Source organism: Sceloporus occidentalis, unplaced genomic scaffold (genome assembly GCF_023333645.1).
Source record: "Sceloporus occidentalis isolate IW3139 unplaced genomic scaffold, rSceOcc1.0.p SCAF_3, whole genome shotgun sequence".
Lineage (NCBI taxonomy): Eukaryota > Metazoa > Chordata > Lepidosauria > Squamata > Phrynosomatidae > Sceloporus > Sceloporus occidentalis.
Genome location: NW_028316983.1, coordinates 41,663,904 through 41,952,261, shown reverse-complemented (window position 1 = coordinate 41,952,261; position 288,358 = coordinate 41,663,904). Strand labels below are relative to the sequence as shown.

The window sequence follows — 288,358 nt, the reverse complement described above, 5'->3', positions numbered from 1 at the left end:
CTAATGACCAGATCAAAACAAGATATAAGATTAGATTGGCAGGATTTGTTCTTGACAAACCCATGCTGCTCCTGCTCATCACTCCATTGTCATCAAGATACTTGCAGACAGACTTCTGTATAATCCATTCTAATATTTTTCCTGGTATTGAGATTAGGCTGATTGGTCTATAGTTTCCTGGATCTTCCTTTTTGCCTTTTGTGAAGAGAGGGACAATGTTTGCTCTTCTCTAGTCCTTTGACACATCACAAGATTTCTGAAAAAATGATGGCAAGTGGTTCAGAGAGTATATCAGCAAGTTCCTTCTGTAGTCTGAGATGTAGTTCATCTGGCCTACAGATTTTAACTAATTTATCTTATTTAGTTGATTCCTGACTAATTCTCTGTCATTCTTGACTTGCAAACTAGATCCCTTGCCAAGGTTTCTGCTGCTGCATGGAAGCATACAGTTCTATTTTTTGGAGAAAACTGAAACAAAACTGGTATTGAGTGGTTCTGCCTTTTCCTTGTGATCTGTTATTATTTTACCATCCTTACTGAACAGCAGCCTCACTGTCTCTTTGGTCAATTTCTTGCCTCAGATGTATCTGAAAATCCTCTTTTTGTTGCTCATTGCTTGCCTAGCCAGTCTCAGCTCATTCTGAGCTTTTGCTTTCTTTATACTATTCTGCAAACACATATTTTGTGTTTCTGGGGGTTTGTTTGTTTGTTCATTTGTTTTGCTTTTCTTTTCTTTGCTTTGAAGTGCACATTTATGAACCAATTTTGACCAAAAGTGATATTTAGATATCAGTTGACAGTCTTTTAATGCAAGTCTGACACTGATTGGAAAATTTCAGTTATCACACACCTCCAAAAAAATTGCTGGCTTGAAGCTTGGCGTAAGACACATTTTAAGGACTGTAACTGCTACCTGTCAAAATTTCTTTCATTCAAATTATAAGCAAAAACAGCAGCCTCAACCTGGATATTATCAGGCACATTTCCTAATATTATCTCTGTATAGTAATCAATAGACGAATGTGTCACTAAAAATTTATTACAGTACAAGCTTTCTTGGATTAGAGCCCACTTTATCAGATGTCAGTGTTTATGCTGGCTGTGGATGATGGAACCAGAGTCCAATATATCTGAATGGGTCCAGTCTGACAAAGGCTGCCTTAGGTAGGAAAGGGATTCTGGCTACTGGAAAGACTATACTCATCCTACTAGCCATTAGCAGTTAGTGAAGTTCAAGGAAGGCTATAAAGGCTTCCTGTTGAGATGTGGATTTCACTTGGGCAATATCAGTCTAAATCTGTAGCATCTCACTCTTGCTTTGTCCTCTGGTTCTGATTTCCATTGCTCAGCCTTAGCATGACTACTCTCTGCATCCAACCACCTGTGACCAACCTCCAAAGTGTCAAGGTTGCCATGACTGGCTTGGAACTTAACACAGGAAAGTTTCCTTGGCTGCTAGATGCTTCTTTGGCTGCTAATAGTTTTCTGGAGGGTGCCCATGACATTTCTAATGCTAGACAAGACTGTTATTCTCTGTGATCCAACTGCAGTCTCTGTTGCTAATGATTTTTATCAAGGTGCAGATGTACAGAAATCTCACCTGGGACACATTCAACCCTACTGAGACAGTGGCTGTCTCAGTAGTTTTGTTTTGCACTGTCTCAGTGCAAAACAAAACTGCACATCCTAAGTGGAGGAGCACTTCAAGGTCACCTTCGAGACATAGAAGCATGAACTTCAGTTGCACTCTTGGATACAATCTCTGCTCTGCCTATACTAAAGCCAACACAGCCCAGTTATATGTCAATAAATGTTACATTATGCAACTTGCAATTTATGTTCGGTAAACAAATGTGTGTCTGTTGGCTCCATCTGTACTATTGGGGTGGGTACACATACAGCTAAAGACTTCCCTGCCCCATTCTGTAACAGGCACATCTAAAAATCTAATAAATAAGGTGAGCTTCAGAAAATAGGAAACTCCAGTTTGATTTATCTCAAATATTGCTTTTTTGCCATGTAGCCTGAATATGGCTTAGTCTACACATGTAATAAAAGGTGATGGTAGAATCTTGTGGCAGCAGAATATGTTGCAGGTTGTGGAGATGCTTCTTTGAATGTTCCTGCAAGTAAAACAACAAAAGCAATAGCAAGTACATTTTTATACCACTTATCAGTGCACTTAAGCACTCCCTAAGCAGTTTACAGTGTGTAAGCTAATTGCCCCCAACAAGCTGGGTACTCATTTTAGTGACATCAGAAGGATGCCAGGCTGAATCGACACTAAGCCCCTGACTGGTATTGAACTCATAACCTTGTGGTTTATGAGTGAGTGGCTGCAGTACAGGCATTACCAGGTGCCACACCATTACACTAGATGGTTCACAATTTGTTCCATAATGGGGTGAAATGTATACAAACAGAAAATGACACCACAAGAAGCAAACTTGACTGGAATGTTTCTTTTTGATACATTAGTGTGGCCGCACCCTGGTGGTGCAGTGGTTAAATGCCTTAAGTGCACTGATAAGCGATATAGAAATATACTTGCTATAGCTGTTGCTATACCCATTGGATTATCCTGGCCAAGGCACACTCTCTTAGCCTCAGAGAAAGGCAACAGTAAACCCCCTCTGAACAAATCTCGCCAGGAAAAGCCCATTTTAGGTTTGCCTTAGGATTGCTATAATGCAAGAAATAACTGGAAGGCACACAGTACTTACCATGGAACATTACAAATGTGATTCCTTTCACCTGCAATAGACTTATTTTATTACCTTGAAATTTCACCATGTGGACACAGAAATTCAGCTGAATGTATAAAGCAGATCCATAAGGCATTCACTAGAGGGCAGCACAGGAAAACAATAATTGTATTCAAGGAGCTAAAGCATCTGTGCTGGTTTTATTTCACACATCACCCCAAATGCTAGATCAGTATGGTTGGTTAAAAGCTGTGACCAGTCTTGGAGTCTGAAAATATCAAGAATGCTCCTTGCAGGATCTGTGTTCCAAGGTCCCTACTGAGCCAGTAATAGCTCTGTGTTAGAAGGGTGGGTAAGGTTGCCAGGTCAGGCCTCTCCCAAGCCCTGAGATTTTCAGTACTAAAGCTTGAGACCTAGGAGTGATCCCTGTGATATCACTGGGATAGTGGGGAAACTGGTGATGTTAGAAGAATTATGCCATGGGGGAGGGTAGCCCCCATTATGTCCTTAAGTATTATACATTAAACATCAACTACAGCTGCACAAAACAAGCCTTTCAAGTCTAACAAATGAGGAGATACACAGAGAGCCAGTGTGGTGTAGTATCATGCTCTCAGCCTCAGGGGAAAGTAATGGAAAACCTCCTCTAAACCAGCGGTTCTCAACCTGTGGGTTGCAACCCCTTTGGGGGTCGAACAACCCTTTCACAGGGGTCGCCTAAGAGCATTGGAAAACACATATTTCCAATGGTTTTAGGAACCAAGACTAAAATAATGTTATGGTTGGAGTCACCACAACATAAGGAACTGTATTAAAAGGTTGCAGCATTAGGAAGGTTGAGAACCACCGATCTAGAACAACGTTCCTCAAAGAGATGGCCATTTGACAGCCCCTAAGCTACTGGTCCCTAGTTAGTTTCCAAGAAAGGAAGAAATATATTGGGCCCTTGGCATTTGCTGGGGTTTGGTTCCAGGACGCCACCGTGGATACCACAATTTGTGGATGCTCAAGTCCTATTCAATACAAGGGTATAGTATAATGGTATCCCTTATATAAAATGAAGGAAAAAAACAAGTTTGTTTTTTTGGAATATATATATACAGTGTGTGTGTGTGTGTGTGTGTGTGTGTGTGTGTATGAACATTTTCAAGTTGTGGATGGTTGAATCTGTGGAGGGTTGGCTGTAATTTTACCCAATGGATCTAAATTTAGTGCAAGTTCTTGGCACGTTGGGGGGAAATATTGCCTCTCTCTCACACCTTATAGCCTGACAGAAGCAGTGATCGAAGTAATCTGTCCACTATGTGGAATGATAGCAAGTAAAATTAGGTTATAAAATGTGCAAGGTAATAAGGTGGAAAGCATCAGCATGGTTTTGGGGCTTGAGTTTTGGAATAGGACTCTGGAGATCAGAGGACAGTGATTTGTGGTGGTTGTGTGTCATTTCAATTTAGGGCAACCCTAAAGTGAACCAATCATACAGTAGGTTTCTTTTTGTTCAGAGGGGGTTTGACTTTGCTTTTCTCTAAGACTGAGAGAGGACAAATCCTGCCATGAAAACTCTGTGATAGATTTGCCTTACGGTCACCATAAGTCAGAAACAACTTGAAGGCACACAACAATAAACAACAACAATAACAATCCTTGAAGTGAATGACAAGTAGATGTGCATGGAGTTGAGATTGGGAGCTTCAAGGCCAATCCCATGAAAATGGCTGGTACAGGGTTGAAAGGAGGGGAGATCCTAGGATATTGGTAAAGCAAAAGTTATTTAGTCCTATGGAGTTTATCACACGAAGGAGATTGGAAGTTATCTCGTGAATATCCTGGAAAAATCGTGTAATTAAAATGGTCACAAAGAAGAATTAATACACATCTTTTTACCTTCAGGATTTCAGCGATAATGCATGTCCAATATAATTTTATTTGCGCAATTGTGTGTGATAATCTTTTGTGCAATTACTTGCCATTTCTGCTTCATTTGTGGGGTGCTTTAAATGTGCTTTAATCTCTCAATAATGTTGAAATCAGCCCCAATGTGATAAACCTATAAGAGAGGACTCCAGCCAAGTGAAACTTCATGAAACCCTCCTCATGGCTCGTAGATATGAACAGCTGAAGCTATGGACCTATTAGAGCCACCAGTTTGGTTGGCTTCATTACAGGGAGGGAACCTTGCTTCCAGAAATGTGAATATTCCTTAATCCTAAAGGCTGTCCAGGTAGATTTAGTCCTCCAGGTGAGTATTCTCCACTTCACTTCTAGTCCCAGCCACTTTCCTACAGTTTTTCTACAAACTAACACCTGTGTATTGTGCTTCTTCACCTCCATCTTGGAGACTTGGGTTACAACAGAAGGACTGAATTTTAGTATCCAAGAAAACTGGGAATATCTGAATGCAGCATAACGTCACTCACTACAAGGTGAAGCAAATGTTTTGGTTCTAAAAGTTCTGGAAGCCATTTGTAACCTCACCCTTTTCTTTTTGCATACTATAAACATTGCATCATAAATTATTTTCATTGTGGTATATCAGGCCCCTGTGGGTGACTGAAGAGAGGTCATTGAGATAGACCATGAATTCGTGTAAACATTTTGACAGAAGTCAACTTTGATGAAAACTATCACAAGGTAAGTGATGTCCAGAAAAGAACTCTGTGTAAGAATGACTTCTTTTCCTCCATCTTGCAGACTTGGGTGACAACAGAAGGACTGAAGCATCTAAGAAGGACTTAGTATACAATAAAGTTGAGAATATCTGAGTGCAGCATCCCATCACTCACCACAAAGTGAAGCAAAAAATTTAGTTCTAAAATTTCTGGAAGCCATTTGCAACCTCATTCCTCTGTTTTAGGGAACTATAAACATTGCATAATTAATTGTTTCCATTGCGGTATATCAGGCTCCTGCAGGTGAATGAGGAGAGGTCATAGAGAAAGGCCATGAATTCATACAAACATCTCAACAGAGATCAACCTCAAAGGAAAGTAACAGATGGTAACTGATGTACAAGAAGGAAACGTCTGAATGCAGAACACTACAGAATGATGGACAACGTCTTAACAGAAGTTAACATCAAGGAAACTGTCACAAGGTAAGTGTTGCACAGAACATTTAAAAACAATTGAGGACTGAAGCTCCAGAATGCAAGAAAGTTGGAAATATCTGAGCACAGCATCCCACCACGCATCACAAGGTGAAGCAAAGGTTTTAGTTCTAAAGTTTCTGGAAGTCATTTGCAATCTTATTCCTCTGTTTTTGTGCACTATAAACATTGCATAATAAACTGTTTCCATTGAGGTATATCAGGCTCCTGCAGGTGAATGATGACAGGTAATAGTAAAGCCCATGAATTCATGGAAACATCTCAACAGAGGTCAACTTCAAAGGAAAGTATCAGAAGGTAAGTGATGTACACTCACTTCTGTTTTCCAGAGCTCTTTATGGTTAAGTCTGTGTAAGTGACCCATCTGTCCTGTGCTATCACTTCACCCCTGTGGAAGGCTTCATGTATAGGCACCCATTCCGGTAACCATAGGCACAGTCTAGGTTTATATTTTAGCCATACTTTCATTAGGGACTTTCTAACAAAGTGATTCATAAAATCTTTGTGCACTTTCTGTTTCTCATAAAATACGTAGCCGTGCCAACTGAACCTCAAGTCTACTCCTTCAAGGCAGAGTTCTTCTATCTTTCAAATGAAACCAATATGTTAGTTAATCCAAACAGCACGCTTAATAATAGATCTGAAGATTAGGTAAAGCTAAACCCCTCTTGACATGCAAACATTGAAGGGGGTTTTTCCCTTTAATTTCAGCCCGATGGACAAATGAAAGGCTTAATTTTAAATGTAGATTCTGTTGACAGTCAGGATGCTCATCCAGCTCTGGCCTATACAGAACATGAATGATGCTCCATGACTTCCATTGTGATGTGCTTATTGTTCTATGGCAAGGCTGTTGCTAGGTACCCGGGATGAGGCAGTTAATGGCTAGTTATTTCAAGTTGCTGTTATTTTAGCCTTCCTTCTGGGAAGGGAAGCACGGTTTGTGGGATTTTCGGACTTGGGCACCAACTTGTCTTCAGTGGCAGGGTTATATTTGCTCAAGAGAGTGGAAGAGGGCATTTGTTATTCAGCAAATATATTGGGTCAGCTTTTGCACGGACAATGGTATGTGATCCATTCAAGAGAGTGGGCCAAATGGTGGAAAGGAGGAGGAAAGACTGGATTGATGTTGGAAAATGAGAAGATACAGAGGGAATCATCCAGGAAGATCCAGAAGGAGCCATCTATGGTCCGACCCCCCCCCCCGCCCAAATGTCTCACTGCTTCTCAACTGCAGCTCTAGAAGGTTGAACAGGGTTGCCTGTAAAGAATGGATAGATGGATAAATATGCATTTCCACATTTCCTCCAAACTCTCTTCCTTTTTACTTACTGCTACTGTGACCCATTACTCATTTCTTTTGACTCACTTCTTCCAAACCAGCTACCAAGTCTGGTTTGCTTGCTGGTCTACATAACTTAAGAGATGACTCCAGTCAAGTGAAGCTGCATGAAACTCTCCTTATGGCCAAAAGATACAAATAGCTGAAACTGTGCACCTTCAGATGCTCCAGTTGGGTTGGCTTCATCACCAAAGAAGGAACTTTGTTCCCAGAAATGTGAGTAGTCCTTAATCCCAAAAATGATGGCTGTCCGGGTGGACTTAGTCTTCTGGGTAAGTATTCTCCACTTCACTTCAGCTCCCAGACCTTGTCCTTCTAATTTTTATGCCCATGAATTCATGGAAACATCTCAACATAGGCTGGCTTCTGTTGATTGAGGACATCTCAGCAGAAGTGATCTTCAAAGAAACTATCACAAGGACTGAAGCTCCAGAATGCAAGAAAGCTAGGAATATCTGAGCCCAGCATCTCATCACTCACTATAAGGTGAAGTAGAAGTTTTGGTTCTAAAAATTCTGGAAGCCATTTGCAACCTCACCCTTTTTATGCTCTGTAAACATTGCATAATAAATTGTTTTCTTTCCAGCATATCAGGCTCCTGCAGGTGAATGAGGAGAGGTCGTTGTGAAAGCCCATGAATTCATGGAAACATCTCAACAGAAGTCAGTTTGAAAGGAAAATATCAGAAGGTAAGTGATGTACAAGAATGAAACGTCTGAATGCAGAACACTGAAGAATGACGGACAACAAATCACAGGGTAAGTGTTGTGCAGAACATTTAAGAATGATTGAGGACATCTCAGCAGAAGAGATCTTCAAAGAAACTATCACAAGGACTGAAGTTGCAGAATGCAAGAAAGCTGGGAATATCTGAGTGCAACATCCCATCACTCACTACAAGGTGAAGCAAAAGTTTCAGTTCTAATATTTCTGGAAGCTATTTCCAACCTCACCCTTTTCTTTTCAAGCATTATAAACATTGCATAATAAATTTTCTTCCAGCATATCAGGCGTGTGTGCGTGCCTCCGTACTTGTGTCCTCCATCCTGTGTCCTCCAGGCCTGCTGCCTCTCTCCTTCTGCCCCAGCCTCCTTCTAATGTAGGCCTGCCAGGGCAGAGAATCAGAAGGAGGCCGGGCAGCAGCATGGAGGAGGAGGAGGAGGCAGAGGAAGAGGAAGAGGAAAAGGAAGAGGAGGAGGACCGGAGGAGAGGGCTGCCACCGCTGCCGCCACCACCATCACCGCTGCCGGACTCCAGACACCAGCAACCAGGTAGCCACAGAGGATGAGGGGGAAGGGAGGGAAGGAGGAGGAGGGAGGGAGGGAGGACCGGTGAGAGGGAGATGGCAGGGGCCATTGCAGCTGCCCCTATTATTTCCCTGTCACCCGTGACGGATGCAAATCCGCCTGTGGTTTCCACTGGGATGGAATGATTTATTTTACAATAAATCGATTCATCCCAAAAAATAGCACTTTGGAAGTGCTGTCAGGAAACCTCAGGGTTTTGGGGTTTGACCCACCTTTTCCTCTTTGAAATCAATCTGATAAGGATCAGAATCGATTTGAAATGGGAACTAGGGTCATTTACCTCACATCCTACTGCAGTTTTTTTTTTCATAATGGGAATGGGGCTACAGTTTACTGGCTTCTTTATATGGCAAGAATATTTAAAATCACACAAGAAAAGAAAAGTGCCAGTGTCAGAATCACAGGCCTGTATCTTTTTTGAGATGTTTGATTCAGTTGGTGTTTAAGGTGGTCTCAAGTGCGGTTTGATGCAGGCTGAGTCCACAACCCTACAAAGGACAAGGGGCAGTAAAAACAGCTTTACAGTTCTGGGGACAAAGAATAGTAAAAGGGCAGTTTCCTCATGGCCAAGAGATGAAGTATGGCCTCTGTCTTGGGGCAACTCTTAATTTGTTCTTGAGTGCATTAGGTTATTGATGTTGTTGTGTGCCTTCAAATTGTTTCCAACTTACTGTGATTCTAAAGGCAAACCTATCATGGAGTTTTCTCGGTAAGATTTGCTGAGATGGTATTTTACCAATGCCTTTCCCTGAGGCCGAGAGCATGTGACTTGCCCAAGGTCACCCAGTGGATTTCATGGCCAAGCTGACAATCAAACCCTGGTCTCCAGAATTGTGGTCCAACACCCAAACCACTGTACCACACCAGGTTACACAAGCTGACATATTACCTCCGACAATGCAGACTTGGGGAAGGAGGTAGGTCATATGCCTATACAGTGCACTGTCACTTGGGAAGGCTGGTACCTGAAGTGTTCTTCTGGAACTATTATAGTAGTTTGGTATCAGTTCCATTGCTCTATCATATAAACCCCTAGGGTCTGTAATTTGAAGATTTCTCTGACAGCGAGATCTAGTACTTCATCCAACCACCAATGCCAAGACTCTACAGAATGCAGCAATGGTAGTTAAAGTGGTATCAATGTACTGTAACTGTGTATGTGTAGCTTTGCCAGTTCAGAATCATTGCAGGCCCTGAAGTCTCCAGGCCTATGTATGAGATCTAGGTACCGCTCTCACAATGTCATCAAGCGTTATACATTAAGTGCCAAGCACGGTTGTTCACACCTTGTCATTTAAACACATACACTCCCATGTTTGGCAATTAAGACAGAAATCTTAGCTAAAGGGGCTGTTCCCAGATCCAGGTGAAATAAAGAGATTATTCCTTCTCATTTACTTAGGGAGACAGAATATACAGTCTACTAGCGTACTTGCTTCTTTCTGGTGAACACAGAGTGGTAGGGGAGCCCTGGTACACAACAACTGGGAGGGAAGGAAGAAACTAAGTAAATACATAGATACCCCCCCCCTCCTGATCTTTGCAAGATGCAGCAATAAATCAATGTTTGTAAATTATAGCAACCTTCCAAATGCCGCGACCCTTTAATACAGTCCCTCATGTTGTGGTGACCCAAACCCATGAAATTATTTTCATTGCTACTTCATAACTGTAATTAAATAGATGTTTTCCAATGGTCTTAGGCGACCCTCATGAAAAGGTCATTCTACCCCCAAAGGGGTCCCGACCCACAGGTTGGGAACCACTGGCATATGGCAATATCATGGCATGTATTAATTTGTTCAGAACAGCAGGAGACTAGGTTTATAAGCCTAGTTGACAGGAAATTTCCAAGGATGCCAAATGATGAGCTAGACATTTTAAAAGAAACTTTTTGAGTACATCCTTGTCCAGCAGGTGACTCCAAATAATTTCTTTCTGAAATTGGAGTGAGTAGAGATATATGTTAGCAGCAGGGGAAACATGATTATACAGTTTTGCCCAAGAAAGGTCATTTCGCTACTGCGGCAGAGCCTGTTGGAAGCAGGGTTTCCCATAGAGAGCATGGACAGACTTCTACCCACAGCAATGTGGTATTTAAAGTATCTTGTAGTATGTACAATGGAGTGTAAATAATTCTATTGTGGTGAGAGAAAATACAGGGCAGCATTTAAAGCAGAGAAGCATCACTCATTGAGGGAACTGGGGCACTGTATGTAAAGAACTCAAGTTAAAAACATGATTCCTCCCAAAAGCATGAAATTGGGAAATAGAAGAGACAAAGCAGAAGAAATGGGAGCAATCTAAATTAGTACTTGTGTTTGGCCTTTGTGATAAATCACCATATTACCCAATGCCAGCTGCTCATGCCAGGAAACTAGGGAGGGAAGATGGTGGTAGACTGCTGTCTAAGCACTGCCTAGCTTGACAAAGGCATAGCAAAGCAAGGTGTACTGGATAGGAATTATGTATTTAAGAGAAGGGGACACTTGCATGCATCACGTTTAATTAATTAAAGCTGTTAATATGGCAAACCCTATAATTAAACAGCACAGGTGAGGAGGCTGTTCCAGGCAATAGATTTTTGGCATGAAACATAGTAAAAATACAACAATAATGGAACAGATAACAATTTGCTGCTCTTCTACATCTTAACTGAGAGAGATGAGGAAAGGCACTTTGAGACTTTTCTGCAATTGGGCAGCCATGACAGTGGTGAGGAAGAAGAGGCTCTGCTGGCACCTGTGGCAACAAAATCCCACAACCCAGGGGTTTAAAATATACAACAGTGGATGAAATAATTAACAGTCCTAAAATATGTATGTCCAGGGGTTGGCCATGCAGCAAAATATAACAAAATCCAAAAAACACATTACAGTAATACGTTTATTAGGCCAACCAAAAGGCACAAAATACGGTATGCAAGCTTTCAAAGGTCACAGGCTTCTTCATCAGGCATGGATGTTAAAAATTATTTCAGGGAAAGAAACACGATGATGTAGGATCAGAACTGCATCTTTCTTGAGATGTTAAAGCTGAGTTTAAGAGTGTGGTGGAGGGAGGTTTGATGCAAGTAAAGGCCACAACCCTTGAATCCCATTTTGGGAGAAAGGTGGGATATAAATCCCATAAATAAATAAATAAATAAATAAATAAATAAATAAATAAATTGTTGGCCATGAGACATTTGAAACACAAAATGTAGGCAAAGCAGTAACACCACCCCCCCTACCACCTGGATAGAAACAAATAAAATTCCTGTGAGATCTAGCCCATATTTTCCTTGTGCAAGGCTGTAGGCAGAATACAACAAGTGCCTTGAGAACACCCCCAAAACAAACTGTCTGTGGCAGTTACATTACTCTGCTTAATGGTAGAGAGGAGCCTGTATTAGTTGACAGAAATAAAATACTCAGCTGGATGACTGGGCCAAGCCTGCAAACAAGATGCTCCACAAGAACTACCATGTTATCTTTATTATTATTATTAATCTTTATTTATGAAGCGCTGTAAATTTACACAGCGCTGTACATACAATCTTTTTAATTAGATGGTTCCCTGCCCTCAGGCTTACAATCTAAAAAGACATGACACAAAAGGAGAAGGGAGTGGTGGAGGGAAAGGGTAAGAGGTCCATCAGTTCCTCTCTACCTCTCTACCTTATCTAACAAAAGTCTGTATTGTGCAATTTGTCTTTTTCTACTTTCTCTCTTTAATAAAAAACAATTACCATACCCCTCAGATTTATGGAGAAATGGTGTATCATACCTGCCAACATTTCATGAAGGAAAAACAGGGCACTTGTGGCCAAGTAACATCACAGCATGATCAAAACAGCAAATGTTACTAATGAGGAAGAACACACAGGCTAAGAGAGGTTGCAGAAGTTAGCTTTTGCTTGAGTCCACAGAGAAGGGCAAGATCCTGCCCCCTTCTCTCTTCACACCACTAAATTAACTGAGGCCAAACTAATTTTCCACTTTGAACTCAGTTTGCAGCAATTGAAGTAAACCAATGACAAAGAGGGAAAGAGGAAGAGAGAAAAACATAAAATTTAAAGGCAGGTAAAAAAGTGGGATGACATAGGAATAATTGCAATAAGAACAATTTGAGGTTATCCTATATGCTTTTTATGCTTTTTCGTCCCTTCCCCCCCAAACAGGTCAAAAAACATTCTGCATAGGGCCTCTTGACCTTTGAATTATGTTTGGGATACAGGCATACAATCACAGACAGACATGAAAAAGGAAATGCAACAGGATGCCACAGCCCTTCTGGGCTGGCATTGAAATGAAGCCTGGTCCAGCCATTGAAAGGCACTTTCACTTTACTTTTGGGAAGCAGAAGGCTTTCTAGCAAAGCACTGATTAGCATCTCTGGCTTGTCTTGTCTGTGCGCATAGCCAGGCTCCTGGCCAGAGGAAGGATGTGTGCACTGTGTAATTTACTGGGAGTGTTCAACATTTCCAATAAGCTTGCAATTTGGAGTGTCAAGTGCGCTAACATCTTTGGGGGGATATAGAAACCAGGGAGAGACCGTTAATAAAGCAGTTATTTTGAATGAACATTAATTCTCCCTTTACTGACACCAACGTGATCCAATAAAGAATTTAATCCAAATGGCTATTATCTATATGACACCATACTCTCTGTCCCACTTTGGTAGGACACTCATGATTAAGCCTATGTTGTCCCATTATTTCAGCTGCTTATAAAGTGTTCCAGTTTGTCTCTCCTTGTCTCACTTTCCCTCTTCACCCACAGCTTACTTTAATTGCCACAAACCTGAATTCAAATGGTAAAAAATAGTTTGCACTCAACTGACTTGGAGAGGTCTCTGAAGATGCCAGCTACAGATGCTGGCAAAACGTCAGGAAGAAACTCTTCTAGAACACGGCCACATAGCCCGAAAACCCCACAAAAAAACTATGCTTCTCTTTGTTTGCCTGCTGGGTTTGTTTTTAATGTGATAAGGCTCTAAAAGGTGACAAGGTAACCATTGCTAAGCATCTAAATGGATGTCATGAAGAAGAGGGAGTGAGCTTGTTTTCTGTTGCCCCAGAGACTAGAACAGAAACCAGTAGAAACAAATTACAAGGAAAGAGATTTCATTTAAATATTAGAAACTGTTCAAGATTGGACTGGACTGGACTGCTCTGGAGGGCAGTGGATTTTTCTTCTTTGGATGTGTTTAGACAGAGGCTGGAGAGGCATCTCTAATGACTGATTTAGTTGTGTATAACTGCATGCCAGGAACTTTCCCTAGATGACCTTTCAAGTGCCTTCCAATTCTATAGCTCTATGGCCTGGCATTCAGTCTTGCAGTTATGAATTCATAACTGCTCAGTACTCAGTAAGACTGTGTAGTATTACTATAAGATTATGTAAATGCATGTCCCAGCCCAGTTTAATAGCCAGCAACCAGACTGAGTGAAGGAGGTCTGTTCAGTTACTGACTGGGGCACAAGGAGGATGGTGCTTCCAATCACCTCCCACCAGCTAGTCAGGCTGTGACAATCAGAAGCAGGTCCCCTATTGCAAGTCCTTGTTGCAGCCTCTGTTTCTTGCAGGAGGGGATTCAAAAGACCATCCTCTTTGTGCCCCAGTTGGCAGCTGAACAGACATCCTTCATTTAATCCAATGGCTTTATGGTCAGGCCAGGAGACATTGTAGAATATCAACAATTATTTTTATATAGCTCCAAAATATCTGTATTATTGGATTCTCTTTCGAGGTGGAGCAAGGGAGATGGCATTATGAGCATGTACTTCAAACTTCACTATAGTACTGCAAAGAGAGCAAGGAATCTGTGTTTTCAGAAGGAGATACTGTATTTAGGGGAAAGAGAAAAGAGAGAAAGAGAGAGAGAGAGAGAGAGAGAGAGAGCTTGTATGCACGAAAGCAACCTTGTCAATCAGATTTCCTTTCGATGTGTTGGACTATAACAGTTACCACCCCATACTCCATCATTATACTCCATCCTCCCCTTCAAACACCCATGGTTCATTACAGGTTCATAATGTCCCTGCTTGACATTGCATTTGTGAGTGATATAGTGGAAAACTTTTTAACATAGTAATAAAGATATGTGGATGACACCTTACTACTAGTGGAAAACATCACAGACTTGGAATGATTACTAAGGAAGGTCAAAGAAGAAATTGCAAAGGCAGGCTTGTTGCTGAACATAAAGAAAACAAAAACAATGACCACGGCAGAACTACGTAAATTCAACCTAGACAATGAGGAAATTGATATAATCAAAGATTTCCTGTACCTTGGGTCAAACACTGATCAGAATGGAGACTGCATTATTGGACAGACCCGGGTGGTGGTGATTTAGGTGTGATAGGAACTGGCTGCCTCCCGAATTAATGCTGAATTCAGGAAAGGTAAGTCACTCTTTTAACACCATGCGATAGAGTCCCATGAGAAGGCATGACTAATTAAAAAAGACAATAATGCTAGGAAAGGAAGAAGGTAGTAGAAAGAGAGGAAGACTGCATGCCAGATGGATAGACTCAGTCAGAGAGGTCATTGGCTTGAATTTAAAGGACCTAAGAAGAGAGGTGGAGGACAGGGTTTTTTGGAGATGTCTCATCCCTAGGGTCTCCATGAGTCAGGGTTGACTCAAGGGCAGTTAACAACAACAAATTCATCTAAACTCAACGGGATCTATTTGTAAGGAAATGTGTATAGGTTTGAACTATGTATCGGTAATTTGGCTAACTTAACATCCTGCTTCTAATAAGTTTGGTTTTAGATGGTCTTCTGCTTTCCTTAAAATAAGAATTTGTACAATTATCCATTTTGTCTTAAACAATTAAGGAACTGTCTAAAGTCATATGCTGATTAGAGAGTGCCAATATCAAATAACTGGTTGTGCAAGTTCATCGCTTCTGGAGTGATGAGTTATGTTGAACGTTCATACAGAAAAACAGATGCAGAGGTGTAGATATGATGGTGGGAGCATTGATTTCTTCAATAGGAATAATGCACCCACACCGAAATCTTCCTTTATTCTCCCAATTTCCAGTATTGCAGTATCTTAAAATTTCCATTGAACATTTAGAAATATAGTTTAGACATTCAAAGAAAATGGGCAGGCAATGTTACCAAGGGAATGAGAACACACCAAATAGAAGAGTTATTGGTGTGAACAATTTGCAGTGACTCACTCTCACAATTCTAGAAATTTGGTGGCTAAAGGGAAAAATTCCACAAGGGCAGAATTTCTATTTGGAAGGACAATGCCCTCATTTTGTTCCTCCTGTAGCTATACTCTGAAGCCAGGATGTCATCATTTTAAGTAAATATACCCAGTATTTGTACATACCTGAACGTAAACGTGGTAAGATGGTGGACACTAATCAGCTGACTGCTGTTTCTGTGAAAGGCAATTTGCCTCAGTTAGATCACTCTCTGGATCCATGACAAAGTCATTTTAAACAAATTAGGAAACAAATGATAGTTTTACAGTTGCTTATGTAATCTTATCTTGGCAGCCCTTTTGTGTAGGCATGATGATAACATCTCTAATTACATGTTCGTGCTCTCTCTCCCATGATAGGCCCAGAGGCATAAAAGTTCCACTACACTGAAAAAGATACCTGTTTTAATCATTGACACATTATTTTAAATCTTTTACATCCAAAAATATGGGTGGAGTGAGCTGATTATATTTTTGGATCGCTGTGAGTAAAGAAATCTAATGAGGATTCAAGAAAAGACCAACAAAAGGAAAACTATGTTATTAGAGTTTGGACTGTAGTGGAGGAACCATATGTAGGAGTTTATCAGACAGGCAAAAAAGATGGGAGCATAGTGGTATGCGCCCATCAATATCATGCAATAACACAAAGACTATCACATGACATCATGCAACATGGCAATTATCATGTGATTATCCTGTGAAAAAAGAGGCATTCTAGTGCCACTTTTTATACACAGGATTTCCCCATAAATAAAAAGTGGTGCTAGAATGCCTATTTATTCACGGGATAATTGCACGATAATCATGACATTGCATGACGTTGTATGATAATCTTTATGTTATTGTGTGATATTGACAGGAGCATACCATCTTTTTTTGCCAGTCTGATAAAGTCCATAGTTTAGTGGCAAGCACAATTTTGTTCTGTAACCTGGAAAAGAGTTGTTATCATCATCATCATCATCACCACCACCACCACCACCACCACCACCACCATCATCATCATATTACCTTTCTCTCAAAACTGGGACTCAAGGTGGCCTACAATTTTTTAAAAAGGACAATAGAGCTAAAAACATAGAAAAAGTAAATGTCAAAATGGAATTATAGTGTTCACAATATTAAAATTATTTAGACCTACCCTTAAAAAGATGAAATGCAATTAAAAACATATCCTAACTCAAATCTTGCTTCAGCTATGAACTTCCCACAGTACCCAGCACATCCATAGTATTTCCCCACAACCAATCTGTAGGAATGCTGACTTAACTTATAGCAAAGATACAGAACCTAAAGGCCAGATTTGGCCCAGTAGGTTTCCCCATCAAGTCCTCAAAGGCCTCCAGTGGTGCTTCTTATCCTCCTGGAAGACTTGCCTCTCAAGCTGCTTCCTCTTCCATCTCATATTCAGAGATGATGGGAGCAGCTTGAAGTGATGCTTCTCCTGGGTTTGGTCATCCCTTGCCTTTCCTGTTGCCTTTTCCTTACAAATACTGACATATAGTAATGATTGCTGAGATAATGTACAGTGGGCCCATGGATAATTTTTCCAAGACTGTGCCCTGGGCCATAGCAAGTTAAACAGTGCTTCATGATGTGAGTTTGACCATAGCAGTATCAAGAAATGGAACAGGCTGCCAATGTCCCCAGGCATCTCTCCTATGACCTTGGACATGCCTTTTCGTGCCACTTGGATGCTTCCATTTCATCCCTCTTTCCCAATCTGGCATAAGACAGAGTGACCCCTGTCATCCCCAGGAAGTTATGACAGCTTAGCTGTGGTCCTTGAAATATTTTTTTAAAATAAAACATTGGTAAACTTTTGAGGAAATTATTTAGGCTTCAGGGCTGAACTGTGTAATAACATGATAGGTTTCATTCACCTCTAAAGCCTAAGATTCTGAAGCATTAGATTGGCTCAAAAATAGCACATCATTTACCAGAAAACTCGGAGAGTGTGGCACATTGTTGCTAGGCACAGATGTTGCTGTGATAGAACAAAGTGTGTGCGGAATCTGTAGTAGTAACACATGCAGTCTTGTTGCTAGGCATAGATGTTGCTAGGGTAAGAGAAAGGGAAGCACATAGTAACAGTAGTAACCTAATATTCATACAAGCTTGCTGGGTGACCCAAATGTTTTAAAACATTTCTAAAATGTGGGTTACAGCTGTCTGATCAGGCATGCTGCATTTACATCTCTGTGCCCAACCTATCAAGCATTGTTGTCAGTGTTGCGAGAAACAACTCTTACCTAGACAGAGATTTCTCTTTCAGAAATGCATGGCTCACTGACTCCTTTTTTTTAAAAAAGATGTACAGCTATCTAGGTCACTTCAGATTTGAAAGAAAGAAAGAACTAGGCATGTCTTGTGCTCCAAAACTGCTGTTCTCCCTATGCCATCTGAAAAATGCAAAATAGGGCTTGGTGCTAATGCAGCACATATTCAGAGGATTCCCAGTATGTATCAGTCACAAACCACTAGACCCAAATCAACTGGGACACAAATGTCAGAAGAAAGGTCAGGGTGCACAGTTTATTAGCATTAACAGAGCTCTACCCCCCCCCCCCCCCGCCAATTCTGAAAAGTATTTGAAAACGAATCTCTACAAATCACCCATTTGGCTGGTGGTAAGTAGCTTCAAGGCAGGTCTCTAGGGCAGAAGATCAGGGTCTAATTCAGCAAAATGAGCAAGAGGGTCACCAATGGCAGTAAAGATTACCATATAGTAAAGTAATTAAGTAATGCCCATCTAAAGAGGGAGTTTCCTCCAAAATGATGAAGTCCAAAGCAATGCCATTCACTTGCTTCAGACAAGGATGCAAAGGCTGCTGCTACACTGCAAAATTAATGCAGTTTGACACTGCTGTAACGGTCATGGTTTATCCTATGGAATTCTGGGATTTGCAGTTTGTTGTGGTACCAGAGAAGGTGAAATACCTCAGAAAACTGCCCCTCCCCATGGATTTCCTTAAAATTATTTCTTTCCTTGTTAAATTTAGGACAAGCATCCAGAATAATTATTCCAGCTTTATTCAAGTTATGATATTGACAGGTGTTTTATCTCATGGAAAGCCAGGGAGATAAGGTACAGCTGTCACAGAGATGTTCTTTCAGGTCCTTTCAATCAGGAGTGGCTAAGATTCCTCCCAAGGTTCAGCTGTAGCTCCTCTGATATTTCTGAATGAAATCTTCCTCATGAGAAGAAGCCTACATATGGAGAACACTTTGCCCATGAGAAGGACTCTGGCTTGCCTCTTTTGATGCCATTGATCTCAGGGTGGTGTGCCTCTGACTGAGAGCTCCAGGTCATCCTTTCAGGAGGAATCTTCTCTAGGATGCACAACACATACGGCCTTCCCTGCACCCCCTAACCAAGCCTTGTGCCACCTTGTATGGTGGGTAGAAAAGGCCATCCTATTGCCCAAGGTAAAAGAAGACTCAGAACTCAGTCTGGGTGGCTTCTGTACTTTTCTGTTGAAATGGGGTAGGAAGGAAGGGTGTTGCCATGCTTTGTTGTCTTTGTTTTGGGCTGGCTCTTATTCAGGCAGTTCCATGTTGAAAGATGTTGCTGCTGCCACCTTTTCTTATTTTTCCTTCATATTATCACTTGGCACTGCTTCATCACACAGTTTGCTGTTGCTACTTTCTATATAAATGTGAGCAAACATAGGCCTGTTACAGACAGGCCAAAATAAAGCTGCTTCGAGTCACTTTGGAGGTATGGTATTTCAATGATGCATGCGTCCTAAGAGTCCAAAAGCCGCACCAAAGCCACCCTTCTGTTCTAAGGACTGGAGTGCAACTTTGGTGTGGCTTTTGAACTCTTAGGACGCATGCATCATTGAAATACCATACCTCCAAAGTGACTCGAAGCAGCTTTATTTTGGCCTGTCTGTAACAGGCCATTGAAATCTACTAGGGAAGCTGTCTTCTGTGTCCCATCTGTGAAAGCAATGAATCTGCATAAGTGGATCATCCTCTCGAATGTAGCATCTTGGTTGTGGAATTGCTCTCCTCCTTGAGACCCAGTTTGGCACTTATGCTGGCCTCACTTCATTACTAAGTCAATACCTGGCTTTTCAACAAATTTTTTGGGGGGTGTCTAGGGCTCATGAGATGATTAAGTCTGAAATCTAGGCTCCACCTATCAGTGGCATCCCTAGGGTTGGTGTTCTGATAATGTCAAATCCAGCAGAAACCAAGTTCAGAAACTCAGGCTTCAGAAGTTAAAACTCAGCAAACCTTTATTCAGTAACTATAGATCCAGTCCAGAGACGTTAATTGTCAGACCTAAACAGCAAGAGTTAACATTGCCTTATTAAACCACACACAGTTTCAAACTCATGGTGGATTCAATTATAATTTGTTACAATTAATAAATACATATGCCCCTCTTGTTCTCATACTGCCCCTTCTTTTGACCTTGAACAGACTTGCACCATGCCTGCCCTCTCTCCAGTTATTTCACCACTTATGGCTGAATTCATCACCACCATCGACCTAGGGAGGGGGAATGATGGGATGAATTTTGTTTGAAAGAGACCAGAGGTTCATCCACATTGCAGAAATAATTTAGTTTGACACCACTTTAACTGCCATGACTCCATTCTACAGAATCCTGGGATTTGTAGGTTTTTTAGTCATCAGCACTCTTTGGCAGAGAAGGCTAAAGACCTGGTAAAACTGCAGATGTCAGGATTCTGAAGGCTGGATCTTCAGCACTTAAAGTGGTGTCAAATGGCATTATTTCTACAGTGTAGGGGTACCCTTAGATATTTAATTATATATCTTTATACTTGAGGATCAAATTTAATTCCTTCATAGCTTCTCTTCCAAGTCTGAGTCTTCATCTGATTTCTTGATTACAATTTCAGGGCATACTTGGACCTTTAACTGAGAGAAATAACACTGCATGTCAAGAGACTCCTTTCTGGCTTCATATGTTGTTCCCATTAATAGCATACTTAGCTATTTGCAATGCTGCTCTGATTTGCCCTTTGTGTGGGTAAAACAGACTGTCTTGATGGCAGCTATGCTTGGCTCTGGTTCTCTTTTGTGTCCATTGTTGCTTTCACTGGATTGATAGTTTTGATTGTTATGGTTGTTTATTCATTTCAGTGTTTTGTTATAAGTTGCACATATTATTATTTCTGTTCAGTACCCTGAGTGCTGAATTGTAGAAACTGATAAATATCAAGGGTTTGTGGCCTTAGAATGAAAATCCTGTTGACTGTGGCTTAGTCTGTTCTGTAGAAGTCTAAATAAAGCTTCTGCCATTTTATGGAAAAACTCAATTTCCTTTGCAGGGAGACAGTCACACAGAGGATGACTGGAGGATAAAATTCTATGCTTAGCTGTCTGTGAAAAGTAAGATAAGGAAATGGTCCACACTGGATGTTCTCCCAACATATTAACTCAACTCTGTCCAAACTAAACAAATGAAGTATTTATTGGGATTTTGTTGGTTAATGGCAGTTATCAAGGTGAAATGTCTCAAGAACTAGTTAACCTTCATAGAGAAAGGAATAAATATAGGGACTTACTTTTATGGAACTGTTTTTGGTTTTTTTTAAACCATATGTTTTAAAATACTAAAAGGTTAAATAGGCAACAAGTGCTCTCTGGATGGTCAATGCTACAATTCCCATTATCTAAGATCTTTGGTCATGCTGTTCTGGGAATCCTGAGCATTCTTGTCCAAAATATCTGGTGTGCACCACATTGCCTACTTCTGAATAAATATCACATCATCAGAGCCTAGGAAGATTATTTCTTGGAGATTTGACCATCTGCATTAGTTACTTTGTTGTAAAGAATTTCAGTTAATCAACTCTGTGGTATAATGCTATAAGCTGTGATTACACTTGGTGATCTTCACTTCTTCTTGGTAATGGTAATATGTTTGTATCCACTCTAGCTGCTTGGTTCCTATGGTTCTTTAAATCCTAGAGGCAGGAATAGTTTACCCACCTGTTGCTACAACTTAGCAAAGGCTTTTTGAATAGCATACGCCTGACATGAGGAAAGAACAGAAAGATGCACATTAAACAAACTGCATATTTCTAGTCCTGCAAAAATACGTAAATTTGCATTTGGACAGTATGAATAATAATAATAAAAAAGATTGTAACTATCCTATAAATTTGCATGGAAGGGATAGATAGGGCAATGGCTTCTGAAGAATGAAATGCAAATTTTCATTGTGGGTTATATTAGCTGTAGGCTTTCTGGGAACATCCAATACATAAGTTCTTTGTCAAACATCTAGAATACAGCACTAGTAAATAATGAGTAATTTATCTAATATATTAACACTGGACTTTGTCTTTTATGGAGAGAATGGGTGAATTTACAGTAAGGCTAGGGACTAGCCATGGAAACCTACCGGTGACCTTGGGCATGTCACACTCTCTCAGCCTCAGAAGAAGGCAAAGGTAAACTCCCTCTGAACAAATCTTGTCAAGAAAACCCAGTGACAGGTTTGTCTTAGGGTTGCCATAAGCTGGAAATGACTTGAAGGCACACAACAACAACAACAACAGCAATAACAGGGAACAGGTGGCCCTCTGGATGTTGTTGGCCTGCAGCTCATTTCGTTCCTTACCATTCTCTATGCTCGTTGCAGCTGATGAGATTTGCAGTCCAACAATATGAAGTACCACAGTGTCCTCAACCCTGGCCTATATGGTAAAAAAGAAGAAACCAAAAATGTAGGATCTCACCCTTGCATTTAGGGTAAAATTTTGGTTGCAGGTTTAACAAGAAAATATACTGTTCTGTAGTATATGCCAGATCCCACAGTTAGGAAATGAAGGCTGTAATCCTGCATGGCTCAACGAACACGTGGGACTATGTTAGGCATTCACCATCCCTGGAAGTACTACAGAGCTATTGAAACCTTCTCCCCACTGCTGCCAAGTATTCATGCCTGGAGGAAAGTGGATAGCAGAAGGATCTGGCTATGTCTCTTAGGTGGGATACAGACCGCCCTTTGGGGCATCCTGCACCTGCCCCTTTCCCCGACGGATCAAGGCCTCAGCGGCCACAGCAGCAGCCACAAAGGCCCTGATCCACTGCTTTTCCAGGCCTTGGGGAAGCGGCAAAAAGCCGCTTCCCCGCAGCCTGGAAAGGAGTGTCCTTGGGGCTTCATGCCCCAAGGACAACCCCGAAAGCTGCGGGGAAAGAGAGAAAGGGGCCACTTGGCTCCTTTTTCTTCTGTATTGCTGGTGCGGCCATGTAAAAGCTGCACCAGTGATACAAGTGGCGAAAGGAGCTCAGTTTTGGAGCCACTGAAGCCTTGTAGGGTCCTCCAGAAGTGTCAGCATCTGATGTAATCATTTTACATCTGTCTACAGGGATATAAGGGATCTGGTGGCTTAGTGGTTAAGACACCAGTTCTAACGCTCAGATGATCAGAAGGTTGGCAGTTTGAGCCCTGAGTGCTGTATGATGGGGTGAGCGCCTGTCACTAGTACTAGCTTCTGCCAACCTAGCAGCTCCAAAGCATGTAAAAGTGCAAGTAGGTACACAACATTCGGTACAGTCATGCTGGCCACATGACCATGAAGTAGTTTTCAGACAATGCTGGCTCTTTGACTTAGTAATGGAGATGAGCATTACCCAGTTTAGGAAGGGGTTAAAAACATTCTTGTTCGAGCAAGCTTACCCCTGACTCCCTGACCCCTAAAGTATTCTCTCCTCGCCCCCTTCGTCAGCATGTCAAGCTGGCAGGAACTGTGGTGCTTATTGTTTTATTGTAAAAGGTTTTTAATGCTATGTTTTGATGTTTTTATTTTGCTGTATTGTTGTATGTATGTTGGAAACCGCCTTGGTCTTATAAAGGTGGTATATAAATGAACTTTTACTTACTTATTTACTTCTTGGTGGCTGCTTCCAGACTTTGGCATTCCCTAGGTAGGCTAGGATGTCCTCCTTACTCTCATTCTGCCTGCAAGTGAAAAAAAAGGCTGTCAGAAATAGACAGCAGTGGTTTTTTATTGTTGTTTTATTTTGTTTTTATATTCTAACTTTTTGCAGATTTTAAAATGATGCTAATTCTATAGATTGTTTAATACCTTTTAAAAAATAGTTTTATATATTTTACTGATGTTGTTGTATGTTTAAAACCTGGTTGGGTTTTAATATTCTGTAAGGTGCCTTCATTTCCAAATTGAGACAAAGGTGGGATGATGATGATGGTGATGATGATGCAGCAACTACAATATTTTGGGGGCCAGGTCTGCTGATGAGGTTGATTTAAGTGCAGTGGTAATGAGGTGAGGAAATCCAAATGTCAGTGTAGCACAGGCAGAAGCAAATCCTACATGTGTAGGTGTTGCATAGTGTCATTGGCATCAGAGTCTACCAAAGAACCTGGAAGTCTGTCAGGAAAGGCTCTGTAAAGAGGGTGCCTTCCAAAACGCACAAAGTATTCCTTAAGCTCGTCTGAGCATCATACCGTGCAATAGTTAAATCATTTATTGCTCAGCCAAGCACCCTTGAGCCGCACATGGTTTCCATGGTAATAGCTCTTATTGGAGAAACAGGCCAGCTTGGTAATAAGCATCTTGGGCAGGAGAATAGGGATTTAATGTACCCAAGTTAGAGTCGTTGTGTCACCATGGGGCAATAATAGGATTGAGCTTCCAATTCTACTTTCATTGTGTCATAATAAAGAAAAAAATGGAATACAGAGGGAAGAGGAGATAGATGCTCCCTCAACATTTATTACCCTGCTGACTAACTGAAATAGTTGTGTGTGTTACGTGTGTATCTATAAAAGAATAGACAATCCAACCATCGCCAGTTAGAAATGGCCCAAACTTGCAGCTTTTCTGAAATATATATATTAGTCCTAAACAACTCAGGATCACCTTCTTTTACTTAGACCCACACAGTCACTAAGGTTGCCTGTGCTCACAGCATTCATAATGGATAGCACAGTTATCAAGCAAAGCCCAACACACATCTATACACACACCTTTTTTTTTTAAGAATAAAAGAAAACATCATGCAGTCTTTTAAAGCAAGCATAGATTAGTTTGGCTGAGAATAAATGGAACGAAGATGATAGATAGGCAAAGTTGTGCATCTACCTTACTGTATCCTTGGGGTACTTTGAATAGCTGCCAACAAACAAACATGAGTCAATCTAAATCCAGCAGCCCAAACTGTGGATATTTACCAATCCTCCAATCTTCAGTGGAGGTAGTTCAGTTAGCATAGATGCTTTTCATCAGGTTCTTCAGAAAGCTGCCCATCATTGCTGAATCCACACTGACTGAATCCTGTTCTGAGGAACAGCCTTTTCCAAATTGGCTATTCAATGTCAGTAGGTGGCCAGGGATGTAGGGAGAGATATTGGAAGCTCTGGTTGTTGCTAGGGGCTTCTTTGTTTGGATTGTCCTACTACAGGGCTGGGTAGCCCTCTCCTAAGTTTTGATCTTCCACTCCCATCAGCCTCCACAGCTGATCCATTGATAAGGGACTATAGATGTTGTCATTCAAAACTCTGGAGGTCTCACATTACCCCAATTCTGTTTGTGAAATAAGAGTCTGAACAAGTTCCTTTCTTGGACTTCAACTCTCAGTATCCCCAGCCAGTATGGTTAATAGAGAGTTGAAATCCAGAACATCTGGAATACCCAGGATTCCGCACTTTTATCCTAGTTAGACAAAAGATTGGAAAATGTTCATTTTTTGGATTATAGCACCCATGCTCTCCCAGCCAGTGCAAAGCAGATTTCTGGATGTTACTAAAGCAACTTTCCTGAGTTTGGGTTTTTCTAGACTGTGCCTCTTAACTTGATTTTTTTTTTTTTTTACAGATTTCTTGGAGATTCAGTAACAACTGCAAAGAGGAAGAACAGTACCTTTCTTTCTACAGAGATAATAGGCCCTTCACAGGCTGCAGTGCTATTTGAGCTTGACTAATCCTTGATCAGCACTCAGTGGGGGGTTCTGTAGTACAAGTACAGATTTTGTGTCTGTTAAATGGTCTGTGTAGGACAGTTCTTCTCCTTTCATTTACCTGCATGCATCCTTTCTCTCTTGATTACTGAAGCATCTACCATCAGGACCAACTCATTGTTGCTGACACTTCCTTGGACAGATCCTCCCAGTAGGTGTTAAAATGAAATTCAGGTAGGCAATTACTGCATGTTAGAAGAGCTCCAGGGAACAGTGGGAACATGCTAGTCATATGAAACTGAAAATGAGATTCTCTTTTACAGGGCCTTCAGTTCACCTTTACTTGTTATTACTGGACCATTTAGGGGCCCTTGTCTTTTCAAGCAGGGAAGTGACACAAATCATCTGGTTGCTTACTCTTCTTGGTTCAAGGATGAAATCCTAGCACTAAATGATTAGATCTAAACTAAGAATACCCAACAAAATGTTTATATCAGGATCCAGACTAGGAATAGAATGAAGATACCAAGAGTCTGGAAATGGTACTTTAGGGATGGCAATGTCCAGACCCTCAGGAAGCATTTGTGGGGATTATGGGTATTTGTAATTCAAAGTAGTCACTTTCTCAAGCTCTGGTTCATAGACATATTCAGTACTCAGAAACCAATAAACCCAAATACAAAGAACATTTATAGAATGTCACCTATGAAGGCATATATGATGGTTTTTTCTTCATAATAATTCAAGAAGGCTCTGGTCCTTTTTTCCTTGATAATTGCCTGCCTGCATTTTGAAGGGGAACTTATCATATATGTACCATATGCATGTATTCTGCACTCAGGAATAAGCAGTGTTTTAATTTGTGGCCCATGGTTTAGCAATCTAGAGTTAACTCTCTCTAACCAGAGTTAATCATTATATCTAAAATTGAGAAATCTGTATAAATGGCAGTTTGTGAACTTGGTTCTTAATCCACCATCAAATTGTGGATTATCTTGATGTCAGTCAGTAAAAATAAAACCCAAACAAGGGAGTTTACCGCACTGTTCCTCCTCAGTCCGTTCTCAGAATGGAACGGAAGGAGCAGGAACAAGTGCAGAACGAGTGGGGGACGGATTTTACCACACACACCAGTCCCTCACGCGCTCCATTCCCCCTCTCTTCAGTTCTTAATCCGTTCCAGAGGGGGCAATTTTTGAGAACTATTCAAAACAGTTCTCAAAAACCGACCCCTTCTGGAACAGAATGGGCATGGAAGAGAGGGGGAACGGAATGGGTGAGGGGCTGGTGTGTGCGGTAAAATCCGTCCCTCACTCGTTCCCTTCCATTTCGTTCTGTTCTGAGAACGTCCCTCAAGCCCAGTGTGGTAAGCTTCAAGGATTCCCTGTTTCGGATGTAACAATAAAGTCTGGTTTAAACAAGCCAGGACTGAAGCATCAGATCTAACACACAAGGGAAGTAAATGAGGGATCAGGAAGTGGAGTAAACATTCATTTTCATGCACTTTCAGCTCCCAGTTTGGGAGATTTATGAAAATTGAAAGACTGAAGATTACCTTCATATTTTGAAGTCACATATTCCCTTCTCTAATGTATTTTTCTGATTATTCCCCCACCAAGCTCCCTTATAATTTTTGACTAAGCCAATGAGCTTGCTTAATGCCCTTTCCATTCCTTCTTGTTTAAATTCCTTTATGAGGAGTTTTGTGTCAGTGAAACAAACAAACCAATAATATTTTGGCATTTCTAATGGTGAACAGTCTATCTCAAATTCCCTACTACTGTTCAGCACCTGGAAAAGTTACTTTCTTATACTATAGTTCCCAGAATCACCTAGTCACCTTGGCCACTGTACATGCTGGCTGAGATATTCACATAAAGGAGAAGGTTGTTAATGAAATGGGCAAAGTGCAGCAGTGGACATTCACTTCTTAAGGCTGGTTCCTTTGACATTCTTTGTATGCTTACTCTATAAGGAACAGATCCAGCAGTCCGTGCAAACTTGGTACACTTCAGATGTTTTGGATCACAAACCCCATCATTCCCACTGTGTATGGCCATTTTGTGTGGGATAATGAAAGTTGTCGTCCACACAGCTGGTAGACGCGTGATTGGGGAAAGGTGATCTTCACTCTTTTTGAGTATAAGTTCACTAGTGTCAGCTGGTGTTGTTGCATTGACCCAAATACAATATGTGTGTGTTGGCTGCTAAACATAGTTTTGCATATATGTGGGGAGATCATGCCATTTATATTAGCCAAGAATTTAGCCCTAGTTTTGTATGAGTACTGGGAATAGTGCATGACTTGCAAATTTGTACAAAATTGTCCTGTGAGTAAAATGGAAACGGATGGACATTTGGGGGCCACTAGAATTTAGCCAGGACTTCAGAAGTCATAGATAGATTCAAAGAACTAATCCTGCTGGATTCAGTGAAAGCAGTATTCCAGAAGCAAGGACATTTGTGTGCTTTCAGAACCTTTGCTCTAATCCCTCTTGGTTATGCTAATAATAAATGCTATTATCTACGCTTCCAGTTTCTTTGTGTCTTCTAGCATGGGTTTGTTTATTCTGGCTAGACTAACCTTGGATTTCTTTATTTTACTTTTGATACACTATATCTTTAATTTGGACCAGAAAAAGAAAAAGAAAAATTGAAATGCTACCAGAATGTATTCTAAAGCAGAGGTGGACAGGCTTCATAGATGTTTTTCGTATTTTATTGGAACACTGAGATCTATCACCTGGAGGTGCTCAGTTTGGGTGTCATGATGAGTCAGATTTCTGTGGCAACCTCAGCTTACTGTGCATGACCTGGTGCTCCCTGCCCAGTCGCTCTCACTTGCAATGGGAGCAGCTAAGCAAACCAAAGACCATCTTTGCCTCAGCCAAGTAGTTTGTTTAGCAGAGACTTACTTTCCAATTACTGGGCTCATCATCTTTTAATTCTATGGATATGGGGCTGTTTGGAGCTTGTGTAGGTACTCATTGGCTAACCTCTCTTGCTTAGCAAGGAACCCTCCAGTCTAGGATAAACTAAGAATGAGTGGTTATGCTCTAATTTTCAAAGGACAGTTCTTTTTTCTGAAGTACTATCAGAAAAAAGGGCTGTGTGAAGGGCTGTTGTGTCCAAGGCCACTTTAAAGATAATCATAATTGCATCCCTCTCTTGGATCACATCTAAATGTGATAAGTGGTTTTTGAGTGCGTTAGAGAGGATGAGAGGAATGCCACTAGACCCTATAACAAATCTAGACTGCTAGTAGGGTCATTCAAGGTGGAGACAACAAATTAAGATACACCCATCCTCTTTAGGGAGTAATGGCTGCATCAGCAAAAGAAAATTGACAGTTCCAATGGTAATAAGGGGAAGAAATCCATAAGGGAAGCTACTGAGCAGCAGCAAACAGTGGTAGGTAATATTGGCAAGGATATAGTTAGTACTGCATAGAAGGAGGCACCAGTAAATCACTTCAGTGTATATCACTTCAATACATTCAATGTATATTCCAGTCCACTGAAACAGGGACACCAGAATTTGTAGTAACTATCAGGAAAATAGGAAATGTGAAAATAGCAGATGTGAACAACTGGCTTCACAGATAGTGCTGCCAAGAACTAGAAAAGGTCCTAGAAAGCAAAGATATACAACTAAACATGAAAGTCAAAATCACAGAAGCAATTGTATCCCCAATAATAATAATAATAATAATAATAAAATGTATTTATATCCCGCCTCTTTACAAAAAGCAATCGGGGCGGCTTACAAGATTAAAATATATAGTCTGAACCCTCAACCCACCCACCCCCTTAAAATACAATTAAACAATTAAACAATGTAGAATTTAAAACATAAAACATACTTACCATGTATGGATGCGAGAGCTAGACAATTAAGAAAATGGACAGAAAGAAAAGAAATTCATTTGAGATGTGGTGCTGAAGAAGAGTGCTGAGGACACCATGGACAGCAAAAAGAACAAATAGGTGGGTCCTAGAGCAGATCAAGCCTGAAATTTCCCTGGAGGCAAAATGACTAAACTGAGGCTGTTGTACTTTGGCCATATCACAAGAAGACATGACTCATTAGAAAACACAATAATGTTGGGAAAGGTGGAGGGTATTAGAAAGAGAGGAAGGCCACATGTTAGAGGGATGGACTCAATTAAGGAAGCCATAGGAATGAACCTGCAGAAACTGTGACGAGTAGTGGAGGATAGGGGTTCTTGGAGATGTCTCATCCACAGGGTTACCATGAGTCGAGATTAACTCGAGGCTGGTTAACAACAGTAACAAATGTTAACAAATATTGTTTCTTTTTCTTTGCTATAGTAGCCTTTTGTATTTTCTGTTTGTGCTAGGATTTGTAACATAAACTATGTGTAAAACCAATTTTAAAAATTACAAAAAAGAGAAAAAACAAATGGTGTTGAAACTGAGCATCATTAGAAGAACTGAGCAGACGTATGAGTCACTTGTCATTGTCTTCCTACCACAGTGAGAGGTATTGTAATTATAGTCTAATTTATTTTAAAATTTGGATTTATACAAAGAAATAGACACCTATATATTTGATAGAAATCTATGTCCATTTCTGGGATCCTTAGATGATGCTTTTTCTCTTTTTTTCTAATGCATAAAAGCCATACAACTTGGCGGGGGTAAGGTACATCATTCTTAATTAGGTCCAAATGGGGAAAATAGCATTGCTTCTTTTGGATTGGCTTCCATCAATATGAGCTGCTTTGTGTGTAGATTCCTAATTCCTTATTTGCTAAGAGCTGGCTGCCTTATGTCTGATTACTACTGATTTTAACACTGTGGTTGCAAAAAAGCCTTCTGCAATAGTCTATACTTGTCCTTTGATCCTGAGCTTTGCATCTGCATAGCAGATGTGGATAATAAGTGGATGAGTGAATTATATCATACCTTTTGTCATCATCCTTTCTGTTTTTAGTGGCTTATTAAAGGATTGAACTGAAAAGAGGCAACATTTCCAAAGAAACAACAGAGGAAAATGCAGACTAAATGTAGTTTCTTTGGGAGATATGGATTTTGGGTGATTGTTACAATGAAAGGCTGTCCTATATCCCCAGCCTGAGAGGCACAAATAAGCAAGACAGCAGTCTTGCTTCTCTGCTGGAACATGTTATACAGTGCCCATTGCTGTCTGCCCTGTGTGCTTATACAAGTAAAATACAGATCTGTCTATGGCTTTTTGGACTTGTGGCCTGAAAAAGCAACTTGTCTAAACTCTGCTGCAATGCAGAGCAGACAGGGAAGAGACTAACTAATCTTCCTCCAAGGTGCTGATGTTACTACAATAGCAGGATTGCATTATCATCCAAGGCCCTTCTTGGCTTTCTTTTGCACCCCTCCACCCTGATTAATGCCGCCTATATTGACGTAGAGCCATGACGAGCAGCATACAGTTGTACAAGACCTCTAGAGGCACAATGATCTCTGCTCAAGGCAGAGCATTTTGCTTAACCTCTCTGCCTTTGAAGCGAATTCCCATCTGCAAGCTCTGAAAGGAAACATTGTGCAAGGTGTGGGCTGCTCCTATTGATCTGCAAGATGTGGAAAGGCTCTGGAAGGGCTTAGGTCAGATTGGAGCATAAATCTTTTCTGTCTCCCAAAGCTCTCCAAATGTCTTGGAATTAAGTGTAACCTCAGCTACTGGTACCACAGACTGACTAAAGTCGTCTTAAAGCTGCATGCTGGCAAACTTTAGAGTTTAGCTGTGCAGGAAGTGGGGTGTCTGTTCTTTAGACCACAAAACCTAGCTGTTACTTCATTTTATAGCTTGCCCACCATGGTGCCTTTATGGAGCACTGCTGTTGCAGCTGTTGTTTACAGATGTGGGACCAGAATATTCCAATTACCCCCTTTTCCATTCTCCTTAACAGACAATCAGCCTTCTGTAGTCACTGCTATGTCTGCACCTAACAGGGAAGTAATTCTTCCCTAATTTTCTTCTTGAGGGAAGCAATAAGGGGTTTTGTTGTTGCAATTTTCTTCCAGCTGTGAGAACATCTTCAAAAACTGTGCTGTTTTCAAAGACTATTTACAGTTTGGGACCTATTCTGTACAACATTTGTGATCATGGTAAGCCAGTATAAGAAACCAGTAAGAGGAGCCAGTCTGGAAATATCATGCCAATAGAGTACTATGTGGAAATGTATGTATGTCTCCCTGCCCTTTGTTATAGTTCAAGCTACAGCTCACAACCTTGTTATTGCCAGCCTGACAAGAGATGCAGAGAAAAGAATGCAGAGAGTAGGTGAGAGGAGCAAAACTACAAGGCCTAACTGGGAAACAAAACAGATAACAGGCACCAGAGTTTAGATGATGCCTGGTACAGCTTGGATGCTTTCCAGGGTTGTACAGAGTTCCTGAACACTGTGTCTTATTGACACCAGAAGCCATAAAACACACCTCTTTGCCAAAAGGTACCCTCCTTAGTTTCTGAGTTGCTAGGCAGTGCAGGATCATCATAGAATGGTAGCGTATGATCTGTTTAGTACACATGCTCACGAAATGTGAACTGCTAATTAGTGACACTACGGCTAGAGATAGGAAGCTGTGTGATTATCATATGGAAAAGTACATATGCATGCATGTCTGTTTGGTTGTGAATGGGACAAGGCTCAGTGAGAAGAGAAAGGAGAGGCTGCCTGTTTTAATTTCTTAAAAAACAAATTAAATAATCTAAAATTAACTTCTTAGAAATTTAATAATTAAAAAAATAAATTTTAATTAATGTAAAAATTATTTTTTCTTTAAAAAACAAATCTGGTGAAATGTTCATTTTAACCACAAGAATCTGTGTACATGTAAATAAATTGAGGCTGTGTGTATGATATTGTAATGTAAAGATATAATTTTAATTTTGCTAGATGTTTTATGTTACAATTGTTACCATTACATTCATTGGTATATGGGAATTTAGATTTATGAGTAACACCAGTAAAAAAACCCCAAAAAACCATTGCTAAGGATCCTAGATGGTGTGGTATGGAAAGCTGTCAGTGTGGGGAGGGGTGACACCATGAGTTACCACATTGGGTAACACCAACCTAGTGATGCCACTGCCTCTAGAATCCCTTTCTGAGGATGCAAAACTGAAAGAAAGGGAGAAAGCAAATTAGCCTGCTTCACCAGGTTCTCCCAGCATGTTAAAAACAAACAGACGTATAGCTATTGGCCACCAAAATGGAAATCATAACAAAAACAGAGGCCAGTGAAAGGAAAAAATAAAATAAAAACTTCAGTGAAATACATAGAACTATTCTCCCCCTCACCCTCCCCACATATTTTTTTTGGTGGTACAGTAACTTATAATTTCCATTTTATTTCTGTCTCTGGTACCAAATTTTCTGTTAAAGAAGTATTGTCCAGGCACTCATATACTTCATTAACTGAGATATACCTGTATGCAGTATATGAACTGTTCCGGAAGACAAAATCTGTCTTCTGTTTATTGATTGTATGTTCCCATCTCATGGCTGGACAACTCCACACGTATGCATGGCTTTTGAATAAGTAGCCAGTTGGAAATACTGCATGCTTTAAAGAAAAACAACTCTCCAGAGCTATCATACAAAATTTCCAGCATGAAGAGTAACAATGGAGCTGTAAGAAGTAATAGTTTTATATTGTCTTTGGTCACACTGTGGTTATCTTGAGCTACAGGACAAGATTTGAAATGAATGGACATCTGGTAAGTCTTCTTTTCCCACTGAGTTTTCAAGCCCCATGTGAACCCAGCTCTCTTCTGCCAGTTTCACAAGCTGGCAGAGAGAGCGAGAGCTTTCAAATAGTTATAGATTACCCTCGTGTCCATCGTTTTCTTTCGCCTCACTTGCTGCTTTTGGAGACAAAATTAATTGTGGCATTAATTGGTTGCTCAAATGCATTGAACAGAACCTAATTGTGCCGGAGGACTGACACAGACACCATTTGGGAAGCTGCTCTCTTCTTTTTTTTCTTTTTCTTTTTATTATTCTGCTCACTCTGTATGTTTGAATGAAGTCCCTGGGATCACATGGACAAATTGCAGAGGAAGGCTGGAATCCTGTTAAAACAATGAATGCACAACCTAGGGCTACACACTTGTGAGTGTTCTGTATTCCAAAGAGACTATGTAGGGACTGAGAAAGTCTCCCGGTCTCTACTTAGCAGATGTGATCAATGGGGTCTGTTAATTTGGAGGTGCCTTCATCTGAGCAGTTTCTGGTGTGAGGGGAAATTGCAACAGGCCTCTTGATTCTGCGTACTGCACCAGGGATCCCTCATGGGATGGGATGGGACCATCAGTCAGCTGCTTCTTGAGTAACAGGGGAACAGACCTCCATTGAGCACAGCAGTTGCTTCCTGGTAAATATAAATCAGGATAGGATTCACTGCGAAACACTGTAAATATGGTGTTTATGGATATATGAAGTGATAGTCCCAAAAATAACACCTCCCATTTCTTTTTCTAGTTCTGGTCGTGCAACATGAAGCCTTTCATGAACCAGCTTTTCAGGTTAATGTTAGTCTCTGTAGAAGAAAATCCACTCTTACCCCTTTTACCTGAAGGACTAGATAGCTATAAAGCCCACTGTGTGTTTCTTTGCATCTTTCAGACTGTGTCAGTCTCACAGAAATGACCTGGATAGCAAGGTTATCCATCGCTATTGGTTGGTCAGCCTGAATCTCTTTTGCTGGGAGCAGATGAACCACCTCCTTTGCAGTAAAATGTCTGCTTTGAAATAAATTCCCTTTGTCTTCATGTAGATAGTGAGGAGGCAAGGTCTGGAAAGTTACTTAAGGTCCAAAACACACTGCAGAAATAATCCAGTTTGAGACCACTTTAACTATCTGGCTCAATGCTAGTGAATTCTGGGAACTCTAGGCCCGTTCCGCACGGGCCTTTGTGCCGCCCCTGTCACGTGCTAGAGGTTGGCTGAGGACCTAGCATCCATACCAGCCTCACCCCTAGCACGTGACGGGGGTGTAAAAATGGTGGCGCCCTATACACACGGCACCACCATTGTTATGTGCTGGACACTTAGCGTCCACATGTCCCCCTTGCCTTGCGATGGTACAAGTGCGCCATTTGCGCACTCATGCGTCGCAAGCGTGGTGCGAAAAGAAGCCGCCTTTTGCAGCTTCTTTTTCTGCTGCCAGGAAGCCTCCCCGTTTGGAGGCTGCAGCTTCCTGGCGGTGGAAATGGAGGCGGTGGCAGACTGCCGCTTTCAGGCGGTCTGTAATGCGCCCTAGTTTTGTGAGACATTTAGCCTTCTCTCTCAGAGAGCTCTGGGGCCATAATAAACCACAGTTCCCAGGATTCCCTAGCACTGAGCCAGTGCAGTTAAAGCAGTCAACTGGATTATTTCTACAGTGTGTTTTGGATCTAAGAAGAATTACTGTAATGGCTCTTGATATTTTTAGCTAACTATTTAATTGTTCATTGCATTTGAAAAGCTTCTGGTGATACTGACCTCCTGCCTGATTGGTTATTTAATAAATGTATTGAATTAAAAACTGGGCTGACTTCAGTTCCATGCACATACTGGTCACAAATCTGGTTGTAAAGGGTATAAGCCTAGTTTCTCACATACCAAGGGCATCAGAGTTATTAAAAATGTGAGTTGTGATGGAGCTATCTTTGAAAATATAGACAAAGAGTTTACCTGTCCCAGAGGGCTGGAGGTGCAGACATTTTGGTTTGTCACAAGCTCTTTATGAAGTTCTTTTCATGGCGCTTTTGGTACCTCCATCAACTATGTGTGTGTGGGGGGGGGGATTTTGAAAATTATCTGTGTGGCAGTGGCAGACAGTCCTCCACCACCATCACAATCCCTTTCCTCTAACAGGACCTGAAAATAGTAGCTAAACTCTGTGCCTTCTTTTCTCTCATCAGTGTCCAAGAGGAGATCTGCTGTGGTTTTGATTCTCCCTTCTCCCAGAACAAGGACTGAGGATTGTGGCAGGTAGTGGTAAGTACTGACTGTCTGGAAGGCTGGGAGCATTGCTGTCTCCTAACTGGCCTAGCTCTCTCTCTGCTGCTAACATTAAAGTCTCTTGCACAGCCTCTCTCAACCTTTTTATCCTGGAGGAACATTTAAAATAATGTTCAGATCTCAGGGGATCCCGGCATAAAAATTATTATATCTACAACTCCAAAAAAAGTTATATTTTCCCCTATAACAATAATAGGATTCCTAGCAGCCTTTTGTAGAAGCCTAGGGTTCCAGGGAACTCTGGTTGAGAAACCCTGCTCTAGCATTTTGGACTTTTGAAGTCTTAAGCCCTTCAAATCTATTTAGGCAACCATGAACTTATAAACCCTAGCCAAATTTCATCTAACAGTAAACATACATTTCTCTCTTTACACATATTCCTCTGATCATTGTGACAGACTGCTACCAGTCCGGTTAAACCTGACATCTCCTCGGCTTTTCATTTACGGTACTTGGAGAATTTCTAAGCCCTTCCGTCAAACTTTTAAGAATAAAAATAAGGAAGGTACTTTGAGTTTCTTTGCTCTAAGCCTATAGGACAAAGAACATAGCAAACAACTGAAGAATAAGAGGAGTAGTTTAGTAACTTGGCCATCTCTTTTTTAAAAACAGAAATGTCCCGATTTTTTAAAAAGTTTATGGGCAGGAGTAGAAGGGAGGGAGGGAAGAATAAGAGAAAACAAGCACACACAGAATTGTTATATGCATTCAGGTCAGTTTATGGTGACTCTGCTTTAGACTTTCCTGTTTGTTTTTACAAAATTCATTCAGATGAGGTATGCCATTGCCTTCTTATGAGGGCTAGAGAGTTTGACTTACCCAAGGTCATCTAGTGGGTTCCCATGGTTTAATGGGGATTTTAACAATGGTCTTTCCTAGTCCTAGTCTAACACTCAAACTTGTATACCCATGATGGCTCTCTACACACAGAGAATCCCAAATAAAAATCAATACATTCTGTCTACTTTGGCTAATTATATATTACCTACTTGAAAAGAATCTTGGATTTCAGAGCATATGCAGAATGGATGACTGAGAGACAGCCTCTTTCGTCTTCTGATCATACAGGATTACAATGTTCATATGATTACAAGAAACAACACTTAGTGGATATATAACTATTTTTTTAGTTATGTAAAAAGTTCTATTCCTGATGTATAGCATGGCTATAAGAACATTGTTTAATTGTTTTTTCCCCATTGATGACTCTACACTTACATTATAAAAGAGAAACCAGTTCTAACTAAATGTAGCATTGTGAAAAAGAGCTTAACTTTGAATGCATATGTTAGATGGAGCAATAGAAAGGGAGAAAGACAAATGTTTGGCTATTGGTGAATTCCGTATGGAAAATGAAGTGTTGACACTATTGCTGCATTAGAAAATAGCAGTACATCACACCAGCTTCAGAGAATGTTTTACCCTTAGGACTGCAGCAACAGAGGAAATATTTTATTTCCCTCTCCAAGCTTGCTCTGATTCCCTTTAAATAAAACCCTGCATGTAAATGTATAAAGCAATTTAATTTCATATGTACATTGGCACTAAATAGCTGTGAAGGCTGTACAGAGGCAGTAAGTCTCTTGACATCAACTGCTGGAAGAATATGGAGGCAAATGCTGTTGCCCTTAAGATGTGTTTGTTGGATTCCTGTGTGCAACTGTTTGGCTACTGTACTGTATGTGTTCTTATGTGCATGGTGTGTTAGATGATGTTGAACTGTGAGACACTGACCTCTCAAACCTATTGTCATTCGCCTGAAAAGGGGGAAAAAACCCACCAAGGCATCACCTGAAGCTAAAATGAGTGACCACCACCTTTAATGGTGATGCACACCAGAAATTACATCCTTTGGTTCCAGCAGTTCCTGCTGACTCTGCTATATTTTACCAAGTCTTGACTTCCTGCTGTGTTCAGCTGATGGCTCTTATTACCTGTCTCTCCTTCCTAGGCCTTAACAAACCCTTTCTTAATGCTTGGACCTTCTTGTTTGACCTACATTTGGTCTGCTTGTTTTGTGATTTTACATGTGTGATCTTCAGGATCTAATATAGCAGTGTGGAATGCCTTCTACTTCCCCTTTAGTTGGGGGTGAAAGAAGCATGACTACTGTGACCAAGTGGGTATTGTTTGTTCTGCTTTTCCCAATGACCTTGGTAATATCTGTGTGATACATTTGTGCCATTGGACACTATCACACAAGGAAGGAATTGGGTCATCAATGAAGCAGATCTCTCTCCTGTCCTTATCACTATCACGTGAAAGCATTTCAGAGAAATCGCACTTTGTCCCATCACTGAAGTGGAATTGTATTAACACAGACTCCCATTAATACAAAAAGGTAAGACTTCAATGGTGGGACAATGACAGGATAAGCAAGACGTCATGTGAAAGTCTTTCGCACGATCGCAGTCAATTCCAGTTCAATGATGGGACAATTACCAGATAACTGTGATGTCGTCTGAAAATATTTTTGTGATTGCATGATAAGGACAGGAAAAAGATGGGACAAACATGTCCTTTTCCCCATGTGATAATCTACATTTACTACAATGCTGAGCAACTTCCAGGCAACACTTCTGATTTACTTTCTAAGAGTAATCATCACGGTTCAATCTCAGCTATAATCAAGGTATGCCACCCAATTTGCTTCTTTCATCCTTCTACATGCAGTTGGGGGCTTGTGTTTATTAGGTAATGTTTTTCTTTATTTCCATGCAACTAATCATCATACAACTTTATATTTTCAAAAATGAATTATTGTTCACCAGGTTCTCTTCACTTTCCTTTAGTATGGTAAAAAAAAAGTAATTTGCTATTTCCGTAGAATTCAAAGATATAGCCGTGTTAGTCTGTAGAATCAGAATGTAGAGAGATCTTGAAGTACTTTTGAAACTAAAGAAAGAAGTTGGCAGTATGAGCATCACAGTTTCTTATGATTTGATAAGAAGTGAGCAATTCTTAAGACTGATCTGCATGAACACTGCTTTGTATAAAAAGGGGGATATTTTGCTTGTGCATAGTTTTCCTTCAAGACTGGTTCTGCAGCCATAGTGCATAAGTATTCAAAGTTTTGTGTGTGACTCTTGCTCTAAGGCAAGGGTGGGAATTGTGTGGATGCCATCAGCCCTGGACAGTATCAATAGTGAGATGTGTTGGGAGTTCAACAATATCTGTATGGCCACACAATTGTCATCCCACCCCACTTTGGTGAACTGTGGCTGCACAAAAGTTTGAAGGGCTGATTGGATGCTGCCTGTGATACCACCTTCGCGTAGAAGTTCATTTTCTACATTCCACACAATTCTCCCCAAATTGGTCAGGCTTAAACTGCAGTTCTAAATCAATTTGCAGGAGGAGTAAGAGTCAATCGCCTTGCTGCCAGGTTTTCTGACAATACAATGGTGGAGTAGACAGCTCCATTGATTGCTTTAGTGTGCTCTGCCTGCAGCTGCTGTGTGCAAGTCATGTGACTTCCTGAGCAACGCTGAATGCCAGCTTTGATTTACACCCTGATAATATAACACTTTATGAGATACTGAGAGACAAAACTCTACAGAGACAGGGAGAGACAGCCAAGTAGAAAATACAGGGGGCCAGGGGAAGCAAAAGATTTATCCCCAAATAAATATGCAGGTGCATTCCTAGAAAAATTCACTCCACTTTTGTCCTTCATTTGTTGAGAAGAATTTGACAGAAACAGTGTGTGTGTGTGTGTGTGTGAGAGAATATTACCAGAAGAAAAGTGAATTCATCAATACAAAAAGAATGAACAAACTGGTTTGGGCAAGATCAGATTGAAAAGGTTGAGAATTTTTGCTGAACTACTTCCTGAGTGCCCGAATACCTCCATGTCGTCTCTGGTTGAACCCACACTGTAGAAATAATCCAGTTTGATACTAACTTCAACTGCCATGGCTCAATGCTATGGAATTCTGGGAATTGCAGAACAAACTACAATTCCCAGAATTCTATAGCATTGAGCCATGGCAGTTAAAGTGGTGGCAAACTGGATTATTTCTGGATTCGGCCTAAGTGTGTTACAAGCACCTTAAGAAAAAGTAAAACAATAGTGTTGGTTCTCTTCAACCATAGATGAGTACCATGTCAGACCAAATGTATTATGTTGCTGTGGACTGGGATGGATTACTGCGCTTGGTCCACTTTTATTTTTCAGGACCCTTTGGGGCCTCATGGATTATTGAAAAACAAAGCAAAAAACCTGACAGTGGCCAAATTTTCTGATCTGGTTCTCCAAACTAAGTATTTGTTGATATTAAATAGTGTAGGTGGGCTTTGCAACATATCTAAAAGGTAAATTATTGCACCCAAAGTCTTCCAGGCACAGCCACGTCCTCTCCTTTAGGCCAGTGTGGGGATTCTGGAGGTGCTGAGAACTACAAAAGCATCCCTGGGGAGCTAACCATAGCCTAACAAAATTTGCCACCCTTGCTTTAGATGGAGCAGGGGAAGGTGAAACGGTGTCTCCCTCATGAACTATATGCTCCCCATGCCAGGCTTATCTTTGACTACTGGCATGTTGGTGTCCCTTTAATTGTGCTCTTCCATGCAATTGTATCATCACTGTGTATGGCTAACCCCTCTGAACGAATCTTGCCAAGAAAACCCCATGATAGGATCATCTTAGGGGTGCCATAAGTTGGCAATGACTTGAAGGCATATGAGGACGACAACAGCAACAACAACACTAATCCACTTTTGCAACTTTTTGGAAATCTTGACCGTTTCTGATGTGGAATGTTCATATAATAGTTGCCTCTTGGTTGGGCCTAAACAGCAAAAGCAGAAGGTAAGATAGGAGTGAGTGGATTTTCTGTTATTTCTTTAAAATGTCACTAACCCACAATCCCCCCAATTTGTGAAGCTTGTGGATTGACTACTGGCATTGGCTTGAAGATACCCAGGAAAGAGTGGCAGTGGCCCAAGTTTTCCCACTCTCTGTCCTACATTCACAGGAGATCATAGAACCATAGCTCTGGAAGGAACCAGAAGGGCCACCTAGTCCAACCCCCTGCCATGCAAAAATATACAACTAAATTACTCATGATGTCATCCAATGTTAAAAAAAGGAGAGCATCACCCTCTGAGGCAGCTTGTTCCACTGATGAACAACTGTTATGCCCCGGAATTTTTTTTATTCTTCTGTTGGTTTGTGTCCTAGTTTCTGGAGCTGCAGAAAACAAATACACTCCACCTTCTATACTTTCAGATATTTAAAGATAGCATGTCATCTTTCAATTTTCTCTTCTCCAAGCTAAACATACACATCTCCATAAGTTGCTCCTGATAAGGGCTTGGGTTCCAGAATCTTGGCTGCCCTACAAAGGTACCCATCCTCCAGGGCACCCATCTATAATACCTGGATCTGGGGAAGGACCCTTCAGAGTCATGTATTTGGGGCCTGGCCAGCTTTGTAGAGCTGTATGCTATCTGTTTTGGTTAGCAGGGATTTCTGTAGCAGTTCTCTGTGTGTGTGTGTGTGTGTGTGTGTGTGTGTGTGAGAGAGAGAGAGAGAGAGAGAGAAGATTTGCCACACTCACTCTGTGTTACCTTAGGAAGGTTGTATACCCTGCCTAATGGGAGAAGCAGCCCTGCTTGGGAATATCCCTGACAGCAGGAAAGCAATTAACAGGCATCAATCCGCCAGTGCATTTTCAACATGGCATATGAAATTCCTCACCAGTCCTACCAAATTTCCCTCCAGTGAACACAATCTTTCCTACCAGTAAACTGCCCCTTTCAATTTATTTAGGTTCTTGCTTCTTCTGTGTCCTCCTTTTGCCTCCCCTGTGCCTTTGGCCATAAATTCAAATATCCTTCCTCATCAGGTGCCCTTTGTTGCTCCCTCCCAAATGCATTATTCAGGGTACCATACAGACACAGCTGTGATAACTGGGAAACAGAAGCAGGGGTTGTGGTGGTGGTGGTGGGGGCTTTCACTTGTGTTTGTTTTCTCATTCTGTGGTCTAGTTCTTCCTCTTCAGTTTATATACATTTGATATGTTTTGTTATAATTTTAAGCAAGAAAAAGTGGAACCTGCATAGCTATTTACTGTTAACAAATGCAAATGAATTCTAAAGAAATATCTTGTTCTAGTGAAATTCTGAGGGAAAGTGCTGGGATATTATCATAGCATACTCAGTGAAAGTATAAACTTGGTGGTAGATATCATTGGTTGTAAATGCAAATAACAAGGGACAAAATATCCAAGGAAAGGAAGAGGATTACATGCATGCTCAGCCATGAACCCACTGGGTGACCTTGGGCAAGTCACACTTTCATTGCCTCAATGGAAGGCAAAGGCAAACCCTCTCTGAACAAATCTTGCCCCATAAACCCCATGGTAAATCCTTAGGGTTGCCATAAGTTGGGAATGACTTGAGGACCCACAACAACAAATGAAAGATACAAGAAATGCTGCAATTTAGTCTCTTTTTGAAAGAGCCTTATTGCTTTCTCTTTCTAAAAGTGACATTATACTCATAATTTGGAGCAAATATAGCACATTGTTTTATTCTTCAGTTCTGTAAAGGGTGTATTCTGGGAGCAATCCATCTGTAGGCTTGTCAGCTAGCTTGAATCCATTTATTTGCACTGTATCTCAACTTCTAGTATTAATGTCATCTTTTTAGTTGTATCTTATGGAAAATCCCCACTGCGTGCCAAATCCCCTCCCCCCCATTATTTTTACTGTCTGATGAAGTTGTTTATTGTCAACCAAAGCTCATAATTCAATAAATTTGTTAGTCTTCATCATAAAGGAGTTTTTTTTTTAAAAAAAAGAACCCATTGCTAGTGGTTTCATTGTTTAAAGATGTTTAAAGAATCCAAACCCTGGATTGTAAGTGAGGTGTCCTAACTTGTGGAACGTTGGGAATTTACATATTTTTAGCTTAAATCAGAGATGGCCAGTTGGTAGGTTGCAGAAGGCATCCAACCTAGGATGCTATTTGTCTGGCTCACATGAGTTCTTGCAATTGGGCAGTGAACTTTATGGTCCAAAACACACTACAGAAATAATCCAGATTGAGACTGCTTTTAACTGCCCTGGCTCAAGGCTATGGAATTCTGGGAGTTGGAGTGTGTTGTGAGGCCCAGAGTGGAGCCACTCGGGGCCCCACAACACACTCCAACTCCCAGAATTCCATAGTCTTGAGCCAGGGCAGTTAAAGCGGTGCCAAACCGGGTTATTTCTCCAGTATGGATGCAGCCATAGATTTGCAAAGTCTGATACACTGGCCCCATTCCCACTGGCCCATTTATCCTGGATGGAACTGGGCAGATCCGGGGGCCCCCTTCCTGAATCTCTCTGGAAACAAGTGCCCACTATAATTTACCTTAATCAGGGTAATTTAACCCTGAATTCCATTGCAGCTCTTTGTGGAGAGTTCACATTTGCAGGTACCGGTTTAAAAGAAGGCTCCTTTGCTGCCAATCAAATTTAGTTGCGCTTTCATCAAAGGCAACGTTTCCTACAGCCATTGGCCAATGAAATGGGTGCTTCCCCCCTCCTTTTTTTAAAAAAACATGACAGCAATGGGTGCATATTTTGTCAAATTTAAAAATCTCCAGGTGTGTGTGTGTTGTGTGTATTTGGGTCACTACAGATTATGGATCTTCTTCTGCCTCTGTTTTTAACCCCAAAATGCAATCTAATGCCATCTCTGCATCCTCCCTCCTTGTGACCCCAGAATGCCTCATACACATTAATTAATTAATTAATTAATTACTCACCTCGGAATGCCATTTCTGCATCCTTTGCTTTCCCTCAGCCACCCCAGAATTCCTTACAGATACATACAGTAGCAAAAGCATTCTGTATCAATTTGCCATATTGAAAGAGAAACATTTGTAACATTCGCATTGTAGCATTCACATATAAAAAACAATTTAGAAAAAAGCCTCTTGCAAAGTGAGGTGCCATGCTGGGAGCAAGATAATGAAAGGGAAATACAAGCAGACACATTCTATCTATATATGTATCCACCTGTAGAAAAAGTACTGGCATAGTCTGGCAAAATAAAAATACAATAAGAGAGAGAGAGAGAGAGAGAGAGAGTGCTGCCTGCAAGAGTGAAGACATGTTCCGTTTCCTGCCTTCCCTCTGACCTAATTCCCTCACCTGAACTTGACCCTTCGCCCTGCTCCTTCTTCCTCCTCCTTCCGATTCTGCCCTTCATGGTCCCCTCCTTTCCCCTGGCTCCTCCTTCCTCCTCCTCCTCTTTCTTCGCCACGATGAAGGGGAGGCATGTTCCACCCTCCGCCCTCCCTCTGACCTAAATCCCTCTCCTGAACTTGACCCGATCATGACCAGGGTGAAGTTCATATTTGCTGGACCCGGTTTTTCTCAAAAGATGCAGCTTAAACTCTGCTTTCAAAAGACCTGCACCAAGGGGCATTTGCCCCTGAATGGGTGTGAAAGCCTCATTTTCGCTTGTGGAAGGATCGGGGCCAATATGAACTTCCCATGGTTAATCCGGGTTCTGATCTGGGGTAAAAGGTAGTCTGAATGGCCCCACTAATACATTAGCTGTCATTGAAGGAGGTCTCTTACTGGAAGAAAGGGGGGATATGAAATAAATAAATAAATGAATAAATAGTAATTTTCCAAAAGTCTGTCTGATGAGAAGGTGTGCCTCTCTCCTTTTCACTGTTATTAATAAAACCAAAGAAAGATAACCAACATTGCATAAACACTTCAGTGCTTTCATCTCCTTGGTGTCCTCTGATGGAGTGTAAAATCTTTTCCATCAAAATCAAATTTCAAACTTTACTCCACCATACATCAGTGGTAAGGCTGTTCAAAATTTCTATCCTTTCGCTATTTCTGTTCCTGATAACAAGAGAGAAATTATTTTTTTATGCTTCAACTACTTATTTTCTAATGAGTAAACTGATCGTTGTAAGAGTTTTGAGCAAAACTTAAGTTTTGATTTTGTTATAGGAAAGATCTGCTCTAGCACTTCAACTCCAAAATTGTAAAGCATAATCTACCCACGTAGAAGTTACCTTCCCTGCAAAACCCCTGTAGCGATTAGGGGAGGATCCCTTTGAAAATAACACTAGCCTGGCAGGAGTGAGCTACCAGCTATATGTCTCATGTTGAGAACATTCTCTTTGTATATGCTGATCTCAGTTTATGCAGTGGGAGAGACCATATGTGAAATATTCAACACCTGATACTTCAGCCTGAAGATCTGTTTTCCAAATTTACTTAGAAGTATTATCTTCATTATATATTGCTTGAATCAGCCATTTATAATTTCCCCCCTGTTCACCCTTTCTGTGACCCATCAGCATTTATACATAGAGCTTCAAAGAATGTGGGAGTCTGAGGGTTTTTACCTTCCAGCATAAGATGGCTGGTAAATGAGGTGACTTGGTTGGAGTGGAAACCAGCTAGGTTTAATTGGTTTAAATTGCAATGACAAGACCTGAAACGTTTTGGGTTTGTCCTCATGAAAACAGATCTTTCTCTCACACTATACTGTTTGCAAGCCCCTTTTCTATAAGTTCCCTTCTTTAATTGTGTACAGGCAATGATATCACAGCTAGGAAGCAGCCAGTAAAAGGACTTAAAAGGGGGTGGGGGAACACACAAATAACTCTCCTGGGCACAATATTATCACCACCACCACCACCCTTTCTCTAAGTACCCTATGTGGTTCTCCTCACTGTCATCCTCCCAACAATGTAGGTTATTCTGGTCTCAGAACTATCTAGTGAGTGCCATGTCTGAATAAAGAATCAAGCATGGGTCTCCTGAACCCATCACTTCATTCATTATACATATTGATGGTGTCCCCTCTACAAAGCCATCCTCTCTACAAAGTGCTCAAAGCAACTACCTGTTTGAGCTGTGAAACTGTGAAAAGATATTTTGTTCTGAGCTGAAGAAGCTGGCCAAGCCTAATTTAAATAAAGGTAAAGGTAGTCCCTTGACCTGAATGTCTAGTTGTAACGAACTGTAGGGGGTGATGCTCATCTCTGTTTGTAAGCCGAAGAGCCAGCATTGTCCAAGGACTGCTCTAGCGATCATGTGGCCAGCATGACTGCACCAAATGCTGTTACATTCTCCTTCACACTGAGAAGTGCTACCTATCTCCTTGCATTTGCATGCTTTCGAACTGCTGGCAGAAGCTGGGACTAGTGACAGGAGCTTATCCCATCATGCACCACTTGGGCCTCAAACTGACAACCTTCTGATCTTCATGTAATCCGAATTGGCATCTTAACCACTAAGCCACTGCATGCCCTAAGCCTAAAGTACCTTGATTGAAATCAAGATTCAGAGCAGCATTTGAAGGGAGATACTATACCACAAGTTTTCTAAAGCTAAGAAGGTCTGGCTTTGGTCAGGGCATAGATGGGAAACTGTTCGGAGCTCCATTGATGGTGCTTCCTAGCATTTTGTGGAACGAAAATGAACTACAAATGTAATTATTAACATAAACCATGGTAAGTCAGCCTTTACATTATTTTATAAACAAGTGTTTCTGTAGTTTTAGAAACAATTTTAAAATAAGTGATATTTTCACTCATGAAGGACTATCAACATGGAATTACAACAGACTGTGCCTTCTTTGAAAAGAAAAACAACATCAACAACTTAAACAGGTGGCTGCAGAAATACCCAGGGCTTCAGAAATCAGACCTTGGAAAGTGAAAAGAAGTTTAATAAAGCTAGAACAATTTTCAGTCTCAGTTGAGGCTATTTATAGAATGAAAGGATGGAACCTAACAGGAGAAGAAATTATTCTTTTGGAAGGGAACCAGAGAGGCTTCTCTAAACAAGCTGAAGGAATGCACCTTTGGCAATTAGCTGAAATATTCCTGGATATAAACAGTGCTTCATAGAATAAACTCAGGCAAGAGCATCTAGGGTATGCAGATAAATAGAAAAGTAGTGAGCTGACATGAGTTACATTTCTCATAGCTAGGCTATGAGCCTCAAAGGACTGTAGACTAATGCAAGTCAAATCTGATTATTCTACGCCAAGTAATTTGAAGATTACACTTGCATTAATTAACAAGAGATCAACCAGATATTAATAACATCATAATAATACCAACAGATCTTAAGAAAACAGCAATGTGGTTTACAAAAATGTTCAGCTTGGATGTCTGCCCTGTGTCAACAATAATTCAATATAAATGTTATCAAGAAGAAATAAAAGTGGGTCAGTGCCTTGGTAAGTGACTGAGCCATTAGCAACAAGGTATTTTAGTGAGTAGTACTATAATCTGATGCAGACCTGGCGAGACATGAGGCTTTTGAGAGCTTAGGAATCAAGCTTCTGTGAGCTTCCCAGTGTGTGCTGCTGCTGTTGTTTTAGGTCCAAAACACACTGCAGAAATAATTCAGTTTGAGACTGCTTTAACTGTCCTGGATCAGTTCTAGGGAATCCTGGAAATTGTAGTTTTGTGAGACATTTAGCCTTCTGTCAGAGAGCTCTGGTACCACAATAAACTACAGTTCCCAGGATTCCCTAGCACTGAGCCAGGACACGCAAAGTACTCTCAAACTGAACTATTCTGCAGTGTGTTTGGGGCCTGATTAAAACCCTGAGATCTACCAACTACAGCCTGGAGTAAAAGAAATACAGTTAAGAACTGGAGAATTTTGATTCCAGGAATTTGTTTTGAGTAACAGAACTGCACAAAACTCTTCCATGTGAATGTCCAGCCCTGGTTGTAGCAAGCTCTCCTAATTTCTGTAGCATGAATTTAAAACAATGACGGTGAAATATTTTTGATGCTTCTGTAGTTAATTTATCTGAAATCAGAAGTCCTTGCTGACCTAGTGCAAGTCACCAAAGATCCACGAGGAAATCCAGATCTATTTTCTGCTTATCCCTGGTTAAATGAGTTGAATGATATGCTGGAAGATGATTCTGATCTCTGCTCAGCCATAACTCACTAGGTGGCATTGGGAAACACATTATCTTTCAGCTTCAGACCCCCATGTGTAATATAATTGGGGCATAATAATCATGACCGACTTTGTAGGTCTGATGTAGGGATTACCGAGAAGCATTTAATATGCCTTTCTTCAAGGAAAGGTCTGTTGAAACTACTGAGAAAGAAAGCTCTAAGGAGCTCCGTTCTAAATGTCCTGCTGCTGTGTAGCTGGCCTTTGAACTAATTATTTGAATACCTCTCTTTGGATTTGTAATATAATTATTTTTCCTTTCTCTTATACTCAGCTTGATACAAGTTTGGTTTAGGAAAGGCTAAAAGGCAGATTTGCATAATGATCATAAAGGACAATACTAGAAGAAAGGGATGAAACCTGAAAAATAATATATGGAAAGGAATTTGCTGAAAGGGCTCTGTTTTTATCACTTTCATAAACCACTACCTTCAGAAATGAACAAAAATTGTGAAGTCTGTTTTCCTCCTCAGAAACAAAGGCTGACTGTGTTACTCATGTATCCCTATTCCCTTTCAGGTTTCCTGGGCTGTGTGGTTGTTCACATGAAAGACATTGCCTTGTTCTATTCTATACCAAGTTGAAAACAACTGCTCAAGGGTAGGATTGTGACTCTGCAGCTTTTGTAACCATTTTAGGAGAGATCAGACAAATGTTCAGGTTGATTCTTTTATTGTATCTGAGTGAATTCTTGGAGCTGCCAGCAGTTGGGAAGTTGCATTTCTCTTCTGTCCTTGGCCAGCTACCGAAGCACCCAGCTGGGCTTGGACTCAAGGATGCTTGGAAGCCACAGTCCCCTGGAAGCATTCTCAGATGCAGCATTAGTTGTGCTGTAAGAAATGCAGTCTACACATGTCCAGAAGCCCTTAATTATTTCCCCCATCCCATGTCCCAAGAGTGAACTCAGGCATAAAAAAAAGAAGTCCTGGGGCAAGGTGACCAGACATCCCCCTTTTCCAGGATGTGTCCTATGTCTCGACCTTCTGTCCAGGAGGAAGACTAAGAAGCACAATGAGTAACACCACATTTGCTGTTGCCCTTTGAGAAATTCATCTACTTGGCAGCCTGTCCTCCTTTTTCCTGGAAGGCCCTCCATTTCATGGTGAGGACCTCCACTCACCCTGTGGAGGGCTGACTCTACTATTTTGATTCCTTCACTTTGATTCCTTCACAGGAGGAAGAGAGACTGAGAGAGAGAGAGAGAGCAGAGGGACCCCTCTCAACTGCTTGCAGAAGAGGGGCCTCCATTTTGAGCATGACTGAGAAACATTTCCATTTCTACTATGTTTCAAGCTTTTCTTTGGTCACGTCCTTCATTTTCCTTGAAGGTCCTCCATTTCTGAGCATGACACGAGAAGCATGCATTTCAATTTCTATGAGTGTTTTTTGCTTTTCTTTGCTCACGTCCTCCCTTTTCTGGAAAGCCCTCCATTTCAATTAGGACCGAGAAGCATGCCCTTATTTTGGTCAGGTCCTACATTTCCCCCTTGGAATGACCTCCATTTTGAGCATAATGAAGAAGCATGCATTTATCTTTCTAAGAGTGTTTTGAGCTTTTTTTTTGGTTATGTCCTCCCTTTTCCTGGGAAGAACTCCATTTTCAGGTGCCCCATCCTCCTTGGAGTGTAGGACATCTAGTCACCCTGGAATGTTCTCCATTTTGTGGTGAAGACCTCCTCGCACTTTGTGGAGGGCTGACCCTATTACACTCCTCCCTTCACGTTTGTGGCTTTGATTATTCACGGATTCTATTAATATGTTCTCTCTAGGTATATCTCGGTCCTCCTGTGCAATTCTATGGCCAACCTTGACCAAAGGTCGGAGTGAAGGACCTAGAGATTCCTAGAGAGAACACTCCACTAGGCACTTGCAGCTCCTTCAGCACAATTCTATGGTCAGTGTTTGGCAGTTGTTGACCACAGAATTGTACTGGAGGACCCAGAGATTCCTAGAGAGGTGTTTCTCTCAGGTAAAAACATATTTTATAGGGTTTTTTTTTTTGTGGGTTTTTGAGACTATGTGGCCATGTTCCAGAAGAGTTTGTTTCTGACATTTCACTGGCATCTGTGGCTGGCATCTTCAAAGAATGCTGGCATGGAAGAGAGTTGAGTATATATATACTGTGTGACCCTGGGTAAGGAGGAGTGATTTCCATGTTAATCTGTGTATTGTTCTGTTGTTGAATGGCCTCAGGGTGGGAGGATAGGCAAAGAGGATTAGGGTCTGCCAATTGGTGATCATTGTCTGCTGGGAAAACCCCTGACCCTGAGTGGTTTCTCATTTGCATTTGGCTGGGTCTTGATTTTGCTGTTTTTCAGGACTGGTAGCCAAATTTTGTTCACTTTAAGGGTTTCTTCTTTCCTGTTGAGGTTGTCCAGGTGCTTATGGATTTCAATGGCTTCCCTGTGCATTCTGACCTTGATAGCTGTTGGCATCGTCCAGAATTTCAGTGTTTTCAAAAAGCCTTTTATGCTCAGGATGCTTTATAATGTGTTCTGCTACTGCTGATTTTTCTGGCTGACTCGGTCTGCAGTGTCCCTCTTGAGTGTTTTTGCTATCTGTGGGTTTTCTCCACATTCAACACGTGGTGGCAGTTTCCAGTGCCCCTAACCCCAGCGAATGTGGAGGGGAGAGTGGTCTTTCGATCTTAGTACAGAACATGACAGCCAGGCTGGTCTCAAGAAAAACTAGAAGAGACCATAGAACACGGATCCTAAGATTGCTCCACTGGCTGCCCATTAGTTTCTGAGCCCAGTACAAGGTGTTGGTTATCACCTTTAAAGCCCTACATGGCTTGGGTCCAAGCGTCCAACCTCCTATCTTTGGGACCGTCTCCTTCCGTAAAACCCACCCCTTACTCTCAGGACCTCTGGGAGGAATTTGTTGCAACCTCATAAGAACTAGATTGTCCGCGTCCTCCCAGAGGACCTTTATGGCAGCCGCTCCCTGATTATGGAACGGCCACCGGATGAGACCTGTCATATAACCACCTTAAACAGCTTAAAAAAGGCCGTTGAGGCGGATCTCTTCTGGCAGGCCTTTCCTGAATAGATACCCAGCCACCAAAAATACAGCTGAATCTGCTATTCCTTGAATTCTGCTACAGCTGTTGTGTGATTCATCTGTTATTTCAAGATAGGTTTTAATCTATGAATCGTTTACTTGTCTTTTGAGGGGAGGGTGGGCTCTTGGTACTCTAAATAAGTAAATAAAGAAGTAAAAGCAGTGTTTTATGTCATCTGTGGGTTTTTGCCTCCTTCGCTGGGTGGGTGGGTGTCCTGTGCCCCTGACCCCAGGGACTGTTACTTCGCTCCCTTCGCCAGAAAGACTGAGGGGAGAAGGAGGCGAGAGAGAGAGAGAGAGAGGAGAGGCCTCTCTTTCCTCCGCTCGGAGAAGGGGGTCGCTGTTGCCTCGAGGATCCGGCCTCGCCTCCCCTCCGTCCTCCGCCTTTTGTTCCTCGAGGAGCCAGGAGGCCCGCGTCATCCGGCGGGCGGAGGCTCTGGAAGAGAGAGGCCGGCCGAGGAGCTCCCCCAGACGGCTGAGGAACCAGGAGGGAGGAGGAGGAGGAGGGAAGAAGGGGATTCATAGCCCGAGCAGCAGCCGAGGCCGTTTGGAGGGAGTGGCTCCCCTTCCCTTCTATGAGCCTCTTCTGGGTCTGTTCCGCTGGACATGAGGAAGGGCGGCGGCGGAGGCATCTCCCTCTGAGGCGCCTTCTGCTCTGCTTCTGAGGGGATGGCGGCGGCGCTGGCCGAAGGGGAGCCCAGCCGGCCCCCGGCCTCCCTCCCAGTCCCTCCTCCTCCTCCTCCGAGGCCTGAGGCGGCGAAGAAGAAGAAGCTCCACCGGGCTCCGTCCCCAGCCAGGCCCAAAGATGTCCCCAGCGGGTGGTCTCTGGCCAAGAGCCGTCGGGGCGTGGGCTCCCTGGGCGGCGCCTTCTCCTCCTCCTCCTCTTCTTCGGGCAAAACGGGCTCCTCGGGGGCGGCGAGGCGGGTGGCGGGGCTGGGCGCCGAGAAGAAGGGCAAGGCGGCCTCCGGGGCGGCGAAGGGGAGCAAGGGCAAAGGGAGGAGTAGGCCGGGGGTGGCGGGGGAGCCCTCCTCCTCCTCCTCCTCGAGGCGCCCCTCAGCGCCGCCTCAGGCCCTGAGCCTGACTGACAGTAGCTCCGAGGTCTCCGACTGCAGCGCCTCCGAGGAGGCCCGGATGGCGGAGATGGCAGGGAGGCCTCAGGCGGGGGACTGCGAGCAGGGCGACTACGAGGAGCAGGACGACGACGAGGAGGAGGAGGAGGAGGACCCCTCGACGGCCGCCACCGCCGCCGCCTTGGCCTCCTCCTCCTCGCTGGCCAGCAGCAGCCGCCTCCCGCTCAGCGCCTCCATGGCCTTCTCGGACCTCACCGAGGAGATGCTCGACGCCGGCGTCGCCAGGGAACTCGAGGAGCTGCGCGCAGAGAACGACTATCTCAAGGTGAGCAGGAGCAGCAGGACACGCCACGCCACCCGCCTCCCGCCTCCCGCCTGAGAGGACGCCTGCCTCTCTAGGAATCTCTGGGTCCTCCAGGGCAACTCTGTGGCCTACATCTGAGAGACATTGGAGCAGCTACAAAGGCCCAGTGGAGTGTCCTCTCTAGGAATCCCTAGGGCTTTCAGTGCAACTTTTAGTTAAAGTTGACCATAGAGTTGCGTTGGAGGACCTGTGTATTCCTAGAGAGGACATATTAATCAAATCCATCAATGGTCAAAGTCACAAATATGGAGTGATGCACGTAATCTGGTTTGGCAGCCATTTAACAGCCATGGCTCCATTGCTGTGGGATTCTGGGGGTGGCAATCTGAGGGACCGTTGGCAGCCTCAACCTGTAGCAATATGACCCAGGTTTGAGACCTGTCAATGTAATCAGTCTAAATTCATGCTTCTTAACAGGGCTCTAGGGTCACAACCAACTGCCGTCCCCAGAATGCCACAGCATGGAGCCATGACAGTGAAAGAGGGGTCAAACTGGATTATCTCTGCAGTGCGGATGCAGCCCATGGCTGCATGCTGTGGGATTCTGGAAATGGTAGTTTGTTGGTGCACCAGAAGCTCTGGTGAAGGAAAGTAGAAGGAGAAGTAGACAGCTTGCTAGAAATAATCCAGTTTGGTACCATTTTAACAGCCATGGCTCAATGCTATGGAATTGTGGGATCTGCAGTTTGTTGTGGCACCAGAGCTCTCTGACAGAGAAAGCTAAATGTCTCATAGAACTACAGTTCCCAAAATCACATAACATTTGGAAGCCATGGAAATTAAAATGATGCCAAACCAGATTATTTCTGCAGTGCAGATGCAGTCCTGGAGGTGTCTCATCCACAGGATCGTCCTTCCTAACCTTTCCTACAGACGTGAGGTCAGTGTTTTATGTTGCTGAAAGACACCTGTTTCATGACATTGAGAGGGTCCACTCTGGTTGCCACAACAAACTACAGACCCCCAAATCCCATTGCATTGAGCCATGGCTGTTAAAGTGGGGTCAAACAGGATTATTTCTGCAGGGTGGATGCAGCCCAGGACCCTCTGTCTCTCACTGCTCTGCTTAGACCCTGTAACTTTGTGCCCATGTACTCCATAATTGAGCCCATCCATCTAGCATGTGATCTGCCTCTTTCTAATTCCCTCCACTTTCCCTAGCATTGTCATGCCTTTTCCCTTTCCCAGTCCCCATGGAGCTTGTTATTCCACCTATCTGCACAAGGTGATCATCCTCCAAGATATCTGGATCAAGATAGTTTGCTGCCTGAAGCAAAGGGTCAACCAAATCCTTCTCTCTGCCATGCTAAGATGAATAGGTTACTATGTCAATTCCTGCCCGTGTTTATTCAGCTACAGCCCACTGTAGGAGTGGCTCTGCCTTCCCTTGCAACAAATGCCCATGAAATTACATCAGCCAAATAAGTTGCATTCTTTGGGAAGGTCCTGTTGCCACCTAGAATTTCTGAGTCTTTTTTTGGGCGGGGGGGGGGGTAGATTCCCTTGTAATAACCAGTAATGTTTGTATATTTTTCCTCAGGATGTTTGTGTATTTCTCATCTTTAGAGAAAAAGGGCCAATGTGGTGTAGTGGTTTGAGTGTTGGATTGTGACTTTTGATTCCCTTCTTGGCCGTGAAACCCATTTCCTACATAAGATATCCTATAACATTGCCCATTGACCTTGGGCAAGTCACATGCTCTCAGCCTCAGGGGAAGGCAATGCAAATCTCATCTGAACAAAGCTTGCTAAGAAAGCCTTAGGGTCACCATACATCAGAAACGACTTGAAGGCACACGATAACAGCATCTTTAGAGGCACGTATTAATACTGGAAACATATTTATTTATTATTATTTTATATCCTGCTCAAGAAAGGACTCCCAAGTGACTTGCAATAATGCGAAATAAAACACTATCACAATCCAAAATAAGATGATCTACTAAAGATGATTTACATTAAAAGTCTAGTTTAAAACAAATTCTAAAACCCATTTAGAAGAAAAACACAGGTCACAGCTGGTAACAAGCCCAGTCCTGAGTGATGGTACAGCTTGCACAAAGTCTCAAAAGAGATTCCACTTCAACATTAGGAGGAACTTCCTGATGGTAAGAGCTGTTCAACAGTAGAACACACTCCCTCGGAGTGTGGTGGAGTCTCCTTCTTTGGTTGGGTGGCCATCTGTCGAGGGTGCTTTGATTTTGTGTTCCTACATGGCAGGGAGTTAGACTTGATGGCCCTTGTGGTCTCTTCCAAATCTATGATTCTATGAAAAAAGTCTTTTATCATATAGCTTTGTGTAATTCACACCCATGTCCCTCTTTATGTGTGCATTGTCTTTAAACAAGACTTCTTTTTTCAGTCCAGCATTGCTTCTTAGGAACAGATGTTCTATACCATATAGATGATTTCTCTGTTCTAGAAACACATGGGAAAGATCATATGTAAGTGAGGTCTCACATCATTAGAATATACAGTACTCCTTGCATCACAGAGACCAAGGATATACAACCAGATATTTCACAGTGACACAAGACACTCTTTCTTTGATACAGAAAGCTGCCAGGGCATTGATGCTTTACATTCCCACATAAGATATCCTATAACACTGTAAAGTCCCATGGAATACACTGAAACTCCTCAGTGCCATCAAACAGATACATCACAGCCAGGAGCAGTATCTTCTTCCATGAAATTGGAACCAGTTCCTTTCATTACTGCATATATTCCAAATTCCTAATTACCAGAATAAATTTTTAGGTGTTTGCATGCTTGGTACATGTATTTTTCCTAGAACTGTACCAATCTCTGATGTTCCAGGGTGTCCATAGGCAACAGAGCAGGATCAGCTAGATATCAACAGCAGCCATCCAATATACACAACTAGAGTGCCTAAGAAAACACTACGAAATTCATGGCGTCATCATAAATTGACAGGTGACTAAAGCAGACCCAAAATATACTTTCTTATTTGATTTATATCCTGCATTTCTCCCAAAACAGACATAAGGTGACTCACAACAAAATTAACTTAAAAAAAGGTACAGATAACAACACAGAACATCGTGGCATTAAAACACAAATACACATAATAGTGAAACAGAAAGGAATAAAAGCAGTTTGAGAGCATACCAATAACGAAAATACCCTGTGTACCCATTAAAGCTGCTTCCTAAGCTGCCAGTTATTTGCCCCCGAGGTCCTTGCTCACCAGTGGAAAGAGGGGACGCAGCCTACCCACCCTTGGAAGGCAGTTCTACAGCCAACATGTCATCTTGAAAGTACATGGAAGCGTTCCCACTTTAATGAGAGGATCTTTCCAGTGTGCTTTTCCTTGAATAGGCTGCATATTGACTGCAGAATCAATGCAGTTTGATGTTGCTTTAAGTGCCATGGCTCAATACTATGGAATTCTGGGTTTTGTAGTTTTGTGAGATAATTAGCCTTCTCTGTCAGAGAGCTCTGGTGTCACAACAAACTACAAGTCCCAAGATTCCACATGATGGAGCCATGACAGTTAAAGCAGTGTCAGGCTGCATTAATTGTAGCTTTGGGGATGTCCTCCTTCAAAGAGTGGGTTGAAAGAGCCATTAGAATACTGCTCAGATAAGGTAAGAATTCAGTCCTCCTCGCAGTCTTCGGACTCACGTCCCTCACTTATGTGTGAGGGATGAACGGAGGGGGAATGACTGGGGTGCGCACCTGTGCACCTGCGCCCATATTCAAGCCAGTGGGGCTTGAATATAAGCGAAACTCCGTTTTCACGAGTGGTCTGGAATGGATCCCCTGTGAAAAAGGAGGGGCAATTATTGTTTGACAGGTAGTGCTCTGGTTTCTGGAATAGGAGTGATTGGGATGCTTCCAGACTAAGCTGCTGCGCTGCTCCTTTTGCTAGTATTACTGAGCTGTGATGATGCTTTTATTTTACAGGACAGTGTTGGCATGGCAACAGCAGTAGGTGTTTATTGAATGGCTGCTAACTCAGATGATGGATTAGGTTCCTGGCTGAAGCAGAGAGGCATAGTACTGCTGAGACATTTCTTGCAGGATAGAGAGCAGGAATCCTTAAATATAAATCCATATATACATTGCAAGGGAGGGGGCAGTTATAATCTAATCAATGCATTAAAAAGTAGATGAGGGTCTACTGGTTCATCTCTGGGTGGTTTGCAGTATAACTGGAAGTGCTTTTTGACTCCCGGTTCTTCAACAACAGTAGGGATGTAATTGTTCACTAAGGCCTGTTACAGACTGCCAAAATAAAGCTGCTTCGGGTCTCTTTGGAGGTATTCTGTTTAAATGATGCATGCATCCTAAGAATCCGTAAGCTGCACCAAAGCTGCACTCCAGTCCTTAAGAATGGAGTGTGGCTTTGGTGCAACCTCCAGACTCGTAGGACCCACGCATCATTTAAACAGCATACCTCCAAAGAGACCCGAAACAGCTTTATTTGGGCAGTCTGTAACAGGCCCAAGTTTCTTCTCAAAAGTTGCAACTAGTAATTTCAGCAATTTTCTTCCCGCTGTGAAAAAGCCTTCAAAAACCATGCAGTTTTTGAAGGCTATTTGCAGTTTAAGACGTATTCTGTGCAAATTCACACAGTTGTTTTGTTCAGAGACATTTTCTGCATAGAAGACAGCATTTTGTGTGTGGAAAATAATATTTCAGTGTAAAAATATTGATTCATGCACAGAAAATGCTATTTTCAGTGCAGGAAGCAGCATTTTCTGTACAAGAATTAATATTTCTGTATTGAAATATTATTTTCTGCAGAAAAGATGCTACTTTTTTTTGTAGAAAATGTTTTCTGTGCAAAACAAGCATGTGTGAATTTTGCACGGAATAAGTCTTAAAACACGTTTTTCTACCATTTTCTGAATATTTTCAGTCCCCCCCCCCCCCACCATCTTTAAACAGTAGCTATCCACTAAAAGGATTTCTCACCTCTCTTAATTAGGCTTCTGAAACGAAGAAAGCAGGGAGGGAGGAGTGGATTTTTATGTGAAACAACTAGGGGTTCAATTGTGACACACTAAACATCTCCTCAGGAAAGTAGGTATACTTCCATGTACTCTCAAGATGGAGAGTTGGCTGTGGGGCTTCCTTCCAAGAGCGAGTAGTCCTTGGTCTGAGCCATGTGCTAAGAGGCAAGCTACGCTTTCATTCTACTAAGTTTATACTATTTGCTCCTTTAGTTGGCGATCTAGAAAAAAAGCTCAAAGGAAATCCCAGAAACCCAAAGTCTGTCCGTCTCTCGTCTGATCTGACATCCTGTATGAAACAAGTTGGAAAAGGGTAATTAGGGACAAAATGGATGTGTATAACTTATTCAGAGAGACCCTTTATCCATATTGGTCTCATTTCTGTGTCAAAGCAGTTGTTCCCCACGCTTTACCTCCACCATAAGTGGAACTTTTGTCTTTGGGGGTACATATGTGTGTTACATCTGAGGTTTGAGAGTCATCCTCTGCCACATTTGCAGCAGAACAACATTTGGGCGTTCTATACAAAGAAAATTATAAAGTAGCCCTTTTAATTGTCACCTGCAAAGCTGTAAAAAATGTTCCCAAATTTCAGCCTCTTGTCATATACAGTCCCCCCCCCCCCCAAATAAGCGAGCAATTATCTGAGGGCAAAAATGTCTCCCGAAATTATTTAACTCTAATAATTTTTGGTATTTTTGTCCAAGCCACTGTAATATATTTGAAATAACTGAGAACAAAAAATTCCCCAGGCAACTCATGATAGAGGGGTGGTGCATTGACAGGCTCTGGTTGTGGAAATACTTACATTTCTTTCTAGGGGGTGGAGACACTGGAATTTATTAGGGTAGGGTGATACCACAACTATTTGAGAAAAGTGAACTGTATGTTATTTCATTTTACTCTTCAACACACTGCAGAAATAATCCAGTTTGAGACCACTTTAACTGCCCTGGCTCAACGCTAGGAAATTCTGGGAACTGTAATTTTGGGAGACATTTAGCCGCCTCTGTCAGAGAGCTCTGGTACCACAATAAACTACAATTCCCAGGGTTCCCTAGCACTGAGCCAGGGCAGTTAAAGCGGTCTCAAACGGGATTATTTCTGCAGTGTGTTTTGGACCTGGCAGGGGGTTGGACTAGATGGCCCTAGTGGTCTCTTCCAACTCTATAATTCTATGATTCTATGACCTAAGTCAGGTTATTTTGGTGTAACAAAATTTATTCTGCAGACACAAAATATTCATCTGGCTGTGGGACATTTTATATTTAGCAGTATATTAGAATTTGCTTTGGTAGGTAGCAAGTGTCCTACAGTGTGACTAGTACTGGATTTAAAAAAAATCTTGGAAGAAAGGTTTTTAAGGTTATATCTGGTAACCCCACTTGCCTCTTAGAATTGCTCTCTTGGTCTTGGTTTGGCCCTGGTACATAATCTTCACTCTGTCTACTGTATTTGTACTGCTTATACTAATTTTAAATGCCATATAGAAATGTGTTGGTTCCTACTCTGCCTGTAGGCATTCTATGCTGTTAGACAAATGTTGGCTTCATTAAGATCAAACCTGCTCATTTTGTGGGGGAAACAAGTTTCATCTGCATGGTTTAAAATTGAAATGCCCAGCTTCACTTTCTTTGCTATTTAATATCCTCTGTATCCTAATTATTGCAAGCATTTCTGGTGCAAGAAGGAGATAATGTTCAGCTTATCCACAGAATGTAGCAGCTACGTAAGGTGACGTGTTTCCAGAGGAATTAGCAGAAATCGAGAGGGAGAAACCCAGGTTTTGAGCTGCCTCCTGCAGAGGTGACACGCTTTGCCTTGAGGCTGGCACTCTGTCCCTCAAGGATTATCCTGGAGTTCAGGATTTTGAATACCATAATGTTGTTCTTACTTAAATTATAGGTTTGGGGTGTGAACCCTTACAGTCACATCAGATTCTGATTTGCAAGCTGGGTGAACTTTTCAGCTAAAGATGGAAATTGCTTATGCAGAGTTAGTTCATGCAACACCAAATAAAACAGTTGATTATTCCTCCCCCTCCCCCTTGCTTCTCATCTCTAACTAAAGGAAAATTGGCAGGGTATCAGGACTTTATTTAGACCGGCCCTTCCCAGTATTCTGATAGAAAACGGCTGCAGCAATTCAAAATTGCCTTAGCAACGTATCAACATTTTACACTAATCAGAAATATACAAGGGGCAATTATATTAAAAAAAACAGAGGCATGATCCAGCCAGAGATAAAAGTGTTTATCAGTGCAATCTTGTGCATGTTTACTGGGAAATTAATTCCAAGGTGTTCAGTGGTACCAGCCTTCTAATAACAGTGCAGCCCTATGGGGATGGGGAATCGAGAAATCCCTGTCCCCTCTTGCTTAGCCAGATGTGACCTGTAGGGATTCCCCATCCACCCATGGAGTTCTTTTGCTAGCATTTTGATTTGGTGATTGGAGATAAGAGGCTATTTGAAGCCTGGGAACCTGTTGCATGGAATTCAGTTTTGTGTGTTACCCTTTATGATATCCTTGCCATCTAGGATGAGGAAGATAAATTTTGTAAGAGTTGATCTGCTACATCAAAGCAGAACTGTTTGCAAATGTATAGCTTCTGTGCACATTAATTACATGATTAAAATAAGCCTAACAAATACAGTATGTTAGACTATAAAAGTGGAGTAGTGCAATGCCTCCTTCATCTTAGGCTTTAAATATGGCAATAAAACTGTGATAATAATGCTTTTGCTTACTATGTTATCTCAGGAGATCGGGATGAACAGGCTATTAGATTTACTTTGAGCATAGGTCAGGAAGGCATGGATTTCTAAAATAAGTAGGCTTGAACTGTCAGTCTTGGCAGTGGAAGCTGATCTTACTTTGATTCTGTTTCCTTTTTTATAGAAGGCAAATCTAAGCCTGTCATTTGTTATAGCTTTATATACAAATACTATACAGAATGAATATTGGAAGAACAAAGCATAGCAAATATTAATCTCAGTCCAGTTACCTTACTTAAGTGACTTGTTGTCCTTGTTTGGGGAAATAGATTTTCTAAGTCATTTGGGTAATTTTCCTCAATTTTCCTTTCTTACACATACTGAAAACATAGTGTGCTATATCTCCTTAGGACCATTGGTGAATTAGTTGTTTATTAGACTAGACTTCAAGAAAACATGGCAGATTATTAGATGTGTGTTAAATTGAAGGCAGAGCTCTTGAGTTCTCGAGGCAGTGTTTGATATCTTACAGACCGGATGAAAATTGTGCAGGTAAATTCTTAAATGTTAATATATACTTGGCTTTCTTTTTTTTTTTTTTAATCTTGTGGTGTTGTGTACCTTCATGTCATTTCTGACTTATGGCAGCTCTAAAGTGTCACTGGTTTTTCTGGGGCTGAGAGTGTGTGACTTGCCCAAGGTCACCCACTTGGCTTCCACTCTCCAGAGTTGTAGTCCAATGCTCAAACCACTACACCAGGCCGGCTCTTCTTTTTCTTTTTTATAGTGAGTTGTATATTTTGTTATGCCCCTGTGTACAAGAAATCTGATGTAGTGCCTAAGCAGTTTGAACCTAACAAACAAATTTTTCTGAAGACCCTAGGAAGAGGATGAGTATGAATCAGCCAGTGTCATGCTGTTGTCTGAGGACACCATATTAAATACCAGATTTTGAAATATTTTATAGATGTGGGAAAGAATACATCTGCTCCTTTAAGAAATATTTTCTTTCATCTGGAATCTATTATCAGCTGAGGGAAGACAGAGACAGGAAAAGTACTGTCCTCCCATCTGGCACATCTCCTTTGGGTACTCCATCTCTAAGGATATCCTAGGAGTCAGCTACTCTTGTTTTATTGGTTGTTGGAAGAGCCTGCATTTTATCAAGCTCAATACACAGTTTTTGGTTAAACAAGGTTCACAGATGGAAAAATACGATGACAATGAAGACTGGAAATTTGGGGGATTTTGCTGTGAAGGCTGCGCTTACCAGTAGATTGGACTCTTCTTATTGACTTCTTGTTTGCTCCTAGTTATGTATAGACCAGCATGTTTCATAGAATCATAGAGCTGGAAGAGACCTCAAGGGCCAGCCAGTCCAACCCCATTCTGCCATACAGGAAATCTAAATCAAAGCATCCCTGACAGATGGCCATCCAGCCTCTGTTTAAAGACCTCCAAAGAAGGAGACTCCACTACACTCTGGGGGCGTTCCCACTTGGCAGATAAAACGGATTATATTGGAGCGAATCTGATTATGTTCCGGGAATAATTCGAATTTTTCCCATCGTTTCCATTACCAAAAGGGGTAAATTACCTCGATTCATTTAAACCTTGTTTTCGTTCCCATTTATTTTAAATCACTTTATTTTAAAGTGGATTAACTTGCTCCCCGTTCCCATTTGTGTCCACAAGCTGTCAATCAAGTGCGTAGGCTTCAGACGTCACAAGTCTTGGGTTTTTTTTTGGGGGGGGGGCAGCCAATGAAAATTGACTGCATCCAAGGCTCTTCTGTTGTGTCTCCCCAGACTAGAAGGAGGCTTGGCAAATCGGATCAAGGAGGAGAAGGCAGCGGGCTTCATTAATGGGGAGAGAATCTTTGGGGAAGAGAGAAGATAAGGCTCAATCCCCCCCTCAGATCCCTGGGTGTCCAGGCTCTCTATTCCCCAAAATCGCTTTGCCTCCCCCAATGCTCCTTGGGCTGTTTGGAGGGCGATAAAGCAGGCATGTACTGCAAAGCCCATCCCATAGTTCCTCAGGAATGAGCCTTCTTTCCCAAAAATCGCTTTGCCTCTCTCATTGCTCCCTGGGCTGTTTGGAGGGCGATCAAGCAGGGATGTCCTGCAATGCCCATCCCATAGTTCCTCTGGAAGGAGCCTCTTTTCCCAAAAATCGCTTTGCCTCCCTCATTGCTCCCTGGACTGTCTGGGGGGGGCGATCAAGCAGGCATGTACTGTAAAGCCCATCTGCTGCTCAGGCGCTCAGGCAGAGGTGAAAAAAGAAAAAAGAAAGAAATGGTGTTCAATGGCTCTCCTCACACATCGGTCTATGAATGAGGAGCAGAGGGGAGGTTGCAATCCACCGGGGGAAAGTCTATGCGAATTGATGAAAATGGTGCTGGCGATGCAGAAAGAGACCAAAGAGGGTGACACCCCCAGGCCAGCCCCTTGAGTGGTGCTCCTCCCATCTCCAGGTTCCTGAATCAGACACCCTTTCGTTCCCATTTGGATACAGCGAATCGTACCCCGCTTTCAAAAATAACTCGCGTTATAAACTACTATTTTTTAAACCGAATTATAGGCTGATAATCCGGTTTAAACATTTTAATTCAATTCTAATTCATGATGCTGTGGGAACGAATGAGGGGTAATGGAGATTAAATTCGAGCTTCAGTGGGAACGATGCATTCGGGATCATGACCCGCTTTATAGGTAAGTGGGAACGACCCCTCTGAGGGAGTGTGTTCCACTGTCGAACTGCCCTTTCTGTCAGGAAGTTCCTCCTAATGTTGAGGTGGAATCTCTTTTCCTGGAGCTTGCATCCATTGCTCTGGGTCCTAGTCTCTGGAGCAGCAGAAAACAAGCTAGCTCCCTCCTCAATATGACATTCTTTCAAGTATTTAAACAGGGCTATCATATCACCTTTTAACCTTCTCTTCTCCAGGCTAAACATCCCCATCTCCCTAAGTCATTCCTCATAGGGCATGGTTTCCAGACCCTTCACCATTTTGGTCACCATCCTTTGGACACGCTCCAGTTTCTCAACATACTTTTTAAATTGTGGTGCCCAGAACTGGACACAATATTCCAGGTGGGGCCTGACAAGAGCAGAATAGCGTGGGGCTATTACTTCCCTTGATCTAGACACTATACAGTTGGCCCTTCTTATACACGGATTTTTTATACACAGATTCAAGCATACACGATTTGAAAATGTTCAAAAAAAGTATACATTTCAAATATCAAACCTTGATTTTCCATTTTTTATAAGGGACACCATTTTGCTATGTCATTATATTTAATGGGACTTGAGCATACATGGATTTTGTTATACACGGGGATCTTGGAACCAAACTCCAGCGTATAACAAGGGTCCACTGTATTTCTATTGATGCAGCCTAAAATCGCATTGACCTTGTTAGCTGCCGCATGTTTGAGTCCATGTTATTGAAACAGCATCATGGTAGTAAACAACGTAGTGCCTGCTAGCAGAATTTTGCCTTTCTTTTGAACAGATTAGTCAAGGCTGATATCTGTTGTGGTTGCTTGGCTTAATTAAGAAGGACACGTAATCTACTCCATAGCATGTACTTTCTGCCACCTCTTTTGTGCTTTAGAAAAAACTGAGTTTTGTAATTGTAGGTGTAGCTAACTTTCCAAAACAAAACAAAAATCCTAGGCATTCTCTTGTTTCCTTTTCCAACTGGTAAGAAGCACTAGATGGACAGAAATGCACTACTGTGCACCAGAAAGGAAAGTAAGCACAGTGAATAATTGCTTGGCTTTTTAAAATAGCGAGTAAACTCCTGGAATCCAGTTGGCAAACTGTTGTCTTCAGAATGCAGAGGGAGATGGAGGTGATTTTTTCCCCTTTGCTCTAAAGGTCACCCCCCCTCAAATGCTTTTGATAAATCATCCTACAGCTGACCTATTATCTTGGCCTTATTAAATATTTCCAAAAGCCAAGTGCTTTCCTTTTGCAATAATTTTTACAAAGTGGAAAAATGCAAATATAAAACTTGTAATTAAAAAAAAGAGCTAATCCTTTATTTCAGACAAATCAATAAAAGTGGTTTGAGTTAACAGTTTAGCTGATCTCACTGAAAACTATTAATCTAAAAACAGCATGTTTCTTTCTGAAGGAGTAAGTAGACTTTAGAGTTCCAATAGCTTCTGATTGGAAGAGGATTGTAAATGTATTTTCCCTTGTTCTGCCTCCTTTCTGGGAGAGTCCTAAGCTAACATCATGTCTGTGCAGATATCATGTTTACTGGATCCTTGCTGTCTTATTCAAAGAGCCTCTTTCTATGGCCAGTAGGAGCCCTTCGGGAAATCAAGTTGTATCAACAATGACCTTTAATCCAAATGTTCTGTGCTTTGCCTTTGTGTGAGCCCATAGCATTTTGTGATGTCAGTCTGTCGATAGAATGTTGCCAGTGATTCTTCTCATCTGGGCGTAATACAGTGGGCCCTTGGTATCCACTGGGGTTTGCTTCCAAGACCTCCATGGATACCAAAATCCATGGCTGCTTACGCCCCATTATAGACAGTGGCAAAGTAAAATGCTGTCACTTATATAAAATGACAAAATCAAGGTTTGGTTTTTGGAATTTATATATATTTAAAATATTTTAAAGCCATGGTTGCTTGTATCTGTGGATAAACAATCTGTGGATACCGAGGGCTGACTAGTACTTAAGCATACCCTCCAATCTTTCACAGATGAAAAATGGGATGTGCGGCCAAGCAACATCAGAATATAGTCAAGATTGCAAAAGTTAGTAAAGGTGAAGAACAGACAAGTTAGGAGAGGCTGCAAAGTACAAACTATTTTTGCATTTAGGACTCAATTTGCAGCAACTGAAGTAAGCTGAGGAGGAATGGAGAAAGTGGAAAGAGGAAAGAAGAACTGGGACATTTTAAATGGTCTGGAAAAAGTAGGGTTAGTTGGGACTGTTCTTGTCAAAATGTGACAGTTGGAAGATGTGCTTAAGGTGTGTGTGGATCATTTTTTGTTGGTCTGAAGCAGGGGAGGAAACTCTCACACCACTAACATCAAACCACCCAAATACCCTCGCTGCTTGCCATAGTCTTCATGATGTCGGCCTACTCCTTTGCTTGTTAATTACAGTAAAAATAGTAATGATGCGACTTCAAGTTTATTTTCCCTCCTCCTTGATGTAAGGGTATGGACAAAGCAGAATAAATATTACTTCAGCTGGATCTGGTACTTTTAAGTCTAACTACTACTGCTTTCAGTTTCTGAGTTATTTGCTTGATTTCTGGTTCTGTCTGGGAAAAAGGCCCAAAGTTGTTAGAAATGCCAGTCTCATGTGCTTGCATTTATATTATTGATTTCAGAGCACAGTGCAGTATTTGAAGTACTGTGATGGCCGTGCAGCTGAACCGTCTCTTATTGTTTCTGAACAACTGTACTGATTGGGGAAGAACAAGTTGCTTCGTTTGGCTGTTGCACTAAATATCTATGATGGTGTTGATGAGCACCTGCTTCTTCCCTTCCTTTCTGGCTCTCCTCATTTGGAGAACCTGTTACCATAGGCAGATGGGAGTGTTTCCATGCTTGGGAGTGTCTGTGCATTTAAAAGCACAGCACTGCCTTGTCATCTCAATGTGCGGGGAACAAGAGCTCTGAGTCCTCAGCTCAGCAGAATGGAAAATGTGAGATGTGATATGGGAGCAGCTGCAGAAGGAAGTAAAGACAAAGAATGGGTACTAGAGATTCCAGTTGTTATGAGGGGAGGAGAAAGCTTCATGCCAATCACATTTCAGAATAACAAGCATATGCCATAGGTAACTGACAGATGGGATTTGGACAGGCCTTAGCCCAGGGGTTTCAACTCACCATCTGCTCATCTTCCGATTTTAGCTTTTTCTGCCTACTGTGTCTCTTCTCTAACTCCTTTGTTAATATGCAAAGGGATCTTGTAGCACCGACTAAGTGAAATAAATTGTATTATAAGCTTTCATAGACTTGGTGCAATGAGATCCCTTTGCATACTGATATTCCAGACTAACATGACAGTGGTCCAAAACACACTGTGGAAATAATCCAGTTTGAGACCGCTTTAACTGCCCTGGCTCAGTGTCAGGGAATCCTGGGAATTGTAGTTTATTGTGGCACCGGAGCTCTCTGACAGAGAAGGCTAAATGTCTCGCAAAATTACAGTTCCCAGAATTCCCTAGCATTGAGCCAGGGCAGTTAAAGTGGTCTCAAACTGGATTATTTCTGCAGTGTGTTTTGGACCTAAGTCTCTGAATCTAAGTGTAGAAAGGATCGATCTTACAAGAAAGTAATACAAAATGTATGTCTGTAAATACCCACTGGTTTTTAAAATTTCATAATGTAGGCTTTTGCCCACAAGAAGGCATACTAGAAAAATACTATTACCTCTGAATTTATAATTCACAGTAGCATCATGTTCTTGACATTCATTTTAATATACACGAGCAAGCATGTATAGCTTGAAAGATGTGTTAGGTGTAACATAAAGTGTGGTCCTCTGCTAGAACAAGTGGTGTGAAAAACTGCATGGTTGAATTTGCTGCAAGTTTGCATTTCATTTCATAATACAGATAACTGGACATTGGTGATGGTACAACTGCAGGTACTATGCAATATCAGTTTGGTGTAAATGCTATTGTGAATTATATGCTCCTAATGTACCATGAAATGCAAACAAAACAAAACAAAACAAAAAAAAAAAAAACAACCCAAAAACCCCAGCTTTTTGAGGTGCAGTATATCTGAAATAGCATTGCTTGAAAGCTCTGATAGTTTGGCTGCTAAATTATACAGGAAAGTGTAAACTGTGACTTGATTTCCTCCATTTCCTCCCTGCTGCTCTTAGTAATGTCTGAGCTGTCTGCTGTTTGTGGGCAAGAAAAGGCAGGGTCAGTGTTTTGACTTGTAGGGCTTAGCGGGTTGCATTTTGCATTACATTGCAGGAGTTTGAAGGTAGGGTTCTTATGTTCTCTGGCTAAACTTGGACATTATACTATAGTGTGGTTTGTAATAATAATAGTTTAAAATCAAAATCTTGATTCCAAAATCATTTGGAATAGCTTGTTTGCTTTCATTTTTTGTCTCTGAAAACTTCCATTTTCTAAGAGCAGTTTCCTTTGGAGGTGAAGGGTCTGCTGTAAATACAGGATGGTTTGCCAACTCTGACATTATGCTAAACCATAGCTGTGCTTCCTTAATTTTGGCTTGGTATTTCTGAAACCCACTGTGTGACCTTGGGTGAGTCACACACTCTCAGCCACAGAGGAAGGCAAAGGCACCTCCCCAAACAAATCTTCCCAACTTAACACCCCCACCTCCACCACCATAAGGTGGAAATGACTTGAAGCCACAACAACAATATCTAAATTGAACCTGTGGCCTAGTTTGTATGTATCTGAGTATATTAAACTGTTATGAGTGTGCTTCCTGCATGTTCCATTTGTATGCTGTCCTTTTTGCATTCACTTCTTAGCAAACCACAGCTCAGCACATCCTGAGTTAATTTGCCATGGCTTCCCATCAAATCTGAACTGAGAAATTATTGTGAAAACATTGGAACAAGAATGTACACCAACTTTAAACCATAATTTAAGTTTCTGGCTTGTTTCAGTCACAATAATGATAGTTTTCCAGTATGGATGAAGCAGGTAATTATGGTTGATTAACCCAGAGAGTGTGGAATCATGACCTACTGAGAAGTGGAGAGGAAAAATGTCATGAGGAGTGCGTAGTTCCATTAATTTTTCAGTTTAAAAAGATTTGATATGCATGTCCAAACCAAATATTATGTAGGTGAGGTTGACAGGATAGATCTCCTTTAAGAAGAATAACAGTGAAGTTTCTGAGATGGTAATCTTCTCCACAAATCTGGAATGAAATGATTATGAAAAAATATGGTCTGTCCCTATTTTCTAAGGGCAGTCCATATTTTCTATGCCCTGTCCTTGGTAATGCACAAGTGAAATATCCCAATTTTTTCCAATGGAAAAATTGCTGTTGTTTTGATTTGCATGTATTGCTGCTCTTCAGGGTTCTACCTCAGTTCCCCCCCCCCCCCCAGAAGTTAAGTACAAATAGGTGCATATTAGTAATGATCATAAATGCATATAATTTCTAATGCATATGCTTAAAATGCTGGTGAATTAACATTAAAGCATCCTGCAATGCACTTACTGCTGGATTATATGCTTAAAGTGTCTTTTGAATGGCAGATACTGGCCTAAATCTAACTACTAGACCCACGTAAAGTAAATCTGTCAAACCAGTGGGATTCACATAAGTGTTGATGTACAATTCAGCAGTTGATTCAGTGGGTCCGCTCTGTTGGGACTTGGCAACTGGATTTAGAAGAATATGTTGCAAAGCATCTGCAATTAATAAGAATTGGCAACCCATTGGCATTTATATTGAATCAGGACAGACTATGGCAATCAGAGTTTTGAATCTGGATTTAGTAATGCTTAGATTAGGCTCACTGAAATGAATCAGAGACAGATTGACTATCTTAAATTGTAAGTATGACTGAGTCATCTGGTTAACTGAAATGGAAGTCAGAGAAGATTTTTTACCAATGAGTAATTGGTGGAGGGGAGGGGCTGATGTAGTTTCAGTATGCACTACGCAAATGGGGGGGGGGGGGGGAGGTACTGGTATGCCTCTATTTTCTTTTGTAAAATTTGAAGAAGATATGTGATGTTTGTTCTCACAGCCCAGTGCATTGGTTTAACCAGAAGTCACATTAATACTGTTGGAGCCCATTTTTACACTGGTCACTGCAGTGCTGCTAGCACCATCATCTATAAGACAGGATCACTTTCTTTTTGGTGCTACCAAAGCCTTGAATGAACAAAGGCTCTTTTGAGTGGAAATTCACTGTCTCCTGCTCTAGTTTGTATTTTTGAGGGTTGACAATATTTAGGGGTAAATAATCAATATTGCCCCCCTTTTGCTTTCTCTCCAACTTGGATAAGCTGCATTCTGGAAAATTAAATATTAGCACCATATCTTGATGTCAAATTAAACATTAATTATAAACTGCAAGAAACTAAAACTACATTGTATATATTGGAATTTAGATATATTAAAAATTGGCATTTGGAGCTTTTACAAGAGAAATAGCACTTCATAGGCTGACCATTACGGTTGTAGTTCCAAAGAGGATCCTAATTACCATTTACAAATACATAATAGCTTGCATATTTGGCACATAAGGCCATATGATTGATGCTCCTTAAGAACCAAGAAAGGTGCCTTGTCTTGTCATGTCATTGATCTCTCTAGCTCAATGTTGTCTACACCATCCTTTCTTAATCTGATGTTCTTCAGATGTGTTGGACTACAGCTCCCATCCTACGTCAACATGGCCAAGCACCAATCCCATTTGCCATCCTGGCTAGGGATGATGGGAGATATAGTCTGCTGCAACTGGAGGATTCTAAAATAGGAAACAATAAGGTTGGCCTACATGGATTAACAGTTGCTCTTCAGAGTTTCAGGTAAAGACTGAATCTGAGACCCTTTGAATGAAAAAGCATGTGCTTTGCAACTGAGTCATATTTACCTGCCTTTGTGTTTGTTTATTGGTCACAAAATTGCTTTCCATTAGCTTCTGTTTAGGAAGAAGTCTGACTTTTGGGATTACATTAATCCACTTAGTCTGGAGATCCTGATATCGCTGCACCCATCTGGAGCCCCATTCTAGGACTCCCCTTTGGAAATCTTTTCTTATTTTGTCAGGGTAAATTATAGTACTGTTTCTTCTGTCAGTCTGTGGCTTGGAGTTAATTGAAAACTGCTGCTTTTGTTCCTTTTAATCTCAAAGGAACTGTTCCCTTGTTGTTCCCTGTTGTCAATTTCCATGTTACTGTGAGAGATCATAAGGATACCAGTTCAGCTCTTAGTGTTTTAGGGTCAGATCAATGGCATATTTCAACTTCTGTGTTTTTTAGAATGTGGCCTCTTTGAAATATGACACATTTTTAAAAAACAATATAATACTTTTCAGCTGTTTTACTGATCTAATTAACCATGTATAATTTTCACAGACATTGGCCTGTTACAGACTGCCAAAATAAAGCTGCTTCGGGTCTCTTTGGAGGTATGCTGTTTAAATGATGCATGGGTCCTAAGAGTCCGGAGGTTGCAACAAAGCCACACTCCATTCCTAAGGACTGGAGTGCAGCTTTGGTGCAGCTTACGGATTCTTAGGATGCATGCATCATTTAAACAGCATACCTCCAAAGAGACCCGACGCAGCTTTATTTTGGCAGTCTGTAACAGGCCATTGTGGACCTAAAAAAGACAGCTTCAGTATGAATCTATTTTCAGATTAAGGAGAAAAATAACAAGCATTTTAACCAGAGGATGGAAGTTAGCCCATATCACTTTTCCTACTGTATTATGGTCTTGTCCTGACCTTGAGTGGGAAACCATGGGGCGCATGAGGGCTTCTGAGTTGTAAGGATATCAGAGACTACCAGTAAGTGCAAAGTCAGTCTCCTGGACTTCAGGCAGTTATAGGCTAACAACTTCTTCCTTCAATGCCTGAGGCTCAGTTGAGCCTTTATGTACTTACTCCTTCTGGGCCGGATTTACCACCCCAGGCTCTTGTTGTTTTTGTTTTCATTGTTGCAATTGTTATGTGCCCTCAATGCATTTCTGTCTTATGGTGGCCCTAAGGCAAACTATCATGGGGTTTTCTTGCCAGATTTGTTCAGAGGGGGTTTACCATTGCCTTCCCCTGAGGCTGAGAGCATCTGACTTGCCCAAGGTCACCCAGTGAGTTTCATGGCCAAGCAGGAAATTGAACCTTGGACTCCAGAGTCATAGTTCAACACTCAATCCACTACACCACTCTGGCTCTACTCCCATCTTAAAGCAGGGGTGGGCAACTGCAGTAAGAACAGGACCTACCGTATTTTCCGGCGTATAAGATGACTTTTGAACCCTTTTAAATCTTGTGAAAAGTTGGGGGTCGTCTTACATGCCACGTATAAGGAGGCCGGGGGACAGCTGCGCGGGCCGGCGCGCGCCTGCCCAATGCCGGCCTTCTGAGGCCTCAGAGGAGGCCGGAGGGCAGCTCTGCGGGCCGGTGTGCGCCTGCCCAGTGCCGGCCTTCCAGCGCCTTGGAGGCCCGCTGGCGCCGCACGGCCTACTCCTTCCTTCCCCGGCCTCCACAGAGGCCGGAATAGAGCAGCGCAACCCGGCGCATGCACCTGGCCTGCTCCGTGGCCTGGCGCGATTGCTACCGTCCTCCTTCTGCCTTCCAGGGGTAGTCTTGTACGGTGAGTATATAGCAAAGTCTATATTTTTGTTTGAATAGTTGGGGGGTCGTCTTATATGCCCCGTCGCCTTATATACCGGAAAATACGGTAATTTTCTCCCTTTGGGACCCTCCAGGGCTGCACACAATGATAAAAATCCCAAACACCTCCAGAAGCCATATCCCTCTAATTGTGTACAAGTCTGCTTTTGACTTTTAGTGCTAAGCAGCCTAGACTGACCCTGAAATCTATGTCTGGAGGCTTTTTTTGGGCCTGAAAAGGGCAGTGCAGGGAGTGGAGGAGTATTGGCACCACAGGGTCCATATCTGGAGTGTTGCTAAGGGTCAGAATCTTGACAATTAGAGGAAATTCTTATCATGTGCTGGTTTATTTTTTAATGTACTGCCTTATTAACTATTGCTCTTAAATAGCTTCCTTGGTGGTTGTAGTATTGTTTACCTGTATTGATTAATGCGATGATGCTGTTCCATTCAGGTCTTACTGGTGGGCCTCCCACAGGATCTGGTTGACCTTTGTTGGGCTATATGGGCCTATGATCTAATTTAGCATGGATTTTTTTTGCATTCTTAACAAAGTTGTTGCATGCATACTGGCCACTGTTAATTAATCAGTTATTCCAGTCCTATGGATAGCTGTACAGTTTGTCCTGACCCAATTCCTCTCCGTCCTTTCCCCTTCAGTATCTAGTGCAAATGTCATTTATTATGGTCCATTTATTTGTGAAAAAGCAAATGGACTATTCGTGTGTAACAGATCTGCCGATGGGAATTATAGGAAGCTGGGGTTGTAGACAGGTTGATGGATTTATTTTTGACATTTTGGAACACACCCTGATCCCCAGTCAATTTAATGCTGCTAGGAGGTTAATTCCTCCCAGTGTGTCCTCCTAATGACCCCTTTGGGAGCACATGCCAGGGCAGAACAAACCTTGCTTTACAAAGAAGTCTGGGTGGATCTTCTGTGTACAGCTATTTCAGATTCTTATGTAGCAGACTAACATTGCCTGCGGCAGTAGAATATAATGTGTTAAATACCTATAGGAGGGTGCACACACATACATAGCTTTTAATATTTACAAAACCAATATGCCAGCTTCTGCTTGAGCCCTCGTTGAAAGAAGGAAGACTTGATATAAATATTTCTCAAATGACTAGCCAGCAGTGGTTAAGAGCACTAAGGTTCTTGAATAACTTTTCTGCTCTCTGGGAGTTATGGTGGGGAGTATTCCATAATCCCATTTGTGCATTAAGTCTAAGATGCTAAAAATAAAGGAGGGTCAATATTCAGTTATTTTGGAGATTTGGGGAGATATTCTTTGTGGTTGGGAGCCATAGCTCAGCATTAGGGCACAAGCTGTTCAGATACAAAGCCCGAAATACAGTATAGTCAGTTGAAAGGACTTAAATTGAGAAGTTTCAAGTCCGTATTAGGACAATACCTTTTTAAGGCCATCTCAAAAAAAAAACTAACCTAGTTTGATTTCTACTGACCTTAAAAAACTTCACAACTAGAAGCTCCATCCTGCTTTGTCAATACTAGAACTATGTTACGTCTGATTTCTTCCTACCAAAGAACTTCCAGGTTTTGCCTAAGGAAAAAATAATTTCAAGAAACACCTGGATTTTATATTTTCAAAAATTGTTTGTCTGTTCATCCCAGCAGTCTAGAAACAGTTCCAGGTGCAAAATGAAATGATTACAGCCCCAGGTCGAGCTCAAATTAAATGTCTGCAACCTCCTCCCACGCCCCATGTTAAGATCCTTACCTATAATAAAATCAACCTTTTCCTTCCTTCTCTTTTCTACATTTTTAAACATCTACCTGATGACATTATCTTAAGATCTTAGCATCTTGCAAAGGAGCAAAAGAAGTGTTCACACGTATGTGGGAGGCAGGGCTTGACCAGGTCCTCAGGCCAGTTGGTCACAATCTCTTCACTGTGGTAAGAAGTAGTGTATTACTTTTTCAGCTACAGTAATTACATCTGAGGGAGTAGACTCAAATCTATAAAAGCTCATGCTACCAGCTTCTTTCTTTCAGTTAGCCTTGAGATCCCTTTGCATATTGTAATTACAGTATTCTGAAATATATGTTATCAACAAATAAATTACAGTTTATTTTACAGTTTCTTTTATTGACAAACTTGTGTCTTTGTTATTTGGTTTTAAATCATTTGCTGATGCATTTCCTTTTGTAGGGTAAGGACACAAGTGGCTGTGTCCTACTTGTCAGAACTGGTCTGGCTTTTGCATCTCTGTTTCCCTACTCAGGCTGAACTCCAGCAATAATACTACAGTGGACCCTTGTTATACGCTGGGGTTTGGTTCCAAGATCCTCTGTGGATAACAAAGTCCGTGGATACTCAAGTCCCATTGAATATAATGGCATAGCAAAATAGTGTCCCTTATAAATAATGGAAAATCAAGGTTCAATATTTAAAATTTATACTTTTTTTGAACATTTTCAAACTGTGGATGCTTGAAACCATGTATAAAAAATCCGTGTATAAGAAGGGCTGACTGGTGTTTGTTCCCTTTTTTGTTGTTTGTTGCAGCTGGTAGAGCAGAGTTGTTCCACCCCACACTCCTCTTTTCTTTATAGAAAGAAGCACCCGAGTGCAGTGCTTTGATGCTGACACTGGTAGGGTGATGGATTGAATTGCTCTGGTCCTCTTCCCTTTTTACAGTTCCAGCCTCTGCTTCGATATATGTATCTTCATAAATGGTGCTTTTCAGAGAAGGCTAAGTGTGGTTATTATATAGCTTTTAATTACAGTTTCTATTGAAACTTGATCAGTATGGCTCATGCAGGGCCTTTTTTCTGAAGAAAGCACAGAGCAGTAACAGTGAGATCTGGCCGATGCAAGTTTTATTTTTAAAAGTATAGCTTGTTTCTGAAGTCTTTTCTGACAATGGACACATCTTAAGCTGTGCTTGGACTAGACCTTAGAAAGTCTACTTTTTTGCACTACTGTTCTTAGAATTCACCAGCCAGGTGACAGTTCCCATGCTGTGTGAGGGATTCTGGGAGCTGTAGTCTAAAAATTAGCTTTTCAAAGCTTGGTTTGGACACCTCCCCCCCATGCATTCTGGTGTATTCTTTTCATTTCAAATAGGTGTATCTGCTGGATGCTCTGCACATGAATACACACTAAGGGCATGTCTGCATGGGCCAAATGAAACGGTTCACTCCACCTTCACAGTGATCTGTCTTTATAATGCAGGTTCAAATCCCCGATTTGAGTGTGGACTTCTTCACTGTGTAAGGCCAGTTCTGCACCGAATCCTCCCTTATACCCCTGTTAAATTGGTTTAAAATAACTCACTTGTTGCTCTGGATTTTACAGAAAAATCTGGAGTGCTCTCTAGCAAGGTTGGACTGCTGTTTATGCATGTGTCCTACTGTATTGTCCACTTCCTCTGCTGCTAACATGAGTTGCTCCCTAAGGTCACAAGGAATTGTTAGCCATGTAATCGAGTTCAGAGGCTCCTGCCTGCAGTGCCACCACTGGGCAACATAGTGGGATGCATGTTTAGACAGCTGCCAATGATGCTATGGAATGTGGAGGTAACAGGGAATCCGGGGCAGCTCTGGGGCCATAATACTCAGGGAGCAGCCTGAGTGCTATGGTGGTAATGTGATTTCAATGCTGTCAGAATTCAGTGGTCTTTAGCTTTGATGGGAAAGGCAACCCTCCCCCTCTTTTAAAATACTTTTTATTGTTAGTTCATGAAACCTTGAAGGCTATTTCTAGTGCTTCTCTATCACTGGTATTAGGAGGAAGTAGTTTTGTTAGGAAGAGTCCAGGTAGAGCAGCAGCCTTCTGAAATGTAGCTACCGCCACATGGAGAAGCTGCCTACCTGCCCCATATCATATGGTATTAAACCTAGAAAGAGAACTGGGACTTGCAAAGTTGCATGAGGGCCAATCTGAGACCTAGGCCCACTTAACAAGGAGTCTTGTGCCACTGAACTGGGACGATCCTAGCATTTTGCAGTACACCTGACTGTCAGTATTCCTCTGCCAGGCCGTGGATCCCATCCAGTGCCTGATGCTGCTGATATTCCCAGTTGGGGCTTCCAATTGGACAGTTGCCCATTTCACTTTTCATTTTGTGTTGGCCTGATAGGTTTACAGCCCAGAAATTTATTAAGAAACATCAGTGTTTTAATAGATTAAATTTGGACTTGTAATTGATTTTTGAGTTTTAATAAAGGAAAAAATCTACTACAGTCAAGAAGTTGTCCTCAATGTCAAAAAGCTTCTTCAGGATTTAAATTTGCAGTATCTTGTATCTATGTATCCGTGTTGTGTTTCTTTTCTTCTTTGTAATTGGTCAACATTTCTGCAGATGTGGCTGAATCTGTAGTGTCATTGTATAAAACCCAAAGCTAGTGCTTGTCGCCTACAAATAAAAACAATGATTGCTTTCTCACAGAGCAATCTAGTTTTTACCCTTAAACTTCAAATTATTTTACAAGTCCTTGAAATAGTTTTGCAGTCTGCCATGTTTACATTTGAAAAATGTGTAAAGTGAGCAGAAAGTACTGTTTAGGAAGACTGCTTCACAGTTAACCCTTTTAGGAGTTGTAATAATAAATAATTTCCTATACTAATTCAATGTTAGTCTGTAGAATCAGTGTGTAGAGAGGTCTTGTAGCACCTTTGAAACTAACTGAAAGAAAGAAGTTGGCAACATGAGCTTTCATAGATTTCAGTCTACTTCCTACATCTGAAGAAATAGACAAGTCTACGAAAGCTCATGCTGCCAATTTCTTCCTTTCAGCTAGTCTCAAAGGTGCTACAAGATCTCTCTACGTAGCTATACTGTTGTATACCTCAGTTAACTAAGTCTCTGACAAAAGAGTTTTTTCCCCCCAAAGTGTTTTTACACCTGCTGCAGCCCCACATTTTCCTTTGTGTCTTCTATCTAGCTGCATGGGAGAATGGTGAAGCAAGGCTGCAGGAACCCAGTCTTGTATCACAGCAATAGGTCTGCAGTAAGCAATGCAAAATAGGTTGAGAAAGAATGGAATTCTGCTGTTGCTGATCCTACTGTAGCTGTGTGTGTTTACATATAACAGGCAAGGTAAACAAGTGCTACCTTGATCATGTGTGCAGGGAAAAACAAAAAGAAATGGGGAAATCAGATAGCCTCACCAACTATCCTAATATGTTGGGTGTGTATGTGAACCCATAGATCTGTAAGTTTTCTTGCAAAAATGGAAATCGAGGAGGCTATTGAAGTTACCCTGGAGCACATTTTGGAAGAAGCTTTCAAGTTAATGTCTAGAAGATTCAGAATGTTTTTGTTGATGTATTCAAGGCTTACCTGACCTGATTGTTTCATGGGCATATTGTTTAGTTTTAGTTAAAGTGTTTGCTGGAATATGTTGACTTGCTCTTTTGTTTTGTGGTGCAGGAACATCTTTCATGTTATTTCTGCCTCTATTACCAAATTTTCTGTTAAAGAAGTAATGCCCACAAATACATCTATTTTGTTAATTGGTTTAAGGCTGTATGCACCTTCAGCTCATTTGACGAAGTGAAGGATATAAATATAACTAATAAATATAACTTTTAAAATCCCCTACTTTATAGCAATAATTGATCCAATAATTGTCTAAATGACAAATGAAGAAAGAGATCAATTTCTTAATGATCTCTTGTTGCGATAGTTAATTATTAAAATCTTAGTCACACTTCAACTAGCCTATTGCATCTAAAGCTGATTACTAGTATCTATTAAAAAGTTATCTAATTTAAGTCACAAACCTTAAATTTCAGTCCATATTGGCTTCTGTAAGAATCTTGCTAATCCATGATTTTCACCTACTCATGCTGATAAAGCTAGACATGAATGTGAACTGACAAATGCAAAATTCAGATTTTGGTATAACAATGCGGTATGTATCCTGCACACAGTGAGACGTGACTGATTCAGCACATTGTGAAATGGTTGGGACATAACATGGGCAAAATGGTTGGGACATAACATGGGCATGATGTAGTGAGACAGTAAGTAGTGTAATCAAGTCCTGCAGCTGACCTGCTTACAGTGTGGTTTCAGTGTGTGTGAGTAGATATGTTTTAAAAAAGGTTAATTTCTCTTGCATGGGTTCACACCTTAAATTACACACATTGCTGCCATTAGGAAGGTTTGTGAGAGATCTTGCTATTTTCTCAGATCAGACGAGGGCCACACGAGGAGATGGCACTGTGTTTCACAGAAAACTGAATCCTCTGATGCCCTTGGAGATGATGCCTCATTTCATCATCCAATTTGACATGTTGACTGGGAGGCAGATTTGCAAAGCCATTGTTTGTGTACTCTCTTTGCTCAATGGGAAGGCTCCTAATGGGTGCCTTTCTGTGATTGGCTTTCTGCTGTGGATTGTAAGCAGATAAGTCACTGATCCGTAAAGGACTAGAGGGGATTTATCTACCTGCTCCCACCCTCCAAATTCAAATGAACAAAAGCCTCCCAGAGGGAGCAGGGTATGTGTCCAGCCAGCAGAGGAAGTGACTTAGGAAGCTCAGCTTTCTTGCAGGAAGCTTTTGCCAGTGAAACTGAGAGCAACAGATGGCTTGAACACTGGGATACCTGTCGTATTCCCTGTATTACTAGTAATAGGCAAATCGGCTGGAGAGAGCACAAATGGGGGCTTTAAAAATCTTCCCTTGGGTTACACTGCAGCTTCCCGCAAGTGCCATCTGGTGTTATTTGGTGATAACAGTATGTGGAAGTGATTCTGGCTTTTCATTTCTTTTTGTTTACATAAGCTGTCAATTTTGTTGCTCTGCCAACCAGTCTGCAGGCTCTGTAGGTCCAGGTTACCTGATTGCATCAGTACTACCATGTACTGCTGTAATCTGAAACAGAGCAAGATATAGTAAGCTCAACTGTTGGGTTACTGCTGATGGAGTATATTGCACCACACTTTTGAATTAGAAAACAAGTGTAGCTTAGTTGATATTATCTAATAGTAACAATATTTGTGCGTGGGAAACCATGTTCCCTATGAGTAGGTGTACAGTGGACCCTTGTTATACGCTGGGGTTTGGTTCCAAGATCCTCCATGCATAACAAAATCCTTGTATGCTCAAGTCCCATTAAATATAATGGTATAGCAAAATGGTGTCCCTTATTTAAAAAATGGAAAATCAAGGTTTGATATTTGAAATTTATACTTTTTTTGAACATTTTCAAACTGTGTATGCTTGAATCCGTGTATAAAAAATCTGTGTATAAGAAGGACCGAGTGTATTTATATATCAACTTCAGCTACTTTTTGAAAGTCCAACTCCAGGTCTTTGCTCTCTGTCCTGCTCCATAGATATAAGATCACATCCTTGAAGTTGATATTGATATAAAAGAAAAAAATATTTCTTGTTTAATTGTAAGTATCCGAACATTCCCTGATATATTTATCAATCCAGCTATACTCAGCCCTTTTTAGCCACAGATTTTTTTTATCCATGGATTCAAGCATCCACCATTTGAAAATATTCACAAAAGTATAAATTCCAAATATCAAACCTTGATTTTCCATTTTATATAAGGGATACCATTTTGCTATGTCATTATATTTAATGGGACTTGAGCATCCACAGATTTTGTTATCCACGGGGGATCCTGGACCACAAGGGCCATCCAGTCCAACCTCCTGCCATGCAGGAATACAAAATCAAAACACTCCCAACAAATGGCTTCTCTTCTGTGCCTACCCTACTTTTTCTGGTTTAGCTGTTTCTGCCACCTAACGTCACAGGAAGGAGAATTCCATCTCCACTGAATTCCTCTTTATCTCTCTGTAAAATATTTATAGAAGACTATCTGCCTCAAACAACCTTCACTCCAGGCTGTTTGTGTTCTGTGAGTTCCCTTCTGATATAATCTTTATTCTTCCAGACTGTGTCAGGCTTGTTTACCTTTCATTGACTCAGCCTAGTGAGGACAAGTAATGTGTTGGTCTTTGAGCTGTTTGAAAACTGTCAGCTCTTCCTATAGGAAGGCAATGAGTTTAATTTTTTGTAAATGCAAACCACTGGACTGACCGAAGGAGTGTATGCTTTGATGCTTAGTGGCACTTCATATTTTGGGGGTCTATTTTGGTAGTTCTTTCCAATGTCCAGTCTTGTGGCCTTTCCATGAGGCTGAGTATAATGGCAGATTGGAGACAGCAAAGTGTGAAATATAGATTTCAATCATGGGCACAATCCATGAGGATTGTTTTTCACTTGCCTCACTGAAATGGAGTGGAAACAGTTCTGCTCTTACGCAATTCTTGTATATTTCAAAGACATTTACTCAGAACTTCCTGGTGGAATATGACACATGTTAATTAGCAGGAGGTTCGGTACCATTTAGACTTTCTTTCTTAGATGGCCCTGCCCCAGTGCCAAATCAGTTTTGACTGTTTGTTATACCATATTATACAGAGAAAAGTGCAGGTCTCTAAGAGAGTTAGTAATATTTTGGGTGGTATTGTATGTAGAATCTTGGGTACCAAAATCCCATCTTGGGCTAGTGTGAAGGCTACTGAAGGTCAAACTATACCATGAGGCATTTAGTGTGGAAGAATGGAAAGCAGTTCAGATTGGTCTGGTTTGAAGAAAAGTCAAGACTTTTTCAACAACGTGGCCTCTGGCACATTCATGAAGAAGGTTTTTTAGTTCTGGCCAGCATGATGTTCTGGTTTGAATTTTGGATTAGGACACCAGGAGACAAGGGTTTGAATCCCGGCTCAGCCATGGAAACTCAGTGATTTTCTGCACACACTCTTAACCTTAGATAAAGGGAATTACAGATCGCACTCTGAACAAATCTTTGCGTCACCATAAGTTGGAAATTACTTGAAGGCACTCAAGAATAGCAACAGTCTACACCAATATGTGAAGACATATCAGTTATGTCCATTTTAATAGAAATGAGTGCACTAATGATTGGAGTGAGGGGGTTGGTGATGAAACAAACAACAGACTGAATTAACTCAGTAGGAATTGGCTCACAGATATGGCAATGTGAACAGAGCCCATAAAAACATAGACAGAATTTCCTGACAACTTGAAGAATGGGTAGATGTTAAACCATCCAATGGCTGCTCTCGGTTAAAGGTTGCTAAAGATGATTTAAAGTGGTATAAACTGACCTGAAAGATATGAGCCAAAGGATTTGGGGATATCCCACTGTTGTAAAGGGCTTGGATAATAAGACAGCCTTGGTGAGCTAGGGTTCCGGGCCTTATTGCTACACAGAACATATTTACCACTAAATGGAGATGGGAGCAAAACCACTACTGGAAGACCACATTGTGATTAAGCACATCATACTCATCACCATCTATGATGTGGCTGGTTGACCAGTATGCTTACCTGAATCTAGGTTAAAAGAAGTCATAGTACCAGAGACTGAAGCACTTTTTAATATGATTTTACTAGCAACTAACTTGCTTTAATGATTAAGATGCTTCCCTGTCTTTTACAGTGCTGTTTTTGTTTCTCTGTTCACTCTCCCATTCCACAACACTTGGAAAGACTCCCTTGATATCTTGGCATGTGCCTATTTTCTTTGCCTCACTGAATTTGTTTATATAATTAATTGGGCAAGTATCGTTGGGTTTCCATGAGTCAGAAAATACTACTTTGTTGCAGTCAATATCTTGACAATGGAAATATGGCTACTGCACAAAGATGTCATCTCTTAGTACTAAATGCATTTATGTTGTATGCTATTGCTTTTCCTATCATCACTGGTGACTCTTGCTCTGAATCAAGATAGTGAATGTATTTCAACTTGTTTCCATGACTTGGCAGGGTGTGTTGACTGATAATTATATTGCTCCATTGCTTGAGCTGTTGTCAGTGATGCACAGGTTTCTTCTATGTCTTTTAGGTTCCCAGGGGGCTTTCAGCCATAATTTAAAACTGAGCAAGCTACCTTCTGCAAGCCCAGCTTGTGGTAATGGCTACTAACATAGTAGATTGTTTTGAAAAAAGGAGTAGGTGTGGAGGATACGTCTTATCAGTGGGTACTACTCATGAAAACTACAGACTACCTCCAGAGTCAGAAGCAGCATGCCACTGAATACCACTTTCTATGAAACAACTGTGGGAGAGGGCAGTTGCTTTTGTATCTTGATTGAGGACTTCCCACAAGCATATTGCTGGACTACAACTTCATCAGCTCTGACTAATCTAACCAGTGCTGAGGGTTAATAGAAGTTGTAGTCTAACAGTATCTGGAGGATTCCCAAATTACCCAACCCTGATGTAGGGCTTTGGCCTGATCCATAGACTAAAATAATGGCATGTTTTCCAGTGAGTTGGATTGGCACTGGCAGGCTACTCATATGATTTCAGAGTTTATATATAGGATACCTTCCCCCACCGGTTTTTCTCTATACAACACTTCAATCCTGGAGGCTACATTGGATGTGAGCAGTGGGCAAGCATATACGCACATGCTAGGTACAGTGTTTTCCTGACTTAGCCCCATTCTGGAAAAAAGTGGATAAGGTCCCTTCACTTTTGTGGGCTACATACAAAATAGCCAGGTGCTACTGAGAGGCCACTGATCTAGAGGTTGTGCATGTATGCTGTGAATGTGGGGGGACTGCAGGTGTTAATGTCACCCATAAGCTATTTGCCAGAAGCCATGTTCAGCAGTTGCTTTCTTCAGCACATGAGTTAGGGAGTGCCTAGCCTTTCCTCCTCCATCATTGCTTTCTCTTAGGGTTGGCAGGGAAAAAGTTTAAAAAAATTAACAACCATTTTTTTGCATCAGTGTGTAAAAGAAGCAACTGACACTGAACAACTGCCAATAAACTGTTAAAGCAAAATGTTTGAATTCATAACAGTCATTGTTCCAACAAGATAGTGGGAAAACAGTAATAATAGCAAGACTTTTTAAAAACATGAATAATCAATTCAAAGATCCAGGAGATGTTTTTTTTAAAAAAAAGTAATGTGGTTTCAGCCAAATTCAAACCAATGTGGTTTAAACCAGCCAACACTGCTTTTTTTTACATGGAAAGGGATATGCCTGCAAAGAAATTCTTATTCTCGTGGAGGATATTTACCAGAGCAGGAACCCCAATTTTCCAAGATTCTTGCTTGCATTGAAGGTCTCCATGCAAACAGGAACCTCTCCCTTTCAGATGCACTGCTTTCCAAGTGTGGAAAGTGATAGGTGCTGGTGGCCAGAAGTGAAGATACTTCCCCACTACCTCTCAGGTAGATTCCAGATGGTGCAGCTGGGGGACGTGTGCTCCGATAAGAGGGCACTTACATCTGGTGTCCCTCAAGGAGCCATTCTGTCCCCCATGCTATTTAACATTTACATGAAACCGCTGGGAGAGATCATCTGGAGACACGGGGTGCGGTGTTATCAGTACGCTGATGACACCCAAATTTGTTTCTCTGTGTCTCCGACTGATGCAGTGACTAGGGATGGCATCTCTCCTCTAAATGCTTGCTTGGAGTCGGTAATGGGCTGGATGAGGGAGAACAGACTCAGTTTGAATCCAGAGAAAACAGAAGTACTGGTGATAGGTTCCCCGGCCCCAGGCGGTGAGTTTTGCCATCCTATCCTGAACGGGGTCACGCTCCCCTTGAAGGATTCGGTTTGCAGTCTGGGAGTGCTCCTGGACTCGTCGCTCCAGTTGTCATCTCAGGTGGATGCGGCAGTCAGGAGAGCTTGTTATCAGCTTCGGCTGATACGCCAGCTGCGCCCCTACCTTGACCGGAGGAACCTTGAAACTGTAGTACATGCTCTGGTAACCTCTCGATTGGATTTCTGCAATGCGCTCTACATGGGGCAACCCTTGTACCAAACTCTGAAGCTACAGCTAGTGCAAAATATGGCAGCGAGACTGGTCACTGGGAGTTCCAGATCAGATCATATTACACCAATCCTGAAAGATCTTCATTGGCTGCCTATGCGCTTCCGGGCTCAATACAAGGTGTTGGTTATAACCTATAAAGCCCTAAATGGCTTGGGCCCAGGGTACTTGGAGGACTGCCTCTCCCCATATAATCCGCCCCGCTCACTCAGGTCAGCAGCGAAGAATCTGCTAGAGGTCCCAACTGCATGTTACGCTAGGACCTCGCAACGGGCCTTTTCCATCTCGGCCCTAAGGTTGTGGAATAATCTTCCAGATGAGCTCTGCTCCACCACATCTTTAGAGACTTTTAAGAAGAACCTTAAGACCTTCTTCTTTTCTCAAGCCTTTCCCCCATGAGATGTTCTTTTATCACCCCCTCGGTCTGATGACCTTGTGATGTTTATGGATTCCCCCACTCAGCTGAACTTGTTGTTTTTATTGCTATTATGTCTGTTTTTAGATAATGTTGAATTGCTTTTATCCTGATGTATTTTTACTTAAATCTGTACGCCGCTTTGATCAAAATTGGAAAAGCGGGATATAAATAAAATTATTATTATTATTATTATTATTATTATTATTAAAGTAAGCAACATGAAAAATGACCAAATATAGCACAAATGTCATTCTGAATGTATAATGCGATGTGTAAGGAGATTTTTCTTAGTGTTGCATTTGAAACATTTGAACAGTGGCAGTCAGTACTTATACAGCAGCACTTTTCATAAGTTTATATAGTGATTCTTTTCTAGCAGAAAATCATTGATTTTGTGAATTTTATGGTCTTTAGCATGAATAATGCAGAGACAGAAGAAATACATAAATGGAAGTTAAGAATTAACGTTTATTTATGTATTTGTTGCAAGCTTTGTTGATAAGGATGACTATAAACAGGAAATAATAAATAATAAATACTATCTCTTTATCGATATAACAATAGTACATTTTAAAGCATAGTATTATAAATAATAATAAAAATGAAGAGATAATTTTACACCATTAGAATGTCACTTGTATGTTTAACAGATAGGTGGAGTGGACAGAAGTTGCAGGGCTGGGAGTCATCTTATCAGAAGTGCCAAATGCTCAAGGACTACAGATTTGTTTTTGTTTTTTTAAAGTTATTTAATGTTAAAAATAACTGCATATATATAAAACACATGGAAACTATTAAAATTAGCTTCATTAAATGGTATTCTTCTTCATTAAATTATAGCTATAATACTTATTATGCATTAAATTCCTCCCCACTTGTTATCAACAACCCACTCATATTCACATACAGACACACAACTAAAAGGAACCAAATGGACTGATATTGACTGTGATATTGATTACTTATTGACTAGTCTATTCATTTCCTTTCTCCATCCACCACAGTGCATTTAGTGTTTGGCAGCCAAATTTCAGCGGCCAGTGTTTATTAATTAAAATAAATCAATACATCCAAAAATCAATAAACCAGAGGGCTTCTAAAATGGGTTGAGTGTGTTTGTCTGTATGTGACCCATGGTCTGCTTCTTACCCAGCCCTCATCATAGGACTGAGTCTGGATCACATCCTAGGCATTGCATGTTGCACCACTTCAGAATTAATGCAATTTGATGCCTGTCATGTCTCCATCCTGTGGGATCCTGGGATTTGTAATTTTTTTTTTGTGGGACCAGAGTTCTCTGACAGATAAAGCTACAAATCCCACACTTCCATAGCATTGAACCATAACAATTAAAGTGGTATCAAACTGCATTAATTCTGCAGTGCAGATGCCTTTTAAGTAATTCAAATTCTTAAAATGTTTAATAAATACATACACATACAAACACTGCCCTTTTCTGCTATAGATTTATTTATTTATTTTTAATGAAGGAAGAATATTCTTAATGTGACAGCTCTGTGACAGTTGCCCTGACCATCCATTGTGTTGTCTTCCCCAGGATGAGATTGAAGAACTACGTGCTGAGATGCTGGAGATGAGAGACGTCTATATGGAGGAAGATGTCTACCAGCTGCAGGAGCTCCGGCAGCAACTGGATCAGGCCAGTAAGACCTGCCGCATCTTGCAGTATCGTCTCCGTAAGGCAGAGCGGCGCAGCCTCCGTGTAGCACAGACTGGCCAGGTGGATGGAGAGCTCATCCACAGCCTTGAACAAGATGTCAAGGTAAGTGGAGCTACAAGGGATTTTTTTCCTCCTCTGTCACAAGGAAGAAGACAATTTAATGGTTCAGAGAGATGTAAGGAGCCACCTTATATTATCTTAAATCATTGGCCCTTATGTCCTAGTACTTCTTGTTCCACTTCTTGGCATCTTTAAGGATGGAGGACTATTTCCATCTCTTCCACATGATACATAGGCCATGTCACTGGCATTTCCAAGAAAATGAAGTGATGTTTCTGTCACGTTTAGTAAGTTTAAAAGGTGATTTGGGCAGTTTTGGGCTGGGAACCATCAAAACACAATTTAGGGGCAAATGTACACCTTCTTTGAGGCAATTTTCAATCTTGAAAAGAATTTTACACCACTTTTTTCATAGAAATTTAGGGTTCAGAAGTGTGTGGTAGCCTGGGAAGCAAGGGTGTTGCAGGACGTATCCAGTGGTCATGTGGGGCCTATGGGTTATACAGTTGACATCCTTGCTATACAGCAAGGGTGGATAGCTGTTTGGGATTTTGAGAGCTCTGTTTGTTCCCAAGGAGAACAGTGCTCCCCCCCCCCCAATTTTTTAAAAAATGCCCCGAGTCATGCTCTAGGGGGCATGTAGAAGAATGTTGCCATTTTTTTGCTCCTTCCTGAGCTGTTACAGGCTTTGAAGAGGTCTTTTTCACAACAGGAAGTGACCCAGAGGTCCACAGAAGTCATTTGGAGGCAAAAAAAAACCCCTTTGATCCCCTACCAAGGGCTCTGGCAGGGGCCTTTACCCACTTAGAATCATTAAATCTTTGGACCTTCTCTATATAAAGCATAAGCTGTGCTAGTCCGTCATGCATTCCTTCTCTAAGATATTTGGTGTGGACCTAATATACCCTTTTGAAGGAGCGCTATGCGTAAATGTCTTGGTAAGAAATAAATTATGTCATATTAGTCTAAAGGAGAAGTGTGTTAGGATTCAGGCTAGCTGGATTCCAGAAAGAAACGCAAGACCTTTCACAAAACATAATCTACCTCTTTCTAGTCAAGATGATATCAAGTGAGTAAAGACAAATAAATGGAAATTATAGTCCTATTGAAATAGAGTTAAGGTATCTATGGCTCATTTTAGACGGGCACCCTAACCCTAGTACGTACCTAGTATGTACAAAATGGCGGCGCCCTATACACATGGGCACCGCCATTTTGACGTGGCGGACACTTAGCGTCCGTACGTCTCGGCATTCTTGTGACACCGCAAGGGCGCCATTGGTGCCTTGCGACGTCACAACGGCACCACAACAAGCCACTTTTTGCTGCTGCTTTTTGCTGTGCAGAGGAGCCGTGCAGTTTGTCCGCTGCGGCTCCTTCGCGCAGCAAACACGGGCGCCGGCAAACTGCCCTTTTGGGTGGTCTGTAAAGCGCCTATATTCCTTTTTGGTGACAGTGAGGAGTCTGAGTGCTCACTTATTTCCCAATTGTATGATTTTTGACCTGCAAATATTGAAACTGGCAGTGTCGTGCCAGATTCAACTTTCTAAAAGTGACTTGTTTCTGGCTATCATGATTGTGAAGGTAGACTTCGAATTGTGTGGGTAACTCTAAGGGTTGTGGAATATATAGGCCTGCCAATAATGGCCTACACCTCCCATCAGTTCTAACCAGCATATGCACTGGTGAGGTATGATAAGAGCTGCAGCTGAACAGCATGTGGACTCTGGAGGATCATACATTCTGTATCCTTGTGCTAAGTGAACTCTTGGAAGAGAAGAAGACAAGGAGAGGGAAAACAAGGACTTCTGTGCCTGGTATAATGTTTTGTTTCTCACTCTAACGAACAGAAGCCTGTTTTAAAAAAATACAAAAATTAAAAAGTATGTTATTAATTTGCATAAATGCCCTGAGATTGATCATTTCTTGGTGTAGAGTTTGAGTTTGTTTTATTAATTTTCTTTTGAACAGCCCCATTTAGGATTTTTCTGGTTCAAGCTTCTGTGTGAGAAATACTTGCTGTATTTGAAATGCTTTAAGGGAGTAGGCCTCCTTCAGCTCATTCCTGCTAAGTTTACTCTTGGATTTTGATCTGGCCAATCCTGGAGTTGCTAGGGATATGCTGTGTTTAAGTAGTGTTACATTGCATATCCGTTGGCTGGGGTTTAGAGCTATGCCTGCCCATTCTCTTTGGAGAAGAGATCTAATTACGGTATCCATAGAATCCTATTACCCTCCTCAACATCATTAGTCTGGTTAGTCTGAAAAAGAAGACCACCCAGAGGATTTCATAGCTGCAGGTGAATTTGAATATGATTTCCCCAAATGAGGCTTTCAGTTTGCAGCTTGAATTCTCTGCACACATGTTCTCACCCACAGGGAAAACTCTTTGTTCCTTTTTCCAGCAAGCAGCCTTTTTCCATTGCACAGCCTTCAGGCGCCTGTAAAATGTGCAGGGGCAGGAAAAGTGTTAGCTGTAAGAATATTCTTTCTTGTCAGCTCAGTTTACATTCATGTGGCCTATGCAGCTGACCAAAGAGGCTGAGCCCCACCCTTGAGCTGCCTGTGGGCCTTAGCTAGTTCACAATGATTGTAGAGGCCAGCTGAGTGTATATGCTGGTCTAGTGTGGCACTTTCTTGGCACTGCATACCAACACTGCTTGTTGGAGAATCCTGTCTCTTCTTGGCTGCTTGAAGGGCTTGCTGTGTTGCTGTGGTCTCTTGGCTACAACTTCTTGACTAATGGTATAGATATTCAGTTGAAGAGGGAGGCACAAACTGCCAGGGTAAAAAAGGACAGGAAAAAGAACTCTGTAATGTGTTTGGCATGTGTGTTGTGGCTGACATGGCTGGAATGAAAGAAGAAAGCAATGGGCAGATTAGAACTATGTTGAGAAGCAGATTGGGTTTTTAACAGCACTGTTATCTTTGGGGACTCTTTTTCTTATGATTACAAATACAAGATAACCTTAGTTTTAACTGCTTGAATATTCTCCAGGTGTGACTTTCATAAACATTCTGTGTAAATAGTGCCTTGACTGGCTTAATAATACTTACATAGTAGATTTAAAATCTGCTGTGCACACTTCTTAACCAATCCCTTGAGCCTGTAATTTCAGCAAGGAGGTGCCACTTCTTTTGAGGATTTGCATGATTCACCCAGTTGTGCATGTACTAGATCTGCTTGAAAGGAGACAGAAGTGACCTGCCTTATTTTGAGGAGTGGGATTATCATAACATGCCTTACTTTGTTTGGTCTCACAGTGAACAAAGGGAATACAGTTTCTTTGAGAGTATGTTGTGTGAGAATTTGTTCATTTCACATCTCTACTAACCTGACAACCCGAGACATGGAGCTTATTTTGTTAATCCACGTGAGCAAGCCTTTCAGTTGAATAGGTGAATCAGGTTCTGTGCATGGCCTACCTGCAACGTTCTGTTGCATGTGCATGGTTCTGTGCATGGCATTTTATCTAAAATGTAGTTGTATTCTGGATTCTAAATTTTAGCCAGCATGGCCGATTTTAGTGAAGGATGGTGGAACCTGTGCTTCAACATCTGGAGGGCCATATGTTCCCCATCCGTGATACGATGGAGGTAGACTTGTATAGAAAGTCAGCGCATGTGAAATATGCCATTTCTTGTACAAAATCAACTGTTAAGCAATTCCCATTTGCAAATATGTGATTTCTAGCCCATTCAAACAGTGTCCATTGTTACTGATAGTTCCCCGTGAGTGGCTTTTATTTGTAAATTGATGTGTAGCCATCCTCCATGATTATATTGGTCCCATCTCACTGAGAGTATGAGCATCAGTCTCTCCTGTTACACTGGTATGTCACTCTTCTCTAGCTACAAAATGCTTTTGCCTTGTTGCAGTGAGAAGTTTAGCATAACGTGAGGTTAAACCAAGCAGAAGTACAAAGAGATGAATCTTTTGCCTAGTGCCCCAGGCACCAAAAAGTGGCTGATCCTGGAAATGAAGCAAGCCACAAGTGACTGATGACAAGCTCCATCCAAGCCTCCAGCACTCTTTGCTCTATAATTAAGAGGATATGCTTGTATGTTTGCTTAAAAGTAAATATAGTTATTATCCACACCTGCTGGGATCCTATAAGATGTGTTCTCATTGTGACACTCACTAGGATGGGGCAGTAGAAATCTGTCTTCTTGTGCCCTTTCTATTTCCAGAGTGGCACCATAGTGTCTCTAAACTTCTTTTGTTGATTTAGAACTGTTTGATTGTGAAAACTATTAGATCTAGCTGTCATGGGATGGGAGAACTGGGGGTGGGGTTGTCTGTTGACCTTAATCAGGTCTGCTTTTCCATAGGAGTTTGTAGAGGAATGTAGGAAGTTGTCTTTAACGGAGTCAGACCATTGTTCCATATAGCCTAATACTATTGACGTTGACTGGCCACAGTATTTACAGGATTTCACACAGGAGTTTTTTCTGGTCCTATGCACAGATGCTACTGGGGGACGAGATGTTTTTGCTACCCTCAGCAAAGGAGAGGCCTACAAGGAGACCAGTCACTTTGGTGAAGAATTCTCTTTGCACATATTGATCACAGGCTGTACTGCCTGACTATTGTTAAGGCTTCTGTATCAGGCTGAGAGTTTCTGTCCCCATTTTTACACATAAGCCCCAGTATTTGTTTCTGTATCTCCTGAATATGTTGTGTGTCGTTTTCTTTGAGGATAGGAGAAAGGGTATTGCCCTAATGCTCTGTGGCATGTAGGAAGAATTTTAGCACCTTTTGTTCTGTGCCTCTTTTTTTATCAGAAGAGTGTTCAAAGCATTTGAACATATTTTATTAAAATGTGCAGGGTGTTATATGGGCTCAGACCATTCGTCTGTCTTGCCTATTGTGGTCTGTTTGGCTGGCAGCAACTTTCCGGTGTCCAAGTAGAGAGTTTTGCCTCATCACCTGCTGGCTGCTCGTTTTAACTGGACTAGAAGCATAGGCTGGATCCCTGTAAACAGGAAAATATTTAAGTACACTGTGTCCATACGTTTTACACTAGATGCTAAGAATTAAAAGATGTGGACTAATGCAGTGGTTAAGAATATGATCTAGGAGCCAGTTTCCTCTGGTTTTAATCTCATTTTCATCATGGTCCTAGTGAGTAATGCAGCTTGGAGATGCTGTTCTTTAGGAAAGCTGCCAGCTCTTAACTACATCCCCTATTTTCATCTATAATACAGAGATATAATTCTGGTCATGACCAAATGCATGTAAAACAGTTGAGCACAATTTGTGGTCTGTCATGATGATTACAGCCTTTCTGCTAATCAGGGGTTAAAGATACACTGAGTTTGGCTAAATGTTGAGCATTGGACATTGCTCGGGAATTTTCTGGCTACATAGCAGGTGTACAAAAGGATAGCCTTTTTGTTTTATATTTAACAGTAATGATGGCACATGCGTTTTCTTTAAATTGTGTAGATCTACTCCTGAATCTATTTTAATTATCCTTTTGTTTTCCCTCATATCACTTTTCAGGCTTCCTTTTATTAGTATGTAATTTATTTGAAACGATTTAATACACTGTGGGTTTGTGAACATATAGCCTGTGTTTCAGATGTTGCTCTTATGGTTTTTGTCATTGTCGCTATTGTAATTGTTGTCATCATCCCATCGTTTTTGGTATTTGGGACTTAAAGTGGCCTACAACATTTAAAATAAACAGCAAAAAATTCAGCTAATACAAATGTTAAAAAATGTAATTAAACTATCAATAAAATTAAAAATAGTTAAAAACCATAGACAATAAAAAACAAATAGACAGTAGAGCACATTATGCAAGATCTGTTTCCCTTTCTTCTCTTTATAAATGGAATCTCTGTGTATGCAGCTTCATTGTTACAACCATGATCACTGGCTAAGTAGCTTTTCTGTAGAGAACCTCTCCATTGAGATATGTTAGATTACAGCCCCCATGTTCCCCAGTTGTAAAGCCTGACCATAATGGCTGGGGATGATGGGATTTATGACCCAACACACTTGGAAGGCAGAGATTTTTTTTGAGGAGCTGCTGTAGAATATGCTGTGCAGTCCAGTTGCAGGTATGTTTATGCACCTTGAACTATATACATAGTATTGGATTTATTTTTTAATTGGAAAAAGTACAAAAAGTATAAAGAGACCATACAAATATAAATCATAAAATAAGAAAATGTATAAATGGTAAGGACATTACAAATATTAGAATATTTACAGAATTCTAGAACTGTGCTGGGTGATACAAAAGCACATTATCTTTCTGTTACACTACATCAAACTGAGATCATTGGCTTTATTATAAATGTTAGACGTTTTGTCAGTCAGAGTTTGTGATATGCAATCCAACTCTGATTCTATGATTCTATCTGTTGTAGCAGTACAGAAGCAGAAGCAGCACTGTGGATATGAAGTACAGCGGGGCCCACTGTATGGTGCTTACTGTGTTTCCTCAACCCCTTTGGAATTGTCCATACTGGCCATTGCGTGGATTGTTTGTCTTTGAGTTGGATGTGGTGTAATAGCTTCCATATGTTTGTCAGGCTGCATTTTTCTTCTCTTACCCTGAAGCCAGCAATAGCTGCCTCTTGATTGCATTAGCATTGACTGTGATCAAGTGATTCACTTGCAAGAACTGGAAATAACTGGAAGCTTTCCTCTTTATTTAATGGTGTTGCTAGAGCTTCAAGCTCATCTGATTCCATGTTAGTAGCTGTGGTGCTACTAGACTTTCTGCTAGTTCAATTTACAGTTTGCGTAGTCAGGATGCAACTGGGGATTTGTATAAATAATTGCAAAAGGTGAAGCACGGGCAACCTCTTCTCTACTATCAGTGGCACAGTGGGTCATTGCATGTTTTTTCCCATAATCCTCGGTAGCATCTTTACTTCAACCTGTTCTGCCCATCATAATTGCTTTGCTAATGTGATAGGTTCCAGCCCTTTGACTTTCACATCTGCTGTGGTGCAAAACCAGTGCCAGTGTATTGTTTCAGCTACAACACACTTGTGTACAATTATGAAGACCTCACTTTAGATTCTGAAATTAAAAATGTAAGGGCATTCTAACTTAGTAGATGTAGTGTCATGATAAGTGACAATTTTCCCCTGTTTGTGAAGATACAGGACTGTGCCTGTATAGTTCATGCACTATATTTATATGTGCTGTGTGTCTTCAAGTTGTTTCTGACTAGGGCGACCCTAAGGTGACCCTATCATGGGGTTTTCTTGGCAAGATTTTGTTCAGAGGAGGTTTGCCATTTCCTTCCTCAGAGTCTGAGAACATGTGACTAGCTCAAGGTCACCCAGTGGGGTTCATGGCCAAGCGGGAATACTGATTGGTTGCTGTTGTGTCAGTCACAGAGTCACTTTGACCCTTCAGCCAGTTAATCAGATGGAGGGGGGAACCCTGTAAAATAAATAAAGCAGCAAAAATGTTTTATCTAAAAAACTTGTAAGGTTCTTGCAAGAAGAAAAATCCAACAGTTTACATGGGGAAATGGAGCAAAAGAAATGGGAGTTGCCAATACAGAGGCTGTATTTGTGAGGAAAGAGCCATGATGGTGTAGTGGTTTGAGTGCTGGACTATGACTCTAGGGACTGGGGTTTGAATCCCTACTTGGCCATGGAAACCCATTGGGTGGCCTTAGTCACACTCTCTCAGGCTCAGAGGAAGGCAAAGACACATCTCCTCAGAGTAAATATTGCCAGGAAAACTCCAAGATAGTATGGCCTTACAGTTACCATAACTTTGGAAATGGCTTGAAGGCAACACAACATGTGTGAAGAGGGATGACAGCAGGGATCAGAAGGAAGGAAGGAAGCAGCACTTGCCATTTTAGTAGATTTGACTGTATGCAGCCTAAAGTGGTTTAAAGGCTCAGCGATGTTTCATTGACATTCCACTGTGTCTGTATATTTTAATGGCAGAATTCTACATTGTAAGCACACTGTTCAGGATCTTGAAAGTAAACACTGAGATTTTGCCATATGGTCCCTCCTTTCCCTCTTTACCTTCTGCCCACATGATAAAATGAAAGATCTTTGGGTTTTTTGTTTGTTTGTTTTTGAGATGAGGTGAGAAATAACTCCCCTTTTCCAGACTCCTTTTTTCCCCTTAGGATGTGATTAAGGAATACCTATAACCCTAGTTATCAAACAGAGCCATATTGTGAGCACATTATTGCTAAAGAGGACAAGCACTGACTGCCCTCAGGGGCTAAAATTCATTCCTTAGGATGGGCTGGAAAATGTTTTCGCTAATCGTTGTGGCATTACTTATAAATGCCTTTGTCTACATATGTTTTTGGAGATGCCATGCTGTTAACGGAGGGGCCTCCCCTTCACAGAGGCAACAGTTAAAAAAATGATACCATGTCCTGTTTCTGACATTTTCATCTGATAGTTATAGTTTAAATAAAATCCCAAGTGTTGAAGCAGGTAGATGTTCAGCCCGGGCTACTCAGCATTCATTTAATTTTCTTCCAGTTGGGTGATACTTTTAATTGTTTTAGAATTATGTTGAGTTTTTATTGATTCCTTTGTGAGCCACCTTGGGTGGAGAAAGTGGGCTCCAGGAGAAAGGTAGCACATAAATGAAACAAACATAATAATAATAATAATAATAATAATAATAATAATAATTAGTTTTCTCATTAGCCTCACCCTTTTCCTAGCAACACGATTCTCCAAACTATTGGCCACCAGATTTCTTCTTCGTGGTCTCTGTGAATCACACAAATGGGTTATTTCTGCGCATGCGCAGCAAACTCGGAAACTTCTAGAATCTCTGGGCAGAAAGTCATGTAACTTTCTGCAGCCTCTTTGCAACTTTTTGGCGGTAGCCCCGCCCATCCAGTATATAAAGCCCCTGGTCCTCTTCAGTTCCTTCATTCCGCTGCGTAAGCAGCTCGAGGAACTTCGCTCTGTTAGCATTAGAATCTCTGACCATTCGGACATTGACCACTAGACCGGACTTGACCATTCTTTGGATCACGAATTGGACTTGTTTTTCTTCTCTCGTTTTGACCGCGGACCGAATTGACCACTCTCTGGACTCCGTTCACCACCCGGTAACGGCTTTCCAACCGCTATGGCTTCATTTAAGCAATGTATTAATTGCGGGGCCAAATTTCCCATGTCGGACGGCCACGACAAGTGTGTCCTGTGCCTGGGAGAGGGCCATATCCCTGGGACTTGCAAACACTGCAAGGCCATGACTGCTCAGGCGTTAAAGAATAGAGACCAAAAACTTAAAGCGTCTCTGTATGACAAAGTTTTTCGGCCTGCAGCATCCGAAACTCAACCTACGACTTCGGACGCCCCAAAAGCAAAGGCTGACAAAGCTTCTAAAAGGGCTCATGCGGACAAGCAAAAGCCCCCAAAGGCTCCGAGGGAAGGACGAGAGTCCAGGAGAGCCAGATCGGCGTCCCCACCGCCGAAGACTAGGCGTAGAGGCCCTCCGAGCACGGTGTTGGTCCCTCCACCAGACTCACGTCCCGCGGCCACGCCCGTCCCGGAGTTCTCCTCTGGTTCAGCTCTTCCACCACTGGAACCGAGGGTCCTGATCTCTTCCCACCTCTCGGTCCAAGATCCTGACTTAGAAATAGTCAATTTGGGTGACTCGTCGGAGTCCGAAGGTGAAATTCCGGACTCAGATGCACCACTTTCACCGCAGAGGCAGAGACAGCCCTCTCGATCACCATCCCGCTCTAGACGGGATAGAGCCTCGCCATCCCATACCACACGGGATAGAACCTCACCATCCCGTACCATACGGGACAAGACCTTACCCCCCATAAGAGATAGAGCTACACTGGGAACGGAGGCCGACGAAGCCCTGGACAGGAACCGCCACGACCGTTCCCCAGTATATGACCAGCCGGATAGGGCCCTTTTTGACATTTATCCTGACCTGATATTTGACTACCACACGGGTCAATACTTGTTGCCGGTGGACGCAGACCATCTCCGCCGTAAAGTCCCAGGCCCTACGAGAGTGAGGCCACACTCGCCTCAATGCGACCTGGCCGGACGTCGCTCTCCAACCAGAGATCAGTCGCCACCAAGCCAAAGGGACAGTAGATCTCCGTCCATTTCTCGCTCTCGCTCTATCTCTCCGTCGGTACAGCTATATGTGGAACAATCTACGGCTTTTGGCAAGCCAGACACCCCATCTCCGACAGACGATGTCCGTTCTTTTTCGGATAAAGTCATCAGAATGGCCGATGCCCTCAAGCTAGAGGTGTCCCATCCCGAGGATGACGCACTCGACCCAGTAGAACGTCGTATTCATGGCTGTGCTCCTGCTCCTCCATCCCTGGCCTTCTTGCCTTCTTTGGAGAAAATTGCCAAGAGGTCGTGGGATACACCGGCATCCATAGCCTCTACGTCCAGAAAAATAGAGAACCTATACAGGGTCACCCCATCGGGACCGACTTGGTTGTTTAATCATCCTAAACCCAACTCGGCCATTGTAGTGGGTTCTCAGACTTCCTTTGCCGCACGCCCCTCCTCGTCACCTATGGACAAGGAGAGTAAGAAAATCGACGGCTTAGCAAAGAAGTTTTACGCCTCTGCTGCACTGGACATAAAAATTGCTAATTATGCAGCATGCATGGGGGCTTATGTTCAGCTCCTTATGGAAAAGATGGACCCTGTCATCTGTGAGCTCCCAGAGGACAAGAAAAGGATCATGACGGCCATCCGTAACGAAGTGCACTCGGTAGGAGGCCAGCAGATCATCTCGGCGAGACATTCCACCGACTGCTCCTCTAAGATCCTCTCGGGCTCTGTGGCCCTTCGACGCTATGCTTGGCTACGTTCATCTGATTTGACCCCACAGGCCAAAGCAGCGATTGAGGATATGCCGTTTGATAATTCTGGTCTCTTTAATAAAGAGACCGATGAAAAGCTGAGCTTCAGGTACAGAATGAAGACAGCAGCCAAGAAACACGGCATGTCTGCATCCAGCTCTAGACCTCAAAGGCAACGTTACAGTGGTCAGCGTAGCTGGTTTCATCATGGACAACAACGGTTTCACCAGCCTGAATGACAGTTCCAGCCCCAGGATCCTGGTCATCAGGGCGGACGTCCTCGTTCCCCATCCCACCAGGATCATCGCCAACAGCCACAAAACCGCTATCAGCAGAGCTACAAAAAGAAAGACACCAGAGGCAAGAAACGATTCTGAAGCCCTCCTGCGCACTTCGTCACCTCCCCAACCAATAACCTACGGCCCTTCTTTAACACCTGGGCATCCATTACTACAGACTGTTGGGCTCTCAACATAGTTCGAAGGGGTTATGCCCTAGAGTTTTCTGAGCTCCCCACCACCGGAGCCATCATTACCACCGTCCCCTCGGACACCCTTCTCGACGAAGTGCGCTCTCTCTTGGACAAGGGCGCTATCGAGCCCGTACACCCTTCTCAGGCTCGATACTGCTTCTTCTCTAAGTACTTTATTGTCTCCAAAAAGCCTGAGGGCCTTAGGCCTATTTTGGACTTGCGAGCATTAAACTCTTTCATAATTTACAAACGTTTCAGGATGATAACTCTTGCTTCTATTCTGCCACTATTGCAGAAAGACTCCTGGTTCACCACACTCGACCTGAAGGACGCCTATTTTCATGTCGCGATAAGAGACGATCATCACAGATTCCTGGCCTTCACCGTCGGACCAAATTTCTTTCGGTACAAGGTCCTTCCGTTCGGTTTGTCTTCAGCACCGAGGGTCTTCACGAAATGTATGGCCCCCGTCGTCGCTTATCTTCGCCAGCAGGGCATTGTAGTCTTCGCTTACCTGGACGACTGGCTATTCACCGTGCCGTCGAAAGAGTCTCTCCAACACCAGATGGAGTTTGCCCAAGACCTACTAGCATCATTGGGACTTCGAGTCAACCTCGAGAAGTCTCATTTGACTCCATCCAGACAAATCGATTTTATAGGAACGTTGCTGGACTCAGAGTCAGCCAAGGCCTACCTCCCACGGTCCAGATTTCAAGCTCTGACAACCGCTATACGGGCTTGCCTACGCTACAGACATCTACCAGCCCGTGTGGTTCAAGTAGCAATGGGACATTTAGCCTCCACAACCTTTGTGACACTCTGGGCAAGACTGCGCCTCAGGCCCGTACAATCCTGGTTCCTATCCCCCTTCGATCCGGTGAGGGACCAATTGGACAAGATTCTCACCATCCCAAGGAAGGTTCGAACTTCCCTGAAATGGTGGCTCCGATCAGACAACGTCTGCTCCGGTATGCCCTTCACCCCACCCCAGCCAGAGATAACTCTGACTACGGACGCTTCCTTACAAGGATGGGGAGCCCACGCGATGGGTCTGACCGTCAAAGACAAATGGACTCGCGAGGAGTCAATTCTCCACATCAACGCATTGGAGATACTGGCAGTGGAAAAAGCTCTCAGGGCTTTTCAGAGTCTACTCTCCGACAAGGTGGTGCTCCTCCTAACGGACAACACTACGACCATGTACTACCTCAACAAACAAGGAGGTACGAGATCAAAGACTCTACTGAATATCACACTTCGAATCTGGGAATGGTGTATTCAGCACAGCATCCTGCTTCAATGCATCCACCTCCCAGGGGACGAAAACGACCTGGCAGATCAATTAAGCAGATCGCAGACGACATGCCACAAATGGAGACTACACCCAGACGTAGTCTCCTTCCTCTTCCAGCGGTGGGGCACGCCGACAGTGGACCTATTTGCTTCCCCCAGCAATGCCCAACTGAACGAGTACTGCTCACGGGTTCGTGCACCTGGCTCTCTGGAGAATGCCTTCCAATTTCAATAGACGAACCGCTTCTTTTACGCGTTTCCTCCCTTTCCACTGGTGACCAGAGTATTAGCAAAGATGTTGATGGATTCCACAGACGTGATTCTGATCACCCCGTGGTGGCCCAGGCAACCATGGTTTGCCCCGCTGCTTCAACGGGCCCAAGATCATCTTCGCCTAGAGCACCGGACCGACTTACTTTCCCTCCACGACGGACAAGTTCTTCATCCGGAGATGCAGTCTCTCCCATTGGTGGCATGGAGGATTCGATCCTGACTTCGCTTCCACCAGGCGTACAGGATATAATTAGGGCAGCTCAGAGACCTTCTACCCAAAGATCCTATGCATACAAATGGGACAAGTTCCTTGCCTTTTTACAAACCAGGGACATCCCTCCATCCCGTGTTTCCATCCCGGTGGTCCTGGACTTCCTCATGACATTGGCTGGAGCAGGTCTCTCCTTAAGCTCTATTAAGTGCTACCTGTCCGCCATCTCTTCCCACTATTTGTTTCGGAACAAATCCTCTTTATTTAGGGACCCTCTTATAAAAAGGTTCCTGAAGGGATTTAATAATCTGCACCCTCCTGTTCTGGACCCTCCACCACAGTGGAGTTTGGACACTGTTCTGGCTCGACTAGTCTCTAAGCCCTTTGAACCTCTAGCTACCACAGACTTGAGGCTCTTAACTTGGAAAACAGCCTTCTTGGTAGCTATCACATCAGCCCGCCGAGCTGGTGAATTGTGTGCTCTTAGGATGGACCAACCCTTTATCCATTTCCACAAGGACAAAGTGGTGCTCCGTACGGACATTACCTTTCTGCCAAAGGTGGTGTCTGCCTTTCACATGAACCAGGACATCGTTTTGCCCACTCTGGCTCCTAACCCGACCACAGACTCTGAGCGCCATCTCCATGCCTTAGATGTCCGCAGGGCACTGGCCTTCTACTTGGATAGGACTTCTGCTTCCAGGCGTTTGGAGAGACTGTTTGTGTGTTACTCCGAAGCCAAGAAAGGGCTGCCGGTTTCACCACAGAGGTTCTCCAAATGGGTGTCCAACACCATCCACCTCTGCTACGAACTGGCGGGTAAGCCCTTACCAGGCCGGGTTAGAGCCCACGCAACAAGGGTGGTAGCAGCATCCTCAGCCTTTTTGACAGGGATCTCACTCGAGGATGTATGCAAAGCTGCTGTCTGGTCCCAGCCATCAACATTTATTAAACACTATAGGCTGGACGCCAGAGCCAGGCAGGAAGCAGCTTTTGGGAGGGCAGTGTTACTCTCTGCCATGCACTAAAACCCTTACACTGTTAATAAATAACACAGTTGTTTGGTTTACATACTTTATTGTTTATTGTCTCATTCTTGGGTTTTGACACTCCCTCCTCCATTGACTGCAGCTCGCTAGTCTAACCCCTTTGTGTGATTCGCAGAGACCATGAAGAAGAAGGACAGGTTGCTCACCTGTAACTGTGTTTCTTCGAGTGGTCATCTGCGAATTCACACAAACCCACCCATCCTCCCCTCAGTGTCTGCTCATTTAACAACGCTTGGAGTCGCGCTGTTTGCGGCTCATTCGGAACTGAAGAGGAGCGGGCCACCAGGGGCTTTATATACTGGATGGGCGGGGCTACCGCCAAAAAGTTGCAAAGAGGCTGCAGAAAGTTACATGACTTTCTGCCCAGAGATTCTAGAAGTTTCCGAGTTTGCTGCGCATGCGCAGAAATAACCCATTTGTGTGAATTCGCAGATGACCACTCGAAGAAACACAGTTACAGGTGAGCAACCTGTCCGTACTGGACTATAACTGCATCATCCCAAGCCTAAAGGACTGGCAATACTAGGTGGCTATGATGGGGCTGGAGTCCCACATAAATTAAGGCTGTGAGGGGGAACTTCCCTAGAAGGAAACTTAAATAGTTTTTCTGGCTATACTTAAATTACACAGAATGCCTATATCAGGATGGGAACTGTATGAGGGGTGGTGGGAGCCAGTGTGCATCCCAAGAGCTGTATGGTTGGCTCGCCATATCCACAGATTCGGTATCTATGGATTCAACCATCTATGGCTTGATAATATTTTTTTTTAAAATCTAAAAAGCAAACCTTGATTTTGCCATTTTATATAAAAGACACCATTGTATATAATGGGACTTGAGCATCCCTGGATTTTTATATCAACAAGGTGTGTACATCCTGGAATCAACCCTCAGTGGCTATCAGGGGCCCACTGTGCTTACATGCCCTGTCACCACAGAAGCAACCTTCTGGTCATCTTTTTCAGGTGAAGAAAAACTGGAAAAAGGCTATCTGGGTATTGGGTGGGTTCAGGTAGGGGATAAAAGACAAACCACTACCTCTGCATGTGGGGTGCTTTGGGAGACTGCCAAAGGCCTTCAGGGGCACTCTTGTTGCCTCCCATAGTCTATATCAGTGATGGCAAACCTTTTAGAGATTGGGTGCCTAAACTGCAACCCAGAACCTACTTATTTATTGCAAAGTGCCATGTCCCTCTGGCTTTCTAATAACAAACTCTGGTGAACTCTGTGCTGGGTCGTGTCGTAAGCCTGTGCTGGGTCGTAAGCCTGAGGGCAGGGAACCGTCTAATTAAAAGATTGTATGTACAGCACTGTGTAAATTTACAGCGCTTTATAAATAAGGATTAACAACAACAATAATGTGCCCACAGAGAGGGCTCAGAGTGCCACCTCTGGCACACGTGCCATAGGTTCCCCACCACTGGTCTATATCCTGTTACCAAAGTCTGTTGGAATTTGCTTTCACTATCACAAAGAAGTTTGTTTTGTTATGCAGTCAGTCATTGCTATAAGAGTGGTGACTACTGATGCTAAACTGCTTAGAATGCCCTTAGCATCTGTGAACCTGTTAGCACTTTGTCAGTGGCTAACACATGCCCCTTAACTTTTGGTCTATGCTCTTCCCTTCAACCAGTTATTTAAATATGTTTTATTCTGACTTATGACAGAAAGCATACAGAAGTTAATGTAGAGAGATCTTGTAGCACCTTTAAGACTAACTGAAAGAAAGAAGTTGGCAGTATGAGCTTTTGTAGACTTCAGTCTTCTTCCTCAGATGCTTCTGGTGGAGTAAACATAATGTGGCACTGCCAGCTTGCTTCCCTTGCTTCGTTGCCTGTGGATTCGGTGAGAAATGATGGGAGGTGACCTCAACCTATTTTTATGTACTGATGAGAGTGATTTACTTTAATTCATATTGAGAGTTCTTTTGTGAAATATGCTGATGTGACTATCTGAAACCTTCTGGTAAGCATGTCTTCTATATGGCACTTACAGTGTGCCTGTGTCACACGCGGGCATGCTTTACACGGCTTTCAGCATACACTGAAAGCCATGCGGGGAGAAAGGGCGGCGCATCCCATAGGGACTAATGGGGCACGTGCCTGTGGTGTGCGTGCCGCCGCACCGCTGTGCCACCTCGTGCACGAGCCCCGTTCATTTAAATGGGGCTTCAGCATAGGCAGTATTTGCTTTACGCGGGGGAGTCCGGAACGGATCCCCAGCATAAAGTAAGGGTGCACTGTATTTTGTCTCTTGGAAACAGAGGACCTGTTGTTTAAAGCACCAATGTAGGCAGGGGATCTGTTCTGCAAAGGCTCTAATTTTCTTAGGTTGTGCAGCAAAGCATAAAAGAAAAATGCAGCAGAATACTGAGAGGCTCCTCAGTATTACAAGGAAGAGAGAATCAAGCAGGTATACAAGTGACTTAGAATCATTAAATCATAGAGTTGGAAGAGACCTCTAGGGTCATCCAGTCCAATCCCCTACTATGTAGGAATATACAGTCAAAACACTCTTGACAGATGGCCACTTAGTCTCAGTTTAAAAACATCAAAAGAAGGATACTTCACCAAACTCCAAGGGAGTGTTTTCTACTCTCAAATAGTTCTTCGTGTCAGGATGTTCTTCCTAGTGTTGAGGTAGAATCTATTTTCCTGTATTCGTTCTTCTCTTTATACTTTTGTTTATTGTGCAGATGTGGGAAAATGTGAACATTCAGTTTAGGCACCACTCATGTGTTTCCCTATTGGTGATGTTCATGAACTTTTCTGTATTACGTAAAAGCAGAACTTACTTGCCCTTCCTCTTCCAGTGCTTGTTTTGTGTTAAAATATGCAAAACCATGATGTATATTTAAGTCCTTCATAAAGAGAGGGGCGCAGGGCTTGTAACAATGATAGAAGTAGAATGGTGGTGTTGACTGGGAAAGCTTTCATGGAAGCCATAAAATTTCCCTCTAGGTGACTTTTCATATCTTAGGTGTAAATATGTTAGTGGTTTCCTTTTCCTTTGCCATTCCCTTCTCTTGTCTCCTGCTTTTTGTAGATTATAAGGCTATGGGCAGGGTCAGTGTTGTCCTTTTTTATATAGGCATGCTGGCTATTCTAACAGTGGGATAAAACCCCTATGAATTAATTAACAACTGGAATTAAAAGTTTAAAAAAATAATTGAATGAACCTTGGTTAGTCGCTACACTACATACTCTAGAACAGTGGTGAGCAAACTTTAGTTTGTTGAATATACTTTTTTTTAAAAAACCCTGTAACTGTAAGATCCAACAACAAGAACTATGTCTTTGTATTTTGATTCACTGAGGAGATATATACTCCAAATGGTAGAAGGGTAAAGGGTGCTTCTGGGTACATGGTCAGGTCAGGAATTTTTACTACCACAGGTGAGCTCTCAGGGTACTTTTTCATACACAGATCCTTCAGCCTCCCAAACTTAGTTTGTTTCAGTAGTCTAATTTTGAGAAAACTTAAGAGTGCCTTTGGGTTGTTCATGTTAAACAATTCAAAGATAGGAACTCTTTTTAATGTATTGCAGGCCACCCAGAGAACCATCAGTAGTAGATATTTGTGAACTGTTTGTCCACTCTTGCTGTAACGTATTTGAGGAATGTGGAATTTTGGAAGAAAATCTTTATAAATCAGGGCAGGGAATGCACAGCTCTTCAGATGATCTTTCACTGTATTCCTGTGTGCTCTAGCCAGCATGACAAATGGCAATGGGTGAAGGCAGTTGCTCCCTTTCCTTCACCACTGCTCACTCTTGGAATCTGCTTCCTAAACATTTGCAGATGATTACTTCTTTAAGTACTTTTAAATCTGAATTTAAAACTATTTTTAATTCAATTCAGCTTACAGCCTGATTCTGATAGTTAGATAAGTGTGTTTTAAGTGTGTATTGTTTTTATAGTCTGTTTTTTTAGATCTATTTTTTAATTATAAATTGATATTTTCTAATTCTGCTGCTTCTGATTGTAGATTGTACACTGTAGGCAGGCAGACTCTTTTATCTATATTTTGCTTGATGATTATGTAAAGTGCTGGGTAAATCTTATGGTGCCATACAAATAAACAACAACAACAACAATTTGAAGACCATCAATCAGGGAAAGTATTATTAGCCCAGTGCTAGTTTTTGAGATTGGTGATTATCAAGAAGTAGAGGTAATGTGGGTGGGCTGTATATTCTGGATCAAATTAGTGAGCCTGGAGTTCACTCACTGTATGTATGCCTGCTTTATAAGGAAAATAAACTTGAGCATTATGTTTTGGTTTCAGGGCAGAGTCTCATGATAACCCTTGCTATGTTTGCAGGTAGCCAAAGATGTCTCTGTGCGGCTCCATAATGAACTTGAGGCAGTGGAGAAAAAACGGATTAAACTGGAGGAGGAGAATGAGGACCTGCGCCAACGACTCATTGAGAGTGAGTTGGCTAAGCAGGTGCTGCAGAATGAAATGGACAAGCTGAGAGAGGTAAGTGCCTTCTTTTGGTGTTACTTATTTATTACATTGGTCTTTTGTGCAACTGCTTTTCTCTGTTTGTATGTCTGTCTGTTCATCTTTTGAATTCATATCCAACTTCTGTGTAAAAAATGGCACTCGTGGCACGTAAGAGCAGTAAATTTCAGAGATAAACAAATACAATTAAAACATAAAAGCAGGTTAAAACACAATTAAAAAGACATTATTATAAAGAAACAACAACCTCCTTGCAACTAGTAACTCAGCTTAGATGTCAGAGGCCTGTTGAAAAGGGCTTTAGCTACCAGCAGAGGTTCAGAGGGGTTCCAGAACTGGAGAAAAACTACTGGGAAGACCCCTTTTGTATTGCTATCAAACATACCTCTATATTTTAGTCAGGATCTTCTGTATTGTCTCCTTACTTCTACAAGCCTGTTTTCTTTCTGAGAACTTCAGGGAGGCCTAAAAGAGGGGGCTGGCCAAATATTCATAAGATGGAAGTAGGCTTATAAGGTAAAATAGAGTTTTTATACAGCCTGGTCTAAAGTTGTAGAGGGCTTCATTGGTGATACTCAGCATTTTGAATTGTGCAGCAGCTGGTGAAGTGCCATAGCAAGGAAGTCACATACTACTTGCAACTGTTCCAGTCAACACACTGGTCACAGCACTCTGTGACAGTGGGATTGGATTATTGTTTTAGTTTCATAAAAATCATCCAGGGTTATGAAGAGAGAGAGTGACTTTTTCAAGTCATCTTAGTGAGCTCCATGGTTGATAGATTATGGCAACCTACATGATCTACATCTTAAGTGTCAGCCACCTAGGGTACTCTGTTTAATATCCCAGGAATTCTTTGTTTTGCTCAAGTTCCTCAGACATGCCATTCTTTGTTTCAAAATCCAAGAAATATAAAAGATTGCTACAGACAGGATATATTTGGGAAACCATAACAGATGGACATAAATGCAAAAGCCAGAACATGACCATTTTACTATGTCATTGTATATAATGGGACCTGAGCATCCACGGCTTTTGGTATCCATGTTGGGGATGGGTGGTGGTGGTTCTGGAGCCAAACCCCAGCAGATATTAAGGGCCTACTCTATATGGACTTTCCTTACTTTTTGCCTTAATTTAGTGTCATACCAACAAGAGAATATAACGCTCAGTATGGCACTTTCCTGGGTACATTTCTCTCTGGAGCTATATCGTGTCTTATCTTCTCTTTATATCTCATTATATGGAGCTTTGGTGGAGAAAACATATTTCATTTATGGGCAAGCAGTGGATGCATCCTGTTCCATCCTCTCCTCAATTATGCCCGCTGATAACACACAGCCATAATGCAAATCTTTTATCTCCCTGCTCTTTCACCCACACACATGCGGGCACACACACTTCAGTTTCTTCAATTGAAAATTCAATTCCAAAATGATCCTTCTAGATATTAGATGTTTTCAGCTGCAGTGCCATAATTTCTTGCTCTTGGCGGGGAGTTGGAATCCTTGCCTGAGTTACTGGATTATTTTAAAGGAAAGGAACCACCTCTTGGTACATACTGAGTGCAGTTGCTAAAAAAATAAGGCTGTGTGAAGTAAAGGTAGTAGGTCAATAGGAATCTGGTATCCAGTTGCACTCACAGCAAGAGTTTAATGTCTGCAGCATGGAATTACCCTAGTTGGAATAGGACCAAGCAACCTTCATTACTGTTTTGATTTTTTTTTTTTGCATTTTTTTTTAAAAAAATCACTGACAGCTTTCCTAGCCTAAGTTTAACAGACTTTTCCAATAAAATTAAACTGTTATAGACTAGTGCTTCATTGCCATCCATTTGGAACATGATTCTGTACTGAGTTAATTTTCATAGTAAATAAAATGAACACCTGGCAAACTTTGCTTTGCTTTGCTAGAGAGAATGCCAGCCAGTCCTTCTGGATGATGCAAATTATCCTTTTGCTTTTAGTTTTGCTTCTTGTTGTACGGTGGCTAGAGAATTTGTCTGGGGCTTGGGAGATTCAAGTTCTGGTGTTCACAGAAAATTCAGGTTCAAATCCCCTCACTCACGAAGTCTTCTTAAGCCAGTCACTGTCTTTCAGCTTAACTTTATTACCCAGTACTGTTCTAAGAATAAAATAGAGTTGAGAAGAAATATTATGCTTATTGTAGGAGAGGTGAGACATAAATATAACAAATAAACAAAATACTATGCAGGATGCCTGAGTTTTTTCCACATACTTCCCTTCTCTCTTTTCAGATGGGTAGGATTTTTATTCCTATTGATTTGGGTGGGCAGCAATTTCAGCTGGCCCATGTTGCTGAATTCCTTCATGCTTTGAATCCACAGCCATATTCCCCAGTTGCAGCAGGTGAAAGAAGTACAGTCATGGCAATGAGACAGGAGATGGATCAACTTACAAAGCCCTGATTTTCCACCAGTTTTTATCCATGGAATTGCATAGCCATTTGTACATTTGCATGGGAAAATGTTCACCACTGTAAATGGGCCTATATATTCCAGCTGTGACATTAAATTAGAAAGCAAATTCCCAGACACACAGTTTAGAAGCTTCAGTTTTCCCCAACCATATTGGAGACAACTGGTAGGTTTTCTCTTTAGTACTGTTCTCCAGGCAGTTTGTCCCTCTTATTCACACAACAAGCAGGACTAATGGGCATGAGATTGGTTTCTGAGCAGCCTCAGCACATGATCTGAATCAGGGGTCGGCAACCTCCGGCCCGCGGGCCGGATGCGGCCCGCGGAGGCCTGGCGACCGGCCCCTGCCTCCCCTTGCCGCCGCCGCCGCCGCCGCCGCGGCGGCCGCCCGTCGCAGCGTTTCGCCGCTCTGGGCGCCGCCATTTTGGGCGGCAAAATGGCGGCGAAGTCTCGCGCGACCTCCCTCGAGGTCGCGCGAGACTTCGCGGCCATTTTAGCTGAAAAAATGGCGGCGCCCAGAGCGGCCTCTGGGGCTATGGGCGCCGCCATTTTTTCACCCAAAATGGCGGCGCCCAGAGCGGCGAAAAGCCGCGATGGGCAGCCGCGGCGGCAGCGGCGGCGGGCCTTTGAGAGGCCCGCTGCCGTCCCTGGGGCCCTCCAGGAGGGCTCCGAAGGCGGCAGCGGGCCTCTGGGAGGCCCGCTGCCGTCCCTGGGGCCCTCCAGGAGGGCTCCGAGGGCGGCAGCGGGCCTCTGGGGGGCCCGCTGCCGTCCCTGGGGCCCTCCAGGAGGGCTCCGAGGGCGGCAGGGGGCCTCTGGGTGGCCCGCTGCCATCCCTGGGGCCCTCCAGGAGGGCTCCGAGGGCGGCAGGGGGCCTGCTGCCGTCCCTGGGGCCCTCCAGGAGGGCTCCGAGGGCGGCAGGGGGCCTCTGGGGGGCCCTTTGCCGTCCCTGGGGCCCTCCAGGAGGGCTCCGAGGGCGGCAGGGGGCCTGCTGCCGTCCCTGGGGCCCTCCAGGAGGGCTCCGAGGGCGGCAGGAGGCCTCTGGGGGACCCTTTGCCGTCCCTGGGGCCCTCCAGGAGGGCTCCGAGGGCGGCAGGGGGTCTCTGGGGGACCCTTTGCAGTCCCTGGGGCCCTCCAGGAGGGCTCCGAGGGCGGCAGGGGGCCTGCTGCCATCCCTGGGGCCCTCCAGGAGGGCTCCGAGGGCGGCAGGGGGCCTCTGGGGGACCCTTTGCCGTCCCTGGGGCCCTCCAGGAGGGCTCCGAGGGCGGCAGGGGGTCTCTGGGGGACCCTTTGCAGTCCCTGGGGCCCTCCAGGAGGGCTCCGAGGGCGGCAGGGGGCCTGCTGCCATCCCTGGAGCCCTCCAGGAGGGCTCCGAGGGCGGCAGGGGGCCTCTGGGGGGCCCTTTGCCGTCCCTGGGGCCCTCCAGGAGGGCTCCGAGGGCGGCAGGGGGTCTCTGGGGGACCCTTTGCAGTCCCTGGGGCCCTCCAGGAGGGCTCCGAGGGCGGCAGGGGGCCTGCTGCCATCCCTGGGGCCCTCCAGGAGGGCTCCGAGGGCGGCAGGGGGCCTCTGGGGGGCCCTTTGCCGTCTCTGGGACCCTCCAGGAGGGCTCCGAGGGCGGCAGGGGGCCTCTGGGGGGCCCTTTGCCGTCCCTGGGGCCCTCCAGGAGGGCTCCGAGGGCGGCAGGGGGCCTGCTGCCGTCCCTGGGGCCCTCCAGGAGGGCTCCGTGGGCGGCAGGGGGCCTCTGGGGGAACCCTTTGCCGTCCTTGGGGCCCTCCAGGAGGGCTCCGAGGGCGGCAGGGGGCGTCTGGGGGGCCCGCTGCCGTCCCTGGGGCCCTCCAGGAGGGCTCCGAGGGCGGCAGGGGGCCTCTGGGGGGCCCGCTGCCATCCCTGGGGCCCTCCAGGAGGGCTCCGAGGGCGGCAGGGGGCCTCTGGGGGGCCCGCTGCCATCCCTGGGGCCCTCCAGGAGGGCTCCGAGGGCGGCAGGGGGCCTCTGGGGGACCCTTTGCCGTCCCTGGGGCCCTCCAGGAGGGCTCCGAGGGCGGCAGGGGGTCTCTGGGGGACCCTTTGCAGTCCCTGGGGCCCTCCAGGAGGGCTCCGAGGGCGGCAGGGGGCCTGCTGCCATCCCTGGAGCCCTCCAGGAGGGCTCCGAGGGCGGCAGGGGGCCTCTGGGGGGCCCTTTGCCGTCCCTGGGGCCCTCCAGGAGGGCTCCGAGGGCGGCAGGGGGTCTCTGGGGGACCCTTTGCAGTCCCTGGGGCCCTCCAGGAGGGCTCCGAGGGCGGCAGGGGGCCTGCTGCCATCCCTGGGGCCCTCCAGGAGGGCTCCGAGGGCGGCAGGGGGCCTCTGGGGGGCCCTTTGCCGTCTCTGGGACCCTCCAGGAGGGCTCCGAGGGCGGCAGGGGGCCTCTGGGGGGCCCTTTGCCGTCCCTGGGGCCCTCCAGGAGGGCTCCGAGGGCGGCAGGGGGCCTGCTGCCGTCCCTGGGGCCCTCCAGGAGGGCTCCGTGGGCGGCAGGGGGCCTCTGGGGGAACCCTTTGCCGTCCTTGGGGCCCTCCAGGAGGGCTCCGAGGGCGGCAGGGGGCGTCTGGGGGGCCCGCTGCCGTCCCTGGGGCCCTCCAGGAGGGCTCCGAGGGCGGCAGGGGGCCTCTGGGGGGCCCGCTGCCATCCCTGGGGCCCTCCAGGAGGGCTCCGAGGGCGGCAGGGGGCCTCTGGGGGGCCCGCTGCCATCCCTGGGGCCCTCCAGGAGGGCTCCGAGGGCGGCAGGGGGCCTCTGGGGGGCCCGCTGCCATCCCTGGGGCCCTCCAGGAGGGCTCCGAGGGCGGCAGGGGGCCTCTGGGGGGCCCGCTGCCATCCCTGGGGCCCTCCAGGAGGGCTCCGAGGGCGGCAGGGGGCCTCTGGGGGTCCCGCTGCCGTCCCTGGGGCCCTCCAGGAGGGCTCCGAGGGCAGCAGGGGGCCTCTGGGGGGCCCTTTGCCATCCCTGGGGCCCTCCAGGAGGGCTCCGAGGGCGGCAGGTCGCCTCTGGGGGACCCTTTGCCATCCCTGGGGCCCTCCAGGAGGGCTCCGAGGGACGGCAGGGGGCCTCTGGGAGGCCCGGTGCTGTCGCTGGGGCCCTCCAGGGGGCCCTCCAGCGCTGGTGGCCCCCACCAGCTTTTTTGCCGGTCTCTGACGGGGCCTGGGGCCCCGTCAGGGGCCAGCAAAGGTGGGGAGGCCTGGCCCCCGGAGGGTGGAAGCTCCGCCCCCGGTACGCAGCCCCGCCCCGGAGGGTGGAATCTCCGCCCCCGGCACACGGCCCCGCCCCGGAGGGTGGAAGCTCCACCCCCCGCACGTGGCCCCGCCCCGGAGGGTTGAAGCTCCACCCCCCGGCTTCGGCCCCCCAGTCGCCTGAGGGACACCAACCCGGCCCCCGGCTCAAAAAGGTTGCCTACCCCTGATCTGAATAGTTAATGAAAAGAAGTGCAGCGGTTGTCAGTGAGTGATCTGTCCTATGGCTAACATGCCAGGCACGATCACATGATGTGTGTATGCTGGAACTTGAGCAGTGGGTTTGCATACAGATAATTTGGATGCAATATTTACACTTTACTTTTAATTTTTGCCTAGTGGCTTTGATATGGATTGCCAAATCCAAACATATTGTAGCTGGCTAGCTTTCCTTTCCTTTCCTTTCCCCTTCTTTCCTTATTACTTTTTCTTCCTTGTCTGCTCCTGTAAATATATTTTGAGAAATTAGAATAATTTTCCCCAAAAAATATTTAGCTGTTCTGTACCATGTTGTATAATACGACTATGCTGTGAAATCATTAGAAGTGTTCACAGTCTACATGCACAACCTCCCATTGTCCAGTGTGGTTGCATTGTTCCCACCATTATGGCAGGAAGAAATAAAACTATTGATGAAAGGCAGAACAACAGGAGGAGAATCCCTGAATAAAAAAAACAAGTGCTAAATGTCAGGTGCCTCCTTAGGATCAGGTGGAGTAAAGTGAAATGTGCTAGCCATTTGTAGAAGTGTTACACACTTTATAACAAGTTAAATAAATCCAGCAAGGAAGCTGATTATGTGGTCTTCTGAAGCAGACCTAGATACTTTGTACTGTAATATTTGAGTCTGCTGAATATTCCAGGTTGAATGTTTCATACTTGAAAAGCAAGAATACTAAATGTTGAGAGGCTGACAGCTAAAGACTGTGCTCCCATATCTGCTGTCCTTGTATTTTTCTTCCAGAGTACTTGGAGAAAACCAAGAACTCAGAAAAGTTACTTTTTCGGATGATATATTCCAAAATCCCTCAACTAGGGAGGCCAGATGTTGTCCAGTTTGGCACTGTGCTCTAAAAAGGTTTACTTTGACCTCCTATCCAAAATGTACCTCACAGTCAGATAGATAGATAGATAGATAGATAGATAGATAGATAGATAGATAGAATCCTGACATAGGCCTGTTACAGACTGCCAAAATAAAGCTGCTTTGAGTCTTTTTGGAGGTATGCTATTTAAATGATGCATGCATCCTAAGAATCCGGAAGCTGCACCAAAGCTGCCCTCCAGTGCTTAGGAATGGAGTGTGGCTTTGGCGCGACCTCCAGACTCTTAGGACCCATGCATCATTTAAATAGCTTACCTCCAAAGAGACCCGAAGCAGCTTTATTTTGGCAGTCTGTAACAGGCCACAGACTCAATCCAAGGCACTGCTAGAAATGCACAGACTAAAGCAGAAACAGCTTCATGAAGCTAAGTATGCTTGAGGCAGTTAAGTGCCTGGATGGAAGATGGTGATCTATGCTATCTTGGATTCCATCATGGGAGGAAGACAGAGTATCAATCTAATAAATAATATTGAGGGCAAGAAAGGGGCCTGCATCTAGTTGCCCATGTCCTGTGACAGATTCTTTCATACTCAGATATTTTTCTGGTCTTATGTGCATAGTAGAGTTACAGTTAGAATTAGGGTGTGTCAAAACGAGCACAAGTAAGCATGGTGTAGTGTGATAAAGGTGCTTGCAGAACACTGATAGCTGAAGCAAATTTTGCTACATTAGTAGAGCTTTTTTAAAAAAATCTGTTCTACAGTCCCCAGCACCTGCAGTTGAAAAGATGATGGGTAGGCCTTTTCCTATAACCTTAGAGAGGCACTGTGAGTCAGAATAAATGGTGGAGACAGGCCCAGTGGCCTGAAAAGCTATAAAACAGGTAGAACATCTTCCAGAGGCTTCTACCATCCTGCCAGTATGTTGGCGAGTTGACTAGGAAAGATGGGAATGGAGTTCAGCAACAATTTGAGGGTTATAGGTTTCCCAGGCCTGGCACAGAAGTCTTCTTATGTTCTTATAATGTATGGTAGGGCTAATAACTATCCATTTAGACACAGTTTCTTTGAACTTCAACATTAATTCTTGTGCAGCTTTTCAGAGATGGAAAGATAAATCCTAGGATTGTTGGGAAAGGATTAAAATTTCTAGGCAAAAAACAACCATAAAACCATAGAATTTAGGAAGTCTGCATTCAATAACATATTTTCATGTTTCTCTTTTAAAAGTGCAAGTAGTACAAATCTTTGGGGATGGCAGCCTATGAAACTCAGTTGGCAGCCCCTGGGGATTTCACACCATTCAGCAGATTGTGTATACCCCCTTCACTGGCAAGGGTCCCAGTTGTGGTATTGCCCTAGGCTACTGTAAAGAGCCAACTAACTGCTGCATTTACAAAATGCCTGCATTTGTTTGGAAGAGCTTGCATTTCTTAAACATTGCTGTGAGGTAGAGCCCCAAGAGGCCTTTTCAGTCAAATCTATTTTGCCTGCAGTGCAGCTTCAAGTATTATATATTTGTCCAATTAGTGCCTCTCGATAAGTAGGTCTGCAGTCCTTTCCTATTGCCTGTTAGCAGGCACACACCCTCACATGAGATGACTCTGAACAGTAGGAGGGCGAGGGGGGGGGGTTGCTCCTAACGGGATTAAGTGCTGATTATTCTCCAGCTGGAGAGGGCATCTCTGATAATTGGATAAGTGTAAGAAAGGCCAATTAATTGTCATGCTCATGCCTGTTTGCACCTGTGGCTTCATTTGTCCTGCAGGGAAGGGATTCAGAAGGACTTGTTTATGCTTGAGCTAGGAAGTGGGACTGAAAGGGATCTTATATGTATGTCCGGTGGTATCAACATGGTGGCATCAAATCTAATTACATTTGTTAGCGTTTCTTATCAAATGTGAACAAATCAGAGCATAAAAACACATTGAAAGCAGCAGGGCAGCAAAGCAATAATAAAGCAAATCCACTCCAGTCTATCTGATGCTGCTGGCAACCAATCAAGCAGTGTAATCCTGATCATGGTACTACTAGCTGAGATGATAGTGAGCATAACTATTAAATTGCTCCCCTCACCCCCACTTGATTGTACTGCTTTCCCTGTGCCTTATTTGATAACATCTTGCCTGATGAAGAGAACTAGATATCTTTGGAAGCTTGCACACTATTTTGTGCACTTCTTTGGTTTAATAACACATTTGTCCCAATATGGATTTGGAATTTATCTGACCACTAACACAGCTACTCCTGCTTATGTTAACTTGCACCACGGTTGATGCATGTCACTGGGCAGGACGTTTAGTTTATTTTCCTTTCTGACAAACATCTTTGAAAAGCCCCCCCCCCCTTTTTTTTTTTTAAATTGTTTTGGCTCACACAGCTCCATTAAATTCTTCTCAGTTTATGGATACTGACAAAAAGGCTGTATTTTCTTTGAAAGTAAATAAATATATATTTTTTAAAAAATCAAGGCAGTTCTGCATGCAAGGAAAACATTGCTTCTGCAACCCATTCTGTATTCTGCACACTTGCATGTCTTATGATCACTGATTTGCACAGTTCAGATTCTGGGAGCCATGGGATAGAATAGATGAAAGAGCTGAGGTGTGCAGGACACAAAAGACCTGACTCCTGATCACTAGAAACACTGTGTTCTCTTGTGTCTTCTAATCTTTCATCATGCATTACCCATACATTCTGCATCTTTGCTCTTAAGGGGATTAAAGTAGATTTGGGGTGGACTTTGTGACCTTCCAGATTTTGTTGGAATTCAGTTCCCAGAATCCTTCACCATTGGCTATCCTGGCTAGGACTGATGGGAGTTTCAGTCCACCAAGATTTAGAGGACCACGCCTCCATCCCTGCTTTAAGGGTGACAGATTTGGGACTCGTAGATTGTTGGAATCCACACCCCCAAAATAGAATCACAGCCTCATGCTACAATGATAAAATGTAGCAATGAAACTGGAAGCATGTGTCTTGATGCCCAAAAGAGTTGCTGGCCCAGAAATTTCCAAACTTTGACTCCGAACAGTCACTGAAGGTAGCCTTAAGAAGAGTATGTACAGGATGAAACATGCCAGGCTTTTTCAACTAATAAAGCAACCATATTTTGAGCATATTGAGACATGTTTGCACTTTTCTCACCTTCAGATGTGTCTGCAGTGGGTTCTTTTTCTGCTTCTTCAACAATAATAGAATATTCAGTCATGAGTGGATATTGGCAGAAAAAACTGCATACTGGATGTGCTGAAACACTATAGGACATTCTGCACTGTTACAGACAGGGTCTTGCAAAGACATTCAGCACATGGAGCCTCTGCCATATCTATACTATATCTCTATACCAGATCACAGGCTACTTGTTATGTGTAGCTTTGCTGATGTTGCTGAAACTCATGTCATTCATGGCCTTGTTTTTTGTTTTGGCTTGGGTGGTGGAGACAGAGCTGAGATGGCTGGTTTACCCTACCATTAGTTGTTTTTGATGACATTGTTAGTGTGCCTCCTTTCCCACAAAACCAGGCCTCCTTTACTTACTGCTGCAGTGCAAATGTATAGGATTTCTGCTGGAGTTGGGGAGAAACAGCCCTATTTCTATATGATATGTTCCATATCTTAACCCATTATCAGACTCTAGCTTGCTTACTTGCTGCCTGGTGTGTGCCAAGCTTCTACTAGAAGCTGTGGCTTTTGAAGAATAAGGTTTGTCCTTACTAGGAGTGGCCTGGATCTCGCTGAGCCTTGGCAGAGGCACCCGCCTCACATTTCACAGCTGCATTTCTTGGCTATGAAGTGCTAGCACTAGCTTGTGAATGTTTTTGGCTTAATATATATGGAAAGAATAGCATCCAAGGGACATTGGTCTGACCCATGTTATTGAAGTATATCTCTCTGCTCGGTTTACTAACCGCTTTATGGGAGTTTTTTGTGAGGGAAGACAGACTCCCTTTTCAGTGCTTCATTATAGGGAGCTCTTTAATAGCAGCTGGCTGTATTCCAACTTTCATGCAGCAGGGAGGTGGAAGAAGAGGGACATAAATTGGGTAAGGAGAAACAAAGCATTCACAAGCTTTTGAGCTTCAAAGGTTTGGCCTAGTAAAAGATTTAGCCTTACCTAGTAGAAGAATCCTGTGAGTTTGTCAAATGAACTGAACTCCTAGTCAGCATTACAGTAAACTTATGAATTTGTTGTTTTAGACATGCAGGTGAGGAATGAGACTTGGGCGCGTTACAGACCACCCAAAATACATCCCTTTGGAATATCTCACACTGCACACTTAAACCATGACAGGGGTTTTCCACTGTTCTTTGTCCTCAGTGTATAGTAATCATGCTGCCTCTGGAGATGTCATTCTTAGCTGATATGGTTTGTAATCATTGTCTGTAAATATAACTAATTAGTGGTCATTATATTTTCTTGTGGTAAATTCCAGAAACATCTTGTCCTGAGCATGCTGTAGTGTAGATCTTTCTCATTCTGGGGAGGGCCTAAAGCTTGATAAGCTATCCAGCAATGCTGTACTTACTCTCCATCAGAGGAAGCCAGTGTTGACAGCCTACTTTCCCAAGGGATGTTGATATTGGCTTTCATTATTCCCATGTTAAAAGATATAACAAATATGCTAAAAAGAAGTTAATATTCCCTCTAAAAATTGATTTTCTGCTTTTTGGCCTGGGCTAATGAGATTAGAATGGAACATTCTGAAGGAAAAGTTGGCAGTGGGGTGTCTGCTGAGGACACCTGACATCAACAGAATCAGCAAGGAGGTAGAGATATAGCAGAGCTGGATGGCCATCAATTGAGAGTGCTTTGATTGTATATTCCTGCATGGAGGGGGTTAAAGTGGGTGGCACTTGTGGATTCTTCTAACTATGATTGTGCGCATCATCTATTATTCTACCCAAAGATAATTTAGAGGACCTAATATTTTTTATTGTATGTCATAAGAAGAACCCTATTTGAATCCCTCTCATTCAATATTGTTTTTCCTCAAATATGACAAACTGCATATGCCTTGCAGAACATATTTCTTTTTATTTATTTACTTATTATCCCACCTTTTTCTCAGCCAGGATTCAAGGCAGTCTAGAACAAGTTAAAACAAAGTTTGTTGTTGTGTGCCTTCAAGTCGTTTCCAACTTATGACACCCAAAGGCAACTCTATCAAGGGGCTTTCTTGGCAAGATTTGTTCAGAGGAGGTTTACCATTTCTTCCCCTGAGGCTGAGAGCATGTGACTTGTCCAGAATCACCCAGTGGGTTTCATGGTTGAGCTAGGAATTGAACCCTAGTCTCCAGAGTCATAGCCCAACACTCAAACCACTATGCCATGTTGGCTCTTTTTAAAACAAAGTATATCTAAAATAAAAGCTCTGTTAACACTAAAGCTAAAACAACGCCAACAATTTAACAACAGTTCTGATTAAAAACACAAGTTTTAAAAGTTTAAAAAGCACATTTAAAACTCAATAAAAAGATACAGACGCAACACACCTCATTAATAGCTACACCTGCTGCAACAAGCTAAAAACCAAGGCTCCACCTAAATAAAAAGTCTTTTGTTAACTGAACCTCCTGTGGAAGAGAGTTCCACAACATGGGAGCAGCTACCAGGAGGGTTCTGTGCTGTTTCCTCACCAAATGAGCCTGTGATTGTGGTGAAAGCCAACATGATATCAGTAGTTTTGTAGAGTACTTGGAAAGGTGCAGAAAAATGCAACCAAATGGATCAGAGGGATGGAGCAAAAGTCCTACAAATATATGTTGTAGAGCCTGGAGCATTTTGGCTTCAAAAAAAGCAAGCAAGAAGGACATGAAAGGGAGAAAGAAGAAATTTGTTTTTCTTCCTGTTCATGAACCTGGGATCATGAAACAGCAAATTCTGTGAGATTCAAGATAGACAAAAGGAGGCACTTCTTATCACAACACATGGTTTAAATTGTGAAAATTGATACCATAAGATGTAGTGATGGTCACTGATTTAGAAGCCTTTAAGGATAATTAGGTAAATTCAAGAAGGCTCTCAATCACTACTAATCATGATGCTCACATATCATCTTTAGTGTAAGAAGCAGTATGCCTTTATGTATCAGTTGTTGAGAAACAACATTGGGAATAGGCTGCTGCTCTCCTGCCCTGCTTATGAGCTTCCCATCGGTGGCCGATGTGGGAAAACAGAATGCTGGACTAGGCAGTTTTTGGTCTGATTTGGTAGAACTCTGATATTCCTTTGTCACACAAGCTGCTTAGAGTATGAGTACATAGTTGAAGGTGCATTGATGTAAGCCATATATTCTCTAATTTTCATTTCAGAGGATTATTAATACATAGGTAAAAGTAAAGGTAGTCCCTTGATATGTCATAACTGACTGTAGGAGTGGTGCTCATCTCCGTTACTAAGTCAAAGAGCCAGCATGACTGCACCAAATACTGTTACCTTCCCACTGAAGTGGTACCTATCCATCTATTTGCATCTGCATGCTTTTGAACTGCTAAGTGGGCAGAGGCTGGGACTAGTGACAGGAGCACACCTCATCATGTAGCACTCTGGCCTCGAACTGCCAATCTTCCCATCGTCAGAACTGGCATCTTAACCACTAAGCCGCTGAATCCCTTAATTAATTAATGCATATACAATAGTAATTCGGAGTGTTCAACAACCTACTACAATTAGCCCTCTATATCCATGTATTTTTTTAATCCATGGCTTGATAATATTAAAAAATAAGATAAATTCCAAAAACCAAAGCTTGGTTTTGCCATTTCTTACAAGGGACACCATTTTACAGTGTCACTGTATATAATGGCATTTGAGCATCCTCTGATTGTGGATCATGGGGGGTCCTGGAACCAACTCCAGTGAATAACAAGGGTCCACTGTAAAGAAAGGAGTGGAAGTGGCAAAAAGGAATGTAGAAGCACAAATCTGGACCAGCTGCATCTTCCCCCTCTGAATTGCCTCCCCCATCTTTCTCCTCCCCATTGGTAAGTAGGGATGCCTGATCTCCGAATCTGGCCCTTACTCTCTAGGTTTTGTGGATTATCTCCAGGTGGAAGAGGAGGGTGCAAATTATTCTGTGTTGGTGGGCTCAGCTCCAGGCAAGAGGAAAGAACTATGTTTAATAGCACAGTTGTTAAAGCAGTAGCTTGCTACTATTTGCAAGGGTTAATTGATTTCTTGTTGTGACTTGCAAAGACTCTTCAAAGGGTCTCTGTATTTACCTGTATACTCAACTGTAGGTCGAAGATTATGGATTTTGACATGACCCATGCATAGGTCAAGGGTAAAACCAAGGGGATGGAACAAAGGATGTAAAGGATGAAGCACAGAAAAACAGTGCTAAAGAATGTACAAATTCAAGCAGGCATAACTATTTGTGTTCATCCTAATGTCTGGATGGATGAGAGAGTAAAGGGGATTGGTGCTTTTAGGTGCTCCAAGAAGGGATTAAGTAGTCACTTTTCACTTTTCAGGGGATCATTTTTTTGATAAGAGTTGAAGTACAGTACAGTGGACCCTCCCCTTACACGGGTATCCGTTCTGGATCCCCCCACGTAAGGGGAAATCTGTGTATGCTTGCAGCCCATTGGAACAATGGGGTGCGTGCTCATGGCTCGGGGCAGCGTGTGCGCCATAGGCGTGCACACCATTAGTTTAATTGCAGCACAACTTCCACATAAGCTGGAAGCTGTGTATAGTGTGCCCATGTATGGCACGGGCACATTGTACTTGCATTGACCCATGGATAAGTCAACCCAGTTTATTTAGGTCAATTTTTTGACTAAAATTTCTAGATTTCTACATGCGTATATATAGTACTTAGTTTGCTGCATCCTTCTGTTCCATTTGTCATAGAGTCAGGGTTCACAATCAGCTCTACTCTGTATCCTTGTTCTCACTAGAAGCAAGGAGACAAGATTTAAGCGTACCTTGTGCTCTCTCCCTGAGTAAGTGAGAAGGAATAATCCCCTCATTTCATCTTGCTCTGGGAAAAGCCCATTTAGTTAAGATTTCTGTCTTTAATTCCAAACAGGAAAATAAATTCTCTGTGTATGTGTGTTTGAATGACAAACTCTGAGCAACAGTGGTTGATGTTTAATGTCTAATGACATCAGCAGCAGCCATCTAAATGTCAGATTTTGGCTCAGAAATCTCAGGGTCTGGGACAAGCCTAAACTGGCATATCTGTAGGTTAAGAGGGTATTCACAGCAGTCCCTCCCAGGGCTTAACCTTTATAGAGTGAGAGATCTTAGACTGGACTGAAAGGACAAGAGAATAAGTGGTGTGGGACTCCTGCAAAGAGAGGCATATACACACATTAGCCACTAACAGGATCCTGCCCCAAGAGTTATGACATTATTTTAAACCATCCTTTTAATACACAAATGGACAGGAAAGAAGAGACCCTAATCTTTATGGGGAGCCCAGTGACTTGGAAGAATTATAGTGTGATTGTCTACTTGCATGAAATAATGGTCTGCTTTTGTCTGTCTTACAAAGGTGGTGCATTTGTAAAGCTGTAGCTGAAGTGATTAAGATGTAATCATTTCTATGGGGCCTTGCACTGAGTTATGCTTTTCTTTAGCTTGAAAGCTCATTCCCTTGGATGGAAATCTTTGGACTGTGACTGTATGATCGAGAAGCAAAAATGCATTCCAACTTGCTACAAAGAAATCCTACCCTTTGTTATCTCAGATGTGACATCATATTTTCCATACTGTGCTCTTCTCCGAACCCCATCTTTGTGTCTTTGTCTGTATGATGGGCTTCATTTATTCACTGAATGTCAGACAGCATTCTTTAACTGTAGATCTGTGTTGGTTCCTATGTTGTTGTTGTTGTCTCCTTCAAATCATTTCCAACTTACGAGGTGACCCTATGATGGGCTTTTCTTGGCAGGATTTATTCAGAGAAGATTTGCCATTGCTTTCTGCTGAGGCAGAGAGCATATGGCTATCTCAAGATCACCCAGTGGGTTCATGGCCAAGCAGGGAATTGAACCTAGTCTCCAGATCCCTAGTCCACCACTCAAATCACTATGGCAATCTGGCTCCTATGTTAACTGGGTCTATTTGTTTGATTTCAAGATTTTATTCATTTCTTGGAAATAATTCCTTTTTTCATTCAATTAATACAAAGTATCACTCTATGAAAGTATGCCTTTAATGCACAAATTATGCTTTTCTTGTAACCTTAGCACTCTGGTGTGCACAGAAATAGACTTATTACACTTGCCTACCCTCTGAATACTGGCCCATAATGTGTTCAAACTATATTTGATATAAGTCCCATTGTGATCTGATGGGTGATGATTTATGAGCCTGTATGCTCTGTATTATCATCCTATCTGCATTATTGCTATTTCTTTCTGATCATACCTTTATTTTCCTTCATTCCTTGCCTCCCATCTCATTCTTTTGAAATGGAGAAGTCTGAAGGAAAGTGTTGTCAGTCTCACCAAGTCCCTCTCCCAAAATGCAGATGTCTCAGAAGTGTTAGATTACATTCCGCCATCACCCCAGCCAACATGTTAATTGTCTAAATGATTAGAGGAGTGGACCAATTCATATGAAGGGCACTAGCTGGGGAAGGTTGCATTAAACTTAGGTCTGATGGGCATACATGTGTCTGCCTGTGTGTCTTAGAGAGAGAGAGAGAGAGAGAGAGAGAGAGAACAGTGGTGGGGAGAAAACCACACTGGTAAAATGGACCCCACTCCTGTCAGTTTCAGAAGGGCTGTGGCCTGGGGAACAATACCCATGGTCACAGAAGAAGAATTGGCTAAGCAATCATAGTGGTTAGTAGCCATCTTGAGTCCCAATTTTGGGGAATGGTGAGGTGGTGATGATGAGTATGATGATGATGCCTTCCACTAGTCATTTTGCATTAATCCTTTTTCTCTTTGGTTTCAGAATTCTTTGAAGAAAAGAGGATCACGTTCCCTTGGGAAGGCAGACAAAAAGCCATCCACCCAGGTACCTACATAATGAATATATAGATTTGCCACCACTGATACCCTTTTCAAGGTGGCTGGCAGTATGTGTTTCATTTATATACTGCTCTACTGGTAACTAATATGAAAATCAAGTTGCTTAACTTGAGAGCAGCATTCCTACTCTCTTAATCTCAAAAAGGGAGGTCAGTGAGACAGAAACATGATTTGCATGAAGAAGATCCCAGGTCCAGTTCTTGGTATCTTGGGAATCAAACCTCAGAAATGGTTGTGACCTGAACTAGGAAGAATGAATTCTAGTCAGAGTGGATTGCAGTGGCCTTTCTGGACCAAAGGATTTGACTTGCTGTTGTGAAGCATCATATGTATATGTTTTATATATTTTATGTCATTTTATACTGTTTCTAGCTATATGATTTTAATTGTTTTAAATTTTTTATTATAAATTTTTAAAAATAATTTTATCTGTGAGCCACTTTGTGTCCCTTTCTGGGAGAAATGTGGCATTGAAATGAAATGAAATGAATAAATAAAACAGTTGGAATATAGCTCCTGATCTTGGGTTTGTTCAACTTTTTTATCTTTAATTTACCATGAGGAGCCAAATCTTTTTCCACTGGTATGAAGGTTATTAAAATAATCTTTTCACTAGAGGGGATGTCGTTATTTCTATCATAGTATCATAACAACATGGGGTGAGAAGGCCTGAAGGGAATATTTTTGTAGGCAGACAGGACAGAGAGTGTTGCTTTGTTTAGCTTTCATAAGATCAGAGTTTGGAAAAGTTACTTTTTGTATTACAGTGCCCTGAATCCCCTGGCCAACATAAACATGGCTGTGCAGGCTAGGAGACTGCAGGAACTATAGTCCAAAAAAGTAACTTTTGCATGTTCTTCATGAAATGCCATTTTTATTGTTATTATTCTGACAGGATTGCATGGAATAGTATATAATGCCCTGGGTTAGCAAGGGGCAGCAGGCCTATATAGTTTCAAATGTTCCAGCATGCCCACCTGCTTCACTATGTTGGCCAGTTGTAATATTTGTTGGTGAAAAACATGTTTTAATTGTTAAAAATTTAAAGGGGAATCATCTGGTCCAGTGATGGAAAAGGTCAAAGCTAAAGGTTGAACCGTACAACAATGAATTTTTTTTTTTTGGTTTTGTTCCTGTGCAATTCCTTTAAAAAAAAAATCCTGAAAGCTAATGCCTGAATTAATAGAAAGAAGAACAGGCTGACAAAGTCTTTTGATGGCATGTCATTTGATATTTGAATTTTACTAGTTAAATGTTCTGCAGCACATTGTATAACCCTGAATACCACTGAAATACAGTGCGCCCGCATTATATGTGGGCACGCTTTACGCAGTCTTGAGCATAGGCGCTCAAGACACGGGGCGCGCGTGGGGTGGCGCATCGCATTCATATGAATGGGCATGCGCGCCCATGGCGCCCCTCGCACCGCCACGCATGAGCCCCATTGTTTTCAATGGGGCTCGAGCATAGGCGGAATTCGCCTTACACGGTGGGGTCCGGAACGGATCCCCCGCGTAAGGCGAGGGCTGACTGTATATGGAATATATTATCCAGATTCCCCACAACAATACCAAGAAGCACTGATGCAAAGGCAATAAGTTGGTGGCAGGAAAAATAGAAAACTGGAAAAAATCCAGTTCATTGCACTGTACTGGCCATTTTTAAATTGATTATATGCCACCTTCTTATTCAGTGCTAAGGCCAAAATTGATCTTATATTCTGTATATAGTCGCCCCTCCTAACTCATGCATCACAGATCCGCTAGCTTGGAAATCCATGGAGGGGCGGCCTCAACTATTCTTAATGGGGCATGCCCCCATGCATGTGCACACAGGCACACACATGAGCAAGCATGGTCACACACCTCATTTAAACCTATTTGGCTTGAATATGCGTGAGCCTCCGTTTTCGCGGGGTGGGGGTGGAGCAGATCCCCGCGTAAACAGAGGGTCAGCTGTATAGCCATTTGTTTAACCAGAAGTTGGGGGAAATTGTATAATTCCCTTGAAACTAATGGCATCTTCCTGATTTTGGCTTAAGTATGTAACTTGGCTAATATATTTTACACTTTGCTCAGAGACTTTCAGCATGGGGCACAGAATATATTCACAGAATAAACTGGAGCAGCGAGAGCTTTATGTGCTTAACAGAAATAATAAGAGGGATATGGCTCTTGAGAAATGGTCTTCCTCACACTTTTGTGCAGTACTTGGGAAAGTTATTATTGGGAGCACAACTCACAGAATTCCCCAGTCAGCATGACCACTAGCCATGGTTTATACTGTCTGAGGATTCTTGGAGTTGTAGCCCACAACATAAAAGGGGACTTTCCATCAGCTCTGGTTTTTTTTTTTTTTTACTGGAACCAAAGCTGATTTGTCCCATCCAGTTTTTATGTAATATAAGTGTTGCTGAATAATAATGTCAACAAGTATTAACCTCTTCACTCCACATCCTAGGATGGCTTACTGATTTGTTGACTTTTTATTTTAAAATAAACAAACAATGCTTACATATTTGCATCTCAATGCAGTTGCTAGTCCCAACTACAGCATATGCACTGAATCAATTGTTGAGTGGTAAGTCAAGCACATATCTAAATCCTATTGATTTAGTGTACTCTATTTGGGACTAGCACTTGAATTTATACCTTGGCAATACAAATGAAACACTTTTGTAGTGTTTGAAGCAGTCCTTCTAAGCCATCTGTGGCAGATCCCTTCTGTTTGGGCCAACAGTTCCAAACCCTTGGGCTCGTACCTTGTCCCCTTTCACTCTAAATCAACCCACCCCTGTTTGGATATTTGGGCCTCAAGGAGATCCCTATAGTGACCAGTGAATATGTTGTTCATTGGGTTAACTGTGGTAAGTATGACCAGACCCTCTATCAAAACTTAAAAGGAACATCCAGCACAGTTGTAAAAAAGAATATACAAGTAGAAGTTTATTAATACACAATTAGATCAAATGTAATCTAATCCCTAAGCTATTTAATCATTCACAGCTTCCCAAAATCATATTCAGTTCTTCTCCATAGCTAACTGTCCTACTTATTACAGCTTTCCCCTATCTCTGCAATCCTTTCCCTATTTCTCTGTCATATTTCCCCTATCTCTCTGTAGTGCTTTCCCTGTCTCTAGGCCATCTTTTCCCATCTGCCTTCTGTCTGAAACAAGCTTCAGTTTTGTACCATTTCTCTTCCACAGGCCCTCTGTCACAGCATTCCCTGAGCTGTGATTGGCTGGAATCAAACTGGGCTTGCCTAACTTCTCTATCCATTCATAATGAGTAAAATCCTGTTTAACATGAGGGATGTGTTCTGGGACTGCTCACATATACAGTGGACCCTTGTTATATGCTGGGGTTTGGTTCCAAGATCTTCCGTGTATAACAAAATCCGTTTATGCTCAAGTCCCATTAAATATAATGACATAGCAAAATATAAAAAAATTATAAAAAATGGAAAACCAAGGTTTGATATCTGAAATTTATATATATATTGAACATTTTCAAACCGTGTATGCTTGAATCCGTGTATAAAAAGTCCGTGTATAAGAAGGGCTGACTGTAATAAAAATTGCCGATAAATGCTATTTTTCTTACCCAAAATGAATGACATATTGGGCTTTTGGCAGAAGCATATCATAGAGTAGTGCTGGAGAACCTTTAAATGCCTAGAAAGAGAACACGTCCAGTGCAGTTCTGTGGTATGCTTGGGGTGGAAGTTGACCATTTTGCTGGAGGACCTAGAAATGAGAGAAGTCTTCTCTCTGGACATTTCTAGGTCCTTCAGCAAGATTTTATGGTACACTTGGGCTGCAATTAAAGGGTGGGTATAGCAAATCAATGCAAGACAATGTAGAAACACAAGACAATGTGAGCAGCATGAGGAACTCTTATCTCTTCATGGATAAGTGAAACCATATTAAATTAAACCAGGTTAAACAGGGTCTTTCCGTATTTTGAAAGTATATTGTCTTGTGAGTCACATCAGTTCTCTCTCCACTTTTTTGTTATCCAAAAAAAGACATAGTATGCATAGCGAAGATATAATACTCTAGGAAAAAGGAAACACTGTGATCTGGATCAGTTTGTTTTGAATTTCCAACCCCCTCAGATGTTTCTGAAATTTCTTAGACTTGCAATGCAGTGAAAAGAATTTTACCAGGAAATTAGAAGATTGTCTATTTTCTGTGTGAAGCTAGATGCTGGCTCTGTAGTGGATAGCTCCAAGATGATGGTTTACATAGTAGATGCACATAGTACTATATTTACAGTTGCAAACCACTTAGGGAGTGCTTAAGTGTACTGATAAGTGGTGTAGAAATGTACTTGCTATTGCCATTGCTATTGAGCTCTGCAAATCTGTCTTTCATTTTCAAGAATTTGGAATTCTGTTAACCAAATACCAGTTTTTGGGTTTTTTTTTTTTTATAAATAATGCAAATTTGGGCTATGTCCATAACTGAATTAAATTTAAATTAAGGGTAGGTTGCCAGTTGTTTGGGACTACAGCTCTTACAGTCTATAGCAGTTGGTCATGCTAATGGGAGATGTAGACCACAACATCCAAAAGTCAAAGTCTCCCCACCCCAAATTCAAATGCTTCATGCAGTTTACGAAATTATACATTTTAAAGTGGTGTTTTAAAATGTATGTTTTTAATCAGAAAATGTGGAAAGGGGGAGAGAAGTGTCAAAAAAAGGATGTTGGGGAGACAGATATGAGTATAAAAAAGAACAGAGATTTAGACTTGTCAGAAGCTGTTTAAAAGTTCTTCATTGAAAAAGTGTTGTTCCTTGGCCACTTGACTTAATGCTCCTCTTTTGGTTCTTTTGAGTTACATCACATGCCTTTATTGAATTGTATTATAAATTGCTCTTGGATAGTATATCAGGTAAGAGCCAGCATGGTTTGGCAGTTTGAGTGTTGGACTATGACTCTGAAAACCAAGGTTCAAATCACTGGTCTGCCATGGAAACGCTTTGGGTGACCTTAGAAAAGTCATACTCTCTCAGTCCAAAGGGAGGCAAAGGCAAATCCTCCCTGAACAAATCTTGCCAAGAAAACCTGGTGATACGTTCGCATTAGGGTCACCATAAGTCAGAATTAAGTTGAAGGCACACAACATACACACAGGTGCTGTATGTTGTATATCAAAGGAAGGAACTGGCAAAACTACCTCTGAGGATTCCTTGCTGAAGAAAACCCTGTGAAATTCATGGGGTGCTGTAAGTCGACAGGTGACTGTCGACAGGCATGCATGCATGTACACTCACACAGAACTCTTTATCCAGGACAGACTAAAATTGCCTCAAGCAGACAAGAAATTGCCATCAGAAACAATGAATATGCCTTTGTGCAATATCTTCTCCCTGTTTACCCAGCCAAAGAGACCATACTTCATCTTTAGTGTTATAATCACAACTATGCAGATTTCTAGATCCCTTGTGTTTGGCCACCCAACCAGAAGTAAAGGCTTTTACTGGTCTTCTCACTATCATGCAGTTTGTATGCTAGTTTTCACCTTCATAGGAAAACAGATTCCTTTTACAGCATTCATCAACATGAAGCATGAGGTGGGGGTGGGAGATGGATATAAATGTTTAGCAACTGTGTCTGGTGCCTACTAGTAACAGGTCCCCTGAGTTGAGTGTGTACTCATCCCACATACCTACTAACATTTGTATAGTGAGTAAGTCCATAGAAAGAATTATCTAGGGCAGCACCAGATGCATAATTCTCAGTACAATTTGTTTTGGTCCTTTGGTAACGATTCTTCAATATCACCTTATACTAGCTCCAGAGGGGATGGTCTTCCACATGACTCAGTTAATATTAAATCATCAAGCTAAGAATAGAAAGAACTACCAACGTTCATATTCTTATGTCTTTCTTGAATTTGAACTGTTTGAAAGATGCAGAGCATTTGAAAACTAGGCCCCATGAGAATTATGGATTGAAAGCTACTTTGCTGTGCAGGCTTCCATTGAACTCTAGTGCCAAGGCTGTGCCTAGCATTCTTAAGATGGCATGAATTTTCTGTTTGCTTGCATTGAAGGATAACAGCCACTGTCTTCCCTTTCAAAAGGTCCCCCCCCCTGCCGCGGTGAATTTCTGATTCCCTTTTCCACCACCTGCTTTATTCTGTGTCTGAACCTGATGCAGTAAATTTTTTGTAAGCATAATACAACAATGTAGGACATTTTAGGGAGTCAATAATAGCTGTCTTTTTTCAACTGTGGCTGATGCAATGTCAGGCATGGTGGTTGCAACTGAATGCACTCACTGTATTGGCCATCTGGAAGGCAGGTCCTGAATGCTTCATAGAGAATTTTTTTTCCCTTGGGATTTGTCAGTTTTCTGTCCCTCACTGAACTATGAAAACAGGAAATGAACTAATTTTATAAGCAACAGTCATTTTTTTATGAAGTAATATTCCTTGAAGGGAAAAAATTCAAATCCCTACATTGCCACTGGGAGTTTAAGCAAAGATATTTCCAAACTCTGTAGTATTTCCTAATGGCTTTCTACATCTTGGAGTGGCTGGGGGTGGAGAGTAGCTGGAAAGTATATTAGAGCAGATTTTTTCACTCTGCCCTCATTTTTTTTGCAGGAATGAGAACAGATCTAGCAGTGAGCATTGTCTTTTAATCATATTTTCCTGCTTCTTTTGGAAAGAGCGAGAAATATACTTGCAACTATGACAACTAATTTATTCTTTCCGATCATGCTCTGGGGCCTTTCATAAGCAACCGTTTCTCTTTTTGTGCATGTTCCTGTGTCTTGATTCTCATAGCTTGTTGCTTTCTTGGACTACAGCAATCAGAATCATGGCTGCTGGATTTTAGTTGCACAGTACTCCAGAAAGTTGGAATTAGCCTTGTTTTTTTCTGCAGGCTTTATTAAGGAGCAAAAGGGCTGAAGCTCTCCAGTTAGGCACTCTCAAAGAAATATGTTACCCACTTCCAATTTCCAAGTGTCCCTCACTCCAAGATCATATTATATAATGCCAGAGCCAAATTAAATGTGAATAAGAAACAAATGGAACAAAACTGTGTTTGAAGAGCCCTCGTAAAATTTTTATATCTTTCTCTTTCTGCGTGTATGCACAGGAAGAAGGCTAACTGCATGTTGTAATTTGAACCTAAGCACCTAACTCAAAAGCCCTAAGGGCATCAGATCCCATCTGATCTTGGAAGCTAAGCAGGGTCAGCCATGGCTAGTATTTGGATGGGAGATTATCAATGAATACCAGGTGCTGTAGGCTATATTTCAGAGGAAAGAACTGGCAAAACAGCCTCAATATTCCTTCCCTAAGAAAGCCCTATGAAATTAGTAAGGTCAGCATAAGCATCAAGTCAACAGGTGACTTGAAGGCACATACACAGACAGACATACACACATACAGTACATACTTGGGGGGGGCCTGGAAAAACAGGGTTCCCAGTTGCATGATGAGAACCTTCAATTAATCTAACTGTGCATGTGTAGGATTAATGCAAACGTTCAAGTGAGGTTTACCATGAAGTAGTGTTTGCTGCTTTGATCTTGCATCACTCCCTACATGTGTTCTCTCACCATGGTAATGTTGTTAGAATACAGATTTCTTCTTCATGGTCTCTGCGAATCATACAAATGGGTTGTACTGCACCTGTGCAGTGCTGCTTGGAAAACTTCTGGAATCACTGGGCAAAGTTAACTTTGCAACTTTTTGGTGGTAGCTCCGCCCATCCCTTACGCTTGTCCCTTGCGCTCCCGCTCTTTCTCCAGTTCCTTTTTTATGCTGCATTAGCTGCTTCAGGAACTTTGCTTCTGCTTAATTTGGTTGTTTCACTGGATTTTAAAAACCTGGTTGATTTAACTTGTTGGTTTTTAGCTCTACTGCTGGTGCTATTTTTGCACCCTAAGACCTGAACTGAAAGGGCAAAACATACATATGTGTATGTATGTAAGTATCATTTTGTGAGGGCTAGTGTGATCTAATGGTTTTGAGCACTGGATTGGGACACTGGGAGACCATGGTTAAAATCCCGCCTCAGCTGTGGAAACCAATTGGGTGACCTTTGGCAAGTCACACTCTCTCAGCTTCAGAGGATGGCAATGACAAATCCCTTCTGAAGAAACGTGCCAAGAAAACCCTGTGATAGGCACAGAATGACAACAACATGTATCATTTTACCATCCATGAATGTATGACCCAAGGCTATGCACTGGATCTGTTTTGTATCTGTAAAATTTATCCAATAGATTCAGCTGCTCAAGTGAAGGGGAAGCATAGTTTGTGCCACTAAGTTAAAGAGATGAATGCCCTAAGCAACAATTGGTAGCAGATTTCCGCCCTCCTGCTTGTTTCTTCTGTGTGATATGGATGGAAATGCAATACACTGTATGTAGTTAGGATGTCTGTTTGAGCTGTTGCACCTTTCAAGAGATGTTAGAGTAGTCTTCTTTTCTTAAAACACAGAATAGGATGCAAAAAGTGCCATTTTTCATAATGCTTGCAACATTTGTTTGGTCTTAATCCTAGGAGGACAACGCAGACCTCAAGTGTCAATTGCATTTTGCAAAGGAGGAGTCTGCTCTGATGTGCAAGAAGCTGACAAAGTTAGCCAAAGAAAATGACAGTATGAAGGAGGAGCTGACAAAATATCGTTCCTTGTATGGGGACCTGGAAAGCTCGCTCTCCACAGAGGAGCTGGCTGATTCCCCTCATTCTCGAGAAGCAGAACTGAAGGTCCATCTGAAACTTGTCGAAGAAGAAGCCAACATTTTGAGCCGAAGGATAGTGGAGCTTGAAGTTGAAAACCGAGGGCTAAGGGCAGAGATGGACGACATGAAGGGGCAAGGAGACAAAGAACTGTTAGGCCAGGACATCCAGTTTGCCTTTTCCATGACAAATTGTGGGGAATCTGGGGAGAGTGTGGTTGAGCTCAGACGGCACTTGCAGTTTGTGGAGGAGGAGGCAGATCTGTTGAGGCGCTCACTGATGGAGCTAGAAGACCAGAACAAGCTCCTCATGAATGAGCTTAATAAGTACAAGTCAGACCATGACTTAGACATTACTTTGTCTGAGGACAGCTGCTCAGTGATCAGTGAGACCTCACAAGAAGAACTGGCTACTGCCAAAGTCCAAATCAGTGAGCTAAGTGGCAAGGTCAAGAAGCTGCAATATGAAAACCGTGTCCTGCTCTCTAACCTGCAGCGCTGTGACCTTGCCTCTTGTCAGACCACTAGGCCCATGCTGGAGACAGATGCTGAGGCAGGTGACTCAGCCCAGTGCATCCCAACCTCACTTTGGAGAGAGATGCCTATTGGGGGAGAGCATGATGCTAAAGAGAGAGCGCCTGGGAATGGGTTCAGCAAGTCTCATGAAAGCAGCCCCACCCGGTTTCATCACTCCAAGGATGTTGAGACCCTCCTTGACATCAGGGACCAGGCTGCTCTTGTTAGCAAAGCCATCGATGTCTTGATTTCTGATGCCAACGGTTTTACCTCTAGCCTCAAGCTGTGCATGGACAATGATTGTTCAGAGCTAGTGTTGGGCGAGGCCATGGATAATGAGAGTACCACTGATTCTAAGCTGATCAGTGCCATTTTGATGCGGCTTGGAGTCCTTCAGCAGGAGCTAAACACCTTTATGAGGAAGGTGGACCATATTGGAGGCTACATGAAAGACCAGAAAGATTCCCAGCCAAGCTCCAGCTCCCAGGATTCCATGAAGGAAACTCTACGGAAAGGGCATGGCTCTGAAATCCAGGTGAGGGTTACCCTGAGCTCTTGACAGTGATTCTTTGGCAGTTATTATTGCTTTATTTGCCATGCTGTTTTCTCCTGCTTTAACAGATCAGAACCTCCCTTTTGCTGTAACTACCCTTTTCTACCTCCTCAGAGTGAAATGACAAAACTAACAATTGGCTCGCTGCATGGAATTGAAGCCAGTGACAAGATAGGACTCTGTCTAGTGGAGTGTGCATGGGCAGGAGCTGAATTGCCTAGAAAAGTTGCAGATAATGCTGAATATTTAGTGTCAAGTGTGCAAAACAGAGAAATGTCACAGTCCCTGCCTTTAATAGATGGGCTCACACATTAATTTTTGAGGCACTGAAGCTAGCATACAAGGATCTTTCCAAGTCATTTTACAGATGGAGAGAACTGGCATGAAATACCCCCTCTTCCCAGCACAATTTTTTAAAAATTAACTAGATGAAGGAATATGTTCTCATCCCCAGTGTAAATTCTGCCCCAAACTCTGTGTGTGTGTATTTTAGTTGTTAGGTTGTTGGAGAGAAAAGCATTTTGTCTATATCCATCCCCTTTCTACATCTCAGTGGAGTGGAATTTACATTGGGGAAAGACAACTGAAAGAAAGTGGTAAACACCCTCTCTTAGACCTTTCTTCATGGGTCTCATCTAAAGTCTAGAAAAATAACTCTTTTTGGTACACTTCCCAGAATCCTTTAGCCAGCATGTCTAGTGGGCATGCTGACTGGGGAATTCTAGGAGTTACAGTCCAAAAAAGTACCGTAACTCTTCCAATCTCTTCAACCTGAGTTGGTGCGCTTTATTGCAACAGCTAATCTCTGATGCATGGAAGTGAGATTTTGAGTCACACAAGGCAACAGCTCTACTAGCAGCTGATAACAAAAATAGTATGGTTTTTCTTTGAACTCTGTTCCACTGGAAAGAGTAGGGAGATGGGCTTTTTAAGGGAGGCTGCAACCATTCTTGTAGATCCTAGATAGAGCTCAAATGAAGGCTTTCCAAGAATATGGAATCAGACTTTGTTTATTTACATACCATACATATTGACAATTTGTGTGTGCAAAGGATAAAGAATTTTTATAGTTGGAAGGAGGTATGTGGAAGGGTTGAATATTTCCCCCTTTAATTCTAGGGTGAATATTTCATATCAGTACTAAGGAGGAAGTTCCTAGTGCCTTTTTAAAAATCAACTTTGGAGAGGCTGTGGAGTACAAAATTCTGCTTTTAATTTGACTTGAAATGTTGTCTTAGTTGTCTAGCTCAGTTGCCGTTGAAACCTTTTGGAGCATCATAGGGTAGCCATTGCTTTCCTTGGAGACTGAGTCTGTTGCAGAAAGATTATATCAATATGACCCTATAGTCAACGTTGTTTGCAACATGGATGCCACCCAGATGTTCTGGACTATAACTCCTACCAACCCTACCAGCATGGCCATTGGTAGTAGATTATGAGAGATGCAGTCAGACACATCTGGAAGGTGCCGAGCTGCTCATGTCTGCTCTAGACAGAGCACTCATGAGCAGGTGCTAAAAGACAGTACCTGTAGACAAATTGTGTGCTTGGTATCTTGGTTGAGCTGCTTCCACATCCAGTAGTTTCCACCCTTTATAATAAGATTTTTGTGCAGGAAATCGAAGTCTAGCCAAGACTGTGGGTGATGCTGGTCCTCTAATATAAAGTGAGACCTAAGAGAGGCTTCATTTTTTAAGGGGAAGGGTTCTGGGAGTTGATTGGGTTGCAACCTCCTGAAGCACACTCCAATTTTTCAGAGTTCTATTTTTATGCATGCTCTGGCTCGGTCCTCAGACCTGACTAGCCCCAATCCCACCCCTGGCACTGCATGGCACCATAACTGGTGTTTGCACATTTTTCCCTCTTTCTCTTTTTCCCCTCCCCAAACAATCCAGCCCACGTGTCTGCTCATTTTGTGTCTCCTTTTGTTTTCCACTTTGTCTTCTGCCACGGTGGTTAAGCTCCTCCTCTTCTTCATCCTTTTTGTTGTCTTGTAGCTCTCTTTATTATTCCTGAAACCCATTGTTTTGTTTGTTTTTTCTTTTTTTTTCCTGTTCTTTTGGTTTGTTCTCATTAACTTGCCCATGCATGCAGCAATCTGAATTTAGGGAGACCCCGGATTGGGATGTCGGGGAGAGCAGGCCCTCGGATCTGTACCGCAGTAGCAACAGTGCCAACGCCACCATCATTGATGTGGATCCCAACATGGAGTTTGACCGAAGCTACAAGTCATATCAACCAGATGAGAAGGACTCTTATGTGTCTGAGGTAGGTGCTGATGTTCCCAAAAAGAGGGAGAAAGGCAGGCAGGGGACTCCCATGAGAGACAAAAAAGAATAACACAGCCCTTGTCTGTATCTTGTACTTGGGAAGCCTATCCACCTGGATACTGTTTGTTATATTCAAGCAGATGAATGTGAAGTGTTGGATTTGAAAGAAGATTTACTAGCATCTTGAGGAAAACTGTATCTTGAAGGTTTTCCATTATGTATGTTGGAATTAGGCCCCTGAATGCCACCAGGCTGCTCCCCTCCCTTCCACCTTCTTGTTGTTACTGTTGGGCTATCAGATCTGCTCTCCACATCTGCCTTACTGCAGCTGCTCCTGGTGCTTGTTTAGATGAAGCACAAATATGCAATTACATGAGGTGTTTGTGTAGCTACTGGAGATTTTGACAACCATTTTATTAAGCCATTCTTAAGAATGTACTCTTACTTAGTAACTTTGAAATGCTGGTAAACAAAAGCAAATCAACTCCAATTTTGTGTTAATGGTGTATTTCTAAACATTTCTCAAACTCAAGTTGCATTGCATAGTTGTTGGGTTAAGTGTGTTCAATGGCTATAAACAGGTCAAAGCAACAATGAAAAGGTTGCTCCACTGTTAATAGAATAACTTGTTATGTATTGCTGTAAACATTAAAACATGCACATGCCAGTGGGGGGGGGGTACCTTGGATGATACACGTATACAGCAGGTTCCATGGAAAGATAGGGCGAAAGCATGGGTCATGTTCTGCTTAAAGTTGGCTGTGTTCTGGGCTTGATGTACATAGGCAGAATCATAGAAACATCTCCATGTAGCCAGATTTGAAATGATGACATCAGTACTGACCTCAGTAGATCTCAGTGCTGCTGAAAATCATTTCATGTCTGGCTACAGTGACATAACCAGGCACTTCTGCGATTCTGCCTGCTCCCCATGAAGCAGGGCAGAGTGAGGGGACTTCAGAGGCTGTTCAGTAAATTTGAAGGATAGTGTTGGCATTGGAATATGGTTCATCCTAGCTGCATTGAGCCATACTGGATTGCTGCCTTTGTCTTCTCCAAAAAATGCAAAGAGAAATTAAAATATATGAGGATGTCCTCTTCGATGATGTTGACTTTAAACTGTCCTTGCAGATCAAGGAATTGCAACTGGTCCTTTCAGAGGCTAATGAGAGCTTGAGGGGGCTACAGGAACAGCTCTCCCAGGAGAGGCAGCTGAGGAAAGAGGAAGCAGAGAACTTCACCCAGAAAATTTGCCAGGTCAGTGAAATTTGCCTAGAGTGAGTCTCCAGGCTATGTGAGAGACATGCAGCAAATGCACACAAGGGCTTCAGTACAGGCATTAGTTCCTCTGACTGTTTTAGAAATTCACAGCTGCTGTAGTATATAGAAACATAAAACACTCTGTTCTGCCTTCCTTGGCTGCTAAGGACAAATTATTGTCTTGAGCTGATACTCTCTGTGTATTGTCTCTAGATGGTACCTCTGTACTTCTGGTGTTGGAACTGCATTACTCTGCATCCAACTGTAACAAGCATGCTCCAATAACATGTCTAAATTATGTACTTATATGTACCTAGTTGGTAATCACTGGTTTTGTAATAGCCTCACTGAACTGATGGAAACAGTTGTGGATACACTTGCTTCCATTTTGGGCCACTTCTGTATAAGACTGCTTGTAATTTTGTCTTCCCTCAAAGCTTATTTTTATCCAAAGGCTCATTTCTCTAGAAGCAGTATCAACAGTAGAACTAGAGTTGAATGGAAAGCACTCTTGCATGCTGGAGCAATTAAGGACTGCTTGGCTTTCCTAGCCTTTCTGATAAAATCCCAGAGCAACACATGTAGGCAAAATATGATAACAAAAGGCTATTAGTTAGACCACTACATGTTTTCTGCCTGTGAGCACTGCATGGTCTTGTGTTCAGCTATCAGACATGACAAAATTTAACTTCTTGAGAATTTCTGTCACCGTTGTTAAAATAAAAAGAAGAGAATTCTGGGACTCCTGGTTGCAGAGAGGAATGTTCAATGTCAGTGGAAATAAATTTCATTAAACATCTGTGGGTATAATGGTAATGAGGGCATCCTATCCAAGAAGTCATCTTTGTGGCTTTTAGTTGACATTCTTCCTCCCGTGTTCTCTCCAGAGACTCTTGATGTTTCCAGGCTTTCTTTGCCTTGGACTGAAACTCTAGAGGACCAGGGTTAGAATCCCTGCTCAGTCATGAAAACCTACCAGGTGACCTTGGGCAAGTTACACACCCTCAGCCTCAGAAACTCCCATGAGAGGTTAACCTTAGGGTTGCGATAAGTCAGAAACAACAACAGTGAATTTTAGAAAATACGCATGCCATGGACATCCAAGGCTTTCCTTGGCCCTCCATAATTCTAGATTACATTAGGATAAAGGGTAACTACCTCTGTTGTTACTTCAGAATGTATGTGAATTGTTCGCCATCTCTCATGGTCTTTTTTCAGCTGAAGGAAGATCACCAAAAAGCTCTCCTGAGGCGAGAATTTGAGCTGCAGAGCTTAAACCTTCAGAGGAGGCTAGAACAAAAGTTCTGGAGCCAAGAGAAAAATCTTCTGGTGCAGGAATCCCAACAATTTAAGCAGAACTTCTTACTTCTTTTCATGAAGCTGAAGTGGTTTCTGAAGCATTGGCGGCAGGGGAAGATCCTACAGAATGAAGGCAATGACTTCTTGGAGGTATGAACAAATGTTAAGCTTCAACTTATCTGCAAAAGCGCTGAGATTAATCCATCCAGTATTAAAACAGGCAACAGTGGCTTTTACCTTGAGCTTTCATTTTTGCTTTTGTTAATAGCTTTTATTGAATCTGGCAATGTTATGGCTTCATAGCCTCTTATCAACTCAGATTGGACCATTGCTTCCTTATCTTTTATATATTCTTCACTCATTGGAGGCAAGGGGTGATATTTAGTTTCAGCATGTTTTTAGATGTTTTTCTAGTAGGGTAAAGTACATCTTGATGAAGATTAATTTTGCATTTGAGGCTGAAATCAGCATTGTTTTAGCTTCCTAATGCAAGTATTAGGTTCCTCACACATATATGAAACCTGTGTTGACTGGAATGTACATTTTATTTATAATCTGGTGAATTTTCTACTACAGTTGGCCCTCTGTATCCATGATTCAGCCATCCACAGCTTGAAAATATTCTTAAAAATATAAATTTTAAAAAGCAAACTTTGATTTTGCCATTTTATGTGGATGACACAATTTTATTATGCCATTCTATTTAATGGGGCTTGACCATCCACAGAGTTTGGTATGCGTCCATGGGGAATCCTGGAACCAAACCCCAGTAGATACCAGAGGTCCACTATACAAGGACCACATGCACAAGGCTCACACAGACATACATACACACGAGAGGTTTGAAATCTCTTTTCAGTCTCTTAATATATCTTAATAACACAGAGACAAGCGTGTTATTAAAAAATAGACATAGTGAGCCTCTTTGAATGAATCCATAGAAGGTTGCATAGCTTTAATTTTTTTACTCAATAAAATTCCTATTAAGTTGTTTTATCTATGATTCCAAGGAGAATGGTAGCTTATTCAGATACATGAATAAAACAGTTCCTTTCCACTGTCAAAGTAATGAATTAATTTCTCTTTAAAGTAGCATGCTTGAACTATGGACAGTGAACACTTGAAGACCTGGGAACAACAGTCTCTTTTATAAGCTGCAGCCTGGTGTGATGATTCTGTCTAAGCACAGAAGTACAGAAAGGTGCTTGGCACAGAAATGCAAGGAAGAGGATAACAGTGAAAGTATGTGATTATGTAATACTGAAGCATCTCTGTGAGTGTACATGAGCTGGGGTGGGAATCATGTGATCCTGCAAATATTGGACTGCATCTCTCAGCAGTCCCAGACAGCATAGTCAATGATGAAGAGTGCTGAAAGTTGCAATCTAGCAACATTTCAAGTACCACATGATTCCTGATCTTGCCGTAGAAGCCTATATTGTGTTGTAGCTCTGTCTTTTCTATTAATGCTGATAGCATGATTGAAGATTCCAGTAGATCAGTGATTCTCAACCTTTGTCCCACTAGATGTTTCTTTCAGACTTCAGCTACTAGAGTGCCAGTCCGCTGACAAATAGTTGAATATTCTGGGAGTTGAAGTTCAAAAATCAAGAGGGCGAAAGGTTGAGAAACCACTGCAGAAGTCCATGGATTCTTGGATTTTTTTCTATGCACAAAGTATGTGACTGCAGACACCTGGCCACTATTGGCTCTTTACTGTTTTTTCCAGGTGAACAGCATGAAAGAACTCTACCTGCTGATCGAAGAGGAGGAGATGAACCCCCAACAGCAAGCAGATAACAAGATATGCACTAGAGACACCTCGTCTCAGAACACGGTGAGATAGAATGGATGAACAAGGAAATGAGGGAGACTTGCATGAGTGGAACCTTTTCCACTAAAGAGTCCTTATACTATTAGCCTAGAAATCTAATGCAATCTGGTCAAGTACAGCCCTAGATGACTCAGATCTCAGGCTAGCTGTACTGAGTCTCTATACCGGGAGATAGGAGGGATATAAGATGATGATGAAGATGATGATGACGACGACGACGTCTGAACTGACTTGGCTGAGTTTTAGATGATGGTCTTGATGTTTGGTCTGTGAACCTTTGGAGGTTAAGCTCTCCCTGAAATCAGATCAGATATTCATATGGAATTCACAGTCATTTACCTATAACCTCAGTTTTCCTGTACCTGCAGCAGATAAATCTGCAGCTGCCCCGTACGTGCACATCTTAGCATGGGGTGAAGTAAGTGACCCAGGAAAGCATGCTGCATGGATAATAGTTCAATAGCAGAGTCTATCTGACATTCAGTGCCTGGCATTTTCAGATAAAAGGTTGATGCAGTAAATGAAAGACCTGTGTCTGACATTCTGGATTGCTGCTGCCTGTCAAAGTAGACTAAGGTCCAAAACACACTGCAGAAATAATCCAGTTTGAGACTGCTTTAACTGCCCTGGCTCAATGCTAGGGAATTCTGAGAACTGTAGTTTTGTGAGACATTTTGCCTTCTCTGTCAGAGAGCTTTGGTGCCACAATAAACTACAATTATTATGAAAGGTAATGGCAGTTATTTACGTTGTCCAAAATATTGTAAGGATATGTGCATGGCAGTCATACATTTTTTCTTTTTATATTTCTTGTAGCCCAATGAATATATTAAGACTCTGTCAGATATGAAGGTAATCTTGAAGGAGCTCTGCACAGAGCTGCGAGAAGAAAGGAGAGGAATGAATGAGTTGCAACAACAGTTTGCCAAGGCCAAGGCGACCTGGGAGATGGAGAAAACTGAGCTTAAGTGTCTTATTACACAGGTTAGACATCCAAGAAAAGCATGATTTTCTCACAAATCTCTGTATAAACCTTACTTTCAAATAGGAAGTAGATCAGGTTCAGATGTTTGGGCAACTGAGTCTGATACTTGGGTTTACATTGTCCATCTTATCTTGCATAGTTCAACTCATGCTCTTGTACCTTGGCTTGGAAGGCAAGTGTATAACATAGTGTCCCTGTTTGGATGTAACACCAAACTATAGCTTGTCTGTCCAAGAAAGGTGGGGAATGAAGGAAGGAAGAAGCATGTGATCTCAAGGTGCCATGTTTTGGTATTATGTGAACCAATCTTTTGGATGAGAGCTAATGCTACTGAGTCTTTTCAGTCATTTCCCATGATTTTTGGACTCTGTGGAACAAAAGTAGTGCTTCTCTGTGAAATGGAATATTAAATCTAAGCAGTTCCAGGGCATGCTTACAGCTTGGTAAAGTGGCTATAAGTAAATCCCCCTGTTTATCATTGGTATTATGCTTGGCTAACAGGTATTGTCCTAAAGGCTAGGAAAGAAAATGCTTATTTTAGATGTCTATTATGAGCTTTTTTTGGATTCCACTGTCCTTCTGTGATATGACTGGTAATATCACAGAATGATATGATTCTTATACAGTCTAAATTATTTCACATCCTTTTGATGGCTGATGCAAATAATTTGTGGCATGTTATTATTGTACTATGCATCTGTACTCCACCATTACACATAATCTGCCCAGTTATGGAACAGTCTTGTATCTTGTCACTTTGAAATACAGCAGAAAGTATATGTGCTCTGGTAGCGCAGTGGTTAAATGCCAGTACTTCAGCCACAAGGTTGTGAGTTCAATCCCAGGCAGGGCTCCAAAGTCCACATAGGTAGATAAAATGAGTACCCAGTTTGTTGGGGGCAATTGGCTTACACATTGCAAACTGCTTAGGGAGTGTTGTTCAATGAAAAGTTGTATAGAAATGTACTTGCTATTGCCATTGCTATTGCTATGGCTGTGTACATAGAACAGACTAACCTTTTCAGTGAAAAGGGGAGCCATGTGGCAGCACATGAGGATACGGTTGGGGCCATTAGGTATGGCCTCATTTTCTCCTCCTGTGTGCTCATAATTGCTTGGCAAATTATACCCAGTGTAACTCATGTATCTGAATGGCTCCTAGAAAGTCCTAGAGGCAGCATATTGGGCCTCAATGCCAGTGCAGTTGGCTACTCCAATTTAGGAGGTATGGGTGGTACACACAGAAGCTTGTCTAGAAATAGTTGGGCTACTCTGCTCTTTTTGTGTTATCTCTTTATCTTCTGTCGCTTCTCATGTTACGTATCATATATCCAGCAGGAAAAGCATGTTGCCAGCCAACATAACACCAGGTTTAACATCATTTGGCACTCAGCCTTGGACTATGGCTTTGTGAAAATGCAATAAAAACCCAGCCTCCCCTCAGTGTGGCTGTTCAAGAGCCTGCCTTGGAAATGGCTCAGTGACAGTGCTTCTGCCCAACAAAGAGGAGGCTGCAAGCCAGCTCCTAGGCTTCCCTTCCCTGTGTTCTAATGTTCTTTCTTGGTTGATGCTTATGAGGAAACCACCAGATATATGGAAAAAGAAGTGGCTGTAAAACATGCCCTTGGCAATGTTTTTTTATTACTGTGAAGTCTGAAAAACCCACAATTTTTTTTTTAATTTTTCATAAAGATAGCCCTGCATGCAAATTGATTCATAAGAAGGGATTCTTTAACAGATTCCATGGCTTTTTAAGGTTGTTTCTGCACATGAAAATAATTTCAGAGTGCTTAGTTGTGCCATAATGGCCTGTGGATGTCCCTTGTCCCCTTTACTCACTTCTTTTGCTGAGGCAAGTATTCACACAGTCTGCTCTGGGATGCCAAAAGTCCAGGGTGGTCTGGTGCCAGGCTCGTGCCAGGTTGAATATTTGTTATTTTATTGTTAAATGATCAGGAAGGGGGAGGGATATGAAACGGCATTGCTTAAGAGTCCTGAGAAACATTTTCCATACTCCTCCTAAAGCTCAGACAAATTATGTTTTGGAATCATAACTCTCAGAATCCCCCAGCCCATATGATCACTGGTTGCATATTCTGGAAGCTGTAATCCAAAGCAGTAACTTTTTTCCAAATTCTGGTCCTTCCATGTTGTCAGGTGACTAGTTACTTGTCAGTAAGCATCTCTATTCTGCCTTTCTTGCTCTAGTTGTTCCTCAGTTCTTGTTCCCTAGGTTTTTCCAGGAAAAACAGACAAATTTTGACAGTATGGTAGTAATCCATTCATCTGTTACTTTGACATCACAGAGTGTACATTTGATTCATGTGCCTCTGCATTCATGTAGGTGTATGCCCAGCACTTGTGTTCAGGCTGCTTTCATAGCAGCATTATGGGTTGGCTTGGAGAGTTTGAAGCAGAAGGAAGTGAGAAGTCTTTGTCTACATCCTGGCTGGTTTGTGACTAAAATGAACAGTAACATTACTCATGTGAGATTCTGAGTCATCTCCCCTTTATTTTCTTCACCCAGAAATAACTCAGGAAGATTCAAACAGGCTATGCAAAAACACTTTCAGTTTTGCACCCATATACATAAAACACCACCCACACAGACTCTTTTATCTTAATAAACAATATCATTCACATAGTTCTTGCACATTTCAGCACCTTGCTAGTGCAACATGAGAGAAACCTTGTGAGTTCGTGCTTCGGGAAATAAAATAAAACCTTGTGTTCTAAACAAAAAGAAAAGGCTGAGACTGGGCTTCCTTGCTATCTATCTAAAGACCTGACAGGGGTGTACAGTAAAACCAATTTTACTTTACTAATTTAAAACGATGTCAACAATAAGAACAATGCTGAAAGGCTAAAACATATTAAACAGTTTAACAAGTTAAAAAAGAATGAAACCAGTTAAAATAGTTTAAATTGATTTATCACCATGTATAATTGAGGATTTGTGTAAAACTGGTTAGGTCTCAGAGGTGTTAGTGAACAACTACATTTCACTTGATGCTGAAATGATAGTATTATTGGTGCCGTTTGGGCCTCCGAAGGCCAAGCATATTCCATAAATGGGGTGCCAGAGCAAAGAAAGCCCTGTATAACCCGCCCTTCCCCAGGACTCCAACACTTTGGCCACGTTGGCTGTGGATGGTGCGAGTTTTAGTCCAAAACACTGAGGCGGGGGACTGATGTAGCTGTTGTGGGGGAAGGAGAACAAGTCAGTTCATGTGCAGTGTCTTGAGACTGCATAAGAAATTCCTGAAGGTCCTGAACACGGGGTTTTTCACACACTTCTTTTTGTTGGTAACAATAAGCAGGTGTAGAATTTGACTTCCTTCAGAAAATTCTTCAGTTTCACTCTGGGTATTGAAGAACATAGCATGAGAAGAACCAGATTTTTAAAGAACATTGCTGAAGTGAAGTAGCCGATGAAGCCAGAAACCGAAAAATCAGAAGAGAAGAATAACCTACATTTTCAGGAAGTAGAGTGTACAAATCAGAAATTATAAAAAATAAACATATAAGTTTTTAGACTGACATAACAAAGTGTGGAAAGGAAGAGCCCCCCCCCCAACAGAGTGACATTGCCTTGCATTTCCTGTAGCACTTCTGCATGCTGATGCTGTCTGACTATCTTAGCATGTGTTTTTTCTTACAATAACATTCCTAAATTTGGTGTGGGCTCTAAATAAGTAAATACATAATTATTTAACTTAGCGTCTAAAGGTCAAAATGATGGTTATTGGGTGCCTTCAAGTTGCTTCTGACTTACGGCAGCCCTAAGGTGAATCTATCAAGATTTGTTCAGAGGGGGTTTTACCCATTCCTCTATCTAAGAGAGTTGACTTGCCTAACATCACTCAATGGGTTTTTATGGTCAGGTTTTATGAGATTCAGACCCTGGTCTCCAAAGTCATAGTCCAACATTCAAGAACACCACTTTTGTGTTCCTGGGCAAACCATTCCATAATTGAGGGATCGGAGCCATAACTGAGATGCCTTCCGTCTCTCTTGTCACTATCTGCCTCATCTCAGAAAGCAAGGAACACTCAGCTAAGAGACTTGAACAAATAATTTTTAAGATCTATATAATAATCCTTGTGCTTGGGTTTATCAAATAGAATTCAAAGTGACCCCCCCTTTTTTCTTTTCTTTTTCTTTTTGCTTCTTGTCTTCAGTTCCTTGGACTGGCCAATCCCACTTTTAGTTCTCTTAGACAGCATATTCAGAGCTTTCATCAAGATGATTGATCCTGCAAGATTTCCTAGTGATGGTTCCACCCTGTATTGATGATCCATCTTGTTAGGTGGGCAAAGGCTGTTCCATTGTCATAATAATGTCAAATGGTGTCTGCTCTCTATGGGCTTTCCCAAAGAGAAATGCATACACTTGACCCCGTGTTACTTTCCAGTATTGATTCCTGTTGCCTATAAATACTCCTTTTAAAGCCAGCCAAGTGTTCAGCACCACATGAAGAATCTGGGTGAAGCTCTTGAGCATTACTATTTTAGTCTGTATTACTGACATAATCAGACTCTTAATAGCAGTAATCAAAGCTGGCCTTATTTGTGTATTTTATTGATTGACCACCACCATTTTCTGCTTTAGCTGAGATGAAAGGAAGACATGCAGCATTAAGAGTGTTATACCTGGGATCTCTAGGAAATATATTGGCTGGGAGGCAAATAATAGACATTTTGTCCTTGTTCTAGCTTATGGGGATAAATACTGATTTTTCAGTTCAAACTGCCATAGAGAAATGTAACTGGCTACCACATAGTTTGTGCCACTTGGGAGATGCTGAAACTGCTCTCAACAGAACAGAACAGGACTGTTATTATCTAGATGTTCTCCATCCAAATAAAAACCAGGCCTGACTTACACCTTAGTTTCTGAAATCAGATAAGATCAGGCATGTTTGTGGTGGTGTGGTGCTTACTATCCCATGAGAAGCCATTCCACAAGAATAGCTCCCACTCCACCACAGAAAACTGCTGCTACTTCTGTTTGATTACAGCTTCATTTCAAGGGCTGCTTTATGGTCACAATGATGAAGTCTCAACAAATAGCCCACTTTCTGATGTTTTGTTCTGGAGATGCCATTATTAGATCTTCCATGGATTCCCCTAGATGCCCATTATCTATTTACTCACCCAGAATGGCATCTGCACTGAACTGCTGTTATGCATAGATGTAGCAAACGTGTCCAATTATTATCTGATTGGAATAATAATTTCCTCTTCAGCTGTCTGAGCTGTCAGGTGTCAGGGGGCCTGGGAATTGGGACTTCTGGAATTAATTTACTACTCTCTGGAGCTCTGGCAAGAGTGTTTTGCTGCACCCTCTTTTTTGCTTGAGGTCTGTGTTTTACCTGTTGTTTTGCTCAGACAACAAACCTCTCTCTTTGTGTGGTTGCAAAAGTACACCAGGAAAAAGGAATCTTTGTGTAGTTCTTTATTTACAAATTATCTCTTCTTGTGCTTTCCCAATCTATGGGTGAACAATATTGGAGTATTAACCCCAAGGAGTCTCTTTTCTCTTAATACTAATCTTTCCAGACAGCAAATTATGCAACAGAATTCCTTGACATTAGCATATAGTAATGTAGCCTCTCACTAAATTCTCTAAGCAATTTTGACAGAAGCTGCTGTCTCGCTTTCAGTCCATAATATACAAAGAAGACTGTTTGGACTGCTCTGACCTCCGGATGACCATAATTATTTATTGTCCTTGTGTTTGTAAATTGATCACATGATTCTGTCTGTACAAAAGGGAATTTATTTGTGCTCTTGACCTCATTGTTCCCAAAGTTTTAGGTCATAGTTTTAAAAGGTTTTTTTTTAAAAAAAATTCTTACCTTAGTTCATCAATTACAATATTCATAATTCATGTTTAAATGAAACTAATCCTAAATGGGTCAGAAAATACTAAAGATAGTATAAAATAATATATGATATAATGAGAAATCAAAGAATATTGATGAATTAGGAGAGTCACCATGATGTATTTGTTTGAGCATTGGACTTGGATGCTGGGAGACCAGGGTTTGAATCCCTACTTGGCCATGGAAACACACTTTCTCAGCCTTAGAGGCAAACTTCCTCTGAACAAATATAACTCTGTGATAGGGGTGGGTGCCTTAAGGTTGCCATGACTCGGAAATGACTTGAAAGGCACACAAGAATAACAAAAACAGAAACATGAATTAGAGCAAAAGAAATAAGAAAAAAGTAATCAGGACAAGCCAAAAGCCCTTTGTCAAAGCCAGGCCATGGTGTCCAGAAGTTACAATGAGAAATTCCCTGTGAAGTTTCACAGCTTGACACTACCAAAAAGACCTTCTTTACCTTGCACTGTGGAGGGTGGAAGCACACAAACCAGAGCCACTAAGGATAATCTTAATTCATGGGTAATATCATATGGCAGTAAGTGATTCTACTCCTTTTGCAGATTGCTACTTCAGCTTGGAACTTCCCATGCAGATCTTAGTGGTCCCTTAGGACAGGGGAGTGAAATCATTGGAACCCAGATATTTTGGACTTCATATCCCAATCCCAATAATTCTAGCCAACATGCGCAAGAATTACCTGTAGTACAAAATGTTGGGGAACTAGTAGTTGCCCAATTCTACCTTAGGGAATAAAATGACCAGTTAACTTTTGTACTAGGATCTTCCAGAATTTCCCAGTCAGCATGGATAGTGGTTGTGGAATTCTGGAAATGCTATCCAAAAAAGTAAGATTTCCAAGCTCTGGAAATGAGGAATGGGGTGAAGGCTTGTGGTTTCCTACCTCCAGCTTCAAACTGAGGATGCTTCTGCCCTATCAAGAAGGAAGCTGCCACTTTTGTTTTAATTCTGTTGCCTCATATCGTCATTCTCTTTGTCTTCACAGCTGGAATCTAAGACTGGGAAAGGCCTTACAGAGCGAGCACTCTCTGACTGGAAAACAGCTCTGAAGAGGGAGCGAGAGGAGCATCAGCACCTCCTGGCTGAGTCATACAGTGCTGTCATGGACCTAACGAAACAGCTGCAGATAAGTGAGAAGAACTGGGACCAGGAAAAGCTAGAGCTCCTGGGTCGTTTCAAGGATGAACAACAGCAAGCAGAGCAGCAAGTGCGGGAGCTGCAAAACAAAATCAACCAGGTGGGAAATGAGTGTGTATCTCTTGTGTTAATATCTACTCAGCCTACTTATTCAGCCCTCTGTACTGTTATCTCCCAACATGACTGTCAGTATAAATAGACAGATAGACAAACAAACCACACACATCCACGATGATGTGGTTGACAGAGTATTTGATCTGAGACTGAAAAGTTTGAATTTCTGCTATTCACTGATTGACCTTTCGCTCTTTAGTATCTCTCAGGATTACCTGCTGTCCAGGGATAATAATAATAATATAATAATATAGTTTATTTATATTTTCCCACCTCTCCTGGATGGATTGAGGTGGGATTACAGTTCGCTAAAATATACATAAAACACATCAAATAGAATTACCATTAATATTAAAACTAACTCATCATCAAGTGGCAGTACAATAGAGGTTTTGAGAAAAAATAAAACTGTGTTCCTTAGAGGAAGGACAGGATAAAAACAACAGCAACAAATAAAAAAGCACATCGACAGAGTGAGGCACACCTAATTTATTTAGATCCCTGGTTAGCAACATGCAACACTCCAGGTTTTGAACTTCAGCTCCCATAAGCCTTGTCCAAAATAGGTATTGGTAAGGAGTCACAATTCAACATCTGGAGAGCTACATTTTCTTCACCCCTGCCATAGACTACTGTTCCCAGTAAAATAAAGATATTGATACCAGAACTCAGAAAAAATACTTTTGGGGACTACAGAAAAGAGATTCTACCAACCAGCATGGTGACTGGGAGAGTCAGGGACCTATGGTCCAAAAAATTAACTTTTCCAAACTCCGATTAATATGTATAATACGGTATATACAATAAGAGGATACACTTGACACCACCACATATTTCTCATTATATGTAGAGGTCATAGGATTACAGTATGTAATGCTATCCTCTTCTCATCAACATGTGTGTTGACCATGTATGTACCTTGTAGCTACACTTTTGATTACTGTGAAGATGGCATTTGGCATGTACTATCTTATGCTGAGTCTCCCTTTTGTGTAATGGGACACTGTAATCAAAATCCTCTCATGCCATGGATACCCACATCTGTATCTTTCTATACACATAATAATAATACAGTAACAACAACAACAACTATTATTATTATTATTATTATTATTATTATTATTATTATTATTATTGATACCCACATCTGTATCTTTCTATACACATAGAGCCTCTCTTCACACAGCCACCAAAATGGTGACTGGCACAGTGGGCGGACTAACAGCTTATCAACTTCCTTCACACATTCTTTCACTGAGTAAGGGAATTTGAGTGAATCTTGACAGTGAAAAATAGACATAGATGTTCCTTGGAAGCAAAACAACAACAACAACAACAGCTAAAAAACAAAAAGAAAAAACCCCAGAGAATAAAAGATGAACCACTACACTTTGCAGAGAAAATTCCAATCAAAACACATGTGACAGTGAAAGGCAAACCACTGTCTGTCATGTCACTGGCAGTCCATGAATATGGGTTCCTCAACATTTAATAGTCATTAGTTTTCCCAAGCATTATTACACTTGCCTTCATACCTTTGCCACCCAAGATTCCTAAGATTCCTTTTCCTGTTAATGACTATACACCTTCTCTTAAAAGGAACCCCCCACTCCACATTTCACAATGGCAGGAGGTATTATTTTCCCCAGTAGGCTGTATTTGGGGCATCTAAATAAAATGAGATGCTTCATTACAGCAATTTCATCCTCTGTAGGCTTTTCATGGTGAATAGATACATCTGCTTCCCAGTGGCACACTAAACCTGTTCGTTTGCCAGCAGTTAATATTCTATTGATGCACCACCATTCTCACCCTCAGTCACATAAGATCCTAATCTAGATATCTGTCCCTAGGATAATTTTTGTAGTACAGATTGATTTTTAGAATAATACAGCTGCCAGAAATATGTGGGTCCTCCAAGGGACAACCAATAATCACCTGATATTGCTGTACCAGTGGGAGATCCCTGCAGGCATCTGAACCTTGCAATGTATTCATTAACAATTGAAATAAATACATTTTCTTTTTGTATCAATGACACTCTGAGGACAAATCAACCCTTTCATGTAGACCTATTGCACTTGAATTACAAATTTTCTTTTATATGCTGCCTTCTAGCTGCAGAAGGGAACTGACCGATGGGCTCTGAAAAACTCTGAAATGGAGAAGCATGGTAGTAGCTGGAAAGAGGTAAGCAGGACAAAAATGGATCTTAACCTAAGTTGGAGGCAAGAGTAGTCAGTCTTGGGACAGAAATAAACAATAATAATAAAATCTTTATTTATATTTCCCGCCTCTCCCCATGGATCAAGGCGGGAGCACAACAGATAAAATCAGCATTACAATAATTACATTTTTCTACAATATATCAAATTACTCAATCAATTATAAAAACAGGTATAAAAATGTCATTACAATCTATGAAATAAGGGCAGGTAGACAGAAACTCTAGAATTGTGCTGGGAACAAACAGGAGGGAATGACCATCTGTCATGCTTATGACCTTTGACTTGCAGTTGTTGGACCCAACACTTAGGTCGGTCCTGTTTCTAATGCAAAAAAGCATGTCCTTAATGATTGTTGTTAATGTAATAATGCAAGAAAGTAACTTCCTACAGAGGTAGATGGAATCATGGATGGGCTGGTTACACCTCTGTTTCCAGATTTAAGTGTTATACCTCCCCTCTCGCCTAAGGTGAGGGGATCAGGAAAAGGCTTTTTTGAAAGGGGCTCTATGCCACCTTGAATCCCATTTTGAGTGAAAGGTGAGACATAAATCCCATAAAATAAATAAATATGGTATTAGTTTTTTGTGGGTTTTTTGGGCTATGTGGCCATGTTCTGGAAGAATTTATTAAATATAGTAGAAGTTAAAACAGAAATTCAACAGGTGCATCTCTCTGTCTCTAGCTTGTGCTGAGTGCAGTACCTATTGTATGTGTCTAAAATTAAAGGCACAGAAGTTTTTGGCAAGCAAATTCTGAGCACACAAGCACTATAATTCCTTTTTACTGAAAGTATAATTGGAGCAAAATCCTTTGCAAAAGAGTAAAGCCAATTGGTGCTTTTCTCTTTATGCAAACAGCTAGCATGTTTATATGTGTGTGTCTTAATTTGAATTGAGACCAAAGCACAAGGCAAAGTATTAAAGCACCTGTTTCTTCCGTTCCCTATTAAAGTCCTGATCCATATTGAAGCTTCCATACCTGCTTTTTTCTCTGCAACTGTTTGCTGTGTTATGGGATCACACTTGGTTTGACCCTGGGGAGAGTTGAATTCAATAGCTGAAAGATAAGACCTTACGAATATTTTTTAAAAGCCTACAGTAGGAGTGGGGAACCTGTGACATCCAGATGTCGTTGTGCCATTCATTGACTCTGCTTTCTGGAGCTGATGGGAGTTGAAATTCACTAACATCTGGAAGGCCACAGATTCCATTCCCTACTGGTATCCTCTCTCTTTGGCAAGTGTTATTAGTGCCTGGACTCAACTAAAGTATCATAGCTTTTGGTTCTTTGTGTCTACTGTGAGAATCAGAGGCAGGAGTGAAATTCTGTGCTTATAATTACAATTTCTTTTGCCACTTAAGTGCAAATAAAATCAAAACTTAGATACGCATGTGGAACTGACATTCCTGTCCTGTTACCTGAGTTCATCTAGGCCTGTCATAATGTTATGGAGCACAGCTGATGATAAAGGCCTCTCTGATGTTCTTTCAGACCCTCAATGAGAAAATCACTGACAAAGAAACTGTTTCTGAAGTGGACATGAAAGCAAGCAACTTAAAACGGTGAGATGTGTTAACCACTGCTTGCAAAGTACTACTGTCCAGTTCATACCCTTTGTTCCTCTTTCAGCTCATCTCCAAACCGGTTAAAATTGTCAGTAGGCTCCTTTACCTATACTTCATAATTAGAGTCAGATGTACACACAGATCCTGGGATGCAGCAACATTGGCTTCTTCTGTGTACACATCTGGTTTAGTTGGCTGTACCTGAAATTACAACTCAGCTTTATAATTGGCTGGAAAATTCAACATTTACTTACTTACCCATGTACCTCATAAATAGATTTCTCTGGCCCAGTATAGATGGGTACGATTAGATGATATTAGGGCTCAATAGGGCTGGGTGTCCAGATGCGCCCAGCGCTAATGATGTCACAAGTGCGCACGCCCATCCACACAGCAGGTGCCACAGCTTCGCAGCTGTGGTGCTCTGTACAGACACCTGTCAGCAGAAGCAGCGTCATAGCACTGCATTGAAGCCCTTATGACAGCACAAAAAAGGAGCCGCCTAGAGCAGCTCCTTTTTGAGTGCGCATCTGTGCAGTCTCGTGTGGATGCTGCTGCATAGCTACGCAGCAAAGAGGGGTGGTGTTTTGCCACTCGTGTGTACCGAACCTCTGGGCAATTTAAAAGACTAAAGTGGTAATAATACTTAATCATAATAAAAACATTGAAATACAGTATGCTGACACAGCATACAATATGGATGCAGAAACTAAAACAATCAGATGCAAGAATTAACTGTCAGTGCAGGGACCAGATGAGCTAGATTTTGAATACTGACAATACCATACCAAAATACTTAAAATGCCTGAGAAAATGGAAAACAGTTTGATTGGTGATGAAAAGAGCAGTGCGAATGTCAGGCAGTCTTTCCTTGGAGGAATATAACAGTTTTCGTAGTCAAATTGACTAACTTTTCAATAGCAAATTCAAGGGCAGGCTGCCTGTATTCCTTAAAGAGATGCTTCTACACAAACTATAGTACAATCCCCCTCCTTACTAAACGGGGAGATGTTGTCTTTTTAACACTAGTGCCCTTTAGCACTTTTTAACACTAGTGCCGGCCAGTAGTTTTCATTGTGTCCCAGGTAGTTGATTTAGGGCAACTTTGAAATTGGTAGTGGATTGATCCAACCTGGCCATGAGCAAAAGAGTACCCAACAAATTCCCAAAGGTGGTAGTTAGTGTAAATGGAAGTGTTTCATTAAATCCTTTTCTTTCTGTATATAGGGGACACTACCTCTCCTCTGGAACTTCACAGCAGTTCATGGAGATATGACTGTTAGACATTATGAGAATCTAAGAATAAGGCTTGGAAGAGTTGTAGCTAATAAGAATATTGCATTCTTGTACTCCATGTAGTTAATCTGGCTCCCTATATACAGATATATTAACTTTAATTGAACTGTACTATAGTTACTCTCAGTTTTGTTTTATCAATACATAGCCTTATGCTTGCGTTCATCTATTGTGGATCAAAGATTCAAGTTCCTAATATGTACTGTTCATACTTGTATGGATAATAGTGGGGAAGATGGCAAAAAGACACAAATGGTTATGCTGTCTTATTATTATTATTATTATTATTATTATTAACATTTATTTATACAGCACTGTAAAGTTTGCACAGCGCTTTACATAGTAAACCAACAACAAAAGTAAAAGTAAAACCTGCCAAACGGCATACAATCTAAAAAGACACAAATCTTTATATCAGTTAACAAAGCCTCTAACAAAGAAACTCCTTTTTACAAAGTTTATGGTCCTCTCCAGACAGGCCTAAAGTGCGCCCCCGTCACGTGCTAGAGGTTGGCCGAGCACCGCCTGTACTGGCCTCACCCCTAGCTGTGACGAGGGCATCAAAATGGTGGCATCCTGTACACACGGGCGCCGCCATTTTGACACGACAGACGCTTAGCGCCCACATGTCCCAGCGTCATTGTGACACTGCAAGTGTGCCATTGGCGCACTGCGGCGTCACAAATGCGCAGCAAGTAGAACCCTTTATGGGTGGTCTGTATCCCGCCTGTTTTAACTTTTCCAGCTCACCTTTTCTTCCTTGTCCTTTTTCTTGCTATAAAATTTTAACAGCATAAGCATTGGGAGGATAGTGAAAGAGGGCTGGGGAAGCAAAAGTGTTCAGTGTATGGATGAGGAGGTATATCTGTAGTATACAATGCAGTAAAGCTTGATTTGGGAAAGATTGGGATTCTGGTCTAATTGAACCAACTGTAGCATATGCCTGTTAAAGTAATACAGATCTATAAATTTGGCCATCAAAGGGAAATCTTAAGAAAAATAGAAGATAGTGAGAGAGATTAAAAAATCATCCCTGGAAGCTTTCAAGTAGTCTGTAGAAGGTTTAAAATACTGTAATTTACTTAAGCAAGGCTTACCTGACCTGGTTGTTTACTTTCACATTTGAGGCATACAGCCACCACCACCACCACTACATAATTTTGAATAAGGTGTTTGCTGAAACATATTGAACTGCTCTTCTTTTCTGTGGTGTAGGACCCCTGCCTATTCTTTTATAGTTATTTTGACTTTAACAGAAAATTAAGAAATAAAGCCCAGGAACATGCCTACTAGGGCTTTATCTGCACTGAAGAAATAAACTGCCATAGCTCAATGCTATGAAATTCTGAGATTTCTAGATTTGTGAGATATTTAGCTAATTCTGTCAAGAGAGCTCTGGTGCTACAACAAACTACAGGTTCCAGTATTCTATCTCATTAAGCCATGGCGTTGTCAAACGGCATTATTTCTACAGTGCAGATGCAGCCTTTGTTAACCTGAGGTACACTAGTAATGCCAGCCTATTCAGATTCCAGCTTTGCTTACTAAACTTCAAGGACAACTGAAGCAGTTCTTCAAATTCCATACAACAATTTGTCCTATGTCCATATTAACATTAATCAAGTCAGGTTTTCCATCATGTTTTCCCTATTTTCCTAGGTATCTTAGTACTTGAATTTGAAAGTAACAGGCAGATTGGCCTGTACTGACAATCAGAAAAATAGATACAGCCCAGCAAGGGGATAGAAACTTTTACTTAAGAAGGCCAGAACCAGGAAGTAAACATAAGCCACCTCCACTACTATGTGTTATACTCACTCCCTTCTCTTTTCACCTAGGACAAAGTCAGTTTCCTCAATGTCTGAATTCGAAAGCTTGCTTGAGTGTTCGCCTTACCTTCCTGGCAAAACCAGTTCTGATAATGGTCGGAGCAAGAAGGGGCCTACTGCTACACAGGTGTTGCCTGCCACATTAAAGGACTCTACAGGGCTCACCCCCCAAAACTGTGCCTATGCGAACAGTGAACGACTTCCCTCTGAGACCCTGACCACAGAGAAGCTGGATGTCTCAGCATGTGACTGCACTCAGACAAGCAGCTTCTCTTTCCAGGACCAGACTCAAAAGCATATGCAGAGGAGCTATACAGCCCCAGACAAGACTGGGATTCGCATATACTATAGTCCCCCAGTGGTTCGCAGACTGGAACCACCCCTGGTCCATAATAGAGAGGGGAAGACAATGGTTGAGCCTGGTTTCCTGTTCACAATGGCCAAGCCCAAAGAAGAGTCAGATAACTCAGAGAGCATATACAGCCAGTGGCTTTGCAACTTCTCCAAGCAACACCGCGAGCTGCTGGATAGTGGTACTGTGAGTGAGAAAGTGGTGCCTCCTGTCCCCAGATTGCCACCCTCCTTGCATGACCTTGAAATCTCTGGCAATATGAGTGATGACATGAAGGAGATCACCAACTGTGTTCGGCAAGCTATCCGCTCCAGCTCTCTGGAGAGGAAGATTAAGAGCACTTCTAGCCAGACTGTGGGGTTAACCAGCGTTGGTACCCAAACTATCCAGACTGTTAGCATTGGTTTGCAGACAGACATGCCCAGAGGCAGCATCCACAGCAGCAAGAGTTGGTCCCCACGAAGTTCTTCCCTTATGTCTGTACGCAGCAAGCAGATCTCTACGTCTTTAGACAAAGTCCACTCTAGGATTGAACGGCCTTGTTGCTCCCCCAAGTATGGTTCCCCCAAACTCCAAAGAAGATCATCTTCTAAGCTGGACAACTCCAAAGACCGAAGTCTTTGGAACCTCCATCAGAGTAAGCAAAATGGGTCTGCTTGGGCTCGGTCCACCACAACCAGAGACAGTCCAGTTCTCAGCAACATCAATGATGGCCTGTCCAGCTTATTCAATGTGGTAGAACATTCTGGGAGCACTGAGTCCATTTGGAAGCCAGGATGTCAGGAAAGCAAAGCAAAGCCAGAAGCTCCTAAGTATGGAATTGTCCAAGAGTTTTTCCGAAACGTGTGTGGAAGAACTCAAAGCCCCACTTTGGCTCTTGAGAAGAAAGACCTAGTTGGTATAGACAGCAGCAGCAAAAAATCAGATAATTCATCCACAGCTGTGCCCCAGCAGTTTGAAAACACCTCCAAGGTCCTTGACAAAAAACCCTTGAAGCAGAGCTGCAGTGAAGAACCAAAGCTGTCAATTCCAAACCAAGGTGGCAAGGACAGAGCCTTAAAAGAGCCAGACATCATCTCTGCTGCTATTGCCAATGAGGTAATACTAGTTTACTTTAAGGCCTTAGATTAACCTCCTCTGACCACCTGTTAGATCTTTCTGTGAGCCAAAACATATCACAACATTTCTTAGTTAAACTACTTTCTATCTTCAGAATGTTGGAGGGGCCAGAGGCCAAGATGTTGAGAACTTCCATAGTGGCTACTGCCTATCTTTTAGAAGAATATCCAAATAGATTTGGTGATAAAATCTGATAGGAAGGCCTTTGGCAAAAGTCCTATTCTCACTGGACAGGGCTAAGATGGGTATTGAAAATAGGAACACACACTGTACATTCTCCCTTTTTCCAGATCAGGGTTTACTTGTAGAAAATGCAGTGTTGACTTCAACAGCCACTCATCCTGATTTTTGCAGCTTCTGCTTTGGTAATAAAGTTTCAGGAAGATTGTAAAGATCTGCTAGATGAATTGTAAAATTAAGGCATGTGAAAACATTAAATAATATAGAAGAAGATAGAAGGTTGAATCTAAGCCAAGAGCATTGCCTGTGTTGCTTCTAATTACAATGTCTCCTTGTCAGGTAGGGCTATTACTATATCCTTATTTTAGATTTGGGACTAGGGTTAGAGGGAGAGATAGCAATATGCCTTAAGGCACTAGTATTCAAACTGTTTACCCTTGGGATCTCCCTTCAGTAGCGCCCCTGCCTGGGATGTCACAGGAAGTGGGGCTTAAAGGATGTCCCCCAAACTTGCTGCTTCACATTGTGAGTAGATAGTGCACAGCAGGAGAGTGGGGGTGCTCAGCCGGGTGTCACCCCTTTTCTGGGCTGCACCCCCTAGTGATGCCACTGTCCCCCTTTACATCTACATACAGAAATTACACCCCCACTTGATGTAGTATGTCAATATAATATTTTGTTTATTTCATGTTCATATTTTCATTTGCACATTCATGTATATTCATATTTTAACATTTTATAATAGTATTGAAATTAACAGTTTTGTTTAAGTAAATTCAATCTTCAACTCAATGCATAGGTAAATTTTACTCATACAAAAGTTTGGGAGGTGTAGGAAGAGGGATCAGAGCCTCCAAGTCTCCCCCCCCCCCCTTTGATGATCCACCCCACCATTTGAGAACCACTGCCTTAGGACAATGCAAAAAAATTTGTTCCTGAGGAGAAATTTTAGGTCTTATGCTCTTAGCCTATTCTTTAACATGAGTAGCTAACATGTAGATACAGAAATTTTCCTGAACAATAGAAACCAGGAAGGCTAGAGGATCCAGCTGGATCACTAGAGAAGTAAAGTACAGCAATGAATTGGCACTCCATGCTACCTGTGTTATTAGTATTCTGTTACTGGCTATTTACTCCCCCTTCAGCAGTGTTTTTATATACCCACTTAGCCAGACCACAGCTATTCTCCACTGACCATTCTTCTTTCACTTTGTCACCTTTTTCCCTTTGTAGGATGTTGCCTGTGACTGCAGCTCCCAGTCACTGACCTCCTGCTTTGCTCGGCCATCACGGTCTGCTGTCCGCCACTCCCCTTCCAAATGCAAGTTGCACCCCTCCGACAGCAGCCGGATGGAAGAAAAAGCAGGGTCCCCAAGTGAGTGAAAAGTGGCTACACTTAACTGCTGTCCTGATGGAAGAACAACTCTGCCCTGGAGCCTCCAGTCCCTTCAGCACCTACAGGACTGGCTGTATCTGAGCCCATCCCAGCTGAGGGGCTCTGGTCTTAGATACTCAGAGCTGTACCGTGCAGCAGCTCTGGTCTTGTCTTAGCTCAGCAAGGATAGCTACAACACAGAGGCTGTGCTGTGTAGCTAGGGGACAGAATGGGAGTCTTGTTATGGAGGTATGGTTTCTTTTCACTGGAAACCTTTCTGTCCTTTTGCCCACCTTCTGTGGGAACATGATCTCCAAGAGCTGCCAGAGTCTAGTGAAGTGGTCTGTGCTGTTTTCATAGCATTGGGTGTGTGCGCACGCATATATGTGTGTGTGTGTATGTGTGTTTTGCAGTATGAGGAGGAGCATCTCTCCTTTGTAATAGGTATCACAGAGGCATTGGGAAATGCTGTGAAGTTGCTTGGCCATGCCCTCCTGCTTTGGTCTGAAGGAAAGGAAAACAACAGTGAGCTTGTTCCAGATCCTTAAAGACCCCTGAACAACAGTTTTACTCAATGATTGCCCATTGCCCAGTTAGGCTCTCACTCTGTTGTACATAGAGAAGGAGGGAGAAAGGATTGGGGAGGGAGGGTGTTACCAAATCTTTGTTAAGGAAATAATACCGTAACATGTGCTCCCTAGGCAGTTTTGTACAAGTCAGTTGGAAACAGCTGATTTTGACTTGTAACCACATTTGCAAGGATAGTTTTCCACTGATGTCCCCAGCTTGTGGAGCCACTATGCTCTGTGCTTACATACTGTCTCATTGTATAGGCCTGTGGGAGTGATAGCATCAGTTGTGTCAGCTCTTGATAAAACAAGGTCACTGTATTGCACTAGAATTTCTACCAGTCAACTGCAGGAGGCAAAGCAATGTCTGCATGGCCTGTGTTGTCTTCCTATCCACTTTCATCAAACTTCCCATTGTTACCAAAAGGCTTAAATAGAGCTGGTGTTCCCTTTTTAGGGCACTGATGTCATCTTCATAACTTGGAACAATTACTGCTTTGTTGTGTCAGGGCATGGTACAGTTGAACTCAGGGAGTTCACAGAGTGGGAATGAAAAATCCTTCATGTTAGTCTCATTTTCTCTTCTCCCTGGCCTCCACACAGCCAGTAACCAGAGCTAAAGCTTAAGGAGAATTACATCTATTGTTTTATTTACTGGGAACCTCAGAAACATTGTGACCAACTGATTGAGAATGATTGAGGATGATTACTTTTAGGGGGAAATGGCTACTGGCTACTGTGAAGAATCACAGGTCCAGAGCTTTCAAAAATCTTTTTTCAAAATCCTAGCCAGCATATTCAGTGGCTCTGGAGTAAAAATATCAGGGAGATAATGAATAGGTAGAAGAGGTGCTACCTTTCTAGTGCTGAACATTCCAGATTCTTGGAAGATTTGTATGCCAAGCTTCACATCTCAGAGCAGCTTCTCCCATGTCATGCTCTCTTGTTGCAGTCTGTGCTCTGATAATTCCAGTCAGTCAACACAGTTGTCTGTTGAGTTGGTGACCCTTCAGCTCCCAGTGTTATGGCACTGTCTGCTCATATGGACAACTTTCAGAACATGTGCAAAAGGACCTGTCTATTCACTGAAAATTTCTTCTTGTGTTGCCAGGGAAATTAGCAAGTTAGGAGATCTAGGCAGTGATGGTCAAAGTTACTGAGAACTGCAATTCCCATGTAACTCTAACCAACATAGCCAATAGTGTGAGGAATTATGGGAGCTGCAGTCTAGAAACATCTGGAAGGATATACTCTGCCCACCCCTAATTTAGATAATGCTGGGTCACCTACAGAGAACAACAAGAAGTCATCTGGTCAAATGAACATCACATACTGCCTATTGTGCATATTTCCATCATTAGGTAGAGCACAAATCAGATTATACACTAGCTTCTTTGGAAGAAGCTTTCAAAGAGAGGTAGTCCTCTTTGGACTGTACTATTTCAGAATACAGTGTGGAGATCAGAAATTTAAACACTTCTCCATGCTTGCTTGCTTGTTTTCTTAAATTAATACCCCACCCCACCCCATCCCAATGTACAAAAGTTTTTACATCAGGCTGAGGAATTTCAAGTCCAGGGACTGAATCTGGCACTCCTTGGGTCCTGCAGATGGCCATTTTATCTTCCCATGATACCATCTTTGGAAGGGTTCCCAGCTTTTGTACCATTCTAAGTCTCCTAAGAATTAGATTATTCAGCGAGAACTTTAAGCTAAAAGATACTGGTATTTTTGGTTCCACCCTTTGGCCTGTCCTGTACTGAAAGGCAGGCCCTGAAAACTTCTTTGAAATTGAATTTGGCTCTCAGATCCCCACCTCTACTCCCCTTCAAGGAGAAGTCTAGACTTTAGCACTCTCCCTGATATTTCTACTTTTAGAAGTCAGAGAGTCTGTATCACACAATTTCATTTGCATTCTTAACTGGTATGAGCAGTATAAAACATGGATTTCTTTTTTTTTTAATGTGCACACCAGTCCTAAGAGGATCAGGGAGGAACATTCTTGAGTAAAAATGTGGTAGAAATTCACTGATATAAATATAAAAGATTCAGATGGCATTGTTACTACAATACAGCTTGTCATCATCATGTCTACAGTTAGGATTTATAGAATCATAGAGTTGGAAGGGACTACAAGAGTCATATAGTTCAATCCCTGCCATGCAGGAATACATAATTTAGGTACTCCCAAGAGATAGCTATCTAGCTTCTGTTTAATGACTTCCAAAGGAGTGTCCACCACCCTCTGAGGCAGTCTATCACACTGTCAAACAGTTCTTACAGTCAAGAAATTCTTCCTAATGTTTAAGTGGAGTCTCTGGGCATACCAAGGCCTCTAAGGTGTTCCTAATATAGCTTGATTTTGAGACCTTTTATCAGGTTGGTTGCCCTCTTCTGGGCATGTTCCATCTTGTCAAGATCCTTCTTGGCTTGTAATGCAAAGAACTGTATGTAGTATTTGAGGTTAGGTCTGGCCAAAGCAGAACAAAGTGGTAGTACTACTATCCTTAGCCTGGATACTATACTTATTTTGATTTGAATGGAATTCAAATTGAATGGATTTTTGGAGCTGCCCCATCAAACCATTCACTCATGTTTAGTTTATGGTTTACCCCTAAATTCTTTTCATTCATTTTGTTGTTAAGCCAGATGTTATCCTATGTTTGTGCATTTCATTTTCTCTGCTATACTTACTGCTGTTGAAATTAGATTTATCAGTTTTGCCCCAGCATTCCAATCTGTTAAAGCTTTTTGAATTCTCATTCTGTTCTCTGGAGTATTAGCTGCCTCTTCATTAATTTGGAATCGTTTGAATTTACTTTCTGGCCTCCTTGAGTACTGATATCACAGTAAAACTTTGCAAAGCCTTGAAATAAACATGGAGGCAGAATTTCTAAAGTTTATATACTGCTGCAGTGAACAGTCTTCTTCTTGACTGTCTCCCTTCTGTTAGTTTTGCCTGATCTTCAGTACACTGTTGAATTTATGTCTCAGAAATTGTAATTTTAATTTCTTATTAATGTGAAATAGTTTTGGTCATTTGAGTCATATAATTTAGGAGTTTCCACCTCAGTGAATTAACTAAATAATTAATACTGTTGCAGTTAAAATGTCTGAGATGTCCTGTTAATGAAAATCACAACTCGCCACCAAGAAAATTATCTGACTTTTTTTTGCAAACTTTGTGACATTCTTATTGTTAAAAAGATCATAGAATTAAAAGAGAAACTGAAATTCTCCAACAAGCTATGCCAAATTTTGCAACATATGAATGAAGTGAAATTTATATGCTTATTTTACCTAGTTTATTTTGTAATTTCTAGTCTTTGAGAGGAGCAAAGAACAGGCAAAACACTTGATGTATTCATGTATGCTGGCATCCGAAGATCCAGCCCCTACTCACCTGATTTTTAATACATCTTCAAACATATATTCATTTTTATGTCTGGAAGCTATTTGGAAAATTTATTTGCATTCCTGGAAAAAAAATGCTGCTTTTTATTTCATAACAGTCAAGCACTGGGCTTTGAATATTCATTTTATCTCTAGCCATATTAAACCCAAAATGGAAGCACTAAGAATTGGGGGTTGAAGCATTTTGTGGTCTAGAGCAGCTTCCTTCAACCTAATGCCGTCCAAATATGTTGGGTTACAATTCCCATTATGGCCATTGGCTACGCTGGCTCTGGATGCTGTACATTGTACTCCAACTTGTCTGTAGGTTGCCAGGTTGGAGAAGGGTGTGGTAGAGCCCCCCCCCCCATCCCCCAATAGCTAGAAGAATGAAATTGTTGTATTTCTCACTACTACCACTGGGACATTGCTAATACTACTTAAGAAGAACACATAGGAAATATGTTCCATCTTCTTTAGACCTCTTCTTCAATTTTCTACAGTGTTTAGTTCTGTCATTTCTTTACAAAAATATTAATAGAGACTAAGAAGCTGTTCATAAAATCATATATGACTGATTTCTCTGGACAGAGGAGGCTCTTGGCACCAATATCAGCAGTGATGGATCTGATGTAAATTTTAGTTGAACTTTGAAGCTGCTATCCTAGATGTTGACTCATTGACATTGGAACCACCAGTCTTCACTGCCTCTGGGTCTGTATGAGGGATTTCCTTGCATATTGTTCTCTTGACAAGTAACAGGCAATTCCTCCTCTTGTGGCCTCTCATGTTCTCCAGTGCATGTCCATTACATTCCTGTTTCCAACCAAAGTCCCATGTTGCCATTTCTAACAAGGAAAATTATTTAGGAGATGTATTTCTTCAAAGATAATACACCCACATTGCTTAATTCTGAGCAGGCATGCGTAGGATTCCAGCTGAAGAGGCATGGAAAAAGACATGGGGAAATCTGACATTTTTTGTGCCTATAGCATTTTCAGCCCAGATTTCTCTGACCAGAATTAAAAATAAGCAAATTGGGTCAGGTGATATCCCCACCCTGCCTGCTTTAGCTTGTTTATTATTAGCTATATTTATATCTTGCCTTTCTTTCAGTGAGCTGAAAACAGCATGCGTGGCTCTCTTCCTGCACCCCCATTCTCACAACAGCTCTGTGAAGTGGGTCAAATTAGCCAAGGGTCATAACAGGACTCTCAGATATTTTTAGAATGGAATTTCTGGGGCCCCTTTGCATAGCTTTTGTCAGACACTTAGAAGGTTTTACAAAACAAAACCCACACTACAGGTGATCAAGTTAACTGAACTCTACTACTACTCCTTTAGAATTTAGCTAGCCCATGGAGTTAAGGTGAAGCCTTGTGGTTGCTAATTGAAAACATCTCTCCCCCCTCCCCTCCCTATTTTGATGCAGTAAAAGGCATTGTTGAGACCAAGGAGTGGACTAATCATTCTAATTTTAGATCCTTGATTACCTTTCAAAGAGGTTTCCTTAAATACTTAAATACTGATACTATATTTGAAGGTAGGGAGGCAGGTATCTGAGATAAAAATACTCCCTAGATTATGGGATTGCAGGTACAGCTGCAGCTGGTGCTGTCCTTGTATGACAGTCTGTGGCTGTGCTTGTTGTATTTGCATGAGAGCACGGTAGAAACTGAAGACTGAAGGAGTTGCAGAACCTTATGAACCAAAACTACTAATTGCCTTCAGACTGTCATCAATAAAATCAGTATCGCTTTTGGTGGATATGGGTAGTTATGCAAATAAACATGCTTTGTTTAATACAGGAAAGAAAAAGAAGCCAGCATTATATTTCCAGGATTCTTTTAAGAGTGAGTTCCTTTGTTACTTTCATTGCTTTTGCTGGTGAAAGCCCACATGCCTCTCATATCCATAAATTGACTGCAGAGAATTGGAAACCTAGGCATTATTCCTCCTACATGCAAGCACATTTAAAGAGACGTAGCTGATTCTTGATGATGTGTTGAAAGTCGAAACCAGAAAAATGTACAACCAATGGGAAACAATGGGTTAAAGACATGGGGAATTAAATCAGATAGAAGCTGCAGCAAGCACATGGCAATCTCATGGTCTCAAGACTGCTAATAGTCTCACAAGATACTCTTTGCATCTTGTTTAGCTTTAATCCCAGTGAACTGCTGCAAGTTGTCCTTAAGTAACTGAGCTGTTCCAATTTGACAAGCCAGAAAAATATGTACAAATATCCCATCTGTGGCCCTGTATTCAGTCTATACCCACTGTGTGAGTGTTTCAGTTGCCACTAGCAAACAAGTGGCTTGTAGCAACTAGGCTGCACTTCCACCACCAAGCGCCTTACTTTGCCAGGGAAACAGAGATATGCTCTGTCTAGCCCTTCTTCCTGTCATCTGCCATGTACATAATTGGGCAGAGGCTGGGCTTGCTCTCATTGGAAGAACAGAATGCAAAACAGATCCTGGCAGCTTAAATGTTCCCCAGCTCTGGGCTGGACAGCTTTTCTGGGTCAGCCCCTTTCTATTTCTTGCATGAGCTTGTAAAACAGGGTGGGCAGGGATTGGGGGATAAACATGTTTGCTAACTCTTGATGTAAATACCTCCTTTTGGGATTGTTTTTAGCATTTTCATTGGGAACTTTTTTTAGAGTCTTTTACATTTGGATTGTGTGAGGGTTTTTTTTTCATTGTTACAAATGCCTTTTAATTATTTGTATATTCTTAAAGTTTGTCTTACTCTGTAAATAACTATGTTAGATATTTCTGCGTATGGAGTTAATGAGACATTTTATTATTAACAAATAGCAGTGTTATGCCTTTGGCAAGGTTTCCTACAGCATCCTCTTTGCCAATAATGCTCCAATCCTCAGGAGGTCTCAGCGCTTGCAACAGTTGAGTTTTACCTTGGCAGAGTTGGTGGAAGGCTTGGGACTGAGCACATTATGAGATGGACTTGCACAGCCTACAGATTTTTCACAAAATGCTTTGGAAGATCAGGCTCTGAAAAAAAGAAGAAGGCTGTGTTGCACATTGTCCCCACAGGGCTGGCTATTCTAAATAAAAATAAAAATGGTTTTATCAAATTTCAACATGAGCTAATTCAACTGTTAAGCTTTCCACCTACACAAAGGGCTAAGTCAGTCATGTCCTATTTTCCATTTCCCTAGTCTATAAAGAAAGCTTCCTGTCTGTGAAGGTGCTAATCTTTCTCCATTCCTGTGCATCCCACATAGTTCTCAGCCTACAGCTTCCTTTCATCGCACAAATGTGCAAGAGTACTGTAAAATATAGTGAGCTGTATGGCTAGGTCAGTTTAGTCAACCTGACCACCATTCGTTCCTCATTTTCATGATTCTGACAGGAATACCTAGAGGAAGGGGTTGGAAAGTAGAGAGCCCCAAGTACTAATTTCAAACTACATTGTGAATAACAAACCCACAGTGGATTTATTCTTATGAAAAGCAATCTCTGCAGGATAGAATTTTGAGCACGGAAGGGGAGGTGAATGGTACTTGACTCTTTCTGTATCAGCTGATATTCCCCTGATGTACGGTTGGGCATAAATATTTTAATAAATACTTCCCTGCTCACCAGTCTTCCTGCTTTTCTTCCAAAGTGGTGATGGTATTAGAAGGCCAAATAAGGATTTGAAGCACCTTCCCAGGAAAACTGTTGGATGTTTTGAGTGAACCTATTGGGGTCAGAGGTTGGTATGGGATCAGCTTCATTACATATATTTGTACCTTACACTTTTGTCAGCAGGAAGGGGGATCACAAGATTGTCTGCCAAAGCTGTACCTGCCCTTTTCTGCCTCTCAGATTCTAGAGAGTCACACTTCTGTTTGTTTCTGAGCTGATATAGTTCTCCCACAATATCTTAGCCACTTCTTCACTCACCAGAAAGGAGACTTAATCTGAAACATCTCTCATAAGAAAATGAAACTTTAACACAATACACTATAATTATTTGGCTCAGTATAATGGGTTGACTTCTGGTTTAGATATTCAAGGCAATTAGATTAATGAAATCATAGAATCAGAATAATAGAGTTGGAAGAGACTGCAAGGGCCATCCAGTCCAACCCCCTGCCATGCAGGAAATCCAAATCAAAGCATCCCCGACAGATGGCCATCCAGCCGCTGTTTAAAGACCTCCAAGGAGGGAGATTTCACTACACTCCGAGGAATATCAGTGGGCATTAGGCATGAATTTAAACTAAGTTTAGAGGCTTTTTCCTCTGAATACTGGGGGTGAGAGATAATAGTAAGAGAAGGCTGTTGTTTTCATACTCAGTTCATGGGTTTCTCATTAGTATCTAATTGCCCTAGATATTTAATAATGTGTTCCAGCAAAGCTCTTGTTCTGAAATGGATCAGGAAGAAGGCTTAATTTTGGAAGATGCTTTCTGGTACAATAAGATCTTTTCTCTTTGCCTATCATCATAGGAACTCTTCACACATGCACAGCTTCCCACCTGAAAGAGGCAGACAATTCTAAAGCCTGAAAAGTTTATTTTTCTGGACTACTCAGAACCACCCACATGGCCAATTGTCCATACAGGCTTGATGATTCTGGAAATGGTAGTACAAAAAAGTAACTTCTGTCCAATTCACAGTGTGAGATCTTTGCCACCTCAGAAATGAATGTCTGGAAGTGTACACACTTGACATCTTTTCCAAATATGAAGGTGACATATAATGGAATCATAATATTGCATGCGTTCATCTTCCCTCACCCTGCTATATTTCTAATCAAATTGGTCTTGGAGAGATATAATGTGCTAAAAGATAAGACAAACAAGTGTGAAATACTGTAAATGGATAACTGTTCACCCATGATGAGAAACCATAGTTTTAAGTGCTATATACATGAGCAGCAACAAGCCTCAGGCAGAATGTGTGGTAAAGCAATCACTTCTTGTTGATTAAGGGACTGGCTGGCTTGATGGACCAGTATTTCCCTGCTGATTTTTGGAGTTGGAAATTGCACAAGGTTTTGCCCTCTTTCTCGCTACACATCAGCATTATGCCCTGTTATTTAGCATAAGTCCAATATAGCCCTTGCAAGGAGAATGTGCCCCAGGCTTTCTGCCTCCTACTGGTACTTCCTGGAGCTCTCACAGCTGCTGTCTGAATTTCACAGGGAAACCACCCCCTCTGTTTTAATCAATGGGAACCAAGTGACAACAGGTGCTCCCAGTTTATCATGGTGCCCCTGTATATCTTGGCAGTGGGTGAACTCCAATTACAGCCATCTCCATTCCCTAAAAGAATATAGGCAAGGAGTTGTATCATTTGCTGAACAGAAGGAATTCTATAGTTTCAAGTGGGAGCAGAGTCATGTTACATTTCTCCAACGTAATTTACTGGTCCCTGTAATCTCAGCTCTTCATATGTTGAATTTTTACTTCACATGCACTTTTTTGGGCTTGCTGTTTTACTTACCCAGTTTTAATGTATCACTTTCTTGTCTCCAAATCCTGCTGAACTGGTGCTGAAACAACAGTTTCCCATGTTTTGCCATCTTCACCCCTTTGTTATTCCAGTGCCCCTTTTCTCTGTAACTTTTGCTGTTCTTTTCTTCTGCCTTTTGGGCCTGTTGTTCATTCTTGAACATTTTCTTCCATGTCTACATCATATGCCTTCCACCATTCTTTCTTGATCTCCAGCCAAAGTTCTTGGTATTACATGTATGATTCTAGATAATGGCCACATGCTGCTGGTGTGTCCTTTCATTTTCTACTAATAGCATAATCTCTTGCCTTTTCCTCTTCCTGCCCTCATGAAGATCTCTGTGTAATCCACTTCCTATTGGGCTTATCTGTTTCCATGTCACATTACTTGCTTTGGCTTGTTGTCATTTCCACTTTCAGCACTTTGTGGCTACCTTGGTTACTTTGCATACTCGGAGAGTACATTGTGCTTCCCCATCTCCTTTAAACATTTCTTTATGTCTTCCTTGAACCTAATTACTACTTCTGTCCTCTGCTAAACTCTGTGCATTGCACATGGTTTCTTTGCCACCTGTTCCAACTGGTTTTCTCACTTTCATCAGAAACTGTCTTTGTGCTTCCTCGTCTTCCTGTTATGATTCTAGGATCTCCAATGCAATCCAGTGATGCTCTCCAATCCAATCACATGGCATCATGGGCACTAATCCATGCTTTCATTGTCTCTTTCCGCTGCTTTTCTATTTATGTATTTTTACTCTGAAAATATCCCCACTCCTTTCTCATATATCCCCACATTTCTCCTTTGCTTTTGGGGTTTGACTTTCTTCTTGAGTCACTCATCTTGCTCACTCCTCATGGCTCCTCACATCTGTATTTCTTTTATCTTTTTTCATGCCCAGGTTAATTGTGTGTTTATTCTCCTTTATCTCATGGCTTCCCATCATCTCCACTATCTCCTTACTTTCTCATGTGGCACCTTCTTCCATGCATTTGGAGGTGTTTCTTCATTATCTGGTCTTTGTTTCCCCCTGTGCTTTCCCATTGACCTGGCTTCATCCTTACTGACATTATTCTATATTGCTTCCCAGATTTCTTTCAGCCCATACTAGTTGCCTTGTTCAGATCCTGAGCATTCCTCGTTTGCTTTGTCATTCCGTTACTGCTCTTCTGAAGCTTCTTCAGTTTCATGGATAGTGAACACATACAGAGGAACTTCTACTGTAACTTGGTGTGTAGTCTTACACCCATGCATGCACACCACCATCTGTTTGTCCTCTGGATACTGCTGTCTCTCTGGGGTGAGCTTGTAATGGCATCATATACTGTACATTTTCCCAAGAAATTTCAAAGAGACTTCTTATCAATACCACGTGCTATTCTCTTCCACATACATCATTATTACCTATCTTTCCTCAAATTCTGGCCCCAAACCATGGTCAAAGTAATATATATAGTACACTAATGTCATTTCACAGTAAGGTTGTTTGACATTCATCCATATTAGTCACTGCTGTGCAGTCATGTGAGGGGGGAGCATTTATTATGCATTTCCGATGTACAAAGGGATATGTTGTTATGCTTTTCACCACTGTCAAGGGTCCATTGTTTATATTCTCCATGTAGGAGGTAATCAGACACCCACGTCTCCCTGAACAGCCCCATTCTCATAATCAGTGTTAGCAGATAAGGCTGAATGTTGAGAACAAAACTGGAATGTATCTGCATAAAAGAGTACAATATGTGTGCCCCCATCAAGTGTGAAGAGTGTGTGTGTACATGTAAAATTTGCTATGAACATGATTACACATACACTCAAGCTGATGTAGTCCATGTTGCTATTTCATCACCACCACCACCCTTTTTTTAAGAGGAGATAAGAGACATTTAATTATACAGTTCTGGAAACAATGGGGATGTCTCTGCTGTAAGAAAAGACTGTGATGATCCTAATACCTTTTTTTTAAGACAGCATCTTCTTTCATAGAATCATAGAATTGGAAGAGACCACAAACAGAGTAAGACACAGTGTTTTGATGGCTCTTACATCAGAACATTTTTTACTGAATAATATTCCTGAATTCTGTATAGACATTTGAATTGCTCCCTCAAGTGATTGCACATTCTCCTAATTTTCCATTGACAATCTGAGAACACAGCAGTCCTGTGCCCAGTCAATGCCTTCCCATGCCAAGAGGTTTGTAAATATTCACTGTGGATTGGAGCATCTCTTACCATTGTAATGGCAAGGGGATTTGTGGGAGGGGCTATCCCCCCATCTTTTATTTGAAATGTTTTGTCTGCTCAATTACTTTGAAATGATTTCCTCTGGTAAAAGACAAATGGAATTAATCATAGAAGTCACACAATGCCCCCAGGCTGGATTTGTTTTTGTTTTTTTAACTCCAAATTCTGAAACACTTGTATATTGTCTTTGGGCTTTTTACACTGAATTGTTGTAGAAAATGAGAATCTAAATCTGTTGAAAGAGTAATTTTAAAAAATTATTAAAAATGTTGCCTCCATGTTGTCATCTTACTTAAGTTACCATTACACAGTTGCCTTGAACCTCCAGTCTGACAACTATTGCCCTCCTTCATTATTCACTCCTCTTTTTACCACATGGGAAGGATTTAGATTTTGTTTTGCAAAATTATTCAAATGTCATAGTTATGATCCATTGGGGAAGAAAACACAAGGTCATACAGAACCAAGTTCACCTACATGAATGCCTTTCAAAAAATATATATTTTTAATTGTTTTAATATTGTTTGGTGTCTTAATCATTTAGAATGACAACATATGCCTTTTAAAAATATGTGTTCAGAAAGTAGGAGCTGCAACATACTAATGATTTCTGATGTACAAAGCAGTGGTCTTTGTATTTTGGCCCCAGAGAATCAAAGTAGATGAGGCTATGATGGGAGAAAGTGTGCTTCATCAGTATTTGCAAAGAATTGTAGATGTGGAAATATGAGGTTCTGCTGCAGTAGGAAACAAACTATTATAATTACTGTACATGTTACTTTCAGATTTAAGAAATGTCACATTGTGACCCCCCCCACACACCCCATTTCCTCCAAACAGGGTTTGTAGACACTTTCTTTTATTGTCAGTCACAGAAGGGTTATAAAAGGTAAAAATAAAAACAAGGATATCTGTCACGTTTTAAAATATGTGTGTGGTTACATCCTTCCAATTGAGTGGGTTAGTGGATGAAGTTACAAAAAAATAGAAGTTTGCTTGTGTAGGAAGAGATTAATCTGCTTTGTTGCCTATTTAAGGGTTTATTCAGACTGGCAAAAAACCAGGTACTTCCTGTTCCAATTTATTCCCAGTGAATTTCTGGGATCAAGCAGAGCTTTCTGTAACCCAAGGGAGGTGGTGGTTTAAAAAACAAATGCTTGGAGATCCCAGTATTTACAGGGGTAATTCTTCTAAATACATCAGGATCCATTGCCTTTGCTTCATGCTGAGTGTTTGACTGATATTGCATGGAGGAGGACAGGAACAGAAGGAAACCCTGCCCACACCTCCAACAAGCCATAAAACCCTGGGATATTTACAACATGACTGGCTGTAGGGGGAGAAACAACTGGTACGAGGCATGTAACCTATTCACAAATTAGTTCAATGTTTCTTAGTATTGGCCAAGTGGAGGGGACCTAATATGCCACATTTGAAATGTGGTGCTGCAGAAGAGTGCTTGACAATACAGTAGACAGTCCAGAAGAAAACAAATAGGTCCTTGAACAGATCAAGCCTGAACTCTCCCTGGAAGCCAAGATGATCAAATTAAAGCTGTCATACTTGGGCCACATCACGAGAAAGCATTATTCATTAGAAAATACAATTATCATAGAATCCTAGAATTGGAAGACACCACAAGGGCCATCCAGTCCAACCCCCATGCCATGCAGGAACTCTCAAAGCATCCCCGACAGATGGCCATCCAGCCTCTGCTTAAAGACTTCCAAGGAAGGAGGTTCCACTACACTCCGAGGAAGGAGTGTGTTCCATTGTCAAACAGCCCTTACTGTCAGGAAGTTCCTCCTAATGTTGAGGTGGAATCTCTTTTCCTGGAGCTTGCATCCATTGCTCTGGGTCCTGTTCTCTGAAGCAGCAGAAAACAAGCTAGCTCCCTCCTCAGTATGACTGCACAGCAGATAGTTAGACTCAAACAGGAGGTTATGGGCCTGAATTTACATGATCTAACCAGAGCAGTGGAGGGTAGGGGGCTTGGAGATGTTTCATCCACAGGGCTGCCATGAGGAGGGGTTAACTCAAAGGCAGTTATCCATGGATACTTTGGTAAAACATGATGTTTCCTTTTTTTCTGAGGAGTTTGAGGTGTTTCTCTCTCTCTCTCTCTCTCTCTCTCTCACACACACACACACACACACACACACACACACACACCTACCTGAATTCTTCCAAATCACCCATGGAGGGATCACATTCTATTAAAATAGAATAAGGAGTATTTTAATCATGTAGACAAGCCCCAGGACTCAGAGACCAGAGTTCGAAACCCTGCTTAGCCACAGGAACCCACCTGGCTGACCTTATTTATTTATTTGTTTATTTTATGAGCTGCCTTTTTCCCAGGCCGAGACCCAAAGCAGCTTCCTTGCCAAGTCACTCTCTCTCAGCCTCTAAGAAGCCGGTGGTAGACCTTTGAATAAATACTATCAAGAAAATAATAGGTTTGTCATAAGTTGGAAATGACTTAAAAAGACACAACAACAACAGTAGCAGTTTTAGTTCCTAGGCTGGTTGCCTTTACAACTGACCTGGCCCTTCTAGAATACAGCATTAAAATACCAAAACAAAAACAAAACAAAAACAAAAAAAAACCCACAAACCAAAACAAAACAAGTTTTGCTTGATGACATCCGACACATCTACCATCATGCCCTGGATGAAGACTGTAGCTCTGTGCTGAGCATTCCTTTAAGGTGCATCCCCAGGAAACAATTTAAGAAAAACACCTGTTCCCCATGGTATATTGACAAAGAGATCTACAATTTGGTACTGACATTCCACCAATATTCAAGCAGCCAGCATGAGGAAACCCTCCCACATTGGAGAGAATAACACAAAAAGGTGCAGGGAGAAGGCAGAAAGGAGGGGACGGGTGGGATACTTATAAGTCTTTAGCATCCTCACGTAAATGGGCCAGGCTACACTTATGATTAGGAGTAAGTACAGGATGAGGATCGGTGGCACCACCCCATCAATTCATTCTGACTTCAGCCAACCCAGTGGGTGGGAGAGCAATTTTAAAAACTACAACTCTGCAGGGATTCTGGCTCTCCCCCATCTTCCATTCCTCCTTCGCTCCTGTTTCCATAGAAGCCACAAAATCTGTTTCCATGGAGATGATGGTGATTGTTTTGAGGAGCTCAGTGCAATGAAAACAAATGTGGAGGGTTGACAGAATTGAAAAGGTGTCGCATGGTAAGTGTGCAGCAGAGAAGAAATAATGCAGAGATGCATAGGGCAGCCTGGTCAGAGAGAATGGGGTCTTTATGCCCACCAGCTTGCCTCGCTGCACTTTGATGATGGACATGGTGCCCATGTTGCAAAAAATGAAAATGAAAATAAAATAATAATGGCCAGTGCATACACTCATTCTGGTTTAGAGTCACAACAAACAACAATATGATATAGAATGGTAGAGTTGGAAGAGACCAATAGTGTGAGTAACTCCTGACCTGACCCTGCTTATGGCCAACAGGGTCACTATCACTATAGAAAAAGCTCACGTTTGGCATGATATTCAAATCGTTTTGATGAGAGTGAGCTGATGGGTGTGTTGTGTGTCTTCAAGACATTTCCAACTTCTGGCGACCCTATGGTGAACCCATCCTGGGTTTTTTTTTAGCCAGATTTGTTCAGAGGGGGTTTGCCATTGCCTTCCCCTGAGGCCGAGAGCATGTGACTCACACAAGGTCACCCAATGGGTTTCATGGCTGAGCTGGGAATCGAACCCTGGCCTCCAGAGTCATAGTCTAAAAGGTTCAATTTGTGAATGTGTCAAGCTTCACCGAATGAATGTTTGTGACAGATCCTTTCGGATCCAAGCCAGTAGTCCAGAATATCCTCATTTAGCCAGAATTACTCTATGCCAGGATTTATACTCTGCTGGAGGAGAGAAGGGACATTCTGGAAGGAGCAATTAAGAGCCTGGTTGTCACTGTAGTATTCCTTTGTTTCAAGCATTTTAATCCACTCTTTTACCTGAAAAGGCTCCATCAAAGGCCAATTAAAAACAAGACAGTTTCCATGTGTTGGTTCAAAATCTAAAAGGCACAAAACAGAAGGACAAATGGAAGAGGAAAACAAGCCCAACTACTCAGCAATTATTGGACAGTGACTAAATCTTACAATGACCAACTCCAATAGAAAGAGTTTCAGGGAAAAAAGAGCTAGATGGAATGATGAAATGGCCCTGTTTCTCATCTTTCACTTTGCAGTAGGCTGATCATCCATACTGTTTTAATAGTACTGGGTTCCCAAGCCCCCCATATTTTCAGACTATCCCATCATTTTAATATAAAAGTCAATTTTGTTCCATTTTCAAGAAAAATTCCCTGTTACGTTGCAAAAAATAGTTTGAAGATCCCTGTTTGGAATTGTGGTTGTCAAAAAAAAAAAAAATGTCATGGAGTGTGAGAAGTTTTATGATAAGGTGTTGAAAGACCGAAGTTTGTTGCAGAAGATTACTTCATCGGAGAAATATTAATGATTCTTTCGTGGTGAAATACAGTCCCCCATTATGTCTACCTAAATTTTTGTGTGAGTTCTTCTGTCACTGAGGAGTAATTGTTAGCTCAATATGTCCATGTAATCAAACTTTTGTTATCGCCTTACTTTTTCATGAACATGGAATATTACATAACCCCATCCCATTTTTGCCATCCCAATGTCTTGTTTTTGTCTCAAGGAAATATGGGCAGCCAGGGTGACCAGACGTCATAACTGTGAAGGAGGACAAGGCACCACAAAATGTAGGACATTCATGGAAAATGTAGGGCATTACACTCACCTGGTGTAGGAAAAAATAAAATAAAATCTAAGACTTGTCCTGATTGTATACTTAGATCAGAAATGTGCAAATGTGGACACCCATCCTTACTCAAATGTTTTGCTTTTATTTTACAAATCTTGCTAATGAACTCTGCGACTGAGTGGGAGTTTCAGTTCCTATGAAGCATTGTTCTTTTGTGACTTCCATTGTTTTCTCACTTATGGCAACATTAGGGGTGCATCCACACTGCAGAAACTAAGCAGTTTGACACCACATTAACTGTCATGACTCAGTGTTATGAAATTCTGGGATTTTTTTTTTTAAAAGTTTTGTGAGATATTTAGTCTTCCCTGTCAAAAAACCAAATGACAAATCCCAGAATTCCATAACATTAAGCCATGAACATTAAGGTGGTGTCGAACTGCTTCATTTCTGCAGTGTGAAGCTGGACTCTTCTTGACAGAACTTGTTCAGAGAGAGCTTGCCCTTGCCTTCCTCTAAGGCTGAGAGAGTGTTAAGCTCAGCCAGTAGGGATTCAAACCCTGGTCTCCAGTTATAGGCCAATGCTCAAACCACCCCGCCATGCTGGTTCTCTGCAGTCTGTTTTATTACTTCCAAATTACTCTTTAAAACCCAGCTTTACCATGAAAGCTTGGACAGAATCCATCCCTGCATTCCCTCCTCCTATTCACAATCTCTCTGTTATTTCCCTACTTCACCTGTGACTGAGGATTCGAACCCCAGTCTCCAGAGTCATACTCCAACACTCCAACCCCTACATTATGTTGGCTCTCCCCAGGAAGCATAGACGGTGAATAAAGCTTGAACTGTGACCTTGATATAACCCAAAGACCAAGAAATGAAAGCAAAGGAAATTATATATTGCAAAGGGCAAGCCGTTCCTACAAATGACATACCAAGCAACTGGCAGAATAGGAATGCGAGAGTCTGAGGCATCCTGCATGGACATCCTCCTTGTGGCAGCTGCTTTGAAAATATATTTCCATTGATCATGGCAAACATGTAATTTGAATTGCATTGTAATTTGAAGCTGCGGTTTTGTAGTTTACTGTAAATCTGTATGTGTATTTAGGAATGGGAAGCTTCTGTGAAAGATAGGAAAACATCTGTTTGCTGTAAACCAAAGAAACACATGCTAAAGAAATAAACAGCTGGTGCACAAAGGATTCTACATCAGGCCTTAGCACTAGTTGTAGTAGCCTGGTAAGCCACAAACATACCCTGCCTGCCAAAGGCTGCATCCACACTGCAGAAATAATCAGGTTTGACACTACTTTAACTGCCATGGCTCAATGCGAGAGAATTCTGGGAATTGTAGTTTGTTGGGGTACCAGAGCAGCAAAGCAGCAGTAAAACGGCCACGATGTCATGCAATAAGTATTGTCAAAGGTGCTATTCTCTATTTCTAATAGCAGATTTAAAGGCTTGTGTGATCATTTTCATACAGAGGTTATGTTAACTAAACTGCCAGACTACACATACCCCTGGGTCACCAGACAAGCTAGATGTGATATTTTTCCACACCAAACATGGTTTGCCACAAAGAAAGAAAACAGAGTTATAAACAATGCCCAACAAACAAGCTAATTGATTTCCCTAATATCAAGTTTGTTCTACGTTAGCCGACCAGGCTTTTGCATACAACCATAAAATAATCCAACACCATATTAAAAAAAGTGCCTAGGAAGCAGATCTATAGGTATATATTGCCCCCTGGTGTCCAGTAACTTTACAAGTAACTTTATTCCAATGAGATTTACAGAATGCGTAGAAACTAGGGCTGGGGTTTTCCATGGTCATTATTCAACTTCATTTTGTATCAGCATGCTCAGGGAAGAACTCAAAAGGTCACACCACCATCATAGCATTTCAGTGGTCTTAGTAAAATGTTCATTTCAATTAAACACTGTGTGGATATAGCAGCTGCAAAACCACTGTAACCACACAGGAAGGCAGTAATTTGTAGCAGCTGCCAACCATACAGTGGGTAGGGTTAGTCCCAGGGATGTAGCAACATGGGGACAAATAAGGGCATTGCCCACAATAAGAATTCTCCCCTCCAAAACATGAAGTTGTCCCTCAGTCCTCAAATTTCTAGCACTACAGCATCTTAAAACTTCATTTGATTAAATAGTTATCAGATTTATAAGTAATACTTGGGGAGACTTAGGTGTGGCAAGATTTATGGATGAAAACATGAATATTTGAAATTATACATGTCCCTCCATATTCGTTAGGGTTAGGGGCACAAGACCCCCGTGAATATGGAAATAACAAAAATAACAAAAACACCATGTTTTTACCTAAGAGGACTTCTGTAGGAATTTCTAGGTCCTCCAGTGCAACTCTGTGGTCAATGTCTGACAGATACTGACTATAGAACTGCACTGGAGGAGCTACAAATGCCTAGTAAGGTATTATCTCTAGGAACCTCTAGGTCTTTTAGTGCAACTTTTAGTTAAAGTGCATGTATATATTCCTAGATGGAACATAATCAAATGTGTGAATAATCAAGGCTGCAAAGACCAAAGCTGCAAATATGCAGGGATGAGTGTAATTAAGAAATGGGGGAAGAAAACACCTGAGTTCTAGAACAGATCAAGCCAGAACTCCGGAAGCCAAGATGACTAAAATGAGGCTGCCGTACTTCAGCCGCATCATGAGAAGATGTAACTCCTTAGAAAAGATAATGATGCTATCTGGAAGATAGAAGGCAGGAGCAAGAGAGAAAGACCAAACACCAGATGGATGGACTCAATGAAGGAGATCATAGGCCTGAACCTGCAGGAACTGAGTAGAGAGGTTTAGAACAGGAAAACATGGAGATGTCTCATTCACAGGGTATCCATGAGTAAAACTGATTCAAACACAACTAACAAGAAAAAAAATTCTGAATAACCAAGTATAGTATTATTCTCTTAAGGAATGATTTCTATCCCTCCTTTAGGTAGTGAACACACCTCTCTGTTTGTGATACACTATGCAATGCATATTTTGTGTATCTCGTGTGTATCTTATCTATGTGCGCAATGTAATGTGTATCTTGTGATACACAGTCTAATGTGTAAAGGGGTTGTGCACTATAACAACTACTACTGTTATTAAACATAGATCCCATCTTTCCTCAAAAGAGTTCAGGGAAACTATCAGTTTACATAAAAGCATTCAATGAAGATCATGTTATGTCGCGGCAATGAGACGCAGAGACAGGAATGGGGTTGCAAAACTTAGCTGGCCACGTCTTGGCCAGCCCTTTTTATTCACATCAGGGTTACATCAGGTTTACATTGTCTCATAGTACATCAGAAGGCAATTTGTGAAATCAGGGACCAATGTGTATTCAGGAGAATTCCAATTAGCAAAGGGAGCAGGATGTGTACATTGGCTCAGCCGAATCAACATGGGCTTATCTAATTATGGATAAAGCATTGTCAACCAGAAGGCGAGTCATAATCCCGTGGTTTGCCAGCGGGGTTATCACATCTCAATCTCGGTAAACATTGCTATCCTGGGAGGGGTCGCATCCCCGGGGCTTGCCAGGGAATGCTACAATGTTACAAATATCTAAAATCATAAATTACAAATATCAAGTTACAGTGAAAGCGATATAAACAAGCAGCAGTAGAGGATGAATGAAATGCATGTTCTCTGAAAGTGTCTACATGAGGTATGTTTTGTGTGTATTTAAATGTAATTTAGCTATCTGTTTGTTAGAGATATATACTGGATATATGAAAAGAGGCAAAGATTTGCTATAACTCCTGAGCACCTACACCTGATGTTTTTGCAGATGGGCAACTTCCCTTCAAAAAGTACATTGCTTTCCATGGAAGGATACAGTAAGCAGAGATAAAATGAACATTCCTGCCATGCAACTCCCTCACAAAATGTGAAGCAGCCTTTAGGCTGTTTTTACACAGAAACTTTTGCATGGTTCAGGTTTATAGTACAAATGCAATATCTGTATTAACCAGAATGCATCTTCTCCTTATAAATCCCTGCAGAACACAACAGGTTCAAAGATTATGTAAATCTCATATTGAAGAATTCCTGCATGCTTGCATTTATCAAGTGTGTGTGTGCATGTGCACCTTCCAGTTGCCAGTTGACTTATGGCAACCCCATGAATTTCTTAGGGTTTCTTAGGGAAGGGATACTCAAAGGTTGTTTGCCAGTTCCTTTCTCTGAAATATAACCTAGCTCTATAGCATAGAAAGCCAGAGTGGGGTAGTGGTTTCAGTGTTAGACTACAGCCCTGGAGATCACGGTTCAATTTCCTGCTTGAGCATAAAAACCAACCTGGGGCAAGTCACATTCTCTCAGCCTCAGAGGATGGCAATGGCAAAGGCAAACCCCCTCTGAAGAAACTTGCCAAGAAAACCCTGTAGTAGGTTTGCCTTAGGGTCACCATAAGTAAAAAATGACTTGGAGGTACACAACAATAACAACAATAATAACAGCAACAACCGCATCTGGTATTAATTGGTGGCCTTCCATCCAAGTACTAGCTAGGACTGGCCCTCCTTAACTTCCAAGATCAGATAGGATCCACTGCTTTTAGGGTCTTTAGGTCCTGGGCCAGTGGGGTGTAGTAGTTTTGGTTTTGGACTAGGACTCTGGAAGATGAGGGTTCAAATCCCTGCTTGTCCAGAAAAACCCACTGGGTGACCTTGGGCAAGTCACACTTTCTCAGCTCAGAGGAAAGCAACCCCCTTCTGAACAAATCATGCCAAGATAATCCTGTGATCGGTTCACCTTAGGGTCTCCATAAGTCAGAAATGACCTGAAGACCCACAACAACAATTTACCCATCAAATATTTTTGCCTTTCTGCAGAAGCTGCACTTCTCCACTAGAGGGCAGTGGGCCCCGGTTTTTCTGCTGCACAGTCACTACTATTCCTGTATAAATACCTTCCTTCTACATAGTTGTACAAGGTCTTTCTAGACAAAAGGTTTATATTCTGGTGGGTGGTTTATTCAAGTAGAGAATAAATGGGCTTGATTCATGCGTGGTTCTTTCTCTTTTGGGTCTCCAGACTCAGATTTTCAACCTGATGAACAAAGAATCCTGTGGCTGCTTTGAGATGGGTGGTTCCTAATGGTTTTAATAATAGCTCTGCTGCTGTAAACTGCTAGTGGAATTGCAATTTGTTTTCTACAGCACTGGGAAAAACGAAAAAAGCAAGGGGGTACCTTTTTAAAAAATCATTTTTAAAATTAAGATTTTTAGCAGTCTTGTATCCATTTAATCCAGGGGTGGGCAACGTCTGGCCCTCCAAATTGACATGGGCTATGCTAGGAACCAACAAGGAATTCTGATAATAAATGTACAAAGAGCAAAAATCCTGATATACCAACAGTCGGAGACTCAGAATTATATAGCAAGGTATGTATAAGTATAGTGCTACTCTGTAACCATATTGCTAGTGTAATGGTCAATGTAAATTACTGTTCCAGTAGTCTTGGAAGCCACTCTTTGTCCTTGGAGCTGCCTGGTGCCACACAGGGTGCCAGAGATGCCCCAAAAACTGGGGAGGGGAAGAATGTGGCTAGAAGTCTACTTCTGGTTTTATATGAAGAAAATCCTCTGTACTTTTTAAATGTTAAACAGGCAGGTCTGCCTGCAACCTATTTGAAGGGTGAGTTTTAATATTTGGAGTAAAGAGAGGCAATTCTTTTCTTTTCTGGCCAGAGAAAGAAAGGTGGTCTGTGGGCTCCATATACATTCCCAGGACCACTCCACCGAAATGCACAATATACTATACTTGTTGCAAGCTGTGACCTCACTGGAATGGAAATATATTGGATTGCGAAAGAGGGGTTCCTGTGGAGATGCAAATGGACATTAAATTTTATGGACTTTGAAAATCTCCCTATGGCCGCATGGCCAGAAGAAGGAGGAGCCTGCATGCAAAAGATCCCCATCATACCATCTTTACTAAGGACTGAAACAATATGCAGGCACCTGACTAACATCCAATTGTTTTTTCCTCCTGTTTGGTTTGTAACATCTTGCCTGATGAAGAAGCCCATAGAATCATAGAATTGTAGAGTTGGAAGAGACCACAAAGGCCATTCAGTCCAATCCCCTGCCATGCAGGAATTCACAATCAAAGCATCCCTGACAGATGGCCATCCAGCCTCTGTTTAAAAAGCTGCAAAAAAAGGAGATTCCACCACTATCTGAGGGAGTGTTTTCCACTGTTGAACAGCTCTTACTGTCAGGAAGTTCCTCCTAATGGTGAACTAGAATTTCTTTTCCTATAGCTTTCATCCATTGTTCCATGCTCTAGTATCTGGAGCAGCAGAAAACAAGCTTGCTCCATCTTAAATGTGACACCCCTTCAGATACTTAAACAGGGCTGTCATGGAGCTTAGAAAGCTTTGAACAAGTATATTGTGCATTTCGGTTGGCCAATAAAGGTATCACTGATGGATTTATGTGTGTATTTGTTAAATGGCCAACACAGCTACCCCTACATCTTTTTTGTATTGTAAATTACCACTTTCAGTAAGGTAAGTCCTAGTGCAGTTCTGGTTGCCAGATTTTAAAATGGTGATGGCTTGTTCTGTAACCTTAATAGTTGTGCAGAAGCAGGAATTTCAGCAGGTAACAAACAAACCTTCTGAAATCCCCTTTTCTGCACAACTATTAAAGGTACAAGAGCCCTCTCCAGCTTTCCCTCTGGCAACACTAAATGCAGACCAGCTCTTGTCTATCTTTTTATTATCTCAGGTGGCTTCAACTGTTGAGGTATTTTTCCACAGCTCTGCCCGCATTTCTCATGGGGAGCTTTCCCAAGTCCTGATTTTTTTCCTAGAAGAGGCCTTACCTTGACTTTTCCTGACTGGATTTGAAGGGACTTGAACATATCTAACCTGAAGAGACTTATACTGCTAATGCTAACTTCCCCTATAAACTTCACTTCTCAGTGGAACATAATAACAGCCCATCTGAAGGACATGATCTTCTGCAATTTTCTTTCTTCTTTTCTCTGAAATAAAGGGTCTAAGCATATTTATTTACTTAAATACTTCCTGATAGTGAATGAGGATACTAGTTCAAGAAGACAAGTTTTTCAACATTTCACTCAGGGTGCCAATATCATTTACTAGGTCTAAAGTGTGTTTGGGCTCTTGTAAACTTTGAAGGTCATGATCCAAAGAATAAGAGAGCATCAGTGAGGTGTCATGGTAATGGTGTTGGATTGGGACTTTTGAGATCCCGGTTCTAATCCATGAAGAGCTAGGAAACTCATTGGATGAACCTGGCCAGTTATTTTCTATTTGTAATCTACCATACATGATTGTTGTGAGGATAATATAGGAAAGAAAAGAGCCAAGTCTGCTGTCTTGAGATCATTGGAGGAAAGATGGATTTGAATGCAAATAATAATGAAAATGTCAGTGAGAATGCTATTTGACTAGCTGACCCTTTTCATCATACCCTATGTTTAGTTATAAAATCAAATGGCAAGTGGAAAGTGGTTACCTTTTTCTGATTGGGCCTTTTTGTTTTGTCGTGTTTCAAAATGTGGCATCTCTTGTCATGTAATTGCCAATTTAAAATTCAGGTACAGTGGACCTTTCCCATCTGCAGAGGTTTGGTTCTGAGACATCCAGCAGATGGCAAAAAAAAATGTGAACCTCAAGCCTCAAGTGGATCCTTCATGTCAGTGCGTTCACGTGCATGTGCCACCATTGAATAATATGGAGTATTGCAATTCGCAGATGCTGAAATCTGCAGAAATTCAATCCACCAATATAGAGGATTCACTGTATATTTACACTGTATTTCGCTAGATAAGCCAAGCAAGGCTGTCTAGCATCTACCCCAGATGTTACCAGTCTTTTGGTTGGGCCTTGCATTGGGGTGGTGTATTTGGAATTCTAAGGAAGTGTTGTGGGCACTGTTATAATATGGCTGTCATGGGAAGTACTTATTATTATTCATAAAATGGCTGTTGTGGTGGTGTGGCCAAGCATAAAATGCTCATTTCATAGAATGTAAACTAATGAGGCTTAAAGACATGTAACTAGCCCAAGACTGAATAGGAGGCAGAAGTGACATATGAGCCCCTGAACCTAAAAACACTTCTTTGAACTCATGGTTCTGTACTACAACAAAATTTTCACAAAAAGTTAAATTGGTAGAGCTAAAATCAGAACTAACATGTGTACAGTTGGCCCTCCATATCCATGGACTCAATCATTCATGGTTTGATATATTTTTTAAAATAAAAGTAAATTCCACGAGGTGAGCCTTGATTTTGCTATTTTATATGAGAGACTCCATTTTGCTACATCACTTATGTAATGGGACTTGAACATCCACAGATTTTAGTATCCAAGGCAGGTTCTGGTACCAAACCCCAGCGCATACCAGGGCATACTTTATCTTATCTTAAGAAATAATCCAAAGACATGTATGCAAAACACTGTCTTTTTCCTCTTCTACCATTCCAAAAGCTAATCTGGCTTTTCTGACCCTTCTCCACTCCTGTACCAAGCAGCCCTAACAAGGTTCTCCTCTGGCCATCTTCACCTGTGACTAGCACACCAACGGAATTTCTTAAGAATTATATGAGCTTCCACGTGAAGCCTGGCAATACATGGCACAGTAATAACAACAACAACAACAACAGTAATGAGAATGGTGGCCACAGGCCCTCACTTCACTTTGAAGCAATTGTAACTGCTAAGATGATTATATTTTTAGAAGATTATATATAGAGAAGGGTGCTCTGGGATACTTCAGGGGGTACATATTTTTCCCATGCTCATTGTGTAGGCAACCTTTGTATGCACACAGTTGTGAATACACATTATGGGCCCTTGGTTCAGGGGGCCTATCTTTCCAGCCATTTCTCTTTGGAAGATGATGGAGACATGGCTCTGTCAACTTGTAAAGAATTAGTGCTGTTAGGATTTTCATTCTGTCTGTTCTCCTTTCTCAAAATCTTCTATTTTCCCTCTTCCCTTCTCTGTTTCTTTCTGCCTGTGTCTCTGTGTTGGCTCTCTTCCTTTGTGTGCTTCCTTTCTCTTTCACTGTTTGTGTGCATCTGTGGTGTGTGAGAGAAAGAAGGATAGTGGTACTTCCAGCTGAGACTTTAATTCACCATCACTAAATTTTATAAGGGCTCCATACAATGCTGTCCTCCATTTGTAGTTCTTGCTTGTTCTTTCATTACTTCTTCAAACTTTTTCTTACTGTGGAAAATCTATCAAGAAGAAAAAATACAAAGTAATTGTGCAATGCCTTCTAAAAGCTAGTGCAAGGACTTCTTCATCTGGAAATATTTAGAGAGACAGACAGAGAAAAACACAGGCGTGGGTTGGAGTGTTCCCTATGATTTAATGACTTACCATGTTCCTATAACAGCTATTAAAATATAATAAATCCAAATGAGCCTACGAATGCAAAAAAGAAGGGGACTCCCTGGTGCAGAGGTTCCCAGAGGACAGTTCACTAGAACTTTCTTCAGGTTCTCTTGGCATAGATATATAACAGTAGAAACTTGCCAGAAAAGACAATGGGAACATGTCTATTTCATTTAACTAACCTTGACAGTGTCCTTTTATCTTCACTGTCCAAGCAGTAAATTGATACGATCTCAGAGAGGCTCAGTTTGGCCTTTCAGGACTTCCCAACTGTGGACTCATGTCAAGCATTTGCTGATGTCAATCTGAATTGCTTCCAGTTCCTTTGATCCTTTATTCTTTTGCTCACTCACATTTATGCTGCACTTTTCTTGTAGCCTCTGGTTCAAAGAAATACGTTTCACCATCTAAGTTTTTAGTTTGCAGAAGTCACATAGACTATCTCAGCTTCAGGGCAGCTCTTCTGTTTCTATTAAGGACTCAAAGGCCATGCAAAGGTGTCTTATGTGAAGGCCTCTGCTAGTGCCCACCAGCTATGTAAGTGACAGGGTCTTGGGCAAGGTTCCCAAAGGCATTTCAGTCTATGCAAAGTAGAAAGATGTGATCAGCCTCATGTCAGTTAAAATGACTGTTGATGCCCAGGTATAGAGTGAGGTTGTGGTGCACACAACAAATCTTGCTCAAACATAAACTCCCACAACAGGGGCAGCTTCACCTTAACAAAGAAAGAAAGAAAGAAGTTGGTAGCATAAGTTTTTGTAGAATTTAACTTCTTCAGCTGCAACATCTATAAAAGTCTACGAAAGCTTATTCTACCAAATTAATTCTTTCTCGAAGTGTGAAAGATGCTACAAGGTCCAGACTAACATGGCTATGCCTTTGGATTCTATAATCAATGAGGAGAAGGATTTCCCATGGAATATATAAATAATTTTTCTATACACATACACAATCATATGCATGTGTGCACACACTCTCTCAAATCACATGAGATTCCCCCCCCACAACTTATAGGAGTCCATTGGTGTCTTAACTGTATATATTTATCTATCCTCCATGAACTTTTAATAGCTTTCAACACCCATTCTGGAGACTTTCACGCTATACAGTTATAACACTGTTTTTCCACTTTAAGTGCCATGGCTGTATCCTCTGGCATCCTGAGGTTTGTAGTTCAGAAAGGCACTGGAGTTTGCTGGCTGAGAAGTCTAAATGCCCCTCTTTAAACTGCCAATCCAGGGATTGCATAGGATGGAACCACGGCCATTACACTGGAATAGCAGGGCAATTACTCTGTTGTGTGAATGGCCCTTTAGTTGATAAGACATTCCAAAGAAATCTAAAAGAATTTACTATGGTAAGTCTTTGTCTTGTGTTTTCTCTATTAGTACTGGGGTTTTATGAAGGGGGCATTTTGCATTAGGTCACGGGAAGCATGAAGTATGTGCTTGGTTCTAATTGTAGTACAAAGCATTTGCAAAGTCTACAATAAGGCTCTAAGATCATAGAGTACCAGTCCAAATAAGAGCAACAAGAAGAGGAGTTGTGTCCCAAAGAGAGAAGCCCCTATGTTGTGCTGAGGAATGTATAGCTTTTTAAATATATTTTCCCTCTTTTCCATATTTCTTAAGGTCACCTGTCATATAAATTGCAAGTTTACAAAATACATATTAGAGGTTATTTCCACAAAGGGTAATAAAATACTCTATTTCTAACTATTTGGCAATTCTCTTGACCCTTCTATGAGCCATAAGGAATACATATGCCTGAACTATATAGCATGTGTGATCTGAGCAAGACAGTTTGGACAGGGTTAAAAGCTCTCTTGGGTTGCATCCACACTGCAGAAATAATCCAGTTTGACACTACTTTAACTGCCATGGCTCAATGCTATGGTATTCTGGGAATGGTAATTTGTTAGGGCACCAGAGGTTTGCTAGTACTGTATATGAATAAAAATATTTTGTTTGTTTAGTATGCTCTCCTTATGGTAGTGAGTTTTGCAGTTCAGCTTTCATTGATAAATGAATTTTTACTCTTCAAAATGCTATGTGATTTCTTGTTAATCATACTTTTTTTCCTTCTTTCATCAACTTTCCCATTTTCAGCTTCAGGTCTGCCTAATCAAAAGACTGCCAGCCATTGAGTACCATACATAGAATATCATTCATAGAAATCAGAAATACTAGGCTGTCAGCTTAATTTTCTCAAAATGTAATCTCATTCAATTAACAAAAAATATTTTCAGAAGCCAGACAAATCCAGGACTTCATTCCATCTTTCCGCCACTGATAGCCATTCAGCAGCAAGATCAAATTGAAGCCAGAACTGAGAGTAGGATAGGATACCATACAGCATAGGGTAACCCCCTTCTACTCTTCCTTTTCCCAAACTTTTTCTGTCCTGGAAGGCAAGAGAAAGGGCAAGATAGGCACTTGGAGCCTCTGCTGGAGGAAGGAGGAGGAGGAGGAGGAGGAGAAGCAGCAGCAGCAGCAGGAAGAGAGCTATTTCCTGCTAAAATGTTAAAATATGAATATACATGAATGTGTGAATGAAAATATGCACAGTAAACAAACAAAATATTTTTATTCGTATATTATGTCAAGTGGGTGGGGCTTGATATCAGCAGGTAGAGATAAAAGGGTCACAAGGGCAATAAGTTTGAGAACCACTACCCTAAAGGCTTCAGATCGCATCTGATCTTAGAAGCTAAGTAGAGTCAGTCCTGGTTTGTACTTAGTTAGAAGACCATCAACCAATACCATATGTGATCTGGGATATATTTCAGAAGAAGGAAATGGCAACCACTTCATATGGTTGCCATAAGTCGACACTCAACTTGAAGGGACATGCACACACACTCAGCTATTAAATGTACAGGAGCCCTATTTGTGTGAATTCGCAGATGATCACTCGAAGAACAACAGTTACAGATAAGCAACTTGTCCTTTCCATGTGGCAGTTATACATGTCCATATTACCCAAATGATGCTTCTGTTAAGGGAGTAGTCTTTAATAGCTGCAATTTCCTGATATTTTGGAGCTTGCATGAACAGGAAAAGCCTGTTAAACAGAAAAGTTGATTGATGTTCTAATTCTGGTTAACTGAATACTAGTTTCGAATTTTTAATCACACCAAGGTCTAGTCTGTTCATGAAGATAGCAGTTGTTCAACATTGTGTTGGTGTGTGTGTGCGTGTGTATTCAGGGAAACATATTTGTCCTTCTATCTGGCTCCTATTGTGGAGATACTTTCTGAGATCACTTTGTTACATGATAGGTTCAGAGCATGTGATCATTAGGTTTGACAGACATGCAGAAAGAGTAAAGGGAAGTAATGGAATTATTCTTCTTGTTTTAAATACGGAGTAGTTGACAAGTTAGACAAACTCATGAGAGACATCATTCTTCTTTGGTGTGCCAGAGTATTTTTGGCAGTGTTTGATTTCTGACAGATGATGGATAATGGATGGTGCTGCTACCGTTATCTCAATGAGGCTAGCTTGCTTTGCCTAAAAATGGAAGTGATTGCATAACCTTTTTCTTTGGCATATGTTGCTCTGTAGTGTTCTGTGCCAAAGGAATGATGCTGACTAACTAAATGGGACTGGAAATCGAATGTGACCCATCATAGCTTGCATGTAAATCAAGGAGTTAGAGGCGGCTCAATAACCTGAAATTCTCTGGATTTTCTGAAATTCTAATTGAAGATGTACAAAATTTGCAGGTGAAATTTGTGGTCCATACTGTTGAGTCTGTGATAAAATATACACATCCATCAAGAAAAAGAATAGGACAGAAGAGTTAAGGATTCAAAAAGTGATTTTTTTGGAGGGTGGGGGGAGGTCAATTCCTGGAAGGAAAATATCCAGCAAGCGAGAAGCAGTGCTACAAAACATGCACCTCTAAAGTCAGTACAATTCATAGTTTTTTGTGGGTTTTTGGGCTATGTGGCCATGTTCCAGAAAAGTTTCTTCCTGATGTTTCGCCAGCATCTCTGGCTGGCATCTTCAGATGTACTCTGAAGATGCCAGCCACAGATACTGGTGAAACGTCAGGAAGAAACTTTTCTGGAACATGGCCACATAGCCCAAAAAACCCACAAAAAACTATGGATGCTGGCCATGAAAGCCTTCGATTTTACATCAGTACAATTCCTTTCCCTAAAAATAATTGGTGAGCAGCCTATCACAAAATTTGATGTGATATTAAGGAGGCCTTTGTAACTGGACCTAAAAATGTTAATCACCAGGCAAAAAGTTCTCACCTAATATAAAGAGAAGAACACTCTGAACCTATGTGTATTTACCATGGAATAAGCCCCACTGATTTCAGTAGAACCTGCTACTGAGAAATAGGTTGGAGCCAGAGTAAGTTAACTGGAATAGATTCCACTGGGTCTATTTTAAGTATAACTATGTCTGGAACCAACGCAATGGTTTTTGGTTCACAGTTTAAGTCTTTACACTTGGAAAATCACTTGATTTTCAGATTTGAAGTATTTTAAATTCAGAAGACTCAAATGATCTACTCAGGTGGATGGTTGACCACATGTGCAAGTACCATATTTGCTTATAGTTGTTGCATGTGTCATTCGGACAAATGTTTCAGAACTACTTCTTCCACTTCTCTCTCTGTTCCTCTCTGTCATTTGTAACACTTCCATGCAATAACAGTTGCAAATATAAATATGCCGGTAATCAGAGGTAGCCATGCTGGCCATACAGCAAAACGAAACCAATTCCAAAATCCATAATGGAACAGTACCTTTATTGGCCAATCAAAATACACAAACACATAATGTAAGCTTTCAAAGTTCCACTAGTTTCTTGATCAGACAAAAGATGTTTTAAAAAACATCCAGAAGAATAAAAATTATAATGTTGGAGTCACAGGTCTGCATTTTGTATCAGGTGTTGTCTCTGCTGTAGTTCAAGTTGGCTGGGGTTACTTTACTGCAGCTACTGTCTTTTTTCTCGGTCCCCACATAGTCAAAAAAGGAGGATGGTACATCTGAATTGACTAAAATTACATTCAGCTTAGAAATAGCTCTCTTCTAAATTCTATTTTGGATTGTTCTTGTTGTTATCAACTTTAAATCCCAGTTTGCCTGCTCCCCAGGATTTAAGGTAATTTACTGTACAATTTAAAACAAATAAAGGTTAAAATGCAAGTAAATTGTCAACAGCATTAAAAACAGTGCTGTTGGCATATGACAAGAGAGGCTCAGGCCCATGGTCTCTGACTGAGTCTATCCATCTGGCATGCAGTCTTCCTCTCTTTCTACTGCCCTCTACTTTCCCTACCATCATTGTCTTTTCTAATGGGTGGTGCCTTCTCTTGATAAGTCCAAAGTACGACAACCTCAGTTTAGTCATCTTGACTTCCAGGGAGAGTTCAGGATTGATTTGTTCTGGGACCCATTTGCTTGTCTTTTTGGATGTCTATAGTATCCTCAGCACTCTTCTCCAGCACCACATTTCAAATGAATAGATTTTCTTCCTATCTGCTTTTTTCACTGTCCAGCTCTCACCTCCACACCCCATCGTCATATATGGATGCAAAAACTGTACAGTAAAGGAAGTAGACGGAAAGAAAATCAAAGCATTTGAGATGTGGTGCTGGAAAAGAGTGCTAAGGATACTCTGGATGGTCAAAATGACAAACAAATGGGTCCTTGAACAGCTCAAACTGGAACTCTCCTTTGAAGCCAAGATGATCAAATTGAGGTTGTTGTACTTTGGCCACATAATGAGAAGGCATGGATTACTATAGAAAACAATGCTAGGCTAGATAGAGGGTAGAAGGAGGAGGAGATGACCACAGATGGATGGACTCAATCAGGGGGGCCACAGGCATGGGTTTACAGGGCCTGAGCAGAGCAGTAGAGGACAGTCTTGGAGGTGCCTCAACCACTGGGTCGCCATGAGTTGGACTTGACTCGAGGGCAACTAACAACAAACAACAACAATGGGGAATGGGCTTGAGCAATTCTAAAGTTTAGTGTTCAGTATATCTTTACATTTTAGGATTTTGTCTAGTTCTTTCATAGCTGTCCTTCCCATTCCTAATCTTCTTCTGATTTCTTGACTGCAGTCTCCGTTCTGATCAAGGTTTGATCCAAGGTTTGGGAAATCTTTAACTATTTTGATTTCCTCATTTGCTAAGTTGAAATCATGTAAGAAAACTAGGGAGTGAATTTTAAAAAGCCAGAATAAAATAACTTTGATTGAAGTCAGCATTCCGCTCTATAGATCTGTATGCCAAAAAAAAAAAAAAAAAAAAAAAAAGATGAGGTAACTGAACTTTCTCCCACCAGCCGCTATTACTGTCCAACGGGAACGTGGCCTTGACTGCTAGGTAGCTGATCCCAGAGTTTTACTATGAAAAGGAATGTAAGAATACATCCTAAGTGGCATGTGTTGGAATTCCCACCCACAAATGAATCACGCTATTTCTGAGTCACAGAAGGACACTGACCATGGGACCACTGAAATAGGTTCTGTGCTCCAAGTTGGAATTATTCAATAGGCAGGCTAGACACTGAAAAGTGATGCAGTAGGTTAGATGCAGACAGTGGTGTCACAAAGGGTTGCAGGGGATGCAAACCGCACCAGGTGACATCCTAATGGGTGCGTGACACCAATGCTTCTCAAACATCTGCTTTTTGGCAGAAACAGCTGTGGCATTCGCCTGAGTCCCATTAAAATGCTGAAGAGATGGTGTGTGCGGAGTGAGGCTCAGTGGGAGGAGAAAGAAGAGTCACCAGGTTAGGTTTTTAAAATTAAAATTTCAAAAAAATTAATTTATAATTCAACTTTTTTTAGTTTTTATTTTCTTTAAAAAACATAATTTTACCAAATTTTCACTTGAAGCACATTAAATTATGTCAATGTAAATCCATTTAGGCTGTGTGTAATTTAAAAGTATAATTTTAATGGTGCCAGTTGTTTATGTCACAACTATTGCCATTACAGCGTTCCCTCCACATTTGTTGGGGTTAGGGGCACAGGACCCCCATGAAAACGGAAAAACAACAAATAAAAAAGCACTACTGTGGTTTTTTTTTTACCTGAGAGACCACCTCTTCAGGAATCTCTAGATCATCCAGCACAACTCTGTGGTCAACATCTGCCAAAAGTCGACCATATAATCATGCTGGAGGACCTACAAATGCCTAGAGAAGTGCTTTCTGTAGTAATCTTTAGAATGATCCTCCAGCGCAACTGTATGGTCAGATTTCCAGCAGAATCTCTCTGGAGGATGTAGGGGTTCCTAGAGAGAACATATTAATCAAATTCGCAAATAACCAAAACTGCAAAAGTCAAAGCTGCAAATGTGGAGGGCCCACTGTACATTCTATGATATATGGGAATAATGATTTATGAGTAACATTGGTACAGAAAAATATGACTAAGGATTCTGTATGATGTGATATAAGAGGAGGTCAGTGGGGGTGACACCATGAGTTACCGCACCAGCAGACACCAACCCTGGATGCAGACTATATGAGTTTATCACAGGAAGGAGATCGAGAATTTATCCAATGAATATGCTGGAAAAATTGCGTAATTATGTGAAGCAATTTCACACAACGTTGCACAAAACACACCATTAAAGTGGCCACAAAAAAGCATTAACGGGCATCTTTTTACTTTTGGGATTTCAGCGACAGTGCATTTCCTATATCACTTTATTTGCGCGATTGCGTGTGATAATCATTTGTGCAGTCACTCACCATTTTCGCTTTATTTGTGGGATGCTTTAAATGCACTTTAATTTCTCTTTAATGCAGAAATTAGCCCCAGTGTAATAAACTCCTTAGTCTCGCTCAAAATGGAATACATTCTGGAATTTCACCTGGACAGAAAATAAAACCTCAAACACTCCTATAAATGTAAATTCACGCTTCTTAGTCAGGCTCAAAATGGAGGACATTCTGGAATTCCTCCTGGACAGAAAACAAAAGCTCAAAACACTCCTATAAATGTAAATTCGTGCTTCTTAATCAGCATGCACTGAGCGCACTGAAACCCTCTGACAGACACTGATCATGGAGTTGCACTGGAGGAGGTTCTCTCTAAGGAACCTCTAGGTCCTTCAGTGCGACTTTTGGTTAAAGTTGACCATAGAGTTGCACTGGAGGACCTAGATGTTCCTAGAGAGAACATATTAATCAAATCCGTTAATAATCAAATCCACAAATATCAAAGCCTCAAATGTGGAGGGATGAGTGTATTTCATAATTGAAATGATGGATTTTTTAAAATGAAATAAATTTTCTACAAAATTATGAATACTATATAAATAAACAAAGTTGTAATATGTCATAAACTAATACTATTGTATTATGTACTTTTATTAATATTATCATAATATGTAATAAACTAATACTGATAAGTGAAACTATGCAATAAACTATTAAGTTGACAGAAGTCCAAAACACGTTGCAAGAAATAACCCAGTCTGAGAGACTACTTTATAATTGCCTTGGCTCAATGCCAGGGGATTGTGGGAAGTGTAGTTTTGTGAGACATTTAACCTTCTCTGTCAGAGAGATAGCTCTGATGCCACGATAAAACTACAAATCCCAGGATTCTCTAGCACTGAGGCAGGGCAGTTAAAGCGGTCTCAGACTGGATTATTTCTGCTGTGGGTGTGTTTTGGACCTAAATTAACAGAAGTCCCAAAACACACTGCAAGAAGTAACCCAGTCTGAGACTGCTTTAACTGCCCTGACTCTGCGCGAGGCAAATCTTGGAACAGTAGCTTTATGAGACATGTAACCTTCTCTGTCAGAGAGACTTCTGGTGCCACAATAAACTACAAGTCCCAGGATTCCTTAGCACTGAGCTAAGGGGCAGTTAAAGCGCTCTCAAACTGGATTATCATCTCTCTGTGCCGTGTGTATTTGGACCTTAAAAGTTAGTTAACAGAAGTCCAAAACAGACTCCCAGCCTGAGAGAACGTTATGAAGGCCTTTTGGCTCAACGCCGCAGGGAATTGTGGGAAGTGTAGTTTTGCGGGGCGTTATTATTTGAGCCTCCTCCGAGGCGATGGCGGCCTGAGGGAGTGGGCGGGGCCAGGAGAGGCTCCTCCCTCTTACGTCAGAGGAGGAGAAGTGGCCCTGCTGCTGGGTGTCGCCCGCCTCAGTCGGTGCCTCGGTCAGAAGAGAAGAGGGCCCGAGCGGCGCTTCCCTTCTCCTCTCCCGCCTTTCTCTCTCTCGCTCTCTCTGCAAAGGATGGTTTTGCCCGACGAAGAGCGCAGCGGAGGCGGAGGCGACAGGCTCTTCTTCCGAGCCCCGCCGGAGCTGGCCCGCGACTCCCACGTCCCTTCCTTGGAAAAGTACCGGGACTTGTACCGCCGCTCCGTCGAGGAGCCCCACGGTGAGCCTCGGCCGCAGGCGCCGCCCTCCTTTTCCCGGACACGCCTCCCCTCCGCCTCCATTTTGAGCCTGACTAAAGAGCCTGGGTTTACATTGGCAGGAGGGGTGCGAGCTTTTGTTTCCTGTCCAGGAGGAGCTCCGAAACTTCCTCCATTTTGAGCCTGACTAAAGAGCGTGGACTTACATTTGTAAGAGCGTTTTGAGGGTTTGTTTTCTATCTAGGAGGAATCCCAGAGTGCCCTCCATTTTGAGAAGCTAGCAGTTCATATTTCTAGGAGTGTTTTAAGTTTCTTATTTTGGGGGGGGGGGGGTTGGTGTCCTCCATTTTTTCGTGAACATCCTCCATTTTGCGGTGCCTTGTCCCTCGGGGTAACCAGACTCTTAACTGCAAAAGGAGGAGGACCACAAAAAGGAGGACATGGAAGAAAAAATGGAGGGCGTGACCAAAATAAAAGCTGAAAGCACTCCTATCGATATATAAGCCCATGCTTCTTAGCCCTGCTCAAAATGGAGGACCTTTTGGAATTCCTCCTGGATGGAAGAAGGCTGGAATGGAGGAGGTGTCTGGGGAAAAGAGGGTGGTATCTGGAAGTTGTGGCCCTTGGGTGTCTGCCAGGGGCCTGGGGCTTGTCTGGATGCAGTTCCCCCCTCTTCTCCTTTGCTGTGCCATGCGCTCTTTTTGTGGCTCTTCATGTTGTTGTTGTGCGCCTTCTTACCAACTCATGACAACCCTATTTTGGGGTTTCCTTGGCTCTTTTCTTCGGAGGGAGTTCACCATCGCTAGCCTCTGAGGCCGAGAGAGTGTGGCTTGTCTAAGGTCATCCATTGGGTTTCCATGGCAGAGTGGGGATTCGAACCCTGCTCTCCAGACTCCTACTCCAACACTCAGAGGTTGCTCTCCTGGCTTCTCCTCCAGCCCCCTTTCTCAGAGCAACAAGACCAGTGACAGTTTTCCTGTCTGTAAACAGCCAAGTCTGATTATGACTCTGGAGACTAGGGTTCGAATCCTCACTCAAGCAGAAAAACTCAACCTTTGGCAAGTCACACTCTCTCAGCCTTAGAGGGTGCCAAGGGCAAACCCCTCTCTGAGGAAACCTGCCAAGAAAACCCTGTGGTAGGTTCACCTTAGGGTTGCCATAAGTCAGAAATGACACAACAACAACAGTCTGACACTGAGAGAGTGTGACTTGCCGAAGTGGGTTTCTGTGGCCAAGTGGGGATTTGAACCCTGGCCTCTAGAGTCCTAGCCCAGCTCTCAAACCACTATCCCACGCTGGCTGTCATGGCTCTTCCTCCAGCCCCCTTTCTTGGGGCAACAGGGCGGGTGCCAGTTTTGTTGTCCAAAGCAAAACAGCAAGTGGTTTGAACCATGCAGGGCCTTGTAAAGGATGTGTTACCTTGGAGGTTCTACCAGGTGTAAAGTCAAGAATACTGTATTTCTAACCTAGAAGGTTTGGGTAGTAATTATGGCATGGGTGCCCCCCTCTGCTTACTAGGCAAAGAGATCTTGTAGCACCTTTGAGACAATCGGCCAAAACATACTGTAGAAATAATCCAGTTTGAGAAAATTTTAACTGCCCTGACCCAATGCTTGGGGATTCTGGGAACTGTAGTTTTGTGAGACATTTAGCCTTCTTTTTCACAGAGCTTTGCTGCCGTGATAAACTACAGTTTCTACTTAGCTTGAGCATTATGCACGCATCTCAGGAAATTGGCTCAAGTCTACGAAAACTCACGCTGCCAGCTTTTTTCTTTCACTTAGGTCCAAAACACACTGTAGAAATAATCCAGTTTGAGACTGCTTTACCTGTCCTGGCTCAGTGCTAGGAAAATTGTAGTTTGTTGTGGCACTAGAGCTTTCTGACAGAGGAGGCTAAATGTCTCAGAAAGCTCCAATTCCCAGAATTCCCTAGCATTGAGCCAGGGCATTTAAAGCGGTCTCCAATTGGATTATTTCTGCAGTGTGTTTTGGACCATAGTCTCCAAGGTGCTACAAGATCCCTTTGCAGACTGATTTTCCAGATGAACACGGCTATATGCCTTTGACTTCCCTCCCTACTAGGATTCCTGTTGCTGGTGGGTGTGTAGAGGGAAGCCCTTGTCAGTTCCACAACCTCAAGTCTTTTTAACCCTCTGCATCATATATGTCAAGTTACAGAGTAGATTCCTCTTCTGTTGTTTGCTTGCAGATCTAAGTGTAAACCAAGCAGCGTGTCTGAGGACCTGTTGAGAGTCCAGAGCTGTACCTTTGAAAGCTACCAAGCTCAGTGCATAAATGTTTTAGACCTTTCCTACTGCTTTTCTTTGACCATGCTAAACCACAGATACTTATCTGAATTTACAGTAAAACATAGTGGGCAATTGCCAGTATGGATGTAAAATCTTTTTCTCTTGTGTCTGTCTGTGTGTTTGTTTTTCCAAATATTGATGTGCTAAATGTACAAAACGTACACCAACAACACCACCAAGAATTGATCAGTGTTCAGAGCTTTGTCTATGGAAGTAACATTTATGGACAGTGGAAGAACGTGGTAACACTCTTGAAATTCTGTACCAGTTTGGGATATTCTGGGAGACCCATAGTATTTTCTGTAGATTCTAGAATATTTATCTCCCACTAGGTTTTTGTCAGCATTATTTATTTATAGCTTTTACTGTATTCCCCACTTTACAACTGGAAAAGCTCTGAGGGTGGCTTATATATCAACAAAAGGTGGGTCCTGCTCACAGATTTGCAAACTACAGTCAGCTCTGCTTATCCATGGATTTTTTATCCACTGATTGAAGCATCTATGGGTTGAGAATATTAAAAAAAGTTAAATTCCAAATAGCAAACCTCAATTTTCCATTTTATATTAGAGACACCATTTTCCTTTTCTGTTATATTTAATGGGACTTGAGCATCCACAGATTTTGCTATCCATGGGGGATAGCGGATAACAAAGGACCACTTTATTTCTTTTAAATATAGTGGATTTAAACAGCATACCTCCAAAGTGACTCGAAGCAGCTTTATTTTGGCCTGTCTGTATCAGGCCTTAGTTTGTAAAAGATGGATTAGCTATAGAGGCATACGAGGAAGTTATAGTTGGAAATCATAGACATGTGGGAAGTCAGTGGGGGGGCAGGAGTGGGGGGGGGAAGGTTGTTTTTATATATGTATGTATGTATTTTCTTTATATTTGTAGTCAATTTCATTTGGTTTATTTAATAAATGTTTTGTCTGACTTTTTTGTAAACTGATTTGTTAATAAAATTTATTTTAAAATTAAAAAATAAAATAAAACAAGGATTGGAAACTTGTGGCCCTCCAAATGTTAGACAGCAGCTCCCATCATCCCATACCACTGGCTGTGTTGGGAGTTGCAGTCTAGCAATCTCAAGTTGCCTAACTCTGATTTAAAAGACAGAACACAATTATTTAAAAAAAAAAGATCAGGAGAGAAAAAGAAAGAACATCAAACATCAGGTTTAAGTTCTTCATGTAAATCGGTTCTCCAGTTTGGTGGTAGTTTGTAAGAGGCAAAGCCTAATGAAGGTGGCTTCTTGGGGGCTAATGGTGGCTCCTCTTCTTTTCTTAATCATGAGTTAGATTAGCTAGCGACAATGCCTGGCTTCCTTTGAGAGCTCCAGAACTGGCACAGAGCATTGAGCAGGATCTGTAGGACCCTCCTGGTGTTGTCTAGGGATTAGAATATATATATATATATATATATATATATATATATATATATATATATGGTTTCAGAGTTTTAACAGTCAATGGACAATAGTCAGTGGACCCTGGACAAGCAGAGGATTTTTTTCCAGAAGGAATGCCCTGGAAAAGTGGTAAACTACTTACTATAGAATCATAGCGTTGGAAGAGACCACAAGGGTCAGCCAGTCCAACCTCCTGCCATGCAGGAACACAAATCAAAGCTCTCAACAGATGGCCATCCAGCCTCTGTTTAAAGACCTCCAAGGAGGGAGATTCCACCACTCTCCGAGGGAGCGTGTTCCACTGTCAAACAGCCCTCACTGTCAGGAAGTTTTTCTTAATGTTTAGGTGGAATCTCTTTTCCTGTAGCTTGAATCCATTGTTCCGGGTCCTATACTCTAGAGCTACAGAAAACAAGCTTGCTCCATCCTCAATATGACACTCCTTTAAATACTTAAACAGGGCTATCATATCACCTCTTAACCATCTTTTCTCCAGGTTAAACATACCCAGCTCCCTAAGTTCCTCCTCATAAAGAATGGTTTCCAGACCTTTCACCATTTAGGTCGCCCATCCATTTAAAACAGGGTGAGAATTGTGCAGCTTTCCAGATGTTGTTGAACTACAGGTCCCAGCAAGGATTGCCAGCTTAAAGAAGAACATTGTAAATTGCAGTGCTACAACATCTTTAGAACTGCATAGCTCTCATCTCTCTGGTACAGTATGGTTGTCTACTCTTAAACAATGTTGAGTTATTTCTGCATGGTACACTGTTTATTTATCTGTGCAGTTTGTGACAGTACAGTACATTAAAATTTAGAAGTGTTCTCCTAAACATATTGTTTTGGTGTTTGATGGTACAGGTTCAAATACATACTTAGGTTCAGCCAGTGTAGCATTTTTGCTTCATCCAGTGGCTTGTGGACTGTTTGAAGAGCAATCAAGCATGTGGAATCTTTTGGTTTAACTGTCATCTATACAACTTCTTCAGAGGTGATCCTGTGACTTTGCTTTGGGTGAAGACCATTGATGGAATTGGGTTTGAATGTTGCATTCTCACATTCCCCTTTTCCAAAATTTTGCTGCAATCCTTATAGAAAAAACTTGTATTGCTGGGTGGAAGAAATATTTTTTCTTCCCAGATCTTGGGCCCATTACAAACGGGCCTTAAAGTACGCGCTCTGCGCGTACAAGGGTTAGGAAGGGGCAGTGCTTCCGCACCCCCCTAAACCTAGTACGCGCTCTGCACGTAGAAAATGGCGGCGGCCGTTCCACATGGCCGCCGCCATCACTGCGTCACGACCGCGCCGCCTCCAAACAAGGTGGCGCGGTTGTGAAGTATTGGGGCTGCGCCAGGGCACCTATGGCGCCCTTTCCGCGACCCCGGAAGGAGCTCCATTTCGGAGCTCCTTCCTGGCTTTGTGTCGCTGGCCGCAGCCTTCAGACAGCTGCACCCAGCGACGCAGAGGAGAAAGGGGCCAAGCGGCCCCTTTCTCCTCCTCCCCGCCGCCGCGGGGTGTTCTTGGGGCTTGAAGCCCCAAGGACACCCCTTTCCAGGCTGCGCTGAAGCGGCCTTTTGCCACTTCCCAGCAGCCTGCAAAGTGGTGGATCGGGGCCTCGGAGGCTGCCGGTCTGGCAGCTGAGGCCCCGATACAGTGGAGAAACGGGTGGGTGCACGCCGCCCCAAACGGGTGGTCTGTAACCTGTCTTAGATGATAAAAAGTTGCAAATGTGTTTAAAAGCAAGAAGGCATAGTTGGTTTTCTCCTACTTAAAGAGAGTATGGTCGTTTTGTTGTTGTGGTGTGCCTTTAAGTCTTTTCTGACTTATGGCAACTCTAAGGCAACTCTATCACAGGGTCACCCAGTGGTTTCTGTGGCCAAGCGGGGATTTGAACCCTGGTTTCCTGAGTCCTAGTCCAACACTCAAACCAGTATTCCTCCCCGTAATTTAGCAACACACAGATAGGCGCTGATCACCAGCTTAGAGTGAGCTGAACTTTTGCAATGACCTGAAAGAAATTACATTTTTGCAGTACCGATTTAGTGAGGAACAGGTGAATCATTGGAGAGAAGTCATAAGAAAAACGATGTGTGTCATGTTGAGTTGTACAGTTTGGAAATTTATCTGTACCAGGAAGACGTCTCCTACAATGACTGTTGTCTTTTCCTTGATTTATGCAAATACCACAGTGAATGTTTTCCTTGAAGTGATTGCGAAAATGAAGAAGTGTGGTTAACTGTAGTTTTTAGTACTGTGTCTAGAAATGAGAAAGGACTAAGGAACTATGATAGAAATTGCTTACTGTGGTTAAGCATTCCTGGGTACATCCCAGTAGACCCAGAATTAACAACATGAAAGTGCAATCCATCTGTTCATACCTCAAGCATCCAGGTGTATTCAGAGAGAAAATATTTAGCCAGATTTCCATCTGTGCCATTTTTCTGAATTTCAGTGTTAGAAAATATCATTGACCCTTTGTGAGATAGAATCTAGTGTAGACGTTGTAGTGACATTATCTGTCAAATGAATAAACAGTTCTTCTGTAAATAGTTTTATTTCTCAAACTGACACCAGCAATTCTGGGATGTGTTTCCAGTGACGGTGGAAGGCACTTTATAAATTAGAATCTATTGGACATAATTTCAGGTTAGCGATGTTTGGAACACACAGAAACAGATTTTTATAGCACCTTGAGGACAGCAGATTTAATCATGGGTGGCACAAAGCTTTGTTGGCCAGAATGTGCTTCACCTTCATTTGCTACCCCTAAGGTTCTTTTGTGTTTGTTTATAGCAGCAAGCTGATCTGTTTAACACTCTGGAATTTGGGAAATACCATTGTCAAACAATTTCTACAAAAAAGCAGAAGGCTACTGTGAAGCATTGTGTACTTTGGCATGTGCATTAAAAAGTATGTGGGTGGTGCATTGTGACTAGCAGTGGATATCTTAGTACATTGGGCCCTTGGTATCTGCTGGAGTTTGGTTCCAGGATACTTTGTGGATACCAAACCCCATGGATGCTCAAGTCCCGTCATATATAATGGCATAGTAATATGGTGTCACTTATTTAAAATGGCAAAATCAAGGTTTGCTTTTTGGATTTTAAATTTTGTTTGACTTTCTGTGGATGGTTGAATCCATGGATGCAGAACCTGTGGATATGGAGGGCAAGACTGTAGATGTAAAGATTGATTTTAAGCATAGTTTTGTAATTAAAATTGGGAAGAAACCAAATAATTGAACATGATATATATTGGGCCTTTCCGAACACATACTTCCATGCAGTGTATGAAACCTGGCCATATATAACTTTAAGGTATAATGGTAAGTATGACACTGAGTACCGTAGTGGCTGGGAACAACAGTGGGACAGCTCTTTCTTTGCTGTTCTGCTTCTGAGTGTTCCAGAAGCACCTGACTAGCCACTGTGGGAAAACTGGATGCTGGATTAGATGGGCCTTGGTTCTGGTTTAGCACAGCTCTTAGATTCTTTTCGGCTTACCATTAAATAAATATAGTTAGGGTGGAGATACAAGTCCGCATCTACCAAAACAAATAAATAAATAAGCTGCAAGCCATAACTATTTGTTTGTTAGAAATGGACTTAAGATATTGCTGTGTAGAACTGGCAAAAGTTTTGCATTGATATCATCAAACTTCCCTTTTACTAACAACGCAATCCTATGCATGCTAACTTCAAAGTCCTATCGACTTAAGTGGAGTTTATGTGCATAGGAAAGCATCCCACTTCCTTAAAGAAGATCCACTAATTTTTACCTATTTATTGCTGCCGAGTCATTTTACCTTAGATTAAGTTGGATGTTTTTGTCCTCCCCCCCCCCCCCCCACTTTCTTACAGAATTTTGGGGCGATATTGCCAAAGAATTTTACTGGAGAAGTCAACACACTGGATCATTTCTTCAGTACAACTTTGATGTCACCAAAGGGAAAATCGTTATTGAATGGATGAAAGGGGCTACGACCAACATTTGCTACAATCTGTTGGACAGAAATGTCTATGAGAAAAAACTTGGAGACAAAATAGCTTTTTACTGGTAATGTTCTGATTTTTATTGCAATATAGACAGTTGTGATACACGTTCAGAATTAAGAAAATGTCTGTAGCATTGGATTACTTTATATTATTAACAGTATATGGTGAGCTGATAGAGGATTTTTTTTTGTCCTGAGAACTCACTTTCAGTAGACCCTCTCTTAAGGCTTTCACACTAACAAAATTAAGGCACAATGATTCCACTTTAAGTGCCATGGCTCATCCTGTGGAGACCAATGATTTGTAGTTTGGTGAGGCACTATAACATCCTGGCTGAGAATTCTAAATAGCCCTCCCTAAACTACAAATTTCAGGGTTCCATAGGATGTTGCCTTGACAGTTAAAGTAGAATCACAGTGCTATAATTTAGTATGAAAGCACTTCTGTAAGGTACATGGCTTTAAAATGGGGAAATTGTCTAAATGGTTTTTTGTGGGTTTTTCGGGCCCAAAAAACCCACAAAAAGCTATGGATACTGGCTATGAAAGCCTTCGATTGTCTGTAAACGATTCTGACTTTTCTAATTTCATACTGTGATGGAAGCAGTGACCTCCAAAATAATTTTGAAAATCTGTGTAATGCTCCTCTTATTTAAAAAAAAGAGGACAAGATTAGTGGTTTTTGCATGTAGTCGGATCTTCTTATACACAGATTTTTTTATACACGGATTCAACCATACATGGTTTGAAAATGTTCAAAAAAAGTATAAATTTCAAATATCAAACCTTGATTTCCCATTTTTTATAAGGGATACCATTTTGCAGTGTCATAATATTTAATGGGACTTGAGCATACATGGGTTTTGTTATACACAGGGGATCTTGGAACCAAACTCCAGCGTATAACAAGGGTCCACTGTACTTCCAAAAGTCTTCTGCATAACTTGCAACAAACAGACACCATTGTTTTCCTAAATAGTAGATGCCTCACTTAAAGGCCTGTAGTGGCATATACTAGATGCATAGCCAAGGCATGGATGACTTTTTCCACCATTGTGTTTTCAAAATGTCAGCCTTCTCCCACTCTCAGATTTATTTTCAAATGGTCACTCTGAGGTTCAGAAACCTGATCAGAATACAGACACTTTAAGTGAGGTTTGACAGTCTGTACATGAAGTATCATATGTGTAAGGAATTCTTGTTGCAGGAAGAAAACAGTTTCCTATTATTAACTTAATTAACATTCATCATGCCTCTTATTTTTTGTCTCTTTTTCAAAGAGACCAATAAATCATTTTTCCATTGGCTATCATTGCTTAATCCTTGTAGGCAGAGACACTCTTATTTATTTCCTTTTCCTGACTGTTCCAGTTCCCTCTTCTTCCAATTAGTATATACATAGTTTACAGAATTACAAAAGAGCCAGGAAGTGTGCTGTGAATCCTATCTGTATTTATTAGGAAGTAAGTCACACTGACATCACTGGGGCTATATGTCTCTAAGAATGGTTGCCTGACTTTGCAACTGTCAAGCCTTTATCGCCTAAACATTCTTCAAGTAGTCAAGTGGGGTTATGGTTGTGGTTCTCAAAAATAGTTTTGAGAATGCTGGAGTTTACAGGATCACATGCTCCTAGTAAGCACAGCTTTCGGGCCAAGTATTTATTTGTGGTTGCATGTCTGGTAATGGATGTGGTGACAAGGTGTGGAAAATGTCTTCCTGCTTATTGGCATTGTGGGTGTTGTAGAGTTTCCTGTGGACTTTTGTTATAGAGTCTGTGCCATATTGTGTATTTGTGCATGGACATGACAATGTGACTTCTTTTGGCAAGCATTGGGCTGAGAATTGTTCCCAATTTATGGGGATTTTTAATCTAATTTTGTACTTTGTGGCCAGTGCAGACCTAACATTGATAGTTCTACTTCACAGGATTGTTCTGAAGTTACATGTAGGAGCGAGAGATTATGAGCTAATAGGAGGGAAAGTGGCATTATACTGTAATACAGTCCGTCCTCACCTTACGCGGGGGATCCGTTCCGGATCCCGCCGCGTAAGGCGAATTCCGCCTATGCTCGAGCCCCATTGGAAACAATGGGGCTCGGGCGCGGCGGTGCGGGAGCGTGTGGGGTGCAACGGGCGCGTGCGCCCATTCAATTGAATGGGACGCGCCGCCCCGCGCGCGCCCCGCTGCTTGAGCACGTATGCTCAAGGCCACGTATGGTGCGCCCGCGTATGGTGCGGGCGCGCTGTAAATAAATTGCTTAACCATGATCAATCAAGAGCAGATATCAAGATTGCTTCGCCTCCCAGATGTGGTTCACATTAAGCAGCAATGCTAATTGTGATTTGAGCTAACCAGGATAATTGTTTTGCCCAGAGTCTGAAACCAGATTTTATTTCCTGGTTTAAATGGAAATTTGGTTTATGCTAGTCCTGGCAGTTCTATGTTAGTAGGCATTCGTTTTTTAGAAGAAAGCAACAAGGGAAGGGAGTATGTGATCCTGGCAACTCCTGCATCTTGCTTCTCATTTAGTGAATTCATGAAATAGTGACATTAATTAAATTTCGTACCAGTGTAGGAGACGGAGTTCATTGCTAGCAGTTCTTTAAAAATACACTTGCTCAGATTAGTGAGGAAATTCATTAAATAGTGATGTTAATTAAATTGTGTGTGCAGCTAATTACTTAGAACATTAATGGTTGAAATGACATCACTTAGCTATTTTTGAGAAATACCAGGCACTTTTATTAGCCCATAGCCCATAAGGTATTTCTGGTCTAAAAGAATAAGAACAATCTTAAGTGGAATTCTCCTTTTATCCTCTTTCTTTCATGGCTTGTCTAGAATGACGAAGTTATTTCTAAGCCAGGTTAGGCAAGGTGCAGTTGGGGATGACATACAGACCCCAACTTCTGCAAAATACTTGTTTTTCAAAACAAGAAGTGAACTTCTGGCCACTTCAATTTTTTTAGTTATTTTTGTCAGTCCATGAAGTCTTACAAAAATTATAAACCTTTCTGTAATAAAAAATAGGGCCCTAATACTCTAGTCTTTCCTCATGGGAAACATGCTGTACCTTGAGAAAAGTGGGTTTAAGATTCCTTTCATGGCTAACTGAATGTTGGGCAATCTTTGATCCTGCCAAGAAATTACTGGACTGCAATACTGGTTGGGCTTGTTGGGAGTCAGTCCAACAACATCTGCAGTGGACATTGTCTTCCCAGCTGTGAGCTAAATCTTTTCCTTGAATATTCTCTTTATCAGATAATACTTGCAGGCAAATTGTGTTGCATGGGAATCAGCCAGACTCTTATCTACCTCAAATATGGATAGGCAAGACTAAACAGAGGTTCAAAGGATACTTTCATATGGGTCCAGATCATGCTCCAGTTTTTGGACAACTTTGAAGGCGGGCTAGTAAAATTGAACTCAGAGCATTGCTTTATTCTTCCTTATGTTGCTGTCTTGTCTTTCTATGCTTTGCTGTTTTAGGAAGCTACTTTCTCTTCTTTTTGCTTTGGCACTTCAATTTTGTATCCCAGATTTTTACCCCCATTACATTACATTGCATGAAAGATGAGATGATTCTGGGCCTTCATTGAGATAAAAGATAAAGCTTGTGGTACTCATGACTGTTTTAGTTTCTAGGGCTTAAGGCAATAAATGTCATTAAGTGCTTTTTTTTTGCTATAGCTAGGTGAATGATCACAAAATGTATTCTTTTATTACCACAAAATATATTCTTAAATGGAGTGAGCCTCTGGTATACAGCATTGTCTGTAGATCAGCCTTTGAAGTGCAAACATCATATTTGTATGCAGGTTAACCATTTGGATCTTTGGTCTGTACTGAGTTTGTCCAGTAGTTGCTCTGTAGACTCTGCTTGCTTTGGTTGGATGGATGAGGATATTGTTAATCAGGCTTTGAGAAGAAACGTATCTTGCTAACTAGTGCAAATCTCACATGCTTTTCTTTGAGCAACAATGATTTCCAGTGAAAGCACCAATATTCAGTTTACTTGAAGAATTTATTACGATTACTATAGTCCCCCCCCCCCCCCATATTAATCTACAAATGAGGCTAAGGAAATGCTTATTCTTGGATTAACAAGCTCATTTGTTTTATGAACATAGATAATACTTAATTAGATGGTGCTTTGTAAAGAACCTCAAAGGGCTCTTAGTTTAAAGGAGACACAGGCAAACAACAGAGGTAGGGGGAAATATAGGCATGGATAAACAGGGAAGGAATGAGAGATTAATTCAATTACACATTCTTTACCTTAGGGCCCATACAAACAGGCCAAAATAAAGCTGCTTTGGGTCACTTTGGAGGTATGCTGTTTAAATGATGCATGATCCTAAGAGGCTGGAAGCCACGCCAAAGCCATGCTCTCATCCTAAGGACTGGAGCGCAGCTTTGGCACAGCTTCTGGCCTCTTGAGATGAATGCATCATTTAAACAGCATACCTCCAAAGTGACCCGAAGCAGCTTTATTTTGGCCTGTCTGTATGGGCCCTTAGTTACATTAAGGTATTGGAACACAGGGATAATCCAAAGATTTTCCAATAAAATTAAGTTTGAAGAAGGGGCTTTCAGGGGAGTACTTCCAGGTGAAAGAGTTTCCAAGAAAAAATGCACAGAGCCTCTCAAAATGCTTGATAAGGCTAACATTTACGGCCTCACATAGTTAGATAATACACAAGGGCTGCAGATCTTTCATTAACATGTTTGCTGAAGTAAACCCAGAACTGTTCAGATCCTTATCAAAGGCCCCCAAAGGGTTTCCTGGTGCCTCCTTTTTTCTGCAGCATTTTGTTACTACAGTACATGCATCTTACCAGCAGTACCTAAGAAAACACTTTCCTCTTTCCGCACCTATGTTTTAACCATAGGAATTTAGCAATCGTATTTTAACTCTGTCTTGTTTTTGTGTCCCAGGAATCTTAGGAACAGTGCCCCAGAGAGACTTCTTTCATATTCTAGGTCTTTAAAAAACAAATTCCTGATGAGTTTGTGGCAACCTCCTTGCTTCTAAGAAGTCCCATGTGGTAGAATTTTGACTTGAAACTAACCACTTCAACTAGGGCAATGGTCAAAAATGCTCTGTCAGATGTTTATGCATCTGCCATGATTTCTCACCCATTTTCATTTCTAGGAATTGCACTTAGAATGTTCACTTTTCATGTTGAAACTAGGCACTTCAACTTGAACAATAACTAAAGAAATTTGAAGTTGAAGGCTTCCGTGGCTGGCATCCATGGTTTTTTTGTGGGTTTTTCAGGCTATGTGGCCATGTTCTAGAAGATTTTCTTCCTGACATTTCACCAGTACAGACCAATACACATGCAAATCACTCCTGCATTCCCAGGCTCACACAGTATATATAGACCTACTTTTTCCAGGCAAGTATTCTCTGAAGATGCCAGCCACAGATGCTGGCGAAACATCAGGAAGAAAATCTTCTAGAACATGGCCACAACGCCCGAAAAACCCACAAAAAACCAAGTAAAGAAATATCTTTGATGATATTGTAAAATTTAAAGGAGTCTAGCATGATATTCTGATTAGTTGTGGTGACTGTGGGCATGCAGACATTGGCTTAAATCCTATTATTTGTCCTGACTAGAGTGGTGGTGGTGGTGGTGGTGGTGGTGGTGGTGGTGATGATGATGATGATGATTTATTTCTAGCCCGCCCAATCACGAAGAATCCGGGCGGGTTACAACAGTAAAATACATCAAGTTACAATAGAGTTAAAAAAAGTCAAACCCTAGACCTCCCCCCCCCCAATTCCCAGTACTAAAACAGAATTAAACAGTAATAGTATAAAGATATTAAAAACATTAAAGACATTAAACAAAAAAATAGGCGGGGAAGAATAGACAGATGAGGGGACAAATATTTCTATATCTGGGAAGGGTAACTAAGTTGGAAAGGCCTGCTGGAAGAGATCCGTCTTCAGTGCTTTCTTAGAAGCTGTCAGAGTGGAAATGTGACAGATCTCCTCTGGCAGGTCATTCCATAGTTTTGGAGCAGTAATAGAAAAGGCCCTCTGGGAAACTGATGTTAGCCTAGATTTTTTTGGCTGTAGTAGATTTCTTCCAGAGGACCTTAGTGTGCGAGGCGGACAATAGGGAAGAAGGCATTCCCTCAAGTACTCTGGGCCCAAGCCATGTAGGGCTTTAAAGGTAATCACCAACACCTTGTACTTTGCCCGGAAACTAATAGGCAGTCAGTGCAGGGACTTCAAGACTGGTGTTATATGGTCATTCCTAGAAGTAGACCCCTTGAATCACTGGGACTTCCCTGTGTGTTGGCTCTGTCAGGGATGATGGGAGTTGTAGCTTTTCACCTCTGGCTCTAACTCACCACCTTGTTATGCAGCGGAGCTGACCAGCTTTGGTCAGTAGTTAGTGCTTTTCTTCCAAAGCAGCAGAGTATCAGAGAATAGGCTGAAGACCCTGACAAACTCTCCAAGCCTTCTCACTCTTCTTCCTCAGAAGTCTCCAAACTTCTCCAGGATTTTGCTGGCTCTTGTATCTTCACTCAAGACACCAGACAACTCAGTAGTCTTACATAAAAGATCTACAGTACTTTATTCTACTATATACAAAATACTATATGCCCTACAAATCACAATCTCTATTATCTCCAAACTACTCCAACTACCCAAAACACTCCAACTACCCACAAAATACATTGGCAAACATAGCAATTATTATAGCCATTGTTAAACACCACCCACTAGTCAGTTTCCACCCAGTGGGCATGTACATCCATTTTGATTGGCTCACATAGTTCAACCCATACTTAAGAGTTTCATCATTTCACCTTGTACACTTAATGAATCTCAGGTGCTTCCAATTGTACATTCTATAACTCTGTCCTTGGCATTCAAGTCTTCTAAATTACATTAGCTTTATCACCTGTTTGGCTTCTTAATTGCTTTCGCTTAGTCACTGTGACTTTCACATACATGTTTTATTTCTCTACTGTATGTCCCATGTTGCATTTTCCTTAACAGGCTCACCATTCAAAAATTGACTCTGTAGATCAGGGGTCGGCAACCCCCGGCCCGTGGGCCTGATCTGGCCTGCGGAGGCAGCAGGACCGGCCCCAGCCCGGTCCTGCCACTGATTGCCGCAAGCGGTATTGCGGTGGCGGTGGCAGCGAGTAGGGTGGGCCACAGACAGTGTTCCGCCGCCGCCTGCCTGCCGGCGGCTTCCTTTAGCCCTGCGCGCGCCTGGCCCCGTCAGAGGCCAGCAAAAGAGCCGGCTGGGGGCGCCAGCGCTGGAGGCCTCCCCCTCTTTGCCAGCCCCTGAAGGGGCCCCAGGCCCCGTCAGAGGCCAGCAAAAGAGCCGGCTGGGGGCGCCAGCGCTGGAGGCCTCCCCCTCAGGGACCCTTCCTCTGCCAAACCTCCCTCCGGAGAGAGAGGTCTGGCAGAGGAAAGACCCTCAGGGAGCCCAGGACGCCTCAGGGGCCGGCAAAGAGGGGGAGGCCTCCAGCGCTGGCCCCGCCCCCGAGGGTGGAAGCTGAACATTAGGAGGAACCTTTTGACAGTAAGGGCTGTTTGACATTGGAACACATTCTGTCGGGGAGTGGTGGAGTCTCCTTTTTTGGAGGTCTTTAAACAGAGGCTGGATGGCCATCTGTTGGGTATGCTTTGATTGAGTGTTCCTGCATGACAGAGGGTTGGACTGGATAGCCTTTGTGGTCTCTTCCAACTCTATGATTCTATACCCTTTCTACAGACTGAACCACTAGAATATAGGTTTTTCCCTACCTGGGGCCTTTTCAAGTAAATTACCTAATGTAGCCATTAGTGATTGTCTTGTTATAGGAGGTGAAAAGATAGTTCTCTTTTTCTGGCATTACTAATGGTAGAGTCAACTCTGTATTGTAACAAATGCTTTTTCCTTCTCAGTCATGCATAAATTGCAATATGGGAAGGGGGATTTCTTATTTGTAGAAATAATTGGAGTAATCACCAAAGAGCTGCTTTAGTTTCCAGTGGCTCCAGACAATAAACTTTGCTAAGTGTGTGTGTGTGCGTGCACACGCACACACCTGTGTGCATGCATGTGCACATGCACCTTCAAGTTGGCTGTTGACTTATGGTGACCGTATGCATTTTGTAGGGTTTTCTTAGGCAGGGAATACTCAGAGGTAGTTTTGCTGTTTCCTTCCTCTGAGATATAGCCTACAGCGCTTGCTATTTGCTGGCAGTCTCCCATGCAAGTACTAACTAGGGATGCTGCTGCTTATCTTCCAAGATCAGATAGGATCTGCTGCCTTTAGGGTACTTAAGCAACTGGGTAAATAATAATTTACTGGCATAAATATTCAAAGGTCTTCTGTGTAAGAGTAAGTATGAAGCCCATGTAGGATTGTAACATGTAGTGACTCTACATTGGGTTTTTTGTTTTGGTTTGTTATGTGTACACACATGCTGAGGAGATATGAACCAGGTGTAAACATAGGTCTAGGATCAGTGCCATGTTACAACCTATAGGGAGTGGGGATGCAGCCTGTTTACCATGGCATCAAGGATTTTTGGTCCCCCAGGTTTCCTTTGAGGTTCCCCCCATCCCCAGTTCATAGTTAAACTGCCTCAAAATATCACCTATAGTGATGGCAGTATCCTTCAAAGATACCTCCCAATCCTCAAATGACTTCAGAAGCCTGAAAATTAGCCAAAATAGAGCTGAACTGAAAAGTGAAAGTTCACTTCTGGTGACTTCCAAGACTGATTTTGGGCTAATTTTGGGACAAAAAACAGGCAGTGTAGTCCACTGCAGTGCTGACAGTTGGCTCCTGCTACAGTTGCCCTGAGAGCTACTTTTCATTTCAGTCCTTAAATAACATATAAAAGCAAACTTCCATTTCACTCATTTTGCAGCTATATATTAATATTTTATTCTAAAAAGGAAATACTGTTTGCTATGCCAGTTTATCACATACCACACACCACTGCTTTATCTGGTGTATGTATATCTTTCAGATTTAAGTCAGCTCACCCCAAAATTTTGCTTTCTGTGTGTCTTGGACTTTGTTAGTAGCTACCCTGAAGTCAATTCCAACTCATGGCTGTCCTGCAAATGAGACATCTCCAAGTATCCCTATCTTCGACTGCTCTGCTCAGGTCCTGCAAGCGCATGCCTGTAATGCCTCTGATTGAGTCCATCAATCTGTACTGCGGTCTTCCCCTCATTCTTCTACCCTCCTCTACCTTTCCTAGCATTACTGTTTTTTCTAGTGATCCATGCCTTCTCATTATGTGGCCAAAGTATGATAGCCTGAACGTGATCATCTTGGCTTCCAAGGAGAGCTGTGGTCTGATGTGTTCAACGACTCATTTGTTTGTTTTCTTGGCTGTCCTTAGTATCCTGAGTACTCTTCTCCAGAACCACATCTCGAATGAGTTTATTTTCTTTCTGCTTCTTTCACTGCCCAGGGCAAGGATCTAGTACACATGTGGTAGCTCTCATTTCTTCAAGGTTTCTCTCCATATGCTGCTCAAATTGAAATGTATGCAATCATACATGATAAGCAGGCGCTATGATTATATCCACCAAAGCTGTATCAACCAGAGTATTTTAAGTGAGAACAGATCCAAGCAATTTTATCTGCAAAATGTCATGCAGATTCTTCACAGCAGCAAGCTGCCTAGTAGTCTGCATGGTATTTTTGTGGGGCAGAGAATATAAGGTTCAAAATCTCAGTTAGTCTGAACACCACCAAATAGTAATTTGTCCATGACAACAGAATTTAAAAAAGTTCTTCCACACCTAGATCACCATCATCCCACCCAGCAGAGAAAACTAGGTCCAGATTGTGTCCCGCAGCATGGATGAGACCAGATACTACATGGGACAGACCCATGGTTGTCATATCAGACATGAAGTCATGAGCAGCTCCTAATATGGCCTCAGCATGTAAGTTACCCAGGATGACGAGTTGTGGGACCGCCATCATCAGGACCAACTCAGCTAGCTCAGAAAGGGGGACTGTTGAGCAGTGGAGTGAGCAGTACACCAACAGAATCCCTATTCTGTCTTGGCCACCTACCTTCAAATAAACATGCTCAAACCCCACATGGGATACCTGGTATGGGAGATTGAGTTCACTCACTTTCCAGTTCCCCAAGGCATTGCCTGCTGTTGTACATAGAGACAAAACAGAGAGATTTTCTCCTCCAGCTTCATCCCACCAGGTCTCTGTAATACAAATCACGTTGGCATGTGCATCCAGAATCAAATTTTGGAGCAAAGATGTTTTCTCATTTACTGTCCTGGCATTAAGCATCAGCATTTTCACCCAGGGGAACTGTTGTCAAGGCTACCCAGAGTATTTGCAATAGGAGACAGTTTGGGGGCAACCAGCACCATGTGACTCTCTCCTCTCTCATGGTGATATAACTGTCCCCCTGTTGGTTATCACTCTTTGCAACAACTGCAAAAATTGCAGTGTTTGCATCTGTTGCACGTCTGTGTGCAGGGTATTCAAAACTGGGGTGTGAAGAACAAGTAGATAGCCTCCCCTTGCTGACAGAAAATGCACCTGAGTTGTTTCAGAAGAGCCTTCTCTGATGGTTTTCCATATTGTAATGTCTAATAAATTTTAACCTGTGCTCTTCTGACCTCATGAAGTCTATATTTCCTCTATTTCTGACATTGGCAGTGGTTTTTGCATGATGGATGCACATTTAACAGTAAAAAAATTCTGCGACTAGAACTGAATGGCTGGTTTCCTTCTGTTCACTCGGTCTTATGATTTTAAGAGCAACAGAATGCTGTTGACATTATTTGCACACATGAGCCTGTTCCAAATTTTACTTTTAATCACTTAGGAATGAGAGCCTAGTTGCTACATGCTTTTCACTCACTATTATTCCCTAGCCACCCGATCCGTAAGATAGTAGTCATGTTTTCCTTCCTTGCCACAAAGTATTCAAAATGTATATGACGTTGAATTGACGTTCATAAAATTCTTCTGAGAATTTAACAGAAGAGAAAGGGATGAGAAAGAAAACAACAGTACTCTTTGATTCCCCCCCCCCCCCCACATATTTGTCTTTAATAAAGACTTATTCTAAAAAGTGTTAGGTATGCTTTTCAGTGGGACCCTGAATGTGGTGTGTGTGTGTGTGTGTGTGTGTGTGTGTGATACCTGATCTAGGATTAAATGTCTTCTATTCTAAATGACAAATGCAACTCACAAATTTTAATGTATAGTTTTGTCATATAGATATTGTCCCTTTCCCCCTACTTTTCTATGTTATAGCTAATGTTCTGAAAGATTTAATTTCATGAATTGCATTTCATCAGTGGTGGCATCAGCCAAGACAGCAATTGAGTAAGAAAGCCAGACAGACTCGCACAATAAGCTCCGGAAAGTAGATTGCTCGTACTCTTATTAAATTGGAGGTCCAATTCAATTACTGGAAGTATATACTGTATGTTATGCAGAAATGTTCCTAAAGAATTTTTCTTAAAGCCAAATAGCTAATTAATTGAACTTGCTGTGTAATGGTCTGAAGCAGCGTGTATGTAGTATCAGGCAGTGGAATGGAACCTCTAAATTCTAATGCTAACAATGGAGCTGTGTGGTCATGTTAAGAACTGTCAGCATAGATGCATTTCCTTCCTTTGTCTAAAAATTCATAAATTTGCAGGAGTCAAAACAACTGCCTACATCCAACAATTAGCCCATTCCCACCAACAAACATTTTTCTTTCAGTACAGAGTTGATACTTCATAGTTTGGAGTCTGAGATTGTAATCACAGAAAACATTGCACTTCACCATAAATGTATGCCTTAAATTAACTTGTGCCTTATCCAAGAGTTTGCACTGTAAAGCTGTTTTTTAATTTAAAACAGTCACGTTTTTAAAGAGAACTGTCACAGTGAAGATGGAAATTGGGTAGGTGGCCTATGCATTCTGTATAGCTATTCTTCTGGATGTACTGGGATTGGAAGAAGCTCACAAGTAATGTAATTTGGGCATCTCTGATACTGACATGGGTACATACAAATCTGAAGTATATTTTAAATCCTGTGTTTGATTGCCTTACTGTCCTTACAGTGTATGGATAATTTGCACAGTATTCCTAAAGACTTTGGCCTGTTACAGACTGCCAAAATAAAGCTGCTTCGGGTCTCTTTGGAGGTATGCTGTTTAAATGATGCATGGGTCCTACGAGTCCGGAGGTTGCGCCAAAGCCACACTCCATTCCTAAGCACCAGAGTGCAGCTTTGGTGCAGCTTCCGGATTCTTAGGATGCATGCATCATTTAAACAGCATACCTCCAAAGAAACCCGAAGCAGCTTTATTTTGGCAGTCTGTAACAGGCCTTTGTTTCTGGCGTAACTGTAATAAGTAGCAGCACATAGTTCTGTTTTCTTTAAAGGAAATTCTCACTAAATGCCCTAGGCAGTGGCTCTTCCTCTTCCTCTGTCTTTTTTCCACTTTCATATTTTAAAAAACCCTATACAAGATGAGAAGATGCACAATCACAATGCTTCCTTTCATGACTCCTTAACAATATTCTGAGAATAATTCTTGAGAGCCTTCTTCCCTACACAGGCTTTTGCCTTAAAAGTATATATTTGGCAGTCAAAGATAGGAGATGGTATACTTAACATGCTTTGTGCTATGTACATGCTCACAAAACTTTCATCATAACCTTCTTACATCATCTTTTGGGGGTTATATGTCTGTTTATTAGGGTTCAAATTTAAAATTACTATTGTAGATGAACATGTAAGAAAGGTTTCTTCTTCCATGCACCACATCATTGATCACTCCAGCAACATCACTCCCATACCTGGCCACAATTCAGAGGAAATAATATGGGGAAGATCTCCTCCTTGTTCGTAAACTTCATTTACTCAAGTCATTTTTAAATGAATTTGAGTTTGGGCAGAGTGCAACAGCACACTTGGGCAATCTCATTCATTTTTGGATAGTTCAGCTAAGAGACATTCTGACTGGGTTCTCTATCAGCAAAGTCATTTTTGATGTAAAAAAAAAAATCTCTGTATATGCATGTGCAGATAAAAGGAGGGTTTGTTTACAACACTAAAGAGTGAAAAACAATAGTATGTCCCTAAAGTGTATTTTTCCAGAGTGAGTCTAGTTGAACATCGGCTAGAGCACATTGCAAAGCCTATGCTGAGGGCAGTAGCAAAGAAATCATATTTCTCTGTTGTAGTTGTGTCTGCTCAGTGTTGTCAAGTGAAGCTGCCTTGAGTGATGGGGGCCTTCTACACTGTCCCACAATAAGACAATGCAGACCACTAAATAACCCACTGTGAAGAATTTGTTTTAACAATTTGTGACAAAATTATTCTGATTGCTCTGACTTGAATGCTGTATTTGGTACAGGTCCAGTGCTTTTTCGGGATACATATTCTGTGTGGCCTGAGGACCCATTCCCTCATAAAAACAGTCTCGGGGGACTGACCAGATGGGCAAGGTGACTAGCTAATGTTACATTGGGGCAAGGCAGGCTTTGTTTTTGAATTAAATTTTCAAGATAGGCCCAGGTAAGCTTTTCTGGAGAGAGTATTCCATAACTGATGGGATGACTAAAGAAAAGGTCTCGTATTAACTTAATGGACAGGTTCATATGGGAACATACAGTTACATAAAGGTCCACTTCATGTAAACTAGGCAGCATGTGGACCCCACAGAACTGGATTTTTGTACCTCATGGAACTGTGACTCATTCACTTTGCATTCTTTGTCAGGGGAATAAGTATAAGTGAATGCCTCATGGCTACATCTGGTTATCTTTCTGACTTCCCTCATTCTTTCCAGCCACCCCCAATTTCCAAACAAGCTAACTTGTAAACAATTTTGGAACCTTCCAAATCTTGCACACCTTTATGGTATTTTAGATTCTCTTAATAAATACATTAATCTGACTATAGATTTTGGATTTTTATGTTTTTTTGTTCAACTTGCCAGACTATCATGCTAGGATGTGTGGTATGATTGGATATAGCTTTCTGTATGGTCCCACAAAATACTCCTTTTAATAATGTGTGATGTTGTGGACAGCCCCCTGACACTGGTCATTCAACATGCTGAACTGTTGTAGAAGAATGATTCTTCGGGGTGAAGTTGCTGCCATGTGAATGGGACCTCACATCTCCTCTGCTCTTAGTGATGTTTACATGAAACAGTTCTAAATGTAGCAGTAATGTGCAAGAGAACACATGCATCGTTGTTCAGGAATGTATAACAGGTGTTGGTGTATTTATTTAATTTTCTTATATCAGAGAGGCTCTGTTTTAAATGTAGATATTGAAACAGCCTTATCTTCTCATAGTTACATGTTGTAGCCTGCAGGTTTCTTATCTACAGAGGAGGTGGAAAACTGGTCTTTCCAGCACAGCTACATAGGGATAGATGCACTTTCTCTAGGAACAATTTAGGCAGACACTTCCTTCTTTCAATACTGTACATAGTTTATAGGCTGTAATATATATAGCTACTTTATTTAGTAGAGCTGTGTTTTTCTCCTAAACATTATTCCAATTTCTATAATAATGCAGGACCCTCCCCCTTTTCACTATGGAACCTCTCTATAGCCATAGTCATAGCCAAATATATTTTGTTTCAGAAAAGTGGCTGTATTGCATACTTTCTGACAGTACTCTGTGATCTGACTTGGCTCCTGAGAGCATATGTAATTTGGATCAACTAACTAGCCATGGAGATGGCAAGCTAGTGGCAACCATAGCTGAGATTGCAAGCATACACATAAAAAACAGTGCAATGAACAATTCTTGGTACTCTCTCCACCCATAACTATACTCAGTATGGTTGCTCCATTAAGCATTTATGTTCAGGTTGAGGGGATATTATAATACAGCTTTATTCATACCTGGCAACTTTATTGTGGGATAAAGGGCTTTGTTGCTTATATTTCATAATACAGTCGGCCCTTGTTATCCCCAGGATCCCCCGTGGATAGCAAAATCCATGGATGCTCAAGTCCTGTTAAATACAATGGCATAGTAAAATGGTGCCCCTTATATAAAATGGAAAATCGGGGTTTGCTATTTGGAATTTACACTTTTTTGTAATATTTTCAAACTGTTGGTGCTTGTATCCATGAATAAAAAAATCAGTGGATAAGAAGGGCCAACTATATTTTATCTTACTAATTTTGACCTCTGTGTACTGTATTTGCTGTGTTCTGTTTGTTCACCCTTAGTCGTGTTCACTTTACAACTGGAAAAAAAATCAGTAGTTTTTTCTCTCCCATGTAGCTGTTTTGAATCTTCTCATTTTAGATCTTCCCATCTAATTGACTTTTCCTATATCTTGTTCCTCAGCTCTTGATAAATTAGGAGCTCGATTAGTGCATTCAGAATAGTTTATACATCAAGAACTTGGTCCTCTCCCCCAATACTTAATTTTGGCTTGCTGGCATCTCTATTCTTAAATGTCATCCCCACATAACAAACAAGACCTCTATGTATTAAATGATGGTGTGTATCTTTGTTATCATCCAGAATTCTTTTTTTTAATGGGCAATATTGTTTTGATTATAAGATCTTGAAGCCTGAAGATTTTGTCTTGGACTGTGCCTCTGCTTTTCCTTTTGTACTTGTCACTAAATGTCATTTAACATTGTTCCTTAAAAATGTGTGGTGCTGCATTAATCCTGGGGTCAGGATTTATGGCAATGCCTGCATGTTTTTGGTTGGAGCTGTATTTCACAGTTCCACCTGAAGGTTTTTTCAAATGAAAGTAAAAACTGACTTGAACTGAACTATATATGTAATTTTTGAGATCTTTAATGTTAAAATCTTGGTAGAAGTTTATCAACCCATTTTCTGGTTTTGTTTACCATATAGCATACTGCCTTGAGCATCATAGTATTAAAGTGCCCCCTTTTGGCCCAGATTTCAGTTTGTATTAGTTCTGACTAAAGAAGAGCAGCTGTGTACATTTTTGTAATATTTGGCGTGTAGCTGATGGCAGTTCTAAACAATACTAACAAATAGACTAGAACGATCTACTCTAGAAAGTTCAGTAAAGCAATGCTGAAAGCTTTTTGGAAAAGCTATCAAGGCGCAGGGATGCTTTGGGCATCCCTGACATTAGTAGTGGTGGAAGGTTTATTCTTGTTAGCTTTTTAGTTCAGTTGGTCTGGAGGCATTTCAGTGCATGTAGAGGCCACACCCACCAGAGTACTGCAGAAGAGGTAGGAGGGCTGCTTTCCATCGGAACTTGACTTGCAGCTTCAGTTTTCTGCCCTGGCTGTTTCCATCACTACAGATGAAGCAACAAAATGCCATGCTTTATCTTTTCCACTTCTGTTATGCCTTTTAAAGATTCTAACTAGCATCAAAGTGCCATTAACAACATTCAGGCCCAGCTGTGCACGCGACTCTTGTCTATTTTCACAGGTGGAAGTAGGAAAAGCTGTTTAACTTTAGGGGTTGTAAGATCTCAGAATCTGGTCCTGAGTCTCAGTTTTTGTGGATCATCTCCAAGAGACCACAAATTTTCTAGTTTTGGTGGGCTCAACTCCATGCAAGAGTTTAGCTTTTTACAGAAAGAGAAAACAAATGCATCTCATATACTTAGTAGGTAGAATTTCAGATCTTGCTGTTCTAGAACTGTATTCAAGAATACAGTTGGCCCTCCTTATCTACAGATTCTGCATCCCCAGATTCAATGAACCATGGTTTGGAAATATTCACCCACTCCCAAAACAAGCAAGCAAACAAACAAACAAATAAATAATCCAAAAACCAAACCTTGATTTTACTCTTTTATATAAGGGGTTCCATTTTACTATATCATTGTATATAATGGGATTTGAGTACCCACAGATTTTGGTATCCACAGGGGGTCCTGGAGCCAAACCCCAGCAGATACCAAGGGACCAGTATATGTATTTTCTAATATGACTGTGGTATATCCATACTATAACAGTATTTTAAAAAATACCTTGTTCCATTTTTGGAACTAAGAACATCTTTGTCATTCAAAGACAAAATTGTTTACTTAAGTCTGCAATTTTGTGCTCCCTTCCCTTGAGGTAAGCTCCATTGAACTTGATGAGGCTTCTTTTTGAGTAGACATAGCTAGTAGGCACTGCATTGCAAGAGTCCTAGCAAGGGCAGTTCATGGTAGGACAAAGTCCAGTTCTAATCTTTTTTTTTCTTTTAAAAACCAGCTCAGTTGCTCGGTCTTTGTGTTGAATTGGCTCTCTTTACAGATGTCTGGGTGGAACCCATTTCTCATTGGTTGCCTCACTCTGCCCAGATGGTCTCATCTTACACCACCAACCCGCATTTTAGCTTTGAGCAAATAGGTTGCTTCAGACAGTATGTGCCCAGGGAACGGGATTGAGCATTCCATTTGTCAAGAATTGTGTTGTGTAATAGTACATAAATCAAACACGAATACAACTTGTGCTTTGCTTCAGAGGCCAAGCTAGCCTGGAATATTCCAACAGCTACTGACATTAGTGACTTGGGACAGTGATAACTAGTGATTGAGAATCTAGGGTTTTAACATGTCACTTCTAACCATTCACCCTCCTGGCTAATGTCTGTGAGGGGAATGGTAGAACTAGTCTGATAATGTTCTGTTCATCGTGTCATTGTCTAATGTAAAAGGTGTATATAGAAATTGCAGCAAAAGGTTCTAAGTTTGTGGTTAATAAACTTTCTCCAAGAATGTACAAATCATGCTGTATAGATTTTCTAGACAAGCTAAATGAGGATGATGAAATTTATATCTGGGTGGTGGTGGTGGTGGTCATGTTGTCACCTATATAAAGGCAAGTTATAGATAGCAAGTTCTACTGCTGTTGTAAAAACATGAAATAGAATTTTGAATTATAGATGGAATCTCCCTTATCCATAATATTTGGGACCAGAAGTATTTTGGATTTTAATTTTGGGGATATTTGCATATACAGTGGGCCATTGTTATCCATTGGGGTTTAGTTCCAGGGCCCCCTTTGGAGACCAAATCCATGGATGCTTGAGTCCCATTAAATACAATGGCTTGGTAAAATGGCATCCCTTATATAAAATGGCAAAATCAAAGTTTGCTATTTGGAATTTATACATTTTAAAAATCTTTTCAAGTCGTGGATGCTTGAATCTGTGGATAAAGAATCTGTGGATACAGAGGGTCGACTGTATATTGAGATATTTTGGAGATCGGGCCCAAGTCTAACCATGACATTAATTTGTGTTTTGTCTATACCTTATACACATAGCCTGAAGGTAATTTTTTTACATAATATTGTAAAAATAACTTTGTGCATGAAACCAAATTTATGTACACTGAACCATTGGAAAGCAAAGGTGTCATTATCTCACTTACACATTTGGACAATTTTGGATTTTGTAGTATTTCAGATTTCTGAATTCTAGATAACAGATACACAACCAGTATGTATATAAAGCCATTTTATTCTCTTACAACCATGATTTACAGTTAAGAATGTTTCACTTGGATCTTGGAAATAAATAATTACATGCAGCTGGTTTAGTGTAATTAATTCCCTCTGTAATAACTAAAATATTGAACAAGTTACATTGGAGTAAATCATTCAGGGTTAACATCAGTTGTTTTGTGGTGTAATTGTGATTGTTATAAGTTTCAGCCTCACATGTTCCATTGCAAGTTGAGAAACATCTGATTCAGGACATCAAGTTAAAAGTTATTTTTCACTAAAGAAAGTTATTTTTCACTGGGCATCTATGTGCACAGACAACTTATCACATTTTGTTTTGATTGCTTGTACTTATTGCTTGAGAAGTAAGGGCTTTTTGAGGAACAGACCCAAGTTTAGCAATGTGTTCATTAATCTGTTCCTTGGAGTACTGGCATTTGTCAGTGCCTGTCTCCTTTGAAAAATAACTAGAAATTAATATCCAATATTAACCCATCTACCATGATTAATCACAGTACAATAGCCCAGATAATTATGGATAAAGATAGATACATAAATAGTGTGGACAGTTTCCCACAGCATCTGCACATCTGTGAAACTGTGATAGGAAAGCCCTTCGAACACCCCTGCACCATCGAGAAACAGTTCTTTTGTCTGTATCTGGCACAAAGCAGTCAGAAAGTGATAGTTGCTTACTATGATCCACAAATTATGGCTTTAATCAAGTTGCTCATTCCAAATATAGTTAACCCATTCAATCAGATGCTAAATGCTAAATTGATAATTTTTAAAATCCCATTTATTCAATAGATGTATTCTTTTGGGTCTAGCAATTTGATGTAAGGCTATATAGGGACTGGATGGCCCTAGTGGTCTCTTCCAACTCTACAATTCTATAATATATAATTCTGAAAAGTTAGGGTACATTTTCAACAGCATTCCCACAGTTTTGAGGCTTTTTAACTACCTTTATTGGGTTCAGTCTTTCTCTAATGGCGTACAATTTAAGGTATCCATTTGCAGAATCATAGAGATGGTAGACATCACAAAGACCATTTAGTCCAACATCTTGTCATACACAACTAAATAATTGGAATGGAAACAGTAACCTACCTGTTTACCTCTTTTTAAAGATCTTTAGGCTTTTAGAAAGTCTAAAAATGTGACAGTTGAGAAATCTGTATTTTGTCTTTAGGGATTTGTCTGTGTTCATAATTAATCTTATTTTCCTTTTATTCTTTATAGGGAGGGAAATGAACCCGGGGATTCTATGAAGATAACATATAGTGAACTGCTCAGTAAAGTCTGTCAGTTTGCCAATGTTCTCCAGGAACAAGGTATCTGATCCTGCAGGGTCCACAAAATGTGTCAGGATTTATTTACAATTGCATGTACCTTTCGCCCCACCTTTCCTTGGCAATGTGTTGAGCCCTTTTGCATAAGCTTGGAATTAGGGAAAGCCAAGGTGGAATTGAGCAATTGTGCTGTTCATAAAGAGCACTGGGAAAGTCCAGCTCAACAAACAAACTATTAGTTCCCTCCTGATCTGGGACGAAGAATTACATCTGCCCATGCGTTGTATTTGGCTTCATGGAGATGCAGAGTTGTAGCAACGATAGGTGGTTGTGGTTTTTTTTTTTTTTTTGGCTAGTTATCATGGCTGATTGCCTTCAGTGGTAAGACACATTTGAGGGCGCTGGAAGGGAACTGTGTGACTTTTGAAACGTAGTATTCAATCATAGCCTTGTAATAATGTGCTAGTGTTTGGATATATTTTTAAACTGAAAATTAAAGCTTAACATTAATCCCGCCATGACAATATTGTTCCATAGCAGAGGACTTGGTTCCTTCCAATCCAGTTTTTTAAAAGGGTCAATTGAACCTTGTATGTAGAATTGATAAATAGCGCTTAAAATGTTACCACTATGCAATAAAATACTGAAAACTACAACCATTATTACAAAGGAACATGAGATATAATGCTTGCTGCTAACCTCTTGTGCTGGTTACAAATGATCAGTGAGAGAAAATGAGTATATTTTTAAAAATGTTTGTTCAAATAGAGAAATATCTGTACATAGTCTTAAATAGGGGTCAGTAACCTCCGGCCCGCGGGCTGGATCCGGCCCCCGGAGGCCTTCGTTGCGGCCCCCGGGGGTGGTTGCCGCCGCCGCGCGAAAAAATAACGGCGCCTATAGCGGCAAAAAGCCGCACTGGGCGCCGCCATTTTTCACCCAAAATGGTGCTGAACTCTCGCGCGACCTTCTTTGAGGTCGCGTGAGAGTTCGGCGCCATTTTTCGCTCAAAATGGCGGCACCCAGAGGCGAAGTCTCGCGCGACCTCAAACAAGGTCGCACGAGACTTCGGCCTCCAGGAGGCCCAATGCGGCTGAGGGAGCCCTCGAATAGGGCTCCGATGGCCGCATCGGGCCTCCTGGAGGCCCGATGCCGTCGCTGGCACCCTCAAAAAGGGCTCCGACGGCCGCATTGGGCCTCTGGAAGGCCTGCTGAAGCTGTCGGAGCCCTGTTCGAAGGCCCCGGCGACAGCATCGGGCCTCCTGGAGGCCCGATGCCGTCGCTGGCGCCCTCCAACAGGGCTCCGGCGGTGGCAGCGGGCCCCTGGAAGGTCCAATGCTGCCGTCGCAGCCCTGTTCGAGGGCTCCGGCAGCAGCAGCGGGCCTCCTGGGGGCCTGATGCCATCAGTGGCGCCCTCCAAAAGGGCTCCAGCGGCGGCAGCGGGCCTCCAGGAGGCCCGGTGCCATCACTGGGGGTCCTCCAAGAGGCTTTTTTGCCGGCCTCTGACAGGGCCTGGGGCCACGTCAGGGGCCTGCAAAGATGGGGAGGCCTGGCCCCCGGAGGGTGAAACTCCACCCCCAGCACGTGGCCCCGCCCCGGAGGGTGGAAGCTCCACCCCCGGCATGTGGCCCCGCCCCCGGAGGGTGGAAGCTCCACCCCCGGCATGCGGCCCCGCCCCGGAGGGTGGAAGCTCCACCCCCCGGCTTCGGCCCCCCAGTCGCCTGAGGGACAGCAACCCGGCCCCCTGGTCTTAAACATATAAAACCCAATTTGTGACTGGTTTCACTGCAGGGAGAATCAATACTGGGGCTATGATGGTGTTCTCCAACATTTTTTAGAGATTACTTTTAGTTATTTGTACTCCTGATAGTTATTTGTACTCCACCAGAATGAAGATGTCTACCCGGTTCAGGCATGTTCTGTCTTTCATTCATTCTTAACTCCAGGACAGAGTTAGCTCTGGAATTTACCAAAGTTTCATTGCTGCTCATGCATGTTTGATCATTAAGGAATTTTGATTTTGAACTTCATTCTTAATCTTTTGCTGCTTATGCATTATTTTTTTGTTGGATTGCCAGTCCTCAGGGGCAGTGGCTAAATGGCAATAGTGACATGCAAAACATATTTTTCCATAGGTGTGAAGAAGGGAGACAGAGTCTCTATCTATATGCCAATGATCATTGAGCTGGTGGTGGCCATGCTAGCCTGTGCCAGAATTGGAGCACTTCATTCTATTGTGGTAAGAAGGAATAGTAAGAGCAAGTACATTTCTATACTGCTTATCAGTGCACTTAAGCACTTCCTAAACAGTTTACAAAGTGTAAGCTAATTGCCCCCAACAATCTGGGTACTCATTTTAGCGACCTCGTAAGGATGCAAGCCTGAGTCAAGCTTGAGCCCTTTTGCTGGTATTGAACTCACAACCTTGTGGTTTGGGAGTGGCTGCAGTACAGGCATTTAACCACTGCACCACCAGGGCTCAAGGAATAGTTACTCTAAATATAAGGTGTGTTCTTCTGTGTCACAGGTCCTAATTGAAATGAACGGTGATTTTAGTAGATGGTTATTTGAAGTAAGCTGACTGGTTTCTCACATGGCTCTTAATTGCTTTCTGTTTAAATTGCCATGGAATATAGCTTTTGTCTGAACAAATGTTGGGTTTATCCTCTTGTTTTCCTAAGAGATCCTTGTTAGGCTATTGATTACCATATATACGTCGACCTCATGCAAAAGTTGAGGGCAGGTTTTGGGGCCAGAATTATAGATTTTGATATAACCCATGAGTAAGTCAAGGGTAAAACTTAGGGGCATGTAACAAAGGATGTAAAGGATGATGCAGAGGAAAATGATGCCAAAGAACTTAGAAAATTCTGACAAATATAATTGTTTGTGCTCATCCTAAAGGCTGGATGGATGAGAGAGTAAGGGGATACATGCTTCTTTTTGGTGCTCCCAGGATGGACTAAGCTCTTGCCTTTTATTCAGAGAAAGGGGATGGCTCCTTATGTATATATGTATGTATGTATATGAGTACTTACATTGACCCATGGATAAGTTGACCCAGGTTTGTTTGGGTCAATTTTTGACTAAAATTTCTAGACTTATACATGAGTATATACAGTACTAAAGGGATTTTTAAACATCTTAGGCAATCCTTTATATAATGACTTGTCTGAATCTCTGTGTGTTTACCATATCCCCCAATTAGCTTTGTGAGTATTCTAGAGAGTGTTCCAAAGTGTGAGGGCTCTTGGAGCCACACATTGCAAGAGAGGACTGGTATTTATGGACAAGCTATCTTTCAGTGAAATTTGTATGCAGTTGTTGACGTTCCCACTGAGGAAGCCCTGATAAACTTATAAATAATTCTAGGATACAATGGAACAATTTTTGAAAAACTGTTTGAACTAATCTATTAGAAAACTGTCATTCATTGAATATGTGTCTCCATTCACCATTGCAAGTCTTAATTCAGAATGACCGAAACTGAGTGTGCAGTGTTTTAATTTAGTTTGCAGGTTTTTCAGCAGAATCCCTTTGTGAGAGGATCCTTGATTCCCAGTGCTCCCTTCTCATTACTGCAGGTAAAACAGTACTTCCATATAAACTACAAGCTGTTCAGACTATCACAATACACTCGTCAAAGGGAACTTAATGGCAACTTTTTATATTCTTCCTCTAAAAAAGAGGAAAGAGCTGTTGCTAGATAGTACATAAAATGTGGGGTAATATGTCACAATTTCCTGATATAACAACTTTGTATTATTAGTAAACTGTGACATATGAATGAAGCAATTCTTCTAGCGCTTTGTTGCAGCAAGCTGTTAGGCAGCCATAGTTTTTTCAAGAACCCATTGCTAAGAAGGAAGGGACTTGTAGAGGATAAAATTAACCAACTGTTTTTAGCAACATTACACATTACATGTGCTCTTACTGGGACATGTTTCCTGTGATTCATGGTAAAAGCTTTTGACCTAACTTAATTTCCCCCCTGTTTTATAATGTAACCCACCTCCCCCCTACACAATTTATGATGATAAAATCTGTTGAGCAGCTTTCCTTGATATATATTTTAAGTCTTCAATTCTATCTGTACTTATATTGAATATCAGGCTTTCTTCTCAGTAGGCATGCTATGTTCCTCTTGTGTGGTTTGCTATTCCATATGGCTCTTTCTCCAAATAAATAATGAAATCAGTGTATTTCAACATTCTCAAGGCATCCTGGAACTCCACAGTTGGAACTGTAACTTCATAATCTTGTGACACAATGAATCAAGATCTCCAAGATCTTCATACTAATCCCATAAAGTTCTGTGAAGTAACTAAGATGTGGCTAATAGACCTAAACATGGAAAAGCTCCATTAGTTCATTAATTTTTTCCCTGAGCTTTCCTTAAAGAATACTTCTGAGAGCATTACTCACTTTAAACTTGAGCCTCTTCTCTTTTCCAGAAGGGGTTTCATTGAATGCCAGAGTTACTTTGTTGTTGTTGTTGTTGTTATTATTTTGGTTTTTAGTTTAGCAAATTTTCCTTTTAATTTACTTCCATTGTTTCCAGTCCTTTTAGTTTTAAGTGAATCCCTCCCTTTCTTCTGGTGACCTTCAAGAGTTTTTAGACTGTTCTGGTGAATCAGTTTAATGATTTACTTATTCTTTTGTAGATGCCTTTTATAGAGGTGATAAGCTGATTAACCTGAAGCAGATAGCAGATGAAGCCTTGCAAAAGTGCAGAGATAAGTAAGTCTTGTCACTCTTGGAAAGAAGGGAATCCCCATTGAAAGTTTTTGTTTCTTTGTAAATGTAAACACATATAATTGTGGTCTCGGAAATAAAACAGAATTCCCAAAAGAGGTGTAGATGTACACAAAACTGGAGAAAATACGTGCCATGTAGACATGTTCCTTTTGAGAGATGGTCTTTCCCCGCCCTAAACCATTTGGTTTGGAACTTTATTATCTTTCCTGTCAGCACTTCTTTCTTTTCTGGTTAACTGCTTTGAAAATGGAAATTGGTGGATTCCCAAACAGCAGTTGATTTAAGAGGATTGTTTCATTTGGGACTAGTAACTGGACAACTGGACAAAGTATTTAGCAATGGAATCTTATGTATTTCAGCATGACTTAACTTCCAGTCTGATGCTTTTTTATCAGTTTGCAGCAGGGTTGGGCAACTGTGTTCCTCTAGATATTTTTGACCTATTCCTTCCATTTGCCCTAACCAACCACAACCAATAGAGAGGAATCCTGGGAGTTGCCATCCAGCAGTATCCAGAATGTCACATTCACCCTTGGCCTAGAGAAGCCCCAGGAATGCTCCAAAATGCCCAGCTGGCTGTGAAAAAAATCGGTTTTTGGGGGGCTCTCCAAATGCCCCAAATGGGTCAAAAAACCCTCAACACACATGATGCTCCCATATACTGCAAAGCCTTTTTGACAAATCCCAAATAGATTTTTTTTAAAATCAGTTGAAAATGTAATATGGTGATATAGTCGGCCCTATGTATCCACAGATCCTTTTCCCATGGCTTGAAAAATATTTTTAAAAAGTATACATTCCAAACAGCAAACCTTGATTTTGCCATTTTATATAAGGGACACCATTTTACTATGCCATTGTATTTAATGGGACTTGAGCATCCATGGATTTTGGTATCCATGGGGATTACTGGAAGCAGACTCCAGTAGATACCAGGGGCCCACTTCTCTTCACATAGGGTGTGCTGGTGCAGCCCAGTGGGGTTGACAAAATGACAACTGCCCCCTTTATTATTGCTTTTCCATGGCCTATAGGCTGAAGTTTCCTGAACCAAATAATCTAAAATCTACTGGAATTCCCTTCATGGTTTTTATTATAAAAGCTCAGGCTTCAGTTTTCCTCTTGTAGGGACAACCCTTTACGAAGGTGTATTGTGGTCAAGCATTTAGGAAGAGAAGAACTGGTGCAAGATGGTCCAAGCAGCAAGTCGCCACCTCTAAAAAGACTCTGTCAGAGTGTGCAGGTAAGTTTCCTGTGTAAATGTGGAAAGGGCCTGTTCAAGATTTGGAACACTTTCTTTGAGAAAGAGGTAATTTTACAAATCTGACTCTTCTGAAGCAGGACATTTAGATGTTAGGTCTTCAAGTCTACTTAGGCAATCAAGAAGCATTTCAATAATTCTGGGAACAGGGAGGAGGGATGTATTTTCTTCCATCTACTCCTTGTCTTTCTCTTGAGATTTGTATGTATAACATGGTTGTGTAACCATCACAGCTGCTCATTGGATAGTACTGTGATGTCACTGAGGTCAGGAGACAGAAAAAAAGTTTTTATCGTTCTTTGCAAGTGGTCTCATGTGGTCTTTTAACAAATGACATAAAGCAGCAAATATGAACAAATTTACTCTTTACCTCTCACTCTCTCCCACTAGCAATTTCCTGCCATTCCAGAAGCTTAATCTTTAAGAAGTATGTGGTATTCAAAGACATTTGGACCTTGCTCATGTGATTAACAAACATAACATTGTAAATGCTACCAAGCGTGTTGTCCAATGTTGTTCGATCTGTCTATAAATAGGACACTTTTACATGTTTCCTTGAAATACGGGATGTGAATTCTACTTCATGAGAATAGCAAGCTCTAGTAGAGTTGGATAGGAGGTTTGTTTGCATATGTGATGAAGCGGACGTATGTGGTATTTTCACCACTATGCTCTGGAACTAGCACCTGAAGCAGACCTGTGCAACTTGGCAGTAGGTAGGGGCCAGAATTAAAATAGGCTAAACTTCTTGGGCCAAAATAGATTTTTAGTGGCTCACTTTCCAAGTAAAGGTATAATTTTGACTTCACAAAGGTATAATCAATGACTATAATAATTAATTGTTTTTAATTTATAATTAATTAAAATGATTTATTGTTACTTAATAATAATTAGTATTATTAATATTAATTCTGTCCTCCTTCTCCTCAGGAGAAAGTCTGACTGTGGTGGAGACTGGGGGGTGGCATGCTCATTTGCTCGTCCTTCTCCGCAGCTTGGCTCTTTCCTGGAAGAAAGTCAGGTGGGGTGGAAAGAGCCATGAAGTCCTTGTGGGTGGACTGGAAGCAGCCTGTGGGCTGTATGTTGTGCAGACCTGACCTAAAGGAATGTGCTAGTGCTCACAGAATGCTAGCCATATTTACCATTACCAGTATTTCATTTTTCCCCCTTTTGGAAGATGTGATCTCCCCTTTTAGGCACTGAAGGTCATTTTCCTTCATTTTCCTTTTCCTTACATATCCTTTTATTTCATTAGTGCTGCAGATTCAGGAAGGCTGGTCTTCCTAGTTTGAACATAACTCTGAGAAGATTCTTTTTTTAAAATAACAAGTACAGAAGTTGCTTTCCATGTCTTCTAACTAAAGACTTGAATCCACTGACACAGATCTTTCGTACGTGGCCTCTATCCATCTGAGATGAGGGTTAACAGCTACTGTAGATGGAATGGATCCATGAGATTGACTGGCCACCTACAATGAGCTTTTAAAATGCAGCACCATGGAATGCAGCTACAGAAGTCTGCTCCCATGATAGTGCTTTAACTTATGCAGCCACGTCCTTGTTGACATTTAGCTTCTTCAGATAAAGTTATATGCCATAGTTAACTAGTGTCTTTCTGGCTTCTTGTGCAGTGAAGCTGTAGAGCAGAATGTGGAAATCTGTTTTGGTAAATAAATCAGTTGTCTTTTTAAAACCAGTCTATACTGGTGATATTTCTTCAGTCTTATTCTCCCTCACTCCCACAATCACTCCCATGGAAACTATTCGATTTTTATTCTGCTATTCTTCCACAAATAGGGCCAAAGGCAGTTGCTAGAACTTCAGAGTACTCTTCTTAAGCCAGTGCTGTTTTCATGTAAATAAGGAGAAGAAAAGCTCCCTTGTTTTATGTTTTTGCATAGAAACACAGATTGTACTATAGGAAATAGTTACATGAGGATGAGAAGTCACTGTTTTTTTCCTGCATTTTCATTTGTTAGAAATGTTTTTCTTGGGAAAAATAGATGGAGAACACATATCAGAAGCTTGAAATACTAGCAAGAGTCTCTGTGTGCATATGCTAAACTATGTAGATAGAGTGATAGAGGCCCGTTCCGCACAGGCCTTTGCGCCGCCCCGTCACGTGCTAGGGGTTGGCCAAGGACCTAGTGTCCATATCGGCCTCACCTCTAGCACGTGATGGGGGCGTAAAAATGGCAGCGCCCTATACACACAGGCGCTGCCATTTTTACGTGCCGGACGCTTAGCGTCCGCACATCCCCCTTGCCTTGCGACGTCACGAGTGCACCATTTGTGCACTCATGTGTCGCAAGTGCGGCGCAAAAAGAAGCCGCTTTTTGCGGCTTCTTTTACCGCTGCCGGGAAGCCTCCCCGTTTGGAGGCTGCAGCTTCCTGGCGGCGGAAATGGAGGCGGCGGCAGACCGCCGCTTTCAGACGGTCTGTAACGCGCCAGAGTTAGAAGAAACCACAAGGGCCATCCAGCCAAACCCCATGCCATGCTGGAATACACAAAGCACTCCACATTTGACTGCTTTAATCACAGTTGAGCCTCTGCTATTCAACATCCATTTCAGCTCTTCGTACAATTGCATAATTATTACATAAAGAGTCTGTTAAGAAGGTGGAAATGAAGGATGCAAACTGTGCATGTGAAACAGATATTTTTGGCTTTATTACCACAGGGATTGATGTGGAGGATTCCTACCTATCTTTGCAGAACTACATCACTTGCTGACCTGTCCAGCATTAATGTGTCAGCTCGCTAAGTAGAATGATTTGTGTTGCAGGGCTGCACCATTCTTCTAGGATGTGGTAGGCAAAGGTCATTCTTGTAATGTTCTGTTCTTTGTAGTACAACCCTGATATACACTAACCCAAGCGAAGTGTGAAATAAAGGAGGAATTCCACTTTGAATTAAAGGACAGGATGCCACCAAGAAAACGCTTAGCCCAGATTTTTTTTTTCTATTGTGACACTGAGCTCACCATCCTTTTATACAACCACTTTTGGTTTCCAGTTGGGAGTTTGGAATCTTTGTAGATCTACCACAGATCACCCGGAGGTCTACTAGTACATTCAAATATCCTTTTGCCCATCTTTTTTCCAGGACTGGAGACCTGCCAGCTCTGTTTGTGTGTGTGTTTTATGTAGATTAAATCAAGAACCACAGAATCACAGTGAAGGAAGACAATAATTTTTTTAAGTGAATAGGTTTGCTGTTCTGGTGTACAGTATGGTTTGATTAAGAAAGTGGTAGCTTCCTTTCCTTGGTGCCATCTACAATATGCATAACTAATATGTTGGGATAAAGGGCCTTGATGACTTTATAGAATCTTTGAGTGTTGTTTCCTACACTTTTTGTTCTGTGTGACTTTTTGTTTGTTTGTTCACGAAAGGGTCTTCCACAAGACTCTGTCTAGAAGCTGCCAGAGTAATTTCTTGAAGCCAGAGCATAGTCTTTATTCACACATGCATCTGGCCCTGCTTTCTTTATATAGGAAGAGAAAGCTTTGGAAGGAACCAGCTGAGAAGACTTACAGCCTTGAGCCTTTTCTCTGAAGTGCTTTCTTCATATCCTAGAAGAAGAGCTTTTCTGCCCTCATACAGCTGCTCCCCCCACCCCGCTTTCCTTGCCAGCATGGTATTGAATAAAGGCCCAGTGCTATTTTTCTGCTTCTCAAACCTTATATCCTCTTTGTGTGGATTTTTAACAGGAGAAAAAGACTGAGAGCTCAAAGAAAGCCCATCCCAAGGTATTTATGTGTAGCAGAAGTTTTCTTTCAGCATTCCTCTGCTCTGCTTACCCCTTCCAGCACTGCTCCTCTCTCTAGTCTGCTCTTTCACTCTCACTGCACGGCAGTTTGTGGCCTTCTAACTCTAGCACTTGCATGTTAGTCATAGACCTCACTGTCCCAAGGGGTGGAAAGGAGCATCACGTTACATGCCATTGATTTGGGATTGTTGGGGTGGGACAGTGACTCTGTGTAGCACTAATACCTTTTAGTGTCTCTTATGTTTACCTAAGGTATAGGATTCAGCCCAGCACACAAAGGTAAAAAAAAAAAAGATATGTATCTGAGGGAATCTGGGCTTCTAAACAGGAATATTCCCTTTTAGTAAATGACTAGATTTCGAATTGCCAGCTGAGGTCCTGAGATTGAATAATACACATCATGTTCAGACTGAATGGCTTGATGAAGCTTTCACGAGTTGTGTGTTGTTCAAGTCATGTCATCAGTTGAAACTGTCTGGAGGACTCGTTGATAAGCTAGAGTCATACTTCTGTCCCAATAGCTGATCCAGTTTGATTCTTTCACAAGTATCACATAGATGGCTTTTTGTTTGTTTGTAAGAATGATTTGAAGTGTACATGTAGGCTTATTTATTGCAAATGTCTATTGATTTAACAAACTTTAATCAGATTAAAATGTCTGCCAGTGCTATCTCCTCTGCAGTAAAGTTTTCTTAGAATATGATTTTACAAAAATACTAACTTTGCAATCAACTTTCCTATACAAAGAGATAAAAGTTATTGCTAATCCTAATTAGTAATTGTGTTCTTACTTTTTAAAAAACAAACAAACATTTTTTATGATAGCTTCCAAATATAATTGGTTTCCTTTTAGAAAATTAGCTTCATGCTCGATATTTGGAAAGAGTATTATTTATTTATTTATTTATTTATTTATTTATTTATTTATTTATTTCTATCCCGCTCTTTTCCCAGGACTGGGACTCATGAGGGTAGTCCCCCAGGATTCATTCTTCACATAACTGATGGAATTTTCTTTATAAGTAGGAGATACCTAAAAAAGCTAACAAATAAATTAATGCTGTGTCAGCAGCAATTAATGAAGCATTTAGATAGTACAAACACATGACACAGTGCTGCCAACCTTTGCAAATCACATGCAGATGTATAATTCTGCAACTCTTTCCAATGTTTTGATTCTGTGACTAGATTGAAAACAAAGGAAAGATAATGTAGGCAAGGTTTGTGGACTTATAGGGAAGAGACCATGAGATATAAATAATGGTAAGTCGTGGTAGTTCTTATACTGTGGGACTAGAACTTATACTTTAGAGGACCCACTATGTACAAATCCTGTTTTGCAGAACTTATATATGATTTGCTGTGATGTCTAAATTCATGATGGTTGCAGTCAGAAAAGCAAAAGATGACAGAAACAAATTCATTTCATAAACATGCTAGCCATAGCTCAGGTGTAATTAACGTATTTGGGGCAATTATTCTCCCACCACCCTGTTATCGTCTTGGTTTGAGCAAAGTATAGATTGCTATAAATGATGGTTGCTGGAAACTTTAATTTGCTTTCCTATGGGAATTTACAGAGAATTTACAATGGATTTCTGATTCTAGTTGGAAGATAAACTGGTTTACCTTTATGGCAAATTTTGTGTGCTGATACAAATTTCAGCTTCCTTTGACCAAAGGAGTGAAAGGAATTACAGTGCATGAGGGAACGGGAGGAGAATTGCCAAATCTATTCAGTATGGCCAAACTGTAATTTGTTGATAGTGTCTGAATTGGAACTTGAGTTTTGTAAGCATGCCCAGTTTCTGTCTTGAGTCCACTGGCTAGCTATTCAAATGCTGGCTGAGAAATCTCCCAGATCACAATCCTTTGTCTGCTCTTTGTCACTCACAGTCTCACTTTCCCAGCTCCCAAACACATTCCAGTGTTCTTAAAATTAGGTCTGAAATATGCTTGTCCTTTATTTTGCATGTTCTGGAGATTTTTCTTAGTATTCCAGTGGCTTTCTCAGAAAGTCCTCAAATCAGTATCAATCGGACTACAAATCTGATAGAACCAATTCCTATATCTCAGCCGTCAGAATCATCCTTGGCATCTCTCATCTCTACTTCTTCCCAGCTGTCTGTGTACCATGATAGATAGACACAGAAATGGAGTGTAGATTGACTTGTAGGTGCACAGTTACATTTGAGTGAGAGAGAGAGAGAGAGAGAGAGAACAGCCAAAGTTCCATAAGGAGGCAGGCTTTTTATACTTCTTGAAGGGTGACCAAGAGGGCTTCATTAGAAACTCTTCCTAGTGCTTGAAGAAGTGGATCTGAACGAAATCCAAGAAGCTGGCTCTTCACACAACTAGCTAGGAGTGAAGGAAATTGTGGTTTTGTAAGATGAACCTGGCTTCCTCTTCAAATAAAGGAAAGATTCAGGAGGAGTAATATTGTGGACAGCAGAGTTGCACAGCAGGATAAATGTCTGAGGGCCAGCAAGAGTGCGCATCAAGCACCTCAAGTACTGATGCTGGTCCCAGACCAGCAATGTCAGCCAGCCATCCAGGAGCAAAAACAGATGAAGTGACTCAGTGAACCACCAGCTTTCTCAAGCTGCATCAGAAGGTTTTCTGCACCCAGTCAAATAACAGCTATAACAGGAATCCAGATTGGAAGATGGAGCTTCTCTTCCAGCAAGATGTTTTGGTGCTAGGATAACATATCCATCAACTATCCCAGGTGGCTCCTCTGTATATGTTAAACTAGGTTGTTGCTGTTGAGGTTGCATTGGTTTAGGAACTCCAAGGCTATATACTGTAATGAGTGAACCCCATCATCACTGTCACAGCCCATGTGATCGACACTGAGTTAATTGAGCCTCAGGAGGATGTGCTGCAGACTAAGCATGAAACGGTTCTGTTCTTGTAGATCTCCAGCACTTGCCTGGAGGCTTGTTCAGTTAAATACATGGGTTGGCTTCTGAAGACTGCATTCTGGAGATGGCATCAGGGGTCTAATTTTGAAGTTATCTTTCCAACTTTTAAAACTATACAGAGCTGAAATGTAAACTTCCTTTTCTAATATGCCTCACATCTGCATGCTTTCCACAATACTGTTGACTAGTAATGGGAGGGGCCAGTCAGCCTGTATACTCACATTAGACCTCCTTGTGTGTTTTCAGAAACACTGACTGGCAGGTTGGCATTTGCCTTTGAGGAACAGAATGGAAGTGTCCACGATAAGTAATATGTTTGTGATGGTAAAAGAGGGAAAGTAACCATTGTACAGTAATTACAGAACCAGTATCACCCATGCCCAAAAGGGGCCTTTTTGGTGTGTGAACATTTGCTTCTTCCCTCATACCTACTATTACTTATGTAGCAAAAATGTGAGCCCATTTTAGATTCTGAAATTGTTAAGTTGCACGGACATAATTAATTAAACAGTTGTTTATGTGATAGTATCAGGGATCCTTGGTATGGCAGAAGATGGGTACACTGTACTTGGAAGATTGTATGTATTTATTTATCTAAAATCTATTCCATCTTATATCAAAAGAGTGCAGGGCAATGCATAGGTAAAATCAATACCGACAGTTTAAAACAATTTAAAATAATAAAAATAATTCAAATAGACCAAAAACATATTAAATACATTAACAAGTTTTAAAACAGGCCTCAGTCCCTGAAGAGAGATGGGTAAGAAATAATAATAATAATAATAATAATAATAATAATAGGAACAACAACAGTTTAAGGACCTTATGTGTAGTATTTGAAGCAAATCAGTGAGTCACAAGGGTTTTTAATAAAGAGCCATAGTTATACTTGGCACCTAAATGAAACCAGAGTTGGTGCCAGTTGGGCTGGAGTGGGGCATTCCATAGTTGGAGTGTGAATGCTGAGGAGATCCTTTCCATTGTGTTCACACAATGTATTGACCTCACTGGTGAGAGAAGGCAATGTAAGAACTGGAAGAAAGGGAAGAGAAAGTAGTGCAAATGGGAGAATTGCTACCAAAATAGACAGCACACCTCCCAGCTATGGAGTGCCCTCACTTTGTGAAGAAGCCCTAGGCAACACTCAGCAAGTTGCCAGCAATTAAAATCAGAGGCAGCTGGGTTGCATCCAGTTTGTTTGGAAATTTGCCTATTGAAAAAGCAAGGACAATCTGTATGAGGTGGTGGACCAGTTTAGTCAGAAGTATTTGAAATGTCATCGAATGGTCTCTAAACATGCCACAAAAGCAATGTCCAAAATCATGAAGGGTGCTTAAGCAAATTGTGTTTAGTACAAATACTTGGTTGTTGCAGCCTTTGAGAAAAGCATGGAAGAGCACACTTGGACTTAGAAATTCTAGCTTCCAAGCTAAGGTACTTCTCCTCCCCAAGCATACATTCCTCCTTGGATGATATATAGGAGTAGCAACTACTAGTTTACCACCAGTGCAATTTCCTGTTCCTACTACATGTTTTTGTTTTGTGCCTTCAAATCATTTTGGACTTATGGCAGCCCTAAGGGAACCTATCATGGAATTTTCTTGGCAAGATTTATTCAGAGGGGGCTTGTCTTTGCCTTCCTCTGAGACTGAGAGTGTGTGATTTGCCTAAGGTCACCCAGTATATTTCCATTGCTGAACAGGAATTTGAACCAACTCTCCAGAGTTGTAGTCCAGCAATCAAACCACTACACTGGCTCTCTGCATAGTCTGTGCAAAACTGCACATATATACCTGTCTGTTAGAAGGTTCAAGTTGTGTGGCTCTGTAATAGATGGGACAGTAATGTAGAAGAATAGAAAGCCTGGATATGTCATCATGATTTGTGCTCTGTGCTTTTCTATACTCCCTTATTGGGAGCATGATGAGGGCTTCCTTATATTCTCCCTCTTCCACCAATATGTGGACTTCCTCTTGTTTCACCACTGTGGCCATCAATTGTATGGACCTCCTAGATAGTTCCTCATTGTTCCTGAGTGACACTTTATTTGTCTTGTCTCTCCACCAGACACCACCACTCTGCTTCACCACAGACACCATGTCAGAACTCAAGCTTTCTGATATGTAGTGTTCTCAGAGACTCAAGTGTGTAATACAACAATAATGGTTCATTAAACAGAAATATAACACAACATCACAGATTATTTATTTACTACATATATATCCTGACTGACACTGATTCTAAGTCACATCTCCTTTCGTCTCCATCTCCCCACCCCTCGCATCCTAGCAGAGGGCTCATCTACACTATAGAAATAATGCAGTTTGACACCACTTTATGTGCTGTGGTTCCAACTATAGAATCCTGGGATGTGTAGTTTTACCAGGTCTTTAGGTGTCTCTTCCCAAGAGTGCTAGTGTCTCACCAAAGTACAAATTCCAGTATTACGTAGGATAGAGCCATGGCATTTAAAGTGGTATGTAACTACATTATTTCTACAATATAGATGCACTCTAACTCTCCTAACCTCTCAAACTCCTAAACCCAACAAACTAATCCCTATAACTAATTATCTAACAGACTCCACTCTCCACCCCCACAAACTGTAATACACCACTCTTTTCAAAATTCTCTCAGACATTCCATTTTTTCACCCCCTTATTATATCTACTATACCTTTCATGCACAACTGTATTGCCTTAATTTAGCTAATAAATTTAACAACATTTCCCCCCCAAAGTCCAAAACATTACAGACTATTTTCCTGGTAACAAACTATGGAACTGCAAAAAGCCCCCCCCCCCCCCCAAGTCTTTTGAAAAACTTGTTTTAATATTTGTGCATGGACTTCAATAAATTTTGTGTGCTGCACTGGTGCTATGCCTTTTATTATTCTGCCTGAGGAGAGGGCAATATTTGATGCCATATAGTATTGCAATTCACAGTTTAATTGGTCAGAGAAAAAATGAATTGTATAAGCAAGCTGTTTCCTGTTCAAAGAGGTGGTTTTGTGGCCTTGTTTCCAAAGTTTTATGATCTTTAGCACTGAACATTAAAGCTGTTCTAAGGTGGCAGGAGAATCACAGGGACTTGTATGAGGATATCCGGTTCCTGGTAACACATACTGCTTTAGATCCCTGTACAAACTTTCTGTGCCAGCCTTTAGAATGCCTAGGTTTCGTGTTTTGTTGACTTTTGTTGTTAAATACCATCAAGTCAACTTGGCCTTATGGTAATCTTATGAATGAGAGATGTCCAAGTCACCCTGTCACCAACAGCCCTGCTCAGGCCTTACAAACCTGGAATTTGCAAAGATGCAATCTTAAAATGCAGTTAAAATCAGATGCATTTGTTTCTTTCAACAAAATTACTTTTTTCCTTCTTACGTTTTGATTAACATAGTTGTTGGAATGAATTATATCCAAACTGGAGATTGTATTATTTCTTTGTTTGTACTTTAATCATCTTTACTATGGCCTGTTACAGACAGCCAAAATAAAGCTGCTTCGAGTCACTTTGGAGGTATGGTATTTCAATGATGCATGAGCCCTACGGGTCTGGAAGCTTCACCAAAGCTGCACTCCAGTCCTTAGGACTGGAGCATGGCTTTGGTGCGGCCTTTGGACTCTTAGGACGCATGTATCATTGAAATACCATACCTTCAAAGTGACTTGAAGCAGCTTTATTTTGGCTGTCTGTAACAGGCCTATATAACCATCCTATGTCTGTGCAAGATATTACCATGGATGAGACTGGAATTAAATACTTAATAGTGACTCATGCAGAAACATGTGGGGGTACAGTTTCCCCCTGGAAGTCTATAATTTTTGTTCTGGTACTTCATATATTAATTTTGTAGTAAAGATATGTGTCTCAACTCACTCTGGAAAGTACCAAATCTGGGGCTTGTACTGACTGATAGCACAACATTTTTGCCTACAATTGCTTGGCTACTGAGCAGTGACCCCTGTAATGGGCATTTGCTTAGCTACAGTTGGCCCTCCTTATCCACAGATTCCCATGCCATCACATTAAAAAATAAATTCAGAAAGCAAACCCTGATCTTGCCATTTTGTATAAGGGACACCATTTTACTCTCCCATTGTATATAATGGGATTTGAACATCTACAGATTTTGGTATGCATAAAGAGGGTCCTGGAACCAAATCCCAGCAAGGGCCCATTGTATTTGCTGTCCACTTTCCTGGAATCTTAATCTGAAGCGCCAAGTACTTGAAAGTTGGTCCTGCAGCAATAAATGACACTTCCTTTAGTTTTCATTCATGCTTTGAATTAGGATGTTGAAGTGCATAGTCCTGTACATAGTGTGCAGGATAACTTTGGGTGTTCCTCTGCATCTGTCTTGATATCAGAGTTGCAGTTTTGTGCAACTAGAAAGTGAGGTTAATGATAGAAGAAGTGAGGTTATAGCTACATCTTACTGAACTGTACAAAGGCCTTTAGCATTTTAAGCCATAAGATACTCTTCAAGGTTTTAACACTGACCATCACAAATGTGGTTGATTTGCATCATAGTCTGTATTTGACCCCCAGAAGCCACAATGTTAGTACAGCATAAATGCTTAATTCACACATTTAATTTACATAGAAAAGCATCAAGATATGCATACAAGTGCCAAAAATCTAATGGACTTGGAACTTGTTGTCCTGAGGTGGTAACTATCCATTAGAGCCTGGCGGTTTTTGGACTGGCAGGCAGTTGAATATTCAAAAAAGTTGTTTTGATAAAGTAGCTAAGACAGAGCTACAAAAATGGTGAAGTTCCAGACTATTTGAATTCTATTTTTGCTTTTATTCTTGTACTTCACATTTAGAAACTAATTTGAATTATCAAGTGGTAGTTTCTTAGCTTCAGTGTATATATGTGGGCACACACATGTGTGTGCAGTATGGAGATGATACTACTGACCAACATTGCAGAGGTTTGTTTTATTTATTTTACATATTTATATTCTGCTTTCTCACCACAATTGCTCTCAGTGTGGGAATAAAACCACTACAAGAAAATTCAAACAAATGACAATAATATTGTACAAGTCACTGTTGTTCGGATTACAATAAGATATTGTATTACAGATGTATAGAAAGCACAAGATGCAATGACATAATCTGCATCTGATACCTTCAGCTGCTGAGAGGTTTTGCTCAGAAAAGTGTCTTGCTAAAATGAGGAGCTGAAATGCATGCTGTTGTCTTTGCATGTTTTTAGAAGCATTGGTTTTCCAAAACTGTATTGACTGCCATGTGGGCATGTCCTTAGACCTTCCTTTAGTGAGTATTTGTGTGCCTTAAAGCCACAATATGCATGCTAAAAATTAAAAACAAATTGATATGAATGATGCTGGTTTTGGCAGAAGAAGCTGAGCTGGCATGAAGGACACAATACAAATAAACACGGCTTTTTATTAAAATTCATTTAAGATCCTGATCCATTTCTTCTCTCTGGTAATCTTGCTGCAGCCAGTAAGGAGAAAAATTACACTAAAAGCAGAAATGATGAAGTATGCTTTTGCATCATAAGCAAAATAGGTTACAGGTTCTGTGACTATGAAGTCTCCAGTTAAAGGTACAAGAGCTCAAAAATTATTTTTCCAACTTCTCTGTCTTTATACATTATAGCTTTTACTGTTTGGTTTTCTTTAGATCCCTTGGGATCCAGAAGTTGATGTTTGGTGGCATGATGTTACTAAAAATGCTAGCAAGGAGTGTGAACCTGTCTGGTGTGACGCAGAAGATGAATTATTTATTCTCTATACCAGTGGGTCAACTGGGAAACCCAAGGTATGTTATTTTATTCTGGGTTAACATCAAAGTGCAAAATATGGAATTATTGCTTCTTAAATCACACACAGTTACAATTCACTATACACTTTGGTTCCACATTATACAGTTTCACCATAACGTTTGGGATAAATTGGTAGTACAACCAGAAGGAAGTGTACCCCTGGAAAGATTTTAGTTTAGTGTCACTTTCAGTGCCAGGCACTGTGAATTGTTTGTGGAGGGCCTAGTTCATTGGTAGAGCATGCACTCTGGGTGCAAAAGGTCTGATATGTAATTCCTGGTATCTTTAGCCAAAAGATCCTCGGGTACCAGATTGCTAGACAGCTTTTCTGGTAGAGATTTCTGCCAGCTTCTTCCAGTTGGAGGAGACAATATTGGTGCAAGGCATGCTAGTGGACTGACTTGTTATATTCATATAACCCATTGTGAAACTCTTCAATAATTATGTTGTGTGAAGTTCCATTATGATAAGCAACCATATGTACTTTGTATTGACAGTTAACTTGAGCAGTGATTGGAAGGACTAAAGAATGTAGAGAATGCCTAGCATTTTTAAGTTTTGCCATTATTTCTTTATTTGATTCCCTCTCCACCCTGACTGGATTCTCAAGATGGCTCATAATGGGGTTAAAAACAGGTTCCTCTATTTTGTGTAGGAAATAATTTTCATCATGACATTATGCAGTTCCTCATTCTGAGATACATCTACTTACGTTGGCAGAGTCTCTGTGTATACCATATTGTTGTTGTGTGCGTTCAAGTCACTTCTGACATATGGCAACCTCTAGACAAATCTATGATGGGGTTTTCTTGACAAGATTTGTTCAGAGGAGATTTGCCATTACCTTTCCCTGAGGATGAAAGACTGAGATTTGCCCAAGGTCACCTAGCGGGTTTCATGGCAGAGCAAAGATTCAAACCATGGACTCCAGAGTAGTAGTCCAACAGTCAAATCGCTATGCCATGCTGGGTATACCATATAGCTCTGTTTTATGTCCTCTGTTTGATGAAATAGTTTGTGCTGTCTTTTCAGCCTTCAAGGGAGGATTTCAGTTCTTCAAACCCCAAATTAAACAGAACCAAGTATTGCAGTAGGTTGAATGGTGTAAAGCAAGACTTAGCTCGCATTGATTCTTGTATTGGGGAATGATCAGTAAAATCTGAGATGATTGCATCATCATGTATCTTAAGAGTGCTATTTCAGAAATTACCACTGCTCTGACTGTTTGTGTTACTTGTGGCTCCATAGTAAGCCACAACTGAAAAGCTGTTGTGGAAAAGACACTTTTCCCCACAACAATTGAGCAGTAGCTGTTGCAACTGCATGCCTTTAGTGCCCCCCTTTCCAGCTTTCTTAAGTTGCTTAGTGTGCTTTATTGTATTAGTCTGCAGGCAGGGACAAATGCAGTTAATAAAAACATCTCTCTTGCTTGCTGTTACTAAGCTGGAATCCTAAATTTTCTTACCAGCAACACAATGAGACTTCTAAGTAAAAATGCATTGGGTGGTAATTAAGTTTCCCAACAATCTGATGGTTGTGTTTTCATCCACCATCTGCAAGTAATTTTTATAGAGAAATTTCACTTTACTATGGAGTTGATATGTATGATCATAAAGATTTGCTCTTATGTGAATGAACTGCACTGTCAAATTTATTACATGTTTCCTGCTATCATTTTGACAACTTGTTGATATATTTGATCAGTGTTATAGTATTTGGGGAAAATAATGGTGTATTTCTTCCCCCAATGACCGATTCACAAAACACAACACACCAAAACTAGTTCTTCAATTGATCCCCTGTGTTCTGTATTCCAGGGTGTTGTACATACGATAGGTGGATATATGATTTTCACTGCTGCTACTTTTAAATATGTGTTTGATCACCATCCCGAGGACATTTACTGGTGCACAGCTGACATTGGATGGATAACTGGTCATTCCTATCTGACATATGGACCTTTGGCAAATGGAGCAACCAGTGTCTTAGTAAGTTCTGTGATAAGATGTGGTCATATTGGGAAAGTACGGTATATCTAAAGAAACATTGGTGAGCTTCATACACGAAGTCTGAATGCCTGAAAGCATCAGTGTGATGTACATTGACCTCCTCTGTAATAGGTAAGTAGCTAACGAAGTACATGACTGCAAGTGAATGTAGTTCCTAAAATTACATTTGATTTAAGGCCCAGCGCTAATCAGAGCAAAGGAGATTGTCTTCTTAATCTAAAAAAGTCAATCTGCTCTTCTTTTTGCTGCAGTTTTCTTAAGACTTCTGGGCTGAACACTGTTGGTGGGCCAGAGGAACATAAAAGGGGGGGGTGCCATTTGTTAGAAGTTGCAGTGGAAGTAGCCCATGCTAGTAACTGTATTTTTTGCTCAGTTTGAAGGGCTTCCTATTTATCCAGATGTTGGCCGTATGTGGAGCGTCATAGACAAGTACAAGGTGACCAAGTTCTACACAGCACCCACTGCCATCCGACTCCTTATGAAGTATGGAGATGAACCTGTCAAGAAGTAAGCATGATTTTTGTAAAATGAAAATTCAAAATTCAAAACTGGATTTTAACATGAAACAATACAAACTCTGTGCCCTAGCCAGGAAAAGTGGGTTTGTGAATAGAGAATAAAGCTTGGCTGGGCTTCACTGCTTGCTTTGTGCTGTGGTGACTGCTGGAGGGGAATCTTTCTGAATCTAATTAAGATAGCTGCACTACAGTTGTTTGTTCTTCAGTGGCAATTGCAGTGTGTTAGAGACTAATTGACTCTAATTGAGCCATCTCAACAGTGCATTGGACAGCCGCCCCTTTCCTGATTATGTCATTTATAGTTACAACAGCATCTCACTGTCCCCCCCCCCCCCCAACATACTGGTGTCACAATGTAGCTTAAATACTCTATTGTGCATTAGTGGTTAATATTCCTTATAATGTACTGTTAATATTTTATATTTATTTTTATATGTGTCAACTGTCTTTCTTTCTTCACTTAGAGTTTGAGAAGGATGGTTTTTAGCCTGTATTTGTTTTCTTTCTTTTACTGCTTCCTTGTGATCCCTCCCTCCCTCTTGCTTTCTGGATGTTTTAGCAAGACATCATGGCTCACTGGAACAACACTTGTTTGAACGTAAAAAGTTCAGTCCCCATCATCTCTGGTAGCCAGGCTTGGTCTTTAGAGAACTTCTGGTAGTTAGGGATGTACAGAGCTGTAATATGATTCAGTATAAGTTCATATAACAATATTCTTCTTAAATTCACCTTTGACCACACATACATACTGTGGATTTCTGGAAGTGTCCTTATGTGATTACCAAGTCTCTCTTGTGCTGTATGGTATCCACCTTAAAAGGAACAAAGCTACAGATCAGTTTTTTGTGAAGTCAAAGGCTTTCATGGCCAGCAGTCATAGTTTTTGCGGGTTTTTTGGGCTATGTGGCCATGTTCTATAAGAGTTTATTCCTGACATTTCGCCAGCATCTGTGGCTGGCATCTTCAGAGAATACTAACCTGGAAGAGAGTGGGTATATATATACTGTGTGACCCTGGGAAAGCAGGAGTGATTCCCATGTTAATCTGTGTACAGTACACATGCAAATCACTCCTGCCTTCCCAGGTTCACACAGTATACCCAACTCCTTTCCAGGCAAGCATTCTCTGAAGATGCCAGCCACAGATGCTGGTGAAACATCAGGAAGAAACTCTTCTAGAACATGGCCACATAGCCCGAAAAACCCACAAAAAACTATAATCTGTGTATTGTTCTGTTGTTGATGGCCTCCTAAGGGTAGGAGGACCTGCAAAAGAGGATTAGTGTCTGCTTTTGTTTGGAGGATTTCTCTATTGAAATCCATGTGCTTCTTATGGCAGGTACAGCAGAAAGTCCTTGAAGGTGCTAGGAACAGTTGGGGAGCCCATCAACCCTGAAGCCTGGCTTTGGTACTACAAGGTGGTTGGTGAAGAGCGATGCCCTATAGTGGATACATTCTGGCAGACAGAGACTGTGAGTTCTTTCCTACTTGCTTCCTTTTCTGTCTTCTGAATAAGCTGTGTTTGTGCACACATGCTTGATGCATGTTTGGTTTCCCTGTTTCCCATGCTTTGGATTTTGAGCTTTCACCTATAAACTCTGTCTTATTACACAAGTGCTCTATCTTGGTAATACATTTGTGATACTTAGGGCCCGTACGGACAGGCCAAAATAAAGCTGCTTTGGGTCACTTTGGAGGTATGCTGTTTAAATGACACACATATCTTAAGAGGCCAGGAGCTGTGTCAAAGCTGCGCTCCGAACGTGGCTTTGGCATGGCTTCTGGCCTCTTAGGATGCATGCATCATTTAAACAACATACCTCCAAAGTGACCCAAAGCAGCTTTAATTTGGCCTGTCTGTGTCAAACTGGAAATTTAACTTTTAAAAAAACACTAATTACTTTACTCTTTACTCTTATCACCCAACAAGTTATTACTTATTACAATGCGCCCATGTCATACGCGGGCATGCCTTACGCGGCTTCCAGCATATACTGGAAGCCGTGTCGGAAGCAGCAGTGCCATGCGTGCCGGAAAAGGCAATGGTGTGTGCACTGTGCGCTGCCGCAAGCATGAGCCGCATTCACTTGAATGGGGATTGAGCATCCGTGTTTTTTCCCTTACGTGTGTGTGTGTGTGTGTGTGTGTGTGTCTGGAATGGATCCTCTGCGTAGTACAGTCCACTAAAAGTTATCATTACTACTAAGCTGCCATTACTGCTCTCTGGTTCCCTCAAATGACCAATTCAGATATTACATGTTGGACATTCTGAGAAAAATGTGAAAGACAAAGCATTCCCTTCTGGTTATAGTGCAGAATAGTGACCCTTGTGGTCCTTCATTCACCCACTTCTATTTTTAGAGCCAGCATATATACCCACTGAATAATGAGTAACAGACAGAGCACACATTCCACTGAAAAGTACTGTACTGAATTGCATCTCTATTTGTTATCAGCAAACAAGTAACTGATTTCCATCATGTTACTACAAAAAATAACTAGTTATTAAAGTAACAAATTAGAAAAAAATAGTTACTTCATAGCTCTGCCACCAAGTATATTTCAACCATTATTTCAGCTCCTTTCATCTCCTATCCAACATGCTAATGCTGAGGGAAAAACTTTCTAAATCTTAGGTTTTCTCCTATACTTGGGAATAAAGCTCTGTGCTTAAGTTAGGATTTGAAAACATGGATGTTCTCTTCAAAGTAACAATTTAGCATTTTCACGACTAGTTTTCTTACTCCTGTAGGGTGGCCATGTGTTGACTCCACTGCCTTGTGCCACACCTATGAAGCCAGGTTCAGCTGTAAGTAAAATTCATGCTTGTTCTCTTCTGATTATTTACCTTTTTTTCCTGATACATCTATCACTCTAGAACTGATTCTGGCCTTAGGAGCAATGATTCTACTAATACCTTGCAAATAAGAAGGAAGATACAAACAGCATCGTCATTTTTATTCTCTGAGAGTCCATCCACGCTGCAGAAATAATCCGGTTTGAAACTGCTTTCACTGCCATGGCTCAGTGCTATGGAATTCTGGGAAATATAGTTTGTTGTGACACCAGAGATCTGGTGCTACAACAAACTATCATTCCCAGAATTCCATAGCACTGAGTTATGACAGTGAACGTGGTATCAAACTGGATTATTTCTGCAGTGTAGATGCAGCATAAGGCAGGGTGAAGAACCTGTGGCCCTCGTGTTCCTATTAGCCCCATCTAGTATTTCCAGTTTTCAAGGGGAATGAGATTTCAATTCTAACAAAATCCGAAGGGTCGTAGGCAAAACTTTCTTGAAATAACATCAGTGCAGGGCAATAGTCTGTAAACAAAGAGCTCATCGTGGAACTCAGCTTGAATGATACTCAGAATGTTTAGACTTAGTCTGAAATCTGTAGAGGTTTATCAGATGAATCCCTTGATGATGATGATGATGATGATGATGATTATTATTATTATTAAACTTTATTTCTAAAGCGCTGTAATTATACACAGCGCTGTACAAAGTCGGTAAAATTAAAAAGTATATAAAAGCCTGCCCAAGGCGTACATTCTAAGATAACAATAAAAGAGGAATAGATAAAATTACCATATAGAAAAGAAAAAACAAATTAAAAACATCAAATATAAAACAAATCACATCACATCAAATATTATCAGACAGCCAGATGACAATCACAAACTCCCTGAGAATGCTTCCCTAAACAATATGGTTTTCAGCTCAGCCTTAAAGCTGGTTAGGGAAGTGATGAGCCGTGCATGCAGAGGAAGAAGGTTCCAGGAATGAGGGGCAGCAAGAGAGAAGGGACGGATCCGGGATGGGGCAGAGGAGATCCTGGGTTGAGAGAGGAGACTTTGGCTACCAGAGCGGAGAGTGCGAGTAGGGATGTAGGGAGAAAAGATCGGTTAAATAGAGAGGGGCCAGCCCATGCAAGGCTTTAAAGGGGAGTAGCAAAAGTTTGTACCTGATGCGGAAAGGAAAAGGGAGCCAGTGAAGGGAGGACAACAGAGGGGAGACATGATCATAACAGCGAGCGAGTGAAATAATGCGTGCAGCTGAATACTGAACAGAAATTAATGGGTGGAGGTGAGAGAGGGGAAGCCCTGCCAAGAGGAGGTTACAGTAGTCTAGTCGTGAGACCACTAGGGCATGGACCAGTGTCTTTGCAGTAGAAGCTGAGAGATATGGACGGATTTTGGCGATATTATAGAGAAATCCCTTGAAAGATACTTTAATTTCTGGGTTTCAGTTCCTTTTCCATGTCCAGCTATTATGGGGAGAATTTATTTTCCATTTTCCAGCTATTCAAAATTCTCATCTAAATATTCTTTGGCAGACATTTCCATTTTTTGGGGTGGTCCCTGCAGTGCTGGATGAGTCTGGAGAGGAGTTGGAAGGAGAAGCAGAAGGTTACCTGGTAAGAAAAAGCTAATCTTTTACTAGCTAAACCCAAGCAGTGTATAGAGTTGCATTGCTGACAATAGCTCTCTTTGGCATAAGTCTGAGCACTGAAGATCTTGCCCTTCATAGAGTTTCTCTGCTGCAAGACCTTGTTCTGCATCATGTAACTTGTCTGTACTTTGAGGATCAAAATGGAAGATGATTAAAAATATGTGTTTGGGACTGAACTTAAAAAACAAGCAAACCTTGCTATCAGTTATTGGGGGCTGGTTATGACTGGCACAAGGTTTCTGGAGAATTAAAACTGATCTTAGTCTGTCCATTTTTCTGCTTAGGGCAAAAGTCTGGCATGATACAGGTGGTTTTCTTTTTTGCTCCAGCAGGATTAATATCTGCTTCATGTAGGGACTAGTTTGGAGAAGAGGATTTCATTTGGAAAGAGTACAAATGGTTACCCCACCATCCAATCAAAATCTGACCTCGTGGCAGCAGCTTCTGTTTAAAACCAACAAATGTTGAGATAGCTAGTTACAGGTGTTCAATATCACAGCTTCTTTTTGCTCACTTTGACACTACAGAGTTTGGGCTGGAATCATATCTTATTTTACTAGAGCCTGGAGAAATTACTTACTTGGACTACAACTCCCAGAATCTCCCAACTGGAATGATTGGTGAATTTTGGGAGCTGTGAATTTCTCATGAGAGGTGAAAAGGATTTGAACTTTTTAATCAGGATAGATTTTGCATACAAGTAAGTTCTGTATGCAAGTAAATTTTATCAGGACTTCCAAAGTGTGGGAGGAAATATTGACCATAATGGATCTCTGCTCAGAGCAAAGTCTCAGTGACTATAAAAGAATTTGCATGAGTGGTCAGGAAAGGTGACAGGGTTGCTTGGGTGCTCTCCAAGTTCTAGGTCTAATCACTGCCTTTCTGTTTATGCAGGATGCCATTTTGTCTGTTTATATTGCAGAGGGGAAGGTGCGTGACACATAGAATCACTGGGCTATTCAAAGCTTGGGTTGTGATTTCAGTGAAGTGATATAGAATTGCTTTCTCCAATTCCTATTGATGTAATTCAGAAAATTTGATTTTGATTTTTTTTTCTTTTGCCTTTTCACTTGAGATCTCATTTAGAATGTTTGTTTTACTAATATTTAACAAATAAACATTTTGCCATTTAACAAATAAACAAACAAAAAAATCCCTGAAAAGTATGCCATGTTTAATTATATAAATAGTTTCAGATGTTCTTTTAAAGAGGCAAAATGAAATATCTGATTGAGAGGAAAATTAATGCACAAACTTCTTTTTAAGTGTTAAATTGATACAGATTTAAGCTGTCCTTGGGAATTGTTATTAGGATATTTGTAAATAGGTGTGACAACATAATATCATCAAATTCCTTTACATTATTTAGATTTTAAAGAGGAAAAAAAAATGAAAGCCCTGATAACTGTTAGTATTGTTTTTAGCAAGCCTGAAGAGTGGTGTCCATAAATATTTATGTTTCTTAGGGAGATAATAATTAATAATATATATATTTTTATTTTTCTATTTCCCGCCTCTCCTTCCGGATTGAGGCGGGATCACATCAATGTCATCCGTACAGTTTACAGCATACACAACAGCTTAAAAAGAACAGATAAAAACAACATTATATAGCAGGGGTAGGCAACCTTTTTGAGCCGGGGGCCGGGTTGCTGTCCCTCAGACAACTGGGGGGCTGAAGCCAATAAATAAATAATTAAATAATTTTTTAAAAAATTTAAATAAATAAATAAACCGGGACAAATCTGGGACAACATTTTCAAATGGTGGACACTTTTTTAAAAAAAGTGGAGGACACGCAAAAAAAATTGCTTTTGTTTTTTAAAAATGTTAATATAAATGCATGTTTCTGAGGCTTCTATAGACAATTGCCCCCCAAAGGCCCTGGCGGCAATCGGCGGCAGGACCGGGCTGGGGCCGGTCCCAAGGCCTCGCCGGGCCGCATCCGGCCCGCGGGCTGCAGGTTGCCTACCCCTGTTATATAGCAACATTATGTAGTAAAATACAATACAAACAATACTAGTCAGCCAGGGTGTTGCATTAAGGGAAACAGCGCATCTGATTCATCTGTTTTTCCATATTATCAAACCGGGTTGGGAATCTTCAGCTAACGCAGGTTGGGTGGATATGCCCGCTGGAAAAGATCTGTCTTTAATGCCTTCTTAAAGGCTTCTAATGATGTAATAAGACTCTTCTGGTAAGCTGTTCCATAATTTCCCTGAAAGGAAGCTAGTTACAGCTTTGATTTTAGTTTTGACTGGTATTTCTCCTCTATTTGACCTATTATGTATTAATTCCCTGTGTTATTAATATTATAAAATAAAGAATTCCTAAAAATGGGAAAAGGCATCTGTGGAAAAATATATCAATGGAAGACTTTTCACCAACACCACTTCTACACTTTGAGCATTAAAATGTTTGCCAGTGTACAGAATTATTTTGGTCACTGTAGAGTTGTGCTGTAACATTATTGTCTGCATAATTCCATAATGTAATAGTGGTACACATCTTGACCTTTCAAGAAAGTCACACTTGACCTGGTTAAGTTGACATGACCCAGTTGAGAGAAAGCGACTTGTTTAAGCAAAATTCTTAGATTTGAACTTGAGAGTTTCTGGCTCAAGTGCGTTGGTTTGTCAGCTATCTCATCTTGATTTAACACCAATACTTTGTATAAAGTTCCAGAAAGAGAATAATGGAGGAACAGCCCATAGGTTAGTACAGTGTTCTGTTAGAATTTGGAAGTAACCCACAGCAATGTGCAGTGCTGAATATTCAAGTGTGCTCTCTGCTCCTATGTGTAATAAAACACCTTATCTCTCATCTCCTTTAGGTTTTTAAACAACCTTGGCCAGGAATAATGCGCACAGTGTACAAAAATCACCAGCGGTTTGAAACCACATACTTCAAAAAGTTCCCTGGTTACTATGTGACTGGAGATGGTAAGACTCATCAAAACAGTCTGGCCATAGAGATGTACTGGTATCTTGTGGAGCTGCTTTTCTATTTAATTTATAAGGGTATAAGCACAATAGCTGTGAGACATTATAACACTTCCTTATTGTGTCTTAAGCCAACCCTTACATTGTGTTCTCTTTCTAATGTGGCCTATTTTTAACTGTAATGGCTAGATAGGTTGATTTTTGGTTTTGTGACAGCCTACTTTGTAAAAGAGCCAGCATTTGTGTAATGGTTTGATTTTGACATGATCCTAGAGACCAGGGCTCAAATTCCCCCCTCTGCCATCAAAACCCACTAGTTGACATTGGGCATGACACATGCTCTGAGCCTCAGAGGAAGGCAAAAGCAAACACTCTGAACAAATCTTGCCAAGAAAACTCCATGATAGATTCTCCTTAGAGTCACTGTAAGTCAGAAATGGCTTGAAGGCACACAACAGCAACGATTTTGTAATTCTGGAATCAGTATTTTAATATTCAGAGCAAAAGTAGGGGGGCTTCTAGTTAAAATCTGCAATTCCCAACTTGATTTTCCCTGCAGTGATAGCTGTGGCAGCATCGTAAAAGGTAAGGTTAGCCTCTCTCTGGCTTTCTTGAAACTTAAGCAGTTTCTAGTATTTGTTCTGCATAATGGAGGTCAGCCATGAAATATGCAACACAACGGAGAGGATTTCTGAACTAGTACACTGTGGTTCCTTCCCCATTTTTTTCACCATCTCTATTCAGAGTGAGGGTGCAAGGCTTTTTCTGGGTGTCAAAATGTGACATGCAGACAAAATTTCTGTCACCTCCCTTTTAATTATCTCCTTGTAAAGAGATGCATTTTGGTTTTTCAAAATATTTTACTCTTTTTTGGTAATTCAGTTTCTTTTCTATACTTACTGCATTTCGAAGGGAGATCACTGTGATGCACACCTTCTTTCCCACCTCCCCCACCCCTATTTTAGTAGTATTCAAAAATCCAGATATCTCTCCTTAGCTGTTTCCTTATAATGGCATATTTGTTCTTCTAGGATGCAAGAGAGATAAAGATGGTTATTACTGGATCACAGGTCGTATTGATGACATGCTGAATGTTTCTGGTAAGAGGAAGAGCTTTGTGGAACAAGAGTTGTTCCCTGAACTTTTTTTACTCCCTACTATATAATATAATAGCATTTTTAACATCAAGTCTTGCCATTTTGTATGAAATGTTTCCTCCTCATTGCTTGAAGCTGGGCCTAGCCATTACTGAAGAATATAAATTAGGACAAATAAGAAGATATCTAGAAGCCAATAATGATAATGATCCAGTCAATGTCAAGCAAAATTGAGCCAGTGGTTTTTGATGGATAGGCTTATTGTGTGCTTAAGAAGCTTCAAACAATGTTCAAGATTAGAAGCAAATGCTATGGTTCCTAAAAGGGGTTTTATGCATCTAATAGCGAAGTGGTGAGATATTAAGAAGCTACTTTATATTTCCCATAGATGATCTGTGTATCTAGAAATAGCCAATGTGGAATTAGAAATTTTTAATTTGTGAAATGCCAATTTATTATTTCGTATAATATTGAGTTTCTGTTGCCTGGTGTCAGATTGCCCTACTATAGAAATATCTGCTGTGGGATGGCACAGATTCATAAGTACATTGTACTGCATATGGAAATAAATTGCCGACAGTGGATTACTTTGCCTGCCATCTTGAGAATCTCTTTGCCCCGCCACTTCCAAGCTGCCTTTATTTGGATTCATTACATGCATAATAAGAGGCAGTAGATTCCATGTCATGAAGTCTGGCAGTTTATATATGCATATCAGATTTAATTAACCCTCTAGTTTTAGTCCTCACCCACATTTTTTTAATTATTTAAAGTTTAGTGTTCAGCCCTTTCCCACATTTTGTTGTTTTACAGTTTTGCACTGAAATGGATTTAATTGGCACAAAAATATTTTTTGTGACAGAAAGGTTAAATAAACAAAAACAGTCACTTCAACAACACTGCTACGTTCTGCTTGCAGGGCACTTATTGAGCACGGCAGAGGTTGAATCGGCTTTGGTGGAACACTCTGCTGTTTCAGAGGCAGCCGTGGTAAGCCACCCCCATCCAGTGAAAGGAGAGTGCCTCTACTGTTTTGTAACACTGAGGGATGGCCATGATTTCACAAAGAATTTGATTGATGAACTGAAGAAACAAGGTACGGGTGGTAGATGTTCTCATATTGCTTGAGGGATACACTGAGAGGGGTGCTTAAAAAAAATGAGGCCAAAGCTTTAGAAATTTTTTTGGATAGAGACGGGGCAGGATGTCACATCTGGAACGTAGGAAGCTGATCCCTACCTGGTTGCACTCTTTGTAAATTTAGACAAATGTTACCAAGTCTGATCAGCAGTACTTCTCCACAGTCTCCAACGAAGGCATTCTGTGTCATTTCTAACCTGGTCCTTTTAAGCTGAAGATGCTGGGTGTTGCACCTGGGACCTCTTTCTGGTGAAGATGTGCTCTGTCACTGAACAATGCATCTGCATATCAGTTCATTTGATATTGTGTCAGCTTGTACAAAAGAATTGAAATCCTGTGCTAGCTCACATAGTTTCCCTAGCTTAGAGAAGAGATAATCTATCAGTTTTCCTGTGACCATCTTGGGAAGAACACCTCCCTAACAATTGCCTTTGGCTGTCAGACTGGTTGGCAGAGTTTTCAAATAAACGGGTCATGTCTCAGCTTTGCCAGAACCTAAATTTAACTCTGCTGGCCTTGTTACTTCCCATTCTCTACTCTCTGTGCCAGCTGGCACCCAGTTTGAAGACATAAGGGTATGCTGTATGTCTCGTGAACAGGGTGTGAGTTTTGCAAATGTGATGAATGTGTAGCAGCCCTCCAGCAATGATTGACAGCAATGTTACTGGAGAACAGAGTGGGTTGGCATTGTTGGCTCTCCTGTGTCCTGCAGGTGTGCAGCAACCAAAACAAACAAAAACTAGGCTCAAACAGAGGTGCTAACATTTAGCACTGTCTGAGGTGCTTGACCTCAACAGTAGGTCACAGCAGAGTGCAGAAGCACAACTCAATATGCAATAAAGCACTGACCAACCTGAAATAAGGCTCAGACACAGTTGACGTCTTCCAAAGTCCTTGGAGGCTTTTATTTTCATGTAGAGTACTTAGAATTCACTAACCTTTTCTCCTGAACTGTAACATTAGAGCTGTCTGGAAAAGAATTAATCCCCCCCCCCCCATGAAATTATAAACCCCAGAATTCTGTAGTGGGATTTGGTGGTTAAAATGATGGTTAAAATGGTTTCACACTGCTATAATTATGTAGTATAGGTACATCTTGGGTTAGAGAGATAAGGAATATTGAAGTCCTTTCCCTTGTGAATTGTTTGCTGCAACTAAAATGTTTGTTATCTCACTTTCAGTTAGAGAAAAAATTGGACCTATTGCAACTCCTGATTATATTCAGAATGCACCTGGCCTACCCAAAACCCGTTCAGGTACAGTATGGATTTTGACTACAGGAAGCTTAGCTCCTGGTACATTGAATATCCTTTGTCTTATTATTAAGGTTGTTGCTGCCACCTGAAATTTCTATTTTCCTCTTCTTGGAATAAAGTAGTCTAATAATTTGGAAAGCTAATAAACATATCACTTGTGCCTTATAGTCCATATCTCAACATAGTTATAGAAAACAATAAGCATACCCTCCTGTTTCTGCTGTAGGCAAGGTAAAATTTCAAAAAAGGGAGAGCTGTCTTAATTTTGGCAGAAGAAATTCTAAACACACTGCAGAGCAGCAGCTTGGGAGTAAGACACGATGGCGGGTTATAGAACCGCCCATTTGGGGCGGTTTGGACCCGCCCCTTTCCCCGGAGTATTGGGGCCTCAGCGGCCAGAACGGCAGCTGCTGAGGCCCCGATCCGCTGCTTTTCAGGCTGCGGGGAAGCAGCAAAACGCCGCTTCCCCGCAGCCTGAAAAGGGGTGTCCCTGGGGCTTCAAACCCTAAGGACACCCCGCGGCGGCGGGGAGAAGAGAAAGGGGCTGCTTGGCCCCTTTCTCTTTTAGTCCGCTGGGCGCAGCCGTCTGAAGACTGCGCCCAGCGGACTAAACCAGGAAGGAGCTCAGAAACGGTGCTCCTTCCTGCTCCATGTTCAGGGCGCACTAAGCGCCCTGGCGCGAAGCAAGGACATCACGCCCGCGCCGCCCCATCTAGAGGCGGCGTGGCCGTGACGTCCTCACGGCGGCGGCCGTATGGAAGGGCCACTGCCGTTTAGTGTGTGACGAGCACGCACTAGGGTTAGGGCAGTGCGGAAGCACCGCCCTTTTGTAACCCTAGTGCGTGCTCGTCACGCACTAAACTGCCGGTGTGTAACCGGCCAATATGAGCATATTGTGTTCCAGCACACACTAGAGCTTGCTGCAGGTAGAACTCATGATCATAAAAAGTTATTTTTGTCTTACATGTTGACTCTGGTGGTGTTGGCCACATTTTACAGTATCTTATACCTGTGGAAGATCCAGACAAGCAAGAATTAATCCTCAAGTTAGAATTTCTCATATCTCCCAGGTCCAGAATGTTGCAGCACATACTCTTTAGTAAATCTTGTTCATTTAGTGAAGAGTATTAAATTGCCTGTGTCCTGAAATCCTGCATAATTACCTTAATGTTACTCTTCATCCATTTTTCCTTATGACCAAGGTGAAATTTGCTGTCATGTGACCATTTCTTTGCAGGTAAAATTATGCGGCGAGTATTAAGAAAGATTGCCAAAAATGACCGGGAGCTGGGAGATACCTCAACTGTGGCAGATCCAGCTGTTATAAACCACCTTTTCAACAACAGGTGTGAGACGATACTGTAGCTGGACTATCCTGGGGAAAAAACAACAGTAGTGCAGGAACTGGTGAGAAGATGACCCCATCCAGACAATGACTGTTTGTTCCTCAAGAGGAGAACTACCCTATACTGAGCTGAATATAAAATGCTATTAATGAAGAGAAGAAACTGGTGCTCCAAGGTCCAGTCCTCTCATGTTGTAGATATAGCTGTCTGTGCCTCTGGAGAACTGTGTACATTGTATTGTAGACCGATAATTGCATATTTGAAATTCCAGCCTCATTTGGTTCATACAGAATGGAAATATTTTAATTTTCATGAGTTTGTTTCATGAATTTTGTTTTATTTTTTTAAAAAAATTTCAATGTACAACAATGGACAGAGTTTAGAATGCATTGATAGTGGCATGAAAAATGGTTTTGCTTCTGAGCAGTCATTACAAGCCTTCAAAAGGTTTTGAGAACCAATAGACTGAGCAGTAAACCTCATGTTGAGGCAGAATTACTGGAATAAATCTTTTAGCAATCCAGCATTCATCATAGTTTATATTTTTTTAAAGTCTGCATAATATTTGGGCTTCATGTCATGAGAAATGGGGAAGTGTTTGGGGGAAATGGCCAATTACAGTATGCAGTTGTGTAAAGTTACTTTTCCGTGTGTTATCTCCACTGTATGTTAGGCTGAAATAGCTGTTAGTGGGGATAATTTCCCCACATATCCATGTGATTCAGCTTTATTAACATGTCTTTGTATCTATACATGATTGAAAGCTGAATTTTCACATGTGCTATTCTCTAGAGGAAAAACTGGTCCAGAGAGAGGTTTTTAATTTACTCTGGCGGTTTAGTGCAATGCCAATATGTTAAAAATAGGGATGAGGTATTTTTATTTGTGTTGGTTGAAAACTGAATGCTATAGATAATAAAGGAAAGTGGCATCCAGCAATTAAGTTACTGACTTCTTTATGTAACTATCTTAGTCATATAAAAAAGGGGATACATGAATGTTCTGTTTCCCACCTGTGGCTGTGGCGGCCAGAAAAAGTGTGGCTTCAATAATAAAAATCACTTTTCAGTTTATATTTTATAGACTTAGTTTACGTCCTCCATGTGATCATGGAATATGTGTGTGACAAAAAATGAACTGTGGTTCTTATGGAGGGGAAAAGGTGTCAATGGCATACAGACTACTCCGCTGAGGTGTCCTTTCTCGCAGTCCAATGACTATACAGGCGTCCCTCCCAATTCGCAGGGGACATGTTCTGGACCCCACCACAAATCCGGAAAAATGCAAATATTTGAGTCCCCACTGGTTACAATGATGGTGTGCTCCTGTGCACGCATGTTTGTCCTTCCCTGTTTGCAGTCCGTGAATGGGGAGGGCTGAGTGTATATTCATACTTCATAACCCACTAAATCATTGTGAAGGTTAATGAACTAGACTGCTTTAGTGCATTGTTGTTCATTGCAGCAGTAAATAATAAAAATTATCAGATCAGATATAGGTGGACATAATGTATGTAATGGTGGATCCCACAACCAAATAAACATGAATGACAGGAACAGGCTTCTTGTTCTAAGTAGTTTGTTAAGTTATGCAATTGTAGCACGTATTTCAGTGCTACTGGCCTGAAGATGCCTCTTCTCTGTAAGTTTTTTGTATCAGAAATAGCTTTTTATCTTTTATCATTACCAACAATTTTTAAAAAATGAATATTGCATTTGGCATTGGTGTTTTGCCCATTTAACTGTAAACTGAGAATGCTGAAGACATTGTCTCATGACTATACATCTCCCATTTCCTACCTGCTGTTAGTATTTGAAATGCACTTGTGTGAGGTCTGCAACATTGGTGTATATTTAACCTAATGTCCTACAGCATTAAATGTAGGCCAATGGCTTGCTATGTGCTGTTAACAGGAAATCCTATTTTTAATCTTGGTCTGACATATTGGTTCAGAAATTGATAGAAATCTGTTTTTAATTGAAGCAAATCAAAGAAATAAAACCTATAAAACAGTAACAGTTGGCTGAATTTTCATTTTCAAATGCATATTCTTTGGATTGTATCTTATAGCACCTGCCTCTTTTATTGTCTGTGTCATAAGGCGAGATAACAGCTAGTGGACTAAGCCCATTTATTAATCCTTTTGAAACTGGTTTTTTTTTACAGAAGAGTTGATTTGCCACACAGCATTTGATCTATCCTAAGTGTATATTTACGCCAAACAATTGAATTGGATGATTTCCCAGTAAGATGCGGAGTCCTTATTCAAATTCAGGACTAGGTATAATGATTACTAGACAATAAAGGTTCAGATTTTTCATTTGCCCACAAAGCTGTGCTAAACATCTTCACTCATGCACACTATGGCTAGAATTGCCATGCAATTGAAACCTGTACTAAATGAATAAATGGCTAAATACATAAATGGATGTTAAAGGAAAGTATGTTGACTCCTCCTATACACTAGTACTGAAAAACTCTTAAGGGGAGATAGGATCATTCTTGGACAAATGTCTGTCAAATTAAACTTTCAAATCTCTAGCTTCTTAACCATTTTTCATGGTCATGATTAAAACTTTACCTTTAGAATTCTGCTTCAGTGTCTCATGAGGTTTAGTTAGCTGAGGCCATCTGGTGGACATACAATGTACAGATGCATGGGAGAAAATAAATCGTTACATATCAAATCATGCTGTAAAGTCATCTCTGCAGGTTGTGTAACTGTATAAGACTTAGAATACATACTAATATATATGTTGAACATTACATCTTGTTTCTACACAACTTTAGATCAATCAAAGTTTTGCAGCGTGTTACTGCAGTTATCCAGGCAAAGAAGTAAAAATAATAAGCACCAAGTTTTTTTAAAAAAAGGTTTTCAGTATTTATAATGGTATTTATTTAGAAAATTAATTTAGGCTATTTGAATAAAGATGCTCTGGTACACCATTTTGGTCCATAATACTGTGCTCATAATTAAGTCAAGTTGCTTTTCTAAATCTCTCCTCTAAAAGCATGCATTCAATGTACAGCATCCTGTTATTTTTACCACAAAGGCCATGCTCAAGAAAAACACCAGTGTGTAGAGACAGACTGATATTTTTTTAAAAAAAATTGGAGCCAACAAAGATAAATGAATTTTATCTTTTTAAATCAGTGTGATAACAACATGGCAAGCTGCTGTTCCAAAAACAATTTGAAAAACAACTTGCCTATTCTTAAAATGACACATGGCTTGGTGCTGGAAATGACTGCACTCTTATCTTAAAAGTCAGCTAAACAAATCAAATTCCATCATCTGCTGTTACAGTGTGTTTGACATCAATATTGATTTGGGTTGTTTTATATATGCATGTTGAAAAGTTTTCTTGAAACATGAGCACACTTAGTTTCTTTCTTCAGTAGTGAAGCTGTTCACTTTCAGATATTAATCAAATGTAGCATAGCACAAAACAGTCTAGTTTTCAATCACTTCAAGTTAAAGGTGAAGTAATAGTGTTCCTTTATCATATACTAGGATATATGTGGCTATAAGTTTCCTTTAAAAGAAGTACCCTGCACAGTAACTTTATAGTGTTGTGTCCCTGTAGACAAGTACATAAACAGGATGTGCAGCAAAACATGGAAGTCTAGAACAAGTTCTCTTCCAGCCTCTTTGCAGCAGGATGCAAATACACCTTGAAAATGTAAAAAAACAAGTTCACACAATAATACAGTCTTGTGGTACAAAGCACTTGATGATGTATCTGCAGTCCTATGATACTGTAGGAAATGTTTTATCAGAGCATCAGCAGGTTGTCTGTGATGACGGCACAATAAAAGGGCACAAGATCCAGAAGAGGCATGTTTAACAAAGGTGCTCCAAACAGAAAGAGGATATCAATGAAGATCTACTGTAATTCAATATATTTTCTCTGAGATCAGGAAGGTACAGTTACTTAAAAAAATATCAGTGCAACTCTGCTGATTTGTATTTGAGGATTACATGTAAGAGGAGAGCTTCCGGTATAAATCTCATCTTCACTGCCCTTTGGCAATCAAGGCCTAAAAGGGGGAAAATCCATTTCCAAGTGCAGTGGAGATGTTACTGAGGTACTGATTTCATATCACATAGGGAGTATCTAGAACAGCTACTCCAGCTGCTACTCCACCATCTGCATGTTCTACTGCTTTTGTTCGCAAGAGATGGCCAACATGCTGGTTCATCACAAGGTCCTGACCATGTCTGCAAGAGAAAAACGCAAAGCAGAACTATGATCATTACTTTAATAACGTAATCAGATATGCTCCTCTTATTCTTTCATTTGAGAGCTACACCTATGTAACCTGTCCTGGGGACAGTAACCTCAGTTCACCAATCCTTATAGGTGTACCTTGGCTTAAGAGTTGTGCAGCAACAGGTACTAGCATTAAAGGCTTTTACAGTATTCATTAACAAAAAAAGGATATAATCGTTACTCCAGTTTTCCTGTTGTGCCTTACTGATTTTGTCACTGTTGAATGACCCAGTCTGCAGTGTCTCTCGTGTTCTTGATTCGTGTTTGAACATTGTGTTTGGTGGTCCCTATGTAGACTTGTTTGCAGCTGCAAGGAACACGAGAGACCCCCCCCCCCCATTAGAAAAGTCCAGCAAATAAAACCAATTTCTTACCTGATGTAAACTCCAAAAATTCCTAATTCAGACACACATTCTGATATTTTCAATGGACTGTGAGCCCTCAATAAGTAATTCAGTGTTGGAAGGGGTTTTATTTTGTCCATGAGAATGTAGGAGGTCCTCTCAGGACTGTCTTTAATTTTCTCCAAAGCTTGCTTCAGATCATCACCATAGAGATTGTTCCCTGTTAACACAGCAGCAGTTTCCGTAAGTCCAACTCAAGTCAAAGCAAAGAGATCTTGTAGCATCTTTGGGACTAAGGGGCTGTAAATACAGCCTCTAAGGGACAGCCTCCAGCTGCTGCTTTCCTAGCTGGGGCGGATCAGAGTCGCGGCAACTGATCCGGCCTTTCCAGTTCCTTTGTGCGCCCTGGAAAGAGCGCCATAGCTGCGGCACCACGGCTACATGGCACTCCTTTGGCACTGCATTGTATGGACACAGCGCCATAGGAGTGCCATGACACTGCATGCTGTGTGGAAAGGCACGCAGCATCAAGGCACCCTGGGGGGTGGAGTTGGGGCATGCATCATGCGGATGTGATGCCCCGACTCCGCCCCCAGGGCGGCCTGTCAGACTGGTCCGTACAGGGCATAACTGACAGAACTTGGTAGCATAAGCTTTTGTACAGTTAAATCTACTTCATCACACTTAAGTTTATGAAAATTTATGGTACCAACCTCTTCCTCTTAGTCTCAGAGGTGCTACGAGATCCCTTTGCATTCTGATCCAGATTAACACAGCTATGTCTTTGAACTCAAGTCAAAGCAGTTGATGAATAACGTTGTATGTTAGACCTCTGAAGCCAAACCCAGAAAGTACAGGATATAAAGGAAAGGAAATTGCTGACCACTGTAAGTGGCCAACAAGCTACTTGCTCTGATGATTCAGATACCATTTTCCTATGAGAAGAGGCATCAGATTAGGCTTCTCAGCAACGATCCTCCTGTTCAGGTATTTCTTAGCTATGGTTCTATGATCATATTTGGCCCAATTCTGTATTTCTGTTCCAAGTTGAAATATTCAACTACTAGAGTAATTGAATAGTGGGATTTACACCACTGTTGATATCCACAATATTTTATATATCAGCCAAATAATATACACCTTCTCATGGTAAATATAAACTTTGTTTGTGATATTCAGTTATGCAGGAAGGTTATTTCTAAAAAGCAAATTACATTTTTTCTAGAATAATGAACATGGTTTAAAATCTCTGTGTTCTTGTCAATTGCGTTGATCCCTTTGAGTTCATGCTATATAACAAAATCAGTTACCTCCTCCCTCCCGTTGTGGTTTTAACACAAACCGATCTGGGTCAGCAATAGCCATAGCAACCATCTTATCACCTTCGTCATCCTGCAGGATGAAAGAGAGGAAATGGTATCTCATTTGTAACATTAGTCATACCAAACTGGCAAATTTGGCTTCTTCGACATAATAAAAATGATTCAGGATGCTATAATTTATATGATACTAGGAGGTCTGCACTAAGCCATTTCCATGCCATTCCCCAACCCCATTTCTTGGTTCTTGTATTAATTGCTGGGCGGGGGGGGGGGCAGGGAGGAGCTTATTGTTATAGTCATTCAATGCAATGTTTTAAAACAATAAGTGAAACTTTTAAAAAGCATGTAGAGTATATTAAAACAGTAAAATGGGTTGGCAATCTAAGTTTAAGTACTGAAGTTTAAAAAATTCAAAACATAATCATCTTTCAACATGCAGAGGAAGATACTTTATTAACATAGTAAGTTGTATAATGCATGCCCTCTGATCTTTTACTTTATTCCATCTTGATATAAATCAAGGAGCCAGAGTGGTGTAGTGGTCTGAGTATTTGACAATGACTCTGGAGACCAGGATTTGATTCCGACTGGCCATGAAACCCACCAGATGGTCTTGGGAAAGTCACATGCTCTCAGCTCCAGGAAAAGGCAATGGCAAAACTCCTCTAAACAAATCTTTCCAAGAAATTCCCATGATAGATTTGTTCAGGTTGCCATAAATCAGAGATGACTTGAAGGCACACAACAACAACATAATATCAAATGCAAGGCTATGATAACTGCTACTCAATCCCATGATAACTGCTACTCAAACTTTGGTCCTCCAGGTGTTGACTTCAACTTCAGAAGCCCTAGCCAGTTAAGCCAATAATCAGGAATTCTGGGAGCTGAAATCCAAAACATCTGAATCACTAAAGTTTGGGAACCACTGTGCTACTGTAAGTAACTGCTACTTACCATCTCTAGAGAGTACAGCCCTGTGAACGTTGCTCTTAATCGACCAACTGCTTCTGGTTCATTTGGCAGAAATCTTTCTAGCATTCCTGGTCGACTCAGCTCCTGCTGAACTTTTTTGGTCCCAACAAGCTGTGTGGCAATATCTGGGCACTTCACTGCTCTAGACTTTTCCAGCAACAACCGGGCCTCCCAATTCTTTATGATGAAGAAAAAAAACCTCAGTCTAAGTGGTGACAAAGCAATATACAAGTGTGAAAGTGGCACTGGCTACAATCCAAAGTGTCATCTCATAGAATAGCTTTTCAGTTCTTCACTGGCAGTGGGACAAAGCCTCCCTCCCTTCTAATCACTAACCCATGAAATGTATATAAAACCAGAATAGAGAGGCTAAAACCCCTAGCTGAACATACCACTTCATGATCACTTGGAAGAGTGGAATTTTATGCTATAAGTTAAGCATGCTTGAGTGCAGACATGTATGTCACTGCACCTCAGAGCAGAAAGGAACACATCAAATTCTGTGGATATTTTCCAGAATATGCACTGAAGCAATAGTTAGAAGACATCAGCCCCCCTGTTACAAGTCAGCATTACTGTAAAGGTTTGGAAATAAACTTTTCCCTATATTAACTGGAAAATCTCTAAAGCACATTTTATTAGTGCAAATTCAGGAGTAAATTTCCCAAGCAGCTACACGGTGCATACATCTCTCATGTATCAGCTAGATATCTAATTAAAAATAATAATTGTAAGCCACTCTGATAGCCTTTAGGGCTGAAGGGCAGGGTATAAGTACTCTAATAAATAACAAATAAATATCTGTTCTTGTAACTGCTCTTGCAATCAGCAGTAGTGCTGACGTACTGGCTAGAACAAGCTAGGGAAAGATGTCTAAGTGCCACTCTCTTGCAGAATTCTTAACATACTTAGGCAACTGAAACATTTTTAGTGAAGTGAACTAATATGGGGTCAAGTTATTTCTGCTCAGGATAGTTTTAATTAAATATATGTAATGCTTCTATGTTGCATCTGTGGTTTTAGTTGCCTGAGGGCAGGGAACCGCCTAATTAAAAGATTGTATGTATAGCGCTGTGTAAATTTACAGCCCTTTATAAATAAAGGTTAAAAATAATAATAATAATTAGTTGCTCCTGCATGATTATGATTTTTTTAATTGTACACTGCTCTGACATTAGAACTTTACTGAGGATGGTATATAAACAAATATTCAAATAATCTGTGTTAGTATCTTACAGTTAGGTTTGTGAGACAGTAGTACTAACCTGTTTATTATAATTCTTTGGAACGTAACCTTCTCTATAGTATACCACTGCAACCTCTTCTCCATCTCTGGAATAAAGAATACAAAAAAGTAACCCATCTTTCTACTACTTTCATGCAATTTTCCCCACACAATTCACTCTAAACAGTTAGTATTAAAAATATAGTGTGTTCTGCAGATATTATAATGTGTTTCTGAACTTATCAGAGCATTGAGAAGCATTTCTGAAATGTTATTAGAAGGGACTACAACATATAAATGTTGTTAACTGGCCTCAATTAATGGAGAGGTCTTCCTCTCTTTCTACTGCTGTCTACCTTTCCTAGCCTCATTATCTTTTTTAGTGATTCATTTTTCCTTTTAATGTGGCCAAAGTACAACAGCCTCAGCTTTGTCGTCTTGACATCCAGGGAGAGTTCAGGCCTGATCTGTTCTAGAACCCATTTGTTTGTCTTCTTGGCCATCCTTAGTATTTTCAGCACTCTTCTCCATCACCACATCTCAAATGAGTGGTTTTCTATCAGCTTTCTTCACTGTCCACCTCTTACAGCCATATGTGGTGATAGGGCAACCTTGCTTGACCCTTTTGCCTATTTACTTTTTTTTTTTTTTACTTATCATCTTTATTTAACCGCTTGAAGCGTTTCATCTGTCATCTATTGTTTCTTCTTCTTTTTGGCCACAGATATCACCTTTCTGAATTCTTCTTTTACTGTTTCCTTGACCTCTGCTCTTAGCTCTTCTGGTTCCCGATCAACTAGGCTTAATAGTGTGAAATCTGTTTTTCACACTCTCTTTAAATTCTGTTGGAATGTTCTTCAGAGCATATTTTTGAATGGCGATTGAATTGGTGTTCTTCTTCAGCTTTACTCTAATTTTGGATATTAGGAGTTTGTGGTCTGCGCCTGGTCTCATTTTTGCTGCAAGAATGGAACTTCTCCATCTTCTGTTGCCTGTTAAGTAATCTATTGGGGCTTTGTTAACCATCCAATGCTGTCGATGTGTACAGTCTCTTCTCCGACTGTATGAAGAAGGTGTTTGCCTAACAAAACTCTTTATCAGTTGCTCTCCCGCTTCTTAAACTGAGCCCAGATCTTCCTACTGTTTTTGATTCTGCAAGTTACTGTTTTCTAAAAACTACATAAATCTATATAGAGATTATTACCTAATGGATTGAAATAAACAATTGGACTCCAGATTATGGATACATATACTAACTTCTTTCACTCATTCTTCAGTGAAGTTGGTAAAGTCCATAAAGTTTATGAAGCATCCCATGATCTCAGTTCAGTGCAAAAATGCACAACTGGAAATTTAGGAATTAAAATGTAATGGTGGTATTAAAACTTCAAAACAAGAAGCTTCATTTATGTCTTGACAGGCTAAATGCAACTGTTTTAAATCACAAGGAAACATACATTTCATCATAAATATGCCACATAATCAATGAACAGTTTAATACATACTGTATATACTCATGTATAAGTCTAGAAATTAAGGTTAAAAAATTGACCCCAAAAACTTGAGTCAACTTACCCACTGGTCAGTGTAAGTACTGTACTTTAACTCTTATTTTTTAAAAAGGAACCATCCCCTGGTGAAAGGCAAAAGTGTAATCTGTGTTGGAAGCACTGACTCAGCTCTGTTATCTCATCCATCTAGCCTTTAGTATAAGCATGAACAGTTATGCCTGCTGGAATTGTTCTTTGGCATTGTTCTCCTTTGCTTTGTTCTTTACATCCTTTGTTAGATGCTCCTAAGTTTTGCCCTCGACTTATCCACAGGTCATATCAAAATCCATAATTTTGGCCATAAAATCTGGCCTTGACTTATACATGAGGTTGACTTATAGTTGAGTATATACAGTATTAAGGTGGACAAACGAACATGCTCAAGCATCTGCTAATTCCTCAGCCTGTTGTTAGTATTGAAACAGATGCCAACACTAAAAATGGCACAAATATGAAACCATCCTTAAAGCTTCACACAGGTGATCCATCCATTAAACTATGACTGGTGCATTTAATTAAATTCACTGGCAAAAGTCTGGAGAATACTTACATGTGCAATCTCCTGTCACTGTTCAGAGATGCTTTTTCAAATACATCTTTAAAACCTCTTCGAATAACTCGAATATTCCTTTAAGAAATGGCAGACAAAAGTCACTGCACTTTAAACCAGATTTCTGTTATATGTGGGACTGTCCTTGAAGATACTCGGTATACCTCAGCTTGTTCAAAATGCAGCATGTATTTGGCACACATAAACAAGACTAAAAAGATGGATTCCAACTCGTTCCAGGTACAATTCAAGGTACTTGATTTAATCTATAAATCCTACATAGTTTGGCACTACTGTTTCTCAATTATTTTTAACAAAGGACTTCCAATGGTTCCTTCACCTTTTATAGATTTGATTGATAAGAGATGACTCCTTTTTAATGGTGCCTCAGTTCTGAACTTTCTCTCAAACATGCACGTTGGTAGCTGAGTCGTCTAGCTTTTAGGTGCCATATGAAGAGTATATTTAGATGACTTACTTAATTTTTGTTTTCACTATTTTATTGATATTTCATTAAGTTCAGTTTTATTAAATTTTATAATATAATGTAGTATCAATTACAATACACTCATTGTATCAATAGGAACTTTGTAATTCATGTGACTTCCACTGATTCAATGGGTCTATTACAAAGGGGACTAAACACTGGATTTGAACCCTTGACTGTTTTCTACTGAAAGATGTGATAGGAATGTTTTAAATAAGATTACAAGTGTTACCAAACAACGTCAAAAGAACTGACTAAGTGTCTGCTTTGAATTAGGCTGTTGCTAGGCTCTTAGTAACATACACATACACATTTTATATAACACAGAGATTTCTTTTTTTTAAATTGCATATTGTATAAATCATAAATTATATTTTTGGGACTTAAATTTAGTAGATTTTAACCCAAATCAGTGCTCAGCTTGTATCAGAAAGCCCCCTGCCCAAAGATTGTGAGATACAGCAGTATAACATTAAACATGGTGTGAAGGAAGTGGGTAGTAAAAGGTTTTACACCCACTCTCACAGTAACGAAGTTCACAGTCATTTAATGCATCAGAATGATGAGAGATTCAAGACAGACAAAAGGACTACATTACTACTTTGCATGGTGGAATACAATAGTTTGCGATGGTCATCAAATTGGGCAGTTTTAAAAGGGGCTTTAGATTATATCATCATGAAGGACAAGACTATTGATGGTTCAGTTATATATCCAGTATTGGAGAAAGTAGGTCTCTCAGTATTATATGCTTAAAAAAGAAAAAGGAGGAAGTAATTTAAGTAGCACACTTTAAGACTAAGTGATTTATTTCAGCAGGAGCTTTCATGAAATTCATCAGTCCCTCTGAAATCCACGAAAGCTCATGCTTTCAGTCTTTAAAGGAGCTGTTTTCCTCCTTCCTTTCTTTTTTATGCTGTAACAGAGTATGCTATCTCTGAAAGTTATCAATAGCTGCAGAGACAATTACCTCATCCAAAGTTCATTTTCTACACAGCGTTGATCAAAAATATTTCTCTGAGTCTCCTCAATCAGGAACATTACTACTGCTCTGAAACAAAAATAAAACATGTATCAGCATGGGCATTCTAGCAGCTTCCTTATGTTAAAATACATTTCAGTTTAAAACTTGCTATTATTTCCAAATTAGTGTCTGATAATGCAATCTTAAGTTTATAAGGAACATAGCCAAGGGGGCCTCAGAATGTCCAAGTATTTATTTATTTGATTTTATTCTGCTTTTCTCCAGAATAGGACTCAAATATAAATTAAAACAATAGCATCTAAAACAATATAAAGTAGAAAAACTTTTTGTACAAAAAGTACAAAAAGCATTAAACCACACAATTAAAACACTGCTTTTAAACCATTAAAAATTAAAACAATTAAAATACAGTACTTCAAATTTGCATAAAGTTTTAAAAACAGAACACTCAACTGCACATCACTCTACTCTGGTCAGCCAAGGCTGAAGGCCTGTTTAAACAAGAAGATCTTTGTCTGCTGGTGAAAGGAAAGCAGAGAGGGAGTTCCAAAGCCTAGGAGGAGCCACTGGGAAGGCTCTCTCCCATGTCTACACCTAACAAATCTGGGAAGATGGTGGAATGGAAAGCCCCCTGCCCAAAGACTGTGAGATTTAAACAGGCTCATATGGGGTGACAGAGGCTTTCAGGTAATCTGCACCTAAGCCATAAGGCTTTTCACTATATTATTTGACTAAAAGCTCTGTAAGGATAGCTCTTTGAACCAGCTTGAGAACTACGAATCTCGTAATAATATAATAAGAACTCTGGATTTTAAGGACAACTTAAAACTTTTGTATACCATGGAATAAACTTATATATGCATCAATTGTCTTTCCTCAAAATAGAGGAAAATATTCTGGAAACAACTGAAGCAATCAACACTTAAGCCCTGTTAGGACATTACTGAATCTATCTTTGTGAACATGCAATCAGGAGCTCAGTCACACTGTACAGCCTCCACTTCTGGTGATGTGCACTACACATTCCCTTGTTCTGAGCATTAAGGAGGTCTGTAGTATAATACTGTTACAGTGCTATTGCATCTTTTACTGAAGTCTTTCTTCTACAGCTTTCCTAGTTTATAAAGTTATATTATGTTGTATTCTTATATTTCATGACCTAAATCTAATTGTTAGAGCAGATCATTGAATTAATAGATATATGATAAATCAACACTTACATAAGTTCCAATGATTAAATGGGTCTATTCCAGTTGATTCTAATAATTAGATGTAGATGTAGTTTTAACCACTATTTTGTGAACTAATTAAAGACCTTTGGTTATATAAAAATTCATGATAAGACTGCATACTACTAACCACTTTAGAAATTATTATGCGTAGCAAATGTGGGAAAGAAAAATCAAGATAGCTTTCTGATTTCAAGAAAGTTGGAAAACATTTCTTACTGGAATAAATCTATGCAAGTAGAAATAGTACACTATCACTACTGAAGCATGTCTTGAATAAAAGTTTTGTTTGTTTTTGAGTATTTGTATGTCATATTTTATCGTTATTGTATACAATATATTTTAGTATGCTAATTGAAAATTACAAAACATATTCTGCGAGGGGACCAGTTAACTCAAACCATAGTAAATACATCCAGTTCCATATGCTCTACAGATCCAATCCTAGTAATAAATGCATTCCAACTTGTGCTTTAAAAAAAAAGTATTATTGTCTCTATCTTTCTTGCCATAAAAGATTTTACAGAGTGGAAGTTTATTAAAGAGCACAAAATATACCGTATTTTTACCTCCTAGTTTCTACAGATATTCGTTCTACATGTATCCTTTTCCTGGATTTACCTATTCTTATCTTCTGCTTCCCTCATTATTCTGTAAGTCTCAAAAAGCTGACCTCTGTCTCTGGATAATGTGTAACAACAGAAATACAGAAATGCAGACACAATTAAGACAGTTAAATTTAAATGAGAAAGAAAATACAATAAAGAGAAAATAGCACAGATGTATTCTTTATTAATTCATCTAGAAGTTTACATTAGATAAATAAATGCTCAGGAGCAACTTTCATGTTGATAAGAACACATACAGCTGTGTAAATTTTCTGGTAGTTCTCCTCACTTACCTATCTGAGCCATAGAGTTCCCAAGCTTTTGCAATCCCTATGGCAATCCCTTTGGATGGATTATTAGACAGTAATTTTGAGGCTTCCTTTGTCTTTCCCAAAACATTCAACACGTGCCTGTGATTAGAAGGAATATACACAGGTTATAGAGACTGAAGAACCAACCAAAAAGCATATTGTAAATAATGATTCACATAAGCTTTTGCCTGGAAAGTAAACACAAGTGGGAACAAATTACTACTCTTGTGCGTTTTGCAGTAAAAGCCACAATTCATATTTGTATGACATTATGAAAGACATATCTTTTATACTTGACTGTAGGTTCTGGAATGCCACAGATAACAGATAAAGGTGGTAGCCTTACCGATGTACTGCAGTCGTTCGAGATGTGAGACCTCCAAAGCTGGCAGCAATAGTGTTTATTTCAACTTGCTTTAAAGCCGGAAAGCCACCTGTACCACAGTCAAACATGTAATCAGAGCGATTGATTCCTAAAAACACTGTCTGAAGATGAGAAAAAGACGGCATAAGGGGTAGCAGCCATCATTCTAAAAAGAGATATTCTCTAATTCATTGTGAGTTGCAAGTCCTGAGAAGGGCTGTTAATAACATGGTGACTTGGAGATCTCTTATCAGCACGGTCACCATAAATCAAAGTTGGTTTGATGGCAATTAACAACAATAATTCAGTAGACAACAAATCAAGTGTATTTGTTTACCAACACTGGACATTTATCCACGATGAATTGTTTTGGAAATAATAAAATAGAGCTTTTCGGTGGCATACCAAGCAGAGGGTGGTGGATAAGGTCTGTCCCAGGTAAAGCAATTAGGGGCTACACTTAGATGCACCACTTTCTGAATGGCTCCTCCACTCAATGAATAAACAGTGAATGCTTCCCTCTAGATACCCCAGCTGCAGTAGCAATGGTCATGTTGACATACATTTCATGTTCTTGGTTTTCAGTTCTAACTACTAAGACATAAGTACATTATGTCTGCCTGATACTATAGGGAAGTAGTGGAGATAAAATAATTTTCTTTGTTTTACTAGTGTTGATGGTTTCTTCTGTTTTTATTCAAAAATTGGTATTCCTTACAATTCAGGACTTGTTAGCATTATTTGTAAGAAAAAATATTTAAAAAGTAAACTCATTTTGTAATTGTTTTCCTAATGACCTGTACTTTTAATATATCAAAGATGTTAATTTTATGCACAAACAAGTTATATATACCATTTCATATTCCTAAAGTAAAAAAAAAAGACTTTTAATTTCTAAAGAGTGCTAATCTTTTCTATGTCTTCAACATTTCAAGAAATTTTACAACTCTAATTCCTATTAACAATTTATATATCAATACAGGAGAGAGTGCTTGTAAATTACAGAATAATGCAAACTCCCTTCACTATTTAGTAAGAGGCCCTCTCACAGGATACCTGAGTCACTCCTTCTTTCAAAACTTGCTTGTAAATGTTAAAAAGCTGAGCAGTAAATTCATCCACTTTGAGTGTGCTAGGAAGAATAAGAGAGAAACAAAGATTACATATGTCAGATAGCATTCGCTTTTGCAGCGACAAAGCAAAGTAGTTATCAAAATTATATTTTACCTAAAACTTATTAAAATAGTACTTCTTGCCAAACACCAATGCTGTGACCTCACTAATAATGACATAGTCCAATATTCAGTGCTTAAACACACAGTACTGGTTAAAATCTTCATTAATTCTGGCAGAGGTCCATGAAGGGGCAACCCAAAAGGCCTGAGAGAGTAGGTGATGCAGCTGTCTTGGCACCTCCTTGCCAATTACTGACTGTTGGGTTGGGGCAGGGGAGAAACTGTGCTCAGAGTCATCTGGCTGTTGTTGTGCAACCTAGAGAAAAGTGTGGCACCAGGCAGCTGCCCCTCCATATCCACAGATTCGACTATCCACAGCTTGGAAATATTTTAAAAATATATAAATTCAAAAATGCAAACCTTGATGTTTATCAGCTTAAGACCAAGTGGATTCTGGCCTTTGTGTAAAAACTACTTGTTCTATGAAATCAAGAGAACGTATTTCCACATAAATCTGAGACTCAGTCCAGGACTATACAAGGTAATTCTAAATCCCACACTTGAAGCTACTTGAAAGTACTTACTTGAAGTAAGCTCTATAAAACTTGTGAATAGATATGTATATGATTATACTGAAGGGAAAAAGAGACTAATAAGTACAAGGCAAGAAGCAGCCTGTTTGACTTTCAGAGTTTTAGACAAGATAACTTTAGATACTTTATGTGTAAGAAACTGCAATAAGACTATACCAAATAACTATATGATACACTTTGAATTTCCTGGAGAAGATTTTACCATTTACGTAAATAATTACTTCCTAAAAGGAATAATATTTGTAAAACTATAAAGCTCGTTCTTTGTTTGTAAAACTTATATGATACTACGTCAAGAGAAGATACCAAACAGGCATTTGAGTATATCGTCTCTTCATTAGAAAAACAGGAATAATGTATCTTTCAACAGTCTCTTATAAAGTATCATCCCAGTGTGTTAGAAATACAATAAATGTTAGAAAATGTTGCCAGTGTTGTATCCAGTTTATTGGACTTGAGTATGTCAATTCAACAGTCCCATTTGTAGTTAACAGCAGTAATGACAACAGTACAGTCAGTGATTCTCAATGAAGAGCAACATTCTTATTTAAACTGGAGACAAATAATAAAATAAGCAGTTTATCTAAGTTTTTGTTCTGGCCACACAGTATTTTGTTTAGGCAAGTATTGTTAATTTAAGGTATTTAACATTAAGCAGAACAATTCCCCTTTATATTTACACAAAGTATTTATAGCATTCCTAAGGACTTTACTATATCCACAATATACTTCACATCATTTTAGGTATCCAAGAAATGATCTACCCACCCTGAGTCAGATGTTATGGAGTACAAATACCCAAGTTAATTACATCTTACCTGTACTATGGTAAATAGAAAAATACCTTTAGTGCTACATTTTTCCTTAAAGATATCATGTGCTTTTAACAGCTGTATGACAGTCAGAAAGTCTACAGATGGGGGTTTGCCTAGCACCCAGATTCAGCAACAAAAGGGGAAAAATCACCTTTTGCATGTCTAAATGCCATGAAATCTCAAAAGCCACAATATAGTGGCTGGTACTGTGTTAGGGAAATATACTGTACATGTTTACCCTTCCCTTACAGGGGCATATGTCCTTTTTTGGGGTGCTGTTCTGGTTGGTACTTGTTCACCCCTCTGAAATGCCCTAAGCCTCCCCACTCAGACTACTGAACATGTTCTGAAGCCTCTCACATGACCATTCCCTGCTTCATGGGAAGTGGGAAGGATCACAGAAACATCTCCCCATAGCCAGACATGAAATGATGACATCAGTGCTAAGATCCTCCAGAATTCTCAGTGTTCCTGTAATCAATGTGTGTCTAGTTATGGGGATGTACCCAAATGCTTCTGTGATCTTGCCCGCTCCCCATGAAACAATAAATGACTGTGCAGGTGACTTCAAAAGCTGTTCAGTTACTTGAGGGGGAGTGTTATATGGCTCAGACTAGCATAGGCCAGCATGAGTAGCTATTATAATATGCTGAGCCATGCAGGATTGCAGCCAATGTATTAATACTTCACACAGCTTTTGAGGACACCAAGAGGGAATATGGAAGGAAATCCCATGTGCGTTTACATAACAGTAGGCAAGTAAAAGGTACAGCGTTCATTTTCCTACCATCTATGGACAACTAGATAGATACAAATCAAGTGTAATTTATCAGCGTATATTCAGGAATGCAGACTGACAGTTGGAATTAGATCAGTACTAGTACAATCAAGAATTATATCCATGAATAACGGAAAGTTTTAATTCCAAGTACTATATTAAACAAATACATACCTGGCAAGAGTGCGCTCTAGGAATTCTGTATCTTGGCTAACTTTATCTACCAGCTGATTAAAGTCTTGTTGAACTGAATAGGCTTGCTTAAGCAAATCACTTGGTACTGCAGATGGGAGCAGTGTAAAAGGAGCAAAATTCACCACCTGTTAATAAGAGTGCAGCAATGTCACAACCATTCATTCCCTCCTCATAACAATTCAGTTTAAGCCCATTCAAACCATCAGCACATACAGGATGAATATAGAGCAAGCAGAACTATACCTACAGTAATTTGCAACTTGACGTAGGTTAGAGGAGAACAGTTTCCATGAATAACAGAAGCTCCAAAGAAAAGGATAAAGGAAACAGGACTAACCAAAAGGAGCACAAATTTCAAGGAGTACTGCAGAACACTGACAGCCATGCTGGACCACTTGTGCACTGCCAGATTGTTTCACATGAACACACATTTTACATGTAGTTTTTGATCTTTCAGTAGCATGAAAAAATGCTTTTGTTTAAACAGGAATTTGGCCTTGATCTCTTTTCTCTGCTGCTCTGCATTTTAAACTGTGTTTTAATGAAATTATATAATAATAATTATAATAATAATTTATTTCTATTTCCCGCCTCTCCCTGCAGATCGAGGCGGGATTACAGCAGTCAGCAAATTTCAACAATAAAAACATATTTCAACAATATTAAGTACATAGCATAAAAATATATATACATTACTATCAATACAATACAGCTGATCGACTCTCCGTAAAAAAACATACAGTACTGACAGAGGTGAGAATTTTACAGCAGGTTTGGTGGGTAGGCTCGCCGGAAGTTTAAATGGACTACATTTAAAATATTTTTATGTGCTCTTATTTCATTTTTACATGGTTTCATATTATTTCTTATGTTGATATTTTTGTCTGTGGATTTTATTGTTGTTAGGAGCATATTATATCCTGGAAAGGAAGAATATAAATGCAGATACATCATTGCAATGGTAGTATAATGTTAGGAGGTTACCAAGAAGTCTGGTTATGCCATGGCTTTCCTCACAGTATTGCGACTTATTCTTGCTAGTGGAACAAAATTTAGTTTTGAGCTTACATCAGATGCATTTGGGTCATCTTTGGTTCTCATTAGAACCCCTTCAAGGAGTGCTGCATCCACGGCAATTGGAGCCACATACTGAATAAGCTGGACATTACGCAAAATGTCTTTCCAAAGAGTAGTCATTGTGAAGACTATGCAAGTAGTCACAAGGCTGAAAACAATGGGGAAAAAGCACAATTGTTTATTTAATGTACTTAAGATATTTAAAAGCATAGATAGATAGATAGATAGATAGATAGATAGATAGATAGATATTGATTTTTAGGGCACAGCCCTGAACATATGGCTTTAAACATATGGCTCTGCCAACATGGCAACTTCTAGATGTGTTGCATTATATCTTTCATCATCTTCCCTCAACATGTTCAGCTGGTTAGATGATGTTACAGCTGGTGTTATAGCTGGATCGTGCTGAGTTGGAGTACATGCATTGTCAGGTTAAATGCATAAGTTAAACCTTACTGTGAAGAATTCCATAAGGCATGTTAAACAGCATAGATATTCAAAACTAGCAGCACAAAAACACAGTTGGGGAAATACAGCTAGGGAAAGGTTAGTTTTTTAAGACCCACGCTGTAACATTCATGCATAATTCTGCTGGAATGGAGGTGGCAGTCCCACCCCTGGAAGGTGGAAGTTCCACCGCAGAAGTCCCACCCTCGGCATCAGGTAACACTTGGTGCTGGAAAATCTTTTCATTTGGACACTTGGTCCTAAAAGGTTCGCAATCACTGGCTTAGACAGTGGCATCACGGGGGGCGGGGGGGATTCCACCAGATGACATCTAAGGGGGGGTGACACCACTTCTGCTCAAACATCTATATTTTGGCGGAAACATTGTGGCATTTGCCTGTATCTCTTTAAAATGCTTTTAGAGATGGTGGGTGTGAGCTGAACCTCAGTAGGAGAAGAAAGGAGGGGTCCTAGAATTGTTTAAAATTAAAATTTCTAAAATTTCAGTGGTATATGACAATTATGATTTATGAGTAACATTAGTGCAGAAAAAATTACTAATGACTGTATGGTGTGAAATGGGAAGAGGAGGTCAATGAGGGGGGGTGACACTATGAGTGACCGCACTGGGTGACACCAACCCTAGGGACGTCACTACTTCTCACATTTATATAATTATATATAAAAATCACCATAAATGTAAGGAATTGTTTGGGCAGATAAATACTGTAATGAAAATTAGGGGTTCAGTTCAACTCTTATATCCAGACTCCCGAATAGTTATTTGTTTCATTCCCCTTTGTAGGTCTAAATATTCTCAAGATAACAGATCCTTTCTGATCTTGGAAGCTAAGCAGGGTCAGGGCTGGTTACTACTTGGAAGGGAGACTGCTAAGGAATGTCAAGTGCTTCAGCTCGTATTTCAGCAGAAGACATTTCAGTATTCCTTGTCTAACAAAACCCTATGAAATTCGTGGGGTCACTGTAACCTGAAAGGCAACTGAAAGTACAAACATACACATGCTACTTTTCAAGAATCCTAAGTGCTATATAGAAGACCCCCACAGAGGAGATTAGCCCAACAAATACCAAGGTGAGAATCCTGTGTTCTATTTTACTTTATGGCCAATATGGCTACCCCTGGATATGAAGATACTGCATTTTAGCCACTGCAGGGAAATCCTTAAGAGGGAGCCAAGAGACTGGGACTTTACTCCTTGAGGTTTCTACCTCCAACAAAGGTTGTTTAAAAAAAAATTGGCATGTTTTGCCTAAACAGCACCAAAGGTTTCCCTAATGCAACAGCATGGAGGCTTCTTGAGAAATTCAATGTTCTCTGTGTATAAAAGGAGACAGTGGCCTGGAGGCAACCTGATGTCAAAGGAAGCAATGGAATTTAAATTTTATTTCCTGGGCTTTATGACCATTAATCTCCCAAACACCACAGGAGAAGAAGTGGCCTACCTCATGGATATCTCCATGCCATCTTGACTGAAAACAACATCATCTCCACAAAATGCAGGCCTGTGACTCTTAACAATGTCATAATTTTCTTTCTCCTATATGATTTTTAACACCTTTGCCTGATGAAGAAGCCAGTGCAGCTCCAAAAGTTTGCAACGTGTATTTTGTGCATTTTGGTTGGCCCAATAAAGGTATTGCTATCTTGTGGATTTGGGATGTTATTATTATTCAGTTTAACCTAGGGGAACTTGCTTCCAAATAAACATGCAGACATGTGCTGCAAATCATGCAAAGCCACTTTGAACTTCACAGTTGAACAGGGATACGAACCTTAAGTCCCCACATCTGACTCCCAAACATGTTCTTCTGTGCTACCACACTAATTCATTTTAAACTGAAAGAACAGGAATTTGTCTACCAATCTACCATGACTGTGATAATCTTAAACATGTTCTTAAGAATTGTGGCTCACAGATCATCTCTTTTCCTAAAGAAGCTGTGCTGAGTTCATTGTACTGAAACACATGGAAAATATCTACTGTTGAAAAAGAGATAAAATAAGAGTATTGTAGGTAAAATTAGATATTTGTGATCACTGAAGAGCAGAATTAACAGATACCCCACAATCCCATTACCAAACTTCACATTTATTTGGGAACTAAGCTTCTCCAAGTCTGAAAAATTATATGTATCACTATCTTTTGTTATAAAGGTGTAATTTTCTATTGAAATCCTTGAGAACAACAACAAAGGTTAGGAATTAACTTTATGAAAGTATTTCCTTCCATCTATCCTCCTAATGCATATAAAGCGCAGCTCACATTCTGTTGCTTATTTGTGTGAACAAAGCTGCAATGCAAATGCTACTTGGTCATCAGTTTATAAACAGGGTCCTTTTGTAACAACTGCTTGACTATGTCTGCATAACCTGCAGCCAGAAATCAACAATGTGAGGGTGGCTCCCAGAATGCAGTGAGACATCTATGTTTGTACACATTACACAGATTAACAGTTTTATGGAGGCGGGATAATGTATGGCTATAAGAATTGTTTCAAACAGTCTATCCGATTCCAATTATTTTTTTAACGCAGTTCTAAATACGGATAGCGGTTGTACCTCTTGGGTTGTGCCTCTGTGGTTCATTAGCAATGAGGTATGAATATGAAGCATGTTAATGTACCAAGAAAGAGAGTAATTAATCCCTAAGGGCATGGTTCTTGACAATTTAATTCGTAACAGCAATCACATGTTCTGTGACGCAGTGTCCAAAGACGGCCATTTACCTGTAACAACCGCAATGACAACTGTCATTTGGTGGAAAGGGCGCTATAAGCAAACATTATTCAAGTTATTCTTTAACAGACTTTGAACTATTTAGCTGCTAGGCCACTTACTTACCTCTCCTTACCAGGGGCTTTTTCTAAATGTAAGCATCGAGGGGGGAAATCTCTTCCTCAGTCCTTTGCAAGGCATGCTGGGAGAAAGACAGATGTCTGTGTACATTCCTATAATGAATGCTGAAAGAGAGCCCCCCCAAATGACTGTCAAAGGGGTCTCTTATGCCTTTGGATGAAATCACTGTCACCAAAGGACAGGTTTAACTTTCCCTTAGTTTCTGTAGGATTGTATTTGAATCGTTCAGGCAAAAGGTGTTTGGGGATGTAAGGAAGAAGAAGAAAAGGTCTCAAGATGTCAGAGACAAGGAAGTAAACGCTGAGTCACTGGAGTCCTGCCTCCAACACAAATAGGTTAATTCATCAACGATTAAGCAGTTTCAGGCCGCTTTAACTGCCCTGGCTCAGTGCTAGGGAATCCTGGGAGGCATCAGAGTTCTCTGAGAGACAAGGCTAAGTCTCACAAAACTACACTTCCCAGGATTCCCTAGCACTGAGCCAGGGCAGTTAAAGCGGCCTGAAACTGGATTACTTCTGAAGTGTGATTTGGACCCTTGAAGCCACACAACAACGCAACTAGTAATAAAAAACAAAGCCTCGACGCAATTAATGAATAAAATTAAACGATGATTGTAAAAGAAGAGCAGTTAATGCTAACAAACGATCGCAAGCGCTCCCTTCTCGCTCCCAATCTGCCAGGGAAGGAGGCGAGGGCGATCTGCCCCCCGTCCGCCATTTTTAAACATCCGGGTACCTGGAGCCACTCAAGCGAAAGCCCCCAGCCCTTGATCGCGCCGATCTCTTCAGCGCCGAAGAACCCGGTGGCTTCTCACACATTGGCTACCCTTCCAGCCTATCAACGGGCTGAGGCGTTGATTGACAGGCGTCTCGAGCAATCACATCCGAGAACGGTCGCGACGGAGCCAATGAAAACCCAAAGTGTTTTTTCTTTTGCCCCGCCTTGCTCCTCTCATGTTGGCTCAGGCGTCGGGCCATCTATTTCTGTGCCAGGATTTAGTCACTTGAGGGGCGGGCGCCATGTTTGAACGGGGCCGATAGAGCAGGGGATGTCGTTAGGGGCAGGATTACGGCGGAGGGTCTGGAGCCTAGGCCTAGCTGGGGGGAAAGATGGTGGAGCCATCTCTCCAGTAGCCCAAAAAGACCCGGATGTGGGTGTCATGAGGAGAGGGTTTTATGAAATGGAGGGAGCCAGTGGCACAAGCGCCAGTCACAGAGGTGCCGCGTGACGTCACTCGGGGGTCTTGTGAGGGCCGCCTCTGACGCCAGGATGGCCAACCTTAAGGGCAGCAGACAGAGCCAACTTTGGGGGGGAGAATGGAGAAGGAGCTACCAAGAGCTCGAGGGTGAAAGCCTGAGGGTGAGGAGGGGCCTCTCTGGGGAAGGAGGGTCGAGGTGGCAGGCCACAAGGAAGGAAAGCGAACAAAGTGAATGGTCTGGAAACCATGCCCCATGAGGAGAGACTTAGGGAGGTGCCGATGTTTAGCCTAGAGAAGAGAAGGTTAAGAGCTGATATGATAGCTCTGTTTAAATACTTGAAGGGATGTCATACTGAGGAGGGAGCAAGTTTGTTTTCTGCTGCTCCAGAGACTAGGACCCGGAACAATGGATGCAAGCTGCAGGAAAAGAGATTCCACCTCAACATTAGGAGGAACTTCCTGACAGTAAGGGCTGTTCGATAGTGGAACAAACTCCCTTGGAGTGTAGTGGCGTCTCCTTCTTTGGAGGTCTTTAAGCAGAGGCTGGCTGGCCATCTGTCAGGGATGCTTTGATTTGGATTTCCTGCATGGCAGAATGGGGTTGGACTGGATGGCCCTTGCGGTCTCTTCCAACTCTATGATTCTAAGAAAGTAGGAAAGAAAGCCTGTGGCTCCATCCGCATTGCAGAAATAATCCATTTTCGTAGAATTGTAGGTGTTCTGTCACATGGGGGGACATTAAACAGTAATCAATTCATTCCAGATACTCTCTCCCTGGAATAAAAAGCAACAATGTGGGGCCTGAAGTCCTGTTGTCCCCAATAGTTGAGTGACATGCACATGCACACACTGCCATTGAGAACATTGGCTTGCCATCAGTGGACACTCAGATCTGCAGATGGCAAAAACACTGTATTTCATACCCTGCTCTTCAGCCAGAAAGGCTCTCAGGCTGGCTTGCTAATTGTTAATTTGACATTTCCCACAGGTTTACAATGTGAAAAGATATGAGTTTGACACAAAAGGAGAAGGGAATGGGAATAGGGAAGGGGATCAAGTCCAACAGATACTGCTGGTTTTTCCCTCCCTCTGTCCTTTCAGCTTCCTCTGGGCCAAGGCATGGTGGAGCTGTGCCTGCAGGTTCTTCTCTTCCCACAAGACCAGGAATTGCACCCTTAATCATCCTTGTGATGCAGTTTCTCTGGTTGTTGAGTCCTTCAAGTTGCTTTGACTTACAGCAACCCATCACAGGCTTTTCTTGGCATGTTTTGTTCAGAGAGGGTTTGTCTTTGCCTTCCTCTGAAGCTGAGAGAGTAATTTGCCCTGGAATGTTCCATAGCTGAACATTCAAACATTGGTCTCCTGAATCAGTCTGACACTCAGAATGACTATACCACACTGGCTCTGCATGAAGAGTTATACTAATTCACATACTGTTCAGAAGGTAAAATGTAGTAGTGCATTTCTTTATGCATTTTGTGAAGGCACACAGCAACAAAGCATTGACAGTGTTTTTAGTAAATACAACAGGTGCCTATACATGTGCATTAGCTGGCCAAAGACCATTAACCTGTCGAAGTCCATTGGACAAAAAATGTATTTGGAACCAAAATCTCTAATGTTTAATCATCTCAAATGTGTGCAATAGTTTGTTTGTTGTTGTTGTTGTGTTTCCAATTAATCTTTGACTTATGGTGATCCTAAGGAATAAGACACAATTACAGTCAGCCTTGCTATCCACAGGGATCTGTTCCAGACCCCGCGACAGATAGCAAAAAACGTGGATGTGCATGCACCCCATTTATTTACTTACTAGATTTGATTTAACATTAATAAAATGAAGACTATCATTAAAAGCAATACATAAATACACAATAAAAACCATATATCTTCCACAACTTACAGTTTACATGCGTACCGTATAACATATATCTCCACATTACATCACAAAATAACTTCTTAAATTCCTTCATGACATTATATTTCATTCCCTTCATTCCCTTTTTGCTCAATTGCCTTTTTATGTCATAGCCAATACTCTCCTCGCCACACTTACTTTCTTCTATACCAGTGTCTTTGTATTATTTTTCCATTAACATATAGTATTTTATAAAGTTCACCAGTCGTATAACAACTCATATGCTATTCCCTTCCATTCTTTTTTGTAAAATCTTTATCAAAGGTTCCCAATCTCTTCTATGTTTCTCCCATGATTTCCCTTTCAGCAAACAGGTAATCTTATCAATCTCAACATCATACAATAATTTATACAACCATTCTTTATTATCCGGGATTTCCTTCTTTTCCCACTTACCAGCATATACAATATGTGTCGCTAACAATGGCCATGTGCGCCCATTTAAAAAGCCAGGGCTTGCCATCTGCAGAAGCTCAGATACGTGGATGGCAAGTCCACAGTTGGTGCAGTCACACTGTATTTTTAACAGGCGTATATAGCAGCAGATCTTAACATTCATTTGGTTTCCCATAATGCTGTATACTACTGTTTCCCCTTTTGTGCTTCTTTGTTTTTGGTAAACACAACAGATTTCACACATCTGGAGGCCTTTGGTTGCTCCTTCTCAACTTCAGAAGTCCTATAACCAGATGTAATTTTATTATCAGGAAATGACACCACATATTTGTGTTTTAGGTGATATGTCGAGCAAGACTTCAACAGTGTCTGACACAGAAAGTGAATGGGATTTTTATTCTGCATGTTGGGAAGAAAATATTGTACATACCAACAAAGGTAATTGGATGGCATGAAACAGTATTTTGGTATTTCCATTACTTGTTCTAATTTATAACTCATATCAAATGAGTGCAAGCATGGTATGGTGGTTTGAACATTGGACTGTGACTCTTAAGGCCAGGATTTGAATTACTGCTCAGCCATGGAAGCCCACTGGGTGACCTTGAGCACATTGCAGTCTCTCAGCCTCAGAAGAAGGCAAAGGTAAACCCCTCTGAACAAATCTTGCCAAGAAAACTCTGTGATAGGTTTGCCTTAGGACTGCCATACATTGGGAATGACTTGAAGGCACATGATAACAATAATTCCTAATATATTTTAAAGTGGATTTTTTTTGCTTGCATTATAACAGTGGATTTTGTAAGCAAGTTTTTAGAAAATGAGTGGCCTATTTTATATATTTGGGAAAGTATGTTCTTGAGATGATGGTGGCATTTCTTCTTTTCCCTAGATTCACTTGATTCTGGTAGTGAAAGTGATTTCTGTCTTCGTTCAAATAGTCATCACAGTTTATCTGAAAAACGGAAAGGAGAAGTCATATTGGGGAAGGCAGTACTGATCTTGGAAAACAGTGAAACCAACTTTTCAGATTGTTGCAAACACTGTCCCCTGTTGCAAGCACAAAAAATTGATAACGCTGAAGAGTTTCAGGTGGAATTGTCACCAGAATCTGTACTGTGCATAAACTTTAAGGACTGTTATACAAGTGGTCATTCATCAAAAGTTTATTCATCTAAAATATCCCAATCCAAATGTGATGGATCTGGAGATGATTTCTATTTAAACCCTATAATCCCTCATGTGAATATTACTGAAAATTCAGTAACTGGAAAAACCTTTCATTCAGTAAAAGAAGCTGGATTTGATAAACTACGTCAGAAGCAGTCATCATTTCATTATTCTCCAAGTTCCAAGCATAACAAAGCTGTACAAGTTTCCTTTCCTTCTGGGGAAACAGAATCTGAAGGAGATTTTGTCAGTGAATGTTTCAAACAATCATCAGTACATGCTAACATAAACAAAACATCAATCAATAAACCTTCAGTATTTCACAGTGCTGAAAGTCAACTGGCAGACACCCATTTAGGCTATTCCAACAAGTCTTACAAAATTAACAGTCCCCAAACTACTGAGCAAATCTATTTCCCCACCTCTTCAGGAGAACTTGTAATTTCTCTTACTTTGGAAGCAGCTTATTCAGATCCAAATGCTTCATTAACAGGCAATATTATTTCTTCAGATGTTTGCGTGACAAAAGAAGATTCACAGAGGCATGATTTAGCCTTTAAATGTGAAGGCTCTCAACAAAACCAGCTGTTCAAGAAACTGTGTATTTCTATTGCCCCATGTCCTGTGCAAGTAGATACAGGAAAGCAGACACACACCACACCTTCTACAAAGCAGGTAGGATGTTCAGATATCCTAGATGCTGAAACTAGTGAGTTTTTAGCAGTTAATGTAGAATCATCTGAAGCTAGCCAGTCTCTAGCAGCTGATACAGAATCTGCTGAATCCAGATGTTCGGACTTTCATTTTAATCAAGGGTTATCTACACTGAAACTTTTGGCTCCCTGTTGGTTCTTTCCACCCACTAAACATACACATAAAAATCATTCTCCCCACTTCTGTGTGGTGTCATTTCCTGATAATAAAATTACATCTGGTTATAAGACTTCTGAAGTTGAGAAGGAGCAACCAAAGGCCTCCAGATGTGTGAAATCTGTTGTGTTTACCAAAAACAAAGAAGCACAAAAAGGTAAACAATTTAGAAGTAGACATCATATCTCCAAATTTCATCGGCCCAAGACTTTGAGCACTGAATCTATAAACAAAAATACTCAAAAGGCAGGTGAAATAAGTGAAGTTTGTTACAGGCCTCTAACACATGCTGCTAAGTGTTGCTGTAGCCCATTACTTGATTTTACTGTTGACCTGTTTTCTGCAGGAAAAGATTCTGAGAGGTGCCTAAGTGTTCATAGAGAGTCTCACAAACGAACCAGAGGTGGTAAAGTAATTCCTAGATTTTCCTCTCATCATCTTCTAGATCCTATAAATAATCTTGACAGGTTCCAATACATTTGTCCCGTAAAAAGAAAAAATAATTTGAAGATGCAGAACATACTGAACTATTGTTTAGGGTGGTCTGGACAGAACACACAGAAAACTTGTGAAGGGAACATTTGTCCCACCCCAAATAGTCCATGTTTGCCAGCTGATGGAAAGACTTCTATTGATCCAGTTCTCTCAAATTTGAGGAATAGTTCAGTGCCACTTTCTACTGCAGTGCCTCTTTCAAATGAGAGGAGGCGTTCTCCCTGTTTGCAAACTGTGAGGAGTCCTGCAGCATTATATCTTTGTCCAGAAGACCAGAGGCAGCCGTCAGGCACCTGTATACAAACTGACAGAGACACTTGGAGTTCTGGAACATCTTCTCCACATGGCAGATGTAATATTTCTCATTTTCCTTGTGAAAATATTGTTAAAGTAGAGCAGCCACAGAAGGAAAGAAATATGTTTACAAATACAGGTGTGGAAAGGTTTAATTGTGGAGCTAACCACGTGGCTTGTGGAGGTTCAGCCAGAAAGAAGCCCCCAGTTTGCCCATGTGGAAATATGCTACAGTGTGGCTTATTCCCTAATGGAGAGATTTCAGAATCAATTAACAAGAAAACTAGAGCAAGTCCTAATGGTCACCGGAGAGCCAATATATGTGAATCGGACAGGATAAGATCTCCTGTAGGAAGCTGCAACACAGAGGATGCCTGCTGTGGTAGCTGCCATCATGGTTTCCCACCCTGTTTTTACAACACATGTGAACAAGGAGCTTCAAGAAACCAGATCATTAAAGTAGCATCTTTCTTTGAGAATGGATTTCCCCCAAAGAACCTGAAAAATGACAGCATAGAGAAAATTAAAGCAGTGAAACCTAGTGAAAGAAAAAATGTCAGATTCCATACTGGGTCAGATACTTTACAAATGTACCCATCAGGCACACAACCTGCTTCACCCTTGAATGATGACTGTGAGACATCAAAACACTATCACTATGAATGCTCATGCTGCAGGACTGGTACTAAAGAGCATCTTGCCTCATCAAGAGAAGGACACTGCTTTGGTGCAGAACATAAAAGACTCAATGGCAGTCTGAACAGGGAGAGTATTTTTCTAGTGGATTGTGGTCAGGAGACTAGAAGCCAATGCAAATGTTCCCAAGAAATCCCTCTTTTCAGAACTGATTATACGGATATGTATAATGAAAAGAGACCTGCAGTTTCCACACAAAAGGAATCTGACTTTCAGGTTTGTATCAGTTCATGTGTACAGTATAGCCTATATTTGTGTGACTAACACAGTAATAATAGTAGATTGCTGATGGGGGGCAGCAGGGAGGAGCAGAAGTCTGCTCAGTATTGGATGTCAACCTTAAAATGGCACTCCTGTCCACGGTTATTCAGGATGTTCTAGAACCATTTGATATGCACATGTCGTGCAAAGATTTGATTTATGCATAGTTACTGTAATGTAAATGTGTTTTCCTCTTTGGTGTTCTTTCAGAAGAGGCATTTTTTTCTATTCAGTTTTTCTTTTGCAGAAAAGATTCCTTGCACTTGGATATATTTTTAATTTTAAAAGGGAGGATAAAACATTTATAATAAATTTAAAAGTACCGTATATACTCGACTATAAGTCAACCTCATGTATAAGTCAAGGGCAGCTTTGGGGGCCAAAATTATGGATTTTGATATGACCCAAGGATAAATCGAGGGTAAAACGTAGGGGAATATAACAAAGGATCTAAAGGATGAAGCAAAGGAAAACAATGCAAAAGAACTTGCAAAATTCCAGCAGGTTTAACTGTGCTCATACTAAAGGCTGGATGGATGCAAGAATAGAGGGAGTCAGTGCTTCCATGACAGATTACACTCTTTGCTTTCATGAGGGATGTCTCCTTTTTTAAATAACAGTTAAAGTACAGTACTTACATTGACCCTTGGATAAGTCAGCCCAGGTTTTTGAGGCCAATTTTTAGACTAACATTTCTAGATTTATACATGAGTATATACAGTAAATTAAAAAATTAAAATCAGGCAAACTTTAACTGAAAGTAAATTGTGTAACGATGGTATTGGCATTGTTATAGACATTATGCACTATACCAGCCTACCATAGAGATGGTGGCATTTTGAAAAACCATAAACTTGTAACTATATAATTAAAACATCTTACTTTCTGCCCCGCCTACATATTAAAAGCACTTTTGGTTAAAGCAAAAGAAATGCAAAGTTATACAGATACATTTAGCAATTGAGTCTGATTTGCTTTTTCTCAGTCCTTTTGGTCAGCTACAAATTGTTGAAAGACTTTGGTCATCTCTCATTTTTCCCTCTCAAAATTAGGATTCATCACGGATTAATGATGGCTGGAAAAGGCTTGATGGGAACCACAAATGCTGCCACAATAATGTTTGGTACAATCATTGACAATGAGAAGTGAGAAGCATGTTGAAATTTTCATGAATGTTGGTGCTTCCTTCACAAATGACATCAAAAAAATAAAGCACATCAAAAGACCACTTTTATGGACTTTTAGTGACAATCGCTCCTTATAATGAGAAAAAATGAAATGTTACTTTAAATTGACAGATTATAGATATTATCTAGCAGATGAAGATAAACTGTTTCCTCACAAAACAAAGGCAGCTCTGCAGCAAACAGTAAAAAGGGTGAAATTGCAATCCTGTTTCTGCTTACCTAGGAGTAAATACTATTGAATGTATTGTAGACATAATGAATTCTCTTCACATTTAATGCCAGAGTTGTAGAGGACATTACTCTGTTGGAACAAAACCGACACCAAGTGTGAGATTCATGAAATCCATCAGGTGCTTTGAGCTAGTCCTGTATATAGTTCAGAAGAATATACCCTTGTGTGTGCTGTGTGCCTTCAAGTTGTTTCCAACTTAGGACTACCCAAAGGTGAACCTATCTTGGGGTTTTCTTGACAATTTGTTCACAGGAGATTTGCCATTACCTTCCTCTGAGGCAGAGAGAGTGTGACTTGTCCAAGGTCACCCAGTGAGTTTCATGGCTGAGCAGGAATCGAACCCTGGTGTCCAGAGTTGTAGTCCAACACTTAAACCACTGTACCACGCTGGCTCCCACATCTCCATAAACAGAACAATTGGATAAAAAACAGTTACCTTATTGACTCACCAGCAAAATGCTGTAAAGTTTGGAAAGAGTCACTCCTTTCTGTCTTAAGTGCTCACTCTTTGTAGCCTGCTAATCTCTGTGTAAGAATCCTATGAATTTTCAGTAAGTAACAATGCCCAGCTCATGAAACTTTGATGTAGAAGTGTTGAATAGGTTTCTCTGCATGATCTTTCATAACCCACATGATGGCAGTATATTAAAACAGAATCTTCACCTCTTTGGCATCCTTGTTCTCTCCAGAGAACATGATTTCAATTTAATTTTATAAAACATTTTAGTTTCTTCTTTCAGTTGTATCTTAATTGAAACTAAAGAAGACAACAAATAACTCCAAAAGGATTTTTCCAAATGTAACAGCTGTTCCAACAGTGGAACAGACTGCCTTGGAGGGTGGTGGACTGTCCATCTTTGGGAGTCTTTAAGCAGAGGCTGGACACACATCTTTTTGAAGTGGTGTAATTGTGTATTTCTGCATGGCAAGGGGTTGGATTAGTTGGCTTTTGTCCCAACTCAAAGAATCTATCATTTTTAGAAATGTGCATTAGGACAAGAAATTTAAACTTCACATACTTGAGAAGGACATTATTGACCAAGCAAGGTATCTGGAATAGTGGCTGATGGCTGAGAGAAATTATGCAGTGTGCACTTTTTAAAAAATTAAGTGTCAAGTAGAACACTTACAGCATAAGGATCATTAGGAACCAAACCTAAAATGGACAGCATCTTAACGCTTTTATATACATTTTGTGATGCAAGTGCATCTGGAAACACAGTGTACAGTTCTGATCATCATGTTTTTTTAAAAAGGATTGGGCTGAAGAAGGTGCAGAAAAAGACAATAGAAATTATCAGAGGAAATTATCGCGCAAATTATGTTTTAGTGATTTTAATATGATTTTATAATGTTGATGTATGTATGTACAGTATTTTATTATTATTTTTATTATTGTAATTTTTTTATTGTTGTAACCCGCCTCAATCCATTGGAGAGGCAGGAAAAAAATAAAATTTACTACTACTACTACTACTACTACTACTACTATTATCTCTCCTATGTGAAATGTTAAAAAAATGTGACTTCTAGCCTAGAAGAAGATAATGTTAACAGTTAAAGGATTAGAGAAGCTGGAGAAAGATTGTTTTTTCTTTCTCTTTATAATACTAGAACCTATGTTCAGCCTAGTGTTCCTGTCACTAGTCCCAGCTTCTGCCAACCTAGCAGTTTGAAAGCATGTAAAAGTACAAGTAGATAAATAGGTACCACTTTGGCGGGAAGGTAACAGTTTCCTGTGCAGACATGCTGGCCACATGATGAAAGAGTGGCTGTACAGGCCAGTGATAAACTGGGCATTGGGGCAGAGTGGGGGCATGGCAACTGCACACTGCATGCCACGACTTCGCCCCCATGCTGGCATGATGCCACACACTCCACCGCATGGCAGGAGGCTTCACAATGCTCTTTTGGCACAGCATGTACACATGCTGCACCAAAGGAGCGCCGAAAAGCCATGGCACCCTTTCTGTGGCGCAAAAAGTAGCTGCTTATTGAGGTTCCTTTTTGCGTTGCAGAAAGGCCAGATCAGGCATGTGGTATACAGTTGCCACAGCCCCGATCTAGCTAGGAAGGGGGCGGCTCCCACAGCACCTTAGGGGCTGTCTGTCCAGCCCCAGAGTCTTCTTTGACAATGCTGGCTCTTTGGCTTAGTAACATAGAGATGACTCCCAGCCCCTACAGTCGTACACTACTAGACAATCTTGTCAAAGGGGAAATCTTTAACTTTTAGGATTAGCCCGTGAAGTGAAATTCAAACTAGATAAAAGGAAGAACTTCACACTGCCTAATTAAACTACAGACTTGTTTCCACAAGATGAAGTGGTTAAAATTTGGACAGCTTTAAAAGGTTGAGGCATATTCATGGGGTTGGACATATTCATGGGGTTGGAGTAAAGTCTACTAATCACTACCATTCGTGATAGCAATAAATGGGCTCTAGTAGAGGCAATACGCCTGTTGCTGAGGAACATGAATGAGAGGGTGCTATTGCACTATTGTCTGTCTTGTGGGCTTTGCAAGGGCATCTAGTGTGAAGTTAATGCCGGCCTTTGGCCTTATGTTTTTATTTGTGTACTGATGTCATAAAGAACTTTCTGCTATTAGGTCTATAGAACTTGGTTTCTCTGTATAAAGTACATAATGGAAATATTTGCTGGATAATATATAAACAGTTTGGTTCCTATTGATTTATAGTATTGTGAATAATAACTACAAGTCTAGAATTCAGTGCAAATGAAATAAATATTTTAGTCAGAATGCTGTTAGGGCACTCTGTTAGTAAAATAGTTGTGCAAGCAATTGTGTTTTCTCAGGGGTGGCATAAGTGGCCTCATGTGCAGCCAGCTTTCTAGCTTTCTCACACACTTTTGATTTGGGGGATGGTAATTGGTAAGTGGCAAAGCCACCTCTAAGTATTTCTTGCCTAAGAAAACCTTATAAAATGCATGGGGTTGCCTTGAAGACACATACACAGTACCCTCATTTTGGTCATTCTGACTTCTAGGGAGACTTCAGGCTTGATTAGTCTTAGGACCCATTTATTGATCATTTTGCGAGTCCATGTTATCTGTAAACCTCTCCCCCAGAACCACATTTCAAAAGAGTTGATTTTCTTCCTGTCAGCTTTCTTCACTGTCCAGGTTTCATTGGAAATGCAGTGGCATGGATGATCCTGACATTGGTATTCATCTTTACACTTACCTTGTCTAGTTTGTTTATAGCTGCCTTTCCAAGTCCTTCTTCTGATTTCTTGACTACAGTCTCCATTTTGTTTTATGATTAAGCAAAGGTATAGAAAATCTTTTGACTATTTCAGTGTCTTCATCATCAAATTTAAATTGATTTAAATCATCACTATTTTCTGCTCATAGTATGGTTTCATCTCCATATTTTAAATTGTTGATGCTCCTTCTTGCATTTTTATGCCTCCATCCTGTTTTTCATATGACATGCAAAGTGATCTTGCAACACCTTTGAGACTAACTGAAAGAAAAGTTGGTAGCATGAGCTTTCATAGACTTGAGCCTGCATGCATCTGCAGAAGTGGGCTCAAGTCTGAAAGCTCATGCTGCCAACTTTTTATCTTTCAGTTTGTCTCAAAGGTGCTACAAGAACCCTTTGCAAGCTGATTTTCCAAACTAATACAGCAATGTCTTTGAATTCCATATGACACATTCTGCATATAAATCAAACCAATAAGATAATAAAATGCAGCCTTGCCTGACCCTTTGCCAGCTCAAACCATTTTGTTTCTCTGTATTCTGTATTTACAGTGGCATCTTGTCCTGACTATAGGTTTTGCACCAGACTGATAAAATATTCTGGCATACATATATCCAGCTCTCTTCTATGCCAACATTCTTTGAAGATGCCAGCCACAAATGCTGGTGAAATGTCAGGAATTAACTCTTCTAGAACATGGCCACATAGTCTCAAAAACCCACAAAACAAAACCTATAAAACAGTTATGTTTTTACCTGAGAGAAATACCTCTCTAGGAATGCCCTGTCATGGCTCTTTTTTTCTTGGAAATTGTGCATTAATTTTGTTTTAGAAAATTCACTTAAATCTTTAGATGTCCATATACTTTTAAACTGCATCACTGCAGTCAGACAGCCAATGAAAATGAGCCTTGTGAGCCTTAATGGTGGCAAATATACTTGTACCCCAAGATTAGAATGATGAATACCAGACATCCCTCCTTCACTGGTACAAAGACCTTATCACTTTTGCAATATTTTGAATGCATATTCTATCATTGTCAACTTTTCCCAGACACTTAAGCCTAAAATCTACTGTTAGTCTCAGTTAGAGTAGGGCCAACGAGGTCCAAAACACACTGCAAAAATAATCAATTTGGAGACTGCTTTAACTGCCCTGGCTCAATGCTAGGGAATTTGGGAAGTGTAGATTTGTGAGATATTTAGCTCTGTTATCACAATAAACTACAATTCCCAGGATTCCGTAGACTGAGGGCAGTAAAAGCGACCACAAATTGGATTATTTCTGCAGTGTGTTTTTTACCTGGATCAAAGAAAATCGACATTCAACAACTGACTCAGTAGGATTGACCTACAGTGCTCTTTTGGCACAGCATGTACACATGCTGCACCAAAGGAGCGCCAAAATCTTTGAAAACTCCTGGAGAACAGGAGAAGTGCCAGCAGACTGGAGGAGGGCAAACGTTGTCCCCCATCTTCAAAAAGGGAAAAAAGAGAGGATCCCAACAATTATCGTCCAGTTAGTCTGACATCTATACCAGGAAAGATTCTAGAGCAGATCATTAAGCAGAGAGTCTATGAACATTTAGAAGGCAATTCCATAATCACAAAAGTCAACATGGGTTTCAAAGAAACAAGTCATGCCAGACAAATCTTATCTCTTTCTTTGATAAAATTACCAGCTTGGTAGATGAAGGGAATGCTGTGGATATTGTATATCTTGATTTCAGTAAGGCCTTTGACAAGGTTTCCCATGACATTCTTGCAAACAAGCTTGTAAAATGTGGGCTAGACAAAGTAACTGTTACATGGATTTGTAATTGGTTGACCGGCCAAACCCAAAGGGTGCTCAACAATGGCTCCTTTTCATCCTGGAGAGAAGTGACCAGTGGGGTCCCACAGGGCTCTGTCCTGGGCCCAGTGTTATTCAACATCTTTATCAATGCCCAGGAGGTCTGGAAGTCCTACCCCTTCCGGCCTCCCCAACCAATCCTTCTGCCCCAATGCCCTGGTGCCGACCAATGGGACTGCAAGCCGGGAGTTGTAGCTCCATCCCTGGACCTGAAGTGCCATTTCTACAGACCCAGCAGCCAATCTGGTCCCCTGCGGCTTGTTCTGTAGCTACAGGGGGATGGCTGGGGCAAGGAGGATCAGCCCCGCATAATCCCTCTTCCCCAGCAACCAGGCTGGTCCCAGCAAGTCAGGTGTCCTCATTAATTAAACAATAACAGAATTGCCTTATATTTTAACCATTTGTTTTACAGTAGCCATTAAAAAAAAAATCTAAACTCAGTACAATACAGGCTAGTAACTTGTTTCACATAAAGGCTCTTAGCACTGTAATAGTTTTAAGCACAATTTTTTAATTCAATATTAGCTCAACTGTCGGCTTTACTGTTTGTGAATCTTGTTGATTTGTTGCGAGAAGTTTCACTGATGGGTGATAGTGGCTGCAGACTGTTCCTATGTCCAAAGAAATGTTCTTAATCCACATAATCTTCATGGAAGCTGTAAATGGATTGAAAGTCTATAAATAGGCTTGGCTATATCCTTATTAAGTTGACATGGAGACCTCTGATATGCTACCTCAAGGGGTGGGCAGAACAGACAAAGAGATATTGTTGAGTGAGTATGTAAAGATAACAAGCCATTTAGAGAACCAGACTGGGTGCCTAGCATTGTTTGTAAAACTAAATCTAGTTGGCTTGTTACAGTGGATGAGACTATTTAGAAAGAGGAAGAAAATTGATCTATACGTCCCTTTTGTAGTGCTACATGAAAGCAAAGAACACACAAAATTGTGAGATCCTGATGTAGTATTGAAGCACATGAAAAATAAGCATCTAGGTATACAAAAGTATAATTTGTTAGGCCACTTACTAGAAGTGTATGACAAAAACCTGTATTCAAATGCTATGTTACAAAGTGGCTCTAGCAGAGTATTTGGAAATCACAGTGTTTTCCTCTGCTTAAAGCAGTTAAACCAATAATTTCTATTATTTCTTTCTGTGTAGATAAAGATAATAATAACTGGGTGTTGCAAAAGGGTTTTTCTTAAAAAACAGAGGAAGCTGTACTCCCCCCCAACGTTGTTGTTAGTATTAGCTTTACTTATACTCTACTTTTTCCTCAAAGCTGAGATTCAAGGCAGCTATTATATTTTGTTTTGTTTTAAATTAGTGCTTTTTAAAACAAAAAAAAACAGGATAGCTTCTTTTAAAAATTGTTTTAATTGTTGTTATTTGCTACATTTTGTTTTAATCTATGACTTTGGATCCCATAAATAAAGGTTAATAATAATAATATGGTGAACATCTGCGTTTCCATTTTTTGTAATTACTCTCTTTAAAGAACTAGATTTATATCTG

The 288,358-nt window shown here is 41.2% G+C and overlaps 4 protein-coding genes across 13 annotated transcripts; 3 read left to right on the top strand and 1 right to left on the bottom strand.

Annotated features, from left to right (window-relative positions):
* The first annotated feature begins 51,021 nt into the window (after positions 1 to 51,021).
* Positions 51,022 to 166,843, top strand: LOC149315804 (microtubule cross-linking factor 2-like). Of its 2 annotated transcripts, none has more exons than XM_089514128.1 (15): positions 51,022 to 52,005; positions 84,867 to 85,091; positions 103,489 to 103,647; positions 120,283 to 120,345; positions 128,891 to 130,120; positions 132,233 to 132,406; positions 133,540 to 133,665; positions 134,887 to 135,117; positions 136,697 to 136,804; positions 137,618 to 137,785; positions 144,683 to 144,934; positions 147,067 to 147,138; positions 148,668 to 148,738; positions 151,876 to 153,316; positions 154,751 to 166,843. In XM_089514128.1, exons 1-15 carry the CDS (start codon positions 51,280 to 51,282, stop codon positions 154,898 to 154,900), a joined length of 5,196 nt encoding a protein of 1,731 aa, XP_089370254.1. In that variant the 5' UTR covers positions 51,022 to 51,279; the 3' UTR covers positions 154,901 to 166,843. The 2 variants fall into 2 exon arrangements, with proteins under 2 accessions (XP_089370254.1, XP_089370255.1); XM_089514129.1 differs by lacking the exon at positions 51,022 to 52,005 and adding an exon at positions 52,881 to 52,924.
* Positions 166,844 to 189,895: 23,052 nt separating this feature from the next.
* On the top strand, positions 189,896 to 251,934 carry LOC149315803 (acetyl-coenzyme A synthetase, cytoplasmic-like). Of its 5 annotated transcripts, XM_089514118.1 has the most exons (20): positions 189,896 to 190,140; positions 197,702 to 197,897; positions 217,525 to 217,616; positions 219,710 to 219,813; positions 221,086 to 221,158; positions 222,239 to 222,314; positions 223,461 to 223,575; positions 227,307 to 227,345; positions 235,957 to 236,094; positions 237,916 to 238,086; positions 238,481 to 238,614; positions 239,964 to 240,096; positions 241,377 to 241,433; positions 242,965 to 243,045; positions 243,975 to 244,010; positions 245,914 to 246,022; positions 247,054 to 247,122; positions 248,039 to 248,215; positions 249,441 to 249,515; positions 250,753 to 251,934. In XM_089514118.1, the coding sequence occupies exons 1-20, from the start codon at positions 189,996 to 189,998 to the stop codon at positions 250,878 to 250,880; spliced, it is 2,148 nt and encodes a 715-aa protein (XP_089370244.1). In that variant the 5' UTR covers positions 189,896 to 189,995; the 3' UTR covers positions 250,881 to 251,934. The 5 variants fall into 5 exon arrangements, with proteins under 5 accessions (XP_089370244.1, XP_089370246.1, XP_089370245.1 ...); XM_089514120.1 differs by lacking the exon at positions 227,307 to 227,345; XM_089514119.1 differs by lacking the exon at positions 243,975 to 244,010.
* A 904-nt stretch (positions 251,935 to 252,838) lies between these two features.
* Positions 252,839 to 273,846, bottom strand: LOC149315802 (glutathione synthetase-like). 4 transcript variants are annotated; one of them, XM_089514127.1, is made up of 14 exons: positions 273,785 to 273,846; positions 269,713 to 269,869; positions 268,624 to 268,769; positions 266,145 to 266,220; positions 265,071 to 265,210; positions 264,707 to 264,823; positions 264,427 to 264,486; positions 262,562 to 262,642; positions 261,105 to 261,182; positions 259,045 to 259,111; positions 257,762 to 257,956; positions 256,793 to 256,874; positions 255,513 to 255,702; positions 252,839 to 255,086 (listed from the first exon to the last, which is right to left on the bottom strand). In XM_089514127.1, the coding sequence occupies exons 2-14, from the start codon at positions 269,839 to 269,841 to the stop codon at positions 254,963 to 254,965; spliced, it is 1,485 nt and encodes a 494-aa protein (XP_089370253.1). In that variant the 5' UTR covers positions 269,842 to 269,869; positions 273,785 to 273,846; the 3' UTR covers positions 252,839 to 254,962. The 4 variants fall into 4 exon arrangements, with proteins under 4 accessions (XP_089370253.1, XP_089370252.1, XP_089370249.1 ...); XM_089514126.1 differs by lacking the exon at positions 273,785 to 273,846 and adding an exon at positions 273,035 to 273,425; XM_089514123.1 differs by lacking the exon at positions 273,785 to 273,846 and adding an exon at positions 273,045 to 273,425.
* Positions 273,847 to 274,069: 223 nt separating this feature from the next.
* LOC149315801 (uncharacterized) lies at positions 274,070 to 283,088 on the top strand. Of its 2 annotated transcripts, XM_089518545.1 has the most exons (4): positions 274,070 to 274,408; positions 276,901 to 276,999; positions 277,454 to 280,302; positions 281,400 to 283,088. In XM_089518545.1, exons 2-4 carry the CDS (start codon positions 276,906 to 276,908, stop codon positions 281,481 to 281,483), a joined length of 3,027 nt encoding a protein of 1,008 aa, XP_089374671.1. In that variant the 5' UTR covers positions 274,070 to 274,408; positions 276,901 to 276,905; the 3' UTR covers positions 281,484 to 283,088. The 2 variants fall into 2 exon arrangements, with proteins under 2 accessions (XP_089374671.1, XP_089374670.1); XM_089518544.1 differs by lacking the exon at positions 274,070 to 274,408 and having other exon boundaries at positions 276,747 to 276,999.
* Positions 283,089 to 288,358: the final 5,270 nt, after the last annotated feature.

Coding starts and splice junctions, on each gene's coding strand:
- LOC149315802 (XM_089514123.1), bottom strand. CDS start 273,139: ATGTACACAGACATCTGTCTTTCTCCCAGCATGCCTTGCAAAGGACTG. Junction 261,183..262,561: donor GAAAATGAACTTTGGATGAG/GTAATTGTCTCT, acceptor CATTTCTTAAAG/GAATATTCGAGTTATTCGAA. Junction 259,112..261,104: donor AGTGACAGGAGATTGCACAT/GTAAGTATTCTC, acceptor TCTTTATTCCAG/AGATGGAGAAGAGGTTGCAG.
- LOC149315801 (XM_089518544.1), top strand. CDS start 276,876: ATGACACCACATATTTGTGTTTTAGGTGATATGTCGAGCAAGACTTCA. Junction 277,000..277,453: donor TATTGTACATACCAACAAAG/GTAATTGGATGG, acceptor TCTTTTCCCTAG/ATTCACTTGATTCTGGTAGT. Junction 280,303..281,399: donor AAAAGGAATCTGACTTTCAG/GTTTGTATCAGT, acceptor TCTCAAAATTAG/GATTCATCACGGATTAATGA.
- LOC149315803 (XM_089514118.1), top strand. CDS start 189,996: ATGGTTTTGCCCGACGAAGAGCGCAGCGGAGGCGGAGGCGACAGGCTC. Junction 219,814..221,085: donor GAGCACTTCATTCTATTGTG/GTAAGAAGGAAT, acceptor GTTTTAATTTAG/TTTGCAGGTTTTTCAGCAGA. Junction 246,023..247,053: donor TTACTATGTGACTGGAGATG/GTAAGACTCATC, acceptor TTGTTCTTCTAG/GATGCAAGAGAGATAAAGAT.
- LOC149315804 (XM_089514128.1), top strand. CDS start 51,280: ATGGCGGCGGCGCTGGCCGAAGGGGAGCCCAGCCGGCCCCCGGCCTCC. Junction 85,092..103,488: donor GCCTTGAACAAGATGTCAAG/GTAAGTGGAGCT, acceptor CTATGTTTGCAG/GTAGCCAAAGATGTCTCTGT. Junction 133,666..134,886: donor TCACCCAGAAAATTTGCCAG/GTCAGTGAAATT, acceptor GTCTTTTTTCAG/CTGAAGGAAGATCACCAAAA.